Source organism: Chelonia mydas, chromosome 1 (assembly GCF_015237465.2).
Source record: "Chelonia mydas isolate rCheMyd1 chromosome 1, rCheMyd1.pri.v2, whole genome shotgun sequence".
Lineage (NCBI taxonomy): Eukaryota > Metazoa > Chordata > Testudines > Cheloniidae > Chelonia > Chelonia mydas.
The window spans coordinates 254662443-254941140 of record NC_057849.1 but is presented as its reverse complement, the minus strand read 5'-3'; the positions used below and the strand labels follow the sequence as shown (position 1 = coordinate 254941140).

The 278698-nt window shown below is 53.2% G+C and overlaps 11 protein-coding genes and 1 long non-coding RNA gene across 24 annotated transcripts in view; 7 read left to right on the top strand and 5 right to left on the bottom strand.

The window, feature by feature from the left end:
* Positions 1-5812, top strand: part of LOC102934708 (arf-GAP with dual PH domain-containing protein 1) — a 10491-nt gene extending 4679 nt beyond the window's left edge. The window contains exons 5-11 of one of the 2 annotated variants that reach the window (XM_007062628.4): positions 805-917; positions 1396-1542; positions 2137-2220; positions 2880-2942; positions 3511-3582; positions 4216-4447; positions 4570-5812. In XM_007062628.4, coding sequence (XP_007062690.1) covers positions 805-917; positions 1396-1542; positions 2137-2220; positions 2880-2942; positions 3511-3582; positions 4216-4447; positions 4570-4598 — 740 coding nt within the window. In that variant the 3' untranslated portion in view covers positions 4599-5812. Of the gene's footprint in view, positions 1-804; positions 918-1395; positions 1543-2136; positions 2221-2879; positions 2943-3467; positions 3583-4215; positions 4448-4569 lie in introns of those variants that run through there. The other variant, XM_043543058.1, reaches the window with a different exon arrangement.
* A 2239-nt stretch (positions 5813-8051) lies between these two features.
* Positions 8052-9330, top strand: LOC102942841 (urotensin-2 receptor-like). The gene is given in 2 exon segments (XM_027825100.3): positions 8052-9305; positions 9308-9330. Coding segments are annotated over 2 exon segments (1080 nt in total). The 5' UTR covers positions 8052-8248.
* A 2977-nt stretch (positions 9331-12307) lies between these two features.
* On the bottom strand, positions 12308-16721 carry LGALS1 (galectin 1). The gene is made up of 4 exons (XM_037881151.2): positions 16566-16721; positions 14514-14593; positions 12829-13000; positions 12308-12514 (listed from the first exon to the last, which is right to left on the bottom strand). The coding sequence occupies exons 1-4, from the start codon at positions 16572-16574 to the stop codon at positions 12368-12370; spliced, it is 408 nt and encodes a 135-aa protein (XP_037737079.1). The 5' UTR covers positions 16575-16721; the 3' UTR covers positions 12308-12367.
* An 8723-nt stretch (positions 16722-25444) lies between these two features.
* LOC122465065 (pyridoxal phosphatase) lies at positions 25445-28555 on the bottom strand. The gene is made up of 2 exons (XM_043543047.1): positions 27906-28555; positions 25445-27025 (listed from the first exon to the last, which is right to left on the bottom strand). Exons 1-2 carry the CDS (start codon positions 28498-28500, stop codon positions 26700-26702), a joined length of 921 nt encoding a protein of 306 aa, XP_043398982.1. The 5' UTR covers positions 28501-28555; the 3' UTR covers positions 25445-26699.
* Positions 28556-29933: 1378 nt separating this feature from the next.
* Positions 29934-51639, bottom strand: SH3BP1 (SH3 domain binding protein 1). 2 transcript variants are annotated; one of them, XM_037898202.2, is made up of 18 exons: positions 51156-51639; positions 49259-49301; positions 48345-48449; positions 47727-47803; positions 46996-47107; positions 46692-46768; positions 45945-46080; positions 44879-44947; positions 44496-44586; positions 43786-43928; positions 43588-43699; positions 43097-43178; positions 37123-37203; positions 36522-36638; positions 35435-35532; positions 33715-33844; positions 32693-32793; positions 29934-31745 (listed from the first exon to the last, which is right to left on the bottom strand). In XM_037898202.2, exons 1-18 carry the CDS (start codon positions 51215-51217, stop codon positions 31321-31323), a joined length of 2061 nt encoding a protein of 686 aa, XP_037754130.2. In that variant the 5' UTR covers positions 51218-51639; the 3' UTR covers positions 29934-31320. The 2 variants fall into 2 exon arrangements, with proteins under 2 accessions (XP_037754130.2, XP_043398974.1); XM_043543039.1 differs by having other exon boundaries at positions 32693-32790; positions 51156-51601.
* Positions 51640-55588: 3949 nt separating this feature from the next.
* GGA1 (golgi associated, gamma adaptin ear containing, ARF binding protein 1) lies at positions 55589-74347 on the bottom strand. 4 transcript variants are annotated; one of them, XM_037881126.2, is made up of 17 exons: positions 72146-74347; positions 69902-69986; positions 69096-69171; positions 68247-68345; positions 67551-67674; positions 66871-66971; positions 65032-65112; positions 64326-64577; positions 64071-64152; positions 63471-63578; positions 62948-63103; positions 61788-61843; positions 59620-59792; positions 59213-59502; positions 58833-59002; positions 57940-58050; positions 55589-57727 (listed from the first exon to the last, which is right to left on the bottom strand). In XM_037881126.2, the coding sequence occupies exons 1-17, from the start codon at positions 72174-72176 to the stop codon at positions 57617-57619; spliced, it is 2106 nt and encodes a 701-aa protein (XP_037737054.1). In that variant the 5' UTR covers positions 72177-74347; the 3' UTR covers positions 55589-57616. The 4 variants fall into 4 exon arrangements, with proteins under 4 accessions (XP_037737054.1, XP_037737059.1, XP_037737067.1 ...); XM_037881131.2 differs by having other exon boundaries at positions 64326-64463; XM_037881139.2 differs by lacking the exon at positions 62948-63103.
* An 8871-nt stretch (positions 74348-83218) lies between these two features.
* LOC122465061 lies at positions 83219-96919 on the top strand. Of its 2 annotated transcripts, none has more exons than XR_006289618.1 (3): positions 83219-85000; positions 94725-94876; positions 96217-96919. It is a non-coding gene; the product is annotated as an uncharacterized LOC122465061 (long non-coding RNA). The 2 variants fall into 2 exon arrangements; XR_006289619.1 differs by having other exon boundaries at positions 96185-96919.
* Positions 96920-98962: 2043 nt separating this feature from the next.
* On the top strand, positions 98963-102412 carry LGALS2 (galectin 2). Its single transcript, XM_037889759.2, has 5 exons — positions 98963-99468; positions 99744-99834; positions 100205-100287; positions 100827-100986; positions 102208-102412. Exons 2-5 carry the CDS (start codon positions 99829-99831, stop codon positions 102352-102354), a joined length of 396 nt encoding a protein of 131 aa, XP_037745687.1. The 5' UTR covers positions 98963-99468; positions 99744-99828; the 3' UTR covers positions 102355-102412.
* A 1917-nt stretch (positions 102413-104329) lies between these two features.
* CDC42EP1 (CDC42 effector protein 1) lies at positions 104330-116426 on the bottom strand. 3 transcript variants are annotated; one of them, XM_027825102.3, is made up of 4 exons: positions 115925-116426; positions 115246-115526; positions 109222-110312; positions 104330-107497 (listed from the first exon to the last, which is right to left on the bottom strand). In XM_027825102.3, the coding sequence occupies exons 3-4, from the start codon at positions 109652-109654 to the stop codon at positions 106671-106673; spliced, it is 1260 nt and encodes a 419-aa protein (XP_027680903.2). In that variant the 5' UTR covers positions 109655-110312; positions 115246-115526; positions 115925-116426; the 3' UTR covers positions 104330-106670. The 3 variants fall into 3 exon arrangements, with proteins under 3 accessions (XP_027680903.2, XP_007062728.2, XP_043398930.1); XM_007062666.4 differs by having other exon boundaries at positions 109222-110148; XM_043542995.1 differs by lacking the exon at positions 115246-115526.
* A 49-nt stretch (positions 116427-116475) lies between these two features.
* Positions 116476-171344, top strand: CARD10 (caspase recruitment domain family member 10). Of its 5 annotated transcripts, none has more exons than XM_043542953.1 (21): positions 141065-141183; positions 142611-142820; positions 144666-144803; positions 147504-147829; positions 150479-150661; positions 152694-152849; positions 152946-153071; positions 153394-153591; positions 153781-153927; positions 154847-154962; positions 156185-156225; positions 156924-157041; positions 157303-157483; positions 159418-159541; positions 159917-160157; positions 160469-160538; positions 161387-161477; positions 162146-162304; positions 164676-164797; positions 165504-165619; positions 168093-171344. In XM_043542953.1, exons 1-21 carry the CDS (start codon positions 141177-141179, stop codon positions 168298-168300), a joined length of 3078 nt encoding a protein of 1025 aa, XP_043398888.1. In that variant the 5' UTR covers positions 141065-141176; the 3' UTR covers positions 168301-171344. The 5 variants fall into 5 exon arrangements, with proteins under 5 accessions (XP_043398900.1, XP_043398895.1, XP_043398890.1 ...); XM_037881049.2 differs by having other exon boundaries at positions 162146-162322; XM_043542965.1 differs by lacking the exons at positions 141065-141183; positions 153781-153927 and adding an exon at positions 116476-116669 and having other exon boundaries at positions 162146-162322.
* Positions 171345-171350: 6 nt separating this feature from the next.
* On the top strand, positions 171351-186972 carry MFNG (MFNG O-fucosylpeptide 3-beta-N-acetylglucosaminyltransferase). The gene is made up of 8 exons (XM_043542970.1): positions 171351-173874; positions 180879-180927; positions 182014-182116; positions 182425-182578; positions 184258-184343; positions 184828-184993; positions 185618-185703; positions 186117-186972. Exons 1-8 carry the CDS (start codon positions 173425-173427, stop codon positions 186175-186177), a joined length of 1155 nt encoding a protein of 384 aa, XP_043398905.1. The 5' UTR covers positions 171351-173424; the 3' UTR covers positions 186178-186972.
* Positions 186973-214937: 27965 nt separating this feature from the next.
* Positions 214938-278318, top strand: ELFN2 (extracellular leucine rich repeat and fibronectin type III domain containing 2). The gene is made up of 2 exons (XM_007062632.4): positions 214938-215558; positions 275217-278318. Exon 2 carries the CDS (start codon positions 275747-275749, stop codon positions 278150-278152), a length of 2406 nt encoding a protein of 801 aa, XP_007062694.2. The 5' UTR covers positions 214938-215558; positions 275217-275746; the 3' UTR covers positions 278153-278318.
* Positions 278319-278698: the final 380 nt, after the last annotated feature.

Below are 278698 nucleotides of genomic sequence, written 5' to 3'. Positions count from 1 at the left end.
TGTTGACAGGGCACTGTCATGAGAAAGCTCGCAGCACTGACATCTCCGCTGGCCCTGTCAGTGCTACTGTGAAGGAGCTCACATTCTGGGTTGTACTTACAGGGCATTATTTTGAGGAAGCTCATGGTGCTGGCATCTTGGCTGGGCACTGCCACAAGGAAGCTCACAGCACTAGTGTCCCAGATGGCACTGATGGGGCACCAATGTGATGGAGTTCACAGTGCTGGTCTGGCCAGGGCCCCAGTGTCTTCCTCCACCCCACTCCCAACGACCACAGTGGCCATATTTGAAGTTCTCCTGTCCATGCAGCAAAGCAAACTCCTGCACCCAAGGGCATGCAGAACGAAGCAGGCAGAGCTCTGGGTCAGTGCCAAGTGCCTATGTGTGTTGGGCTGGGAGGCTGAGGCATACATGCGGAGAGCGAGCTCTCTCACACACCCCGTCACTCGCAGCTAGGCAGGCTCCCCGTAGGCAAGGAGGAGTGAGGGGAATGCTGGTGAACATGTGCTCCATTGCGAGGTGTCTGCCAGGGAGCTGGGAGACAAACCGAGGAGCACTACCCAGGGAGAGGTTAAAGTCCTTGTCCCCCATCCTTCCCCTCACACTTTCTCTCCCTCTCCCCTCTGTAGTCAGGCACAAGAGAGCCTGGCACAGGGCCCCATCCCTCAGACAGAGCTTTCCACTGGAGATACTCTGCATGGCACTCCACCACACACGCAGTCTGCAAACACTGGCTGATTGCAGCTCTCTAGTGCCCACTGTGGCCAATAGGGTACCTTCTCAGACTGGCCTCTCTGTTCCTAGGACTGAAGGAAGGGATCCTTTGGAAACGGGGCCGGGATAACGGGCAGTTCTTACTCCGCAAGTTTCTCTTGTCTGAGAGAGATGGGTGTCTCAAGTACTTCTCCAAACCGGATGTGAGTATGGTCTACTTGGGGGGCAGCTCCTGCCTCTCAGTGCACCCCAACCTGGGGAGAGTGCCCCCTGCTGGTGCCAGGGAGTCATTTATATTCTCCCTACACAGTCCGGAGGACTCCCCTTGCACCTTCAGAGTCCCCCACGCTGGGACACAGTGCCCCTTACTGGTAAAAGGGAGATAATTTCCATTCTCTACATTCCCAGAGGGATTCTCCCTTGGTGCTGCCAGCACAGCCCAACCTGGGGAGAGAGCCCCTACCTCGTGCCGTGGAGACATTACCCTTCTCCTTTTCACAGTCAATGCACCCAAACCACTGACACACTCCCTCTGCTGGTGCTAGGAAAGCCTTTCCACTCTCTCTGCCCTGAGGACTCCTCTCTGCTTGCCTTGTCAGTGCCCTTCAGTCTCTAGCCAATGGTTTCTATCCCATCTGCATCTTTAGGGCCAGATCTCACCAATTCCATTTCCCTTCTCAGGCAAAAGAGCCCAAAATAAATATTAAAATTGACACCATCAATGCCACATTCCAGCCAGTGAAGATTGGGAACCCCAATGGCCTGCAGATCAGCTACCTCAAGGACAACAAGACCCGCAATATCTTCCTTTACCACAAGGATGGAAAGGTACAGGGGGCTGTCCTAGCCCCAGACAGCAATCCCAGCCTTTAGCAGTAGCAAGTGCTGGAGTGAATGGTGTAGGAAAATGCTGGCAGAATCACTGTATTAAATGTTGTGGGAATGCTGCATGTGTGTGTGTGTCACTGGAGGGAAAGGGGCTGGAGGACTGGCTTGGGGATGAGTTGTTCTTGGGCAGGGGTTCTCAAACTGGGGGTCGGGACTCCTCAGGAGGTCACGAGGTTATTACATGGGGGGTTGCAAGCTTCAGCCTCCACCCCAAACCCCGCTTTGCCTCCAGCATTTATAATGGTGTTAAATATATAAAAAAGTGTTTTTAATTTATAAGTGGAGTCACACTCAGAGGCTTGCTGTGTGAAAGCGGTCACCAGTACAAAAGTTTGAGAACCACTGTTCAAGGGTATAATTTAGGAGCCACTGTAGAGACTGGTATATAGGCTTTTGGGAGGAAACCGAGGAATGCTGTAAGAGTGTGGGCCACAGAAGGAGCTCATACATATTCCCAGGGAGCTGTCTGGAGGGGTGGGTTGGGTGGTTCGGCACGGGTCACTCTGAAGTTCTCTGTCCTGCTTCCCTCCGCAGGAGATAGTGGACTGGTTCAATGCCATACGCGCAGTGCAGGTTCATTACCTGAAGGTGGCATTTCCCGTGGCCAGTGACAATGAGGTAAGAAATCACCTGAGAGTAATAACCAGCCCTCCTGCTGGTATCTAAAGCCACCCAGATAGAGGAACTTCTCTGTTTTCTGAGTCCTCTGGGGAAGGAGTCGCTACTGTGGCTTGGCTAATGTTCCCTCAAATTTTTTACATCCATGTGCGGAATTAATTTTGCTATGTGCACCAATATGGAAGTGATGTGTGGTGGGAGTGGGGCCAAGGAGTTCAGAGTGTGGGAGGGGGCTCAGAGCTGGGGCAGGGGGTTGGGGTGTGTGAGGGTGGTGAGGGCTCTGGCTGGGGATGCGGGCTCTATATGGGGCCAGGGATGAGGGGTTTGGGGTGCAGGAGGGGACTCAGGGCTAGGGTAGAAGATTGGAGTGCAGGGGGGAGGTAAGGGCTCTGGCTCGGGGTGCAGGCTCTGGCATCCTAACAGTGGTGCGGTTAGAGGGGCCTGAGATGGGCAGAGAAGAGCTGCTCTCTGACATATCCCACGGAGATAGCCCTCTCCCCTGACAAAGCAGGGAAGGTGACATTAGCAGATGGAATTTAGAGAAGGATAGAGAAGAGAGGATTTGGAGCGCTGAGGGCAGGCTGAGAGGGAGGGAGTGAACAAGAAGAACCAGCTAAAGTGAAAGATGTGCTGGGATATACCATTCTCCTTTTATGCAGATCAAAAGCCGACTAATGCAGAAATTCCTGAAGGAGGGATACATGGAGAAGACTGGCCCCAGGGTAAGATGGGATGGCACAAGAAATCTAACAGAGGGGGAGTTGCCACAGAGAAACTAGGGTTCCTGACCTGCCTGGGTTCATTTCAGCATCCTCATGTTTGTCTTCATATCCCCAGACTTCTCCAAGATCCATGGCAATGCTGCTCTGTGCCTCAGCTAGGGCACAGCTGGGGTCTCATCGGGGAGCAGTGAGGGTGGCAATGAGGAGATGCAAAATTAGATGAACATGGAGGCTGAATTCCTCACTCATCCCACAAGAGTGGGTTTATTAAGTGTGTGTACATGTGTGCATGTGGACCTTGGAGACTGAACTTCCCTGTCACCTGAGCTCAGGGGCACTTTGAGTGAGAAGTCTGTATGTTGGTGAAGACACTCAGGATTGAAAGAACATGGGTACTGAATCCCCTTCTCACCTCAGCAGAAGTGGGCTCCCTCCAGGGCAGGGATTTTGAGCCCAGTTTGTGTGTCTAGATGCAGCCCCAGATTTAAATGAAATGCAGTAGCAATTCCCCTCTCTCCCCCGCAGAGGGCACTCTCCTCCTACAAATGTCCCCTCTTCATCTCCACAGCAGAGAGAGGCCTTCAAGAAGCGCTGGTTCACACTGGATCACCGCAGACTCATGTACTTCAAGGATCCATTGGTAAGTCAGAACTTGGATTGCATCCAGCTCTATCGTGCTGTGCTCTGGGGCAAGGAACAGCCAAAGGGTTCCTTTCCCTAGTGAGGTGGAGGTGAGACACAACTCCCCAAATGTCCATCAACAGATGCTTGGCCTCCCCATTCCACACACATCTCTCCCCACCCACCCAGTCATTCCAAGCCCCTGTGCTTGCATCAGTCCTGCAAGCAATGGGAACAGGGTTATAATAGCAACATGGTGGAAGTGACGCTATCTCAAGATAGCAGAAAGGGGGACAGGAGACCCTTCTTATCCAGCCATCCTCTGTGTAATCCCCCCTTAATGCCCTTCCAGAGCCTCCAGTTCCTCCCTCCATATTCTTTGGTCTCTTATTCCAGAGATCATTGCTCAGCGCCCCCTTCCCAGATCCCATCCCTTCTTAGTTGCTTCCTCTGAATATAACTCCCCTGGTGTTCTGAACCTCCAGTTCCCTTTATCCTGTTTGTTGTCACCCCCCCCCTTAGACCTTCTGCACTCATCTGCTCTGCCCCGTCTCGCAAACTCCCCTAGCTCAGGCGCTGCTGGGACCATGGCTGTTTGGATGCCTGCAAATCCCTCCCCATGACAGATCTGTCTTTCCCTCTTGCTGTGCAGGATGCATTTGCTAAAGGCGAGGTGTTCGTGGGCAATAGGGAGCATGGATACAGTGTCAAGCAAGGGCTGCCAGCAGGGGCTCAGGGCAGCTTCTCCTGGCAGTACGGCCTCACCATTGTCACCCCCGACCGGGAATATCTCTTCACCTGCGAGACCGAGAGTGACCAGCAGGACTGGATCGCGGCCTTTAGTCAGGTCATTGAACAGCCCATGACCCCCCAGGAGTATGCAAGTAAGTGCCAGGATGGTGTTCACTTCTCTCCTCCTGCGCCCGCCCACCAGCCTCATAACAGAGAGAACTGAGGCTGGCCTAGCTCCCTGCTCTGATATACCCTCTGTTTGCCTTCCCTACAGTTGAAGCCTACTTCAAGCTCAGCTCCTAAGAACCCCCCGGAGAACCTGACTACAGCTCTATCTGCCTTAGCCCTGAGGGAGGGTGCTATGGGAGAGAAGAGGAGCTGTGCACCAGAGAATCTAGACTCTCCCAGTACATCATGGTTTGGAGCACTTTTTCTTAAACAGATCAACCAACCTCCCTTTGTTGTGGGGGCGCAAATTAGGCTGTACCCCTTTAAATGGAAGACACATTCCAAGACTGAACACTCAAAGCAACCAGTCACTGAGACCACTCCTAAGCAGCGTTGTGATCGAACTGGAGACTGGAAGGGTCTGTTGTCCAATCAGGCTTTGAAGGTTTGCGTACCACGAGTGGTGAAGGAGGCGGGGGGGTGTTGTTTTTTAAACTTCCGTTATTGTACCTTACTGGAAAAGGGGAAGCCACCATAAAAGTGGAAACAGCCAAGCACGCAGTCAACATGGGTGGTTTGCAGGGTGGAGTGCAGCTCTGGCAGTCAACAGCTATAGCCTTGTCAAGTTACATATTCACAGGCGACCTTCCTCCAGAATTCTGCTGCAAAGATTAAAGAACTGTGCATATATAAATTAGGGGATCATTGATACGAGTATGGGGAAGACACTGTATGACTATCGACGGTATGGCAAAAGCTGAGACTGTTTTCATTCTGAGCTGTACGTTTTAACAGTTGTGTGCATTCCATGATAATAATACCTAGCTCTTATCTAGCACTTTTTAGCAATAGACCTCAAAGCACTTTACAAAGGAACAAGTATCATTATCTCCAGTTTACGGATGGAGAAACTGAGGCACTGGGAGGTGAAGTAACTTGCTCAAGGACCCCGAGCAGACCATGAGAGAGCTGAAAACAACCCAGGTCTCCTGATTTCTAGTTCAGTGCTCTATCCACTAGACCACACTGCCTCCATAGAAGTGTAATCCACTGGATTGGCATGTGGGTTCATGTTCTCCTATTAGTGCCTGGCCCCAACAAGTATAACAGCCTACTACTTACACATAGCTAAAGGAGTTCTTCACTAGCTCAAGCAGTAAAGGCCTGTGTTTTGGATCCTGGAAGTTGCAGGTTCAACCCCTACGGATATCTGATGTCTCCCTGGTTTAGTACACAAGCAGCATGTGTATGTTCATAGTGTCTATTAACAGGGGCTAACTGGAGTTAATGGTGCATTCAGTAATGTAATACACAGAAAGAAATTAATAAAAAAATCTCATTGTAGTTTATCTTTGGTTAAGTGAACTCCTGTTCTGTTAAAAGTTAACCCAAAGGACTCCTTCTTGGAGGAAAGAAGATAACATGATAGCAGAATAAAGGGGGCAGAGTCTGTATTTTTCTACAGTGAACAGAGAGGGCGATGACTATTTCCATCAGAGTCAAATGACACCCTACAAAGAATGTAGCCAGGCTTCACTTTCCTTCTCTGCCCCTGTCGGGGGAATCCCTTTCTTCCTTTTGGCCTGGAAACACCATGATCTGAGGGACTTTCCATCTTCTGATGGAGATCACCTCACCTTCAGGGACGAAGACAGGGGTCAACAGCCTCGCTCCCCTCGCATGATGGCACTTTCTTCCATGAGGGTAAAGCTCATCTCTGCAGGAGCCAGAGCTCTCAGGGGCTTGTCTGAGATTGTGGCATGAACTCCCCCAGGAACTAAGGACCAACACAAACCCCACCCCTTCCTGTGTAAGTGCAAGGTGCGTTTCTTTGCCCTGCCTTCGCCAGTAAAAAGAGCAGTGTGTACATTAAAAAGAACAACCCCCCTGAAACAAAACCTTACGAAAACAAAACACTCCACTGCACACTTAATTCTCCCCCTGGGAAGAGGATGAGAGCAAGAGAATGCACCACGTGACACATATTGGTCATAACGCTTAGTGAATCCTAGGACGGCACTCAGATACTACAGGGTTGAGGGCATTAGAGACCCTGTACAGACTGCTTCCCCCACCTGTTGTTGTACACTCTAATCCCTGCGATATTGCCAATAACTAGATACAGTCAGGGGGATTTGGCTCCAGCGCAGACAAGCAACAATACTGAGGATGGAATCCAGTGGATCAGGAGGCTCCCAAGAAGCCTCCCCAATATACACACAATGGTACATTTGATAACTCTGGGTTACATGTGGGCTTATACTATGCAAGCCCACGCTTTGCTTATGTAACCCCAGCCTCAAACCATGGCTGTCCCCAACTGGATAGCGAACATGGCACATGTCTGGGCAAAGGGGGTGGATGTGGGAAAGCCAGTAAGATGTAGTAGAGTGTGTGGACATGCACAATCCAGTTCATCCCATATCTAAAGGAGCAGCTCAGCTAGCAAAGGGACGCTACCCTCTAGAAAGGCAGGTCCCTCATATTCCATTAGGGGGCAGTGATGCAAACATAGATACCCCATTGTAGGTACACTGGGTTGAGGGGTAGTGGACAGGGTATCACATTTTGGGGGGTCTATGAGTGGTGCTCACACCCCATAAAGTGCTGTTGAAAATGGGACAAGTGGTGGATGCCAGCCCCATCAGCAGCAGAGGGAAATCTTGCCCCAGTGTATGACTACTGATGCGGCATATGCGGGGCTTTACAGTGCAAAGCATCTACTGCATTGATTCAACCCCAAATGCCACTCCACAGTGTGCCCAGTCCACCCAGGTCCCCCTTGGAGAAGGAAGCAGTACATATGCCTCTTTTCCCATCCCCTTCCGGGTTAGGGGCAGAAAAGCAGTGTGTTGGCTGCCCTGACAACTTGTTCCCTATAAACACATTTCCAACACTGACCCTGGCATTTCTAGTCTGACTCTGGGATGCAGTGACTTTCCCTGACGCTCTCAGCCAGCCAAGGGAGTGGGAGTGTCATCCTAAGGTCTAAAGCCTCATTCAAAGGAGTGAAAGAAGAAGTAGCAGCTGCAGAGGGGAAAATTAGAGGCAGGACCAAAAGAGTGAAAAGAAAGAAAGAAAAGTGACAGGAGGAAGAAAGAAAAGGAGAAAGATCTGATAGTGGGTGGAGGAGGGGGAGAAATCTAATGCAATTCCTCACCTAGTGGCTAAGAGCCCAGTACAAACTCTGAGAGCGTTGACACTTGGGTGTTAAGCTGTGAGTTATACAAGTTCCTCTGCCGAGAGGGGATGATGGGATAGTTTTGGGGTGGGGGCGGGGAGGGGGGAATCACAATTTTCCTGTGGTTTTCTCCAAGCTGAGAGGAAGGAGAGATCCAGAAGAAAGACAAATTACTTGCCCACTGAGGAGGAATTTCTGTTGGTCTCCAAGTGCCAGTGAACACTAGGGAGGGGAGACGAAGGTGAAGGTGAAGAGAGCGATGGCACCTCACTGTACATGGAAGGGTATTTAGCTACCCTGGATCTGAAGGCATACACCTCTTCTCAGCTCCATGGTGGTGTGACAACTGGTAAGGAATCCTGCTGAGCCGGGCTTGTAAAGGATTGGGACAAACTAATGAGCTGTATTGTTTGGTGTGAGAAATAGACTCTCCCTGAAAGTTTTGGTGTCAGGTCAGCCAAGGTCTCTTCTCACTCCTTCCTTCCCCAGCTGTCCCTACATTGCGTCTACCGGAGTCCCACACACCAAGGGGAAATGTATCTCTGACAGCGCATGTTGTAGTTTCTCTCGTTACCAGAACGTGTGTTGTGACCCTGGGCCAGTGATGGCAGAGGCGGGAGAGGAAGCTCAGTGTGGTAATTTCTCAGATGATGGTCCTAACTTAGAAGAGGATAGCCCAGTTACTGGGCTCTTGGGCACCATACTGACGGTCATGTGCCTTTTTGGGATGACAGGGAATGTCTACACACTAGTGGTGACATCCAGAGGCGTGTCTGGCCACTCAGCTGGCTCCCTGTGTGTCTATGTGGTCAACCTAGCCCTGGCTGACCTACTCTACCTCTCCACCATCCCCTTCGTGGTATGCACGTACTTTGCCCAGGATTGGTTCTTTGGGGATGTGGGCTGCAGACTTTTGCTCAGCCTGGACCTCCTCACCATGCATGCCAGCATCTTCCTGCTGATGGCCATGAGCCTGGAGAGGTACTGGGCAGTGACTAGGCCACTAAGGGCCAGGCAGACCGGGAACAGCTGCCGCAAACTCACCAGCCTGGCCCTCTGGCTCCTCTCGCTGCTGCTGACTGTGCCCATGATGGTCATGATCCAACAGCGGGACAGCAGCAGTCACAACAAGCGGATCTGCTTCCCCACCTGGACGCCCGAGGCCTTCCGCGTTTACCTCACAGTGCTCTTCATCACCAGCATTCTGGCTCCTGGCCTGATCCTGGGCTTCCTGTACTGCCGCCTTGCCCGAGCCTACTGGACCTCAGTGGCGGCCATGCAGCCGCGGGTGACAGGCCGGGCCTTGAAGCAGAAGCTGTTCTCCAGGATTTTCAGCATCATTGCAGCCTACTGGGCCTGCTTTGTACCCTTCTGGGCCTGGCAGCTCGCTAAGCTGTACTGGAGTGAGGGCCTGGGGATCAGCCCTACCGCCCAGGCATACCTTAACTTTGGAGTGACCTGCCTGACCTACGGCAACAGCTGCATCAACCCGTTCCTCTACACCCTGCTCACCCGGAACTACCGCGAGCACCTGGCCCATAGCGGGGAGAGGCAGGCTGGGGATCAGGCCTTCTTCTTGACGGGGAACCAGGGTAGGGCCCAAGCAGAAGGCATGCCCATGGCCTCCAGGGGACTGCCAGGCGGGGGGCTTGGGAAAGGAAGGTGGGGGGAACCTCTGGCAATTAAACTCCAAGAACAGCTGCAGCCAGGACTTAATGCAGCTTTCTGCTGATGCTTATAGTCTCCCAAGGAATATTAAATCCATCTCCAGCTCTGCCTTCTGCACTTACCTGCAGTGTCTCCTGTTCTCTTACCGAGCAGCACTGATTGGCTTTGACCTGGCACCTCCTCCTTCCCAAATGTCTCAGAGCCCCTGCTCATTCACTGTTCATTATAGCCCTCCCACCCACTTAACCTACTACCAGCCCTTGGTGCTCTCCAAGAAAGAGACGCTCCTTTGAATGTTAATGGTTCCTCTTGTGGATTCTTACTTGGCCCTCTGCTTGTGGGAGAAAGGGAATTCAACCCTAGGCTTCCTCCCCCCTAGACACACAGTTGAGGCCTCTCACCGAAAAGCGAGCAGGTGGAGAGAGCAGGAGGACCAGCAGCTGATTCCAAACAGGGGGGTAGACACACATGTGCTATCAGTGTCTCTAGTGGGGAAGCCTGCTCCCTCCACTCTGGCAACAGGCTGAGCCCTAGCGAGCTCTGGCTAGCAATGAGTCACCGCAGGCTCTGGGGAAGATTAGCCTGCAGAATCATTTCCAGCAGTACCCAATTTAGCATCAAGGCTGGACTAAGGGGCCGGGCTCCTGGAATCTCAGCTTTCAGGCAAATAAATGGCACTCCAGGTGTGACCAACGCACTGATGTTTGCCTGAGATGGCCTGAAACAAGGGCTAGGAGAAGCATGAACAGCTCCCATTCATTTTAATGTGGAAGGGACTGAACCCCCCCACTTCTTGGGGGAGAGGAATGAGCTGTGCACAACCCTCAGCAGAGACATCTGAGGGTAGAGCCTCCCTAACACCCCTTCACAGGCAGAGTGAGAGAAAGTCCTGCTCAGACAGGTAGAGAGACTGTCCTGCCTCCTCCTGGAGATATGTGTCTGCCTAAAGATAGGGAGTGATGGTCTAGGGAGCCGGGTGAAGCCTCTGTGGCCCAAAGAGCAGTCCCCTAGCCAGCCCAGTAGACAGTTTTCTTGTGGGTGGTCCCTGCAGCTAAAACCCCCAATAGGGGCATGGCTATGGCACAGGGGCAGGCTGGGAATTGCCTTAATTTGGCCCTGTTTAGCAATTAGCATGAATATGGGGACAGAGTCCCTGGCTTTCCCCTCAGATGTTTTAGTAGAGAAACATCCATGTTCCCCACCCATGGCCAGCCCTTGCTTCTGAGGCAGCACAGATCCAGCAGGAGGGGGGTAGCACCTCGGTGGAGGGCAGGGCCAGGCTCAGGCCAGCAGACTGGCTTACCCACAGCAGGGGGAGGAATGTATCATGTGTTTGTAACATGCCTTATCACATGCCCAAGATGGAAGGAGTAGGAGTGGTGAGAGTCTCACCACGCCAGGACTAGCCTGAAAGAGGCACACAGGGTCACTGGCACATTAACAGGGATGACAAAAGCACAGCTTACGTGCCTTGCCATAGGCAACAGCTCCTGGGAGTAGGAGTGTGGCTCACACTCAGTGCTGACAGTGCAGTCTAATTTTGCTGTGGGAAGGGGAAGGTGTGGGCAGGGGTAGACATATGCTGTAGCCCAGCCAGCACGCTGCATTACCTTTTCTGCACAAAGGAAAGCAGTAAGCACCACAGAAATTGGCTCTTATGGGTGCCACAAAACAATCCGAGCCCACTGTCGTGGCCCCTATTTTCCCCCCTACCACCTAGTCTCTGACGGGTCTGCGCAGGAGCAAGCATGCCCAGCCTCTGCTTCCACCTCCATCGTTCTTATTCTGCAAGCACTCAAGGGCTAGTCTACACTAGAAGTGCTACAGCAGCGCACCTGGTGAAGACTCTCTAGCCACCAGGAGAGAGCTCTCTGGTCAGCCCCATAAAACCACCTCTGAGCGGTGGCAGCTATGTCGGTGGGAGATGCTCTCCTGCCTACATAATGCCGTCCACCCTGACGCTTAGATCAGTGTAATTAGCGTTGCTCAGGTGGCTTATTCAAACCCCTGAGTGACCTAGCTCTAGTGGCATAAGTGGTAGTGGGTACAAGCCCTCAGTGCCACATAGATGTCATGCTCGGAATTCAAAGTAAACTAGTAGAGGGGGACCCTAGTGTAGTCTGTAGCATGGGCAGGGTACACACTAAGCAGGGACAACAGGTCAATTATCTTGGAGTGTGGCTGGCAAAGAAGTACTGCACTGCTCTTAGTGTAACCTACACCCCTCCTGGGTGTGGTGTTCTGTCCCATCTACTGGCACCGAGACCACTTAGAGAGGTTAAGGAGTCTGCTCTATAGCCTTAGCTAATAGCCACTTGGCTTTTAGTTCATGCAGTAGAGGCTCATGCACTAAGCTCCAGAAGTCCCTGGTTTGATCCTGCCCACTGATGACCGCGGTCTGTCAGCGTTACACTAGTGCTCCTTCAGGATGGCTAGCAGCCCTGGGAGACAGTACAATCTGTGTTGTGCGAGTGAGAGGGGCCTTTACAAACAAATGTAGGTAGAAGGGAGACAAACCTAGTACACCCCACTCCTGTGCCTCCATACAACTCTACACATTCAGTGTTGACATGGGAGCAGCCACCGTTATTCTAGTCGAGGTCTTAGACCTCTTGAGCTGTTTAGTGACGTGTAGAGTCAGGACTAGACACATTTACCAGACTCCTCTCAGTCTGAAGGTGTGTGAAGCTAGATCCTGATATTAAAAAAAATTAATGCAATAAGCTAAGTAGAGCAGCTCTTGCATTTGTTAGTGCCAAGCACAGCCACTCTGCTATAGAAAGTACTTTGTTATTGATATTTTGGTCACATTATCCTAGTCCTTCAGGAAGTCCACCCTCCAGTGTCCCCAGAGAGGCTATTGGGCAACAAGCCAAATGCAGGCCCAATTCCACTCAGCTACACAAGGTGCCATCAGGTCTGACAGAAGGAAGTGACAAACCCAGGGAATGGCTGTGGGAAATGCAGCAGACACAAGAAAGAGCTTGTCACTAGGTTTAGTAGACCAAATTCAGTGGTATTTATTGTGTTTCCTTTTAAATATCCCTTTGGGGAGTTATTCCAACTGGACGGATTTGATTGTGAAGTCACCTTCTGCATTCAGGAAATCGATGACCTGGAGACCCAACCGGTTAGGGAACTTGAACTGCTGGTTGTTTGGCAAAGTAATGGTTAGATTACTTGGGTCATGAGTGAAGAAGATCTGCAAGGGAGGAACAGAGGACATGTCTGCCAGGGTCTGCTAGATGTCCATCTTCTCCTCCTGCCCTGCCCAGGTAGCAGGATCTTTTAGCTACAGCGTGGGGCTGGAGCAGCTGATTACTGGTTGTCAGGACTCTGTCTAACCAGCTTGGATATGTGGGAGGTGGGTGTAGTCTCCTGCCCAGACAGGGTCCTGCCCAACTCCTTGGACTGAGCCCCCTCTGTGTAATACCTCATCTGTGTCCCCAAAAGGGAGGGCTGAGTGTGTCCCATGCACAGGGACATCACCCAGATCCATGTCATTCCAGGCCTCACCTCCACATTGGTGCCCTCCTGGAAAGGGAAGGCCGATTCCCTGTGCTCAGCACCCCACTCCCCTTTGTCCTTGGAGTTGCACACAATGGTGTTCACATCTCCATGAGCATCAAAACGTGGGTTGAAGTGCAGCACAACGTTGGCTTGGTCTTTCCCTAGGTTCAGCACAAAGCTGCAAGATAGAACAAACAAGTGAGATACTGGCAGCCTCATGCACGGCACCCCAGACTGTGGCAGCATCATACACTCTTACCTCTAGGGCCTGTGGCCTTGGTGGTCACCTCAATCTGACCAGCACCAGGTCAGAATTTGTATAGAGCCCTTCAAGAAAGCCCTAGGATTCTGCAGGAGGAATTGAGGAATGAGTAGGGGGGTGCTCTTTCCTCAGAGGCACTGCCCCAGAAGAGCGCAGTCTTTTGGCTAGAGATAGAGGCCCTGGTTACTTGGATCCATGGCAAATTTTCAGAAGAGGAAGAGTGGGGCGTTAGTCCTGACCAGCTTGGAGAATTGCATTCTACACCTTGAAGTCCCCCTGGGGTTTCAGTTGGGTGCTACATTGTTCCCTTCCTGTCCTAAGGAAGTAATTGTTGCTGTACCCCATTAAACAGCTGCCACCTTCCACCACAGAGGCAGCTGAAGGAAGCAGTTACCAACTTTTATTAATAAGCACCTCATCCCACAGGATCTTCCAGGGGAAGAGCCATTCTTCCCTATGGGGCCCCTCCCTCCCTTGGGGCCACCAGTCATGCAGACAAGATTGTACTGTTTAGGGAGAGGCAGCCCAGAAAGCTGTGCACTGATGCTATCACACTTCAAAGGGAGCAGGAAGAGTTGGGACATGTTGCTCCTTGGAATGCCGGTCTGTTCCCAGGGTGGGAGCCAATCTCCCTTCCCACAAGGCAGGAAAACTCTGCCAACCACACACAGAGGGGACAGACTTGCTGGGTTTTGGTGGCCAGACCTGCTGGAGAGATTAGAGGCCCTCAGAGAGTAAGTCTACACAGACAAAAAACCCCCAGAACAAACCAGAGCAGTTAATCTCAGAGCCTGGGTCTAGAGACTTGGGGTTGTGCTACGGCACTGAAAGATAGCCATGTAGATATTCTAGCTCAGGTAGGAGAGTGGGTTTCAGAGCCTGAGTCACTGTCTATATAGCCATTTTTAGACCTGTAGTGCAAACCTGAGTGTGGAGACTGGGGCTCTGGCCACAGGATTTATGAGGTTTTTTTAAATTGCTGGGTAGAGATCCCATGGGTAAGTCTAGGCACCAATTCTATCAAGGCTGCCTCTGCCTGGCAGAGCTCCTGCAGATCCAGTTGCCCTCCTCCAACCAAAAGCCCCACCTGCCTGCTCACTACACCCTAAGGGAGGCGGTTTCCTTTCTTCACACAGAGCAGCTCCATTTCCCTTCTCTGCACTACAGGGGATGTGGTTGCTAACAGGGGAGGGGACTGGTGGACTTGCATCTGGTTTTACTTATCCTCTTGGCAGAGGTGAGGAAGAGATCGCCTCCATGTATATTGGGAAGTGACTCACTGGAAAGTGCAGCTTCAGGCATTAACCCTTTCAAAGCCACTCCCCTTTTCCACAGCAAGGGGGAATCCTTCCCTCCACCCCATAGTCAAGAAGGTCCTGCCATGTTCCCTAGACCCCTCTGTACATTTCCCCCGCACAGCATGACTTACCTCTTGGCACCTGCAGAGATTTCACCCTTCACGCCAATGCGCTTTCCAGCCTTGATGCCCATATTGGTACAAACCATTCCCTGAGGAATCCAGAGAGGGACATGTTAGCCCCATGGACTCTGGCTCTATTAGCTGCTCCCCTTCTGCACCCCACCCAGCCTGCAGTACAAAACAGGGCATGGGTCTGGAAGAGAGACTGAGCCTTTTGGGGACAAGTGCTGGGGACAGGAGAAGATGTTGGCACATTACTTCAGGCAGTGAGAGACAGGCGCCACCACCCCACATGCCCAAGAAGGCATGCCAAAGACAATACCCCCTAGAGAGGTGACCTATAATGGTTGGGGCATTCACTGCTTCCCCAGCATAGTTTCTGTAGGGGAAAAGCTGTGAACTTATTCACCAAGGGGGAAAACAAATCTTACCCCACCTGGCTTCCCTCCACAAACGTGAGTCCTAAATGGCTCCTGAAATCTAAGCCAGGCTACACGCTCCTTATGCAAAAGGGCTCCAGCCACACCCAACCCCCCTCACTTAGCAGCTCCCAAGTCTTCACACACTAGCCCAGCTGCATTGGAGCAGAAGCCCCTTTGGTTAGGGAGCACAGACTCCCACGCACTGGTTGCAGCCCTGTTGTGGGTTGGTTGCAGCTGAAGCTTTTGCCCCAGGATAGCTACTGTGAAGCATGCGTTTGTATGGTGGGGTGGTCCAAATGGTGTTGTCTGCATCCCCCGGGTGACCCAAATGGTACTAACTGGGCTCCTTGTTGCCGCCTCAGAGCTAGGATTGGAGTGGGCACGTGTCCCTGAACTCACTCCTGCAGAACTGCTCCCCCAGGCAAGGGCTGACCACGAGGTAACTGCCAACTGCGCTGGCCCTGCTTTGTGGCCAGAACCCCTCTGCCCCACCCAGTTTCCCAGCCCTTGCAGATCAGCAACTTTACCAGCCTAGAGGTTCTCTGAACGGCTCTTCCTCCTCTGCACCACTAGGGAAGCAGGAGAAAGAGGGCTACCTGCCCAGGACCAGAGCCTCAGCAGGAGAGAGTCATGCCCACACCCATTCTAGAACCGCCTGGAGCCACAGGGTTCTGATGAGGACTGCAAGGCGCTTTCACGGTGGCTCAGACATGTCACCCCCTCCCAGGCCCAGCCTCCTAGCTGTGGACTCATTGTGCAGCTTCCAACATACAGGGTTGTAGCCACACACCCCTCTCTGCCCCCAGCAGCCAATGAGCAAACAATACCAACTAGCTGGAACAGAATCCCTGGGCACAATCTGTGCATCTGGGCTGCACTGGCTGAAGTCATTCCTCCTCCCACCACTCTAGGGAAGAGAAAGGAGAGAGAGGGTATTTCCTAGTCATCCCCCCCTGTGCAGGTACTACTGGGGGGAGGGGAGAGAGACCAGTAGGAACAACAACCCCTCTGGTATTAGCACCTTCAGGCAATGCCCTTGCAGCCACTCCCAGTTGCAATTCCACCCCGCTGGTCCCTTCACCCTCAGACACCTTTGAAAGCAGGTTAAAAATCAAGAACTTTCTGAAAGCTTCAGGCCACAAGTACAAGTGGTGGGGGGTAGGTATTCTGGGCACAGGATATTCAGAAAGAGCCAGCTGCTGTTACAGCAGTATCCCATCTGCGGGTAGGAAAGGGGGAAGTTGCTAGGAGGCATCATGTCAGCGTTGAGGCAACTCTGAACTATTTCCCAGCCAAAAACCCCCACCCCAAAATCCAGCTTCCCCCATGAAAGGAGCAGGGAAGAGCCTTCCTAGGGAGCAGAGACAGACCCCACTGCTCTCATCGGAGATCAGTTCTTGTAAAACATCATCACTACCCCACCCTCCTCTTAGATTACAGGACATTAAAAGGGGACTGCACAGCCCACTTCACATCACACCACCCTTTCAGGCAGCACAGACAACCCCTCAGCAAAGCCCCCACAACTCCCTCCAGCTTGCCAGCAGCAGTCACCCCTTGCAACACACCACTGATTTCATCCCTCTATTCCTGCAGCCAACACCCCAGGCACAAGCCTGCCTCCCTCCCCTTCACTCACACAAGACATGATGGTGGTGCTCTTCTCACTCTCCCTCCAGCTGCCAAGATCTAACAAACAGATGTGGGCAAGTACTGTGCTGCTCCCATGCCCTTAAATAGTTGGGCAGCTGATGAGTCATACACTCAGTCACCCCTCCCTTCAGCCAATCAGAAATAGCTGGGGGGGGGGGGCTTGGAATTTTGATGATAGGTCACACCCTCCCAAAAGCTATCAAGGCAGAGCTTTCTCCCCAGCCTCTGGTTGCTAAACCCCACCTTCCCCAAGCAGCCAGCCAGTCATTGGAGTCAGATCCAGCTCCAGTGGCCACAGAGCCAGTGGAAAATAGCTTTAGGATGAGAGTGTTTTAAACAAAAATCCAAGATGTTTAAACAAAAATATCCCAAACCGTTAAACCGAATGAGAATTGGCAGGGTGGGGCGGGGCAGAGCTAGATCCTTCATTCCAGACAGCCTTGGGTGGCTAGAAGCACCAGAACCAAAGTGGTGCACGGGGACCTGGAAGCGGTCCATGCAAAATGAAATGGGAGCTTCTCTGCCTATCCAGAGAGGATTGGGGCAGGATCCTTGGGATCTGAGCTCCATTCTCAGCTCCTGACATTGTGGTCACCAGTGCACACCCAACTGCTGGCCAACCCACCACCTGATACATTCCAGATCCATAGAGACCTCTGTCAAGTCAGGGGGGACGAGAGGTGTAACAGCTGGGAGGCAAGCGACTCCAACTCAGCTGTCCTGCATGGTGCATGCCCACAGCCATTCTGGGGGGACGGGGGTGAAGCTTTCTAGGGCACCCAGTGCTTGTGCAGATCTGTCCCGAATTTCAAATCCACCCATGAGTAAACAGTGTGGGTAGCATTGTGCCCAGCCACAATGGACCGTTCCCACAGGTTCTGCACGTTATTTACCACATCAGGTTCGGTCCATGTGAGGGTGATTCATTGTGGAGTGAAAGGGTTGCTCTGGAAAAAGTTACTTCACTGCAAAACGGCTCAACTATAATTAAATCTAAAGAACAGAGTGAATCTAGGCAGCGGGCCAAGCCTCTGCTCTTGTGGCTTACGGCTTCGCTTGTATTTTTTTGTTTCTAAATCACAAGGCAGGCTGAGAGGCTCCTTCAGGAGTCCCAGAACTTAAATGCACGCGCGCTCACTCTCTGAGAGGCTCTCAATGCCCCTGTTTACTGTGTACAGGAGTCTGGAAACCCCCATAATGGCTCCCATCTCCCCCACAAGGATAAAATTAACTCTAGAGTCTATTCAATTCCTTGATAGTAGGGGTCAGGACAGAGGATCATCAGCAGAGCTGGGAGGGAGGGCTCAGGACTGGGATAGCAGGAGGGGCTGCAGGTCAGGAATCAGGCATTGGGACAGAGCTGTGGTGTGGTGCAGGGCAGGATTGGTACAGCAGGAGGTATTGTAGTGCAGGAAAGAGGCACCATGGCAAAGATGTGGGGGTGCTGCAGGTCAGGGCTGTGGTGCATTGGCAGAGATCTGCATATGTGTAGGTACTGGGGAGGGCAGGGGGATCTCGGACATGCTGCAGGGCAATAGACACCCCCAACCCTGAAAGAATCAGCTACTCCTGGGCCAAAACGGTGGGAATGCTGTCGCATTTTATATTCAGTCGCAGGCTCCTCTTTGCTGACCCCCCCCCACGAGTCAAATAGCAGAGCTTTCAGCAGATGCCAGTGATAAAAGTCAGCCCCTGGCTGCATCTCCCTGGGGTGACTCATGCGAATATGACTGCGCATAGAAACTGAATTAGCAGCTGCAGGAGAGCCTGGTTGATTCTATGCCATGGACACAATCAGCCAGACTCAATAATAGAAACAGTGTTACCAGAGGATGAAAGAGAGAGGCATAATTTCCCCAGTGTGGCTGGGGAAAGAATGGGCCCAATTCAGTGAGACTGTACGAGCATGCCAAGCTACACACGCGCTGCCATAGTGTAAGAAAAAGACAGGCCTCCTCAGTGATCGCCCTTGACTCCAGGGTGTCACCCCAGGACTGGCCTGGGACCAGTGTGTTTGGGAGAGAGGCTCAAGAAAGAGCAGAGGGTGTGCCATTCCCTTTCCCAGCCAGCACTGGGCAGAGCTCCCTTCCCACCCCCAAGGCAGAGCAGATGACAACATGCTTTTGAAAATGCACCTCTTCTGGGAGATGGCACTTCCCCTGGGCAGGGAACTGATCTGTGTCTCATTTTCTCCACAGCTCTAAAACCTCCCTTTAAAAGATGTAAATGTCAGGGCCCAGCTGCTCAACAGCTGGATTTTGCCCTGCTCTTTCCTGGAAGGGGCTCGGCAAGGCTGATGGACAGGAGGCTATGGCTATACAAGAAATAGCTGCACACAGGTTCCTGGACATTAGATACATTGCATTTGCCTCCTGCCCCTCCCCACAGTCATCTAGTCAGACCCCATCTAGTTACCCAATGTCTCAGCCATGCCCATTTGCTTGTTCTTGAAAGGGTTCCTTGGTTATACCCCTCTCACCCACACCCACGGGGGGACTCTCCTTCTGGCAAGGAGGGCTGCATGCCACCCTTCCTTTCATCAGCCACAGGGAGGCAGTTCCTGGCACCTGTTGCTAAGCCTTGTCACTCCTGAGCTGCCTGCACAGCACCCCCAGCCCAGAAGAACAGCGTGGGTCCCTTCCCTCCCTTCAGATGTAGTTTGCAGATTGAAAGGCGCTGAAAAACCATCTGCCCAGCTGTTGTCACAACCACCACTGTTGTGGTGTGAAGCGTCCCGCCTCTTCTTCCCCAAGGGCTCGTCCTCAGTGCCAGCGGCCAGGCTGCCCCGGTTACCAACGTGTGGGAGACCACTCGACACCTGGGAGAGACCAGCGGGTGAGGCTGCCTACCCCTCAGGAGGCCGTATTCTCTAATCGCTTGGCGAACCCATGCCAGCCCCGCATTCTCAGGGGTCTAAATTGAGCTCAGCACTTGTAAAAGGTGCTGCCCAAGTGCTGGGCGGCTGTATCACACACAACAAATAGGGCCAGTGCAAGCTTCCCCTGCACACCACCCTGCCCATGTGCCTCAGCCCCGCTGCGAAGGAATGTCCTTTGGGACGAGCAGGGAGTTCCTCCTCTGTGCTCCATTCTGCCCTGGGCTTTGGAGGTAGGAATGTTAACAAGGGGGCCGATCACTGGACACAAGTCTCCCTAGGCCGTGAACATTGCAGCTCATTGCCATCCCGATGGCTGAAGTTCTCCATTCCTGCCAGGGGGCGCCAAAGAAGGCCAGCTCAGGGTTGCACTTTAATATGTACAGACAGACGGAGAATGGCAGAGGCACTTCACAGGATTAAAGGGGTGAACACAACCGCAGGATCCCCCCTAGACAGGGATGTTCTAAGCCGATAACAGCTGAATGCAGCTCTGCATCTGCCTCAGTTAAGTCAAGGCTGTGTGTGCATGTGCGTCACAGGAAAGAGATGGGTAAATGCACCAACATAGAACAGCAAAGCTGGGCCTTATCTCATGTCATCTAATTTCCGTGCAGTCTCTAGCAGCTGCAGGATGCTTTTAAGATCAACAATAGCTGATAAGTCATGTGACCACTGGGTGGCAAAGCAGCTACATTTGCAGGGTGAAGAATCCTCCTTCAGCAACAGAAAGTCCCCAGCACCTGTAGGCAGGGTGACCCCAGGCAGCAGGAGATGGCAAGGGGACCAGCTGGATGCAGTGACTGCCCCGTCTCCACCAGCTGTATTCTCAGATGCCCAACTTGCTTTTGGCAGGTCTGCCCCATCCCCACACTGGGCTCCATAGTGAGCTCGGTCCTGGCAAGAGGCACCAGTTCAGTGGTCTGGGGGACCTGAGAGTCCTCTCTATGCACAGCACGGGAACAGGACAAACAGCAAAACTGCCGGCTTCCCACATCTATCACCCACTGTAGGGGACACGTACAGGCTAGAATGGGGAATTCACTTGAGGTCCGGCCACCTTTAATGTTTCTGCTCGGACTGTCGCTAAGGGAGGCAAGTGGGCTAAGATTTCCAAAAGTGACTAGCGATTTTGCGTGCCTTGGTTAAGAGGAACCCAACTTGAGACAACTTTAGGGGGCCTGATTTTCAGAAAGTGCTGAGCACTCAGCCTCTGCAAATCAGACCCTGCTAAGATGCCACACGTCCCTAATTAGGTACCCAGAATCACAAATAACTTTGGCAGATCTTGGCCTTAGCTGGCGAATGGGGTTTACGTGGCATAGCCACCTACTGGAGATGGACTGAGACCACCGACAGCCTTGACAACAGAGGTTGTGCACCAAGTCCCACAACTATTCCAGAGCAAACAACAAAAGAGGCAAATGTGAGGCAGCAAGAGAGGGAAAGCTGCACTTCCTAATTCATTCTCCACATAGGACACTGCCCCATGGGATGAGGGCAGCCACAGGACCCCTTCTTTACCCCCATGGCCACATGCTCCTGCAACCACAAAGACAAGCTCGACCCAGCTCCCTCAGGAGGGCTTGTCGCTGGGAAGTGAGGCAAGGTTTCTCCCTGCCATACCCCCCACCCCAGCTCCTTTGAGTTTCCCATTGATCAAGAACAGAGAGATGGGTCCAGTCCAGCAGAGCCTCTCTTGAGGCACCTTCCCCTGCAAGAGGATGTTTTGCAATTTGAAAACAGCTGAAACATCTTTTAGGCAGCAGCAGTTGCCCTAACCACGACATTTGGCTTTCCTTTATCCTGGGGCCAGGGTGTCCCGGGTACTCCACAGTGAGAGGAGACAGCACAACCCTCAGCAGGAGGAGGTGGCCCCACCCTTTCCCCGGATTGCACTCTCTTAGCCACCTTCGCACACCGCTTGGCAATGCACACCAACCTCCTATATGGATGTCAGCGCTTACGAAACTTGTCAGGCTGTCAGCACGACGGCCTGGATGGCTCTGTTAACACACAGAACAGGTAGTGGCAATGCAAGCTTCCCACATGCACCGTCCTCTGCCGGCCAATGTGCCTCACCCCTGTTCTGGAGGAACCATCCATCGGGCTGAGCAGGGAGTTCACGCTTCATGGCCCATGCTGCTGTTGGCTTTGTGGCTGATGCTGCCAATGAGGGGGCCGGTTAGGCCCAGACCCTCAAAGTATTTAGGTGCCTAACACACTGATTTCACACGGAAGTGAGGTGCCGATATACCTTTTGAGGATCTGGATCTTAGTACCTACTAAAGGGCACAAGTCTCGCTAAAATGGCCACAGCTCACTGCAGTCTCAGTGACTACGATCCTGCATGGATAGCCCCTGCCCCCTGGAAACTAACCAGATGGCCCAGTAAAGAACACTAATTTCTGCTTAAGATCCCATTCTACTCTGTATAGACAGAGGAGTATCACCTCATAGGCTTCTAGGGGAGAGTATTGGATTAAACTCCCCCAGCTCATTCTCCTGTACATGCCCATGGCTTAAAGCAACACAGGCTGGATTTTGCTCCCCAGATGCTTCAGCTGAGTGCAGGTATGTGTGCGTGCTGTCTGCATGCATTACTGCAAATGATACTGCATGACCCTCTGCATGTACAAACCCCACCAGCACCCTAGAGAAAATTGAGGACCCTAGCTCATAGCCCCTCTTTGCACAAAGAAGATGCTTTTTAGGTCAACGGTAGCTGTTAAATCACAAGTGGCAAAGGAAGTAACTTTATAAAGAATCCTTTTTATATTTCAGCCCGTGCCTTTGGGTAGAGCGTCCCAGTTAATAAAAAGAGTGGGAGGAGATAGCAAAACTCCCGGCCGGGGGCAACAACTATCCTGTCCCCCCAGCCCCTATTCATCCCTCCCCTCCTCTTGCTTCCTGCAAATCTGCCCCAGCCCCATTCTCAGTGCTCCATTTTGAGTCTGGATCAGATTTATCGAAGTATTTCACCAGCTTGAGATGCAGAGGGGCTCCAGCTGGGAGATACAGAAGGGCCTAAACAGATCAGGCCACTGGCTCCCATTGTTTTCCCTCTTTGCCAATCTGGCCCATTAGTTTTAAGGAAACATGCCTGTTCCACGGGCTGGAGTTCTGTAGTAGAGAGCAGAGACAGAACAAACGGCAGGACTGCAAGCTTCGTCCTCCCACTGTCTGTACGGGCCACCTATAGTACCTCCCACAGGATGGCGATGAGGGCTCCAAGCTGCTACAAGAATGAACGTGAGGGAAAGAAACGTCCTCTCCCTCTGATTCTACCTCTAGCCTTTCTGCTGAGCCTGACCTCTAGGGGAACACTAGTGCGAGCAGGGTTTGTGTGTCTCATTCTGAACTGGCCTAAGATCCCCATCTCATTACCCTAGTCCAGTAACCGTACCACACTCCTAATCGTAGCAGCTGCATGCCTTGCAGCAGTGCGCTTGGTGATGTTGCTGCCATCTGTCATGCAGGCTGATTTCCCTCCTCCTCTCCTCCCTTCCCCAGGGGGAAGTTGCAGGTGGAATTAAAATAACCTTTTCTCTTAGTCTGAGCTGTGCGCGAGGCTGAGGAAAGGCAGGGTTAAAACAGCAGTGCACTTTCTGCTTGGAGTGGAGAGTGCAGAGGCTTGTGGTGAATGCATTAGCCTTGATAACACCACTCCCCCCTCCTCTCTCCACACCTATCCTCATGTAAACACAGGAGATAGCAGGAGGATACCGCCTGATGTATCCTCTGCGTGGAGAGCCAAAGTACAGGGTACACAGGGTGCATGTGACCAAAGGACCCAGTCTCTTATCCATCTTCCCATGCCCCAGCCCTTGGAGACTTGATGCAACTCACTCAGGGCCTCATCCACCCTGCTCCTTCAGTTGGCCAAAGGAGGGTTTGTCAGTGGAAAGCCACATGAGGCTCCCCCACTCTGCATGCACAGCTCCCACTGAGCCAGGGGAGCAAGTTGGGTTCTTTAACACAGAGCCTCCTTTGGGGCCACAGCAGCAGGATGCTTTGCAGATTGCAAACAGATACCCCATCTCAACAACAGCTGTCACAACAACCAGATGTGTCTCAAGAATCCCCTCCCTCCTTCAACAGTGGAAAGGCTGCAACACCTCTGGCCACAGCATCCCCATTACTGCAGACTAGCCGAAGGCAGCATGACAGGTTGTGCCCTGCAGCTAGTCTGTCCCTGCACTGGAACAGGGCAAGCATCCTACACACACCACGCCCTGGGGTCTGGAACCACCCTTCCGGAAGAGAAAGGAGACCCTTCTCCCTGGGGCATTGGTGGTAGCTTTGGTACTGTCTAACAAGAAAAGGGCTGCTTAGCACAAGGGGTATCAGTCCTTCTAGCAACTACACCAAAGCCATCAGCTCATGTCATTTCCGAAATGTAAATCCTCCATGTGCCCACATAACTGTCTCTGTGGAAACCCCTGCGATGGCAGAATAGGAAACCAAGGTCTGACACAGTCACCCTTGTTCTGTATAGAAAGATGGTGTCAGAGAAACAAGCACTGAAACAGAGGGTTGAATTCCTCAACCTCCTCCATCCCCACCATACACATCCCTGCCCTGAAGCTGAATGCAGGTCCCTGAAGGCTTCATTAACAGCGCTGCTGCCAATGCCTGGGGATGGGTAACTGGAAAGCCTTCCTACTGTAGCTGACTATGCAGCAGATGTGATGAGCCCTGGGAAAGTGGTGCAAGGCATCTCCAGCCTACCAGGCTCTCGCTCATCACCTCAGCAGCCCAAGCGCTGACCAAGAATCCTTAGAGTCAAAGCTCCATAGCAAGAGACTGCTTTGTGAATCAAAAGTAGTTGTAAAGCCATGGGAAGTGCTGGTGGCCCAGCAACCACACGCAGTGGACATCTTCACACCTGGGAGCCAGGCACCCCTGTCACTGCAGGGGAGGGAGACATCAGTAGCTCCAGGGGGTTTCAGCCACTCCCTTTACACTCCTTGGGTTTCCTCCTTCCCTTTGCTTGCCCCTCTCATTTACAAGAATGCAGGCTGCATGCCGGACACCTGTTTATCCATGGAAGAGGTGCAGCACACAAGGCATCCTAGGACAATGCTGAAGAGGCCACCTCCCCTCCCGGGGAGAGATGGAGGTTTATACTTCATGTCCTCTCCAGTGCTTGAGATTTAGAGTAGATAAGGATAAAATGTTAAACGTTTTATTCAAAAGGTGCTTTAAGTCTTTTCTTGAGAGAGATCAGCGCTTCAGAGCAGTGGTTCTCAACCCGCAGGCAGCCCAATCAGCCTACAGCTGCAGCCCATGTGACATCCTCAGGGCCACACCAGTAGTATACATAGTGTGTTTGCAGCCCATATAACAGAGAGAGCTGCATGTGTGGCAGACAACGGTAAATAGGTTGAGAACCACTGCTTCAGAGTCACGCTCCATTAACCTTAGCTCTCAGCGCACAAGAGCCGGGAACAATTTGGGAGACCCTGATGAGTTGCTACAGATGCCTGACAGATACAAAACCATTTGACTAGCAGCTGGCTCAGCATCCACGCATGTGAGGCAGAGTCATGCTTCCTCAGCCAGAGCCCTGAAGATCTGTGGCCAAGACATGGCTCTCATTCCAGCGTGGAAAGGAAACAGGCAGTGGAATCACATGGCCAATCCACTGAGCTTGGGTTGTATTCTTGTAGCCACCCTCAGATGCAAGCCAACCAAGCCTAATTCAGACACCTAGCATGCGCGTGTGCAATTAAAGGTGCCAGACAGCCACACCAACCAGAGGCCATCATCACGCCAGGCAGCAGTAGCATAAGCTTCCAATATGCCCCACCCCATGTCTTAGAGCAAGAAAGGGATTCCCCTTGCATAATCCATTCAGTCCTTAAAGGGGGAAGGACCAACAACTCCTGCCCCCTAGAAACTTGATTAAGACTTCCTAATTTCAGTCCTACATTCGTCGTGTTTCTCTCCCCCCCGCCCACCAGAGATGGGGGAATGAAGGAGGCCAATTCCAGCTCACGCTCGCACTTTATTATATGCTGAAAAATGGCGAGTGTCAAAGAACCACAACAATATGGGACAGAAGCAGCGAGTGGGGCCCAAAAGCACCGTCCCCACCCCCGGCACAGCCAATCAGCAATAATTTATACAAACACTTCCATAAATAAGTTAATTCATAAATAAAATTGTAAAAAGACAAAGCAGCAAGGAATGATTTCTGGGGCTGTGGCACGTTCACAGCACTGACAATACCAACGCTATCCCGCGCACAGCCACACAACAGCAGCGAGGTAGGGACACATCCCTTTCCCACTGTAGTAGTGGGATCACAACCCATCAGACACAGGCAAAAGCTACACAGTTTGTTACTGATACACTTCACTGGTCTGGCCAGAAGAGCCTTTTCCCTACACTTTTCTCCACGCACAGGCAAGGGTGTTTGGAGGTTGTTCCCATCAGAGGTGAACTGTAAGAGTTACAGCAGGTCTGGGTCATTACAGCAGAGTCACTAGGACAGTCTCTCTCCCCTCACCCATCCAAGACACCAAACTAAGTTAGTGTTATGGCAGAAGCGTCCGGGATACTGGATAATTCAGGACAAGAGATAATCCTTCCCTTCAGGGCAGGGGATCTACGCGCCTCCTCTGTTCATCATTCTCAGAGTCAAAGCAAGCTCCAGATGCCCTCCCAACCCCTTTTGGGGCCTGGGTGGAGGGATCCTGGCACTGGCATGGGGTAGGGACAGGAGAGGGAATAAGACAACAGCAGTGACTACTCCCCTGGCAGGGGCTCATTGGCCCATTTCTGCTTGGAAACAGCAGGCCCCACGGGGAGCACAAGAGCTGCAGCTCAGAAAAGAGAATGGAGGGCATAGCAGTAAAAGGCCGCCACTGGTTATATACAAAAGAAAAATAAGACAGCCTGCCCTCATCCCACGGGGGAGGGGGAGCAAACAGACAATGGTTAGGCTTGTACATGCCCCCACCCTGCTTTTAACACAAGGCTTCCAGTTCTCCTTTAGAGTCAGTGGTAGCAGGTTTAACTGAAGAGGAAGGGTTCTATCAGGAAAGTTTTGTTTTTGGCAGGATAAAGAAGGAAAGTCAACTACTCACACCCCGCCCGGCCCCCCCGCAGAATAAATGAATAAATACTGGACTGGGTAGAGCCAGAAATTGAGAAAGACGGGAGAGAAGAATGGGAAAGGGTGGAGATCTGGACTGGGACTCGGATTGGGAAACCCTCCCCCCCACTTCACCTCACCCTCTACTCATCCAGGCCTGGTATCAAGTCTGCAATGCTCTCTACATAGTAGTTGGGCACCAGGTCCTTTGCAGCAGGGCTCTCGCTGGCCATGTACGCCTGTGCCTCCTCCAGACGGGACACACCAGTCAGAGTCAGGACCGTGGCAAGCCCACAATTCTTGCCGAACAGGATATCCGTCTCCAGCCTATCGCCCACCATGAGGATGCGGGAAGGGTCCACATGAAAGCGCTCTACAATGCAGTCAAACATATACGTGTTCGGCTTCCCCACCACCATCGCCTTGCGCCCCGAGGCTGTTTCCACTGCAGCTGTGAGACTCCCTGTCCCTGGGAAAGAGAGAAACAGGCATTCACAAATCAATATGAGATTTTAGCTACAATGGGACTCAGCCACCAGACACAAGGGAGAAACTCAAGAAGAAATGCTTGTTAACCAAGAACAGACAGGGAGTTAGCAGCCCTGCCAGTCACTGGAATTCAAAGGTCTCCTGCCTGCCTCTTTGAGGCTCAGTGCACTTTATATCCAGAGACTGAGGAGGAGCACTGTCCCTCTTATTCGAGATGGGCCCTTATGGTCAGGGGCAGGCACCAGCTTTTTGTTGTGTGTTTGTGAACCACCAAGCACCATGGGGTCTTGGCTCATGAATGGCACTTCTAGGCACTGTCACCATAACAAATAAAACTATTGGTGGTTCAGTGGTGTTTAAGGATTAGATTCGTCTTTTCTAGATAAAGAGAAGGAGAACCACTGTCAGTCATCACCATCTGAAGGGGCATGGCACCTCTCACATAAAGGTCCCTGGCCCAGTCCAGCCACTGGCTGTGGGAAGTGAATTAAAGCTCTGGGTGCAGTTTCTAGTGGGATAGGTGGCTTTTTGTAACATGGCCCCATCACCATAGAAACCAGGCCTCCTTGGCTGTCTCTCTCAGGAAGGGACTGAGCCATTCAATCCTCTTCTGGCCCAGCAGACTAGTCCCAGAGATCAGGGCAACTGCCGGAGCTGCACCTGTCCAGGGAACACCCTGGGGCTCAGCCCAGCAGCTTCAGTGTGGCAAGAGAAGCAGCAGCGCCCAGGCAGCCCCCCCCCCCCCCCGAGCAGAGGGCACGCCTGAGTCTCTGGGGGCCCCGAGGCCGTAGCGGGGGGGACGGGACGGATACCGCCCCCCGCCCTCCCCAACTGGAGATCGCAGCCCCCGGGCCTCTCACCCGGGGTGCGCTGCCCGTCGCTGAGCGGGTGCCAGGGGTCGGGGTCGGTGGCCACCAGCAGGCACTGTGGGTCGCGCAGGTAGCCGCAGGCCTCAGACAGCTTAGCGAAGGTGAACTGATCATCGTAGCCGACCAGCACGGCGCGCACCGGCGGCTCGTCCTTCCCGCCGGCCGGGCCGCCCTCAGCGGCCAGGCGCAGCCCGGCCTCCCGCAGCTCCCCGCGCAGCCCCTCCCCGCCCAGCACGAAGACCCGGCCGGGCCCAGGGCAGGCGTCGTCGCCGCCGCCGGCCCCCAGCAGGCGCTGGCGCAGGTAGAGCGCGGAGCAGAGCGCGGAGCTGAAGACCTGCTCGGCCCGCACGCCGCGGAAGCCCAGGCGGCTGAAGCGCCGCTCCAGCTCGGAGACCGAGCGCCGGCTGTTGTTGCTGACGAAGAACGAGGCCTTCCCGCTGCGGCTCAGCCGCTCCAGCAGCTCGGGCGCGCCGGGCACCGCCCGCTCGCCGGCCCACAGCACCCCGTCGCAATCGAACAGCAGCCCCTGCGCTGGGCCCAGCACCTCCCGCGCGCTCGCCCCGCTCAGCCGCCGGCAGGCCGCCATGCCGCTTTCTCCCGCGGGAATGACCTCAGCGCCGGGCGGGGCGCCGCCGCCTATCAGCGCGCGCCCTCGGCCTGATGGGCAAGCCCGCGGCCCGCCCACCTGGAAGGGGCTGGCCAGTGCAGCCCAATCACCGCGGGAGGTGGGGGAAGCGTGACGGATAAATGCGACAGCCCTACCGCAATCGGGGGCGAGGCCTCAGCGTCCAATCAGTAGTGTGGACAGAGTTGACAGGCAGGGAGAATTAACCACGCCCATGCAAGGGGAAAAGAGACTGGGGACAGGAAGGCGGGATTCTGTTTGAGTTTCTTCGAGGACCAATGAGAGGAAAGATAGGGAAGAATTGATAGGTGTTCTAAGCCAATCAGCGTCCGTCCACACGCCGCTCTGAACGAGAAGCCGGAAAGAACCCCAGCCGCCATAGCCTATTACAGGGGAAGAAAGCTGTAGGAAGGCGGGCAAAACGAAAATGGCGGCTACATTAGCCTCTCAAATAGCAGGAAATAAACGAGAGGGCGCGGGCAGTAAAGATTGACAGACTCATTAGCCTATCAAATATTGCAAAATGCGCAGCCGGTGGAGAATGGGAGGAACGACAGCTACCGGTGGGGCTTTCAGTGACAGAGTGGCCAATGAGATGCTCGTAACATTGAATGGGGGTGGGGCTAAGAGAGTGACAGGCTCACGGGCCCGTTTAATTTCATAATACGCGAGACAATGGAGAGGCGGGGTTAGGGGAGATGATTGGCAGGCGGACAGCGCGGCCGAAGCGGGAGTCGAGGCCGGAGGCCCGCCGCAGCCAAATAGGGCTGGGCCCGGGGGGCGGGGCCACGTGCCGGGCTGGCCGTGGCTGCGGAGCTGCGGGTGCGAGGCTTCCCTGCGCTCAGCCGCCCCGCCTGGGCACCGGCCCCCAGCGTCTGGCCGGGTCGGGGGACCCGCCCCCCAAAGCAGCAGGGCCCGCCTGGCTGCAGCCGGGAGAGGGGACCACTGTGCCAGGCGCTGTACAAACACCGTGGGGGGCAGCCTCTGCCCACCCTCGCTTGCACCCGGAATAGCCTTCCAGATCCATGCTTAGGGTGCACTGCCCATCTCAATTCTTATGAGATTCTTCTCATCTCAAGTCCTGTATCCTGCACTTTAAACAGGATTTTCCACCACCCCCCCGCCTACCCCAAGAGTTGTAATAATTTTGGGCTTGCCTGGGAGGAGAGAAAGCCAGAGCTTATGTGATTTTCATGCACTGTAGAGAACTAAATGGTGTTGTGTTCTCAGAGGCTAGGGGAAAACCGCAAGTGGGGATAGGGGAACCCATTGTTAACTCCGTGCTGGGATGGTCCCCTACCTCCAAATATTGTCCGTGAAGAGCAGTGGAGAAGCAAAGGAAAGGAAGGGATCAGCCCTGCAAGCATTCAGTGTGACAAAGTTGAGACTTTTTCTTTAAAATATATGTACATATATATTTGTAAAAGTACATTACCAAAGGAAAGAGTGAGATACCGCAAAACACAACAGACGGAAAGCAGCAATTATTTTACTGGGTTTTCTCACATACAATCCCAGGACCAAATTCAGACTTGATGAGTGCAGACTTGATCAACCCACTGAAGTTAGTTAAGTCGTACTTGCTTATACCAACTAGAAATTTGGCCCCAAGTCTTTAAATAACTTATCAGCAACATATTAAAAAAATAGTCCTACCCCAAACCTCACCATGTCAATGTCAGAGATTCTTAGTGGGAGGATTCAGAGTAGCAGCTGTGTTAGTCTGTATTCGCAAAAAGAAAAGGAGTACTTGTGGCACCTTAAAGACTAACCAATTTATTTGAGCATAAGCTTTCGTGAGCTACAGCTCATTTGCTTATGCTCAAATAAATTGGTTAGTCTCTAAGGTGCCACAAGTACTCCTTTTCTTTTTAGTGGGAGGAGTTTATCAGAACTCATTTGAAGGCAAGGTTGGTCCCAAAGGTAGAGAATTATTGCATTGCGTACGTAGAAAACGTCAGAACAACCCTGTGTATCCAAACCTCATTAATTGGAGACTCATCTCAGTCATGGCCTCTGCTGTGTGAATCAATTGCAATTCAGTGCATACACTCCATTTCTTTGAATATGCGTTGAATGGCTCCAAACCATTTTGGATACAGACAAGTTTCCTGTAACTGAAATCCAGTCTTTAAAAAGAAGGAAGAGCCATGAACTCCTTGCTCTCTAGAGTCTGCAGGGTCCTTTGAAAGTGCGAGAGGGGATTTATGAAACCTGAGATTAGTTGAATGAAGCAGAATCATTTGGGAAGGCTAGGAGGGGAATGCTAGATAAACATCTAATGATCCCCTATCTCCTTAGATTGTGGCAGGATCCTAGAACTCCAGGAGCTGGAGTTCGTGTCTTCCTATGGAAAATTTCTGGTAGTTGGAGGGGAAAGAGCAAGTCCACTGGTACTTTTGCGAAGGCATAGGTAGTGAGGTGCCAATAAGGAGAGACGAGGGAAGCAGTGGGAAGAGTCGGGTTCCCCATTTCAAGGGAGACATTGGAAAGCACAGAGACGCATATGCAGGGAGTGTTTGGGAAGAGAGATAAGGGAAGCACATGGAGGAGAGGGGAACACTTTCAAGGCTGGAGACTTGTGAACTACCTTCCAGGAAACATAATCCCATGGATCATCCTGGTCCATCTTCACAAGGTCCCATCTGAGCTGCTAGATAGATTTTTGCCATATGTGCTGTGCCAGACTCTGGAGGAGCACCAGTCCATCTTCCCACCTCCTCCCAGGATCCTTGGCAGGCAAGCAGGCAGAACTGATGCCTTCAAAGCTTCCAGTGGGTCTCAGTCATTTTCTGGGGACTGGACCATTGCCTGGGGTATGGCTGAAGAGCCTGACCCTCCTGGAGATGATGGCTCCTTCGGCCCTTCTATCTCTGGGGTGCAGTCTGCAGCGGTTTCTGTACTGCTGTGTGCAGGAGGTTGGCCAGCTGCAGAGCCCTCATCCCTCATGGTGTCTGGAGGCATCTTGGGTGTCTCTGTAGGCTTGGGGGACGGCGGAGCACCTCGACTCTGGCGTCTGGCAGGCTGGGGTGGAAGCGGAGGTGGGACAGTGGGAGCTCGCACGCACCCACTCACCGTTCGGCGAGGGAAGACTTTGGGGTTGGCAGTGCTCTCAGGCACAGGTGGGTTCTGAGGTGTGGGAGTTTGGGTTCGAGGCTGCACCTGTGGCGGGGGCACCATGGGTCGGACTGGGGCAGCTCGCTTCACTGCAAAGCAAACAGGGAAACAAAACTCCTTTTACCAGCTTGTTTTCCATCCATACGGTCCCTACATGGCAGGCCTGCAGCCTGACTCCTGGCTCTCCCATCCTGTACTCCCATGCCCAAGTCCCATGGCGCAGCTCCTTGCCTTCCAGCCAGGCTGAACTGGACAAGGCAGGGTCCAGCTCTTCATGATGCATTCGTACAGTGCCCAGCCCAATGGGGCCTAATCCCTGAGAGGGACCCCACAAATAATTACGGGACTGCCCATAGCAGCTTTGGCCAGAGGCACCAGTGCAGAGTGCCAAGACCTTCCCCACAGCCAGGGGATGAGCTTGCTGCCTCCACAGAAGGGGCAGGATGGGGTAAATTGAGAGGCTTATAGGCATTAATGCCCCACAATGGTGTTCTATTTGCACTAGATGGGCCACAAGTCAAACGGCATTAGAGACGTTTGTGGCATGACAGAGGCTGGTCCTATGGCAGGGGAGAAGCCCAACAGCCAGAGAGGCCAGAGGTCACCTGCCCCAGCTCGATAAATGCTCCCACGTCCATATTGCGTGTTATATCCCAATATGCCCAGCCAGGACCAGCTCAAGTCCCCGGGCCAGTGCCCCTTTCCCCACATCTCTGGATCATAGCCTTGCTTAGAGACAGTCCCCAACATTATCACCTGCCAGCATTCCCTTCACTCCCAGAACAAGCAGGGCTGGTGAGGGGAAGCCAACCTTGGAACAGGGCAAGATGGGAGCCAGCACTGGTGGGGCCACTCAGGCAGGTCCCTGATACCAATGTACCCCAGTGTGGGCCTCGCCCAGCTGAGGCATACCCCTTAGCAGACTGGTGAGCCCACTGAGCTGCAGTTCCATCGGCAGCATGTCGGTGCCTGGGCCATGCACCAGAAGCGGGACAGACTTTGTACGCATTGAGGTGTGGCAGCCCGCCAGACTTACTTTTGCGTGCGGTGTCATCAGCCGAGGGGCCCGCAGCCTCAGGAGAAGTTCTGCTCGCCTTTGGGGAGACTGGTCCAGAGGACATCTCGGGGTCTCTTCTGCTGTGGGAAAAGGGCAAGTCAGGTCTCTGTAATCACATCTGCCGGAGACATGAACTATGGGCCTCAAATACGTGTGTCTGCCAGAGACACTTCGTGTGACTGTGGCCGGCACATGGGGTGACACACCTAGCATCTGATCATGCTGTTAGCTGCATGGGGTTGTAAATGTGCATGTGCAGAGTTCCAGGATGAATTGTAGAGATCGGGAGGTGGGATGGGGTGAGCAGTTACTGGTGCAGGGTGACTGTGCTAAAGACACGTGTCACTGGGGAAACAGATGGAGCTCTCCTCTTGTGACACTGGTGGCCAGAGGTTCCCCTCTCAGACACCCGGGTGGGATATGGCTAGGAGACAATGGTGTTCGATGCAGAGGCAGCTATACAACTGACATAGGTCAGCAGTGCAGCTTATCCAGGATGCTGAGGAAGGGGGACAGAGAAAAAAGGAGAAGATACTGAACATCACTATTGTAGGATCTATTTATATGGCCTCCTTTACCATAGCATTTGAGTGCCTTTGTAATCGTCAATGTACTGAGCCTCACTGCCCCCCTATGAGATAGGGTGCTACCATTATCCCCATTTTGCAGACAAAGTGAGGTGCCCATGGTCATACAGGGAGTCTATGGCAGAACAAGGAATTGAACCCACATTTCCTGAATCCCAGGCTAGAACGCTAACGCTGGACCATCCTTCCTCTTGCTCTACCTCAAGAGAAAGCACATATCGGGACACTGTGAAGCACTCTCTCTTCTGGTGGTGGGCTGTGCGTGCCAAACCTCAAGGTAACTGAGGAGGATTCAGTTCATATCTAGAGTCTCCTACAGAAGATGCCACTGTCTATGATGTGGGGACCCCATCTCTCTGCAGCGGGCAGGGGACAGACAGAACAGCACAGCCTCACTCACTGCCAGACACTTACGCTTCTCCAGCTGTTAGAGAGGGAGTGCTGGCAGGAAGGGGCTGAGGCGACGGCTCTTCCACTGGAGGGGCTTCGCTGGATTTGATTTCCGTGGGGGGAGTGAACATGCCCGAAACATTGAAGTCTATCTCTTTAAAAAAATAAATAAATAACGGGAATTAATGCAGCACAGAAGCACCCTCCTCTGTGTCTGCACAGACACTCCCCACACCCAAAGCAAAGCCACCCCATGCAGAGCTCTAGAGGCCTGATCCAAAGGTCACTGGGAGAATCCTATTGACTCTAATGGACTTTGGATTGTGTTCTGCGAGAGGGCAGCCAACACAGAGCATCCTTCAGAACCCACTCACCTACCCACAGGAACCCCTCACTCTCTTCTTCTCGAGTTACTCACGGGGGAATTCTGCGACACTGCACACATGCAGAATTCATGTCCCCTGCAGAAAATACATTTTGCCAGGGAGGCACTGCAATTACACCTTTTGCCCACCAGTGGCTGCTGTGACACCAGAAGAGAGGGCAGCTGGCTCAGAGCTGGAGCAGCCAGCTATGAAGAGGGAGTGAGCAGTGTCTGCCTTCCTCACAGTGCCCTACCTGTGGGGCCAGGTGAGGAAGCACAGGATATGGTGGGGACACAAACACTGTGGGGCACCCACGGCTGCTGGGAGGGTCACATAGATTGGGGTTCAGAAGGGCTAGTGTGGGGACAGAATGGGGTTGGGACACAGAAGCTAGTAGGGTGACAGCATTGAGCTGGAATGGGATTGGGGGTGCTGGCTCAGATGGGGACAGCTGGTAGAGGGGTGCAGGGCCACATGGAGACAGGGGAAGGAGGGGTGGCTGACAGGTGTTTTGAAACAAATTACGAAAATAATTGAAACTCGTGATTATGTTGTGTTATTTTGACAAATAAGATATGCAGAATTTTAAAATATTGTGCGCAGAATTTTTAAATTTTTGGTGTAGAATTCCCCGAGTATTGAGTATATTGGCCTCAAGTCTGGGAGGAGGCAGCGCCCCCATCACAATGCACCGAGCTTCCAGAGAACAGCTACCCCCTTATCCTCCCTCAGCCTGGAGGCACACAGCTCCCATCAATATAGACTCTCCAGACCCTGCATGACATCATTCCCAGAAGCCCCACAGCCCTCCAAGAGCATGCACAGCAGGTCCCGGGGGCTGGTGCCTCGAGTGTGGAGTGGCTGAGAGAAGGACGCCACTCGCCAGAAGGCAGGTCACTGCCAATGTCACTACGTTAGCTCGACCGTGAGCCCCTGGGCAGCCTTTTGTCACTATATGAGGTTCCCAAGGGTTTCTCCTTGTTCTCACCTGTCCATTTCTGAAACCAGGATCCCAAATTTCACAGTGAGCCATTTGGATTTCCAAGCCCCTGAGGGAAGGGCTGGGTGGGGAGCCCAGCTGTACCACCTCAGAGATCTCCCTCTTGCCCGGCTTTAAACCATTCTTCATGTTCGGCACTGCAGCCGCCAGCCTACCAGTGAGGGCAGGGGAGGAGAAGGGAACCACCCTGGACAGGACACCCCTTCATGTCAGCGTGGCTCACTCCTTTGAATTTGTACCCTTCTCATCTCAGACTCTGAGCATACAGGGCCTGATTCTGAATAGCACTCAGTCCTACCTGTTCGACTCTGGTGTCACAGCACTGGCTCCACTGGACTTGCCCTAAGAGAAGCCAGGATCTAGACGAGCATTGCCTTACCTCCAGGGAAGAGGGTGCTGGCATTCTGTATCAGGGCCTCCACGATGCCCACCACCTGGATGGAGGACACGGAGGCCATGTCTAGCTGCAATGGGTCTCTGAGGGATAGAAAGAGAGAGGAGCCATTAGGATGGAGCTAGAAATGGACAGTTAATGCAGCTGTTGCTCCTCCTCTGGCAACAGCGCTTGCGACTGTTTGTCTGCTGAACATGGGCCCTGTTTGGAGGTGAATCATGGAAGGCAGCAGGATGAACCCATTTTATAGCTAGTCAAAAACTTGTGGGGTGCTATTAGCACCAGGGGTTCGCAGCAGAAAGCACAGCCAAGAGGTGCAGCTCTGAGGTTGGGCTACGTGGTGCTGTGTGCAATGAGCACACTGCCCCTTTCACCTTGAAAAACCTGGATTCAAGCCCTATCATAGGTCACACGTGCCACGAGTGTGCTGGGTCTCAGCCACTGCCCAATAGACATTTGCCCCCCTTGCATAAACTCCCTGTGGATTGGCAGAGCTATGTGCTGGGGGACGAGACTTGGCAGAGGGGCGCAGGTCAGCAGGGAGTTGAATCGGTAGAGCTGATCCTCGCACTGGAACAGTGGGGGGTGTTTGCAGATCAGGACAGGTGAAGGGGCTGAGGTGTGGGATGGGGGCAAGATAATGAAAGGCCAGGATTGAAGTACATTAGCACAGCTGGCTGGTGGGGCAGGACTGGAATAGAAAGAGGTGCATCCAGTAAGGATTGGGGTGCATTTGCAGAGCTGGGGCAGCAGCCTAGAACGGGAACAGCGGGGTGTGGGTGAGATCAGGAGTGCGGTACATTAGTGGAGTTTAGGATGGGAATAGCAGCAGGTGCTGCTGGTCAATACTAAGCTCTATGAACCACTGGGGTTAAAAAAAAAATCCCTTTCTTTAAAAGTTCTCAAACTGCCCTTGATGGTTAATAAATCCCAGCCAGGGCTGGTTGCTTCCCGGCCACAGCACTTGTTTTGTGGGGAGGCTGGTAGAGGAAACATTCAGAGGTGGTGGTGGGGAGGTTCATGCCCTGGATCACCCCCAGCTGCTGACACCCTGGGGAGTCCCGTGCATTACCCTTTGCTCTGCTGTGACCACAGCAGGTTGGGGCCCAGGACGATGGCGATGTTGCTAGGGGTCATTTTATTCACTTCCTGATGTTCAGCCAGCTTGGCTAAAAACCTGATCAAATACCTGTTGGAAAAGGCAGGCGGTTAGTAAATATCAGGGGAATGCCGCTCCTCCTGGCCCTAGGAATCAGTGCTCTGCACAGCCACATGGGGAGACGGGGATTCCCAACTGGGTCTCTCTCTCTCTCTCTCCCTCAGAACAAGTGGGGATGCCAATAGCGTGGAGACCAGGCCCTGGTCTCAGTGTGAGTGCTGTGCAGGAGAGCAGGGTTCCACTCCTGGGGTTGGCAGGGGGCATGGCAAAGGCTGCGCCCACTGTCAGAGGGGTCGGCATTGTGCACTGTAACACACCAAACGTCATCTTAGGAGTACCCCCCCATCCTGGTCTCTGACTGCCGGGGAGACATCCAGAGGCTGAGGCCAGGATGCTTTGAGGACTGTAGCCCCTTGGTCTCAGGACAGGGGATTGCTCACCAGCTGAGGCACTGCGATACCACAGAGATGGGCAGAGTGTAAAGCCTAGAGACTGATGGATTCCTGCCCCCTACCTCAGGTTGTTGTAGTTGTCCTGGGGGAGCCGGCTGCAGGTGTCTTGGAGGCTCTGTAGGCGACCCTCTGGCTCCTTGAAACTGAGAGAGGAGAGAGAAAAGAAGAGATTCAATCTGGCCTGAGAGAAGGAAGGACGGAGGCAGTGTCAGAGGGAGAGGTGAGAACCCCGTTTCACTCTCCATTCCAATACAGGCTGAAGAACAGGGGATCAGACTCATTTGGGGAGAGGGCTGAACTTATTCCTATGTGCTCTGCACATGTGGAAAGCCCTCTGGTGTCAGCTGGGGCTTGCAAAGGGATCAAGGGGAGAATATATCTGTTTATTAGTTATTCAATGCATTCTTGTTGCATTCACTATGAAGAAAAACTGCTTCTATTTAGATCACTGCTATTCCTGCCTTTTGTCTCTCTCCCTTCCCTGTCTTTGTGAGTCTCCTCTGTTCCTTCCTCTGCATTTCCTTCCCTGCAGCAATTCCCAAATGCCAACCCAACTTGCTTCACTCTCACCACCCCACCCCCATTCCATCCCCTAAAATGACCAGCCATTAAATAGCTAATGTTGACAAAGCATCATCATCACTGCACTTTAAAATTGATACTCCAATCAGATGAATAGGGGCCAGCAGATTTCAATCCCCTGAGTCCTTGGCTCTCTGCACACTCAGGCAGACAGCACTGCATGCCTTCAACTCAGTTCACATATGGAACATTCTCTCCGCAATCAAGGGAGCTAGAAACATATTTTTCTTTTTTAAAAGGAAAGCTTAGACTTTGGGCAATAGGAATATAGCGCTGCCCCCTTTCAACCTGAGCAGCTAGTCAAGTTTGGGGCCCCGGGGACGTTCCAGCTGCGAGCAGGAACTGGTATGTGCAGTGATGTCGCAGCCCTGTCAGTCCCAAGATATTAGAGAGACAAGGTGGGTGCCACGCTGTAGTGCTTCTGGTGAAGACGCCTTGCGGAGGTGGAATTATTAAGCCAATGGCAGAGCTGCACCAGTGCAAGTTTGTAGTGTGGACCTGCCCTGTCAGTAGGTTTCCCAGCCCCGAAGAAGAGCTCTGTGTAAGCTGAAGAGCTTGTCTCTCTCACCAACAGAAGTTGGTCCAATAAAAGCTATTACCTCTCCCACCTTGTCTCTCTCTTATGCTGGGACTGACATGGCTACAACATACCTACACGGCTCCGAGTCACAGGGAGGAAAGGAAGGTGGGGTGGGGGAGAAAAAAGCAGCTGGGGTGTGTGTTGTTAGTGGGTTCCAGATTGTTGCAACAATCCAGTGTCTCTGTTCAGTCCATGATTTTTTGTGTCTAGCAGAGTAGTGAATGTAAGCTCCCAGGCTCGTCTTTTGAAGGTGTTGGGCGGGTTTCCTTTGAGGGTGAGAACTGATAGGTCAGATATTGAGTTACCGCCCTGAGAAAAATGTTCACTCACCAGTGATGTGGTGTGTTTATCCTTTATCTTTTTCCTGTGTGAGTTCATGACAGAGTGTAGTGATTGTCCAGTATCACCCACATACTTGTTATTGGGGCAGTTAGTGCACTGAATGCGGTACACCACATTTTGTGACAGGCATGTGTAGGACCCATGGATCGCAATAGGTGTGTTATGAGGGGTTTTGATCATTGTAGCAATGGAGACATGTCTGCAGGTTTTGCATCTATTGTTCTGGCAAGTCTGATACCACTTTGAATTGGTGCGTCCTGGTCAGAGGGGAGCTTGCTTCTGATGATGAGCTTGGAGAGATTGGGGGGATTGTTTGAAGGCCAGAAGAGGGGATTCAGGAAAGATTTCTTTCAGGATGGGGTCTCCATCGAGTATGGTTGTAGTTGTTTGATTATACCCTGTATGGTTTCCTCCAGTGTGGGGTGATAGGTGACAGTTAGGGGTGGGAGGGGATTTTATTTCTGTATTGAAGCAGGTTCTCTTGAGGTATTTAGGTGGCTTGTTTCATGATGCAATCTACTTCTCTGGTGGAGTGTCCTTGTTTGGTGAAGGCGGTTTTGAGTGTATTAAGGTGCATATCCCAGAGCATATTCTGCGGTATGCGAGTGCCTGGCTGTAGATAACAGCTTTCTTGGTGTGTTAGGGGTGGTTACTGGATCTGTGAAGGTAGGTGTGGCAATCTGTCAGTTTTTTGTATCTAGCTGTCTGTAGGGTTCCATTGTTGAAGCTGATTGTCGTGTCCAGCAAGTTGACTAGAGTGGGAGCATCCCAGAGAGAGTTTAATGGACGGATGGTGGTAGTCGTAGTTGTAGTAGAAATCTGTGAGAGAGTTTAAATTGTCTGTCCAGAGGATGAAAATATCATCCATGTAGAAATTGGTGACAGTCAGGGATTTCTTTGGTGCAGTTTTGCTTATTTACAAAGAATTTACAAAGTTCTGTGTCTCTGAACGCAGGAGGAATCAGATAGCAGGACACAGCTTCTTTTGCTCACAGCACCAAGAACATTCTTTTCAGCCTGCCCCTCCTCCCCCAGAAGTCCTCTACCCACTTAGTCCAAACTCCCGGGTGGGTTCACAAACCCCTTTTTGTGTTAGGTGGGGGAGCTTCTGATTAACTCATCCTGACAGTTATGTTAACTGAAGAGTGTATTCACACTCAAAGAGGTTTGTGATGGAAGCCACCAGTACCTCTCAGCATAACACTCCCCCCATTTTAGCTCTGCCAATCATCCTGATGATGCCCCAAATGGTGACGCCCTGTATGACCCATCCCAAACAGAAAGTAAATAAACAGTTTAGCAAATTAAAAATGATACAAGGTGAATGATTTATATAGGTACAGTGGCCTTCTGTCCAGACGTTTTCACATCACCAGCCCAAATTGCTTTTTATTCCCATCCAGTAGCCCTCTCAGATTTTTCGCCCCCCGCACTATGGACTTTCTCTAAACAACCGGGGAGAGGGCCCCTTTCAGTCAGCCCCGGAGGGATGCCTGTTGTCTCTGTGGAATTTTCTGGCTGAACCAGCCCCTGCTTATTGTTTGAATGGGGGATTCACCTCTGTAACAACTTTTCCAGCCTCAACTTCCACAGCTACATTCTCAGATTTGAGGGGAGGGGGGAGGGAAGAGCCAAATTGAAGCTCTGTCCCCCATACCATAAGCCCTAGCATCTGTGTCCAGCATGAAAGGGGTTTTGACACATGGATAGGCCAAGACAGGAGCAGTCATCACCAGAGCCTTTCTCAGCTCTGAAAATGCTAAATCACACCCTGAGGGCCAATTAAACGGTTTCCCTTCTTCACTATTTGCTACTTGTCAGAAACATTCAGCAAACGAACAGAAATCAATTCCGGTTTCAGATTCACAAGAGCTTGAGCAGCTAAGAATTCCCTGAGATTCTGGGTCTCAGAACAGGTTTCAACCACTCCCTTGCTGGAAAGCTACTACAACATGTACTTGTAATAATGGTTGCTGCCCCTGGGGGCAGGATAGTTCACTCACTGTAAACCAATTGCCTACATACCATTTGTCTCACCTGCCTGGCCCATACCTTTAAAGGGCAATTGCCACAAGACTGACTTTGTAAGGCACCTTTCCTGGCACTGATTCCACAGGCATTAGCCATAATGAAATCCAAGCCAATTCTGAGCTCATGCACTATGTCAGCCACCCAGACTTCTTGCTCGAATTCCAGAGGTCCATTCTTCAAACCCAGTTTGGGCCAGGTGCCCTTGCCCCAGTCATTGTCTCCACTTGAAACCGGTTAGGTGGTTCGGTTTGGGAACCCCGGTCCCCAAGACGTTTTAGTGTATCTGGTTTAATAAACAGCTGTGTCTGAGCCAGTGTCAATCACCGCTGTGCATTCTGCAGATCCTACTGTAGTCAAACTCCCATGATTGTTGTTCAAATGCCCACATATAAACAAAAATGGTGGGGCTGATCCTGGTACCTCCACCAAGCTTTGCCCTTTCAGTTTGGGGTATCCCCATTTCCCAAACTGGGAGAGAGAGAGACTTTCACTAGCCACTTGTGGCAGTCTGTGTTGGCCTACCTGACATTTATAACAATCCTTTTTCTGGCCAGTGTTGTCACAGTACCAGCGTTTAACTGAACCGTTTCCTTTAATTTTTGCGTACAGGTCAATTTCTCTTCTTTTACAAATCAAATGTGTCAGTTTTTGTCATCATTCAATACGGTCACAAACCAGATTAAAATCCCCTCTTTCATCACACACATCAGACGCAGAGCTGTACTTACAGGGCTCATGGCAAGCAGTTTCCCTCTTCCTCACTAGCAGATGCTTCCTTCCTTGCCTGGTGAACTGCTGCAAGAAAATATTCAAATTCTGCGGCCAATTCCCCTAACCTCTCAGTGTGTCTTTGGCGTCCTTTCGCTGATCTTGATCTGCAAGTCCAAGTCCCACTGCAAGTCCAAGTTCCCTTGGTGTTATCTGGGTTTGCCATGAACACAAGTCTCTGCAGGCCCTCTGCCAGTTCAGATGGAGTTTCTTCTTTCCCTCTATTTCTAGCTCTTAGCTGTGCCCTGGCCAGCTCAGGTTGATGGCTAGCTCCAAACCACATGTTAAGGGCTTGTACCAGGTCTGGATTACACAGTCTGTTTTCTAGCGGTAAGATCTGCAGCACAATCAGAGCTGGGCCACGCATGTGGGCTGTGAGTAACACCCCTTCCTGTCCTTCCTCCCAGCCATTCATTGGCACTATAATGTTGAGTTGAACCACATAAGCTTCCCAGGGAGTTTTTCCCTGAACGATAGTGGGGTTTTGCCTCATTTGAGTTGGGACAGACCAACCTCTCCTCTCTGGGCTGCTGTGGATTACAAACTGGGTAGAAACCTTGTAAATGTCCGGTCTTCCCCACATCCTCTGGCTGGCTCAATTCCTCATTCAGGCGGTGGCCTTCCTCTGTGGTCAGCAACCCTTTGGGTTCCTCTGGACCTGAATTTTCAGCTCCTTAAGTCCTTGCTGCAGCTCATCTCAATTAGCCCATTCCCCGTTGGCTAAAGCTTTCTTGGCTCTGCTGTTTTGTGGGAAAACTTCTGGCCTATGGCAGTCCGATTGTTGGTCACCTCATCAATCTGTTTCATTCCAGCCTGGGTGTGTTTCAGCCGGGTTTGCCAACCTGCCTGGGCACTTCGTCGTTGGTGCTCCAACAGGGATCTCATCTCGGCCTGCAAGTCATCTCTGAGCCCTTTCTGGGAAACCTTCAGCTCTTGTCTTAATGCCTTTTGCAACGTCTCCAGCTCCTGTTTGAGGGCTTGTTTTATATCCTGCTGGCCATTTTTGATTTCTGCAAGCCCTTCCAGGATTTGTTCCATCTTGGTTCCAAGCTCACAGGCTCTCTCCTTGGAAACCAGATCCCACGCCTGACATGAGTGTTGCCCCTTTTCAACCCAAAATGTGAGGCCCTGGGCATGGTTCAGTTGAGAGCAGAAGTTGGTGGTAGTCAGGTATTTCTCCGAGGTAGTTTTGTTTAGTTACAACAAAGAATGTACAAAATCCTGTGCCTCTGAAAGCAGAAGGAATCAAATAGCAGGAAACAGCACCTTTTGCTCACCATACTAAGAATACCCTTTTCAGCCTGATGCCTGACCCGAAAAACCTCTCCCCAGGCTTCTTCCAAGGTCAGACTGTCTAGACACCGTGCTTTCAGTTGCTCCTTTCCTCACAGACACGCACAAAACACAACAATACTCAGCAAAAGCCCTCTGCCCACTCAGTCCAAACTCCCAGGGCTGATTCACAACCCCCGTTTGTGTTGGTGGGGGGCTTTGGATTAACTCATCCTGGCAGTCACGTTAATGGAAGAGTGCGTTCTGCTCAGTCTCAGAGAGGTTTGTGACCGATGCAGTCACCAGTACCTCTCGGCAGAATGCTATCCATACATCATGCGGGCCAGATCTAACCTGCGGACCCCTATGTTTGACACCCCTGCTGAAGAGTCCATAATCAGAGCGGTCCTTTTGATAATTTAGCCTGCTTAAGAATGTCCATCTCTCTGGTTCTTTCTTACCAGGCTACTTTAAACCAGTCATCGTAGAGTTCATAGGTCATCAAGGGTTGGGGCAGCTCTCGCAGGTAGGATTTCAGTGCACCTGAGATGGAGGCAAAGGGTCATGCTTTATAGAAGGGGTTCTCAAACTTTTTTTTGCTTGGAACCCCTTTGAAATTATTTCAGGCTTTGATGACCCCCCCATACCATGCCACACTTACTTCTGCACTGCTGCTGGGGCCAGTGCTGCCTTCAGAGCTAGGCACCTGGCCAGCAGCCGCTGCTCTCTGGCCGCCCAACTGTGAAGGGCTCTGGCTGTCAGCTCTGTGCATGGCTGACAGCCAGAGCCCCAGCATGTGCGGAGGCTGATAGCTTGCCACCTCCCCATAATAACCTCATGACCCCACCCCCAGTTTGAGAACTGCTGCTTTAAAGATAATACCATGCTTCTGGGGCTGCCACTCGTCCAGTCAGTGTCTCAGGGGCCCTTACCTTGGGCCTCCAGCACGTACCTGCAACAGCGTGTGGGTCAGAATAGAATTCCTCCAGTGCGTTGGAGCCACTGGCCAAGCTGCACTTCAGCTTCCTGAGCACCGAGGCCCCCGCTGCCAACCTGAAGAGCCCCTAGAGGAGGGAGATGAGAGACAGCGTGACAGCAGGACGGACTGGCTGTGGTTGGGGGAAGGAGTTGGGCAGCAAGCGGCACCTACCTCCTCCCTCATGCCCGACGCCAGCAGCATCATGACACAAGCTTCAATGGGAAGGGCAATCTCCCGACCCAAAGTCCTCAGGTGCGTCTCCAAAGGCACCCCATAATACCCCGACACTGGGGTATCCACGGAGAAAGGGGGCTCTGGAAAAGAGGAGAGAGAGAGATCAGGAGAGGGTGGAGGACAAACCCCCAGTGGAGAGGGTGCTTGAGTCTCTCTCCTAGTCCTCTGGTTCTAGGCCAGGCTCAGGCTGGGGAGGGATCAGTGCTCATCACCATCCAACAGCCAGCTCTATGGTAAATGAGGTGAGAGGGGTCAACCCATTTCCTAGCAGGACAGGGGCTCCAAACCGCCATCATCACGCCTGGCTGTAAATTGCCCTCCGATCGGCAGTCCCACCAGGGAGGCCGAGGACCAAATGAGCCGTGGGAGCCGAATTCTCCTCTCACTCCAAGCTCCGGTCTCTCCAGTGAGGACTGAGGTACATTGGCAGGGGTCAGTTTGGTGAGCAAAGCTTGCCCTGCTGCATTCATACAATCCCAGGATAACTGGGTGAGGAAGAGAGCTGCCCAGCAAACAGGCTCAGAGGGAGCTTGGAGACACCCTGAGGAAGCAGTAGAGAGAATTGACCCCTTCTGCCTACATTCCATCTGTAGTTACTCACACTGTCATCCACAAAACCCTGCCCCAGCCCGGCTCGTCCCACCCACCTGCCTGGCTGTGGGTCTCCTTCAGCTCTGCCAAGGCTGTATCCAGGGATTCCAGAGACTTCCGGTGGTACTGAGCTTGGATTTCCAGCAGCTGCCAGACAGATCACAGGCAAATCACAAAGCTTTACTCTGCACAGTATCTCTCAGAGACACCGGATCTTGGGGGATTTGACAGGGATGGGTGCTTTCAGATGGGACGTGCAATGCAAAGGAGAGTGGCGAAGACAGAGTGGGAACAGCAGGGGAGAAGCCTCTTTTGCCAGTAGCGGCGGGGCGGTGGGATGGGACCGAGAAGAGGCCAGTGCAACATGGAGATCCTAGGGGACTTGTACACAATGGGAATGAGCTGGGGTGAGGGAACAGCATGGAGGGGTGGGACTTACTTTGATGAAGTAGTTAGCATAGCTGTCCTCCTTGGTGGAAAAGTGATAGAGGTCAGCCATGTATTCATCCTGGAAATGAGATAGAGCGAACATTAACCTTCTCCTCAGCACCACCACAATGAAGGGGCCCCCCCCATCAGCCCTCATCATTAATCCCACCAGTCCCCCAGACAGTGCTCCCATCGCCAGATCTGGGCCATGAACACACAGCAGGCTACATCAAGAGATGCAGGGGGTCTTACTGGCATTTGGAGCAGAGGCAAATGAAGACAGCAGCCCAGAGGAGCTGGCTCGTTAGATTTGGGGTTACACTGGTCAGCATTCACATTCTCCCTTCAGCCCCCCAGGAAATAAGTCTATGCTTCCTCTTTGTTATTAGGATTGGGGTTGAGGCCCCAGCGAATATCAGGGTCCCGTTGTGCTGGGTGCTGCATAAGAAACAGTCCTTGCATGGAGGAGCTCACCGTCTGGGCCAACAAGACAGACACAGGCAGGGAGGAAGGCAGAGTTGTCACCCCCAGGGACCAGAGGCACAGAGAACTGAAGCGACTTACCCAAGGTCCCCCAAGGAGTCTGTGGCAGAACTGGGAGTTGAATTCAGCTCTGCTGAGTGCCAGGCCTGTTTCTGAGCCACAAGACGGACCTTCTGTTCTACAATATGTTCCTCTTTGCTGCAGGTTTCTCAGCTCCGTGGTGATCACCCCACCAAGCTCTCCTGCAGTGGCTTTACTCTCGGACCACCACACTGCTGCTCTAAACCCTTTCCTACTCGATTACACTGGGGCCTGGGGCTGGCATTGGAGTTCGCCAGCTGTCTATCCCCTCTGGAGTTTGGGACACAGCCATCTTACCAAGGCCAGCATACCACTGGTGCTGGCTGCGTCTGGACCAACCCTCTCACTCTAGACAGAGCTCTAGCCTGTAACTAGTGACTGGCTCCTGGGGCCTCCCGGGACACAACCGCTAACGATGAGCTCTCAGAATGAACCCAGACCTGGCCTCCTTTCCCCCACTTTGTGTCATCAGCTTCCCCTCCCCAAAGAGAGCAGACTCATTTTCCACTTGCCTTACACTGCTCCACCCTTCGCTTCACCTCCTCTTCCTCTTCCTTCAGGTTCTCCAGTTTGATGGCAGCGGACGACCCCCCGGGGCCAGGGCCAGCACCAGCACTGTTACTGGAGTTCTTGACAGCTTGGTTCAGCCTTTGGGTTGCAAAAGAAGAATCAGGCCGACATCCTGGAAGCCTGATGGCATTTAATACCAGGGATGCTGACACTTTAAATGGAGAGGCACAGACCCTCCAGCCCTCTCCTCCATCCACATCAGAACTCTGGCCGATATGTAAATACGCCTAGAAGCAGGAGGGTTGCCCCTCTCTTTCCCCTTGGCAGAGCATTTACTTGTGGGTTAAACCCTCCATTTCTGCCCCGGCACAGGATTTGCTCATTCAGAATGTGTGAACATAGATAAACCTCCCCCCACCCCTGGTACCAGGACCTGCCCTAGGGGCATGGGCATACAGGCCAATAATCCCTGCACCAGCTGGAGTCACCCACACGAAGAAGAACTGAGCATTTTGCTGCCCCAGGTGATTGCCTGTTCTGCTTGTATAGCAGAATCCACAAAGTGTCTTTAACAGGAAGGGACTTCACGAGTGCACACTGCATCTGGACTCATCCTTGTGTGGCAGGGACTTAGATCCTTTCTGATCTGAGGGTGCAGCTGTCAGCTCCCCCCGCCCTCAATCCCCACTCTCAAGGGGCAATCATCTGGATCACAGCTGCAACCCACCACTCTCCCCCTCGCTTAGTACCTGCTTTTGATGGAGTTCCAGTCCGAGATCAGCTTCTGAAGATTCTTCTTATGTTTCAGGATGACAGGCAGCTCCTCCTAGCCGAGATTGGGATGAGGGAGTTAGTTACAGATCCTACCCCTGTGCTGCCAGGAATGGCTGCGTTTATGCTGCATTTTGTGCAATCACAAAGAGAGAGAGGCAAGAAGGTTGGGGAGAGAGCAGAGGTGGGCCAGAGAACACAAGCAGGCAGGAGAGACGGAGGGAGAGTGAGCAAAGAGGGGATGGGGAAAGCAAAGATAAGAGAGAGAAAGATCAGGGCTACCTCACTCAGTTTATTCAGAGGCTGTAGGACGTCTCTCTCTAAGGTGATTTCAAACTCAGACAGGACTTTGGCCAGCATGCTTTGTATGAAGCAGCTCATCTCTAGAGCTCTCCTGTAGGAATGGAAGGGGAGAATCACAGCAGGTCTCAAACACCCTCCCCCTCTCCCTGCGGGGTAGTGCATCAGGGAGGCAGGCAGTGCCAATCCTGCTGCACTCAGAGATGGAGAGCACAAACCCCCCAGCGCGCGTGCTCAGGGGTGGCGTGCCGCCCTGTGGCTGGCAGCGTTAACCTTGATGCAAGTGCTCAGAGACTCAGTCTGGGAGCATGAACCCCTGAACCAGTGCCCTGGGGATAGGGTGACCAGGCAGCAAATGTGAAAAATCGGGACAGGGCGGGTAATAGGAGCCTATATAAGAAAAAGACCCAAAAATTGGGAAAAAGAACAGGAGGACTTGTGGCACCTTAGAGCCTAACAAATTTATTAGAGCATAAGCTTTCGTGGGCTACAGCCCACTTCATCATAGAATGGAACATATAGTAAGATTATATATATACAGATAAGTTGGAAGTCGCCATATAAACTGTGAAAGGCTAATTAGTTAAGATGAGCTATTATCAGCAGGAGAAAAAAATCGGGACTGTCCCTATAAAATTGGGACATCTGGTCACCCTACCTGGGGAGTGTGTGCTGATTGTACCATATGCACTGATACTTTTCAGGGCACTTACCCGAGGCTGGAATCGGTGTCTAGTTCTTTGAAGCTCTCAGCCATAGTCACGGAAAGAGCCATCAAGGGAAGCTTCTTCTGCACAGAACCAAGGGGTGGGGACGGAGGGGGGAGAGAGGAAACAATGAGCAGACAGGTCAGATCCTCCCTCCCCCTCCAGTATGGGAGTGACACCTTCAGCACCACAACCTGCTGATGGCAGGGCCAGCCAAGGAAGTGCCACCTCACACAGGACACATTTCACATCTGTCCCCACCTCACAGTCCCTCCTCAGAATCCTCCTCACCAGCCTGAGAATCAAAGCAGAAGCCAAGGAGATACACGGGAGGGGTTATGATGCAAATGGCTACTATGGTCTTTAAGGCTCCATAACCCTGCCTCACTCTCTCCAACTAACCCCCACCCTGCACAGATCAGACCCTCCACGGTGGAGGGGAATAAATGTGCGGCTGTAACACTCAGGTCTCAGGCGCTTTGCACCCTTGAAGCATCTTCCACCCAGCAGAGTCTCGCATGGAGCAGCTGGGCTTGGCTGCTGGGGGAGGGGCTGACAACCACTTCATGGGTAGGCTGAAGAGGCAGCTTGCCAGGGAGCGGAGCCTGGGACAGAGGCACTTACCACTCGTTTGTCCATGTCGGCCCCGCACTGCCCCTGCAGGCATGCCTGGAGCTTCTTGGATACATTGTGCGCTGCCCGTTTGGCTGGCTCGATTCTCTGCTCTATCTAGAGAGAGGGAAAAGACTGGGAAGCCGGTGGTGCTGGGCTGGGGGATTCCCTTCCCCAGCCACCCCTCAGCGTATCAGGTTCCCGGGTTGCCTTGGGGTCTCTCTGCTGGGGTTTCCTAGCTGAGAAGGCAGCTGTGTGTTGAGGGAAGAGACCTTCCGTTCTTCCAGTGTGGAGGGTACGGGGTGACCCCCTCTGCCTATTGACATCCATCCATGTCCCTCTGGTGCCTCCCCTGTGTGTGCGAGATCTGGTGGGGTGTTGTGTCCCCATCCCACACCACTGCCAGAGAGGGGTGGAGGGCTGGACTCTGAAGCCTTGCCTACACTATAGGTACAGCCTGTTTGCATGGTGACCCTCTTCTACCACTGCTTGATTTTGCCTGTGTAGACTGGACCCATGTCACATAGTTTCCTTAATGTGGTTATAACATGGGTTTGTCTGGTCTACACTGGAAAAAAACAACCCATGTTCCAGTGTGGCTAGGCTGTGTTGTAACTGGGGTCCCTAATGTGGCTAGAGACATAGTGTAGACAAGGTCTTAGCAGCAGAGCTAGCATGGGAGGCAGGGCTCAGGCTTGAGGTTAGCTCTGTCCCCCACTGATGTAATCAGGGAGGCTTGTCAGAGGTCTATCACCCACTACTGCACCTAGGTACCATTCCAGGATGCAGAAAAATCCAGGCTGAGGCTTCCCTGTAACTTTGTTATAAACATGGAGAGAGAGTAACTCATACGCAGACACACCAGATGTTCGCCCCACATGCAGGCACAGGCCCACACATGCCCATGGACCGAACCCATGCCTTACCTGCAGCAAGTCTTCAGTCAGGAGCTCTGCTGTTTCTTGGGATCTGGTGAAGAGGGCGTGGGAGGGAGAGAGAGAGACTTATTACAGTTGGTGACCTCCAGCCAGCCTCCTCCGGAGGGAGGGCTTTGAACCACAGCGGCTCTGGGTGGGTCCAGGGGGATGGGAGATGGTGGGTCCTGAGTCATCCCGTCTAAGGCTGGGCTTGACTGAGAGGAGCTTTCAGGTGGGCCCACAGGAAGCGGATGTGAGGCATGAGAATGGCTCCCAACCTGAGAGCAGAGGGGGCTGGGACTCAGGCACAGGGCAGAGTGATAGCACTGGAGGTCCACGCTGGCTCCTTCTCAGCTGAACAAGGGATCTAGGTCAAGATTTTCAGAAGTGTCTAGTGATTTGGGGCACCCCACCAGAGACACTTGATTGTCAGAAGGCGCTGAGCTCCCGCCCTCTAGCAGGGCCCTTCAAGACATGTCGGGGTTGGGCACCCAAAATCACTAGGCACTTGAGCAGCTCTTGGCCCCAGTTCTGGTTCTTCTCCTCCTCCTCCTACCAGGGGCTGCCCGCAGAGTCCATCCAATCCAGGGGCTTCTTCTTTCAGGGACTGTGCCCAGTGTGAAGGGCAGGTGAAGAGGAGAAGACCACTTTAACGCAGAGGATATGGGGAGAAGAGAGCCACTGCAAGTGCCCTAGTCCTTACGCAGAGGGAGGGGGAATTGAGGGAGGGGACTGCTTTGGGGTAAGGGGAAGACCCTGCAGCAGCATAACCTATTGCTCCCAGTGAAAGACCCACTCGCCTGGCCTGGGGGCTCAGGCAAACAGTGAGATGAGTTCAAGCCATTCTCAGCCTCCTGACATTAGAAAAACCAACGTGGGTGTGTGGGTGAGAACTGAGACAGGAGAGCCCAGCCCTGCCAGGGCTTTCAAGGTTTTGCAAGAGGAACAATTAGAAAGAACAATCAAGCAGAGGTGGCACTGGGCTGGGGAATGGCAGGAATGGAAATATAGTTAGAGACCCAGAGAGGAAAGGTGAGCGGGGCATACGCCCAGAGCCCCCTCCCCTCTCATCAGCCTACCGAGACACTCCCCGCGCCCCTCTCCACCTCAGGCAGGCTTTTCCGAGACACTGGGGGATACAAGAGGAAGCTCCCATGGTACTGTGTGGAGGATTTAGCTCCAAATGGGGCCTCCAGCCCAGGAGGGAGAGCAGCTCTGGTAGGGAATGTTCCTTTAGTCTTGTTACTCCTTTTCCTGCATCTCTGTTCCTCTCTACCCCAATGGGGCCTGGGGGATTCCCTCTGCTGCAGACTTCTACACTTCCCTGGCCCCAACCCCTGGCTGCCATCCTGCCGCACAGAGGGGCACAATGCGACAGGCCCTCCCTGCCTAGCCTGTCAGGCTTAGGGTCGCTCCCTGGCCTGATTTTCATGGGGCTGAACCACACCATTGAAGCTGAGCTTACAGGGCAATTCGGGGGCTGGCTGGACGGAGGGGCCCTGCTGCTTGGTCCAGCAGGACAAGTGGAGCCAGCCAGCTGCTCTTGGTTAACCTGGCTTTATAAACGACCAGAGGGAGTCGCTACTGAGCACCATTGCTGTGCCCCTCCAGCTCTCCCAGCCAAGAGGGCCGAGTTAACCAAGCCCCCCAGGGTTAGCTAAAGCTTCCCCAGAACTGGGGCTGCTCCGAGCAACCCCGGCCCCCTTCCTCGGTCACTCAACCGCAGGGCCTCAGTGGTCGTCACAGCTTCTCCCCCGGCTCCTGGCCAGGCGTGCATCCGGCCTACGACCTGCTGCAAGGCTGGGGGGTGGCGGTGGCGGCTGGGCAACGCTCTCCGGTGCAGCTTCCTGCCCTCCCTGGCAGCCCCACCAGTGGGGAGCTGAAGGGCTCGAGGCTGGATCCTTACCGTCCCGTGATGCTGGGATGGGAGAGCTGCTGCCGCATCCGATTGAACTGCCTCTTCATCATCTTGGGAGCGGAGAAGAGAGCGTGGCACCGACCGCCCCCACGAGTGGCTTCCCCCACTCAGCACCAGCCAGCTGCACTTGTCATCGGAGGAGCCAGAGCCCGCTGCCTCTTCCTCCCGCTGCGCTTCTCGGTACTTCCCTCTCTCCTCTCCTCCCTCCCCACTCGGTTCTTTCGCTCCGCTCTGACTTCGCTTCGGAATCCCGCCCTTTTCTCTCCTCCCTCCTCCGGTGCCCTCACTCCTTCTTGCTCATGGGTTTCCTGCTCCCTTTTCTCCTCTAGCCCCTTCTCTCACTTCTCCTTCCTTCTCCTTCTCTCCTCAGTTTCCTCTCTGGTCTGGTTCCCACCCTCCCCCTCCCCCCATCACTGCTGAGCAGGTAAGAGCTGTCAGTGCTCCTGTTGCTGCTCTCTGTTCCTGTCACCACCCCGCAAGTATAAATAATTTCAGCCAAGCCTTAAAGGGGAAATCTTTTTACAGCAAACACATAACAAGGCAGAACAAGCATCCGCCACCGCCTAACCAGAGCGCAGGACCCACATGCTCTCCCTCTCGTTTCCCACGCGCTCTCTCCACCGGCGCTTACTCTGCCTTCCTTACGCCTTGTCAAACTCGCTTGGGGAGCCAGGCGATTGATCCCACTAGCTAGAGGCAGGGACGGAGCGGGCAGGAGGCACGCTAGCGTCCCAGCAGCTCTGCCAACGCACCTCAGTCGTGACCCACAGCCTCCCTGGCCAGCTCTGCCAATGGCCTTCATTCCTGGCTTTTGGTCAGATGAAGAGTTTATTTGCCAAAAAAATGCAGTTTTGGTTGACCCAAAACCATTTGTGAATTTGACACAAATTCACCAAAACATTTTGGCCATTTTTTCCCCCCAAGACTGAGGTGCTATTCATAAAATGGGGGCACCCCAGTCTCTTCTAGCTCTGTGGTCAAGGTGCTCCCCTGGGATTTGGGAGGTTCAACCCCCCCTCGGCCCGAGGTGAAGAAAGGATTCAAACTTAGCGCTCCCACCCTGCAAGTGAACACCCTAGCTGCAGAGCTATGGGATAATCTCTGCTCCAGCTCTTCTATTGAAGCTGTTCCTCTTTGTATAAATAATTTGCCATCAGAGAAGGGACTTGAACTTGGTTCTCCCATTACCTAGGTGAGTACCCTAACCCCTGCGCTGTTCCCTCCTCCTCCTCCTGCCTGATGACTAGTCATTGTTATTCATTATAGCAACTCACGGTCATTCATAATGACAATGACTAGCCATACTGAGGGAGGATGACTCTGCAATCTGGTGGTTAGGGTCTTCCCACAGGAGACGGGAGACCATAATTCAAATCCCTTCTTCACATAAGGGGTGGGGGGAAATTGAACCTGGCTCTCTCACCTCCCAGGTAAATGCCCTCACCCCTGAAAGTTATAAACGGGTGAAAGTTATAAGAAGGGCACTTTCTTCTCCTGTTTTGTGAAGCCTTCTAAAGGTCTGAACCAAAATGTGTTGGGTCCCACACTGTGCGTTGTTCACCCCAAATGGATTTGTTTTCAATTTGCTGACTTTTTCTGTGATTGCTATTTTCAGATTTGATTCAAGCCAAACCATTGTTTCCCCTGAAACTATCAGCAAACCAGCGCATCAGTTATGCACCCAGCTCCACTCCCGACCTGCTGCACTTCCTGCTATTCCAGTCCAGCCCCACACCACGCCCACAGGTCTTTTGGTGTGTTGCCCTCCTGTCCTGCCCTAGCTGCTATTCCTGTCCTGCCCTTGCAGCACCGCCACTCTGCCAACACACCCCAGTCCTGGCCAACAGAAGTCCCTTCTGTTCCAACCATGATCTCCTCCCCACCTCACTCCTGTTGTACGGCCCTTCTAACAAGGCAGGGATGGTCATTTTCTATGTACAGCACCTTGCACAATGAGACACCAGCTTTGCTGGCCTCTAGGTGCGGCTGCAATAATAAATTATAGTCCATTGCAGTCCTGGGAGATCTCCCCCAACAGCTGTCAGTGTACCTCATGCCTGATGTGCAGCTCAGGCTGCGATTCCTGTCCTGAGACCCCCACCCCAGTCCTGATCTGCAAGCCCCTTGCCATTGCAGCAGAAAGATTCTAATCTGCACCTCCAGGGTGATAATAGTGGTGCTGCCGGCTTAGGCTGGGTCCCTAGGTGTTGCTTGTGCACCCTGTAGAGAGGCTGTGGCAGTGGGCTCGCCACCGCTTTATCCATAAGGTGCACTGCAGCACCTCCCACGCACACGTTTGCAGAGAACCAATGGCAGGGGACCGCAGTGTTGCAAAAGCCCTGCTCCAAGCACAGTGGGCACTTCAGCACTTAGCTGTCAACTCTGCAACCTCCCTTGGTGCCTTCCTCTGCAGAGCCCAGCCTCCCTAGCCACAGCCCGCAGCTGCAGGGCTCTGAGACATGCAGCAACCGGGCCCAGCTCTTGCCCTCCCATTGACTTTATTCACATGCTAGAGGGAGACAATCTGTTAGATTTCTTTCCCTGCTGCGAGATCATCCCCAAGCCCCCCACAGCCAAGAGCAGGCTGTCGAGAAAGAGAACTAGGGAGGAACTGTGGTCAGCCTGCAAGGTCAGTGGGAAAGCTCAAAAGCTGGGACAGGAAGTGGTCAGAGTGTGTGTGTGTATATAAAGAAATACACTGTATAATTGTCAAGGAGGGAGAGAGGCAGGAAGAAGTGGCCCATCGGACGGAGCACCGTCCCCATGTATGGCCCACGACTGAAATAAACAGTGCCCCTGAGCCCTTATATGGTACTCTGCACCCAGAGATCTCATCGAGGTAGTTATCACCCCCATTTCACAGATGGGAAAACTGAGGGGTAGTCACCCAGTACCCCAGGGCTCCTCGCTTGCAATCCAGTGCCCTAGAGCCCGGACCATACCTGATTCACCACTATTAGAATACAGGCAAACAAGAGTGAGGTTTACGGGCAACAGTGGCCAGACACCGAGGCAAGGCAACCCCAAGAGGGAGTCTATGTGCTACTCTGTGGGACTGAGCTGCGTGGTACTAGCGTGACTACCCCTTTCCTCCCCTGGACTCCTTAGCCAGACTCCACAGGGATCAAACCCAAAGCCCAGAAAGCTGCTTGCTGAGCTTCTGCACTCAGAGGCCCTAGGTGTAGGGGCAGTAGGGGAAGCTGTTGCACAGGGGGTGGAAACCCCCAGCAGGGGGCACTCCTGACTGCTATGGGATCCATTTAAGGAGACCTCCCTGCCACTCCTGGCCTGGGATTGAGGATCCAAACAACCTGTGCACCATGGACTTTGGTAGCCACCCGAGCTGGCATTTAGTGGCGGGAGTTGGCAGTAGAGACACAGCCCTCGGGCCAGCCCCACTATCTCAGAGACACAGAGCTACAGCAGGGATGGGGATGGGAAAACCCCTCCCTCACGTTGCAGCCGACCGTTACTGCTACTTCCCAAAACCAACCATCTTCCCCGGCCCCCTGGGAGGCCAGCGGGGCCTCGCAGTGCAGCTTGTGACACAACGTGCTGCAGCAGCCGCTGCAGAGGCTCCCACAGAAAACCCCAGGGGAAGAGGAAGTGGGGACAGTTACTAGCAGCCAGCCGAGCCGCTTGGCTGCAAACAGCACTTGAACCTGGACCAAGACTGTTCAGTCAGGGGTCCCAGGAGTTCCTAGCAATCCCCTCCAGGGTGAGAAGGCTCAGCCCCGCAGAGCACAGTCCCCTCCCGCCATCCTCCTTCAACCTGGGAGCAGCAGGGGTGGCAGGCAGTACTTCCTGACATCAGCCTTGCACAGAAAAAGGAATTGAGAGAAGGGGGAGGGGCATTCCAGCCCAAAACAGCTCCCAGTCCAGTGAGCCAAGACCATGAAATCCAGAGCAGCCCCTGCTAGGCAGCAAGAGGATTTGCTGCTCTCATTTGCACTGGCACTTGGTTCCCGCAGGGCAGTTCAGTGAAGGAGGTCCAGGGAGGCTCCTGAGCTTCATGGCTAGGCTAACTGAGCGTCAAGGCCAGGTTTGGGTTTGACCGCAGGTTTGGCTGCCGTAGACAGAGCTCAAAGCGGGTGGAGGGCACCATCCAGCCCCTGCCTCCCCGTTACCGGGGATCCATGCTGTATTTGTCTAGGCTGTAGTGTGCTGACATGGGCAGAGGGAATGGGGACACTTCCAGCGCACTAGCACAGCGTTCTCCTCAGGCCCGGCTGCACTGAGAAGAATCCCCACATTAGGGATGGAAAAGTCTCCCTGGCACCAACAGGGGGCACTCACCTCAGCTGGGAGGGCGTAGGGACACTGACAGTGCAGGGGGTGGAGTCCCCATGGCTTACAGGTGTGGGACTCGCTGGTGACAGCAGGGGACGCTCTGCCCAAGCCTGGCTCAGGAAACACAGACATCAGGAAAGAACACTCTTTATTTCCCATAAATACAGCAGATTTCGCGCCGGGCGGTTTTTTTAAATCCTTTTCCATGTACAGAATTTGCACCGAAAAAATATATATACAAGTCTGTTCGAGAACCAACAAGATCTGCAAAGAAAATCCATACAAAACCCCTGAAAGAGACCAGAAAAGAAAATAAGACACAGCAGAGCCCCACCTCACAGAGGCCTTCCCTCCCACTCCATGCTCCACCCCCCAAGCAATTCTGGTTCCCCCAAGACAGGAGCACAGCCCCACTGGTTGGCCTCTGACATTTGGATCCAGCCCTCATTCCTGGGCAAGGTCCCTATGCCGGAGCCCTCTTTCCAAAGCATCTCCAGGGAGAGGTTTTACCTATGACATGCAGGTCAGTTGGAAATAGACAGAGCCCTCCCAGCATAGGGCCTGAAACCTGTCTGGGGGTGGGCAGGGGAAGAGGGGTTAGTGCAGCCTGCAAGCTGATCAGCAAGGTGAGGGTGTGGTGGGCAAGGACGCTGCTTGCAGCTCAACTATTAATCCATCCGCTTCCCTCCGTAACAGCATCATGGTCCAGCAGATACCAGTTTTGTGTCACAGTGATTGAACTGCTGGAATCCCTGATGCACGGAGAAAGACCTGCCCCTTATGTCAGTCAGACAGACCAGGAGTTTCCCATCTCCCTCCAAAGAGCCCACTGGAAGCTGTGCTCCCTCATCACTAACCTGCACTGAGTCAGCCCCTCTGGGAACAGTGCCAAGAAATGCCCCCTTTCCTTTCCCCTGTACCAACAAGTGGGGCTCTACCAGCAGGGAAGCAGGGTCCCCCTTTGCATTCCTCAGGCAACTGCCTGCACTCTCCCAGGTGACAAGCGGGGTGCGGGGGGACTCCCCTGCTGGCCCATCCTCACAAGAGGAAGGAAATAAAACCCTCAACCCAAGGAGTTCACATGGCGAGGTGGAAGAAGGGCCTTTAGCTGCTTCTCACCCCAGGCTCCTGCAACAGGTGGCGAGGGGAGCCTGTGGGTTGGAACAGCCTGGCCCAAGCGCAGGGGTGGAGACATGCTTAATACCCGCTCCTTTTCCTCACTGCTGCCCAAAAAGGCCACGCTGCTTTCTTGCTAGTCCTTCTCGCATATGGCATATTGCCCCCCCCGCCCCACCATGCCCCTGACCACTCGCTGCAGTGGGACAGGGTCTGACGGGGCATGACCAGTTCAGAACCCCCTTCCCCTGCTTGAGTCAGCGGCTGGGAGCCAGGATGCAGCCCAGATGCCATGGAACTGAAGAACTCCCTGCTGGCATTACACAGCCTCCATGTCACAGAGCAGCCAGCCTCCCCAGCACAGCTCTGCCCCTGGGCAGGAGCCAAGGACTCTGGGAAACCTGCCCCCAGCAGGGACGGATGCCTGCTCTGCAGTGAAGGGTGGTCAGGGCCCCTCGCCCAGCCCGTTCAGCCTGCTCCACTTGGGTTCTCGGGGTGATCCCATCGCAGGTAGGGAATCATGACGGGGTGGGAAGAGACAACTTGGGGCCCGGCGGCAAATGGGGAGCCCCCAAAGAGTTACCCCCAGAGGTGCCAGAGCAGAGTTTGCTAGGAGTAGGGACTGGATGGGGAGTCTGAAGCAGCTCCAGGGTGGGGAGCAGCAAAGGCCCTATATGAGAAGAGGAAGGAGGATCTCTGGATTCTGCCTCCAGGCCAGGGTTCGTTAGTGTTACTCTCAGCTGATCGCTACGCCTGCTGCTGAAGGGGAAGCGGGGTTAGAAGAGGAGCAAGATGGGAGGCTGGATTACAAGAGCAGGGAAGATGATCAGAGCAGCTTCTTGCTCCATCCCCCACCCCCACCCTGTACTGAGCCGACACCCTCCTCCTCTTGGCTCTGCTCTCATCCGCCGGCCTTCACACGCACTGCTGCTGCCCTGGTCCCCAGAGGCTAGTTCCAGAGTCAACGCGCCAGCCCCAGGGGACTCCAGTCCTGCAGGCATGTGGAGTCCTTGGGATTCGGGAAAAGCACCCTAGCCGTGGCCCTAGAGGCTGCCCCAGGACTCTGGAGGGGGGAACTGGTCCACGTCCCCCATTTCATTGTAGGTTTGCTCCCCCATAGTGAAGGTCAGCTTGTATCGTAGTCTCACTTTCTCCTGGGAAGAGAAGGGAAACACGGTCAGGAGGTGGGGCTGGGGGTGTGGTTTGAGAGACCCACACACAGGAGGGCGGAAGGGGCTCGGGAGAGCTGGCGTGAGCATGGGAATGAGAGAGGGAGCTGCAGGTCAGGGAGAGAGGCGTCAGCACTACCCGGCACAGGGAGACGCTCGCCCCAGGGGGCTGTGTGCAGCAGGCGAGGTGCCCTTACCTTCTGCGGGTTGGCGAGCAGCAGGACTTGGGTGATGGCAGTCGGGTGGACGATGGGGTTAAATGCTGGGAGCTCTGTCCCCGAGGGCGGCTGCAGCTTGACCTTCATCACCTGTGGTGAGAGGCCGGGGGTGTCACCATCCGATACCTCCAGAGGAGGGCGATAGGGCCCAGCAGTCTAAACCCGAGTGTAGACACTGCCCCATGAGGGCAGGCACCCCCACCCGAGCCAGAAACTCCCCAGAGAGCACTCAGTCACTCCCAGCCCTCACTAGTAACCTAGCTGCCCCACAGCCCTCCCTGCCCACTGATCTCAAAGCGCTTTCCAGAGGACGCGACACATCGTCGCCCTGCTTTACAGAGAGAGATGCTGAGGGGAAGTGACTTGCCAAGGTCACCCAACAGGTCAACGGCAGAGCTGGGACTAGAGCCCGGATCTCCTGGCCCTCTTCACTGGATCATGCTTGGCCCCTGGACCAGAGATTTCCATCCACTGGGTGCGGAGGAACATAGCTATTAGCCGTGGGGTGGGGAGAGGAGAAGGAATGAACTCAGCCCCCAGCTTGGAGCCCTCCCCACCCCAAATCTGCCTTCATTGCAGTGTGCAGAAACAGACTGAGGAGCTGGGGTTTGTGCCCACCCACCCCGGAGCAGCCAAGCACCGAGATCACTTGGTTGGTGACCTGTCCAGACTCCTTCCTGAGAGAGATGGGCTGGTTCACTGACTACGAGCAGTGTGTGGACCATTCCCATTGCTGTGGGAGGGGCGGGATGGGGCAGCAGAAACACAGCCTTTGCAGGCTCCCGAGATTGGGTCAGGAGCTGTAAGAACTTCCCCACCCCACCCCCCCAAGGGGATCCAGCCTTCTCCTCCCCCTGTCCTGGGGACGCTACCTTGGGGACAGCAGACTGAAAGACGATGTTGCGGATGGGCAGTGGGGCCGTGCTGAGCATGGAGATCACCACCACCAGCATGTCAGGCCGCTCGGGCAGAGAGTCTCGGGCAAAGTGGAAGAGGACCCGGAAGCCGTGCTGGTCGTAGACCGTCACTGGGAGGATGCTGCCTGCAGGGAGGGGAGGCCAGGGAACAGCATCAGTAGGAGCAGAGAGATGGGCACTGGGCGGAGCCTATTATGCTACACAGATGTGGGATTAATGGAAACCCCCAGACGGGACACCCAACTCCCTGGGCCCTCTCCTACACCCAGTCAGGGGAGGATTCCTTATAACCCTGCTGCCCTCAGCCAGCAGTCCCCTCCCGCTCGCTCACTCACTCGGTTTGATGGACTCCAGAGGCACTGTGATGTTCGCCAGCGAGATCTCCTGGGGGGATGTGGGAGTGGGGAGCCCCAGCGGGGGCGGCATAGCTCCGGCCGGCGTGGGGGTGGTTCTCGGAAGCGTGGCAGGGGCAGGCTGCTCCAAGGGAGGGGGTAGGGGGGCCGAAGGGCTTGAGGAGATGCTCCGGAGCAGGGTGGGGGTGCCGCTGGTGGCAGCCACTGAGGTGCCAGAGCTGGTCTTGTTCTGGAGGTCCCGTAACGTGAGCCGGGGGGGCGGCTGCTTCTCCCTGGCGGTGGAAGAGATAAGGGAGCAGGCCATCGGAACAAGCGCATGGTGCTTGGAAGAGGGCAAAGGAAAGGCTGGCTGATCCCGTCCGTTCCTCACCCCCGACCCTGGCTCTTACCATCGGACTTGCTGCGACTCTGGAGGCAGGGACTGTTGTAACAGAGTCTTCCCCAGCAGGTCCAGGTCATCCAGGCCACTGGTGACAGGGGAAGGGCCCGGGGCGGGTGTTCCTGCCTCTGCTCTACGTGCGGGAGCAGCTGGGATGGAGGGCAGGCTGGGCTCACTGCTATCCTGCAATGACAGCCAGAGGGCACTACAGCAAGGGACACGCCTGGCTCAACAGCCAGCCTGCACCTGGGATTTGTACAACACTGCTCCCCAGCACTCTGGGCCTCTGCCCCACACGCCGCCGTCCGCGTCACACACACGCCGCCCCCTCCGTGGCCCACATGCCGCCGTCCGCGTCACACACACGCCGCCCCCTCCGTGGCCCACACGCCGCCGTCCGCGTCACACACACGCCGCCCCCTCCGTGGCCCACACGCCGCCGTCCGCGTCACACACACGCCGCCCCCTCTGTGGCCCACACGCCGCCGTCTGCGTCACACACACGCCGCCCCCTCCGTGGCCCACACGCCGCCGTCTGCGTCACACACACGCCGCCCCCTCCGTGGCCCACACGCCGCCGTCTGCGTCACACACACGCCGCCCCCCCCCTTTGCCACACATGCCATCATCCCTGTCACATACGCCACACCCCCCTTGTGCACCACACACCACCATCCAATTCACACATGCTGCATCCTGTGTCACACATGCTCCACTTCCTGTGCCCCACACGCCGCCATCCCCATCACACACACACCACCGTCCGCGTCACACATGCTGCACCCCCCTCTGCCCCACACACCGCCATCCGTGTCACACAGGCTGCACTCTCTGTGCCCCACACGCTGCCGTCACCTTCACACCTGCCGCCCCCCCCCCCCCACTGTCCACATCACACCTGCCGCCCCCCCCCCCACCACTGTCCACATCACACCTGCCGCTCCCCCCCCTCTACCCCACACGCCGCTGTCCCCTCTACCCCACACGCCGCTGTCCCCGTCACACATGCCGCACCCCCCTCTGCCAACACACTGCCATCCTGATCACATACGCCACACCTGTGCCCCATACACCGCCATCCACATCACACATGCCACACCCCAGTGCCCCATATACTTCCATCCCCGTCACACATGGGGCTCCCCACTCTGCCCCACGCACACCACTGTCCCCATCACACACGCCACACCCCTGTGCCCCACATGCTGCCATCCCCGTCACACACACTGCTCCCTGGTGCCCCACATGCCGCACTCCCTCTGCCCCACACACTGCCGTCCATGTCACACACGCCACACCCCATTCCCCACACGCCGCCATCCACATCATACATGCTGCCATCCACGTCACACACACCACACCCCCATGCTCCACATGCTGCTGTCCCCGTCACACACGCTGCACACACCTTTTGCCACACACGCCATCATCCCTGTCACATACACCACACCCCCCTTGTGCACCACACACCACCATCCAATTCACACATGCTGCATCCTGTGTCACACATGCCACACTTCCTGTGCCCCACACAGCGCCATCCCCATCTCACACACATGCCGCTCCCCCCCCGCCCCACACACCACTGTCTGTATCACACATGCCGCTCCCCCCCTGCCCCACACACCGCCATCCACATCACGCATGCCGCACCCCCTTCTGCCCTACACACCACTGTCCAGGTCACACACACACACACACACACCGCTCCCCCCTCTGCCCCACACCACTGTCCACTTCACCCATGCTGCTCCCCTCCCTGCCCCACACGCCGCCATCCCTGTCACACATGCCACACCCCAGTGCCCCATATACTTCCATCCCCGTCACACACGGGGCTCCCCACTCTGGCCCACGCACACTGCTGTCCGTGTCACACAAGCCACACCCCCGTACCCCACACGCCGCCGTCCCTGTCACATCCCGCACACAAGCCACACCCCTGTGCCCCACACGCCGCAGTCCCTGTCACACCCCACACACAAGCCACACCCCTGTGCCCCACACGCCGCCGTCCCTGTCACACCCCGCACACATTCCTTCCGTCCCCATCACATATGCAACACCACCATTCCCAGTGCGTATACATCAGTGCCCCATGTAACCATAATGCCTCATCTTGACGGTCTCCTCCTCCCTTTCTCACTAACTACTGCCCCTCTGCTCTAAGGCCATTACCTGGAAACTGTTCCAGCCGCTGCTGTCCACAGCCTGGGGGGACGGGTCATTCAGCCCTGTGAAAACGAAAGAGCCAACGTGAGAATAGAGTCCCGTGGGTAACTGAAGCGGGGGCTAACAGCCCGAGAGGTGGGCAGCTGCCAATCAGAGCTGTGTGGGGTGGAGAAGACATGCATAGATGGAGGGCCAGGAAGAAAGCAAAGTGCCCCTAGTTTCCAGCCCTATCAGGTCTGGTCACTCCCCACTCTCTATCAGCTTCTTTCTCTAGTTCCAGGCTACTCAGTCGCCCTTCAGCACAGAGGGGACAGGCAGGGACCCAAGAGAGCCAATGGCACAAGGTGGCCCCTCGAAAGGAGAGTGCTAATGTCACTTAACGATCCTACCCGCCGAGGCAGACGGAGGACAATCACTAAAGGGAACATCTTCAAAAGTCCCTAAGTGATTTAGGAGCCTATGTCCCATAGCAGCCTCCTTGGGAGCGGCATTCCCTGGGATCTACTCTGCTTCAGCAGCCTGCAGTGTCTGTTGGCAACATATCAGGACAAGGCAGCTCCCCGGGACAACGTCAGCAGCCCCAGCGACAGAGTGCGGGGCCCTGGGGCAGAGATCCCCACCCCTCTGGGTTCGTAACCATTAGCTCCTGTGCTACGTTGTGTTTGCGCTCTAGAGGTTTATTTGTCTCTAGGAAACGAGAGCTGCTTGTGAAGAGCCCAGGTGCTTGCAAGGCATGAAGACTCAGAAGCGAACGGGGGCAGTGCGGAGCAGTAACCTCTCAGCCTGCCAGGACGGGTCTACACTCCCAGCCTGGGTAGACAGATTTGTGCTCGCGGGGCCGAGCTCGGGCGCTAACAGTAGTGGTGTGGATGTTGCCGCTCAGGCTCTCATGCCCACGTGACCCCTGGGTCTGAGCTCGGGGCGCCAGCCTGAGTCTCTGCTGGAGCCACAACGTCCCCACTGCTATTTGCAGTTAGCTCGAGCCCCGCTAGCGCGAGTCTGACTGCCCCGCCCAGGTGGGGCGGCTCGCTGCCAGCTGCAGTGCAGACATACCCCCTTGCCCCCCCAAAACACTCTCAGCCTTTTGCACCAGCAGCTCTCCCTCCTCGAGGCGCTGCTCGCCTCCAAACCACTCAGTAACAGCTGAGCGTTTTCTCCCTCCTCACCGAGAGACATGAGCTCGTCATCCAGCAAGGAGACGGAGCTGGCTGGGTCAGGCACAGGGAGCATGGAGCCACCCGACAGGGTGGGTAAGGCTGGGTAGGAGGGGCCCGGAGCTGGCATGTCCAGTCCCGACAGGTCCAGGAGTGCTGAGGTGCTGCCTGTAGGGAGGACACAGAGGCTTTGACCACTGAGCAGCTGTAAGAGAGAAGTCCTGTCCCCCTCTCCCCCCCCGAATCTTCTCACTCTGCTGGGAGCTGGCTTGGTCACCAATCCACCTTCTTACCCCCGCACCCCTCTCCACTCCCCCTTCTGGCTTCAGCCTCACCCACGGTCTCTGATCTCCCCCTCCCAAAGCACCTCCTGCATGTCGTCTGGCTCATCAAGTGTCTTCCTCATCCCAGCTCCCCAGTTACCCTGCTCCAGGCCCCCGACCGCACCCTTCCACCTCCTCTGGGGCCGCCCGACTGCCACCTCCCCTGGCTGGATATCCCCCTTAACTCCCCTCCCTCCTTGAGGGCTCCTCACCTTGGAGGGGGCCAGCCACAGTCTCTCCATTGATCTCCTCTCCTCTCACGAACTGCTTGTACAGGTTGATCACCTGGGTCAGGTTGTCATTGGCCTGCAGGATTTCCGCTGCAATAGAAGGGGAGGGGGATTTGAAGGCAGAAGAGGAGGTGGGGTGTCAAGTGGCAGCCCAGCCACGTGCCCTGTCCCTCTACAAATTGGGGCAGAGGAGAGGCAGGGAACTGACTCTTTGCTTTGGCAAAGAAATCTTTGTTATTGCAGCCCCGTGACCCAGAGCAATCGCTCATTGCCCAGGTTATCCTCCAATCTGCCACACACCCCTCCACCATTGCACTTTCAATGGCATGTTCTTAAGGGGTGAACGTAAGTTCCCCCGATTCACTGTGTGGTAACGCACCATGCACAGCTGGGCTTCCCCCAGCACGCGCTTGCAGATCAGCCCCCCTCATCCCAGGGGGGTGGCACAGCGGGCAGGGTGGGGACGGGGTGCAGGCTGCCTAGCAATGCAATGTCGGCCACAGCTGAAGGGGAGGTTCACTGGGGCCCGGCGGAAGGGTAAGCGAGGGAGGCCGTGCTGCGCTGGTGGGTGGCTCAGCTTACCTAGCGCCTCGTCATTGTCCTCTGTGTCGCTGGCGAGCCGGAAGAGCATGGGCCTCATGCGCTCGCAGCGCTGGTACAGCTCCTGGGGGAGAGAAAGGGGGCGGAGGTGGGCGGCAGGGAAGCGCTCGGGAGGGGACGGGGAAAGGGAGATGGCAGGAGCTGCAGAGTAAAAACCCACTTCACCCTAGGGCCCCTCTACCTCACCCTGGTGTGAGACACAGAGGGAAGGGACTCTGGGGCAGCCCCCGCCCTCACCTTCATGAGGTCCTCGCTGCTCTCCGTCGTCTCCCCCTTGCTGTAGCTGGTTACCATCTCTGTCAGCAGCTTCACGTTGTTGTTCACCTCCTCGATGGCATTTGTACGCTTGGAGATCTTCTCCATTCGCTTCTGGTCCTGGAGCGGGAGGTGCAGATGGGTGAGGGGGGTCTGACGTCCTCCCTCCCCACAAGTTGGGACTGGGACGGCTACGATAGCGGGCACAGAGCGGCTTCCCCCTTCAAACGACATCTGGAGAGAGCAGGGGTGGGAGGGGCTCCTCTTGGAATGGTTTCAGCTTGGGTGGAGAGATTCTGTTTACACTGGTGACTATCCAGCACTCACTGCATGGCACGGGGGCTGGGATTGCACCAGCAGAGGGCGCCACAGCAGGGTATGTGCTCCAGGAACGCCCTCTGTGCCCATGTCCCATGCTCCCCTCCACCTGACTGGGAAGAGCAGAATTTACTTCCAAATACCAGGGATCTCTCTCCTCACCCCCCTATTGGCCCCTCCCCTGATGTCATGGGAATTGGGATCCCTTGCTTGTCAGGTCAATACGGGGATGCAAGCACACTGGCCATATCCTCCACCCCATCCCAGGACCTCTCTGCATCCTGTGCCAGGCTTCTCCTCCCTGGGGGGTGGGCGGAGGATAAATCATCAGAGCCCCTTCCCTGGTGAGAGCTTGTACGAGGAAATTTACCTCCTGAACCATTTCCTTGATGAGCTTGTTGGCAGCCCGGAGGTCCTCAGAATGGGAGCTTTTCAGCAGGCGAGCCAGCATCTGCAAGAGAGGAAGGCATGTGGACTGGGGCAGAGAAAGCAATTCCAAGCCTGGGTCGCTGGCAGCAGGGGTCACTCGAAAGCAGATGGTTCCCAGACAGACTGTTCTGTTAACCCAGAACTAAGGCTGGGGGATTGCTGGTAAATGGAACTCCCAGGCCCTCAGCACAGGGAAGACCCTGAACGTTTGAGAGTCCAGTTAAAGGGCCATAAATGACTTCAAAGGCGAGCAGCAAAGGGAAACATAACTGGGCTTGTGCCTTTGTTTGTGTGCTTTTTTCTGGTACATACCAAAGAACCTCAAAGGTCAACCAACACGCCACACAAACACATTTTTTTTCCGGCTTGTTTTATTACATTAGAAATTCCGGTCTTGTCTGCCCCGGCAGATGGTATGGGGAGCTGGAGAACGACTTCTCCAGCACAGAGAAAGTGAAACCTGATTAACAGAGAAAAGTGACACCGGACAGAAGGGATTTTCCCTCAGGCCCAGTCTACACACAGTTTTGGTCCTAGTGCAGCTATGCTGGCCGGGGGAGTGTTTTCCTTAGTACCAGGAATGGCAGCCCAACCCCTTAGAGTGGCATTTATACCATGTTAAAGGCTCTTACAGTGGCCTACCTTACTCCCCATCCGATACGAGACTAGCCATACAGGTCAGCACACAGCACAGTTACACTGGTATAACTATGCCCATGCGGGGCGGGGAGTGGGAGCAAGAGTGAGCGAGAGCATGTGTGTGTGTGTGTGTGGTTCAACTTTAACTCTACCAGTATCGTCAAAGTACCACAACTCGTGTGTTTAGCCATGCCCCAGACTCGTTAAAGCATTGCTTTCGTTAATGCCAATGAATAACCCCCTGGGAGTAGACCTCTCTCTGTTAGCTTCCGACCCAGTGCCCTTCCCATAGGGACTCCGAAACCTCCTCGCACACCCATCCACCTCACACTCCCACCCACACTTTGGAGTCATCACCAAGTAGTTGTTCCAACAAGAGGTGACTTTCAGGAAAAGGGAGAAGGCCACTTTTCCAGACGCTTCTCTACAAACACTTTGTGTGATCAACACTGGACCCTCCCGCCAAGTCTTCCGTGCAGGACGCTGCACAGTGAAGAGCTGGGATCCCGGCCTGGCTGCCACTGGAAATGGCTGGACCGCCTTGACTATGGAGTTGCTGCCAGAGGAGCCTGATTCCAGCTCTCCCCGTTTTAAGAGCATCGGCACTGCCAGAGCGGAAGACAGCGGTGGCTTATCCGTCTGGTATCCCAGCTGTGAGGGAGCCAATGCTGGATGGTTCAAGGAAGGGTTAAACAATTGGGCCAGAAGTGTCCTGGGGGGAGGGAGAGGAAGAGTGTCTGCGCTCTGAGCTGCAATCAGTTTATGCCACGTGGCAAGAGGAGCCATCTCCCCGGTAATATTAGGGTGGCTGCTATTCATTCATACGAGTGTCAGTGCTAGGTCATACTAGTCCCCTTGCTATTGCCCTACTCAGTATCCAGTGGCATCAAGTTCAATAGGTCAAACAGCAAGGCTCTCTCTTTCTAAGGGCCCGATTCAGAGCCCACTGACATCCGTGGGAATCTCTCTACTGGTTTCCTTTGGATCACGCCCTAAGCCTGTCCCCTTCCTGAGCACAGCACACAGCAGGCGAACGAGCTCCTGGTCTTGTTGCTGCGCCAGCCAGCCCCACGGGTGGAGATGAGTGAGCACAGATGCAGGAAAGCCAGGCCTTCTGCTCCTCCTCCCACAGAGCCCTCACCTTGGACTTCTCCTCATCATCAAAGATGATATTCTTGGGCCGGGGGGGAGGCAGGGGCAAGGGAGCCTCGTCCGGCAGCTTCGGGTCGCACTTCACGATTCCTGCAGGGGAGAGGAGCAGAGACATCAGCAGGCCCAGCCCTCACCTTACTGGGGCAGTGCTGGAGTTACCAGATGGCTCTTTCTGCTACCCATTCTCCAGGAAGCCCTGCTCTAGGTCTCACACAATGGACATCTTCTTTCCCTCTGGCCGGGCCAATCCAGCTCTGAGTCAGGTTTAGGGGTGGGGGGCATGCTCCACCCACCCCCTGCTCCAGCTGTGCATTGTCTGCAGCACCTCCAAGTCCCCACTAGCAGGAAATCATCCCAGTCATTCCATGCATCACATGTCCTGGTCTGCCATAACCTTATTATTCCTATGGTCCTACCTCTTATGAAGCCACATCTGCTGGGGGCTGGTGAGGAAGAAAGATGTCACATCCCCCTTCACTCCACACACAGGTCAGACCACCAGTGACTCTCCCCCTCTTGTTGGGATTGCTCCCTCCGGCCTCTGAACTGCTCAGCCCATACAGCGGCTAGACCAGGCCCGAGCTCGGAGAAGGCCAGAATCCAGCCTGGACCCAGCTTCTGCCACAGCAGAGGAAGGCCCTTGCCCCAAAGGAGATACCTGGCTCTCACCTTGTTTCTTCAGCATCTGATAGGCCTCTGTGATCTTCACTTCCTGAGGCAGACCCAGTGTCCAGCTGTACATAAGCTCCAGGATTTTCAACTTCACCTTCTCAGGAGTCCGGCTGCCTAGGTACTGAGGGGAGAGGTGGGCAGAGCTGATCCACACACGACCAACCTCTCAGGGAGAAGTGAGATGGCTCCCAACGGACAATGGAAGGGAAGGAGGAAGTGAGTAACGGCCCTTGCAACATGCCCCTTACTGTGGCTGGCCTCCAGCACAGGGGGGCTGGGAGGGTGGGTTAGGGCCTGAGGGCCAGAGTTTATATGAGATCCCAGTCAGTACCAGCCAGTGTGGGGCAGCCCTCAGACACAGTGAGATGAAGCGCCAGTTTAAGTCTCATCTGGCCGGCAGGGGGAAGGTGCATATGGGGAGATTCCTCTGTAGAGAGCAGTTTATAGTGGCCAACAAGAAGCTGCCTTGCTATGTCCCAATGGATCACAGAGGGAGGTAAACTGAGTCCCCCTCCCCCAATACATTCACTCCCAGCAATGGCCTCCTTTGGGAGCACACAGAGAACGTAGATCTGCACAGGTTGGGGGTGGGGGGGTTGGGAAATCCCTACCCCAGCTCCACCTCTCTCTATGTCCTGCACTGGCTCCTCCCAGCCTGACACCCTGCCCTGCCAACGGGGCGCTGGTACCCACCTTGGGCGACACCACCTTGATGAGCTCGTTGAGGAAGCGGAACTTGCCCACCTCGTCGTGGAAGCGCTTGCCGCAGTTCTTCATGCAGGTCTCCAGCACCTGAGAGAGCAGAGGCCAAGTCCCAGTCAGCAGGTGGAGGAGCCAGCTCCCCTTGGCAGGAATGACCCCGCAGAACGAGGGAAAGGGAAAACAGGCCCCACATCCTGGCTCGTGGGGTCAGGGTCACCGGGGAGGGACCCCTGGGTGCCTCTGTTGCTCCCTTCCATTTCATATCACAGGTGCCAGCCTTCTGACTGAGGGGAACAATCTGTCCCCACAAAGGGTGGGTGCAGAGGCAGACATGGTTGCCTGAAACACACAGCAGACCACGGGAGGGGAGAAACAGCTGGTGGGAACGTCCTCTGGGCTCCCTCCCCCACCACAGAGAGACAGACAGTGAACCTCCGTGCTCACGTTAGTGTGTGTGTGTGTGTGTGTGTGTGTGTGTGTGTGTGTGTGTGTGTGTGTGTGTGTGTGTGTGTGTGTGTGTGTGTGTGTGTGTGTGTGTGTCCATCAGAGACACGGAAAACACGGGCGCTCACAGCAGAGGCATTCACAGCACTAGCTCGGACTAGTCTATGAGGGGCCTGATCCAAGGCCCATTTAAGCCGCGCCCACTAATTCCCTCTGGGGTAAGATTCCCCCACTTCACCCATGCGCAGAGCTCTACCAGCCCTCCCTGACACCCTAGGCGCACCAGGGCTTTAGCTGAGCAATACGGGAGAGTCCCCACAGCCCAAAGAGCAAAACAGGGCACCCCCCGCCCTGGCCTTTAATGTGTCTAACCCGTCTGGAGAGCCTCTCCCTTACCGTTAAGGCCTGGATGGCTTCCCATTCCTGCGGAGACTGGATCTTGTGAGCTAAAAGTCGGGTGGCAAGCGGGGGACTGGAAGAGGAAAAAGCACAGTGGTTGTAGGGAGACAGCGTGACCTAAAGGATACAGCTCTGGACTGGGACTCAGGAGACTGGATTAATATCCTCGCTGTGCCACTGGCCTGCTAGGTGACCTTAGGGGAAGTCACTTCCCCAGTCTGTGCCTCAGTTTCCCCATCTGTAAAATGGGGGCAATAATACTGGTTTCCATTGTAAAGCACTTTGAGATCTACTGATGAAAAACCTCTATATAAGGGCTAGGTATTATTATTATTAATGAGAACTGGACCTGCATCTCTCCAGGGTACACAGGTCTTGCTCGTACCACTGGGTATTCACCAAGTCCCAAAGCGCAGGGCCTGGAGCAGTCGCCCTGATTCGCTATACCCAAGGGACGGCTCTGTAGAGAGCACTAGCAAAGTCACTACAAACTAAAATGTCATACAGACAATGACTTGTTTATACTTCTCTATCTACTATACACTGAAATGTAAGTACAACATTTATATTCCAATTAATTTATTTTATAATTACATGGTAAACATGAGAAAGCGAGCAATTATTCAGTAATAGTGGCTGTGACACTTCTGTATTTTTAGGTCTGATTTCGTAAGCAAGTAGTTTTTAAGTGAGGTGTAACTTGTGGGTACCCAAGACAAATCAGACTTCTGAAAGGGGTACAGTCGTCTGGAAAGGTTGAGAGCCACTGTGTTAGGGGGAGGAAAGAGAAGGAGTATACTCACCCTTCTAGCTCCTTATTCAGCTGCTCACAGAAAGCATTGATGCTGTCCCAGTCCAGATCCTTGTTGAGAGGATTCGTAGCCCTGTCTGGATGTGAGAGAGAAGAAAAGAGAGTATCCTGTCAGAATCTCCCACCCAGTGAGCATCAGCCACACAGGTTGTAAGGGTGGGGTGTAATATCAACTCCACCCACTAACTCATGAGTCTGGCCTTTCACAAGCTGCATTAACAGAGGCTCACACTGAGGGGAGAGCAGACCCTCCGCATGCCCCAAAGGGGTCAAAACTGGAACTGAGATGGAAGTTCATGAAATACCATGGCAGGAAGTTTGCAAACATTACCTGCAGGTGAAGTCAAGGTGGGGGAGGGGATCAGAGCCACCTCACAGAGAATCACTGAGGTGTAGAGCTAGAAGGTACCTTGAGAAGTTATCAACTTCAGCCCCCTGCACTGAGACAGGCCCAAGTAAACCTAGACCATCCCCGACACGTGTTTGTTCAGCCTGTTCTTAAACTTCCAAAAGTGGGGATTCCACAACCGCCCTTGGAAGCTTGTTCCAGAGCTTAACTACTCTTCCAGTTAGAAAGTTTTTCCTCATATCGAACCTAAATCTCCCTTGCTACAGATTAAGCCCCATTATTTCTTGTCCTACCTTCAGTGGACATAGAGGACAAGTGGTCACCATCTGCTTTATAACAGCCCTTAATATATTGGAAGACTACTATCAGGTCTCCCCTCAGTCTTCTGTTCTCTAGTAATAAACATGCCCAGGTTTTTTAACCTTTCCTCATAAGTCAGGTTTTCAAAACCTTTTATAATTTTTGTTGCTCTCCTTCCGGGCTATCCAATTGGTCCACATCCCTCCTAAAGTATGGCACCCAAAATTGGACCCAGTACTCCAGTTGAGGCCTCACCTGTCCAGAGTACAGCAGTACAATTACTTCCTGTGTCTAAGGGCTTGCCTACACTTAGTGATGTGTGGTGATCGATGCATCGGCGGTGGATTTAGTGGGTCTAGTGAATAAGAAGCACAAGGGGATTCGATGGGAGAGCATCTCCCTTTGACATAGCGTAGTGGGGACCCTGAGGTACGTAGATCTAAATATGTCAACTTCAGCTACGTTAGTCATGTAACTTAGATCGATCTCCCCCCGTAGTGTAGACAAGGCCTTACATACGACACTCTCGTTCATACACCCCAAATGACATTAGCTCTTTTCACAACTGCATCATGTTGTTGACTCATTCAATCTGTGATCCACTAAAGCCCCCCAGATCCTTTTCAGTAGTGCTACCACCTAGTTTCTCCCTATTTTGTAGTTGTGCACTTGATTTTTTCTTCCTGAGGTACTTTGCACTTGTCTTTACGGAATTTCATCATGCTGGTTTCAGACAAATTCTCTACTTTGCCAAGGTCCTTTTGAATTCTAATCCTGTCCTGCAACATGCTTGGAACCCCTCCCAATTTGGCATAATCCACAAATTTTATAAGCATACTGTCCACTCCATTATCCTTCATTAATAGAGCATAAATGAATGATGGGACTGGATCTGGATCAGAGTGTGGGTGGCAGGTGGAGCTGTGTTGTGGCAGTACCGAGGCCCCAACCAGACATCAAGGCCCCACTGCACTAGGCACTGCACACACAAATATGAAAGGAGAGACCCTGCCCCAAAGAGTTTATAATCTAACTGTATGATTGAGAGACAACAGGTGCACACACCAAAGAAATGGAGGAGCACAAGTTAACATCAACAGGATAACAAACTGTGTATCTGAGCGTGCAGTGGCTTGAGAACAAGCCTAAAAGAGAGGGACACTGACACCCCACAGATCAGACTTGGGGGCGGAACTGGTCACGGCAGGGGTGGGCGCGTTTGGGGGAGTAGGGGCCAGGGGGCGGGGGGGGGGGCAGGCGGCAAGGTGGGCTCTCTGGCCTGGCAGGGGTGGGGGCGATCGGCAGGGGTGGATGGCCTACGGCCCAGCTGATCTGGAACCTGCTATGGAAGCGATCAGAGAGTGGGAGAGGGTTGATCCGGATCACACGGAGGCGCCGACGGAGGGACGCTGAGGGGGGTTGATCCGGATCACACGGAGGCGCCGACGGAGGGACGCTGAGGGGGGTTGATCCGGATCACACGGAGGCGCCGACGGAGGGACGCTGAGGGGGGTTGATCCGGATCCCCGGGAGGCCGGGGCCGCAGGTGTCCGCGCGAAGGCCCCGTTGCCCCCCAGCCCCACTCACTGATCCACGACTCCAACGTGTCCGGCTCCATGGCGGCTCGTGCGGCGCCCGCCGCCCGTTGGCTTAAAAGGGCAACGTCCCTTCCGCCCTCCCGGCCCGGCGGCGCGGAGCCATCGAGATCGGGGAGAACCGTCTAGAGCGCCGCTACGGAGACCATGGAGCTCCCCTCGTCCGCATAGAGCGTCTCAGGAATCACAAAGCCGCGCGGCCTTCCGCTAGAGCGCCGCCGCGTGAACAATAGAGTTGCCACCTCCCCCTAGCGCGTCAGCGCCGGAAACCATAGAGCTCGGAACGGGAAAAGTCCGCCGCGCCACGGGCCAGCAGAAGAGACGAAGCGGAAGAACTGTCTGGAAGCCGTTGCGGTTGTGCCATAGAGACCATGTGGCGGCGCCAGAGCGTCGGGAACAGGACGGCGCCATGGAGCCCAACTTCCAGGAGGGCTTTTGTCCCGGTGGCTGGCTGGCTGCCGGTGATTGGGGCAGGAAGGGCACGGGAGAGGAAGGGGAACTTCCGCCTCGGGGCGCGTGTCCTTTAAAAGGGCGTTGGAGGGGTAGGGGGTGGCGATGTAGGGCCGTGGGTGCCCTTGGTACCGTCCGCCCCAACCCCCTCGGGGAAATGGACTCCTCCTCCTCCTCCTCCTCCCCCCCCCCCCCGGCGCTGCCTTTGCCAGGCGTGGGGGGGCGGCGGCTGCCGGGGAGTTCTGAGCAGGTGAAGAGCAAACCCGCCCCCCCCCCCCCCAGCCCGGGAAGCGGCAGCCTGCGGAACTACCGGCCGCAAGGCGGGTCCGGGTCAAGCGCTGGGGCTGGCTAGTGGAGCCACAGCTGCCGGAGCTCACCCTGAAAGAAGGGGCTGATAGGGCTGCACGTTCTTGTGCTCTGGGGGTCTCGCTGGTCTGTGGCTGCTGGGGGGTGGGGGCCCCCATCACGGCCTGCGGGGAAGGGCCTCGTATCTTCACCGGGATGTTCCTGCTCTTCTTATACATATCCTTCTCCCCCCCCCCACCTTGACTCTTACCCTGTTCTTGGGTCTCAGTGGTGTCATGTGGCAGTGAGTTCCACAGGCTATGGTGGTTTGTCTGGGTGTTAAATAAATTAATCAGTATTTACATTTTCCTTTTGAATGTCCAACATTTTAATTTCAGCGAGTGGCCCCTTGTTCTTGTGTTATAAGACAGGGATGATAGAAGCTTTCAGTCCCATCCACCTTTGCTATGCCATTCATTATTTGATATACTTCTGTCATGTTTCCTTTCTAAGGTGAACATCCTCAAGCTTTTCATTCTCTTTATATGGAATTTGTCCAGGCCTTTGATCATTCTCATCGCTCTTCTCTGAAACCCTTCCAGCTTTGCGCTATCCTTTGTGAGATAAGTTTCAGAGTAGCAGCCGTGTTAGTCCGTATTTGCAAAAAGAAAAGGAGGACTTGTGGCACCTTAGAGACTAACCAATTTATTTGAGCATAAGCTTTCGTGAGCTACATACATCCGATGAAGTGAGCTGTAGCTCACGAAAGCTTATGCTCAAATAAATTGGTTAGTTTCTAAGGTGCCACAAGTCCTCCTTTTCTTTTTGTGAGATAAGGTGCCCAGCACTGCATGCACTATTCAGGGTGAGGTAGACTTATATAAAGGTATCATTATGATTTTTGGTAGTACTTTCCATCCCATTCCTTACTACCCCTGTTAGCTGTTTTTGACCACAGTTATGCATTGGGCAGAAGTTTTCATTGAGTTGTCTGTGATAATGTCCAGTCCCTTTCTTGGGTTAATGAGTGAATTTAGAACCCTGTGAGGTATATTTCCCCTGCAATGTGCAAGTATTTCTCCTGCAATGTGTGCCTTTTAACACCAGAGTTTGTTTGCTCATTCATCTAGCTTGGTTAGCTCTCTGTCTTGACTAACCTAAATAACTTTCCTTACAACAAAGCCCGTTGCCAACTGTCCACAGGGGGACACCATCATAGGGCCTAATCACATCAGCCACGCTATTAGAGGCTCGTTCACCTGCACATCTACCAATGTGAGATATGCCATCATGTGCCAGCAATGCCCCTCTGCCATGTACATTGGCCAAACTGGACGGTCTCTACGTAAAAGAATAAATGGACACAAATTAGACATCAAGAATTATAACATTCGAAAACCAGTCGGAGAACACTTCAATCTCTTTGGTCACTCAATTACAGACCTAAAAGTTGCAATTCTTCCACAAAAAAACTTCGAAAACAGACTCCAACAAGTTTGAGAGTAACAGCCATGTTAGTCTGTATTCGCAAAAAGAAAATGAGTACTTGTGGCACCTTAGAGACTAACCAATTTATTTGAAATAAGCTTTCGTGAGCTACAGCTGTAGCTCACGAAAGCTTATGCACAAATAAATTGGTTAGACTCCAACAAGAGACTGCTGAATTGGAATTAATTTTCAAACAGGATACAATTAAATTAGGCTTGAATAAAGACTGGGAGTGGATGTGTCATTACACAAAGTAAAACTATTTCCCCATGTTTATTCCGCCCCCCCGGTTCCTCACACAGTCTTGTCAACTGCTGGAAATAGCCCACCTGGATTATCACTACAAAAGGTTCCTTCTCTCCACCCCACTCTCCTGCTGGTAATAGCTCACCTTACCTGATCACTCTTGTTACAGTCTGTATGATAACACCCATTGTTTCATGTTATCTGTGTATATAAAATCTCCCCACTGTATTTTCCACTACATGCATCTGATGAAGTGAGCTGTAGCTCACGAAAGCTTATGCTCAAATAAATTTGTTAGTCTCTAAGGTGCCACAAGTACTCCTTTTTGCAGATACAGACTAACACGGCTGCTACTCTGAAACCTAAATAACTTTGTCATCCGCCAGTGTTGCTACCTCACTTCTCACCCCATTTCTAGACCATCAATAAATATATTAAACAATAAAGGACCTAGTACAGAATCTTGAGGTGCCCCACTGTTAACCTTCTGCCATGATGAAAACCAATAATTTAATCCTAATCCTTGCTTTCTGGCTCTTAGCCAGTTTTTTAACCAGGACTATATTTTACCCCTTATCCCATGACTGCTTTGCTTCTTTAGTAACCTCGTGCTGAAGTCTAAATAAATCGACAAGTGGTTCTTCTTTTTTTCACTGCTTTATTAAGAAGAATTCTGGTAGAAATTTTAGAGGCAAGGTATTGGAGGGGTTTGACATCATGTTTGATCCAAAAGGGCAATTCCAACATTTGTTCTCAATGTCTCCCGTTGCTGGTAGGCCAATCTTTTTAGTGATGTGGGCCGCAAGCATAGTTGTTTGGCACTTCCACAGGCAACATACAAAAGCAAAATGGCATCCTCCATGTGGTTTGACCTCACATTTAATGTGCGAGGTCACGCTTTGCAGAGGATGCTATTTTGCTTTACAAAATGGTGACCTCCATACAGCATGATCATGCAGTACAGTGTGTGTGTGTGAGGTCATGCTGCATGGAGGATCCTATCTTGTAGAGCAAAATCATGCGGGGCTGTACAGAATCATCCCATGGGCTGGATTTGGACCACAGGCTGCCAGTTGAACCACTCATAGCTAATGCACCCTCTCCTCTCTCTTGGGCTCAGAAAACATTGTGTGTTACTTATTGCACAGATCTGAAATGATGCAGGTGCAGCTTTAGCATTTCCTTCCTCTGGTTTATTTAAAGTACACACTCCAGGAGCAATGCCAGCTTGGCCACATTGAGCTTGAATATTAAGATATTAGAGTTCACACCATCTGCAGGGCTGTAAAATGACATCTACTGTAATGTATGTGCAAGGGGCTGAGTCACAGATGCTGCTGGAACCTTAAAGGGATACTGACCTGAAATCTAATCAACTTAAAATGAGTTAGCAGTAATTTCAGCTACTAAACTTGCCTGAGTTCCCCTGGAAACTGGCTTTCTGAGGACATTTTTCTATCTCAGTATTTTCCTTCTGTTTCTGTGGAGACACACAAGGAAGTTAAATCCACAACTGATTGAATATAGAGAGGGAAAACTGAAACTGACTGCCCACAAAATGCTGCCAAATGTGTAAAAGAAGCAGAATGAGGGAGACATTCTCCTCTCCTCCCCTTTCCCCTTAACAAAAATTATTTGTAACTATTAAGTATAAAATTTTCAAACTGAGTTTTTTAAGTGGATGGTTTCCCTTTCCCTTTGAATTTTGTGAGGTCTTCAGTCTCACTGCAGTTCTCTTACATTTAATTTACTGTAAAGAGTGAGAGCTCGTTGTAGGAAATGAAGGTTTAAAAATATAAAAACCAGAATGTGAGCTGCTTCCTGTCCTGGTTTACTTTAAAGTGGCTGGATACATCATTAAACAGCATTCCTTTCTCTTTTAATTTGGAATGTACTTTTTCCTCCTTGTTTGAACAGCTGCTGGGAAAAATCCTGGAAAAAAACCAAATCAAATTCAATGTGTCCTTACTGCTTCAATAATCCAGTCTGGCTCTGATTATGAGTGTCAGCAGTGTGCCCTTGTTGCCAAGAAGGCCAATGGCATTTTGGGATGTATAAGTAGGGGCATAGCGAGCAGATCGAGGGACATGATCGTTCCCCTCTATTCGACGTTGGTGAGGCCTCATCTGGAGTACTGTGTCCAGTTTTGGGCTCCACACTTCAAGAAGGATGTGGATAAATTGGAGAGAGTCCAGCGAAGGGCAACAAAAATGATTAGGGGTCTAGAGCACATGACTTATGAGGAGAGGCTGAGGGAGCTGGGATTGTTTAGTCTGCAGAAGAGAAGAATGAGGGGGGATTTGATAGCTGCTTTCAACTACCTGAAAGGGGGTTCCAAAGAGGATGGCTCTAGACTGTTCTCAATGGTAGCAGATGACAGAACGAGGAGTAATGGTATCAAGTTGCAATGGGGGAGGTTTAGATTGGATATTAGGAAAAACTTTTTCACTAAGAGGGTGGTGAAACACTGGAATGCGTTACCTAGGGAGGTGGTAGAATCTCCTTCCTTAGAGGTTTTTAAGGTCAGGCTTGACAAAGCCCTGGCTGGGATGATTTAACTGGGAATTGGTCCTGCTTTGAGCAGGGGGTTGGACTAGATGACCTTCTGGGGTCCCTTCCAACCCTGATATTCTATGATTCTATGATTCTATGACACTTAGTAAGTGCTGGTTGTATTTTCTGGGCTCTTGTGGTCTTGGAGGGAACATTCTCTACACAGTGCCTTTTTAAAAAAATGTCATGCTGGCGAAAGGTGCCAACTTGACGACTTTGGAAAGTAAAGACCTCAGCTTAGTTGTAGAACGGATACTGCACAGTATGGGCTGGGGTACTCTGAGCATCATCTCCGCTCACCAGCATGTTGGGACTTGAAGGACCACCTGTAGCACTAAGAAGAATCCAGTAATCCTACCTGGTCCATTCAGTTATAAAAGTCCAATCCCACAGGCTCCCACAGAGCCAATTTACTCATGTATGGGATTACAGAGGGGTACAGTGATTCCTGTGTAAGTGCCTGCAGAATTGGGCCCACGGGTGTTAGAGAGGGAAATGACCTATTAGGTCACATTTAGTCTGTCTCACCCCACTTTTCTCACATTCTGTCAGGCTGATCTTAAATGCCTCTAGCCACGAAGGAGACTAATCTGCCTTATTGTTAGGAAGTAGTTCCTGGTGTTCAACCTTCATATTTTCTTAATTTTATCCCATTACTCCATTGCACCATTTCTCCCTTATTATGCCCTTCACAGATACCTGACAGCTGCCATATCCTCCCCGCAACTGGGTTCCAGTACATTATACATTAGCTAGTGTAATCTTTCCTTATGAGTCAGTCTTTTGGGCCCCTTATGCCTCTTGTTTCATTTCTGAGGATCTTTTACATCTTTATGGTATCCAGAGTGGAACCTGGTATTCTAGGTACAGTTACATCGGAGCTTCATAGAAAGGGTGTATCCTCTCCCTGCTCCATGAGGTGATGCTTCTGTCTATGCAGCTCAAATTTACTGACACTCTTGGTGCAGGGATCGCATCGGTTCAAGTCCATATCTAATAGGCTGTTGATCGTCTCTAGCTTTAGCATTTTGGCATTACTGCTTTTCTCAAGTGTCTCCCATTAAATACCAGTTTAGATTGTCTCCCTTCCCCGCACCAGATATTGTCAGTTGCATTGTCCTGGATGGATCACTGAACTTCAGCTCCTGTTTCTTGTCGTTCTGAGTCCTGTTGTGTTCTTTTTCTGTCCTCCCTAGGGTTTGCAGCTCCTCCCAATTTAGCAGCATGTGCAAATTGAATTAGAACACTGTCTGGGCCGCCTTCTGGCTCACCAGTGAAGATGCTGGATGAACCCAGACACAGCACCAATATGTATGGCGTCCTACTGAACACCCTCTGTTCCTTCCCGCAAACCTAACACAGGGCCCTTCCTCTGTTTGAAACTATTCCACGTCACACTGATGCTATCCCCATCAATATGCTTCCGTAAAATTAAGAGAGCTTTGGTTTGCTGCTGGGAGCTCATTTGTGCTGCGTTTACCGTGGTGATTTATGCCATGTGGGACATTGTCCTCTGGGATGAAAACCTGACCACCTCCTGTACCTCACTCTACACAGGTGGTTAGGACGGCCATGCCTCTCAGCCAGTGCTCTCCTGGACCAGATTTGAACTGATGATGAGCAGAAAAGCTCCATATTATTACTAACTCCAACCCAGAAAACATTCCCTCTTACAAACTAGTATTATGATGTATAACCATTGGCTTGCGGTTGCTAGCCGGGGATGTCACCACATGCAAACTGGAGCACTTCGTTGTTTGCGCACTAGTAGGAACAGAGAAAATACTTCAGAGTTAGGACTGATAGCGGGAGGCGGGCGCACAGCTTTGAGCCCCTCTGATGCTTTCCATCCAGCAGAGGGCAGTGGTGGGAAGGCAGGAGCAAGGCGATTGAATGTTCGTCAGTTTTGAAAGATCTGTGAAGTTGTGCAGTTGAATCACAGACCCGCAGAATTACATGCACAGTAATCAGAAAGAAAGAGAATGTTTGCGTCTGGGATTTCCTCAGCTGACTCCAGAGATCATGTGGAAGAAAGTTCTAGCAGCCAGGGCTCAGCTGTGGTTTATCTGTGCATCTCCCTGGGAACACATCAGTCCTTCCTCTCCCCCTGCTCCACCACAGGCTCTTTTGGTTTTGAATAGTTGTCTATGTACGATCCAAGCAGTATTGCTTGTCGCCATCTTCTGACACCTCCTACCGAGCATTTGACCACACTGGGTGGTAGATCTTCAGCTGTAGCCTGTAAGGGTGGGTTCTGTTTCACCAGCTAGGTTACTCCTTGATCCGTGGTGCGTTATGCTGTACCACTCACTTTTGCAGACGCTGTACTGCAGTCCCTGTGTTCTCTTCCCATTTGCCTCCTTTAGCTGACTGCAGCAGACAGTTCCTTGATTTCTGGCTGAGTTGCCGCTGCCACTTTCCCTTGAAACAGAGCCAGCAACTCCTCTTCTGACATACCTCTGCCCATGAGTCTTACACAGTCTTCTGGATTTGAAGCCCCACTATTCCCTGACCTCGGCTGTCCCCCACCTCTGGAAGAGTTTTCAATGCTTTTCCCCGTGGAGGGTTGCTATTTAAGAGCCAGCGACCGACTTGAAGGTTTCAGGCTTTTCCCCGTTAGTCTAATAGGAGTTTCTGTCAGCAGCTCCTAGGGGACTGATGTGCAATAAGGAGCATGTTCACAAGCTGTCCAGTCCCTTTTCTTCCACACTGTAAATTCTTAATGCAGCAGGTTCCCTTTTTACTGTAGGATGATGGGTCCCTTGTGATCAGGGAAACCATGCTGCAGTCATGCTAGCATGAGTCTGCTGAGTAGCTAGGGAACTGGACTGGGAATCAGGAGCTGCTACTGTCCTGCTGGGTGACTTTGGGCAAGCCATTTCCCCTCTCTGTGCCTAGATGGGATAATTACACTTACCGCCTTTCTTAAAGTGCTTTCAGATCTCTGGATTGAAAACCTTTTCAGAGTAGTATCCTAGCAGCAGATGGGCCAGAGAGACAGGGAAGCAGAGGAAATGAATGTTATGGGCCTTTGGAGGTGAACATCAGCATCTGCTCTCCCCCTTTCCTGTGCAAACCCTCCCGCCGAGTCATCCGCCCAAGGGGTCCCCTGGTGCCTTTGAAGAATCCCCATCAGTGCCCCTCTTTCTGCCTCTCAGCCACGTACTCTAGGAGAAGATGGTGCATACAGTGGGAAAGAGGACAATTGAATTTGCTCTTGCAGAGGGGCGGGAGTTAGTGAGCTTTACGAAGGATGGAAGACTTTAACATGGCGACAAAGAGATAGTAACAGGCTGAAGAGTACAGCAAGGAGACTTGTTGAAAGCCCAGATCACAGACTCGGCCTGGAGACCGAGGAGCAGGGATGGGTTGTGTTCCTCTAAACCAGAAACGAAACGGGGAGGGTGAAACTCTTGTCAGGTTAAGCGGAGAAGCGCAGGTGTTTACGAGGGCGAAGTGAGCCTCTTTTAAGAGCAGAAATCCTGTGTACAAAGCCAGGCCCGGATCCTGCCAGGGGAGCCTCATTGAAGTTGCTGAAGCACGGAGCAGCTTGCAGGATTGGAGGCCCCAATTGGGACAAATGCTCTGCTGGTGAAGTGCCCACTGCAAATGATGAAGGCAGAGGGAGGCTATTGAAAAGGTGAAATGGATTCTCTGTTAGAAACCAGATGGCTTGAGTCATGGCTTTCATCCCTGCCACTGCCAGAGAGGGGAGGGAGGGGTTGGAGGAGCGGGGGAAGTAGAAGAGAGGTTAAATACATTTCTTTGATTTATTGCTATCCATTTTTACCATAAAGGATGATGGGGGGAGGGTGTGGGGGGGAATTCCCATTGAAAAAGCATATTCCATGAGCAAAGTCTGGCCCTAGCACAGAGTACAACCTCCAAGGTGGAAGTTACGGAGCAGCGTAAGAAAACCAAGTGCAGTGACTCACCAGGGCTGGATGGTAAATACCTCTGCAGGTCGCGGTGGCAATCAAGTGTGAAATAGCAGAGCTACTCTTGGGGATGCTTAGTCCCACAGCCATCTGGGAAGCTTGGAAAGTCAGACCTATGCAGTCTGGCTTTAACATGGAGCTAAGGGACGTCCTAGGAGTTACCGCCTCTAAATGCCCCATTGCTCGAATACGGTCTCAGCTGTGCATCTGATACAGGGCGAGTTTGAGTTTGACTGGCAGTCCTCGGCCCCAGCTGAAAATCCCATACCTGCTATCCTGCCCGAGGCTCCCTGAGAAACTTCAGGCCTGGCCTAAGTCAGGACTGGGAAGCAGCTGGAGGAGGCTCTTCCATTGCTGCCGGCACTATCTATCCTGGCTACACTAGAGCCTCACCCCCTTGCATTTGCCACATGCTGCCAGCTGCAGCCCCGGCTGCCTGCTGTTAAGGGACAGCGGGGGTGTGGCTGCTGGCTGAAGAGGAAGCAGCCCAGCAGCTGGGGGATGCAAGAGAGCTGGGTGTGGGGCACAAAAAAAAGAGGCAGAGAATCCTTAAAGGAGGAGAGACCTGAAATGTACCTGCATAGGTGCATGCTTCTCTCCAGGTGGGGTTCGGTGGCCCGCAGCTTCCTGCCTTTGGAGAACTGTTGTGGGCCGTATTAATGCTAGACCCCCTCCACCCCCCAGCCAGGACTTTGAGTGAATCTCCCGCGGAGGCCTTCTGGGGCAGCTGTAGTTTGTGTGTCCATGTGCGTGGTGTTTCCTGCGTAGGCTCTCCGGCAGCTGGCCCAATCAGAACTAGAAGCCCTTTGTATTTCCCAGCAAGCAAGCTGCTATTCCTTCAGCTGCTCCCAGGGGAGCTGTGACATGGGGGTGTCTATTCCTACCTGCCCTAGCAACCCCCAAAAAGGGTCACTGTGTGAGCGGGGGTAGGTGAATAATTGTTGTGTCTAGTGTGAGTGTGCGGGTGCTGGGTGGTGTTGGTGGTCCATGATTTACAGGAGGTCGCACTAGATGATCTGGTGGTCCCTTCTGGCCTTAAGCCCTATGACGCTGTGAGTAGTGGGGTGCCCCCCGTGAGTTGGGGGTGGGGGTGAGAGTGATGGAATCTGTTGGTTTATATCTCAGGTGACACCTAAAGCTGGGGGATCCCCAAGAGCATGACAAACTATAAATCCTCCCTAGCCACAACTGTTGGGCCAGATCTGCAGCTGGGGTAAAGCACCATAACTCTGCTGCTATCACAGCCGAGAAGGATATGCCCCATGATTAATATGATTATTTATTTGTATTGCCATGGTGCCTAGCAGCCCCACTCCTAGCCTGCACCCCGTTGTGCAAGGTGCTGTACGAACACAGTCTCTGTGCCAATTAAGCCCTCGCGCCAGAAAATCTCCATGACACCATACTGTACTTCGGGCGATGCTGGCACAGCCTAGAAATCATTTCAGCCTGTACGCTTCCTGTTCTGATTTCTTATCTGTATCACCTAGGAGCCCCAGCCTTGGCCCAGGACCCCACTGTGCCAGGCTCTGTGCAAACACAACACAAAGAGATGGTCCCTGCCCCAACAAGCTTACCATCTAAGTAGCCCAGGGGCTGTTTATTCCTTTCCCAACAGCTTGTGCTTTGTTTCTTCCCACTGGGGCCTTTCCTTGGTGGTGCTATGGCAGGGGTTAAAATGAGGGGAGTGCCAGTGGAGCAGCACAACCCCCTCCCCTGCTAAAAACAGAGGGCCCGCCCCCTGGCACTGCCCCTCCTTTCCCCCTGCCCTTTGGCTGGTACAGCAAGCACTCCCTCTGCTGTTTCAATCTACCGTAGCCACTGTGCTCTGTTACTGCAGCGGGGTAATCTGATGTCATTTAGTCTGTGTCCAGATTAGATGGCAGCATGTTTTAGTAATTTCTGATCCCTGATCCACAGGGAGCTGGTACCATGGAGCTGTTCAGTGACTATTCACTCCCTTGTTTTAACAAGATGCAGTGAGTCATAGAGATGCCCCTGTGCTGTACTAAGGGGCTACATGCAGGCTCAGGAACAGAGAACAGGCCTCCACAGGCCTTGCGCTGCTGTTGTGTAGTAGGTGGGGATGCGTGTCCCATCTTGGCAGCTGAGGAGATAAGGCTATCTCTGCACTGACGGGTACTGCCTTGCAGTTAGTGTTGCCAGCTGTCCCACTGCTTTTATCAGATCTCCCGGCTGGGCGAGTTTGTTTGTTCCTGGGTGGATGGCAATATGTTTTGGCTTGTTCAGCCTGGTACTTGATAAAACTTGTCTGGCCTGATCTGCATTCAGGCATTTAACTTGTAGTACTCTTTCCCTTCTTGTGGGAATGAATGTTTCCCAACCAGCAATCTGAAGCCAATAGAAGGAACGGATTGCTTGTGGTGGCTTGTCTCCCAAGAAACCTGGGGGTAGGCGTAGACGGAAGGCCTGATTCAGCTGGGGGTGTAGAGTTGCTCCTGCAGGTGTAGCACGTAGGGCAGAAAGTCCGCTCAAGGGGGGAATTGTGGCAGGCCAAAGCAGCCCCAATCCCCCTGCTGTAGGGAGGCTGGCATGGGGCAGCTCCGCCGAAAGAGCCAAGGGCTCTTGTCAGAACAGTTAGGCAGTTTCTTGGCACAGCCGACTGCTGGTGAATTCGAAAGCTGCCCTGCCCTGATGGAAACCCTGGGGGAGCGCACTGGGAGTTGCTGTCACCTGTCCTTCCTTGGGGAACAAGGAGGATGTAATGAATGCAGAGTCTGCCATATGCTCTCAAGATCCCCCTCTGATCTGCGGTAACTATATGGTTGTTGTCTGAGGCCTGGTCTGCGCTAGAAAAGTAGGTCGGGTTAACGACGTTGGTCGGGGTGTGAAACCTCTGAGCAGCGTTGTTAAGCCGACCTAAGTCCTGGTGTACGCAGCACTAGGTCAATGCAAGAATTCTTCCGTTGACCTAGGTACTGCCTCTCGGGGAGGTGGATTACCTATGCCAACAGGCCAATCCCTGCTGTCAGCGGAGGTAGTGTCTACACTGAAGTGCTACAGCTGTGCCACTGTAGTGTTTTAAGTGTAGACAGCCCTTCGTTATCCCCTGGGGTTTGCAGCTGAGGTTCAGCTCTGTTCCCAGTAGCTTCATTTATTTTTGGTGTTTCTCTTGGCAGCACGCTCATTGCATCGACCTGGGCTTCTCTTAGTTCTCTTTTGGCTATCTGAGGTTCCCTTTTTTAAGAGGCCTGTTTCCCAGCACTGAACTCAGTCATTTGGGGATTTCAGTTCCCTTTTCTAGCAGGCTTTTATTTTCAGTTTCCATCCGGTTCGGTTTTGCCGTTTCATTCCGTAGGCAATCAAAGGGAATTTGTTCTAGTTAATTTCATAGCAACATATGGTTTCAACATGACATCCTCTCCTGCCGATCTAAGCCGTCATTTAAGCCCGGATCCTGCCAGGCGCTGAGTGCCTTCACACCCCGTTGAAGCTGGTGGGAATTGAGGATGCTTGGCATTTTTCTGCATGCTCTCAGCACCTTGCAGGATCCGTCCCCTTGGACTCTGGCGCTTTGATGACCAGGGAACAGACATTGTTTGCTCTCCCTCTTGGTGGCTCATGAGCTACGGATTCTTGTGGCTTTTCTCAATGTGTTATCTGAACTTTAGAACCTTTTCCTTTTTTTTCTCCAGTTGATGAGCCACCCTTGGCATTTCTGTCACACGTGTGACTCAGACAGACACTTTCTGCCTGGCTTAGGGATTTCTGTGCGTCTTCAGATTTGACTAGGCTGCCTTGGATCATTGCTGCCCCATTCTGATGAATAGCCCCAGTCACTGATAAACGTGCTATCAGCGTTGGCTGCATCTGGCTGGATGTAATGTGCGTGCCGTGATTTGTCTGTCACCACCATCACGTTTCGGGTGAGTGTTTGTGAAGGATGTGGAGATGGGCGGATGCTGCTCTGGTTACAACGCTAGGGCGGGGCCCAATCCACAGCCTCCTCAGCAATTGCAGATGTGTTTTTACTGCATTGAGCTCAGTCCTGCAGCCTTACGCAGTCCTTTCTACGGGGGAAGCTCCCCTCAAAATCAGTGGGAGTTTGGCCTGTTAGACCCTGGCCTCAATTTTGAAGAGTGGCCATTAACTTTGAATGCCTCTGTTTTTGGAGGCCCATTTTGAGACACCAAGGGACTGATCTTCAGAGACAGTGAGCATCTCCAATTCCTGTTGGCCTCTACTCTGAACGCCAGGTTGTCTAGGCCAGATTTTCAAAAGAGTTCAGCTCCCATTTAGGCTCCTAGGGCAGATTTGCAAAACCAGACCACTCAGCATGTGGGAGATGCTGGGGGCTGAGCTCTTTGGACAGGCTGGCCTGGTGTGTCTAAAGTGGAGCACCCCAAATCCCTGGGCACGTTTCAGACTGTAGGCTTGACGTTGTCATGTGCCTCAGTTTCCCCCATCTGCTAAAGAGGAGACTAATATTTCCCTTCCACCAGGGCTGCGGTGACAGTGCCTTAACCTTTGTACAGAGATCTGATGAAAGGTGCTAGGGAAGTGCAGGCTTCCCCTCCTCCTGGAGCCCTGTGAATAGGTTTCTTCTCCCCTCCGTTTGCCTGGCAGTGTCGCATCCCGTCTGAGTGGGTGAGGCAGAGCAAGAGAGCCATGGAGCAACCTCTGCATTCTCCCCTTTGCCAGTGGGAAGGCCTGAGGACAAGCATTCCTCTTACCAGGCCCTGGGAGAGGCCTTGTTGAGAACCTACCCGGTGCTAGTGCTGACAAGCACCTGCAGCCGTTTCCTCCAAACTTGCAGTGTGCGTGCCACTGCACCCGGTCCCTGGAGAGGCCTTGTACCACCCCAGCAGCAGGGCTGCTGTGAATGAAGGGGATGAGCTGGTGGTTGCACTCTGCTCTCCAGTGTCTTGTCTAGTCCAGTTGGCAATGATCCAGGTGATGGGACCGGCACCCCTTCCCTGAGGTCCACAGCCTGATGAATCTTCCCTGCAGGAGCTGTTTCCTCACCAGATTTCTCCTAGTTCTGCCACCCTGCACGATCCCCTTCAATTGTTGGTGTTCATCCCCCAAGATGCATGGGCCTGGTTAGCCAACCAAATGTATTTAAATAAGCCAACCCAGCTCCTGCCATCGTTTGGCTTATCTAAATACGGTTTTTGCTTCTAGCCCTCCCCGTCCATCCCTCCCCCCTTATCAAATTGGCTGATCTGTAGGGTTTAGGGCTGGGCTGGGTGAAGGTAGGAGTCTAATCTGATTGGAATCAAACCCATACCGCTCTGCAAAGGAAAAATTGTTCCTGTCTTACCTGTTCAGGGAAGTTTTGTGAAGGGGGGGGAGGAACTTACGACAATCTTAGATGAGGTGGTGAGATAATAGCATTGATTTTAAGCCTTTGCATAGCACCTTTCCTCTTCCCAGCTTTACTCATTCTAATGTGCAGGTGCTCAGATACTACGCCCAGAAAGGATCTATTCTCAACAGAGTAGTAGGGCCTGAATGAATCTCCCATCAATCTCAGCTGAAGTTGTGCAAGCTTAGCTCTTCTGAAAACCAGGATCCTCTCACTGAAATCCTCACCATGCCCTGGTGAGACAAGAGAGCAATACTGTCCCAGTTTTATACTAGGGGAAACTGAGGCCGCATCTGTACTATGCCCTGGTCTACACTAGGAGTTGAGGTTGAATTTAGCAGCGTTAAATCGATTTAACCCTGCACCCATCCACACGACGAAGCCCTTTTTTTGACTTAAAGGGCTCTTAAAATCGATTTCCTTACTCCACCCCCGACAAGGGGATTAGCGCTGAAATCGGCCTTGCTGAGTCAAATTTGGGGTACTGTGGACGCAATTAGACGGTATTGGCCTCCGGGAGCTATCCCAGAGTGCTCCATTGTGACCGCTCTGGACAGCACTCTCAACTCAGATGCACTGGCCAGGTAGACAGGAAAAGGCCTGCGAACTTTTGAATTTCAATTTCCTGTTTGGCCAGCATAGCAAGCTGCAGGTGACCATGCAGAGTTCATCAGCAGAGGTGACCATGCAGAGCTCATCAGCAGAGGTGACCATGATGGAGTCCCAGAATTGCAAAAGAGCTCCAGCATGGACCGAACGGGAGGTACGGGATTTGATCGCTGTATGGGGAGAGGAATCCGTGCTATCAGAACTCCGTTCCAGTTTTCGAAATGCCAAAACATTTGTCAAAATCTCCCAGGGCATGAAGGACAGAGGCCATAACAGGGACCCGAAGCAGTGCTGCTTGAAACTTAAGGAGCGGAGGCAAGCCTACCAGAAAACCAGAGAGGCAAACGGCCGCTCCGGGTCCGAGCCCCAGACATGCCGCTTCTATGATGAGCTGCATGCCATTTTAGGGGGTTCAGCCACTACTACCCCAGCCGTGTTGTTTGACTCCTTCAATGGAGATGGAGGCAACACGGAAGCAGGTTTTGGGGACGAGGAAGATGATGATGATGAGGTTGTAGATAGTTCACAGCAAGCAAGCGGAGAAACCAGTTTTCCCGACAGCCAGGAACTATTTCTCACCCTGGACCTGGAGCCAGTCCCCCCCGAACCCACCCAAGGCTGCCTCCCGGACCCGCCAGGCGGAGAAGGGACCTCTGGTGAGTGTACCTTTTAAAATACTATACATGGTTTAAAAACAAGCATGTTTAATGATTAATTTGCCCTGGCATTCGTGGCTCTCCTGGATATACTCCCAAAGCCTTTGCAAAAGGTTTCTGGGGAGGGCAGCCTTATTCTGTCCACCATGGTAGGACACTTTACCACTCCAGGCCAGTAGCACATACTTGGGAATCATTGTAGAACAAAGCATTGCAGTGTATGTTTGCTGGCGTTCAAACAACATCCGTTCGTTATCTCTCTGTGTTATCCTCAGGAGAGTGATATCATTCATGGTCACCTGGTTGAAATAGGGTGCTTTTCTTAAGGGGACATTCAGAGGTGCCCGTTCCTGCTGGGCTGTTTGCCTGTGGCTGAACAGAAGTGTTCCCCGCTGTTAGCCGCGGGGAGGGGGGAGGGGCTAGCCACATGCTGGGGGGAGGCAAAATGCGACCTTGGAACGAAAGCACATGTGCTATGTATGTAATGTTAACAGCAAGGTTTACTGTGAAAGAGTGTACCCATTGTTCTAAAAATGTGTCTTTTAAAATACCACTGTCCCTTTTTTTTTCTCCACCAGCTGCATGTGTTTCAAGGATCACAGGATCTTCTCCTTCCCAGAGGCTAGCGAAGATTAGAAGGCGAAAAAAACGCTCTCACGATGAAATGTTCTCTGAGCTCATGCTGTCCTCCCACACTGACAGAGCACAGACGAACGCGTGGAGGCAGACAACGTCAGAGTGCAGGAAAGCACAAAATGACCGGGAGGAGAGGTGGCGGGCTGAAGAGAGTAAGTGGTGGGCTGAAGAGAGGGCTGAAGCTGAAAGGTGGCGGCAGCGTGATGAGAGGAGGCAGGATTCAATGCTGAGGCTGCTGGAGGATCAAACCAACATGCTCCAGCATATGGTTGAGCTGCAGGAAAGGCAGCAGGAGCACAGACCGCCGCTACAGCCCCTGTGTAACCAACCATCCTCCTCCCCAAATTCCATAGCCTCCTCACCCAGACGCCCAAGAACGCGGTGGGGGGCCTCCGGCCATCCAGCCACTCCACCCCAGAGGATTGTCCAAGCAACAGAAGGCTGGCATTCAATAAGTTTTAAAGTTTTAAACTTTTAAAATGCTGTGTGGCCTTGTCCTTCCCTCCTCCACCATCCCTCCTGGTGCTTCTCTCCTCCACCACCCCTCCTGAGCTACCTTGGTAGTTATCCCCCTATTTGTGTGATGAATTAAAGAATGCATGAATGTGAAGCAACAATGACTTTATTGCCTCTGCAAGCAGTGATCGAAGGGAGGATGGTTAGCTTACAGGGAAGTAGAGTGAACCAAAAGGCGGGGGTTTCATCAAGGGGAAACAAACAGAACTTTCACACCGTAGCCTGGCCAGTCATGAAACTGGTTTTCAAAGCTTCTCTGATGCACACCGTGCCCTCCTGTGCTCTTCTAACCGCCCTGGTGTCTGGCTGTGCATAACCAGCAGCCAGGCGATTTGCCTTAACCTCCCACCCCGCCATAAACGTCTCCCCCTTACTCTCACAGATATTGTGGAGCGCACAGCAAGCAGAAATAACAGTGGGAATATTGGTTTCGCCGAGGTCTAACCGAGTCAGTAAACTGCACCAGCGCGCTTTTAAATATCCAAATGCACATTCTACCACCATTCTGCACTTGCTCAGCCTGTAGTTGAACAGCTCTTGACTACTGTCCAGGCTGCCTGTGTATGGCTTCATGAGCCATGGCATTAAGGGGTAGGCTGGGTCCCCAAGGATAACTATAGGCATTTTGGATAGGCTATTACCAGCAGGAGAGTGAGTTTGTGTGTATGTGTGGGGGGGGGGGGTGAGAAAACCTGGATTTGTGCTGGAAATGGCCCACCTTGGTTATCATGCACATTGTAGGGGGAGTGGTCACTTCGGATGAGCTATTACCAGCAGGAGAGTGAGTTTGTGTGAGTATGGGGGTGGGGGAGTGAGAAAACCTGGATTTGTGCTGGAAATGGCCCACTTTGATTTTCATGCAGGTTGTAAGGAGAGTGGTCACTTTGGATAGGCTATTACCAGCAGGAGAGTGAGTTTGTGTGTGTGGTTTTTGGAGGGGGGTGAGGGGGTGAGAGAACCTGGATTTCTGCAGGAAATGGCCCACCTTGATTATCATACGCATTGTGAAGACAATGGTCACTTTGGATGGGCTATTACCAGCAAGAGAGTGAGTTTGTTTGTGGGAGGGCGGAGGGTGAGAAAACCTGGATTTGTGCTGGAAATGGCCCAACTTGATGATCACTTTAGATAAGCTATTACCAGCAGGAGAGTGGGGTGGGAGGAGGTATTGTTTCATGGTGTCTGTGTATATAATGTCTTTTGCGATTTCCACAGTATGCATCCGATGAAGTGAGCTGTAGCTCACGAAAGCTCATGCTCAAATAAATTGGTTAGTCTCTAAGGTGCCACAAGTCCTCCTTTTCTTTTTGCGAATACAGACTAACACGGCTGTTACTCTGAAACCTGTCATATAGGCATTTCAACATCCCCAACGGTTATTTTCTGGTCTGGGAATAAAGTCCCTTCCTGCAGCTTTTGAAACTGACCAGAGTTCCTGAAGATGCGAGTGTCATGTACCTTTCCCGGCCATCCCACGTTGATGTTGGTGAAACATCCCTTGTGATCCACTAGTGCTTTCAGCACTATTGAAAAGTACCCCTTGCGGTTTATGTACTCACCGGCTTGGTGCTCCGGTGCCAAGATAGGGATATGGGTTCCGTCTATGGCCCCACCACAGTTAGGGAATCCCATTGCAGCAAAGGCATCCACTATGAGCTGCACATTTCCCAGGGTCACTACCCTTGATATCAGCAGATCTTTGATTGCGTGGGCTCCTTGCATCACAGCAGCCCCCACAGTAGATTTGCCCACTCCAAATTGATTCCCAACTGACCGGTAGCTGTCTGGCATTGCAAGCTTCCACAGGGCTATTGCCACTCGCTTCTCAACTGTGAGGGCTGCTCTCATCTTGGTATTCTTGCGCCTCAAGGCAGGGGAAAGGAAGTCACAAAGTTCCATGAAAGTGCCCTTACGCATGTGTAACCCTTCTGCCTGTCAGAGATGGCAGCAACAAGGGCCGGGTTCAGTATCTAGGGGTTCCATTCCAATAACACAATGCAAAACCGGCTTGAGCCCCCACCCAGTGACCTGGGACAAATATATACCACCCCCGCTGGGCGCCTCCAAGAGGCAATACTTCCCCTCTCGCAAGCACATAGTCTGCGTGTAGCAAAAAGCCTTTTAATAACAGAGAGAAACAATGTGGCATTATGTTGGGGAAACACCACCAACAGGATTCATAACACAACCCATGAGCAAAACCCACCCCAAGCAAACTGGGGTATGTCCTTTCCCTTTGGTTCTTGAATCCAGCAACCCAAAACCACCCAAAGTCCCAAAAGTCCAACGACCCAAAAGTCTTTGTCCTTGGTCAGGGCAGCCCCAGAGTTCAAAAGTTTATCTGCAGAGTTTTACCTCCCAACCTGGGTGGAGATGGGGGGGGGAAGGGGGTTAAGGGGCACCTTACGTGGTCCAAAGCTGATGGCCCCACCTCTCCATGGGGCTCCGCTCTGCCAGCTACCCCATGAGCTGCTCTAGGCATCCGACAAACTGCTCTGCTAGCCGCTCCGCTTGCCGTCCCGCAAACTGCTCTGCTCTGCTCTGCCAGCCGCTCTGCTCACCGTCCCGCAAACTGCTCCACCATATAGCTTCAGGCTCCCCCACTACTTAACACAACACTCAGCGAATTCAGCTTTTAGTAAGTTTAGCTCTTTTGTGATTTCAGCTTGTAGTAGAGGAGCCTCACTGCTGGTGCACCATTAGCCCAAAGTGAATTCAGCTCAGCAGCCTGTAACTAGACTCCGAATAGAATCAAAATTAGCTCTGATATTCCACAGTGGAGAGAGGAGGAAGTGCAATTAACATGGGGGGGGGGCCATACCACCAAGTATTAATACCTGTCCCCAACCTCTCTCAATTCACAGACTTTTGGAACCCATGTCCCTTGCCTAGCGAGTGCTACTTAGTTGATGGCGAGTCCCTCCATCATAACAAAAAGCCAAGTACAGTTCCACTGTCCTTGATTCCCATAATCAGGGTAATAACAATTTATTCTTCCTGCCCCAATAACAGAGACACTGGGGATCCCACAGCAGCCAAAGTGACCATTTGGGCAGCTATGGCCTCATTCTGGGCCGGGTGGGTGTGCCTATGCAAATGAGATCGGCCCCTGAAGTTCTTTTCCACAACTTGCCACACCTCACCACCAGATGTCAGGGTGGAGCTCATCCTGACTCTGCTTACACATGCAAAAGTTTTGCAGCCACTGGGAATTGTCCCAGACCTGCAACTCTATGCGGTCCCACCAGTCTGTGCTTGTTTCCCGAGCCCAGAATCGGCGTTCCACCGCATGAACCTGCCCCATTAGCACCATGATGCCCACATTGGCAGGGCCCGTGCTTTGAGAGAAGTCTGTGTCCATGTCCTCATCACTGACGTCGCCTACTTGCCCGATTTCGCTTTGCCAGGTTCTGGTGCTGCATATACTGCTGGATAATGCGTGTGGTGTTTAATGTGCTCCTAATTGCCAAAGTGAGCTGAGTGGGCTCCATGCTTGCCGTGGCATGGTGTCTGCACAGAAAAAAGGCACGGAACAATTGTCTGCCGTGGCCCTGACGGAGGGAGGGGCTACTGACGACATGGCTTACAGGGTTGGCTTACAGGGAATTAAAATCAACAAAGGGGGTGGCTTTGTGAGAAACTGAATCGCCCCCTCAAGGATAGAACTCAAAACCGGGTTTAGCAGGCCTTTGATTTCACAGAGGGAGGGAGGAGAAAATGAATACAAAACAAATCTGGTCTATTTCTTGTTTTGAGCCACTTCATCTATCTTTATACATCTTGCTGGCAGCAGACTGTGCAGTACGACCGCTAGCCATCATTATCTCCTGGGTGCTCGGCAGAAGACGGTGCAGTATGACGACTAGCCATCATCTTCTGCTGGCTGGAGGTTAAAAGCCAGTGCACTGCAGGTAGGACTGAATCGCCCCGAGACGAAACAAGGGAAATGACCTGGCTGAGTGACTCCCACGTTTGCCCAAGCTCCTAATTAAAAGAGCACCCAGGACTACGTCGACGACGGCTACCAGTCATACTGCACTGTCTGCTACCACAAGGCAATGGGTTGCTGCTGCTGTGTAGCAATGCAGTACCACGTCTGCCAGCACCAGGAGACATACGGTGACAGTGAGCTGAGCGGGCTCCATGCTTGCCGTGGTATGGTGTCTGCACAGGTAGCTCAGGAAAAAAGGCTCAAAACGATTGTCTGCCGTTGCTTTCATGGAGGGAGGGAGGGAAGGGGGGCCTGACGACATGTACCCAGAACCACCCGCGACAATGTTTTAGCCCCATCAGGCACTGGGATTTCTACCCAGAATTCAAATGGGCGGCGGAGACTGCAGGAACTGTGGGATAGCCACCCACAGTGCAATGCTCCGGAAGTCGACGGTTGCCTCGGTACTGTGGACACACTCCGCCGACTACATGCACTTAGAGCATTTGTGTGGAGGGACACACAATCAACTGTATAAAAATGCCTTCTACAAATTCGATCTAATTTCATAGTGTAGACATACCCTATGGGTGCTATAGCGGCATAGCTACTGCGCTACAACCCCATAGTGTAGACATTGACTCCAGTGACGGAAGGGGTTTTTCTGTTGCTGTAGGAACTTCACCTTCCTGAGTGACGGTAGCTAGGTTGATGGAAGCATTCTTCCACTGCCCTAACAGTGTTTACACCCGGGGTTCGGTCAGCTTAGCTACAGCGCTCGGGGTGGGCTGGGGGTGGATTTTTCACCCCCCTGAACGCCATAGCTATGTTGACCTACATTTTAAATGGAGATCAGTTCCTGCAGAGAAGAGAAGTGACTTGCCCAAGGCCATCACAGGGAATCACTGTCTGTGCCAGGCTCAGAACTGAGGCCTTCTGGCTCCCAGGCCTTGCTTAAATCATGTGGCTTCTTGATTTTTATTTGGGTTTTTAAAAATCGCTTGCTGAAATCCTTCCCAAGAGCCTATTCAGGGAAATAAACAGTTGTTGGGTAAGGGGCAGCGTCTTTTCAGGGAGTAAAAATTATTTTAAGTGCTAGAAAATAACGTCATATGAATGGCTGGGACTCCAAGCAAGAGTGTGTCTTCTCTCCAGCTCTTTTAGTATCTTGAACAGGCACTTAGGCCTGGTCCACACACAGCCTGGCACCGAAATAATGAAACCGCGTTTCAGTCACAAGTTTTGTGATTTCAATGCAAGTTTGTTTGGAGACCAGGCTGTGCAGAGGAAATGCTGCTGGTGATTTAGTAGGGGGCGCTGTTCCCTCTGAGTCTGCACTGACCCAGTCCCCAGCATAGTGCTAGGAAGATGCTGCAGGTGCTGCCATTTGGATGAGCTGGGAAACTGAGGCCCGGATCACTTGTGATCATTAAAAGCCCCCAGACGCTTTTCACACATATAGGGATCATACCGGCCTAGAGTGAGAAACTGAAAAGCCTTGGATGTCCCTCTTGGCTCCACACTCACCTGGTCTCTCTCTCCCATTAAGAAATGAAATGCATCTAATAATGTCCATCTCTTTGTCTGAAATCCATGTAACAATCTCTCCCCTGTTTTAAATGAGCTCTGACAACAGCGAGGGATCAAGGATTAAAGAGCTGTTGTCTTTACAGCCCGTCAGGGCAGGACTGAACTCTCTATTCCTTCTCTAAAACTATTGAATGCCATGTTCAAGGTTGTGGTTGCTACAGCCGGGACACGTATGTGACACTGGCAGCTGTGTCCACCTCAAGAGGCCTGAGATTTTGAAAGCACTCCCAAGGGCCTAAGAGATCTCCTCGAAGCAAGGGGTTAGGTAGCCTTATAGGGATGTTAATCTCAGTGCCCAGGTCAAATTCCAATTTAGTAAATGCATTCTCTGCTTTTCTCTTTAGAAATGGTATTCTCCTCCCCTTCCTGTCCAGAACTGTTGCTGCCATACACTGTTAATCAGCTGCCCTGTTCCATCCCAGAGGTGGCTGCCTTTCAGTGTTGTGATTCCTATGTACAGTTTGTAAAGCCCTTTGGGATGAACAGGACTATAAATGTAAATTGTGGTCATTAGTAAGGTGTTAACTCCCATGCTCTTCTCCATATGACAGTTAGGTCCCCCACCTCTCATCTGATTGTCTCATTTTAGCTGTGCTGAATTGCAGCCTCACATCCTGTTGAAAGCCTGGCTCATCCTCGCGAGGCGTGTATGGCTGCTGGTGACAGTTAGTCATTCTGGGGCGAGGGCTCCGCATGGTGCTGCACAGCGCCCCCTGCTGTCCTTGACCGTACATGGAGCTGCAAAGCGCACATTTGGCTAGGGTAGAGCGGGGCGGGCACACTGTTTGGTCTGAGGGCCACATCGGGTTTTGGAAATTGTATGGAGGGCCGGTTAGGGGAGGCTGTGCCAGGCTGTGCCCCCACCCCCATCTGCCCCCACTTGCTTCTCGCCCCCGATGGCCCCCCCTGGACTCCTGCCCCATCCAACCCCCCCCCGTTCCCTGACGGCCTCCCCAGGACCCCTGCCCCATCCACCCCCCCACACACTCCCTGTCCCCTGACCACCCCCGGAACCGCTGCCCCTGACTGCCCCCCATCTCCCCATCCAACCCCCCCTCCTTCCTGCCTGCCCCCCCCGGGACCCCAGCCCCCATTCAACCCCCCCACCCTCTGACTGCCCCGACCCCATCCACACCCCCGCCCCCGACCACCACCCTGAACTCCCCTGCCCTCTATCCAACCCCCCCCGCTCCCTCCCCCCAGAGCGTTGCGCCGGTGTAGTGTAGTAAATTGCTCCCGGTAACTGCTACCAGCAGCACGTTCCTACGCGGAGCCGTTTAATACACAGCACCGGCAGCACGACGCGCTGAGGCTGTGGGGGAGGGGGAAGAGCGGGGGAGGGGCCGGGGGCGAGTCTCTTGGGCCAGGAGCTCAGGGGCCAGGCAGGAGGGTCCCACGGGCCGTAGTTTGCCCACCTCTGGGATAGAGGCTTCCCGTGGCTCAAGTGGGTTAAACACTTCCTGCCATTTGTGGGGTCTCCCTTCAGGCACAATTCCCACAGGGTGGGGGCTGCATTCACCCGCACCTGGGTGCAGTTTGCATGCCCCCTGTGTCCAGGGAGGGGGCATTCACGCCCACTACCACCAGGAGGGGGCAGCCAGTGGTAGGCCCATTGCCCTCCACCAGGCATCCAAGAGGATGTGGCCTGGAGGAGGCTGATCCAGGCACTGGTGGAGCTAGGTGTATGGGCAGCTCGGGTTGCTGGATCCCCACCATTGGGGGCTGCAGCCTGGTTTGTGCTGGCCGACAGAGCTGCTTCCTCCTTTTCCCCACAAGCTGTCCTCCTCCCTTCTTTCCCCCCCAGCTCACTGCACAGACCATCTTCCTCCTTTGCAGATGCCCTTCAGTGGCGATTCCTCTGTGACTCACCTTCACAAACCTAGAAAGAACCAGAACAAGATTATCATGTGCTGGGACTTCTTTTGGGGCCTGAGAGTTGATCCTCCACCAACCTGATCTCCAGCTAAAGGGGAGACTACACCCTGCATCTCAGTCTTCAGATGCAAGTCAGCAGTGTGGAGATGCTATGTTGCAGAGACAAGCCAGAGATCCACCTGTAGTCTCTCCATCAAACACCGTGGAGGCCTCCCTGCAGTTACAAGCTCCGCTGGCACATGGCGGGATTCATTCCGAGCCCCGCGCAGGGCCCAAGAGGGCAGGCAATGCACCTCCCCTAACTTGGGGCTGATTTGGCCCTTTGCTGTCAGTCAGGGCAGCTGTAATTTACACTGTGGTTGCAACAATCTCTGTAGACCACTGCACCACTGCCAAATAGCTGGCATTCGGGAGTGCCCTGTCCTTTCCTGCTCCTCCACCAACACCCTTGCTCCAGGGTTATGGAGCTGGCTACACTGACTGTGTGCCCATTGGAGACGCCTGCTACTCTGGGGGTTTTCCCTGAATCTATATGGCAGGTGGCAGGGGTGAATTCCTCCCTCCCCAATGCACCACGAAAAGGGCTCTCTTTATGTGTATATATATGTTTCAGCTGTGGTGCTGAAAGGCCTCTTGCTCTGGTCCAGGGCCCCACAAAACCTTAATCTGCCTCTGTGTGGAGGGAGCAGAGACTGTCCCTTACCATCTGCTTTGCAAGGACAGTGTGAATTTGCATGCAGCCGCGATCTGAAGTGACAGGGCAGAGGGGGATTTCTGGAGTAACTGCTGTCTTTCGAGCTCTTGCTCCCTTTTTTGGGGAAACCCCCATCCCCTCCCATCGACCACATCGGAGCGTCCCCTCTGCGCCTCGACAAGATCATTTCCCTCCATGAAATCTGACAGTCCCAGTTTCCCACTGAATTGTAGCTGTTACTGGGGGAGGGGAGGCTAAAGAGATCAGCCAGGCCAATGCTCCCTCCTGGGAGGAGAGCAGCTAGGACATTACTTTTTTGTGGGGTGGGAGTGGGAAGGAGCAGATGGGGTGATGGTCCTGTGACGTTGACAGACCAGGTGCCAGCTCTTGTCAAGGCCCCTAGGCCTCACTGAACACTGACAAATGCATAGCTGGATTAGTCTAGGTGTTCGTATTGTTAAAATAGGTATTAGATTTATAAAAAGGTATTTCGTGTTTAGACATTATAAAATGCTTGTGAGTTGCTGCATGTGTTAATCTCACTTACAGTAGCTGTATCCCGTGTTAGGCAATATTGAAGAGTTGGCTCTGAAATTCTAAATCTGGAGAGCAGCATTACCAAGTGTGAAATACTAGTTTGCCACAAGAGGTCTCATCGCCTGTCCAACAAAAGAAGGCCCATAGACACCAGACAAGTCATTGTGGAACATCAGAGGACAAAATACTTTGCTGATTGTTTCCCCCTCCAGCCATGAACAGGGGACATGCATGTGGACTCGTCCCATCGGCTTGAACTCTGGGGGAAGCGAATAAAAATCCCTGACAAGGAGAAACTGTATCTTTATGCTGCTTATGCATCCGATGAAGTGAGCTGTAGCTCACGAAAGCTTATGCTCAGATAAATTGGTTCGTCTCTAAGGTGCCACTAGTCCTCCTTTTCTTTTTATGCTGCTTGGACTCTGAGGGGAAAGGATTACTAAGCATAAGCAAAAGATCCCCAGCGCTTGGCCTGGCTTTAGCCCTTAAGGACATATAGAGCTTGCTTATTATAGATGCTTCTGCCACCGGTTGGAACCTAAGACTGTAACTCATGTGTGTGTGTGTGTTTACCTGCTTTAACCTTGTCAATAACTCCCTTACTTCTTTTTCTTAGTTAATACATTTGTAATTAGTTTATTATAGGCTAGTTTATTATACAAGTGTCATCTTTGGAGTCAAATCTTAAGTGCAGTTGTCCTGGGGTAAGTGACTGGTCCTTTGAATATTATGATTTTTGGTGTTAGGGACTGGGAGCTCTCTAGAAGTGTGGGGGGCCACCGGCACCTGGACTGTGGCCCTGCCCACAAGGCCCCACCTCTGCTTGGCCTCTCCCTCCCGAAGCTCCATCATTACTCCACCTCTTCCCGCCTCTTCCCCTGAGGGCCCCCCCGCCACTCGCTCCTCTCCGTTCCCTCCCTTCAGGTCCCCCTGCCCACCACTTGCTCCTCTCTACCCCCTTCCCAGAACGGGGAGCAGGGGGCCACGGCCTCATCACTTTTTCCTGCCCCAGATGAGTGATGGAGGGGAGGGGGCGTAGAGGAGCGAGCAGCAGGTGGGGGGAGCCTCGGGGGAAGAGATGGCGTGAGGGCGGGGCCTTGGGGGAAGAGGCGGCACGGGGGCGGGGTGGAGTGCAGGCGGGGTCATGGTTTGGGTGCTGGTGCCTCCTCCCCACTTCTGTGGAGCTTCGCTTCCGGTGCTCCGAAGGCGGTGGCAGGCCAGTGTGCCTTCGGAGGGGTGACCCACGCTGCCGCGGCATTTCCCCCCCGCATGGCCAGCTGTTTTGGGGGAGGCTTAACCTCCCCTGGCCTCTTCTACACGCCGCCCATGGGGGTCTCCACCCCCTCACAAGACTTGGATGGCAGTTGGGCCAGTGAACTCCCCAGGCTTCACCTGCAGGAGGTGCCAGGGAGCAGGGATTAATTAGATGAGACTCAGCTGGGCAGGAACAGGAGGGGCCTGTATAAAGCCCGGGAGTGGGGAGCAGAAAGGGGCTACAGGGAAGTAGGCTGCAGTCACTGCCTGGCAGAAGGGTGGCATGGTTGGGACTACAGAGGCTAGTCCACAGTTACTCCCTGGGAGGTGGGAGTTTGGGCTGGCAAACCCAGGGAAGTGGGGAGAGCCAGCAAGGTAGGAGAGGCTTGGGGGAAAGGCAGCAAAGTCTGGGATAGGTCAGAGGGCCCCTGAGGTGGAGCCTGGAGTAGAGGGAGGCCTGGGTTCCCCTCCCAGCCACTGGGGAAATGGATCTGATGAGGTAGTGCAAAGCAGGCTGCCTGGAACAGTTTGCCCCAAAAGCCTTTGATATCCCAGAAGGGGAGGACCATAGTGGCCTGGCTGCAGGACCAAGTCACAAATAGGAAGCTGCAGCTCCTGGAGCAAGAGGGGCTGCAGGGTGAGAGAATGAGATAAGCTGAAAGACTTCCAGAGGAGGCCACCTGGGAAGTGCTAATCCCTGGAGTGGCCAGGAGGAGGCTCCTCTAGTGGTGAGTGTACCCCAATGACAATGTCCCTTAGTGATTAAATCCCCTTGGTGTCAGGCAACTGGAGTAACTTTCCTGAGTCATCAGAGTGCTGATCCCTTATCAGGGAACCGGGCTGGGGCTGGGGCAGGGTATTGATCGAGACCCATCAATTCTTTGGTCAGAGGAAGTTGGGGAGCTGATAATTCTTGGGGTCAAAGTCTCCTGCTTTACAGCCTTCCTCTATGGCTTGGAGGGGTGGGAGAGAGCTGTTAATGTGTAACTTTTGGCGACACTAGGCCTATAAGATCTCCTGTGGCGAGGTGTACCTGAGCCAGATCCTCCGCAGCTCACAGCCGCATCTGTCCAGCACCAGCAAGGAGGATGTCTGTAAGGATTGCGATGTCTCTCCGTCTTTCCTTTTCTTGCTCTCAGCTATTCTCCTGTATCAGTGGGCTCTCACATTCTGCCTTTGTGTTTGCTGTCATCACACCCGCTCAGTCATTCATTTCCCTTCCCCTTGCCAGTTCTCTGGTTTCCATGCCCACTCCCACCTCTTCCCCTTGCCAAGCAAGGAGTGCGGGCTACCAGGATGGTCCTGGCTCGGGGCCATGAGGTGGCAACTGGAGGGCAGGGGACCTGCTCCTGGCCTTTGTCCCTGCTTGGGTGGAATTGCTGAGCTTCATTCCCTTTCATTTGGGGCAGGGGGCGGGCATGGGTCACCCAGGGAGTCTTATGACGTCAGGTCTCTCTGCTGCAGGAGAAATTTGAAATCTTCAACCTGGACTTGAAAGCAGGGAGCACCCTGAAGATAAAGGGCAAGGTCTCCAGTGATGCTGAGAAGTGAGTGTGAGAGAGCTGTCTCAGACGAGGGGGGCATGGGCTACAGAGATGGGGCAGCATGCCAGTTTCTCTGGCTGTACCAGGATTTTGCTGTCTGATGCAGAGATTAGTCCTTCAGTCCGTCTCTCTGTCTTATACAGCCCCCATCACCCTAATAATTGAGTGCTCAACAAATGTCCTGGCCCTGTCTGTGGATGGGGAAACTGAGGCACAGAGGTTAAAGCGACTTGCCTGTGGTCAGCCAAGGTGTCTGCAGCAGAGCTGGGAGCTGAGCCCAGCTCTCCTGAGTCCCGGGCTGGTGTCTGAGCCACAGGCCTGACCTTCCTTCAGGGAAAATGGCACTTGGGCCAGGGCCAGAAGCCCCAGCTCTCCCTAAAACTGGCAGGGCGGAGCCCTCTGCCTGCCATGAAATTGGTAAAAGGAGAGGTGGGTGTAACTGATTCAACTGCCCTCCTTCGGGCATGGGTGGGCCTCCTGTAGCAGCAAGTCTGGCTCCGTGGGGGGGATTCTCCAATGCCTGCTCTGCTCCCACCCTGCAGCTTTGCGATTAACCTTGGCAAGAGCGCTAATGAGCTGGGGCTGCACTTCAACCCTCGCTTCAATGAATCCACCATCGTCTGCAACTCCAAATGCGCCAACTGCTGGCAGTCGGAGTACCGCGACAGCCACCTGCCCTTCTCCAGGGGCTCGGAGGTCAAGGTGAGGGGGCTCCTGGGAAAGCGGGGCGGGGCTGGCGGCTGCATGAGCTGCCAGGTGCTTACTCGGGGGCCCCCCCTTCTGCCCCTCCTGGCTGGCGTCTGCAGGTGTTGTTTCTCCCCACCAGCGTCTCTGGCTTCTGCAACCCTGAACCATCCTCATGGGGCTCCTCGGAGTCCCAATCCCCACAGACCCTGTTCTCTCGCCATTTAACCCTGCCCTTGCTGGAGGCCTCCTAGAGGCTGCCTGTGACCTGCGTTCGAGAGCCCCTGTGCCTCTGCCTAGCAGGTGCTCATGCCTTCGCTGGGGGAGGGAGAGGGCTGTGGGGAGCAGATCTCTCTTCCCTCTCAGATCTGTATCAATCATTCTCTCCCTGCTCCCACCCCTTATTTTCTTCCCTCCAGTGCTTTGTGGAATGAGACTGTTGGGCCCCTATTTATAACCTTCCTTTGCCTTGGGCAGCTCTTTGTTTGCCTCTTAGCATTGCACAGTTCGATCACCCTGTTTCTCTGTGGCTTGGAAACGGTTCCTTCTCCTTGCTCAGCGCTCCCCGGGCTGGGCTGGGTGGAGCAGGGGATTACCCGTGGGAAGGAGATGATTCATTTCCAGTGATCAATTATTAGTTTTGTTCTTTAAAGAGTCCCAGGTCTGTCCTGTCCCCTCACACTGTCTGCGCTGGGGGCTAGAAGTGGCATTTCCCCACTGTTGGTAACCCCAAATCAGATCCACTGGTGGCGTAACAGTGGGCGAGCCAGTGGGGCAAAGCTCCTGCAGCCGCTGGTATTTCATGTGCTGTCCCGCCCGGGCCAGAGCAGGCCTAAGCAACGCAGTGCTTTAAAACAGTGGCGGGTGCAGGAGCCTTGTCTACACTAGGGCTCCCTGTATTGCCACCGCCAGTGCAGCTGAAGCAGAGTTAGCAGCTGTGGGGGCGACGTTGTCCCCAGTCTCCCGGTGTGGGCAAGAGCTCAACTTCCTGAGAGACAAGCTGGTCGCTCTAATTTCAATGGGAGTTAGGTGCTTAAATACCTCTGAGGGTCTGGGCCTCTGGCACGCAACCCTGCAAGGCGTTTACTGAGCTCAGTTCCCAGCAGCTTGCCTAAGGCCAGCAGAATCGGGGCCTCTCCACCCAGGCGGTAGGGACAGGTGCTTGCTGTTGCCAGCCAGTTGTTTGCATTGGATGCTAACTCCCCTCCCCATTCCTGTTCTTGCTCCCTGCTCTCACAGTTTATCATCAGCTTCCTGGGAGACAAGTTCAGGGTGAAGCTGCCGGACGGGCACGAGGTGGAGTTCCCCAACAGGCACAACTACGACAAGATCAGCTATCTGGGTGTGAAGGGCGGGTTCAAAGTCATCTCCTTCAAACAAGATTGATGGGACCTGCTTCCCTCCTCTAATAAAAACCCCACATGAGGGGTCTTTTTGTCCCAACTGTGCTGGCTCCTGTGATGTCCTTGGCCTTGACCTTTCAGCACCCAGTGCAGGAAAGGTTCTCATGGGAACGCCCCAAACCAGGCTCCCCATCTGCTGGGAAGAGGCGGCTGTCCGCTATTCTGGTAGGACGTCTTCTCTAGGCACCAGTGGGTGTGATTAGTGGAGTGGGAGACGGTGGCTGGGATGAAAACGTCTCCAGGGCACCAGAAGGGGGTGCTGCCCTGAGGTGCACTGAAAGAGTGGAGAGGAGCTCCCAAGCCTGAGTGTGCAAAGGAGGGAAACGATTCTTTGGCAAGGTTAGGGTGCGCTTTCACCAGGCTGGGGTGAAGTGATGGCCCCGTGGGAGACCAAGGCTTAGCTCAGTAGGAGGATGGTAATGTCCTGCACCTGCAGAATGCTCGGTCTCCAGGCTGGGGAACACTGCCAGTGCAGGGGGAGATAGTACCAAGGAGAGACAAACAGGGGATACTGTCCCTAACCATGGAATTTCCCCACAGCTGGTGTGAGAGGTGGCTTGGCCTTCCCCCTAGTACCAGGCACAGCATCCAGGATGAAACTGCACAGGTGTTAATAAGCCTTGTATCCAGCAAGAGATAAGGAGACTATTCCTCTATCACCTCCCTTCTTATCACTAATCTCTTATCTGCTGGAAAATTCCAGCCAAGTTATCCATTGCCCAGCCTTTCCCATGTCTTATCTCAGTGTGGGCAGGAGAGAGGGGGAGGCTTTGGAATTGCCAGGGAATGAAACCTGTGTCCACTTGAGTCCTTCACAGGGGCTGGCACTACCTAAATGTCTGGTGAAACTGCTCTGGTTAAAGTTACAGTGACTCACTCCAGAGGTCCATATGCCACAGGAGGAATGGCTCTGGAGAAAAACTGGCTTGGAGCATTATGGGTAACTTCCTCCGCCCCATACACCTGAAATATAGGAACAGTCTTTGGTACCAGCAGGGGGCAGACTTACCCTCTGACAGTACAGGCCAAGGGGTTCCCAGCACAGGGAAAACAAAGACATTAGATGTGACCCCCAGCCCCACCAAGGGACATGCCACACCAAGGGACATGCCTCACCAGGTTTAAAGTGGCTTCAGAGAAGAGCCAACTTCTAACAATGGGAGGTCAGGAAGGGCTCATCCATAGCTGACTAGTGCAGGGTTCTTACCCGTTCCTCTCCAGCATCTGCTGCTGGCCACGGTCAGGGACAGGATACTGGGCTAGATTGCCCTCGGGTCGGATCCAGTCTGGCAATGCATACGGCTAATGCTATGCTCAGGATATACAGATGGCAAATGTTAAGGTTATTTAGTCGGCAAAGGCCAAGCATTGAAGAGACTGATATTTAGAGAGATTCCAATGAAGGAGCATACACTGCTCCTTCCCTTCTACTTCCACCGTGCTCCAGTGTCTGAGAGAATCATGCAGCAAAATGCAGAACAAATAACTTTCATAAAATATGTTGTCAGCCTGTGGAACTCACTGCTGCAGGCTCAAGCGCTAGGGCTGATTGATAAAATTTGTAGCCAGGCTGGCTATGAGCAGGGTAATCAGGGCTCTAGATGTGAGGTGTAAACTGGTCTCTGCGGGGTCAAGATGGAACCTCCTCACCCTGGCCAGCGTTATTGGGGTTTTGCTTTCCTCTGATGCAACACGTATGGGTGATGGCAGGGGTGTAGGGACCAAAATGGCTGGTCCAGTGATCTGAGATGGGGTAGCAAATCCTATTTTCCCAGGAGTCCCAGAACTAGAAGTGCAGAGCATACCAATGCAGGGAGAGGGTTCAGGCGCTTGGTGCTGGGAGTAGACTCCTCCCTGGAGTCTGAAAGTGCAGAGAGAGTAGACCGATTTGCTGCTGTTCTGCAGGCTGAAATCCTGGGGCTGGCTGGGGAACAGGGAAGAACCACCAGAGGAGAGGCTAGTATCAAAAACAGTTTTAATAAGATCAATCGTAAGTGCACAGGCTGCAGAGGGAGACAGCTGGGACGTTCCTTGTGGGTGTATCTTTGGTATGAAGCTTCTGTGACAAGCTGGAATGAGCAGGGCAAGGGGCCGAGCCTGAGGAAGACCCTGGGTGGGGGCAGTGAGGGGTAACAATGGTTGCAGGCTCTGGACTCTACACTCAAGAGCCCTGCTGGGCACCTGTAGTTCCCATTCACTTCAGCTTCAGCCCTCTCCTAGGGGCAGCCTCCCCCCACAGCGGAGCAGCTGCCTGCAATATGGCTGAGGGTGCTGGATGAGATCAGTCAGCTGGCAGCTCCAGGGCCCTTGTGGGAAGCAGCACGGGCTGCTAGGATTCTTTCTCCCCCTCCCCCCGGGGCGTCCGAGCCTGGTTGTTATGCTCTCATGTGTTCCCTGACAGATGCAGACCCCAGGGCGACTGGGCAGCGGGCGTGTGGGCCACAGGCTCGCGGGCCCTGGGCAAACAATGGGCACGCTGTGCGGGCCGGCAGAATGACCTCACCCCCCAGTCATTCCTGCCGTGGCACAAAGCCTCCTCTGTGTGAGCGTGGCCACATGCAGGACAGCATGGGGAGTGGCTCCTTCCAAAGAGGCCGCGTTGCCCAGAGACAGAAGGAGCACAGTGAGCAGCCCCCACCCCCCGCCGGCAAAAGGATACCGGAAGAGGGAAGTGCGTTGGAGGGGGGTGAGTTTAGACCCCTCTAAATAGTGTCAGTGGGAGCCCATTCCTGGAACAGCTGCCCAGACCAAGGGCAGCCCCCATTTCAGCTCCCTGGGCTGAACGCTATAGCACAGAGAAAATGTTCTTGTTCTAAGAGGGGGTGAAAGGGAGTACTGGAGTTTGGGCGTGTCCCCTCTGGGGTCTACCGGGGACAAGGGCAGCAGGACCCCGGCATCTCCCTTATTCTGCCTGATTACTGGAGTCACAGCATTGCCAGCGCTAATGACTTTGTTGCAACTCTTGCGCAATTTGGTGTTTCCCCTGAAGGCCCACCTGCCAAAGCCACTTACTGCCTGAGCCTCCCAGCTTTCATTACACAACAACAGGAAGTGTCTAGCTCTCCCGGTTGTGGGGGAAACCTTGAAAACCGGCCCCCTGCGCAGTCCAGCACCAGAGGGCAAACGGAAAGAACCCACCAGTTACATCTTTGAAAAATCACGACTTTTGGCACCTGACTCTGGCAGGGCTCCTTGGTGCCCAGGTTAAGGGTCATGGCATGATTTCCCCGGCTGTGCTGCATTCGGATACCGAGTCATTGCTGGCTGCACCCCCACCCCCGCCGAGCCACCTGTATTGCTGCTCTGAACACCTCCCTGAGGACAGTGTGGCAGGAACTTGGGGGGTGGGGCAGTGGGCGCTCCTCCCCAAAGCTGTAGAGTGGAGCAGCTGGCTCTCTGGAGCCAGCCTCAGAGCCTCCAGCTCACCGCAGTGCTGGAGGATAGGAGCCACACCTGCCATTCTCCCAGAGCACAGCCCTGCATCAGCTGTAGGAAGGAGGGCTACCCCACTCAGGTGGGAGGGCTCCCCACTCTGCTGTCTGCTCCCTGGGGAGGGGAGGAGAGGGGAGAGGAACCGGATTGCTGTGCCCCTGGAATGGCCTCTGGGGGCGGGGGAGGCCCCTGAACTGGATGGCTAGGGCAGGTCTTGGCAGGAGGGAATGAGGAATTAGCTAGCCCAGCTGGCATGGCCACTGGCTGAAGGCAACAGAACTGGCGAGGGCTGGTACGAGCTGCGTGAGACTCGCGGACAGTGCTGCATGGCAGAACCAGGTTTAGTACCCAGGCCCAGCCTTGCGCTGGGAGAACGGCCAAGAGCGCTCAGGCCCCAGGGAGAGGGAGAATGCTGTCTTGCTCCAGCCCGGGGTTGTTGACTTAGAAAGCAAGCCTGCCCCAGGCCTCTAGCTCAGGGGGACGCGGGGGAGCGAGCCGTGCGGCTGGAGTGCTCTCTCTGATCAGCTCCTCTTCCTTGCTCGCTGGGGGCTTGGTGACCTGACAGGAGCATTCCCTTACCAGCCCAGCCTCCCAGGGGGACGGGCACCTCATTTCGAATGACAGCAAGCAGTGGGGGGAAGGAACATGTGATCATTGCGATTTCCCCATTAGCATGACCTGTCCTCTGGGGAAGGCGGGGCCTGCCCAGGGTGCTGGGCGGATCAAAGAGCTGCTTCCCCTGCCTCCATCCCCACCAACCTTCTGCGGCAGGAGGGTTCACAGCTCCCAAGGGGCACTGGCCCCCAGACAACTGACATCTCTCGGGGAGGGCTGGGGAGTCCCAAGGCCACAGGAGACGGTGGCTGTTCAGACCTTCACTTCATCATCCTCTTCCTCCTCGTCGGCATACTCAAAGGAGTCGCTGCGGCCCTCCCTAGCTATGGCCTCCCGTTCCTGCACAGCTGAGAGTGCGGCCTCCTCTTCCTCCTCGCTGTGACCCCACCCAGACTCGTCCGCCCGCCACGAGCCGACAACTGGGCTCTCCCGGGGACCCTCCCCCTCCTCCAGGCTGCAACGTGCACCTCTCGCGCTGTAGTGGCGAGCGAGGACCTGGGCAGCCCGGTGGAACTCTCCCGCCTCCATGCTGCAGTCATTCCAGTGCCCCTGCCACAGGCTGTCTTTTGGGAGCGCCCCCGGCTCCTCAGCGGGTGCTGAGCCCCATGCAGGGCTCTGGTGCCCGCTCCCAGCATAGGCAGGCCCCTCCTCAGCATGCTCTAGGGCATAAGCATCTCCATTGGCATGCACCAAGTGTCCTGATGGGGAGCTGGCCCCCTGCCTGGAGCGGCCCCAGAGGCTTTCTGCCATGTCACCCTCTATACACCTGCCATGGGGTGTCCCTGATCCCCGAGGGACACCGGTCTCAACCCATTCGCCATGCAGGGCAAGGGGCGACGCAGCCTGGCTGCCAGCCAGGGCTCTGTCTTCCTCCTTCTCCTCCCACTTGACACTGCTGTCCATGGCTTCTGTGAAGCTGATGACCTGGAGGAGCTCGCTCATCAGGGAGGGCCCGAGGTCCAGACGAAAGGACAGTAGGGAGTCCGAGCGCTGGAGCTCCGCTTCTGCGGGGAAGGAGCTCTCCCGGGCCTTCTCTGAGCGCGGCGCACGCGGGATGGTGCAGAACCCGGACTCCAGCCCTGAAAGGACAAGGAGCCTTTGGTGAGAGGGAAGCCTCTGGCGCCGCGCAAGAGCCAGGGGGAGGCAGCGACTGTCACACTGGGTGGGGACGGACTGGGCAGTACTATGGGAGACTGGGACCGGTGAATATGTGAACGGGGATAGACAAGTCATGTCAGCTGGGCTACATTGGGATCAATCACTCTCATATGGACCATTTTGCTAGACAGCCTAGAACCAGTTTCACCAGCGAGTGACTGCTCTGTATTGGGAAAGTCTGGCCTGTACTAGTGAAAACTAGCACAAGTTACATTCCATTGTAACGTGATTAGCCTGTACTGGGGAAGATGGGAATCGGTCCCACGGTTAAAGGACTGCTCAGTGCTGGACACTCATGGCCCAGTCAAATCGGAAGATAACAGCACAGTGCTGGAACTGGTCTCTGCCAAGAGTTGAGAGGGTGACGGGTGATCAGCTGTATAACCTGTGACCAGCAGGTGGCAGCATTGCACCATGCCACCTTCACTGCCCCCTCGGCTCAGCCTCTGTTCCTCCCTGGCCCAGGCCCAGCCACGCCCGTACCGGTCACACTGACCTGAGCATTACTGCCCCGGGAAATGCTGAGCTTGGAGAACGTGGCCTTTGTGCTAAAGAACCCAGCCCCCGGCACTCGCCAGAGCCTCCCTCAGATGTAGCCAGGACTGAGGGGCCTGGGCAGGGAGCCAGGGCTGGAACAGGACAACCGGGAGGGGCATCAGCAGAGCCACAGGGGCATGGAGAGGGGGCACTGGATAAGCAGGGGGAGCTGCAGGCCTGGAAATAGTAACAAAGCTGAGCTCTTACGCCGTGCATTTCCTCAGCAGATGTTAAAGCGTTTTACATCATCCCCATTTTACAGGTGGGGAAACGGAGGCATGGGACAGGGAAGTGACTTGCCCAAGGTCACCCAGCAGGCCAGCGACAGAGTTGGGAAATAGAGCCCAGGTCTCCCGACTCCCAGTCCAGGGCTCTAACCATGAGGCCACTGCCTCCCACCGGGCTGTGTGGGCAGAGCTGAATGGGGGGGCATCGCCTGCTGCCTACTCTCGGGAGCAGTGAAGTTCACCTAAAGCACCCCCTCCTCCCTTTCTTCGCTGTGCTGCTGGAGACGGCCCTTCTGTGTGAACGCCAGCAGCTCAGCCTCTCCCTTGGGGCTCCCCCTCCACACCGGACGGACCAGTCCCAGAGGGGCACGCAGGCTCGGTGGCCCATTCTCACCCTGAGGCTGCCAGGGGGACAGTGAGTCTCCCTTGTTGTCTGTGAACACGTTTCTCTTATAGGAGGTGGCTTGAGACCTGCCCCCACCCACCGACTCATTTCCCACAGGCCACCAATTGGCCATCGGATGGGAACGATCTTGGTTACTACCATCCCAGCACTGGACTGGAGCTGGTGGATCAGAGATGAGAAACTATATCCCACCCATAATAGCCTGAGCTCTCCAGGGCCTTTAACAGGTGAAGTCGAAGGGGAAGTGGGTGCGGGGGAGGAACATCTCAGAAAGCATCATTCTGGGATTCATTGGGATCAGGAACTCCATTGATCATAGCTCTTAAATAGTCCGGTCCATCCAGAGATGGAGATTGTACAGATGGGGAAACTGAGGCACGGGGGGGCAGGGCAGGGACTTGCCCTGGATTCAGTGACACAGCTAGGAATAGCACTGAAGCTTCCGAAGCCCATGCACCCCCACAGGACCACTCACCGTAAGCGTAGTGTGTATCAGACACGTTGTTTGGAGTGCTCTTGAAGGCGAACTTTCCAGCCGGGCTGCTGCCCCCATAGGTCCCCTCGTTGAGCTGCGGCAGCGACACGGCGTTCTTGATGATGGGTGAGATGTCTGGGGGGGCGGGTGAGGCTTCGGCCTTGCCCCCGCTGCCCCGGTTCCTCAGCGGCGTCCTCCGCACGTGCCGCAGGGTCCGGGCGAAGAAGTTGTTGGCTTTGGCCGTCTCGGTGCCGCCGTGGTTGCTGAGGAAGGAGGTGTCCCCGAAGACGTCCCCACCGCGCCCCACGTGCATGGTGTGCCGGAAGTCCCCCAGAGGTGGGCTGATCATGTCCGGCGTCAGCTCCGATTTCAACCGGCGTTTGCCGTGGGAGCCCGATACCCAGCCGAGCACTGGTAGCTTCCCAAGACTCATGTCACACCCCGTTGTTACTCCACACCCTCTCCCCTAAAACACAGGAAACCGGCCTTCAGTGGGGAGGGGTGCAAATTCCAGAGGGGTCACAGTGGCTTGTCACGCCCTCGGACTCCCCATCACTCATGCTACCCCCTCCTTTTGGCCGTGTCGTGTCCTGGGCCGGGCAGCTGCTCCCGATCTTTGGAGATGCCTTCGAGCTGCTGAGGGGGAGTGTGGGCCTGTCTTTTCTCTGGTTCAGCGTTCCTTCCAGATAATTGCTCTCCACAGCACTCATTAAACTGCCCAGGGGAGGCTTTTCCGAACCGGCTCACCACTGGCAGCTTTTGCTATTGCGTGCAGGCCTCTGGATCCTCATATCTCCAGGAAGAGCCCCAGGGTGGGTGCAGGGAGTCCCGCTTGGCCCTGGGCAGGTCGGATGGCAGGGCTGGGGCAAAGGTATCTCCAAGGAGTCAGTCGTCACCCTGGCTGCTGCCGCTGGAGCTCTCGTGCGGCTGGAAGTAAGCAAAGCTGGGGATTAATGTTAATCTGCTGTCCTCCGTCTCCCTGCTTCCGCCCCCTCCGCCTGCTCGCGTGGGAGCAGCTCGCAGACAGGGCAACAGGTCACAGCCGAAGGGGGGATCTCAGGGCAAACTCCTTGATCCTGATGTAAGATGGCCTAAAAATGACAACAGCAAAGGTGAAGGCTCAGGCTGAGATCTTCTGACTGTTCTGGCTGCAGTAGTGAGTTACCAGGGTGCTCTGCAGGCTTCCTGCCAGGAATGGGTAATGCCAACGCCAGGGGAGGGCCAGGCCAGGTGAAATACGAATGGACACTCTGGACTTGTGCCCGACCCCACCACTGTGACTGCACTTACCTCCGAACCTGTGTTCAACCCCCAACCTGCCCCCGACCCCGCATCTGCCCCCGCCTTCGAACCTGCGACCGACCCGACCCCCGACCCCGCATCTGCCCCCGCCTTCGAACCTGCGACCGATCCCACCCCGACCCCGCACCTGCCCCCGCCTTCGAAGCTGCGCCCGATCCCACCCCGACCCCGCACCTGCCCCCGCCTTCGAACCTGTGCCCGATCCCACCCCGACCCTGCATCTGCCCCGCCTTCGAACCTGAGCCCTATCCCACCCCGACCCCGCACCTGCCCCCGCCTTCGAACCTGCGCCCAGTCCCACCCCTGACCCCGAACCTGCGCCCGGTCCCACCCCCGATCCCACATCTGCACCTGCCTTCCAACCTGTGACCGATCCCACTCCGACCCCGCATCTGCACCTGGCTTCGAACCTGCGACCGATCCAACCCCGACCCCGCATCTGCACCTGCCTTCGAACCTGCGACCGATCCAACCCCGACCCCGCATCTGCACCTGCCTTCGAACCTGCGACCGATCCAACCCCGACCCCGCATCTGCACCTGCCTTCGAACCTGCGACCGATCCAACCCCGACCCTGCATCTGCACCCGCCTTCAAACGTGTGACCGATCCGACCCCGCACCTGCCCCCGCCTTCGAACCTGCGCCCGGTCCCACCCCCGACCCTGGACCTGTGCCCGACCTCACCCCGACCCCACATCTGCACCTGCCTTCGAACCTGTGACCGATCCCACCCCGATCTCACATCTGCACCTGCCTTCAAACCTGTGACCGATCCCACCCCGACCCCACATCTGCATCTGCCTTCGAACCTGCGACCGATCCAACCCCGACCCCGCATCTGCACCCGCCTTCAAACGTGTGACCAATCCAACCCCGACCCAGCATCTGCACCTGCCTTCGAACCTGCGACCGATCCAACCCCCAACCCCGCATCTGCGCCTGCCTTCGAACCTGCGACCGATCCCACCCCGACCCCGCACCTGCCCCCACCTTCGAACCTGCGCCCAGTCCCACCCCCGACCCCGAACCTGCGCCCGGTCCCACCCCCGACCCCACATCTGCACACGCCTTCGAACCTGCGCCCGATCCCACCCTGACCCTGCATTTGCCCCTGTAGCCACCCCCGACCCTATGCCTGCCCATCCTTGCACCTGCGCCTGACCTATGTCCAACCGCACTGCTGAACTTGTAACCACCCAGACCTGTGCCCGAGCCCAACCAGGAGGGTAGCTAGCAGGGGAAAGAAATACATTAATTATTATGATTACTAGGGAATTTGTTTGCATTTCTACAGCAACTTCTCTCCAAGGATCACAAAGCTCTTCACCAATGCTACCGTATTAAACATCAGCCCCTGGGGCCCCCATTCTGGAGGCAGGGAAACCGAGTCACAGAGAGGCAATGTGACTTGTCCAAGGTCAGCAAGCCAGCCAGTGGCCAAGCTGGGATTGGAAGCCAGCTCTCAGTCTGTGCACAGATCTGTCCCTAAATATTACAGCGATAGGCACGCTGGAAATAAGTAGGTAGACTGTGTCAGTAGGTCAGGTTGTCTCTGGGCTCCCGGTCCCAGGTTAAGCCATGTTTCTCTCCTAGCAGACTCCCAGTCTTGCTTTCCAGCCCTGAATGGGTCAGGGTAGCTGTTCAGATCCGCTTTGCATTGCGGGCTATTGCCATCTCAAAATCTCCTGGAGGCTGCTCCACTCCTTACGTGGGCAGTGGGCTCCACTCCAGGCCTCCACTGAGCAGTCCTCTGCCAACACAGCAAGCGCATACTCAATGGGTCAAAGGCCACTGGCACTTTGGCATGTTCCCCCTGCCCAGGTAAGCTCAGCCCCGGGGCCAGAGGCTGAAGACACCTTGGTTCCTACACTGAGGGGCAGGGCTGGGTCCTTTCAGCAGGATTAGCGGCAGGGAGCACGCTGCCTTGAGAGCGAGCCAGACAGGCTGCTGGCTGGGCTGGGGTCTGGAGGACTCTTGGAGGGTTGGGGGTGAGATTACCTACAGCCCAGCCCCTGACGTTCTGCCTTGCAGCTGGAAAGCACAGATACCCTCTGTGGCTGTGTGTGTATGGGACGGGGGAGGAGGGTGGTGATGGTGCGGAGGAAGTAGGGTGGAGGAGGAGGAGGAATGCCAGCTCCAGGAGATCAATGATAAACCCAGCTGATACCCCCCACCAGTGGCATTTCCAGTGCTCTTTGGCCCCTGTCCCCAACAGAGCCACCCTTTGTCCTTTCCCCAGCCGCGCTCCCAGCCCATTTCAGCCTCCCGCTTTGTGCTCCCCTCCCCGCCACGTGCCTCTGTGCTGCCACCCGCAAGTCACCTTGACGGGGAGCAGGTGCCAGAGAGGGCTATGCTCCAGGAACACTGGCCATGAGTCTCCGTCAAAGCTGGCGCCACGTGTCCTTCCCCACCCCAGCCTTGTTTGCTCACCCAGGGCCCCTCTTATCTGCCAGGGGGTAGAGGTAGGCAAATGGAAAACAAAACTCCCCTTGAAATCCACTGCAACCATTGGCTGTTTCCCTGGGGATGGTGGGGGGGCAGGGAGCCTGTTTCCCAGGGTCCTCTATCCCCATGGCTCCCAGGGCCCTGCCTCCTTGCTAATGGAGAAACTGGGGGAGCTCTCCCTTCTCAGCTGAGAGCTGCCAGGCATGTGGTGTGTGTGTGTGTGGGTGGGTTTGAGGATCAGCCAGGCCTGGCTACAATGGGGATCCAGGCTTCCCCTCTGGGGTGGGCTCTTACGGGGCTGGGCTGTGTGAATTTCCCACTGCCTCCAGCTGGGGGGGGGGGGGTTGGCTCCACCCCTCCCCCCATGAAAACCCCCTCACCCCATCCACAGCTTGCACCTGCTGGGCCAGGCAAGAAAAGGATGGGGGTGGGGAGAGCAGGGGAATTTGCTGGGGCCCTGTCTGCCCCCTGCAGCCTCGCTGAGCTATCCAGGGCCAGGAAGACCTGAGCCCCCCGTGCAGAGCAGGCGGTGGGGCAGCTGAGATGGTTCCCAGCACTCCAGCTCCCCTGGCCTTGGGCCAGGCTCAGAGAACAGGGAGAAGGGATGAGCTGTGCCCCTGCATTCCCCACCCAGGAGTCTCCCTCTCCTTGAGGCACACGTGCCCAGATGCTCAAGGCTACAGCGGGACTCAGATCAGAAAGAAGAGGGAAAGGGGGCAGGAGAGAGGTGGTGTTCAACCCCCAGCCCAGATGGGCCTTTTGCTGTGGGCCCATTCCCTGCTTGGCGGGATCCTTGGAGGGGGAGGCGGGTCCTTTTCTCCCCTTCGTTCTTTCCCTCACTACCACAGAAATGACTAGCCCACAACCACAGTCTGGATTTCAGCAGCTCCCACTGCCTCTAGCTGGCACTGCCCTCCCCTGCAATGCCAAACCCAGGCTGCAGGGCAGGCCTTCTGTCTCCTGCCTGTCCCCGTCACCCCTTTCCTTCTTGCCTGTCAGCCCCCGCTGGTGTGTGGCCGCCCAAAGTCAACAGAAGCTCTCAGAACCCTGCCCGCCCACCCGGTCTCTCTCGTTTTCAGCTCCACTCCATTTATTCTTTCATCCAACTGAAACTCGTGATTCTCTGAGCAAAGGGTCAGCCAGGGCATGCGTTCTATTCCTCCTACTGTCTCTGTGTTACAGCCCGTCACTGCAACGGCTGGGCCCTTTCCCTCGCCAACAGCCCCGCTTCTCCTTAATCCTCCCCCCATCTCCCCTTCCCCCAAGAGGCCCCAAAAGGCAAGCCACCATCAGACTGCCAATATCTTTCCCCCTCTCAAGCCTCCCCACTCTCTAACTTCAGCTGGTTTCCACTGGTTTATCTCCCCAGGAAGGAACTGTTATTCTCGCTGGGATGGGCAGAAAGCAGAGAGGGGAAAAGTGATCCAGATGGGCAGGACTGCCAAACGCAGACTCCCCCACCACATGCCCGCCCCAAGGGCTTAAAGACCCAAGAGGGAGAGGAGATGTCTAGGGTGGTCTGAGGAACAATGGGATGGGGAGGAGCGAAGGGAAATTTGGGCTGGAGACTGGGAGAACATTCCTAGCCGTGAGGGTCTACCAAGCTGTGGAAGAGTCTCCCAGAGGAAATGTTAGCAGCCCCATTGCTTGGGTCACGTAGAGCCAGACTGGACCAGGCTATAGGGGATGCTATAGGGGACATGCTAGACAGGACCATCTCCAGCTCCTCTGAGTGCAGGAGAAATGCAGGCTGTGTGTGCTGGAATAAAGCGACTCAGCTCCCGGGCCGCCTGCTGCTATACATATAGAGCACCTAGGGGTTTTTCCAAACAGACCCACTTTGAGGCTGAGGCTGGAATTCCAAACGCAGCACTTTTTGGCCCCCCCCGCCCCGCCCCAAAATTCTCCCTTTCCTGTTAGGAGAAAAAAAAGTCTCTCTCAGACCCTGCAGGAATGGGTGGTCATAGGAAGGCAGAGAGAACCCTACAACCCTCCCAGCTCTCCTGCTGCCTCAGTGCCCCTTCTTCCCCCTCTTCTTCTGCACCCCTCCCTCTACCCCCCCATCCAATCTCTTTTGCCATATCCCCCTGCCTCTCCTCCCTCCTCCTTCCACATTCCCCTCTTCCCTTCTCCTGCCATATTTCCCTTTGCCCCATTCCCTACCCCCTCCTTCAAGCCCCCTGTTCTCTAGCACCCCCACATACGCTTTCCTTCGCTTGCCCTCTGCTCCACTGAACGTTCCCCCATGCCCGTCAAGTCTTAACTTTAGCTTTTACCTTTTTGGAAAAAAAAAGTTTTTAAAAAAGAAAAAGTTCCCAGAGGTTTCAAACGTTCCCCGTGGCTCTCGGTGAAGTCCTGCCCGCGTCGCCGCTCCCAGGGGAGGTGACCCCCTTTTCCCACTACTTGAGGGCTGGCTCCTCAGCAGTCTCCCCCTTCTCTGCGCTGTTCCTTGGCTGCTGTGCAGGAGCCCTGGTGCCAGTGGAGGGAGGGAGAAGGGAATGGGGAGGGGATGTGGAAGCGGTGGGTGGGGTCTCCGCATTTACTGACCAATCCCCAGCTGTTTGGGAAAGGAGGCCAGAGAAAAAGAGGGAGTTAGTCCAATTGTCCAGGAGAAAAGATTGCAGGAGCTCCTGTTCTGCCCCCCCCACTACCCCTTCTGCCTGGGTCGGCAGCACCTCACCCTCATCAAGAAGGCAGCCTCAGAGAACGCCAGTGTCCAGTTGAGTCTGTCTATCAGGAAGCCATGGTTGGGTGGGAGGTTCCTTGCCCCAGTCTGTATGTGCCGTGGGACAGCACTGCCCACAGGTGACTGGGTGTGGCCAGCAAGGCTAAGAATTGCGGCAAGATGCACACCTCACTAAGAACATGTCTGAGGGTGTCCCAGTCCTTGAGATTCACCTCCCCCACCACTCTTTTACTCCAGGATCACCCCTGCCACACACATCCCCTTCTTACCAGCAAGGAGTGGGGTGAGCTCTGGTTGGCTTGGAGGGAGGGTCCCATTAGTAGAATTGAGCAGGGTCTCTGGGTAGGGTTGGAAGGAAGGTCTTGTTAGGGGCACTGAGCAGGGTGGGGACGGAGGGTTTCATTGGAAGCAGTGTGCAGGGTCAGGAAAGATGGTGTTATGGAGCGGGACATAGGCAATCTTGCCTAGAGGTCAGAGCAGGAGTCCAGGTTGGGGAACAAAGCCAAGAGTCTGCACGAGAGTCAACTGCCAGTTACCAGAGCTGGGGCCAAGTCAGAGTTGGGTCCGAAGTCAGAGCTCGGACTGGTCACTGATGGCTGGAGGCGAGGCATAAGGACAGGAACGGGAGGACAGACAAGGATCAGGCACAGAGCAGGAGCACCCCTGTGGGAACAGGAGCCGAACAGGAACCAGGAACAGGGTTGGATGCAGGAGGCAGGCACAAATAGGGACGAACACAGCCACAACAGGAAATCATCTTGTCACTCAGACAAACTTCCTGTGCCTCCTTGTGGCTTAAAAAGTGTGGTTGGACCAATCAGTGGAGCTGGGGGATCCTCCATTCAGGGTTCCTGTGGGTGGTGCCTTGACTGAGACTATAGTCCTCTAGCTTCTCAGTCCACCAGGTTTTGACAGACCCTGGGAGGCCAGGACGTGGCAGCTGTCTGGGGTGGCCCAGGCCTGAGTTCAAGACCTGGGACATCACCGAGGGTCTCATTAGTGGCCCTGTGCAGGGTAAGACTGGAGGGTCTCATTGGTGGCATTGTGTAGGGTGGGGATTGAGGGTCTTATTGGGGGTACTGCGTAGGGTTTCTGCACCTGTATGGATCATCTCCATCGCTAGGGGTTTATCCTTTTACAGGAGTGTGGTGGAAAATCCTGTTGGAGGGAATGTTGCATTAATGTCACCATGAGGGGTGTCTCCTGGGAGAGGTAGGGCGGAGTGTCTGGTTGATAGGAAGTACAAGGTAGAGGTGGGATGAGATACTGTGGCTCTGTGTGGGAGCTCTGAGCCAGAATGGAATGGTGGGTCCCATTGCTGGCACAATATGGGGCCTGTAGTTAGAGGAGGGAAAATGGGGCTCTCTGGCACTGAGTAGGCCAGGCATGAAAAAATCGCTACACAGCTGCTAGCCAGAGGGAGAAATGGAAGATGGGAATGAAGCTCAGACCCTTGGCATCTCCACCTGGGTGCTGCTGAGATTATGCCAGGGTGCTGACCCTGGACTCTGCTTGGGAAACTCCATCTTTGATATGGGACTCTGTCTACAAAGTGGCTGATCAGTTTGAAGCTCTACCCTCTTCTAGTTCCTGGTAGGGGAAGATGTCTATCTCTTTTACACTCTCCAGAGCCTCTGCTGCTACCACTTCTTCACCCCTTCCTGGGCCTCTGCTCTTTGGTTCCCCTTTCCACATGACTAGCGCCAATGCATGAGCTGCTTGGGGAAGTTAGGAGCTGTATCACCTTCCAGAGTCTGCAGACTACCCTGAGTGCCTCTACAGCTGCTCTGAATTTTTCCAAGCAGAAGCACAAAATTGATAGGATTCTGGGGAGTTTCACTGTTATGGCTGGTTTCTGCTGAAGTTTGGATAGGCTACTTGTGGCTCCATGTAATATCATGGGCCTGGGATGGGATGGAGAGTCCTACCAATAGCACTGTGTGTGAGTACACTCTCATGGGGCAGTGAGACCTGGGTTAGTGGGGCAGGATAGCCTTGGGGCTAAAACACAGTGTGGAGAGTTAGATTCCATTCCTGGTTCTGCCACAGACCTGGGCAAATCAGCCTCAGTTTCCTCATCTGTAAAACAAGGATATTTTTTTCTGTCTCATGGGGGTGAGGGGAGATCAGATTCATTAGTGCAACATATTATTAACATGCAAAGCCTGCGTTCCTGGAATAGTTATTAGGGGGGCAGCAAACCTGCCAGCCCTATAGATTTGAGGGCTGGGAGGTGATGTCTGAAACACCTCTTTCTCCCTGGCAGAGGAACTGCCCCACTAGAGGAAGCCATCTGAAGTGGGGAGAGGGGCTGGATAGGCCCTTTCATCAGATATCATTCATCCCCAGAGGGATCTGGGAATCCTATTCCCTATCATGGTGCATCCCCTTCAGTCTGCATCTCTCCCAAGCTGGAGCCACTCAGCCAAAGTTGGCTTTGGCTGGATGGGTACTTCCACGCCTACACTGTGGTCTCAGGGCCCCCCAACTCACCCCAGTGCTGGCTGTGCTGGGGAGCACTGATTCCAGATGAGTGGCAATCATCCCTGCTTGGGAATGCAGAACAAATCTCTTCCAGATGGGGGTGAGGGTAACACTCCACAGGGAGGGGCTGCAGGGAGTCCACTTTCTCTTCCTCCTGCTCTCCGTCCCCTCCCCCACCACACTCTAAGCATCTCTGAGCTCCAGGGCAGCAGGATCCACTATGTTTCCAGGAAAGTGGGTGGAAATCCAGCTGGTGGTTTTGCAGCCAAACCACCCATCAACTAAGCAGGATTAGGTTGGGGTGCAACTGGGCTAGGAGACCTCCAAGGAACATGCAGGCTACCGCAACCAGAGGCCCTGGCCATTCAGTGCGGTCACTCTGAATCAGAACTGAACCCAGGCCCAGCACAGTGGAAGGGGTGCTGTGCTGTGGAAAGTGCCTTAAAAGGGATCCAGGACATTTGATCCCTGGCACAAGCACAGGGGTGTTAGCCCAGGTAGCCCCATTCCAAAGTAGGTAATTACATTCCACCTCCATACAGTCCTCTCTCCACCTCTAGCCACCTGGAAAATGGGGACACAATCCTTCCTTTCCTTTACCCTTTGTCTGTCTTGCCTATTTAGACTGTAAGCTCTTTGGAGTAGGGACAGTCTCTCACTATGATACGTGCAGCACCTAGCGCAAAGGAGCCCTGATCGCAGCTGGCACCTCCAGGCACTCCTATAATACAAATAAATAATAATATTAATAATAATTAATAATCAATAGGCATTTCTACCCTGCCTTTCAAGTGTCCCCACAGTTTCAGCTGGAGATGTCATTATTAGCTCTGATTTCTGTGGCATCGAAAGCATGGAGAAAACAAGGAGACACGGTCCCTGCCCCAAGGAGTTTACAATCTAATGCACAGGTGAGGGGTGAGGATGCTATGAAAAACCAAGTGACTGGACAGCAGAACTCAGAGTGTGTCTTGCTAGATCCCCATCTGGCTTTGAGTTTTCGTTGCCCTACGTCTCCTCTCTCTCCTCGTGTCTGCCGTGGCCGCATGCCTAGGGTTTGGTGGAGGTGCTTGTTGAAAGATGGGATTTGAAGGAGGCCAGGGTGCTGGGCCTGATCAGGAAGGAGATTCCAGTTATTCTTCTCTTCCATGTCACAGAGAGCTGCTGGGTGCAGGATGGCTGCTGAAGCCCAGCTTAAGGGTAATTGCCTTTCAATGGCTGGGTATCTGCCTGCTCTCCATCCATAGTGCAGTCTGTAAAATGCTTCAGGCTCCCGGATGCTGGAAGGTGCTCTCTGATGGTAGAGGAAAAATCATTCATTAGTGGCCTTTGGCCTCTCTGGGATGCCCCTTGTCTCTCCACCTGGCCTCCTTTCCTCCCTCCATGTCTGGCCAGTGGCCCTTCCCTGACCCATGTCTATGAGCCAAGGAGGGCCGTGGGTGTGTGCCAGGAGCCCACGCGTAGGTGACAGAGCGTGTTGTGATAGTGCTCTCTGCATGGCCAGGGCTGGAGGGGATCTCCCTCTCCTGCGAGCGATGCTCTCTTTTTGGGCTTGCTGCTCTCCTTGGCTGCTTTGAGGGTGGGCCGTGCTGGGGGCTCCAGGGCTCCATCCACACATAGGCGGAGTGGGGTCTCTGAGAGCCTGGTCCCTGAACAGTTATTTGGGAGGCCGGAAGAGAGATGGTGGGGGCAGGGGCAGGCATCTGGTTCGGCACACGAGAAGCAGATATCCTGTTGCTGCCCAGGCTCCTTGGCTCATGTTTCCTCATTAACTGGGAGTGCCGTTCATTTGCGGGCGACTTCCAGATGTTTCCATTCTCCTCGCAGCGGCTGTGAGGTCGCATACCACACGGTCTGGGAATAACTGCAGGCATCTGGGCAGAGACAGCCCCCTGCCACAAGTGGAGGGGAGGGGGCCTTCCTCCCCACGCCCTGCCTAGGGTTATCCAGCTTTCTTCTCCCCCGTCCCCGCCAGGGTCAGTCTGTCAGGCCTTCTCCTAAGCCTCTGGCACTGGGCACTTGCCCCCTCTCTGTGTGTCTCACGGAGTGACAGTAGGGCTTTTTTTTGGCGGGGGGGGAGGTGACTTCTAACCTTTCCTTCACCCCCCGCCCCAGCTTCTAGATCTTGGGGCCATTGAATAGCAGAAGCTAGAGTAATTCCAGGGCTTTATTCCCCCATCTTCCTCTTCCCAATGATCAGAGTTTTTGGCCACGTTCCTCTTGTGGCCAGGGGGTTAATGGGGGAGGAGGTGCCTTTCCCCTGGGAGTTAGGGAGAGATGTTGAGAGCTCAGGCATCACTGTCTGCCAGATGCCAGAGGAGGGCTGAGTTCCCAGGCTCCCTCTCTCACCCCCCCCCCCCCACCCGCCCCCTGCCCAACCTTTATATCTTGGTCTCTTCCTCTCCCACCCATCATTGCTTCCTACCAGCCCTGGTTGCATGGTGGAGGGGAATGCGCTGCAATGCTGGTGTGCCTGCTGTGGGGGCTGGGCATGGGTGTGGCGAGGGCAGAGGTGGGCTCGGAGGGCTGGAGGGAGTGAGGTGCAGAGGAAGGGGCAATGGAAAGCCCTGGACAGGGGCACTCTCTGCTTGCCCCCTCTAGAGGGGAGGGTGGGGTTGTGTCCATGGGGTGGGGGGCTGTAGTATAAACTAGAGACAGTAAGTGGAGATCAGGAACAGCTGCCGGGGGGCCCGGAAACGCCTCTGGAATTCCAGGCGCCAGGAAAGGATTTTTTTCTTCATCTTCTTCTCACCCCACCCCCCACCCCCCAAAATCCCTCTTAATTCTCAGGTTCCTGTTCACAGGCCCTTGAGGGGCCAGGAGGGGCAGAGGGGGGCTCAGATATCAGCTTTCTTTCCTGCAGGAGCCTGTGTAGCAACAGAGTGGGGGGTGGGGGGCATTTCTGGGTCCACTTCCCCGCCCCCGAATGTATTCCCTGAGCAGAAGATGTGGGGGGGGGGGTTTGCACATCTGCAGGAGTTTAAAGCCTGTCTGTGCTGGCAGGAGGAAGGGGGTGGGGGACTGCTAGGGGGTGGGCAGGGGGAGACTGCAAGAATAGGAGAGATGGGGGGAGAATGAGGGAGATTGGGGGGGCAGGGAGGGGGAGATTAAGGGGCGGATGAGAACAGGGAAGAGGGGACATGGAGACTGCCTGGGCATGGGGAGGAAGGGGGAAAAGGAGAGATCGAGCCGGAAGACTGGAGGAGAGAGATAGTGAGAGGGAGGTAGACTGAGGGGAGAGTGCCTGAAGGGAAGGTTGGGGGTTGGCAGTGGGCGCCTGTAGGTAAGGCAGTGAGACGGAGGTGGAGGGGGGAGATGTGTTTGGGGACAGGGGGACGGGGGCGGAAGTGCAGGAGGCAGGGGAGGCTGGGAGGCAGGCAGCTACGGAGGGGCTGGATGGCTATTTTATCCTAATTGCTCTGCCTGTCCCTCCTGCTTGGGTATTTTTGGCCTGGGGAAGCGGGGAGGCAGCTAAAAATAGGGGTCTCCCCACCCGCCCCCTGAGGCGGCGTCTGCCTGCCTGCAGGGATGCTGCAGGGTCTGGAGGGGGGGAGCAGACCCGGTCTCCTCCCCGAACTGTCTGGCTCTGCCTTTGTTTGTATCTCAGGCTTACGAGGACAGGAAGAGGCCGTGAGGCTGGGAAACAATGGCTCATTCTCCTGGAGTTGGTGCCTGCGGAGCAGCGATAGGGATGCGGGCGGGCGGCCAGCAGGCGGGCACAGCCTTTGACCGCCTCTCCGGCGGGTGGACACGGGCTGCGGTCAGGGGAAGGGGGGATGAACAAACAGTTGCCCTGGGGCCTTGTGCAGCACTGCGCTGGATCCCGCCGCCCCAAAGGGGTGCCCTCAAACCAGACAGTGTTCTGGGAGGGGCAAACAGCTCGTTATGAGATACACGGCCAGTCGGTGGCGCTCAAGAAAGCGCCTCAAGTAGGGCTGTGGCACATGGTGCCCCTTTCCCTGCACCTGCAGAAGGTGGGAAATGTAGCCAGAGGTGGGAGAGGGAGCTCTCCGATGGGAATGAACCCAACAGGACTGTCTGTAAGGGGATGATAGAGCCTTTCCCCCAAACTGCGTGCCCCCTAGTGCTACTAAGGAGACCTTTCCAGTTTGTGTAGACTCAGAGCTGACGACTCCATGCCCCTTGAGCTGTCCTGTACCCAACATCTATTGAGCATGCCCCTGGTTGGAGCCATAGGCAAGCGTCCATTCTTCTCTTATGCTGAGTCCTGGTTGCTCAGGTTCTTCTCCCTCTGATCCACTTCCCCCTGGGGAGGGCAGGGGGGTAGGTGGCACAATAGAGTCTCTTCTAACACCCAGTCCTGGGGACTCCTCTCCCCATGTGCACTCTAACCTCAGCTTGTGGCAGAGTCCCTCCCAGAATCCTGCTCTGCATTTCTTTCTGGGCCTCACTGGGGTCCCCTGAGCTGGGCTGTGCCAGGTCAGATCCCAGAGGCCTTAGCTGGAATGGCCTAAATAGCCCCCAGCCATGGCAAGTGTGTGGAGTATATGTCCCTGGCAGCTCCCTTCAGGGCCTGACCTGACGGGGTTAAAAGGGTGCGGGGGGGCTAGTGCTTGAGCCTCGGGAGAGGTTTGTAGACTTTGTGCGGGGGCTCTCCACCCCTCCATGAGGTCTCTGACTGTGGGGCTGAATGCCTGCCAGAGTGCCTCTTGTTTACTTAGCTGGGAGCTGACACATCCAAGGTCTCTGCTGATTCCAGTTTCCCACGTGCAGCTTGCTGCTGCATTCCTGGGGAGAGTGGGAAGGGGTGGAGAGAGGAATGTGAGGGGGTTTCGACTGGGGACCCACCCCTTTTCTTCCTACACCAGACAGGCAGGGAGGAGCACCACAGCCGGATGGTGGCACAGAGCACTGTGGGAGAGGGGATGGTACCTGTGGAGTGGTGCCCTGGACCTGCAGAGCTGGGGGCTCAGCTGAGCCCTGCCTTATGAGCTGAAGTTACTACACAGCAAGGTGGGTTGGGCTGTGCTTGTTCCTTCCTGCTCAGGGTTAGTGCTCTGCACTGCCATGTGAGAGACCCAGATCCCAGTCCCACTCTCGGGGTCCTGGGAGTCCTGTGGCCATTGGGCCTGGTGCCCAAGGAGTTAACACACACATGGGAGACCCAGGTTCCACTCACAGTCTTGTGTCTTGGTCCCCTGAGCTGGATCGTGCTGAGGAGGCCCAGGCTAGTCTCACTCTATAGTGGCTTGGCAGGGGCTGGGACAGGCTGCGCGGGCCAGTGCCTTCGGGATCAGCGCTCCATGCTGCCAGGCAGGAGACCCACCTTTGGTCTCAGCCCTGAATCCTTTGCCTGCACCACGGTGCAGTGAGCCAAGGGTTAAAAGTTTTGGTCTCCGAGAGCCAAGGACAATCCAGCTCCAGCTTGGCAGCATGAGGAAATGAGCCCCTCCCTTGAGGGCACCCTCTGCAGCTCTCCAGGCCCTGCCGTGCACACCCTCCTCGGCAGCTGCCAGGCCTGGCACTGGCCCGGACGCCTTTGGTTTTGGGAGGGAACACCACAGAGCTTTTAAAAATAAGCCTGGGAGCAAATGAGGCTCTTTGGAGTCGACTCTGGCCCCGGGGCTGGAGAGGAGCCCTTGCCCTTTTGTGCTCCGTGCTCCCTTTCACTATGACAGGTTTCAGAGTAACAGCCGTGTTAGTCTGTATTCGCAAAAAGAAAAGGAGGACTTGTGGCACCGTAGAGACTAACCAATGCATCTGATGAAGTGAGCTGTAGCTCACGAAAGCTTATGCTCAAATAAATTGGTTAGTCTCTAAGGTGCCACAAGTCCTCCTTTTCCCTTTCACTATGTGTCAGTAACCTCCCTTCCTAAGGTGGAGCACCCAAGTGAGGCTCAGGGCATGCTGCCCTCTGGGCTGGGGGCAGCCACGGGCACATGCAGTGTTGTAGGGCCCCCCCCTCTCCCCTAGGTGGTCACTGGGGGTGACAGAGAGGGGCTGGGAGAGCCTGGGGTGGCCTCCTTTCTCCCTGCATCTGTCTCACGTAGGCCCTTTTACACTGAGACATGCTCTGTGTTGAGAATAAGGGGCTTAGTCTCCCGCTGAAGCGGCCACGGGAAATGCAGAGACTGAGGTCGGGGCAGCCAACAGCCCTCCCCCAGGAGGCCAGGCGCACAGAATACAGGGACTTGTTTAGCTCTGAAGCAGGGGGAGGGCCAGGCTCTTCCTGTTTATGTGATTAACAGACCCCCCCAAAAAGGGAGGGAGCCAGGGAAGGAGCGCTCACAGATCTTGGTCTGTCGGTATATCTGTGGCTAGAAAGACAGGCTGGGGCATGACTCCCTGGGGTAGGGCTGTAGTCCTGCGCTGCTGAGACTGGCCTTTGATTTGTAAGGCCATGAAGCTGACTGTGCCAGGGAGTCTGGGGTTAGATTGCTCAGCCAGGGCTGAGCATAGATCTTACTGGGGCAGGGAAGCTGGGGTTAGTTTCCCAGGGGCTGTGGCATAGATCTGACTGGACCAGAGACTGGGGTTAGATTCCTAGGGGCTGAGCATAAATCCTCCCCATGTGGGGAATTTGGGGTTAGATTCTTGGGACCTGAGGCATAACTCCTGCTGCACCGGGGGCTGGGCCTTTGATGTGTCTCGTTTTGTTTGTCTGTGCTGAATGCGATCTTGTCTGTGTCCTTGGCTGGTGTTGGTCTCTGTGGGATGGCCGCGGGGGGGTGGATAGATTGGCTCAGGACACAGGAATGAGAAGCCTTGGGAATGGTCAGGAATGTGGGAGTAGAATATTTAAAGGAATTGTACAGTGAGTTAGCAATGAGGACGCCAAAGCTGACCCTCTGCAGCCCACAGAAGAGCTTCAAGAACCCCCTCATTATCTAGGGTCACTTCCCAAGGGACAGTTGGGAGGGGGCCTGGGAAGATGGATGTAAGGGATGAAAGCACTGGCTTATCCCTCGAAAGACCTGAGCCCCAATTCTGGCTTATGTCGGCAGTGTAGTGAGTTTGATGGGTCTCAGTCTAGGGCTTTACAAGTTGCCACACGGTCCTCTGGAGAGGCCTAGAGACAGCAAGGTCAGGAGTGGGTGAGTGTGCACATGCAGAGCCCAAGGCTGAAATAACAGGGGGTGTTGCAGGTCAGGAGTGAGAGGCATCGCCAGACGCTTGCACAGCACTTGGCTGCACTTTCCAGCCCTGGCTTTCATGAGCAATCCAAATTCTTCCCTTCCAAGAAGATCAAAAGCTATTGCACCAGCCCTTGCTTGCCACAGGCTTTCCCCACAGCTACATGAACTCCCCATGCCACTTAGCAGCAAGCCAGCCAACATCCTGCGGGACACCCCCTCCTCCCTTCCTGTCCGAGTGCAGGACAGAGAGAGGGTGACACCACCCTGTGGCTCGGTGATGGCAGTGCAGATGTTTATTGTGTTGGCTCCCTTTGATCTCTTCAGAGAGAGCAGATTGGGGTCCGCCCCATGGCTAATTGCAGAGAGTGCCTTACATCCTAGCCAGGAGATTTGGCTTTACCCCATCTGTGTCATGGGTAGTTTGAGCTCTGGCGCAAAGAGGGCAGGTCACTCTCCCCTTTGTGCCTTTCCGTGTGTGCCGTAGCGGAGTCTTGATACTCCTGCCCTCCCCTGAAGCTGCATCTCCCACCTCTCCAGGGTGACCAGATTTTCCAAGTGCAAAAACATAGCCCAGTGCACAGGGAGGTGGGGGACAGGGGGCACATGGGTGAGAGTTCAGGAGGGGAGTCAGCAAGGTACATGAGGGAGGGTTGGGCAGCTTTGGGAGAGTGGACAGGTGCCTGCTTCTTCCTCTTCTCCTGTAGCAGCACAGCAGGGCTAGGCATGTCTCTGACGTGGGTTTACCAGCCTCACTGCTCAGACCCTGGGCTTACAGCCGTAAACCCTTGAGGGAAACGTGCTATAGACTGTAATGGGCACGTATACCGTCCTCTTCTGGTTGGGCTGCCTGACCTGCTTGGGTGCTGTGGTCACGTCACCCTCTAGTGGCTGCAACTTTTGGCAGCTATAGCCTCTGCTATGACTACAGTTAAGAGACCCTCCTGCCAGACGCCTGTGTGTTCTGGGAGCAGGACATCAGGAGCAATGTCTCCTCTTATGATCATGAGACCAGGGGATAACTGTGTATCTTGCTAAATGTATACAGCCCCATTAAAGATGGCCCCCACGTATACATTTAGGAAGATACATTTCCACAGCCGCAGAACTTATATGAGCAAATTCCTTTTTCAGCGAATTGAAATTTTTTTGTTAACACTGTGACACTCAAGCAAGATTTGGGAGCATTTATACTAGGGCTTTGCACAATCTGTGTGTCCAGTTTCACCACCAATCTCAAAATGGCACCAGTGGGTCATGAACCTGTCCCAAGTGGCCACGAGCAGGAGTTTGAATTAGAGGGACTGACAAAAACATTGGGAGCCAGACTTCAAAAAGCTGAGAGCTGACACTCCGTGTGAGGAGGCTGAGTTACCTCTTATCTTCTCTGTTTGTACTTGCAACTCCATTGGGGCTCAGCCATTAAGTTAGGCTGAGGCTTGGTCTGTACTTGGATGAAACTCCACCAAATAAAGTCTAGCTATCTTCAGGCAGTGGTGGCCTTGGCTCAGTAGGCAGTGCTCTTCCCTCACACTAGGTATTGAGCCCAGTGCCCAAGCAGAGCCTTGAAATGGGGAGATGCTGTTCTGCTGGACGTGCTGCCTTTCAGCCAAAATGTAAAGCTGACACTGACTGCTGGAGTCAAGTTGAAGAAAGAGGTGCTGTACCTTGGGAAAAGTATTTACAGGCCTGAGTGTAAGGCCTATGGACACTAGCATCCTGGAAGGGATGGGAGTAAGTGTGACTTAGCTGGAGCGGAGGACTGGGTGACCAAAGCAGCTGAAAGGTGCTGGTGGCTGGGTGGAGCTGAGGGAGACCAAGGGGAAATGAAAGTAGAGCTGCTCCGTTGCCCTATTGTGTTGTAAGGAGGTGCTCGAGGCCAGAGAGTTTTGTAACACACACTTATTAATCAAATACATCAGAATATATTCTTTCTTCCACCGCTAGTCTGCTCGCCTGTTATGAACTAGGTATACCAATCTCTTGTACTCTGTCTTACCTTCAATTTTCAGGCTGGAGACCTGACTTGGCCTTCCTGCAGTCCCACTCTGCTGCTGCTGCTATGGGCAAGTGGCCATATCCTTCCTAAAAGGTCCAGAGATTACATCCTAGACCACCCACCATCCAGCAATGAGCTAGAGAGCCAAGGCTGTTTTCTCTGTGTATAGACTAGTAACCACAGTGTAGCCCTCTCATTCGCCCTCCCAGTGTGGCTTTGAGACCCCTTCCCTCTGGATATGGGTCAGATATGTGCCTTTATCCCATTCATTCTACATGGAGTGGCTGCAGACACGAGAGAACCCTATTCAGAGAGATAGGTCTTTCTTAGTTCCCATGGAGGAGAGATGGGAGCCAGCATCTGTAGAACATCCCTTTTCATCTGTAGCTAATGCGTCAGATCCTCAGCTGGTGTGAATCAGCATAGCTCCATTGAAATCAATGATAGGAAACGTATCTAAAGTTGTTGGACTAGCAATGATATTCCTGTATCTGTTAGGAGGGTTATGGGCATCAGAGTTTAGGTTGGGGAACCTTAGCTGTGAATGTTCTCACTTTCAAATATTTGTATTTTATAAATACAATGTTCTATGGTGATATTATTTTAATGGCATGAATATTCATTTACCCACAACCTTAAATCTATCTCAAAGTTGTTTTCTAGGGGGAGAAATTACAAACTACATCTGTATGTCTGTTTTTCTATAATGTTGCATATCACTGCCTGGAACATCTGGTTTGCACAAGTTGATGTGGCCATGTTACCCTCTAGTGGCTATAGCCTACAACAGAAGAGTACTACTACACGGGCATGAAAGTTTGAGGGGATACTGCTTGTAGTAGGGATTACAAACCCCATACAGACCAGCATCTTCCCTGCCTATAGGCAACCAGGCTGACCATACCTCAGCACAGCTGCTAGAACCACCATTTATGGAGACAAGTACCCTCAGCTGGGACCAACAAGGAGAACAAGCCCAGCTATAAAAGGAGGAGAACTGAACTAGAAAGGAAGGCCTGGGATGATAATGTGGAAACAGCCCCATGCAAGGCTATCTCCAGGAAACTAATAGGGAGGTGGACTGCAAGCCCTGGAATTTAAGGTTGGATTGATTTGTTTTATCTTAAGTTGATTGACTGGGCTGATTTGACTTGACTAGAGGAAAAGCCAGTCAGGTGAACGTTGGGCTATAATAAAAGGGACTGTACACACAACCGTTGACAATGCTACTATGTTAATAATGTGTGGCAATGTCATCTTTGATCTGTTGCAGCCTGCAGTTAGTGTACAAACTGGATTTGTCCTAAATTCTGTGGGCTTGCTTTGCTGTCACCTTGCCCGTTATGCAATGATATATAAATAAATAAAATGAGAGAGATTCTGTAGCACAGTGCTCAGAGCACCCCCATGGGAGACCTGGCATCCAGTCCCCCTACTCCAATCACTTTCATCACTTATCCACAGTGGAACAGCTTCACCAGGGGTGACTGAAGGAACCCCCACATCAGAATATCCCATAGCTCTGAGGGCGGAGCCCACACCTGAGAGATGGGAGACCCCTGATCAATCCTTACCCCCTCCCCACAATCAGGCAGAGGGGGAACTTGGGTCTTGCCCATCCCAGATGAGTGCTCTACCCACTCAGCTAAAAGTTGTAATGTGGGCACTGGTACCAGCATCACTTCCTTCTCTGGGCCACTTTGTGTAGAGCAAGGCAGGCACCTAACCCATTCCTTCAAGAAACTGCTTAGGTGCCTACACCACCTGACTCCAGGTGGCAGGTTCCCACTTACGGATTGCTAAGCAGAGCGGGGCATCTCCACACAGCCTGGATTCAGGTGCCTATCTCCAGGAGAGGGGTGGGGTTTAGCACACACCCCTCTCCTTGGCATCTCCTGTTGGCTCACTTGGGCAGCTCCCCCTCTAACTCACTGACTTTTTTGTGGATCATGTTCTAGGCACCTGGCTCTCCCCATTCATTGCAGAAGAGCCCTGGCGCTTAACTCAGGCTTTGTGGATCACCGTGTTGTTCCTGGGATTTTCTAGGTGCCTAAAAGTCGGGCACCACCATCCTCGGCACTGCAGTGCCGGTCCATTTGTGGATATGTGCCTTAAGTTCATTCAGGTCTGTAAAGTACTAATTATACAGTACCCCTATGAGGTGGTATTATTAGCCTTGTTTTGCACACGGGGGAACTGAGGCATGGAGGCTTAAGCCAAAATGGTCATGTCAATTCATTTTGGGTGCCCAATTTGAAATGCCTAGGGCCTGATCATTCAAGGTCAGGCCTGCTGACGGAGGGAGGGGGCAATTGCCCAGGGGAGCCCTGTGGGCTGGCATGGGGTGGCCTGGAAGTGACTGAGTCATCACTTCCACCCCAGGCCCCACCCACCCAAGGATAACCCTGGCCATGGGGCCCAGAATTCCTGTCGGTAGGCCTGTTCAGGGTACTTTGCATGTACAGCACTTTATTCAGAGAGGAATTCCCCTTGACTTCTGTGAGTGCCCAGCACTTCTGCAAATCAGACCCAGGTGTCCCAAGTTGGATGCCCAGAAAATGAGGAACACACAGCGGCTACCTGGGAAAATGTTAGTTTATGTGACTCACCCCATGTCCCACAGGAACTCAGAGGCAAAAGCAGGGAGATAATCCATCTCGCCAGGATGTCACTCAGCTGCCTTAGCTATGAGACTATCCTGCCTCTTCCTGCAGCCCCTGCCTCTTTCAATGCACACCTTCCAACCCGCTCAGCAAATGAGGCAGGGCTCCTATAGACAACAGCCTCCTTCACTACACAGCCCTGATTCATCCTTGGAGCACCATCCATCCTGTGCACTGAGTGAGACAGGGCTCTTATGGAAAAAACAGTATGTGATCATGTAATTAAAGACTGTTTCATAATGCGTAGCACAAAGGGGCCAAACGAAGGTTTCATGGGCATCTTCAATTCTGCTCTTTCCTAGTGTCGGAGTGCTTGACTTTGCAACCTTCATGTTCTTTTCCCAGAATTTTTTAGATATAATTTCCTAATTTTGTAACAAAATCTTACAAAAATTTAAAAGCCAAAAATTTCAGCACCTTGAACCATGCTGATGCCACACACAGGTCATCTGCAGGGGTGGGATCTTTAGATCCACAGCACAGTCATCTTCCATGTGAGCTAATGGAGTAACCGGTAGCAGTGGACAGCTGTTATCTTCTACATGGACCTACTACTAGAAGAGCATGGACATAGGTGCCAACTCACCACCCACCGGTGCGCACTACTGATCAGCTCCTCCCCCTCCCCCAGCACCTCCCACCTGCTGCTGATCTGCTATTCAGCAGCAGGCAGAACGCACTGGCTGGGAAAGGGGAGGAGTGAGGGCAGGAAGAGGTGGAGTGAGGGTGGAGCTTGCTTTGGGGAGGGGGCAAAATGGGGTGGGGAAGAAGTAGGGTGGGGCTTTGGGGGAAGGAGTAGAGTGCGGGCGGGGCCTGGAGCGGGGCAGGGGTCGAGCACCCCTGAAGAAATGAGAAAGTCCGTGCCTGTGAGTGTGGAGACAAACACTCTGCCAGTAGTTTTCACAGCTGTTTGCTGGACACTAGAGAATGCGGAGATTCAGGAATGCTAGGTTCTATTCCAGGTTCTGTAGGGAAGTTTTCTCTAGTGGTTACAGACCTTCCCCCCCGCCCCCCACCTCTCCCTGTCCCTTTCTGCTCCTATCTCCTTCTCCCCAGCTCCTGCCCCCGTCTTCCCCTCTTCTGCAACCCCCCTGGTTCGTGCCCCCAGTTCCTTCTCCTCTCTAGGGTCCTGCTTCTTAACCCTTCCCTCCTCCCACCCTGACCACCCCACACTTCTTCCGTTCCATGCTGCCTGGGCACCAGCTAGGGAGCACTGAGTGCATAGGGGAGATAGGACTGAGAGCAGAGAGACTACCACAGCAGTCCCTGGCAGCTAGGAGGAGTTATTTCAAGGAAAGTCCTGCTCAGCCCCAGGATGGATAGAACATTGCTTAGTTGCTCTGTGATGACCGTGCATGTGCAATCCTGTCACAGGTGGGAGATGTGAATGGATGAAGCATGCTCCATTGCTCTGTGTGGATGGCACATGGGCAGTCTGCTGGTCATGGGAAAGCTGTGAGGCAATGGAGCATGCTCCGTGAGGATGGAATCTTCAGAGAACTTAGCTAGTAAAACTGAAGTCTCCACTGAGCATGTGCAAACTGAGATTTTTCCGATGCTGATAAATTGGCCCAATGTGGCAGAGTTTTCACAGGGACAGCGAAAGGCTCATCTCTCGTACCAGAAAAATTCCCCGCTAAATTTCAAGTTTGTGTTCCAAAGCTTGGAGGTGCTACAGCTTCTCATCTAGATGGTTGTAAGGATTTTTTTTAACATGGCAAAACAATGTATTTTCCCCTGACTTCATTTTTGGAAAGGGCTGAGCTGTTTGAGCTGAAACTTTCCCAGAATATTCAGCCTAATGCATACGCCCCAGGGTGGAAAATTTTCAGCCCAAACGGTTAAAGTTTGGTAAAGTTATGAGTAAGGCTAAGATTTCTGTCATGGATATTTTTAGTAAAAGTCATGGACAGGTCACGGGCAATAAACAAAAATTCACGGAAACTCGTGGCCTGTCTCTGACTTTTACTAAAAATATCCCTGACAAAATGGTGAGCCTAGCTGCAGGGTCACACACCGCCTGCAGAGGTTGGGCAGCTGTGGGGGCTGCTCCAAGCTCTGGGGGTCCCCACCACGTGTGGGGGCTTGGAGCTCCAGGGTTCACCGGCCTGGAGCTCAGGGTACCCCTGCCATCTGTGTCAGCTGGGAGCTTTGAAGAACCCCAGCCCCTGCGGCAGCTTGGAATTCCAGGGAACCCTTGGCCCCTGCAGCAGCTCAGAACTCTGGGGTACCCCCGAGGCAGCTGGGAGCTCTGGGGGGCCCCTGCCGCTCTCATTGACTGGGAGCTGCAGGGGGCCTTGCTGCGGCCAGGAGCCATGGCCTGTGTCGGCCGGGAGCTGCAGGGGGTGGCAGGGGTGCCACCACGGCAACTCAGCTGCAGGGGGCCGTCGCCCCCTGCTGCAGCCAGGAGCTGCGGCCCTGCTGTCCATGGTGGCTGGGAACTCTGGGGATTCTGTGACTTCCACGACCTCTGTGGAAAAAATCATAGCCTTAGTTATGAGCAATTGAAAACAGGGTCTTATCATGGAAAGTGTTGGGCAACCTTAACTGTAGGCTTCTCTGCCTACTTTACTCCACAGTTTCTTTGTTTCTGAATTGGGACTCAGGAGATCTGGAAAGAGAGTCTGAATTCAGTGTTAATTTATTCAATCATTTGTTTCTTTTCTCTTTTGAAACTGGGCCAAATTTTGCTCCCACTAAAAATTGGGAGTAACTCCATTGATTCTGGGTTGAATTTGGCTTCAAATTTGTAAAGACTATGGGTCAAATTCAGACCTGGAGTAAGCAGGTGCAACTCCACTGAAGTTGGTGGACTTGCTGTGTGGTCAGTATTTGGCCATATGTGACCACTTTTTTTTTTTTTTTTTTTTGCAGAGGATGAAGTACTTTTATAGTATCTTTATAAAGCTAGACATAGGCTATGTCTATACTAGAGATCTTAGCGCGGCACAGCTGTATCAATGCAGCGGCACCACTGTAAGATCTCTCATGTAGCTGCTCTATGCCGACAGGAGAGAGGTCTCCTATCGACATAATTAAACTACCTCCAATGAGCGGTGGTAACTATGGAGGCGGGAGAAGCTCTGGTGCTGACATAGCGCGGTCCACACTACCATTTATGCTGGTGAAACTTATGTCATTCAGGGGGGTGTGGGGTTTTTTTGTTTTGTTTTTTTCTTCCCCATGTCCCCTGGGTGACAAACTTTGCCGACATAAGTGGCAGTGTAGACATGGCCATAGACTCCAAATATACTCTAAAATGGGTTGAGAGGTAGAGGCCTTAGCTTGTGTGTGAGTGAGAGAGAGGAAGTTTTACAGTGATAAAAGCATTTGTCATTTTTAAAAACTACTTGTTTATTTTGGAAGTTTGAACAAGTTCACAGATCCTTGCCATGTAAATATCGGAAACACAATCATTACAACCATTAGCTTTTGTTTAAAGAGACATACAGCAATATAGTCATCAGATCTTTCTATTTAATACACTGTTACCATATTACAAAGTGAGCATCATTACAACTCCTATAATGTCATTTCTAGTGATTTTAAGTTGAGTGAAATCTCAATATACATGTTTAAGAGGCCAAGCATGGCTACTAAATGTTAATAATAAAAAACTGGACAAGTGGGCTGGTTTGTTTTTTGTTTGCAGCGAATGTACTTTGAGTATTGATTGAAAAGCAACCAAAGGGATAAGAGCATTTTAAGCATATTAAGACAGTTCAGAAGCAGGGTTGGGGTAGGATATGTATCTGAGGAGATTTAAGGTCTAATTCCCATTCCCATGGATGCATCAGAGGGGTGGGAATGGCTTTAGAATGACATAGTATACATTCCAGATCTGATTCCTTCATACATACTCTCTAGTTTGAATGTTATGAGCTCCAGAGTTTATAGATATAGATCAGAAGCTAAGAATTGTAGAAAATTGATAAGGGAAGCAAAGGGCCACAAGGAGAAATCTATGGCTGCAGAGTTAAGAAAAATATGGAGGAGTTTTTAAAGTATATTGGGAACAAAAGGAATCCTAGTAATGGTATTTGATCATTAGATGGAAATGCTAGAATTATCAACATTAATGCAGAAAAGGCAGAAGTGTTCAATAAATATTTCTGTTCCATGTTTGAGAAAAACAGATGATGTAATCATATCATGATGACAACACTCCTTCCATTCTACTGGTATCTTGGGAGGATATTAAACAGTGGCTACTAAAGTTAGACGTTTTAAAATCAGCAGGTCCAGATAACTTGTCTCCAGGAGTTTTTAAAGAGTTGGCTGAGGAGCTCACTGGACCATTAATGATGATTTTTAATGAGTGTTGGAACTCTGAGGAAGTTCCAGAAAACAGGAAGAAAGCTAATGTTGTGCCAATATTGAAAAAGGGAAAATGGGATGACCTGGGTAATTATAGGGCTGTCAGTCTGACATTGATCCTGGGCAAGATAATGGAGTGGCTAATACAGGACTCAATAAAGAATTAAAGGAGGGTAATATAATTAATGCCAATCAACATGGTGTGACAGGTTCCCTGGGGTGCAACCTGGAACTGGGGTACTGCTGAGCCCTCTGGCTTACCAAAGTGGACTCCCTTTTACCCTGTAACGTGTGACAAGCTGCAAACCTCTACTTCACTTACACAGACATCCACAGGCAGGGATACTCCCAGCTGAATTAAATGAATGCTTGTCATGAACCAACAACAGACCAGCTTCAGCCAATTCCCCACAGCTTCCCAGCCTAGGACCCCAGAGCTCTACCATTTTGCCATGATCAGAAGCCTGACTAATGTAAGTTTATAACCCAGTCTGCCCCTCCCTCAATGTGGAGAAGACATGCAGCAGCTTTTGTTCCTGAGTTGAGGTTTCCCAAGAACTTCAAGCAAAATACACTGTTTTAGGTAGATTTTAAGTGGTTCTAAGTGGTAGGCATAAAAGGACAGAGATGGTCACCAAAGAAAATAAAAATAAGCTTCCAATCTATATTCTATAAACTAAACAGGATTTGAATCAAGCACTATTCTCACCCTACTGTATGCTACAGGCCTTAATGCAGACTTCCTTACTGAGGTCTGGACTAGTCTCCTCAGATGATCTTTGTCTTCTTGGTGTTCTGGTTGTTTCCAGTGTAGGTGGTAGAGGAAAAAGGCCCCGGCCTGCAGCAGCTGTCCTTTATTTTATACCCTTGGCCCATGTGCCTGGCAGATGCTAGCCCGGGCATTTCCTGGTGGGCTTTGCTGAGTCACAGTGAACAAGCAGTGCCCAGTGTGTGGTGCTTGCCTAGTTTTGTCACAAAGTTGATTAATGGGTGGTCAACACATGCTACAAGCAAATTTACAGCATATTTCAGTAACAACCACACAGCACAATCTCACAACTTTATACACACTAATGATAGACATATTTGGACAGTACAGTGGGTTTCAGATCACGACCTTTCATAGGATGCCTTACGTGGCATGCTTTGTATGAAATATCACAGCCATATTTGAATAATGACTATGGGGGTCACAGGGTGTTGTTTAGGGGTACAGAGTACCACACATGGGTTTTTGGAAAATATATCTGGTCAAACTGTCTTGATATATTTTTTTGATAAGATTTCAAGTTTGGCTGGTAAAAGTAATAGTGTTGACGTAATAGACTTTTGTAAGGCATTTCACTGGGTATCACACAACATTTTGATTAAAAAACAAGAACAATATAAAATTAACATGGCACATATTAAATGGATTAAAAACTGGCTAACTGATAGATCTCAAAATGTAATTGTAAATGGGGATTCATCATCAAATGGGTATGTTTCTAGTGGGGTCCTGCAGGGATTGGTTCTTGGCCCTACGCTATTTACATTTTTATCAATGACCTGGAAGGAAACACAAAAATCATCACTGATCAGATTTGTAGATGGTACAAAAATTGGGAGAGTTGGAAGTAATGAAGAGTACAGGTCACTGATACAGAGTGATCTGAATCACTCAGTAAACTGGGTGCAAGCAAATAATATGCATTTTAATATGGTTAAGTATAAATGTATACATTTAGGAACAAAGAATATAGGCCACTCTTACAGGATGAAGGGACTCTATCCTGGGAAGCAGAGAGTCTGAAAAAGATTTGGGAGTCATGGTGAAGAATCAGCTGCACATGAGCTCCCAGTGTGATGCTGTGGCCAAAAGGGCTAAAGCAATTCTTAGATGCATGAACAAGGGGATCTTGAGAGGGAGTAAAGAGATTATTTTGTATTTAGCACTGGTGCGACCGCTGCTGGAATACTATATCCTTGAATTATGGGCACCAGAACTGAAGGATGTTGGTAATTGGAGAGGGTTCAGAGAAGAGCCGTGAGAATGATTAAAGACTTAGAAAACATGCCTTGTAGTGATAGATGCAAGGAGCTCAATCTTTTTTCTTAACAAAGAGCTAGTTAAGGGGTGACTTGTTTATAGGCTATAAGTATCTACATGGGGAATAAATATTTGATAATGGGCTCTTCAGCCTAGCAGAGAAAGGTATAATATGATCCAATGACTGTAAATTGAATCTAGACAAATTCAGACTGGAAATAAGGTGTCAATTTTTAACAGTGAAAATAATTAATCAGTGGGCAAATTTACCAAGGATTATGTGGATTCTCCATCACTGGCAATTTTTAAATCAAGACTAGATTCTTTTCTAAAAGATCTGCTCTAGGAATTATTTTGGGAGAAGTTCTCTGGCCTGTGTTATACAGGAGGTCAGACTAGATGATCACAATGGTCCCTGTTGGCCTTGGAACCTACAAAGCTATGAATCTATTCATTTGTTTTCCCATCTAAACAAAACCAGATCCTCAAATGAGGCAAACATCATGGTAAGAAGAAAAGGAGGACTTGTGGCACCTTAGAGACTAACAAATTTATTTGAGCATAAGCTTTCGCGAGCTACAGCTCACTTCATGGAATGCATCCAATGAAGTGAGCTGTAGCTCACGAAAGCTTATGCTCAAATAAATTGGTTAGCCTCTAAGGTGCCACAAGTCCTCCTTTTCTTTTTGCGGATACAGACTAACACGGCTGCTACTCTGAAACCTATCATGGTAAGAGCTCTTCCTGCTGGAAGTGTTTATACTGTCATTTGTTTCTGAAAGATAGACTCGGCTTGATCCTCTGTGCCTTGTGCAGTCACGTCCACCAGCGCGAGTGAGTGGGAAGCAGGTGAGCAGTGCTACCAGTTTGGAATGGTAGTGTCTGACATCCACGTTGTGCCGTGTAAATGGCTCCCTGAGGTCCAGGACATCCCCCTCAGAAAATCTTTTCATTAAACAGAGAGAGAGAGAGAGAGAGAGAGAGAGAGAGGCTGACTCTGGCTGGCTCCAGCAGAGTAACTAGCAGCAAGAACTTTCTCTGCATGAGTCAGTCTCAGTTCAGAGCAGCCAGCACTGCAGGTACTTGCTTCTGATCATTCATGTGCAACTGGTGAATTGATTCCTCTGACCGGAGGCAGCGGAGTGATACCGGCATTGAATGCCGACTGGAGACTACGGGTTAAGTTCTCCCACCTCACAGTGCAGTAGCCAGGCGGTGACTGTCTCTGGGAAGACGGGCGTTTGGCCCCACTGAGTGAGAATGAGTCAGAGACAAGTTAACTCTTCCTGCGTTAACCAGAGCGTCGTGGCTGCAGTGCAAATACTGTGTTGCTTGCACAGCATCAGAAATAAATCAGGCCTCTCAGCATTTCCAGCAGCACGGAGGCCAGGCATCGCTGCCAAGTCTGGTTAGCAGAGGAATATTTAAGAACACGGGCGATAAATCAAGTCTTACAAATGAAGCATTTGACTCAATCGTTTTATCTCATCCTCGGGTCTGCGATGCGCTTGACCTTGAAAATAATGCAGCACCAAAGGCAAAGGGCCTGTTTGCTAGCGGCTAAGCCTCTCTTCCCAAGACCAGCCTGCATAGCTGAGCTGGGAAGCTGCATGGGGACAAACGGAGGAATGCTACCCTCGCCAAGACAGAGAACCAGAATCAAACCCAACAGCTGCTGCTCCAGCCTAAATGCTGGAGGAGGCGTCACACCCTCTTCCTTGGGAGAGGGTCGAGGTAGCTGCAGCTTCTCTGGTCTTGCTCCCACCCACTCCTTGCAGGGCACTGCATAGAGGGTGCACCCCCTCCTTTGCCACTCCATCCATGGGAACGGTCAATGGGGCCATCTGATCTCATGAAAGAGGGGCCAAGGTTCCCTCACACCTTTTCTCCTTTTTTGTGTCTCTGTGGAAAAATAGGATATTTTCTCCCCATTATGGGATAGATCACTAGTCCTCAGTCCATTCCTTTGCCCTGCTCCAGCAAAGCAAGGGGGGTAGGAAGCTTTGGTAGCAGGGCAGATAGGGATTCCCTTTGCACTGGTTGGGGGACCCCACCTTCTGTGCCACTTGCTTCTGGCTCCTCCTGGCACAGGGGTGTGTTGGTGGTGAGAGGGGGAATGGCAGAATAGGCATAGTTTGACTTCTATATTTGGGGGGGCAGGGCAGGGAGGATTTAACCAGGGCCATGGGGTGGCTAATGCGCAGAAGACACCAGCTGGGGGAGGGGCATCTTGGAATCCTCAGCTGGAAACCACCCAGGGGTTCGGGGTGGGGCTGGGGCTGCCCCACTCCTGTGTCTGGGTTTCCTGTTGACTCAGAGCCGGCCCCGCTCGGTCACATGGTGCTGCCAGGCCCCCTCCCTGCACGGCAGCTGGCAGAGCTGAGCCAGTCAAGTGACCACAGCGGCCAGGCGAGCTGCAAGCTGGCTGTGTGAGCTGCGCCCCGCAGGGAGAGGCAGGAGCAACAGCTGGGCGCTGCGGGGAGGGGCTGCTGCTTTCCAGGAGGAGACGGAGAGTCAGGGAGGGGTCTGCCTGAGGCGGGGGGTGGTGATGTGCTGTTTGAGGGGCAGATGAACTTTTAAATTGTGCCCCATCACTATCAATGTATACAGTTGTTTTGGGGGGGAGGGGATTGGGATGCCTTCCCAATCTCCACCCTTGAATGGCAGGAACACTTTGTGCTCTGCAAATTCTCTCTTGGCACAACAGCCCCTGGGGCCACTGCAGCTGGAGGGACGTAAAGCAGCCCTGAGGCTGCTCCAAGTTACACGGTTGGCTGAACTGGCCTCTAGCTAGCTCAGGGATCAGGGGAGCATAATGGTGGCTTAAGTCACCTTTGCCATCCCCCTTTGGGTCCTGAACTGCTGCAGCTTGGCCAGATTCCAGGCTCTGACTCTTGGGTTTGAATGAAAAGAGGAGGAGAGAAGGCAAGGGGGAAGAAACCAATGATCAGTGGGGCTGCCAGACAGATGCAAAAAAGCATCAGTCCTAGAAGGGAGGCACCAGGAGGGATTGAACCCAGCCCTCTCCTACATAGCATCTCTAGGGCAACAAGCCTTCACCCTATTGTCCTCCCCTGCCAGGCTGCGTGGTACCAGAGACCAGGACTAGGAATCACAGGGAGGTCAACCTTCACCTAATTTCAAAGCGGTGACAAGCCCTTATATAGCAGTGCAGGGCATTACCCCACCCACAGCTCTATGGATGCTGCTTGGAAATGTTACAGAGATTCCTCAGGACAAGAAAAAGGCTGCTTTTGTTCAGACATGAGAGCAACATCTTCAGTGACTGGCCCCGGGCACCCTTTGGGCAACACCTCTTGGAGATGATGTGTGTTTGCCCGGATGTGGTTAATAATTCTGAGAATGCAGTTTGCTCACCACCCACTGAGCGGCTGTAACTCATTGACCTTAGGAAGCATCAGAGAGATGCCTGGACTCAGCCACTCCCTTGGTAGGCCAGGCTTCTGAGGCCCCTTCAGCTCTGGCAGTGGCAGGGGGCTTTCTAGCCACTGCTGAATGGGGTCTGTCTGGCTCCATGGCTTGGATGCGCACCATGCAACATACTGAGTTCTAAAATACAGCCCCTTTCCATCTCCCAGTGACCCCAGGATCTGGTCAGAGCTGATAGCTGCTGCAGCCTGACACTGAGCACTGCCTCAATCTCTCTCTGCCAAGGGAATGCTACTGTTTGTGCAAATCAGGTGCAGCCCACAGGCTCTTGGGAAGCTGCCAGCATGGCCTTTGCCACCGTAAAGCGTGAACACCCAGACTCGACAGGAATGTCAAGTGACGTGTGTGCCAGGACAGGAGGCAGAGGCATGCGACCAAGCAATCCACATCCTGCCAGAGAGCCGTTGGGGTGGCTGGCCAGGTGAAGAGCACTGAGAGGCGTTGTGGAGGGAGGGCAGATCAGCAACCATGCAGCTGCCTGGCTCCAGAGGAAAGGGAGCCCTGAGCTGGAAGTGCTCTCTCTCTCTCCAGCCCAGAGGTCAGACTTACACCCCCATCCCTGCCCACCCGGCTGGATTCTTCTCTCAGAAAGGAATTCACAACTCGCATTCCTGGGCAGGAAGCAGGGGTGTCAGCACTTGTTTTTGCTCAGGCCTTCTTGCATTCCTGAAAAGGAAATCTGCCTCGCCACTGTTGCCTGGTCATGCTAGGTGTGTGTGGGGGGCGGTGAGAGAGAGAGGGAGAAGGAGAGAAAGGCAGGAAGCAGAGAGAGAGAGGTGAGAAGCAGCTGGATCCAGTGGTTTGGTACCCTGCTACCTGAGCGATTTGCTCTCCTTAGCTGGCACTGTGGCATTGGCCATCTGCTGAGGGACTGGCGCTAAGAGCCCCCCAGCTCAAACAGGATGGGGCCAGCAGTTTTCAGTGCTGGGGCTCCCCTCACTTGTACACACGCTTGTTGACCTCCAGGGCATGCTGTCTTCCTACCAGGGCTGGGCCCAAGCAGCTGTCTGGTAGGGGGCCGAGGTCCCTTTTACCGGGATGAGGGGTGAGTTTGTCTTATTAACATTGTATCGATTTGTAAAGTTGGGAGGGGGAATAGGCTGTGACTAGACACTGTTCACATGCTTAGAGTTTGTTGCTCTGCACACTGTAAGATCAGGTGACTAAGAGACTGTGAAAGAGACAGGGCGGGGAAGGGCCTGGGACACGCCTGCTGGGATTCTGATACAATCAGAAACCTGCCGAGGGGGAATACAATCCAGACTAGATTCTTGCTGTGTGACAGAAATTAGGGTCAGCCAACCAGAGCAGGAGTATGGCTGAGTCCCAGATCCCACCCATACTCCATTCCCAGCCCAGATTAGGCACTTGGAAAGGAGACTACTGAGACACAGGGACTCTTGCTGCTCAGATTGGGAAGGCAGAGGGGAATTTGCGGGAGCAGAAGTTTGATCCAGCGGTTGGCTCTGGCTGTGTCCTTTTGGCATGACAGGTAAAAGTGCCCTGACAGCCATGGGCAAGTGTCTGGTGAAGGGAGATGTTAGTGTGTGGTGTTCTTATACCAGTACAATTGTGTGCATGTGTGCAGGGGGAGGGTGTGTGTGAAATCTTCATCATTTAGGACTTTTAAAGGCAGACTGCACAAACCACTAGCAAATGGACCTGCACCAGGACAAACATGCATTGGCAGGGGTGTTGGATGATTTAGTGGCTCTGTTGGCTGGCTGTTTTCTGTGATTCATGGAGTTTTCTTAGGGCATCATCACAGCCCTGCCCTGGAGGCACCTCGTCCCCGCCTATGGAGCTGCAGTTTGCTATTTGTGCATTGGGGAAGACCCTCCTCCCCCAGGTCTGCTTGTGTACTTGTGAGGGGGGAGGAGATGAACGGGAAAAGGAAATTCAGTCTCCATTGTTCACTCAGACTAGACAATACTTTTATAGACACCAAGCTGCCCGCCACCTGGAGCAGTTCAGCTCAGCCCTGCCTGGAGGGGGCCATGGGGGAGGTGGGGAAAGGGAATTCAGCCTCCAGAACTAGCCTTGGTCTTTCTGCTGAGACTGCCTGTCAGGAAGCTGGTTGTGTATTGAACGGTCACAGGGCCCCTGCTTGGATTTCTTTAATGAGTGGGTAATTCAAACTCTCAAATCAATTTCCAGGAAGCAGAGTTCAACCTAGCAGCCAAACCAGCAGTGCCAATGCTTGCCCACTGCGGGCCCTAAGCAGGAATATTTTTGAGTCCCCCCCCACATAATACAAAAGAAGGCAAATTCTTATAATAAAAAGGGAGTAGGAGGCCCCCTGGAGCTGCTCAGGGCCATAAGCAATTGCTTAGTCTGCTTATGCCCAGTGCCAGCTCCGCAGACCAGTTTAGGAGCTGGCACACCCTTCAGGGGCTGCTGTTAAATTTCCCTTCTGCACAATTCTGTCTCCAGACAAATAAATTAATCACAGCTTCAGAATAGAATATTAGTTGCAACAATGTTTCCCCCGAGGGACTTCTAGCCGATAGGAAGACTGCAGGCACTTCGTGTTCTAATTACCCCAAGCGCAACAGGCTCGAGATAATTAGCCTTGTCCTTGCTGGATTAACTCCTACTGAATTCTCAAGTTGACACCCTTGCTGTGCAATTTGGTATCATTTAGACCCCAGTTTAGCAAAGGATGATTCCATTCTCACCCTGGGAGCTGCAGACGGAGGTGGTGAGCTTTGCCTAAAGTGACAGATTGTCTTGAGTGGCCTCTCTTTCACCCTCCATTTCTGATGCCCCAGGTGGGTGGGCACCTTTTGTTCCTTCTGGACAGTTCTGGTATTTGAGATGATTGATCTGCCATTAGGGCCTGGAGAGCTGACCCCTAGCACCGCTCCATGTCCGTGACTCTCCACTGTCACAACACAAGTTCTCCCTCCCACTTCCCAGGCTCTGAGGATGCACCAGGACAGGCTGACAGCCCCACAGAGGAGGAGGAGGTGTTGTGGGAGAAGATTGAGAGTGTGCGGCACCAGCTGACCCGGTCCTTGAACCCAGCAAAGCTGACGCCCTACCTGCGCCAGTGCCGTGTGATAGACGAGCAGGATGAGGAGGAGGTGCTGAACTCATGCAGGTTCCCATACAAGAGCAATCGCACAGGTAGGAGAAAGCAGTCTGTCTCAGTGGGTGTGTGGAGTCCTTCTTTCCCCAGGACACCCCTGCCACGCAGTGGAAATACCACCCTCAGTGCTCCCTCATTCTTATTCCCTACAGTGACTATCCCACCCCACAGGCAGTGCTCCTGCCCGGTTCCCTCCAGCGACTTCCCCCTGCACAGCCAGCGCTCCCACCCCATTCCCCACAGCGATTACCCCCACAGCCAGCACTCCCGCCCTGTTCCCTACAGCAACTCCCTCCCACAGCCAGAACTCCCACCTCATTCCCTACAGCGACACCCCCCCCCCCCCCCAGCCAGCGCTCCCGCCGCGTTTCTTACAATGACCCCCCCAACCAGCGCTCCTGCACCATTCCCCACAGGGATTCCCCCTCACAGCCAGCGCTCCCGCCGTGTTCTTGACAGCGACTTTCCCTCCCACCCCAGGCAGTACTCCCGCCCCATTTCCTCCAGAGACCTCCCCCGCCCCCCACATGCAGTACTCCCACCCCATTTCCTCCAGCGACCCCTCCCACAGCTAGTGCTCCCGCTCCATACCCTACAGTGATTCCCCCCACACGCAGCCAGAGCTCCTGCCTCGTTCTCCACAGCGACTCCCTCCCCACAGCCAGCACCCCTGCCCCTTTCCCTCCAGTGACCCACCCACAGCCAGCGCTCCCGCCCCATTCCCCACAGTGATTCCCCCCCCCACACAGCCAGAGCTCCTGCCTCGTTCTCCACAGCGACTCCCTCCCCACAACCAGCACCCCTGCCCCTTTCCCTCCAGTGACCCACCCACAGCCAGCGCTTCCGCCGCGTTCCCCACAGTGATTCCCCCCCACACACAGCCAGAGCTCCTGCCTCGTTCTCCACAGCGACTCCCTCCCCACAACCAGCACCCCTGCCCCTTTCCCTCCAGTGACCCACCCACAGCCAGCGCTCCTGCCCCGTTCCCCACAGTGATTCCCCCCCACACACAGCCAGAGCTCCTGCCTTGTTCTCCACAGCGACTCCCTCCCCACAACCAGCACCCCTGCCCCTTTCCCTCCAGTGACCCACCCACAGCCAGCGCTCCTGCCCCGTTCCCCACAGTGATTTCCCCCCCCACACACAGCCAGAGCTCCTGCCTTGTTCTCCACAGCGACTCCCTCCCCACAACCAGCACCCCTGCCCCTTTCCCTACAGTGACCCACCCACAGCCAGCGCTCCCGCCCCGTTCCCCACAGTGATTCCCCCCCACACACAGCCAGAGCTCCTGCCTCGTTCTCCACAGCGACTCCCTCCCCACAGCCAGCACCCCTGCCCCGTTCCCTCCAGTGACCCCCCCCCATGGTCAGCGCTCCTGTCCCATTACTCACAGTGATTCACCCCCCACAGCCAGAGCTCCTGCCCCATTTCCTCCAGTGAACCCCCAACAGCCAGCGCTCCTGCTCCGTTCCCCACAGCGATTCCCCCAAACACACAGCCAGAGCTCCTGCCTTGCTCTCCACAGCGACTCCCTCCCTACAGCCAGCGCCCCGGCCCTTTCCCTCCAGTGACACCAAACACAGCCAGCGCTCCCGCCCCATTCCCTACAGCGACTCCCTCCCACAGCCAGCACCCCCGCCCCTTTCCCTCCAGTGACACCAAACACAGCCAGTGCTCCCACCCTCTTCCCTCCAGTGACCGCTCCCGCCCTGGTTCCTCCAACAACTGCCCCCACAGCCAGCGCTTCCATCTCCTTCCCTACTGCCTTGATCTTAAACGCGGGGGAAACTGGTGAATTTGCTCCTTGGTACAGTGATGTCATTACACCCGGTTGCTCATGGGTTTAGCAGTGTCTTGCTCCTGTGTTGCTCTGTCTCTTTTAGGACACCTGATGGACATCCTTCGATGTCGAGGAAAGCGAGGCTACGAAGCCTTCCTAGAATCTCTGGAGTTTTATTACCCAGAGCACTTTACCCGGCTGACAGGGAGGGAGCCAGTGCAGCGCTGCTCTATGATCCTGGGTAGGGACGCAGCCCCCTTCTCCCTCCCCAGCTGTGCAGTGGCTTAGAGAAACCTGTGTGTGAGGAACCCATACCCCCTGAACCCAGGCCTGGGGAGAGCCCTGCGTGTGTGAGGAACCCGGGCACCCTGAGCCCTGGATTGGGGAGAGCCCTGCGTGTGTGAGGGATGATGGGTTCCCCATGGGGTGCCACCTGGAACTGGGGTACCACGGAGCCCCCCTGACCCACCAGCCTGGGCTCCCTTTTACGCTGTACTGCTGTGAAAAGCTGCAAAGCTCTCTGTGTAGCCTGCACTTTCACCAGCATACATACAGGTAGGGACACTACCAGCTGCAGTTACAAGCAGGTTCACTGTCCAGGCCCTGCAGGGGAAAGCTATTCCCAGCAGCTCAGGCACACACCCCTTCTGGAGTATAAACCCCAAATTATTCCGTCTTGCGCTGCACAGGGAACTGTACAGCATAAGCTCATAAAATTCATCCCCTCCCTCACTGTGGAGAGGAATATGCCATATCCTTTTATCACTGAGTAGTGATTCCTACACTCTTGTTTAGATAGAGCAAAAACAAGTTTATTAACTACAATGTGGACACAAGAACAAATGGATATAAACTGGCCACTAGGAAATTTAGATTAGAAATTAGACGAAGGTTTCTAACCATCAGAGGAGTGAAGTTTTGGAATAGCCTACCGAGGGAAGTAGTGGGGGCAAAAGATCTATCTTGCTTTAAGATTAAACTCGATAAGTTTATGGAGGAGATGGTATGATGGGATAACATGGCTTTGGTAATTAAATATTCATGGTAAATAGGCCCAATGGCCTGTGATGGGTTTTAGATGGGGTAAGATCCAAGTTACCTGGGAAAGAATTTTCTGTAGTATCTGGCTGATGAATCTTGCCCATATGCTCAGGGTTTAGCTGATCGCCATATTTGGGGTCGGGAAGGAATTTTCCTCCAGGGCAGATTGGAAGGCCCTGGAGGTTTTTCGCCTTCCTCTGTAGCATGGGGCACGGATCACTTGCTGGAGGATTCTCTGCTCCTTGAGGTCTTTAAACTACAATTTGAGGACTTCAATAGCACAGATATAGGTGTGAGGTTTTTTTGTGGGAGTGGTGGGTGAAATTCTGTGGCCTGCATTGTGCAGGAGGTCAGACTAGATGATCATAATGGTCCCTTCTGACCTAAATATCTATGAATCTATGAAAATAGATTTTAAGTAATTATAAGTGATAGCAAACAGATCAAAGCAGATTACCTAGCAAATAAACAAAAGATGCAAACTAAACTTAATATACAAAATAGATTGGATATGAATAGCAGATTCTCACCCTAAGAGGTGGTACAATCAGCTTGCAGGTTCTTAAGGGGAAGCTGCACTTGCTTACAGCTTGGAATCCCCAGGTATTCCATTCACAGGCTAAAAATCCCTTTAGCCTGGGTCCAGCACTTCCCCCAGTTCAGTCTTTGTTCCTCAGGTGTTACCAGAAGACTAAGGGGGGATATGATAGAGGTATATAAAATCATGAGTGGTGTGGAGAAAGTGAATAAGGAAAAGTTATTTACTTGTTCCCATAATATAAGAACTAGGGGCCACCAAATGAAATTAATGGGCTGCAGATTTAAAGCAAATAAAGAAGTTCTTCACACAGTGCACAGTCAACCTGTGGAACTCCTTGCCTGAGGAAGCTGTGAAGGCTAGGACTATAACAGGGTTTAAAAGAGAACTAGATAAATTCATGGAGGTTAAGTCCATTCATGGCTATTAGCCAGGATGGGTAAAGAACGGTGTCCCTAGCCTCTGTTGGTCAGAGGGTGGAGATGGATGGCAAGAGAGAGATCACTTGATCATTGCCTGTTAGGTTTGCTCCCTCTGGGGCACCTGGCATTGGCCACTGTTGGCAGACAGGATACTGGGGTGGATGGACCTTTGGTCTGAGCCGGTATGGCCATTCTTATGTTCTTGGATGGGGAGTGAAGAACCTCAGGTGATGTCACTCCCCGCCTTATATAGCTTTTGCATATGGCGGGAACCCTTTGTTTCAAAGCTTAGTTCCCAGACTGGTCAGTGGAAAAACACTGACATCCCAAGATGTAGTCTAGAGACATGTGGTCATCGGAGGCTCTCTGTAGAGTCCTCAGGAAGGCTTCCCAGGTGGGAGATAAGCTTCTCCTAAGGCCTGTTGTTTTCCTAATGACCCATTCCCCACCCACTGTGTAGAATGAAAACCTCTTGTCTAGTGGGCATTACCCACGTGTAACTATATTGGAAATGCAGAGACAGACAATATTCATAACTACAGATACAAAAGAGATACATGCATACAAACAGGATAATAATATTCAGCAACTCCTAACCTTTCCAATGACATCTCACAAGACTTATCTTGCATAAAACACATCATAATTATGTCATAATCATATCATAATAATATCACTGCAAAGAATGTGGGCTGCAGTGTCACAAGAGGAACCCCCGGGCACCCTGAGCACCAGGTTGGGGAGAGCCCTGCATGTGTGAAGAACCCGGGCACCCTGAATCCCAGCCTGTGGAGAGCCCTGTGTGTACCAGGTTCCCCGGCACCCTCAACCCTGGTTTGGGGGTACAGAGTGACTGACAAGTCTGTGTCCCAGATCTAAGACAGGGTGGTAGCTGTCCCTGTCTCAGCACCCAGGAACTGATTGCTTTTCTCTCTTCCAGATGAGGAGGGCCCCGAAGGTCTGACCCAGTTCCTTATGTTGGAGGTGAAGAAGGTGAGGGCACAAAGGAAGGAGCTCTTGGTGAGAGAGCACCAGTTAAAGGTGAAGAACCAGGCCCTGGAGGAGGAACAGACCCGGCTGGGGCAGCGGCTGCAGGAGCTGCTGAAGGTGCAGGAGCGATCCCAGAGGCTGCGGGAGGAGTGGGACTCCAACAGCATGGAGCTGCTGCGGCTGAAGGATGAGAACTACATGCTGGCCATGCGCTATGCACAGCTGTGTGAGGAGAAGAACCTGGCCGTGCTACGGAGCCGGGACCTGCAGCTGGTGGTATGGCAGGGTGGGAGAGTGGGCACCTGGCAGTTAGTGGGTGAGAGGAGCGCTTGTTACTGAGCATGGGTTAGGCTGCCGATTAGGGACTGGGGTGTGATGGGAGTTCCCCTTGAGGGGGTGTGGAAGGGTGAGTGTGTACGTTCTGTCTTGGTACTGCAGGCAGGATGAGTGTCGGGGGGAGGGGAGGAATAAATGAGTGTATGTGTGCTAGTGGTGGTATATTTAGTGTCTTTGTGAGTATTAGTGTTTCATTGAAAATGTGTGTGTTCCGTTACATATTGGTATGTGATGGTGTGTTTTAGTGTGTATGTGTATCGTACATTGCTCTGTCAGCATGTGTGTACGTGTACTCTCTGCTGTGTATGCTTGTTGTGGTGTACTGTGTGTTGCTGTGTGTGTACTGTGTGTTCTCTGGGTGTTGCTCTGTGTGGGCTGTTGTTATATTTATTCTCTCCACTTACATAATGTCCATATCCATTCCTCTATAGGAGGGAGTGCTGTGTGTGTGCACTAGGCTCTGTGTGCGAGGTGCTCTGGACTGCCTGGCATTGGATATGTTACTGAGGTGCGGGGCAGAGAGCCCACCCCACACCTCCTCTCCCCTCAGATGACGCCAGGGAGAAGGAATTCATGACACATGCCCTGGATACCATGCTTTCACCTCCAGCAATTACACACCCACTTCTGCTGGCTGAGATAGGACGGCTGCACCTTGAGTTCACTTATTTACAAGCCTGTCCTTGCTAACACCTGTTCCTTGGGTCGTTCCAGTGCCAGGCTCCCACGCAGCCCTGCCAATGCCCCTCCCTGCAGTGCTGCCTGCCTCCCTGTTGTTCTAGGGCTGGGCCCTCATACGCAGCCCTGCTCATGGCCCTCAAGTCCCTGCTCACACTCTGCTCTTTCGGCCCTGGGATCCCCACACAGCTCTTGCCCATGTCCCTCACTCTTGACCAGCATCCCTCCGCTATAGCAATCCTAGACCTCTTCTGAGCACAGGCAGCTGGATTGTTTATGGGTCTGGTTATATGGACAAATACCCATCAGAGAGTAGGGTGAGACCCATGGTCACAGTCTAGCCCAGTCCCCCTCTCTGGATGGACACCAGGATGTGATGAGTGGACCCAGCCACTGGATCCCATGTGCTGCTAACCTCCCTGGGTCTGGGTAGTGACTGGTCACAGTTCCTAGCTCTGGGTCTCTCAGGGTATGTCTACACTGCAATAAAACAACCATGGCTGACTGGGCTGCAAAGCTATAAAATTGCAGTAGATATTCAGGCTTAGGCTGAAGCCTGGGCTCTGAGATCCTCCTCACCTTGTGGGCTCTCAGAGCCCAGGTTCCAGCCCGAGCCCAAATGCGAACACTGCAATTTTATAGCTCCGCAGTCCCACCCCAGCAAGCCTGAGTCAGCTGACTTGGGCCAGGCAGGGGTCTTCTACTGTAGTGTAGATGTACCCTCTGGCATGCTCCTGGGTGCAGACCCCATGTCTGGCAGCTTTCCTGGGCAGTAGGATCCTGCAGGTCAGCTGCCTAGCCCCCAGAACCAGTGCTCCACCCTCCGAACTCCCCCCTCCCCCCTTGCTTAGATACATTCACCCAGAGCCCACCTGACTGTGAAAACTATGGTTTCTTGATTAACCCCTTCGGAGACGACAAAAGAAAGGCAGGAAAACAAGGAACACAGGCTTAGCATGGGAATTTCTTAGCCACAGAGACTTCACTCTTAACAAAGCATGCTCAAGAGTCACAGATTTTTGGAAAATAACAATTCGGAACACAGACCCGCAACTGTGATCTCACCCTGTCTGTGAGTCTTGGGTTTGGTCAGCATGGTCAGCGGCGGGAGGGATAGCTCAGTGGTTTGAGCATTGGCCTGCTTAAACCCAGGGTTGTGAGTTCAATCCTTGACGGGGCCATTTAGGGATCAGGGAAAAAATTGGGGCTTGGTCCTGCTTTGAGCAGGGGGTTGGACTAGATGACCTCTTGAGGTCCCTTCCAACCCTGATATTCTATGATCCTTCAACTAGTCAGCCCTTCCTGCCTCCTTAACCTGGTCTTCTGATGATGAATGGGGCCTTGCTCAGAGAACCCCCTTTCTGAAATATAGCCTCTATTCTCTTTGGTCATATGGCCAGCAGAACAAACTGCAGCTCTCCCAGCCAAGTCCTCTAGCTGGGAAATTCCAGCTCCTCCTCACCAGTCACACTGCTGTGCAGAGAGGTCATTGCTCCAGGGGCTGGCCAGTCACTGAGAAACAATGAAAGCAGATAGGGCTAGATTGCTCTGTTTTAGCTTCACAGAGTCATTCCACTAGGTGCCAAGCCCCTACTACCAAATGGATGCTCTAATGAACACTGGAGGTTGCAATATAACATGAGGGTTACAGTACAAAATGGCAGTCACTTAAACTGGGGCTCACAGTTTGGTACAGACCTAGCCTACTCTGTCTCGCCAACCAAACCCCTTTCACTTGAGAGCTAAGCTGGAAGAGACCTCCTCCTCATCCTGTAGTTGTCCATCGTGTTGTCTCAGTCCTTGCTCTCATTACTCCCAAGCCCTCCCTGTGTGCCAGCCTCCCCGCTTTGCTCCATGGCACCTAAGGCAGAGGCGGTGGGCGTGAGGCTGTCTGTGTTCTCCCTGCCCCAGGTGGACCAGCTGAAATGTAAAGTTAGCAGCCTGGAGGAGGAGTGCAGGCTGCTGAAGAAACACAAGTCCACTGGGCCCCAGCGAGAGGCAGAGGAACGGGGTCAGCCTGACACGGTGTTTGAGCTGCAGGCCGAGAACCAGAGGCTGACGGCATCGCTTCAGGAGCTGCAGAGCATGCTGCAGGTACAAGCCTGAGCAAAGGGAGAGAAGCAGTGGCAGATTAGCCACTGGGCCAATGGGGCCCCTGGAAAAATGGATGCCCCCAAACCCCATCAGACACTACCTTGCTCCCCCGCACCCTGACCCCAGTTCTCGGCAGGAGAGCCAGGGGAGGGGAAATGGACCAGGATTGGGGGGGGCGGACTGCAGGCAGAAGGGGTGGGGAGGGGCCCCCACTTGCACTGGCCCAGGGCCCCACAACCCCCCTAATCCACCACTGAGAGAAGGCTGGGTGATCCTGACTCCTCCATGGCTGGACTGTCAGTGGGACTGAGAGCTCTGTCCTTCATGATTACAGTCCTGTGGGGAGGGGGCTGAGAGCCCTGTCCCACATGGACACGGTCTCACCCTAACAGGGAAGGGCTCTGGAGTGAGAGAGGGGCTGAGGCCCACCCCCTATGTTGCAGGCAGGGATGGAAGAAACTGGGGGTGGTGCTGAGCCTCTGGCGGGTCATGTTGCTAAGGAGGAGCTGATGGGTGTTGCATGTGGAGAGGGGCTGAGGGAGTGGAGTGGAAGTGGAAGAAGATGGTGAGGGATGAATAGGGTTACTGGGTAGACACTGCATGGAAAGCATGTGGAGTGAGATGCAGCTTGATCCCCCTTGCAACCTACACTCTGCCAGCTCTGATCCGTGTCTCCACATCTCCTTTCCCTCCTCTGCTGCTTCACCATCACCACCCTGTATGCCTGGAGCAGCCTCTCTCCTCTGAGGTACCATACAGCTCCCCTCCCCTCCTTCAAATCCTTCCTCAGAGTCACTCAGCTCCCTTTCCAAGGCTGATCTAGCGGGCGTGGATGCTTCCTGTGGCGTCCTCTGACCAGCTGGCCCCACCATGCAGCAGTATGGAGGTGGGCATTAGGTTCTGCCCGTCACCAGCTTTGTCGTTCGTTCTGATGTTCGGCCCATTGAAGTTGCCTCCCTGTGTCCCGCTCGGGGACTGAGCAGTGCTGAAGGCAGTCAGCCTAGATTCTGCTCTTCTCCACTTGGGAGTGTTTTCAATACAGCTGTTTCCACGGTGGGGAAAACAGATACAAAGCTCAGATTTCTTTACAGAGTCTAACAATAAGCCGGGGCTATAGCCAGAGATGCCAGACTAGAAAGGGGACCTGGCACCAAGCATGACAGAATAACAGCCCCCAGGACAATGGGATAGAAGGACCAACACCCAAGGGCATACTGGAATAGCAAACTAAACCTGTGCTGAATTCTGAACAGCAACAAGGTCCCTGTCTAAAATCGAACCCTCAGATTCTCTCGGGTCCTGTCTCTGGTTTGGTGCTTGGAGGATCCTTAGCAGTCCAGGTTTGCAGATTCACACCTGAGATGGGGTAACAGGACCTTTATGCTCAGTCAGGGGAACCTGAACAGGGAGGGCCAGGGGGCCAATGCCCCCCATTTTTTACCAGCCGTAAGGGAGAGCGATGGTGGGGGAGGGGAGGAGAGGAGCGAGTGGTGGGCGGGATGGTTGGGGGAAGAGGCAGTGTGGGACCAGGGCCTTGGGGGAATGAGCAGTGTGAAGGCAGGGCCTCGGGGAAGGGACGGTGTGGGGGTGGGGCCTCAGGGGGAAGGGGAAAGGCTAGGGCCACAGTTCAGGTGCCGGTGGGGGCCCCCACACTTTTAGGGACCTTCTGCTGCTCCTGCACTAAGTACTCAGGGGTCAGGCTTGTTGTTAAGGCACTGGATTGGGACTCAGGAGATCTGGGTTCATTTCCTGGCTTTGCCACAGATTTTGTGTGTGACTGTGGGCAAGTCACCTGATCGCTCTGTGCCTCAGTTTCCTGCAATAATCCTTCCCTGGTCTGTTTGGAGTGCGAAGTCTTCAGGGTGGCGCTTAGCACAAGAGGGCCCTGATCTCAGCTGGGTGCTGCCGTAATAAAGGTGACCATAACAACACGCAATTTTCAGTCCCCTTAGCAGATGAGCCTGAGGCTGCCCCTAGCTGGAAGCATCCCTTGGTGCCTGTGGTTAGGCTACTCAACTATCTTGTCTCCTAGGCAGCGAGCGAGGCCCAGGCGCCAGGCTCCCAGCGGATCCTCCTGGACATTTTGGAGCACGACTGGAAGGAAGCTCAGGATGAACGGCAAGAGCTGTGCCAGAAGCTCCACTCCCTGCAGAGCGAGCTGCAGTGGGCTGAGGAACTAAGGGATAAGGTATTTCCCCCTCCCTCAGTACAACTGAAGAGCGGGGCCCTCTGGAGTGGGGATGTTTGCCCCTGGTAGGCGTGACGCTCTGATTCCTGTCCCCAGTACCTACAGGAAGTGGAGGACCTGCAGCTGAAGCACCGGACTCTGCAGAAAGATTGTGATCTGTACAAACACCGGATGAACACGGTGGTATCTCAGCTGGAGGAGATCGAGAAGGAGAGGGATCAGGTGAATTGTCCTCCCATCCAGAGTCCCCTTCCCCAGTAGGAGAGGGGCCGAATCTCCACTCCTGATCCCCCAGAGTCCTCTCCAGCCTCTACCGGGAGGGGGCTAACTCTGCGTGCCTGAGGCCTATAGTCACCTCTTCCCCTCTCACCCTTAGTGCTCTCCCCATTGCTGGCAATTTTTCAATCAGGATTGGCTGCTTTTCTAAAAGATCTGCTCCGGGAATTATTCCAGGGAAGGTTCTGTGACCTGTGTTATGAAGGAGGGCAGACTAGAGCATCACAATGATCCTTTCTGGCCTTGGGATCTGACTCTCTCCCTGCAGGCTATCCAGAGCCGAGATAGGGTGCAGCTGCAGTACTCCCAGAGCCTGGTCGAGAAGGACCAGTACCGCAAACGGGTCCGGGCCCTGGAGGAGGAGAGAGATGAGCTTCGGAGCAAATTGAGCCAGGTGGAGGGTGTGGAGAGCACTCTGGAGGCACAGCTGCAGCAATGCCAAGGCAACCGGGATGTGGGCATCAAGGTGAGTGACAAGGAGCGGGTGCGGATGTAGAAGGAAAGGACTCTGAGGGAGGCGTGGCTGGGGAGGAGACCCTGAGTGGAAAGGGAATGGAATGGGAAGAGAAGAAGGGAGGAGTTGAGGGGTCTCCAAAGGGCCTGGGCATAGAGGGGACCAATGACCTTCTCATTGGGTCCCTTCCTTCTCTCTCAGGTGTGCACCTCCTCCTACTCTCTCTGCTCCAACTTAAGCAGCACCTGGAGCCTGAGCGATAACCCCTCCCCCCTGGGGAATGGAGTCATGGACACACTGGGTGTCCCCGCCATCACCTTTCCAGGGGACCTCACACACCACAGCACGGTAAGAGCAAGGGGCCTTAGCCCTAAACCCTGCAGCCCCTCCGCAGAGCGGGTCCATATCAGCATGACCCTGTTTCACAAGGCACAGAGGGGCGCGGGCTTGCCTGAGGTCACCCAGGGGGTCAGTATCAAAGCTTGGAGCAGAGCGCAGGAGCTCCCAGTGTAGTGTCCAGAGGGCGCTCGTTCCTGGGGAGCAGACTAGCTCCTCACACCCACCAGTGCCCCGAAGTGCTCACTACTCTCTTCCTCACTCCGAGGCACAGCGATCAGTAGCCCTTGTACCTGGTTCCCTAGTTAGTATCAGTGTGGATGTGATTTTCAGTCACACACAAAAAGCTACGGGGGCAATCCAGGCTCCATTGAACTCAGTGGTAAAACTCCCATTGACTTTAATGGGGCCAGGATTTCACCCCAATCCTTAGAAACTCCCAATCCTTGGCAATGTCCTGCAGTGGCAAGTTCCACAGTTAATTACACAGAATCCTTGCTCTGCTTGTGCCCGTTGCCTTTACAGCTCACCCCTTCTGTGTTACAGAGGAGGATGAATATGGGGACCTGACGGGTATTTCTTGCGCATTCCTCCTCCATCAGACCTACCCATGGCCTCAGCTGGTATCACGCCACTTGTCAGGCAGATTGCAAAGGGATGGGGACTTAGTGAGGTGCAGCATCTTGTCTCATGTCTGCTGAGACCCTTTCCCCATCTCCTGGGGTGGCGAGGCCTGGCAGAGCCCCCAGGAACAGGGCAGGGGTGGAGAACAAATGGGCACTGAACAGGAATGTGGTGCCAGCAGCTCTGGCTGGGAACTGAAGGTGATTCACGCAAAGAGGAGCAGGATGGGGGTGCCGCTGGAACTGGGCTGAGGGTGGCTCTGGATGGTGGGTGTGGTGCAAGATGGTGTCTCCCTTGCTCTGTTCAGGAGGTGGCTCCAGAGAGCGAGAAGGACATTAACCGCCTTTCCACCTTCCCCTTCCCGCCCTGTGCCGGCTCCATCCTCCGACGGCAACGGGAAGATAGATCCATGCCCTTCAAAAGGTAACACATGGAGTCCTGGTCCTTCCATACCTCACTGAAATCCCTTACAGGTCGCTTCGGTTCCAGCCTCCCCAGCAGGTGCTGCCACAGGCAGGGGCCCCGGTTGAGGGAACAGAGCAGCTACTTCAGTCCCAGCTTCTGGCAGCCAGGGATGCTGTTCAGCCAGGCGCAGAAGTGATGGCTGAGGGGAGCGCCGAGGTACTGCAGTCCTGGGAACTCCAGCACATGCTTCACAGACTGGGAAAACATGCCCTTGGCTGCCGAAAATTTGAGAATCATTGCCGGGTGCAGGAGTGCTGGCTGTGAGGGAGGGAAGGATGCAGGAGCGCAGCTGCTGGGGAGAGGAGCACCAGCATTCAAGGGTGCAAGAGCACTGTCGGCTCATGGAGAGGGTGTCTCTGAGAGGAAGGGTGTTGGCAGCGCTGGCTGTGTGTGGGGGGAGCGGAGGGGCTGGCCGCGCATGCGGGGTGGGGGTGGGGAAGAGCGGAGGGTCGTGCAGCACTGGCTGTGTGGGGCGGGGGCAGAGCGGAGGGGTGCGCCATGCTGGCCGCATGGGGAGAGGGGGGAGGGGCGAGCCATGCTGGCTATTTGGGGCTGGGGGAGAGCGGAGGGGCAGGCCGTGCTGGCTGTGTGGGGTGGGGGCAGGGGGCGGAGGGGTGGGCCATGCTGGCTGCGCGGGGGTAGGGGGCGGAGGGGCGAGCCATGCTGGCTATTTGGGGTGGGGGGAGAGCGGAGGGGCGGGCCGTGCTGACTGTGTGGGGTGGGTAGGGTAGAGGGGCGGGCTCTGCTGGCTATGTGGGGTGGAGGGTCGTGCAGCACTGGCTATGTGGGGCAGAGGGAGAGCAGAGGGGCGCGGCGCGCTGACTGTGTGGGTGGGGGGAGAGCAGAGGGGCGGGCCATGCTGGCTGCGCGGGGGTAGGGGGCAGAGGGGCGAGCCATGCTGGTTACAGGGAGAGGGGGCCGTGCTGGCTGTAGGGTGGGAAGGTACCACTAAGGAAGCCCAAGCTGCTGGGAGAAATGGGACTGGAGCCCTGGCCGCAGCGTGGGAAGGGTGAGGGAGTGCTGGCAGTGGGCAGGAGCTGCTGGGGAAATGGTGCAGAGCGCAGGCTGCAGGGGAGCTGCTGTGGGGAGCCATGCAGGCACAGCAGGTATATATCATGACACTGGTATTAGAAACACTGTTCCCTGGTGATTCCCCTTTGTGTTTCTCTGTCCCTTCCAGCCTGTCCTGCGGGTCTTTTGGCAGCATGGAGGACATCACAGGTATCTGCAGTCATGACTTTTCCAGAAGGACTTTCCTGGGAACTACGTGAGGGGAGAGACAAGGGAGAGAGGGGACAGGGAGCCGGCTCCAGTGCCTTCCACCAATGAAGCGAGCTGCAAGGCTGTGCGCCCACTGGGGGGCACCATTGCCCCATGCTTCCGCCATCAGCCACAGTAGCAGTTTCTGGAGGGCCCGCCTGTCTCCTGCGGAGCTTTTAGGATATTCTGGTCTGGTATATGTAATTTATAGAGGGTTTTATTGACGGAGAATTCGATTCAGAGTCAGAGGGGTAGGAATGGGAAGAGATAAATGCTTCAGCTTCGGGTTGTAATCGGTCCTTGGTGACGGGCTGTAACTCTCAAGAGCATGTCCCACTGTATATCTCGGGGCTGGCAGGATTTGTGGCACGGCCTAGTGTTGCAGCTCCGCAGCTGGGTGCTTACAGGCTACCTGGGTTCTGCTGTCAACCCCTGGCCTGTTGCTGGAAGCGGATCGGGGAGGGGAGGAGTTGCCTGTTCTCAGAGTCCTGGCCTAGGAGCCCAGTGCAAGTTCTAGCCCTCCTTCCTTCCACAATTTACCTGTCTCACTCCAAACACCCTGCAGGTAGGACAGACCCTGAGCTGGGCCCCTGCAGGATTCTGTGTCTCTGCAATCATCAGTGGTGACTTGCTCTCTACTCTCTCTCTCTCTTTTCTAGGGAGTGTCACCACTACTGTTTCATCAGCCGGTCTCTCCTCCTTTTCCAGCAGTGCATGCACCAGGGTGAAGTCAGAGATCTGCTTGTCCACCATCTCTGACCAGAAGGAGCTCATCAGGTGGTGCTTTCCTTTCATTGACTCATCCTGGGGTTAGGCTTGGTGCTGGGGAAGGTGAAGGATTTCATCTCCTGAACACTGAGGCAATGGGGGATCCCACTCCCTGTCTTGGGGTGGTTTCCCTGTTCTGTCATTTATGGGCTTTCCCAGATGGGACCGTGACCCTATCTGGAAGGCCGCTTTCTGATAGGATGAGAGGAGGGACATAGTTCCTTGCAAAGACAATAGGCTTGAATTTCCCATTGTTTTCTCCCTCACCAGATCCCTGGTGGTGCAGCTGTCTAGCATGGATCACCTGAGCAACCCAGTGCCCCAGCACAGGGGGCTGGGAGGGGACATCTCCATCCTGGGGGGGAACAGAACAGGGATTTATGTCAAGTGGGTGAAGCCAGGTTCAGAGGCTGAGAGTACAGGACTGCGCGAGGGCTGCCGGCTCCTAGAGGTGAGTCTGGAGATTGTCATGCTCTATGGAACCACAGTCCATCTTAAACAGGAGACATTTATTAAACAAGTCAGCTACAATTACAACACAAACAACTGGGTCTCTGCACTGCTTGAGTCCCCGCTTTGTCTCCCTTGTTCACCAGGAGCCACTCCCTGCCTATGTGGCACACAGAAATGAATGGTTGAATAATATAATGGTAGTGAGCGTATCAATACAGGTCTGTTTAGATCAGGGGTGGGCAAACTTTTTGGCACAAGGGCCACATTGCGGTTGCAGAACTGTATGGAGGGCCGGGTAGGGAAGGCTGTGCCTCCCCAAACAGCATGGCCCCCGCCCCCTATCTGCCCCCTCACACTTCCCGCTCCCCTCAGAACCCCCGACCCATTTAACCCCCCCCCCGCTCCTTGTCCCCTAACCACCCCCTCCTAGGACCCCCCTGCCCCTAACCGCCCCCTGGGACCCCACCCCCTATCCAACCCCCCTGCTCCCAGTCCCCTGACTACCCCAACCCCTATCCAAACCTTGCCCCCTGACAGGCCCCCCCCGGGATGCCAACGCTTATCCAACCGCCCTCTGTGCCCCATTCCCTGACCGCCCCCCCAGAACTTCCGCTCCCTGACCGCCCCCACCCCAGAACCTCTGCCCCATTCAACCGCCCCCTGTCCCCTGACTGCCCCCCGGGACCCCTTGCCCCTTATCCAACCGCCCCCCCCCCGGCCCCCTTACCATGCTGCTCAGAGCAGCATGTCTGGCAGCAGTGCTGCCCGGCCAGAGCTAGACACTCTGCCACTCTGACCGGCAGGAGTGTGCAGCTTCACCACCCAGAGCGTTGGCGGTGTGGTGGCATGGCTGTGGGGGAGGGGGGACAGCAGGGGAGGGGCTGGGGGCGAGCCTCCCAGGCCAGGAGCTCAAAGGCCGGGCAGGATGGTCCCATGGGCCGGATCTGGCCCGCGGGACGTAGTTTGCCCACCTCTGGTTTAGATACTGAATCTTTCTGGAATGAGTGGCTGAAGGGTTCCTTCCAGTCGGGGCAGTGGTAATACTGGGACCATAATACCACCATGTATTTCCCTAGTGCCTGCCATCCTGCAGGTCCCAAAGCACTTCCCAGGCTGGCTCACTCCCCAACACAGCCATTCTGCCTCAGTGACAACTCCCATGTTTTGTAGGAAGTTATGTGGAGAAGAACTGCTCCAGTGGAAGTGCCTTGGGGTATTTATGTTGGCAAAATATAATTACCTGACTTGCAGTTTGGCCAGGCCACTTGAATGAACAGCCCTGCTCTTGGAAAAACCACTTTTTACAAGCTTTGACCTGCACCTCCAGCAATATGGCTCCGTGCTGGGATACTGACTAGGAGGGAAGAACATCTCCTCTTGAGTGTTCAGTACCTGAGTGGTCTCCCATCTGAGTATTAACCGCACCTGATGCTGCTTAGTTGGAGAACAGGCTGGATGGTGCTGGTGGCCTGTGATACACAGGAGGTCAGAAAGGATGCTCTGGTGGTCCCTTCTGGCCTTAAACTCTATGGGCGTATGAACATCAGAGACCAAAGTGCCATGGGCGGCATGGGGTTATAAGGTTTGACGGTCAGAGGGGAGCCACAGTATGAAGAGCATTGGGGAATGGTGTGAGCCATCTAGGCCAGCAGCAGAGGCTTCAGAGGAAGGTGCAAGAAATTCTGTGGTAGGCAGCTGTAGGGTAGCCTGCTGTCAAGGATGGTTTCCCCCCGGCTAGAGGCTGGGCTAAGCCCTGCATTATGAAGAGTTCAGTCCCTTCCAAAGCTCTCATTTGTCCTTTAACTGTATTGGGGCGCTGGGTGAAGGGAGCTGGGAAGTGGAGAAGGAAGGCCTGTCATCTAATGGCAGAAGCTGGTCTGTGTGTCCTGTTGTAGTCATCACCTCTCCCTCCTATCCTTCTTTCTTTGGCAGCTGAGGGGGACTTTGCCAAATGGGCAGGTGCTGTCCCTGGAGAACTGCACACGGGAAGTAGCTTACCTAAGCCTGCTGCACTGGGATGACCCAGCTGGTCTCATCTTCTTGCCCGACATGCAAGGTAAGTTCCGGTGGCTGCTTCTTGTCTTGGGTGTAATGATGGTTGTCACTGGGGTAAAAGCTCCCCTTCCCTTCCAGGGTGAGATGGGGAATTCAACCTCCTTGTCCATTCAGCCCAGAGCAACCCGAGTCCTTGGCTCTGTCCCTCCCTACTATAAGACCCCCACACCCTGCCTCAGAGGAGAATCGCCATGTTCGTTCAGTTCCAGGCTTTGTCTTCACACCAAGGCCCATGTGGCTGTGAATACCAGTTCATGTAGCACAGCTGTATGAGAGACCCAGAAGTTCCAGCGATGACTGCCCACCTTGCTCCTACCTGTGTCCCTGGAGAAGGGCACTGGCTGTGGTGAATCTCATTCTGTCTCTCTTGTGCCAGGGTACCAGCCTCTCAAGGAGGCCTTAGAAGAAGGGAAGAAAGTGACTGGAGACTCCTTTTATGTGCGCACCAATCTGATCCTCCTGGAGCAGTCAGACCCCTATGCCCTGTGCGTCAAGTGTCGGGAGATCCTGCACGTCACCGACACCATGCACAAGGGGCGGCTGGAGTGGTACTGTGCTCGCGTCGACCCCCTGACGCTGCAGGACCTGGACAAGGGAACAGTGCCCAATTACAGCAGGTAATGCGGGCATAGGGGGCTGTAGTCCTTGTCGGGGAAAGCCCTCTCTCTGGGATCTTGACAGTGGGGAAGGAGAGTTTGTCTTCCCCCTTTTTGCCTTTGGGTTCTCAGCAGCTCTGTAGGAGTACAGGCTGTCTAGCTTCTCAAGGTCATATGACAGGGCCCCTCACCATGGCATCTAGGCATACCCAAGAGAAGGTGTGATAGAGTATATCCCTTCCCATTGATGTTCTAACAGAGCTCTGTGGGTTCAGTGGGGTACACCCCCTTCAGATTCTGTAGCTACCTGATGGTAATCTCTCTCCTCCCAGGGCTCACCAGCTTTTGAAGGTACAGGAGAAAGGCCAGATCCCAGGCCGGCAGAGGGGCTGCAGGAGAAATGTAAGCTGGAGGAGAGAGCGGTGGAAAGAGAGAGAGAGAGAGTGTGTGTGTGTGTGTGTGTGTGTGTATTGCAGTGCCTGTGATCTGCACTCACTCAGTGTGGCGCTCTGTGTCCTGTCCACCGCTAGATGGAGACATATGGGGTGGCTGAGCCTACAGCAGGCTCTAGCAGTAGTGGCTGATGCTTTGAGCTCCAGAGGGCCTAGGGTCAATCCCAGCATGGCGTTACATGCTCATTTGACCAAGCGTGCCCTGTGCTGGGATTCTCGCCTCCACCGAAACGTGCTGTGGGGTAAATGAAGGGGAGAGGAGAACACCTTGCTGGAGACTGTCCGATCTCACTACATGCTGTGGGAATGGGAGGAGCAGTCAGGGCCATGCTGTCTACTCTCCCGGAGCATGGAAGTACCAGTGTTAGCTCCCTGGGCTGGGCGTGAAGAGCAGGTCTGCCGTGCTGGGTCTGGAAGAACTGGAGTCTCAGACTCTCGCTTCCCTGGGGCCTGGGTCTGCTGCAGGGGCCAGACCTGGGTGCTCTGTACGGCTGCGTGTGCCAGGCTGGGGCTCGGCCAGCCTGGGGGAACGCTCAGCAGGCAGCACTCTGCTGTGGGGGGCTGAGGGGGTGCCTCATGTCAGGGAGCGGGCATGGAAAGGTGGCTGGGAGGGGGAGGCCTGAAATGCTGCTCTGAGCTTTTGCATACTCCTCTAAACGGAGCCCCTGATCCTCCTGCGGTCTGGGCCTCCCTGCCTTCCCCTGCCCGTCTGCCTTCCAATGTGAGCCCTTTCTGTGCCAGTGGAGAGCAGCGGAGTGAGGGGTTCTGTGTCCCTGGTCTCTCCCCCATTCTCCTTAGCTGAAGAAACGGACCCTGGGCCAGCTGCGGCTGGTGAAATCCAAACCGCACGGGGAGCCTCCTCAGCAGCTGCTGCTGGACTGCTGCCCAGGTGAGCTGCTGCTCTGTCTGTGCCCTCCTCTGGTACAGCTCCCCAGGGGAAGGGGCTCCCTTGGGGACAAAGTCAATCCCTGTGAGCCCTGAATAGTACCTGGGGGGTCCCTGATGTGACCCCTCTGTGGCTGTTTGCCTGGCAGAGCCGGGAAGCCCCTCCCCCCGTGGCTCCATCTTCCCTATCATAGGTCGAGGGCAGACAGCCTGGCCAGCAGGTTCCTTGTGGGACTCGGAGGGCTGCAGTGGGCAGTGGGTTTGTGCAGGTAGGTGAGGGAGAGGAGTGCCCTGTGTGTGTCACTGCCCTGACCCTGCACAGTGATCAGGAAGTGGGTCTGGGCAGCTTCGTGGCCTACCAGGCTGAGATTGGGAGGGGTGTGGGGGAAGCAATGGGGTTACTGGTGGGCGGGTCTGGCAGTGGGTGCAGCGGGGTGGGGGTGATAGGTGGGTGTGCCGGGTCGGGGACAGTGGCAGGGGTGGTAGGGTGGGGGTGGTGGGTTTGGGGTGACAGGTAGGTCTGGCAGTGGGTGCAGTAGGGGGTTGGGTGGCTGTATGTACTAGTAGGGTGGGGTGCAGGTGGCAGGAGTGGGCATGACGTGGGGAGAAAGGAATGATCTCTGTGCTGCTGACAGCTCTTAGCTCTTGTTCACTCACCTACCTGTCTTCCAGACCCAGACAGGAGCCCAAAACCCTACAGCCTTGTGCGCCCCCTGGTGGTGCAGGCCCCTCGTCCAGTGGTACTCTCCCCTGACTGCATAGCACCCAGGCTCATCAGGAACCTGCTGGACCTGCCTACCTCGCGCCTGGACTTTCACGTGTGCCCAGCCAGTAAGCAGGAGCAATCAGGTGACTTACCCAGAATCCCACAGGCAGTGTGGTGGAGTCACCCCTTCCCCTGGAACAGACCCCAGCTCTACTGAGTCCCGGTCCCTGCGCTAATCACATGGCCTTTCTTTGGGGAGGATTGCCTTTTTCCTCCTGCTAATCTGCAGCCACTTACCAGGGAGAGGGCTTTGATGATAAAAAGAAAAGGAGTACTTGTGGCACCTTAGAGACTAACCAATTTATTTGATGTTGAAGATAGGTCATAGGGGTGCTGGAACAATTTGTATAGTGGGGGGGTGCTGAGAGCTATTGAGCCAAACTGTAAACCCTGGATATGATGGAAACCACTTCAAGCCTGGGGGTGTGGCCGCACCCCAGCACCCCTAGTTCCAGCACCTATGATAGGTTGTTCCTATCTCTAGAGTTGGTGATATCCATGCCCGTGGGAGGCCCTCTCCAGTCAGGTGTGGGAGCTGTCTAAGAACCCTGGAGATCTGAGGAGTGCACTTACAGGTCATTCAGGGATGGGGAAAGATGCCTCGATATCCTCCTCAGCAGCCAGTGCAATGCTTTCTGGCTCTTCCCACCCGGCAGCTGCTGCCGGGTCATCTTTCAGCCTTTCTAACCAGCTAGTGTCCCATTTTGCTTGGGCCTCTCCGAAACACCTGATGCCTCCTGTCGTAATCTGGTCTGCAATTGTCTTCGGCCTTCTGGCGGGCCAGCTTCCCACCGAGCTTTTCCGTGCCACCAGGGACCCAGCGAGTCTCTTGGTCTGGCTGGAGCATCTTCCTTTGGTTGCATGGTGGTCGCTCTAGTAGGTTCCTCCAGATTGTCCGTAGCCCTCTTCCCAGGGAGCCCCCTGCCTTTGGCCTGAAGGTCTGCAGCTTGTGAGCGTCGTTAGCTCGCTCTTCCTAGCTTCCCTCCAGGTGACCATTGTAACCAGCTGCAGCACCGCGCACTTGCTCTTGTTCCCCTAAGGACGTCTCTCCCTCTAGTTTTTGTTGTTTTACAATTAGCACGGCTGGTTGGGAAGCGATTTTCTTTTTCTGCAAGAAATTTCTATGGGAATTAATCCCCCACCACTGCCACCCCTTTTCATTGGCGTTTCCCTTCAGAAATGTCCAAACTGGAAAATTTTAAAACAAAATTGTGGGGGGGCGGGGGGGGGGTTTAAAATCTCCATTTTCCATTGCAAAGGAACCTTTTGAAAGTAAACGTTCTGCCTAGCTCCACTCACGAGCCGTGTGACTTGTGCAGCTGGGGTGCCGTCCTGCGAGTGCCCTGTCCTGCACCCCTTGGATCCCACTCTTACATCACACTGTGGCGTTGGGGGACCCTATGAAAGCCACTTTCAAGGGCTGTGGACATCAACCATGGTGAGGATACAAGCTCCCTGTCTGGCTAGCCTGCTCCCCACCCATGGACTGCCCTTGCCCAGGGTGAAGGCGGGTCTAACGGGCATCTTCCCGCCACATAGCCAATGCCACAATTCAGGCAACTGCACCTGTATTCCCCCTCGTGGTCCACCCACTCACAGGCTCCTGGCTCCTCTGCTGTCACCTCTCTTGGACAGAGACCCGCAGTGCTCTCCCTTCTGATCAGGGTTTTTCCAGGCTGCACAGCTCCCTGCCCACACTGTGATATCTCCAGCAAGGCAGAGTGCCTCAGCAAGCCAGCTTTGCCTTCCTTCCTCGGAGGCTATACACAGTGTGATTACCCACAGTTAAGTTACCACACAGCTCTTTCTAAGCAAGCACACTTAAAGTAAGAGCATTACAGAGAAAACATTAAAAACAAGAAAAGAACCTACATGCATGCTAATAAACTTACAAGGGCTCTGGCTGGTGACACCCTTTCAGATCCCCACCAAGGGTTTTTCTCCTGTGTTTACAAGTTCATAACAGCTGTTAGTTCAGAACAAGCCCCCCTCCCCCCCACACACACTCAAATGGATCTGTGGGTCACTCTCAGATCCAGTTTGGGCCTCTGATCTAGTCCTCACGTAACAGGTGATGAGCCCACAGTGGCTTTCTTCTCAGAGCACAGCTTTAAAAGGCTGGGTCCAGAGGTGAGAAGTTGTCCTCCCCTCCTCCCAAGTATCTTCCAGGGATCCCACTTAGTTTGTCTGGCACATTGTTTCAAGGAGTCTTGTGGTGCTCATAACACTTCCCAGGGTTTACAGGAGTCATGTATCCTAGCGGCATTAAATACAACCCCACAATACTGGTAAACGGCTGCATTTTTAACACAATGAACTCCTAGGATACTGAAACCTAATTCAATGAGGTTTAACGTAATTCAGTAAGGCTTGTCTAGGATACTGCACAAAATTGCCATATCTGTCATGGACAACCCACTCTGCCTCCCTCTGCAGAGACCCTGGCTAATGACGAGCCAGCTGCTACCCCTTCCCAGGAGAACTGCATGGCTCCAGGTTCCCTCCAGGACCAGAGGGAGAGCAGGAGGATCCGCACCATCCGGGAGTGCATCAGCAAGGTGCTGAGCGGAGAGCAGCAGCTTCTGGACTCTGCCTGCTGGGTGGTAGTGGGCCTGGGGCAGGGATGGGAGGTCCTACTGGACACTAGGAAGAGGATGGGATTATTGAATCGGGGAGAGAGAGGAAGGGAAGAGACCACTGAATGGGGAGGAGAGTTGGGGGAAGGAAAGGAGTCAATGACTTGGATGCTGGGAACCTTCAAAGGAGTTCTCCAGCCACTAGCTTCCTCCATGAGACTCTGGGGCCCCATCAAGCATCAGATCTGGTCCCTTTATGGAGTCCACATCAAAGGGGGAGCAACAGGTGTTAATGCTAATGATGCTAACCACTAATTAATCAGTGGAGCTTGCTCCATCCGAGCACCTTCCTCACCTTCTCCAAGAGGGGGCGGAATGAGGAGGATGTGGGCTCTGTGGAGGAAGCCCTGGAAGGCCCGGAGATGCACACTGCACATATGTGAGGGGAGGGAAGGGCTACGAGGGCCCCCTGGCCAGGCTGGACACACAGCCCCTTATGTATCAGATGACCCTGCTCTTTAATTCTCTGATATCGTCTTGGGTCTAGCTGTAAATCCACATGTAATGGAATTACTACTGGAAAAGCAATGATATCTCACAGTATGGGGCTTGATTTAATGTAACTGTCAGGGACTTTGGGTTATTTCTTTTCCATTTAAATCAGTAAATCTATGCAATTTCCTTGCAGAATAAACACTGCCTGCTGGAGCTGGGCCTCCAGAGGGTGAGGGATCTAATTAAAAGTGAAATATACCCCATCATTATCCACGTGGAGGTCACCGAGAAGAACGTCAGGGGACTCAGGTACGGAAAGCCCTTCAGAGGACTAGCAGAGGTCATACCATGGAAAAAGAGTGACTCTGGCCCATGCTCAAAGAGAGACAAAGCGAAGGGGGTGGGCATGCTGCCTGGGGGGGGGGAGGGGTGTCTTTGGAGGGGAGGGGGCAGGAGCCAGAGGCAGATTAAGATTTATTGGGGCCCTGGGCACAAAGAACCTTTTGCCCCCTCCTCCCGCCTTGGGGCCCTGTCCCCTGCTCCTCTCCTTCCTCCAAGTCCCACCCCCTTGCCTGGCCAGAAGCTGAGCCATTGTGGGGAGTCTTGGATCTTCCACCTGCCCTGGGCAGCATGCCCAGGAGGGCAGGAAAATGGGCCGGGGGCTGCTCTCGGGCATCCCACCCAGGGCAGGTGGGGGGGTCTGGGGCTCCGGGGCTCCCCACAGCTGCCTGGCTCCCTGGGTGGCTCTTACGACGGGCTAGGGTGACCATACATCCCGTTTTGGCCAGGACACTCCTCTTTTTAAGCCCTGCCCCAAACACCCTGACCTTTTTGGCAAAACTGGGCATTTGTCACATTTGCTCTTGCCAACTGCAAATGGGACAAATGCCCAGTTTTGCCAAAAAGGGGCTTAGCGGGAGGGTGAGCGGCAGGGCTCAGCCCAGCCCTCCGGGTGGGGAGGGGAGGAGAGGGGCTTGGGCCAGTGACTCAGCCAGCTGGGGGTGAGGGCACTATGCTCACTGGGCTTTGGCTTCTGGCCAGGGGGCGGGGCCTCAGGGGGAAGAGGAGGAGCAGGGAGCGGGGCCATGGGCGGTGTGTGACTCCTGCATTTGAGGAGGCTGGGCAAGAGCACCAGAAGCTCCCTAGAAGTGTATGTGTGGGGCCACCTTAAGGTTGCCAACTGTCTAATCACACAGACCCAAACACCTTTGCTCTGCCCTGCCCTTTCCCCAAGGCCCTGCCCCTGCACCGCCCATTCTCTGAGGCCACGCCTCACTCACCCCTTCCCCCCCTTCCTCCATCACTCACTCTCCCACACCCTCACTCACTTTCACCAGGCTGGGGCAGGTGGTTGGGGTGCAGGAGGAGGTGCAGGCTCTAGGCTGGGCCCGACGGGTTCGGAGTGTGGGAGGGGGCTCCAGGTTGAGCCTGGGGTAGGGGGTCGGGTGTGGGAGGGGGTGCAGGGTGTAGGCTCCGGGAGGGGGCTCAGGGCTGGGGCAGAGGTAGGGTGACCAGATGTCCCGATTTTATAGGGACAGTCCTGATTTTTGGGTGTTTTTCTTATATAGGTGCCTATTACCCCCCACCTCCATCCCGATTTTTCACACTTGCACGTCCCTGCAGCCCGGTGCTGCTGGGCTGCAGCACCCACAGGGAAAAAATAGCAGGTGCACCGCACCCACTGGCAGTCAAGCTCCCCTTGCCCCCACCCCATCCTCGCCGCCTCCTCCCCCGAGCGCGCCACATCCCCGCTCCTCCCCGTCCCAGCGTTTCCTGCCCTAACAGCTGTTAGGCGGCACTTAGGACTTTCCGGGAAGGAGGGGAAGGCATGGGGACACAGTGTATTGGGGGGAGGAGATGGTAAAGAGGTGGGGCGGGGACTTGGGGGAAGGGGGTGGAATTGGGGCAGGGCGAGGGTGGTGCAGGGACCAGGGGGGCTTGAGCACCCACAGGGCTGAGGTTAAGTCGGTGCCTATGGGGGGCTCCATGCACTGCCCCTGCCTGCAGTTCCCAGCCAAAGTGCTGGGGGTGGGGGCAGCGCACAGAAACCCCCTGCTCCCCTGCCCAGGAGCTGCAGGGACATGCCGGCCATTTCTGGGAGCGGAGTGGGGTCAGGTCAGGCAGGGAGCCTGCCTTAGCCCTGCTGCGCCACCGGACTTTTAGCAGTCTAAAATCTCCCGGATTGGCTCCAGTAGGCTCTGGGAGATAGAGACCGATTCTGGGAGACTCCCAGCGAAACCAGGAGAATTGGCAACCTTAGGCCACCGATGCCCAGACCGTGGCTTTGCCCTGAGGCCCCCGCAACTGGACCTCCTCCTCGTGAGGCCCTGCCCATGCTCCACTCCCACTCCCGCTCAGGCCCCACTCCCGTTTGGCCAGTCAGCCCCCTCCCCTGACACCCCTCTGTCCGCCACTCGTGCCTCTCTGCCCCCTCCCTCGAGGCCTCCCCTGCCCGTTGTTTGCTCCTGGAATGGCGGGCGGGGGCGCCTCAGATGCGGGGGTGTAGAGAGGTAAGTAGCGGGTGGTTGGGAACATTGCGGGAAGATGTGGAGTGGGCAGAGGAGGTGCAGGTGGCGGGGCCAGAGTTCCGACACTCCTGTGGGGGGCCCCCAAATTGGCCGGGGCCCCCTGGGGGGTAGTCTGCCCCTGGTGAGAGTGCTGCCTGGGTGGGGGTGGGGGGAGTCACTGGAGGGAAGGGGGCAGGAGTGCTGGCTGGGGTACACTGGGGTACCATAGCTCTCTGGGTGGATGATGTTTACGGCTGTTTTCCTTTCTCTGTCAGGAGCTTACTGCGGAAGCCAGGCCAGCGTGACTCTGATGTGATAAAGCTTTGCCGGAGCGCCGAGCAGGCTCTCCACGCCCTGCCCTACTCGTGGGCCTGTGTGGATGCCCAGTCCTGGTGCCACGCTGAGGAGCTGGTGAAAGTGGTGCGGCGCTGCGTCTTCCAGGAGCAGAACAGGGTCGTGTGGGTTGAGGATGGCGAGCTGTGATCTCACACCCGGCAGAGCTGGGGCCGTGTCTTCATGGTGGGAGGCTCCATATGGGGGAGTGGGGCGCTAGTTTCCTTTCCCAAGGGCGGTGCCTGGAGCACACTTGGCTTCTCTCCTTCATCCCCAAACTATTTCCGAAACAGCATGCCACTTCTCCCTGATCGGCTGCAGTGGGATGTTTTTGCCATCAGCGGAGGTCTGGAGGAACAAGGAGGCCCCTCATGTGTCAGGGAGTTGGGCCCACTTCAGGCTGCTTGGAGACTGGCCAGGGTGGGGGTAACATGCGGACTCGGACTCCTTTCCCCTCATGTCCAGGTTTAGTGGAGGGATTTCCTTCCCCTTCCCACCAAGAATCCCCTCACAGCTTACAGCCGCCGCTCCTCCAAGAGTGCTCTTGGCACCCAGACCCTCTGTATGGCCCAGTCATTTGGGGAATCAGACGTGAGGGGAACAGAGGGTAGTCTGTGAAAGTGTGTGTGTGTGTGTGTGTGTGTGAGTGAGAGACTCTCTGCCTTCCTATTGCTCCATTCCCCTGCCACCCCATCTCCTCCCCTTCCCCATCATGGCTCTCTCTGGCACCCTGTCTACCTCAGCTGATGTCCGGATGGAAGCGGGGGTGGTACACATGCCCTGCCGCAGGCAGAGCGACACTACGCGGGGTTTGTCAGGCTTCCTCAATGGGTGGTAATTGTAATCTTTACGGTGTATAAATTATTAATGGACCCTTTTTAATTGGAAACCTGTATATAAAAGAGAATTAAATACCATTTATAATGGGAACGGAGGAGGGGCTGCTGCTTGCATTAACAGCAGGACTGGGGTGCTGGGGGATTTCTCTCCTGTCCCTACCTCATGCCTCTCCTAACCTGCTCTCTCCCCTGCTCAGACTCAGGCAGCTGGTCCCTCTCTGGGAAAGTCAGGGGAACATTGAGGTTGCCCGGGTCTCCCAGAGCCTTTGTTCCTGTAGCTCTGGTTACCTCCGGGAGTCTGGGGCTTCTGCCATCTGGGTCCTTCTCCAGGCGAACAATAGGAGAGGGGCGAGCCAGCGGGGCTGCTGGAAGGTTGGGGATTGCCTCACCCTTCGAACGGAGGCTGTCCTCACCCCGCCACTCTGACTCTGGAGCTGGCACCAGCTGTGCCTGAAATCCAGCCCTCCCCCACCCCCCATCCTGCCCCCTCCTCTCACATGCTGAGAGAAAAGGAGGAATAGAGAAGCAGAGTGGGGAAGAGACTGACATGAAGGGAAGGAAGGAGAGGAGTGGAGGGGGTCAGGAGGCGGTGTGTGTGCAGCATACTCCTGGGAGAGTGGCTGGTGTTAGAAGCACCCCTCGGGGAGTGATAGCTCTCTCAGGCATGCGGTTAGCTTGGAGAACCCTCCCTCCATAGGTGCCAGGGCCACTTTGCAGAGCAATTGCTGACCGAGCTGCGGAGTCCTTTAGCACTTGGGAGAGGCTGGATGCTTGGGGAGCGCTGGGGGACCTGCAGAGGATGGGGGAGGGTGACAGCGCTGGAGCTGGTATGAGCAGGCAGACACAGGGCTGGAAAAAAGTGAGGGCCAGGCAGTGCTGGGGCCCCCCAGCACAGCCCCATGCTAGGGGTGATGGGGAGCAGCATGAAGGGAGGAGAGCCCTGGATGCAGGTCTGCATGAGACCAGGACTGGGCCAACATGGGCTGGGCGGGGCAGAGATCAGCATAGGCTGAATGCTTGTTGCTTTCGCAGGAGGTGGGTATTTGGCATTGTCTAGCCCATCCTCTGCCTGGCCCCAAGTCCCCTTTGTGTCCCCATAACGATGCTTAGCCCTGAGCTAGTGCTTTGTGGTTTTCCAGCTCTGGGCAAAGATGAACTCACTGATCCTCACAGCTCCCCTGGGATGAGGTAATTTGTTCTTACATCAGTGCCTGCGTCTTTACCTACAGCCACAAAAACCCAGAGCAACCTCCCGGAGCAGCCCTAAAGCAGTACAGAACGTAGCCCAGGCATTAGCCAGAGACTTCACCCTTGTCCAAACGTGTGCCCCCTCCACCCCCCTCAGAACCTTCACCACACCCATCCCAGGGATTCCACTTCTGCCACCAGGGTGCCTCTTGCAAAGTGACCTCTGTTGGACCAGTGTGGAAGCAAGGCCCAAGGGTGACCCCTCCTGGAGACTGCCCTGCTAGCAACCCCCTCCCACTGAAACAAGGGAGACTGTTGCTCAAGTGCCGCCATTGAGTGCAATTGTGACAGAACCCAGACCGCTGAGGGCTTTAGAGGTCAAAAACGACACCTTCCACTGCACCCAGGTCCTAACAGGCAGCCAGTGCAGCTCCTGGAGCATTGGTGCCATGGGGCTGTCTGTTAACCACACAGTGTTTTTCCCCCAGGAGTTGAAATTAGAGGGGCTGTTCAAATTTACAGGGGGAGTGGGGTGGAAAATGACTAAATTGGCAACACTGCCTATAACTAGTTGACCGCTGGGGGGCAGATGGGGGAGTTTGGGGGGCACGGGATGTAGGGAAATCCCTGATAGTGATTAAGGATCAGGCAGCTGCCTTCTGCCCCTGCTGCGGCTCCTGAGCAGTCTCCAGGCAAGCCACCATGGACTGTGCATGGCAGTAATCCCCAGGCTGGCTAACTAGAATGGTGCACCTCTGAATGCCATGGCTGTGCCCCCACCAATCCGTGAAAGAATGTGCTGCTGTTCAAAGGGTTCTACAAATACAGCCATCGGGGAGCCTCCTACGAGAGCTGGGGAGACACTAGATCTTTGGAGATGTTCTTGTTTGGTGCAGAACGTAAACGGTCATCGGGGCCACTGCTATCGCCTGAACATATGGCAGCAGATGTGGATGAGAGAGGACCCCATAGATGTAGGCGTTATCCCCATTTTAAAGATAGGGAAACGGAGGCAAGGATGACTTCTATAAGGTCACAAAGCAAGTCTGGCAGAGCTTGGAATAGCACTCTGGAGATCCTGACCCCCACACCACACTGCTCTAACCACTAGACAGCACTGCCCCTCCCAGGCTCCTTCCAGGAGTCATTCCATTCCCTCCTGGTTTGTTTCAGGGGTCACATTGGCCTACGCTGATCCATTCCACAAGCCCAGCTCCAGCTGGTTCCAGATGTGATGGAGGGGAAGAGAGGAATCCAAGGTAAACATTAACCCAGTAATGTTCCCTGGCTTCGGTACCACCCTGGACTGTATCACTCCTCCCTGGGGGGTGCCCGAATTCCCTGCCCCGGGGAGGTAACGCTGCCTGCTGTAGAGGAACGAGTCACGGGTTAAGGAACAGGTGGAATGCCATTAGCCACCGTGGGCACCAATTACCAGCTGTAAAAGCCTTGTACAATCCCAACGTAAAGACTCCTTTAGAAAAACTCTTCTGCCTGTCCTCAGGGGAGGGGATCTGCTGGAGTGTGTGTCTGCGTGCAAGTGCAGTCAAGGGCTGGGGGTGGACTTCAAGTCCTTCACTAGCTATAGTCTTCCCTAGGGGCAGTTTGCAAAACTTCCCTGCCATTGCTCAAGCTGGCTCAGTGTCACAGGGGTTAACAGCAGCAGCTGCAGTGTACATGGCCGACCACTGGCCTAAGCACTGTGTGGAGGCGATCTGCTCTGAGCAGGGTTAGATGGCATGGTGAGCAACATATCTAAGCTAAGGGCTAGATCCCCAGCTGCTGCTGAGATATGTGAAACAGGGGAGAGCGCAAATGGCTGTAAACCTTGGGGCTGCTCTAAGTTATGCCCAACTGCTCCATGGGCCCAAGGGGCAATTCCAACAGCTGGGGATCGCTGGAGTGTAGGGATGCCTTATCCTTCCCCCTTGAAACAGGGCAAGGAGTGGCAGTGAGCCAGTTAAGCTGGCTTTCTAGCTACTTTGTGTCACTTTGCATAGGACCCTACAGAACCTGAGACTGGACCTGGAGCTGCCCTGGCAGCTGGGAAGAGGGGTTGGGAAAGCCCCTTGGTGGGGAATTCATCTCTGCATTGGTGCTGAGCCTGGCACAGAGACTGACCTGGGAGGCAATGTGCCTCTTGATTCTTCAGTGGCCAGGGGCTATCCCAGCTTGCATGCTGTCTGCAATGGCTCCTATGGGCCATTCTAAGTTCCAAGGGGCCATTGGAACTCCTGGCCATGCCTCCTCCAGCCCTGCCAGCATATCGCCTTTTGCAGGGGTGTCACGCTGGCTCTGTGCCTGCTGGGGCCCCCAGTGTCACTGCGAAGCGGCTGCAGTGTGGGGTGAATTCCCCCTCAACCCTTGGACAGCCTGGTTCAGTTTTGAGAGGCTCCCCGAGAGTTGGGGGTGGGGGCAGAAGCATGTTCCCCTCAGGTTGATGACATGAGAGTCGGGCCCCTGGAAACTTCCTCCTTCAGGGAGGCTCCCAGTTTAGTCTAACTGAGCTCTTTCCCCTGGCCTGACACAAGGAGCAGCCCACACGGCAGCAGCTGTGAGCAGAGGGGACAGCTAGCCAGGATTCCCCACAGGCTGAAGGGCCCCGCCTACCCTCTGCCCAAGGGAGGGGTGGGCGGAGCCTGGTGCTTGTAGCTAGAGGGAGTCAGTGAGAGCTGAGCAGACAGAGCAGGTGGAAGGCAGCTCACTTGCTCGTTCCCCGGACCTGGCTATCCCCAGCCTCTTGCCTGCATCAGCCTCTAGCCTGGGACCTGTCCTGATGCATCCTTTGACGCTGGGTCAGCCCCTTTGCCTCCAGCAAACTGGAAACCAGAGTCACTCACCTGGATATTCCCCCATCACGCCTCCTGGAAACCTGGGACCCTCAGCCCCTTGCATGGAATGGACTCTCCTCCTGGACCCTTGACCTTTCACCCTGACCAGGCACCTGCCCAGGACCCTCAGCCTCTCAGCTGAGAGCCTGGGGTCTGGGTTAGTTCAGCTCTGGCTGTGTAATTTGCTGGCCTGCAGGTGTCTGCCTGTCACCTGTCCTGTCAGCTGGAAAATCAGGTCTTCCTGGTCCCTGTGTCTCTTTCCTGGAGGCTTCCCCCATCCCAGGGGCAACAGTGCCTTTCAGCCTTGGTGTTTGGCTCTCTACGAATTTCACTGCCACTTTCTGCTCCCCTCCCATTGCTTTCCATGGCCATGTCCTAGTTGGGCCTCAGCCTGCCTGTCCTCCCCTTTTGGAGGCATGAGGCCAGCGTGGGGCTCACAGACCCTGGGGTGCAGAGGAAGAAGCTCCCTCTGCCTGCTGGGCTTCTCTCCATGGCGTTGGAAGTTGGCAGTGATGCGTCGGCATCTCCTCCGCTGTCTCTCTGGAGCTGCTCTGCTCCTTGTCACCATGGCTTTCCTCTCCATGAGGCACCATGACACTCAAGAGGTGGTCCGCTACCAAGGGGTTGGTGATGGGACATCGGATATCCCGGAGCACCAGGCTAAAATGTCCCCAGCGGATGCGCTAGGAGACAGCAACAGGAGACAGGAGCTGAAAGAGCCACCGGTCCCTTCCAAGGTGGGCTCTAGTGTGAGGAGAGGCCTGGAGCTTGGAGAGGTTTTCATTGCTGTGAAGACAACCAAGAGGTTCCACCAAACCAGGCTGGAGCTGCTGCTGGACACTTGGATATCCAAGGCAAAAGAGCAGGTGTGTATGGAGGTGGGGACAGAGGCCTCCTTGGTGGGCATGTTGGGGACAGGAGGAATCTAATGCCTGCAGGGAGGAATAAGGACTCATTATACTGAAGAAAGGGTCATGCTGAAGGTGGTTAAGAACAACTGTCCCATTCGGTGCGTCTCTGACATCATGTCTATTCCACTGTGCAGAGAGACAGGGACACCTCACCCTGGTTGGGTGGAGGGCTCTATTAACTGGGTCCGAACCAGCTTTAGGCTCAGGGGAAAGCCCTCTAGAGAGAGACAGGGGTATATCCTGGCTGTTCGCACAGGGTTGGGCAGAAGAGTGATATTTGACAGGGACCGTCAGCCTTTCACCTAAGTGTAGCCTCAGTGGGGCAGTTCACCCTCCTTTAAATCCAGCTACACTAGGGGTGCAAACTGTAATGCAGCACATAGATGACAGCTGCCCTCCCTTCAGCTGCTGGGTTTAAAACATGCGTGGGGCATGGCGGGGTTGAGTGCACTGCTCTTTCACCCTCAGAGGCCTGATTCAAACTGCTGATCTTTGCTCACAAGTGGAATGAGTTTGTGCGGTTTCAGACTAGCTGCTCCCTCCCGTCTCACACCGTTTGTACACCTCACAAAACCACATCTGGTTTAGGCAGTGTCTGCTCAGGAAGGACTGCCTGGGCCTGGAGTGGCCATGGGTGCCTGAGAACAAGATGCTGTGCCCTGGCTGAGGGGTGGGGAGAGCCCAGGGTTAGCCCAGCAAAGGGCACAGAGGTGCCATGTAGCTGAGTTTGAGTGAGTGGGGCCCAGGGCTGGAGTAGCAGGAGGGGTGCAGTGGAGCTGCATGTGGGTGCAAGCACAGCGTCTGCACGCCCCATGTCTGTCTCAGTGCAGTCAGTCTCTCGCATGCTGGAGCACCAAATCCATTCACATGCGCTCTGGTGACTATTCCTCGGCCCCCCTCTGTGTGTGTGGCTCTTGTTTCTGTGTTCTGGTACTGGCGCCTGGACGGTTCTTCCCCCTTCACCCAGCGGAGTCTTGAGAGTTTCACATTCTGGTGGGAGAGCTGGTTTGGGGCGCATTAGGTCAGTGCACACTGGTGACCCACAATGGACTTAATAATGGCTGGGGGAAAACACCGTTTGCTACCTGGGATCTCCCTCCGTAATGGGGAAAGCCTGGGGAAAGCCCCCGTGGGGCTCGTTGTAGACTCCAGGCACTTGGGCTATGTTTAAACAGGTCAGTCAGTAGAGGCCATGGTACCAACTCCACCGCTAAATCAGTGCCTAGTGGCTGCCCCATTGCTAATCTCATGATAATTGAAGGGGTGCTGGGAGGGTTCTCTGACTGCTGCTTCCCTGCTTTGGGGTCCCCTTTTCCCCTGTGGTGCTGTAAGTGCAGGTGCAGCCTAAGGCCCCTATCCTGCAAGTGGCTTTGCACAGAACCCCACAGAAGTCAGCGGGGGCTCACAGGTCTGCCCATGCACAGCTAGTTGCAGAATCGGGGCCTAAATGAGAAGGCTAGGTTATGGGGGTGCAGAGGAAAAGAGCACCTGAGACAGAACAGGGCATTCTGGGTAAGGGCAGTTTTCCCTTCCACATGCTGAGCTGTAACTGTCTGGTGCTTTCCGCTACCTAGTCAGTTGCGGTTTGTCAGAGGAAGCCATGTCCTATTTTGAACCCACTTCCTCTATGTGCGTTAACATCTGAAATATCATACTTCCCCTTCTAGACATGCTTCTCCAAGCCCTGAGTGCTCTGCCTCCTACCCTTTAATGACTCTTAGTGGATACCATGCTTCTTGGCATATACGTGCTATGAAGTGGGCTGAGCGCTGGCACATGGGCACTATGATTATAGCCGGCCTTGGTGTTTCTGAGTGCGCTTGCAAAACAATTTTCCTTACCCCAAACATAACCGACACCTGTCTATTCTGGCCACGCCAAGAATTAAGGGGAAGTGGGAGTGAGAAGATTCTCTGGAGCACCCCAAATTACCTGAAACTCTCTCTCTCTCTCTGTGTGAAAGCTATAAAAGTTGCAGATGACACCAAGCTGGGAGGGGTTGCAAGCACTTTGGAGGGCAGGATTCAAATTCAAAAGGTCCTGGACAAATTGAAGAATTGGTCCGAATTCAACAAGATGAAATTCAATAATTCACTTAGGAAGGGAAAATCAAATGCACAGTTACAAAATGGGTAATAGCTTGCTAGGTGGTAGTACTGCAGAAAAGGATCCAGGGGTTACAGTGGATCACAACTGACTATAAGTTAACAATATGATGCAGTTGCAAAAAAGGCTAATATCATTCTGGGGTGTGTTAACAGAGGTGCTGTATGTAAGACTTAGGAGGTAATTGTCCTTCTCTACTTGGCACTGGTGAGGCCTCTGGGTGTCACACTATAGGAAAGATGTGGATGAACTGGAGAGAGTCCAGAGGAGAGCAACAAAAAAGTTAAAAGGTTTTGAAAACCTGACCTATGAGGAAAGGTTAAAAAAAACTTTAGAAAAAAATTGGGGGACCTGATAGTCTTCAAATATGTTAAGGGCTGTTATAAAGCGGATGGTGATCTATTGTTCTCCATGTCCACTGAAGGTAGGACAAGACATAATAGGTTTAATCTGCAGCAAGGGAGATTTAGGTTAGATATTAGGAAAAACTTGCTAACTGTAAGGGTAGTTAGGCTCTGGAACAGGCTTCCAAGGGTGGTTGTGGAATCCCCATCACTGGAAGTTGTTAAGAACAGGCTGGACAAACACCTGTCAGGGACACTTTAGGTTTACTTGGTCCTGCCTCCGCGCAGGGGGCTGGACTCGATGACCTCTCGAGGTCCCTTTCAACCCTACATTTCTGTGACTCTGTGATTCTATAAAACATGTGCCTGACCCCCCTGGGTCCTGCTGTAGAAGGGGAGCGCCATTGTTTGTGCTGAGGTCTGGTACAGTTGTGAACACAGAGGAAAGCTTTTCAAGTAGAGTTGGCTGGAAAAAAAGGGGGGCAGGGTGGAGGGGAGGAATTTTCAAAAAATGTTTTCAAAAAGAGCTGTTTGTTGACTTTTTTGTACTGAAAACCTTTAGTTTTTCCTCTTTTTCCCTCCCTTTGTCCCCCTCCCCCTTTTACCATGCCAGTGAAAAAGGTGATGGTGGAGGGGAGAAGGGAGCGAAAGGAAAAACTGTAACACAAAAGCTTTCAGTTTTCATTAGAAACAAAACAGAAATGTTGCAAAATCAAACATGCTTTGCTTTTGAATTTTTCTATCCCCAGGAAAGTTTTGCACAATAAATACCAGCCTGTCCGATTTGCAAGGGGCAGGTGTCCCACTGCACCAGACCCCATCCTATGAAGGCTTTTGGGTGCACTCTGGGGAATTTGAGCCCCCAGCTAGCACTCAGCAGTATTCATTCATCCCCGTAACACCCACGCCGATGAGGGAGGCAAGTAACGTTAGCCTGGTGGGGAAACGAAGGCAGAAAGGGCAGGGACATGGCTATCGGCACAGAGAGGGTTGGTAACAGAACTAGGACTAACCTGCAGGGGTCACTTGCTCTCAGTCTTGCAGTTACTCCACTAAACCAAGCTGCTGCTCATGCTAACTGAGCTTCCCCGTCTTGTGATCTGGGGACATGCTGGCTGCTAAGCCGCAGAGCCTCCTCCTTACAGCAGCTGTCTGTGTTATCAGTGCCACAAGGGGTGGTGCTGGCGTTGAGCTGAGAATCTGCTTGGGATCCTCTCAAATGGACCAGCCTGGTTCCATGGGGCCCCAAAGGCCAGATCTGGGTGGCTTTGCAGGAGTCGGGATAACCTGTGATCCTTATTATTAGTAACTGCAGAGCCTAGAGACCCCAGCCAAGATCAGGCCTCATTGCCCTAGGTGCTGCACACACGCATTTCCTGTCCCAAAGAGCTTATAGCCTAAATAGACAACCCAGACAAAGGATGGGAGGGGAAACTGAGGCACAGAGCAGGGAAGTGATTTGCCCAAACTCATCCAGGAGGTCAGTGGCAGAGCTGGGAATAGAGCCCAGGTATCCTGAGTCCCAGCCCAGTGCCCCTGTTCACTGGACTTTGCTGCCTCTCTTGAGGGCTAATATGTGACAAGCTTTCACCCCTGGTGATGGGTTTGTGTTTTCAGGGCTGGCTCTGCCAGGAGAAGAGCTAAATTTAATCTTGTGAGGGTGGATGCTGATGGTGGCCCTGACATTTCCAGTTCCCCTGGATCCCGGCCTGTTCCCTCACTCCAGCCTGTCAGGTTATTCACCTGCTGCATGGTGTCTAAACTCTGGAGTGCGAGCTCTCTGGGGTGGGACTGTCCTTGTGTCTGTCTGTAAAGTGCCCAGCACGATGGGGCCTGGGTGGGAGTCCTGACGCACTACTGCAATGCTGCTAATGAACACACTGGCAGCATGGGCTGTGCAGGCCCAAAGCCTGGTCCTTATTCTCCAGCCGTGGGAGCTTGCCAGACGAGGCTGTCTAGCAGCAAGGGCTCCAGACTTTCCTTTGCACTTGGGTTCCAGTTGGAGTTTTCCTTCCCCCCCTTTGCTGCTCCTCCTCAGAACCGAAGGATAGACTCGCATCCAAGCCCCTCCGCCTTCCCGAGCCCACTCCACTGTAGGAAGAGTGGCAAAGGCCACTGCAAGCTCCACGCATTAGACGGGGCTCTGAGAGCGGGGGGCTGGGAATCCCACCCCCAGTCAGCCTCCCCGTTGTAGGCTGCCCTGTGTGGTTGAACTCCAGCTCTGTTGCATCTGACTGTCTGCCAGACCAAGCCCCTTGGGCAGTCTGTAGGTGCTGGGATACCGTGGCAACCGGCGGGATGTCCGAACCTAGACAGACCCAGCAGTCGGCCAGAGGACCCAAAGGGAACCTTCTCCCTCCCTCGGCTGAGCTGGTAAAAGCGGCACCAAGTTGGCCCTGTCTGGAAGTGGCTGGGTGTCCCCTGCAGGGGCAGGGGTGGAGGGAGATGTGGTTTGAGGCTCCAGCAAACCCCTTCCAGACACCTTCAATGTGGATAACGGAGGCTGGCATCTCCTGGAGAGACGGACCTTTGGGCTGGAGCAAATGCCCTCTGCCAGGTTTCTAACGGGGGCCCTCCCGGCTCTCTCCTGTCCCAGCCCTCCTGGGCAGCCCCGCTGAGGGAGACAGGGCGGGCCATCTCTCCAGTGACTCCACCAGGCGTGGCGGGGTGGGGAGGGAGCTGTCAGCTGGCACACTGGCTCTTCTGCTGCAGTCACCTTTCGGACACAAGTGGAGGGCAAGGGCTGGGGGGCAGGACAGGGTCCCTGCTATCTAGAGACCTGAATGAATGGGAGTGATGGGGGTGGGTTGCGTAGTGCGGGAAGAACTCTGACACCACTGGAGTGGCTTCTCCAGGTCCTGCTGGAAAGGCACAGCAGAGTTGGGGTGGGGACGGAGGGTGATCTCCCCACTTACCCTCTCCCCACAGATGTGCGGCCCCCCATCTACCACTGCCTCGTCAAACAGTGCACCCTCATCTGTGCTGAACGTGTTCCTGGAGGCAGCTTTTCTAACTGCCCTTGGGGGGATCCCCCTCCCCTGCCCCGGCGTCTCGCCCCTCCGGCCCTCTCGGCACCGCCTACTGCACCCTCTTGCTTCAGAGCCTGTCGCTCCGGTGGATCGGCCGGTGCCAGCTGCCCTTCAGCACAACCTCTTCACATCCCTTCCCCCAGGCTTGCCCATTCCAATGTTCATAACCTGGCTTCCCTCCTTTGGCGTTCTGGCCCCTTCGCCCTCCTGCGCCTTGCCCAATAGCCGGGATGCGGCACCCGGGCTGATAGCTAGGGTGTGTGGTGTGGGTTCCCTTGGCCCAGTGCCAGAGCCATTTTCTCAGGTGCCCATCTGAATGCCCTTGTACTCTCCCCCTCCTCCCGCCAGCACCCAGCCCAGGCGCTGTGTTTAACCAGCCTGCGGGCAGCTGGTGGGGAGATTGTTTAAGGCTTGTGTCTCTTTCTTTCAGCCCCTTTAGTTCCTTGAAAGCACATTTTCCGCATGAGGGGAGCTTTTCTCAGCTTGCCGTGATCCCCCTCTGCCTCTAGGGCGGGGGGATGTGTCATAGAATGGCGGCTGGTGGGGCAGAGGGGTGGATGGACCCGAGCAGGGAGGGGGGGGTCTGGGAAGCAGCAAGGGGCTATAACTGCAATACACACAAACAGATGTTCCCCTCTTAACCCATGTCTCCTTTGACCACAAAGCTGCTGCTTTCGTCTGCTGCTTGACATCGTTCAAACCCCAAAGCTGGGCCTCCCCACCCCTGGCTTGCTGCCCGAGTTCTCCGTTCACCAGGTGGCAGGGCCATGCGCGGTGGGGGGTGGGAGTTTGCTCAAGAACAGGTCCCCAGACTCTACAGGTAACAAGGGTGCATATTGTAATGAAGCCCTCAGAACAGGCTTCTCTGCTGCACTGGCCAGCTACTGGGAGTCTCCCTGAAGAAAACAAGACTCCATGGGCCAGATCCTTGGCTGGTGTCAATCAGCATAGCCCCATTGACTTCACTGGAACTACTGGGAATCTGACCCCAGGACTCCTGGGTTCCCTGGCTGTCAGGGAACCTTCCCAGTGTGAACACAGGAGGGGGTCTCAGCTCTGTGGGGGAGCTAACCTCCAGGGTTCCCAGCTCCTCTTGCAGAGGACGGCCTGGGATTTGAGCCCCTTTCCTTCACTCCCCTGAACCAAGGGGAAATCTCTCTCTGGCCTGCAGCTAGTGTCGTCTGGAGAAGGAGGAGGCTGTAGGATCTGTGCCTGCCTTTTGCGAGCAGGACACAGGGCTCTAAGAGGATTATTTATCCACCCACTACCCCTGCAAGAGAAGCAGGAGAGGTGGGTGAGCAATGAGCTGGGGCAGCGGCTCCCACCTCCCTTGGCCTAGCGAGAGGCAGCTGCAGGATGTCAAAGGCACAGGCCGGAATGGGGAGGCAGGAGGCCTACTGACAGCTTGGGAGGCCAGAAATGTAGCCAGCGCCGGGCCTTGGAGTAACTTCGCCCTCTCCTCTCTCTCCTGTTTTCTCAGACCTATGTCTTTACTGACGAAGAAGACGAAACCCTGCAGAAGAGAATGGGTAATCCAGTCTTTCCTATCACGCAGCTCCCCAGCTCCAGTGAGCTTTGGATCAGGCCCTGAGTGAGGCTGGTTCTCCTCCTCCTACACACAATAGGGTGCCCTTCTGGATCTGTGTGATAGGATGAATCCCGCAGAGCCCCCAGCAGGAGTGACACTGATTCACTCTGGGGACAAGGCTCAGCTAAGCTTAGTTCTCTTCTGAAAAGTCGGAGGGATGGGCTTGCCTTTTGAAAGGAGGGAGACAGGAGACTGGCACAGCACGTGTCGGGAGAAGCTGCAGGGATTCCAGCTGTCCTGAAGAACAGCTGGGAGGTAACATGGGGGTCGGGCACCCCTGTCTTCTGTCCCAGACACTGGTGGATAGGAGGATCCTGTTGTTAAAGCCCTTGGTCTGGGACTTGAAAGAGCTCAGTTCAATTCCTGCCTCTGCAACAGGCTTCCTGTGTCAAGCCACTTCCCCTTTGGCTGCTCCAGTTCCCCATCTGCAGGATGGGGAGGATGGTACTTCCTTGCATCACAGTGCTGCTGTCAGAGAGTTTACAGCCAGAAGGGAATGCCACATGTCTAGCCTGACTTCCTGAGAAGGTCATTAATGCTTGTGAGGCGCCCACATGCCACGGTGCTTCAAGCTCCGCGACAGATCATTTGCATGGTGCAGACTAAGTGCCACCGTCAGTGAGGAGTGAACTCATTCCTGCTGGTGTCTTGCTTGTGTGGGGAGAAGTCTGGGACTGAAAACCCACAGAGACAAGTTTTCCCCTTTCAGCCCAGCAGAAGGGATGGGGTCTCCTCCAGGGCAAGGCTGGTGTTCCATTAGGTGAGCAGCATGTATGCTGTGAAGCAAAGAGCTGCATGAATAGGAAGAAGATAGAATCCAGAGAGCAGGGTGAGGTGGGAACAGGCAGGAGAGACATGGGGACCCCATTGGCGAGCAGGGTGTGAATGTGAGAAGGCCAGGACTGAATTAACACAGTGATTGATTCCTGCTCTCTCTGGCTGGAGGGGTTTCCTGGCCAGGCCAGGCCAGGCGGGTGGAGTGGGGTGAGAATGCAGTGATCAGGAGCTTTGTCTCTTTTCCCCGCAGGTGACCATGTGGTATTCACAAACTGCTCCGCAGAGCATAGCCACCCAGCCCTCTCCTGCAAGATGGCAGCCGAGTTTGATGCATTCTTGGCCAGCGGCCTCAGGTGAGCACACAGGGGTGGCCTTCACACCTGCTCACAGGGGCGTGGGAGGGTGGTAGGGCAGCTGCAGGCTGGTAGGGATGGGAATCTGTCACTGCTAACCGGTGGCTGCTTGTGTGACTAAGAGGGGGCTGTGAATGGAGTTCCAGTGGGAAAGGATGAAGAAGGGTCTAGTTTGCAGAGGTGCTGATTAAAGGCCATCAGCGTGTAGCTGCACGCGACCTTTATCAATAAGGCCCGTGACATGAAGCTGAGTCAGCAGCAGCCTCCTGACCTAACCTCCTCTTGTCTGTCTCCCTGTCTGTTGCCAGCTGGTTTTGCCACTTGGATGATGATAACTACCTAAACCCACAGGCCCTCTTGAAGCTCTTGTCTTCCTTCTCTCCAGCCCGGGACATTTACATTGGGAAGCCCAGCCTGAACCGGCCCATCCAAGCCTCCGAAACAATGCCCAACAATCAGACGGTAAATCCTGCCCCGCAGCAACGGGGCCAAGCAGCTGACTGGCTCATTGGGGATTCTGAAGGGAGCTGATGGTTCTTGAACACACGTCTTGTCAAACCCCTAAAAGAGGAGGGCTCCAGGCCTGGCCTCCGCTGGACCCAATCTGGTCCCATGCAACCTGTGACCAAAGTCCCAGGGAGGCTATGTTGAGATTTCTCAATTAGGGCAAACTATAAAGAATGGAGCAGACAATTCCCCAAACTGGTGGTTATTCTAATACTTAGCTCACTACAAAACAGCTTCTATAATACCTTATTGGTTACCCAGAAGCCAAGAACACGTTTCCCTTAAAGCAACCCAGCCTTTGGCTCCCACTCAGACAGCTAAGTCAAATATGATGAGGATTATTGAATATCTTGTTCATCATATGAAAAAGTTCTACCAATCCCAAAGGATCGGACACATTGCCCACCAAGATAATGAATATTTTAGATTTTACCTAAATACATGCTTTCAGCCAATTCTTATTAACTAAACTAAAATGTATTAAAAAAAGAAAAGAGAGAGTATTGGTTAAAAGATCATTATACGTACAGACATGAATAGAGTCCTTAGGTCAGGTTCATAGTAGAGACGGTGAGCTCTAGAATTGCAAAGAGTTCTTTCAGAATTAGTCCATAGGTTCAATCCAATGTTCAGTATCAGGGTGACCCAGAATGGAACTGGAGATCTCAATCTTGTGGCTCAAACTTCCCCTGATGCAGCATAAGCAGATCTGAGATAAAAAGGATCAGATCCCAAGAGCCCTTTATACAGTTTCTGGGCAGCCTTTTGACTGCATGCAGTTCTTGGGTGAACAATAGTGTCTTTGAAGTAACCTCCTATTTCCTAAACATCTCTGGTAATTAGCTATATGGATTAACATAAGGCAATTGCCTATCTCCCACCATTTTCAGGTGATTTGATATATTCTCCAAAGAGAAATCAAGACAGTGATATCACTCCAGTCACAGCTCATTTAACTGTTAATATCTCCTTTTGATATCTGAAGTGATAGGCAGGAACTGTTTGGTTACATTGTTCACCTCTAGCAAAATCTGTGTAAACACACAAAACCAGAAACATTATCTACTAATATGTCTCTACAGGTTAAATCTGGGTCAATTAACTTGCAAGTTGCTTAACCCTTTCTGGTCCTGTGTCACACAACCACAACAGCATGTGCGGGCTCAATCTGAGCAATGCACAGCCCAGAGAGAGGCAGTCACACACATGCTGCTCCTCAGTGGGAACCCCATCTGCTAAGAGATTCATCCCATACGGCACTACGAATAGGACGCCTTTGCTTCAGAGGGACCACCCCTTCTCTGAGTGAGGGGAGAATTCCGCCTCTATGTTCAGCTAATCTGCCCTCATCTCTGGACTCCTTATCTCTCATATGAGGGCCCCCCTTTGCTACTGGGCTGAGGGAAGAATTCTGGTACTATGGTGGTAGCACAGTTGTCCTGCATTTTCGACCAGCTGATGCCGTGAAGCCGGGCTCTGCTCTGTGCCACCCCATATTGTGGTGCAGAAGGTGGGTTATAGCTGGGTCTGTGTGTGTATCTAATGGCCAGTGCTTCGGTGTTGAGACCTGCAGGTACAGGAGCTGTGGCACCCATTGGTCAGCCTCGTGCCTTTCTCTGCTCTTCCCTCCCCAGAGGTCCGTGCGCTTCTGGTTCGCTACTGGAGGGGCGGGATTCTGCATCAGCCGCAGGCTGGCCGTCAAGATGGCACCTTGGGCCAGGTGAGCCGTGAAGCCAGTAGATCTGTGAGCATCAGAAACCCAGGGGAATGTCACGGAAGATCATGCACGAGTTTGTGTGTGTGTGTGTGTGTGTGTGGGAATGTGTGTGAGCACACAGAGAGTACGCCAGAGAGGGCACAGTGTGGGTGTGCCTACCCAACTGTGAGTGTGCAAGAGCAGGTAGGTAAGGGAATGTATTTGTGTTGTGGTAGCTCCTAGAGGCCTCACCCGTGCTGGGCACTGCATGCACTTCGAGCCGAGTTGGCATGTAAGTGGGGGGTATCTCTTCATAAGTTCTTGCAGTGCAAACAGACAAAATTGGGCAGCGACCTGCCTCTTCATGGCCAGGGTGACGTGAATCTCTGAGGTCACAGAGTTACCCCAGGGATGATTCTGGCTCCTGATCTCTCATCCTGCTCCAAGACGGGGATCCTATTTAATGTCTGTATATCCCCACTGATCAATGCAGCCCATTCTCTTCCAGCGGCAGTAACTTCCTGAGCACTTCGGAGCTCATCCGCCTCCCGGACGACTGCACCGTGGGCTACATTGTTGAGTGCAAACTGGGCGGGCGTCTGCTCCCCAACACGCTCTTCCACTCTCACCTGGAGAACCTGCAGCTGATCCCCAGGCCCCAGCTCCTGCAGCAGGTGAGTGGAGAAGGGGAGGGAGAAGGAGAGGTTGGAGAATAGATTTGGAGGGGGCGGCGGGAAAGGAGCGGAGCAGGCGGGCGATGACTCACGTCACTCTGGCGGTAATTGTGACCCTGATTGAATCAACCGCACATTATTTCGATGAGGTTTTCCTGACAAATGCATCCCTAGACACTTCTCTGCAATGATGGGCAAAGGATGAAAAGGCAATTAACTAGCCAGTAAAACTGCTGCCAGTCAAAGAGCAGGGGGAGGGCCCTCCCCTCTGGAGCTGCAGCACTGCCAGAGGAAGTGCCTGTTGCCCACGCATGGGGCCCATGTGATACAGCCCTGCATGTCATGGAGGAAGGGGGAGAGGCTTAGGAGAGATGGGGGCTGGAGATGTGTTGGAAATGGAGGTGAGGAGGGGGTGAAAGCCTGCAGCCTGGCCCTGTAAATCAGCCTGGGCAGAGGGGAGAAGCAGTGGGGATCTGAGTGTGGGATGCAAAGCTTGTAGAGTGGTTCCCGGCTGGGGGATGATGGGAACATCTATATCCCAGACACATAAAAGCTGAGAGCCGCCAAAGCTGCCCTCTTGTTCCCTAACTTCCCCCTTTCCTTTCTCATGGTCTTTCCCTGCAGGTCACCCTCAGCTATGGTGTCTTCGAGAAGAAACTCAACACTGTTGAGCTGGCCGGCCCCTTCTCCCAGCACGATGACCCCTCCAGGTGGGTGCCTGAGTCTCTGGCTCATTTGGCTTGCTCCCAGAGTCTCCTATGAAAACAGGGTTGGAACAAGGCGGGGGCAGGCTGTTGCTCAGGAGTGAGGTGCGTGCGTTGGCAGAGCTGTGTAGCTGGAGCTGGAATCCTGCCTTCCCTGTTGTTGTTTGTGGCATTCGCTTTGGCCCTGGCGGGAGCTGGGCCCATCTTTCCGCTGGTTGGATCTGGATCCAGGGCTCACCTCTAACCGCCCTCACGTCCTTGTGAAGTTTTGGAGTCTGGAGGCGTACGTGTAGATCACTAGCTGCAGTGCAGAGCGAGAGCATCTGGTGTGGGATGGGGCACCAGGGAGACACGCTCCTCCTATGCCTCTTCATTCGGCTGTGACAGCGCACGCCTAACCTTCGTCCTCTCTCCCGCAGGTTCCAATCCCTTCACTGCCTTCTCTACCCGGACACTGCCTGGTGCCTACGGCCCGTCTGAGCTCCCACACCCAAAGGGTCCCACTCAGGCCAGCGACCCGCAGTTCGTGTTGTGTGTGTGTGTGGGGGGGCACTCAGGGAGCCGTGGGCACTCCCTCTCTCCTTCGCAGTGACCGCCCTGCTCCAGCTAGCGATAGCTTTGTGGGTCAGTGCTCACTGAGCACGGCACAGGGTGAGCGGGTAGGATCCACAGCAAGGCGCCCACGTGAAAATGTGGAAGGACACTGTTGGTGGAACACTCAAATGCAACCCAGTTTCCCACGGGCTCTGGGACCCTTGTGGGGGGTGAGGATGGGTGGGAGGGGGAAGTCGACGTGCCTCTGGTAATGTAGGCAGTGTAGCTGTAGCCCTGTCGGTCCCAGAATATTCGAGAGACAAGGTGGGTGAGATAACCTGATGCCTCCATGAACACAGCGAGACTTTGGCCACAGATACTGGCAGTGCAGCAATAGATGGAGACCTGGTGCCCCCTGCTGCCTGGATGGAGCATATCTCTGTATGCATCCTGAGCCACACGGACTGCGTGGGGCCGCGTGTGAATGGAGTGTCCAGCCGGCCTTCACTTCAGTCTCTGCTGGGCAGATTCTCTCCTCCCTTTATGCCCCCAAATCCTTTCTCCCTGAGCCTACGCTGGACAAGAGCCTTTTCTGTCCTCTCATTTGTTGAGCCTCTGCTGGCCAGGACTCCGCCTCCCCAGCCCCCTTGCTAAGCCTCTGCTTAGATAGTTTGGCTACATTCTCACGTCAGAAACTCAAGTCTTTGATAATCCGTTTCAATAAAATGATGTGGTCACGTCTTCGTGTTAGATCAGCCCATGAGAAGCGCCGTACCGGGACTGCCCTGGGAAGGGGATGGGGGCCAGGAGCCGGAGCGCTGGGTCCTTCCAGGAGTCTCCCATGAGATGGGCGGGTGGAGGAGTGTGTGGATTTGTGCATTGTTCAAGTGGGGATATCTCTCTGTCTCTCCCTGAGCACTCGCCCTTTTCTCTGCTCCACTGGGGATTGGGATAATCCCTCTTTCTTATGACCAGCCTGTTCTTTGACATTAGACTCCAGCCTCTACCTGGCAGGAGGGGATGTGAGAGGATAGTCTTAAAGAAGGATTTGGAGTGGGAGAAAGGGAGAATGAGGTAGAAGATGGGAGGAGGAGATAGTGAAGGAGTGCCCAGGAGCAGATTGGAGATTGTGGATTTAAGAGCCATGCCAAAAAACCCTAATTCACTATGGAGTGAAAACGGAAGGGCAAATAGCTTATTACCCCTGCTCTTCAGCCCCCCAGACACTAGGGGGCACCTTCATCTGCTCCTCATTCCTTGCTCAGTGCAGCAGAGAGGGGAAGAAGGAGTGAGAGGGAGAGGTGGGACATGCAGCGTTGCAGACTGTTCAAAGTGTTTCCAGATCCTGGGGGGAATGTCTCTTGCCCTGGACTGGGCTTGTTGTGTTACCCAAAGGTCCCACCTAGTTGATGGAAAATGAATAGCAGTTACGTTTTGTCCTTGCTCACACAGAGAGAGTAGACTGGGGGAAAGCTAAAAAGCAAAGAAACACGTTCAATGGCAATGGATGCTCTGAATAAAAGAAATGTAAATTAATTGCCTTTTCAAGGGAAGGTGTTTTTCAAAAGCCAGTGGTGTACAAGGAGGACCTCTGGCGTTCTGTGAGAATGCAGATGAAAATGCGGGTGTGGTCTCTCTACAGAGTCATCCAGATTGGAAGAGAAATCTTTAACACGGGATAATACAACTGCATCTATTGCAGTCAGTGTGCTAGAGGTCTATGGAGAGCACCACTGTGTCTTTACCATTTTGCAAACTGGTCAGCCCAACCCCCTGCAAAGGAACTACAATTGTCCTGGCTTGCACTGCAGACACTTGTGTAGGATATTGAAGGGTTAAAAATCACATGTTTCAAAGGTGTTTCCACCTGGGCAGAGACGGTTCAAGAATTGAAAGCGTGCTTTGATTTTTGTAGAAGAACACAGTGGCCTCTTGTCACTTTCCAATCCAAACATTTCTTCCAGTCAGTGATCAACTTCTGAAGAAGCAGACGGCTCTCAAGTCCTGCTTTTTGTCACAAGAAATGCACCCTTTCATCTGGAAACTCCTCTCTGATGACCAGGAACAAGGACTTGCTGATAACAATTACCTCTCCCTGGGTGTATAATGGTTTCCTCGCACAGTGACGGGGAGCCCAGTAACCATATGAATCGAAGCCAATGAAAGTGAAGTCACCCACACTGCAGGAGATTAAGGATGATTACTCCGATGAGATTAAGGATGAGTTTGAAGTCCCCGGGGTAAGAGAAGTGATTTGGGGTTTCAAGTTAACCAGAACAGGGAAAAGCTTCTGGCTGGCCTAATTCAGCCTAGCGCCTAAGAGAGGAGTCTACAATGCCTGGATTCCCTCCCCCCCCACATCTGAGATCTCAGTGCTTCGATTAAAAAAGCCAGTCATATCTGAAGAAGTGACAGCAGGTGCAGAGGCAGTCACAGCACAACACAGTGGGGGATGAGGGGGCGGGGGCGACTAAACAACACACTCTGAGCCTTGTGGGAAGACAAGCTGCAGAAATAGGAGGAAAATGCTGGCTCAGGGCCTCATCTGGTGTAAACTGGCACAGCTCCATTTACCCCAGCTGAGAATCGGGCCCTGAAAGGGTCGAGTCCTTCAGCAGGTGTGTGAGTCCAAACCTTCTTAAACTGGTGGAACATTTCCTCGCCGTACCGGCAAGTACCGCTCCTGTGGAGAACATCTGCTCTCATGAAGAGCCTGCAAACTAATGAGAAGAGCAGGATGTGGAGGAAAGTAGGGTTGTGTTAAAGTGAACTACAAAAGGGCCTGTGGTAACTGTTCCGGTGCTATACTAGAAAGAAAAGGGTTCCTCAAAGCAGACACAGGGATCCAAGAGCATTTCTTTAAGCACATAAAAGCCAGCTTAAGGGGACACTGGCAACTTGAAATCTGATCAGTGTTAAAACCTTGTCTTAAAATCAGGTTTGAGAACTATCCCTATCCCTGTGGCGGGGTTTTACAATCCCGTTTTATTGGGAACACTCTAATGTGAAAGTTTTTGTGGAATTTTTTTCACTGTTCTCCGTGGCAACATTTTGAGGCTTGAGCTGTTTTGACCAGCTCTATTAGATGTTTGTCTCTCATGGGCTGCTGTGAGACACTCCCCCAAAGAGGTGAACCTGACTAAGGCCCCAGGCCTGCAACTGACGGAGCAGAACCCCATGGACTGGAGTGGGGGCTCCCTGTGTCACGTTCACATGATCAGGGCCTAACTGACTATCCACAAAGGGTTTAAATCCTGGTTCTACTGGCATCAATGGGAGTTTTGCCTCTGACTTCACAGGCGCTAAGATTTCACTCCAAGAGGGGAAATGGTGACACTAACTATGCACAGAAACAAGATGGGAAAACTAGTGACAACTATTTGTGCCCCCTCTATTCTTTCAGGTACTATCATCTGGGGTGTCACTTGTGACAACAGCAGGTAAAATAAACTCAGAGGGGACTGTGGTGGCTAAACTGATGGGGCCCCTTAACTGCTGTCCCTTGACAACTTGAATTTTCTGCCTGGTGCAATTTGATCTAGCTTGAATTTCAAGAAAGCTAAAAACTCATTCATTCCACTGTTTAAAATGTGTGCGATTAATTATGGACCCCAAGATGGGGTGATTTGCCTATCTCTGATGTTTAAATTGCTTCCCAAGATTGAGTGAGCCCAAGTTAGTTATTCAGACATCTTGTCTGAATGCACCTCATTACAGCACCCATTGCTTTCTGTTCCCGGAGCCAGAACTTATCAGTGAGCTTTGAGAAAAATTAAATGGGACGCTCTGTGCTTGGATTCTCCTAATCTGGCCTGTCTCCTGCTGGAAATGTTAGCAACCCTGCTGCAAACGGGACTGATCAGGGGCCTGTGGGGTGGGGAGAAACTGCTGTGACCCCCATGTAATCATAACCAGAGCTGGCAGGGACAAGAGGATCTTCTGCTGAAGGCCCCTGGGGCAGTGTCCTTTGGGGGTATGCAAAGAAGTAAGGGTGAGATTGAGAAAGAGTCTGGGAGTGAAAGCCAGAGTGGGGAAATTGGATAGTGCTGGGAAGGGCAGCAAGAGCAACCTTCTCCCTCCCCTGCCCAAAGTCAGCTTCATTTGTGGGGCAGGCCAGTAAGATGGGGTGATAAAGAAACAGGGGCAAGGGGCTGCTGGCATAGGAGGGAAAGGGAGGGGAAGAGGAGACAGCCAGAATGGGGGACCGAGATAAGGCCAGATCCTCTGCTTGGGAAAATCAGTGTCGCCTCATTGACTTTAGTAGCTGCTGATTGATGCCAGCTGAGGATGTGTCCCATTGGGAAGGGGTGAGGACACATGACTGAGTGTGGGGAGGGAGAGGCAGCCTGTGAAGGAAAAGGGAGAGAGAAAAGGGAGAGAGGCTGGTCCCCGCCATTGACAGTCAGACCAATCCTGCAGTTAAGAACAGTCTCCATCACTCACTCGGGTCGGGCGGTGCTTCAGTGACGAGGTGCTTCTCTTGCTCTGGGGAACCGTTCCCTGTGCCACCGCTGTCATTATTTATACTCATTCTCTGCAACGGCTGTGCGGCTCGCAGCTGGGGCGGGACAGGCTGTGATCTGCAAAGCACGCACGCCTCTCGCTTTGTTAGCACCTGCTGGTGCAGGCTGGAGAGTCGCAACAGCCTCGCTCCAGGGCAGATCACCACAGCTCCGATGCCAGCCCAGCCCTGCTGCAGCTAGAAGGGTAACGCTGAAACCCGGCAGCTGCCTCTCCTTCCCCTGGCCACTGGTGGGAGGGAGCGGGGGAGACTTTTGCTGTTGGAGATCTACTTCTCCCGTAGGAGACAGCTTACTGGTCATTAGAGCTGGTGTCAAGCATTGAAAGGCTCCCTGGCCCATAGTTCCCAATCCTCTTAGGCCCAGATGTACAAAGGTATTTAGGCACCTAGCTCCAATTGATTTTAATGGTGGGTAGGTGCCTAAATCCCTTCCCCTCCCGCACACACACACTGTTCCTCACACATTCATGTCAACTGCTGGAAATGGCCCACCTTGATTATCACTACGAAAGGTTTTTTTTTCTCTCCTGCTGGTAATAGCTCACCTTACCTGATCACTCTCCTTACAGTGTGTATGGTAACACCCATTGTTTCATGTTCTCTGTGTATATAAAATCGCCCTACTGTATTTTCCACTGCATGCATCCGATGAAGTGAGCTGTAGCTCACGAAAGCTTATGCTCAAATACATTTGTTAGTCTCTAAGGTGCCACAAGTCCTCCTAAATCCCTTTGAGGATCCGGGCCAGTGTAATTAGCTGAGTTGGAATTTGATGGGGAGAACGAGGCGAACGCTCTTACAAAAAGTGCGCTGGGCTCTTTAATGGCCAACAAAGCGGAGAGGACCTTATGTCTCAGCCAAAAGACAGGACTTCCCCCATCCCAGTGGGTCATAATTCCATGCTGGACTGGGCTCACCAAAGAGAGCATCCTCATAGCCACCCACACCACATTTGCGCCGTACCTGCCTGGTCCTTGGAGGTCAAGCAGTGTTTGGGCTCAGAAGAGCCGACGTGCTCCCAGTGCTAGGCGCGCTGGCTGTTCCATTTGCAGTTGGGTTGTACGCCAGGGTTGATGTGTATTTACTGTTTGTGCTGCAGTTGTGCCTATAGGCCTCCATTGTGCTAGGTACGGTGCAAGCACACGGGCCAGACCTGCACAAGGAGTGCTTTACTGGTCTGCTACAGCAGCAAAGGGCTCCCAGGGTGGGCAAAACTGCACTTTTGGTGATGTAGCTTATTAGCGTCATCGAGTTTAAGGCTAGAAGACATCACCCGATTATCCAGTCTGACCTCCTGCGTATCGCAGGCCCCCAGCACCCGCACACGAAACCCAACAGCCGAACTTTGACCAAAGTGCTACAGCCCACAGGAGACTTGATATATGCTGCAGGCAGAGCAGCAGAGGAACTGAGGTGCACCAGTGTCCGAGGCCCCTGCAGTGGCAGGGAAATGGTTGAGAGACACCCAGATATGACACCTACACCCACCCGCTGTAGAGGAAGGCGAAAGACCCGTAAGGGACCTGGGGGAGGAGCCACACGTGTGGCTAGAGCCTGAGCACGTGAGCAAGAAGCAGCCAGCTGAGCACTTAAGAGAGAAAACGTTCAGTGCCCCCTCAGGGCCCTGGCCTGGCCTCCTTATTCCAGGACCCCTCTCTCAGCAGCAAAATAAGCTAGGCCTGCAAAAATAGAGCTTTGCTGGTGAAACGGTGTCTACACTAGGGGCTTTTGCTGTCACAGCTGCATTGGTCAGGGATTACCCCTGCCCAGCATAGCTATGCCAGCAACACTATGCAGTATAGCCTTGGCCTGAGCCAGAGACTGTCCCTACCCCCAAGAGCTTACAGATAAATAGGCTTGATGGGAAGGTGTGGGGAACAACAACATAGAGAGCTGAAATGCTGTGCCAAGGTCACACAGCAGAGCCAGGAATCAAATGCCGGGGTCCTGCCCACCTGTCGCTGTGTGAAATACAGCTCAGTTTCTTGGAGCCTTCTGCTAGAGCCGACTCCTTTGGAAGGAGCCAGCATACTACCCAGTAACACTGACGTCTGATGAGAGGGCCTTAAAGTCAGTCTCCTATCACTGGAATCCCTGCTGCAGAGGCTGGCCAGACTCATTTCACCTGTGACTGTGCTCTGCTGCAGCCACTTGGGAGCCTGCAATAGACTTATTTTACCAGGGGCTTGGTGTGGGCCAGAGGAGTGAGAGGGACGATGCCCCTGTACAGCGGGTGGGGGGAGAGTCGAGCCTCCCCCCTCACCCCCCCGATCCCCATGGTGCTCGGTTCAGCGTTATACGGTGTCTGTTTTTAGAAACAGTGGCAGATTCGCAAGCCGAGCTGAGTTTCCAAAGGGACCTATAAAACAAACAGCCTGCCATCTGCTCTATTGTCCTGGACTAGCAGCTGGGGCTGGGGGAGAGGGAGCCTGAGCGAGGGGAATGGAGGGAATGAGAAAAATGAAGGAGATAGTGAAAGCAAACAGGGGGTGGGGTGGCGCAGAGGAAAAATGGGATAAGAGAGAGCGAGAAAGTGGATGAGAGCATAGGGAGGGTGAAGACATGAGCTAGAGATGAGGAGAGGAAAGAAAGGATGAGAGAAAGAGTCTGAGGGGAGAGCACAGGAATAAGAGGGAGGAGCGAATGAGAGGCAGCTGAAGGAGGCTGGGAAGAGCAGAGGCGAGCGAGGAGGGAAGGCTGGAATGGGGGTCGGTAATTGAGAGAGGAGCGAAGTGAAGCGGGAACATGCAGAGTATAGTCCAGGAACAGACCCCGATGCCCCACACTCAGACAGCCAGAGCAGCGTGTTTCTGTCTCTCCTGCAGGCCAGCCCCCAGCCCTGGAAGGTCTCTCTCGCTCTCTCACCCAGCATGCCCCACTGAGGCGGGCAGCTCTGGCAGTTCTGGCCCCAGCACCAAGCTGGCATGAAATCCGGATTGCAAAAGAAACAAATGGGACAGCGGGGCCTGCGTCGCCACCCCCATGCAAGGCTCCTGCCCTGCCTTGGCTTTTAGTGAGTGCCACAGGGCAGAGATGGAACGCCAGGCTTGGCAGCAGAGTAGATAACAGCAACATAGGTCTCTCCAGCCTGGGAGGGAGGAGTCCTGGTTTTAATCAAAGGTAACTAACAGCTGGTATGCTCTGACCCATAATCCAATGGGAAAAGACCCTTCCAGAGCAGCCATGTGCCTGCTGGAGGGGAACAGCAGCGCCTGCTCCGCACAGCTAGAACCAGAGGGAGCAGTGATGGGAAAGACCTAGTGGGGCAGTTAGTCTGTCCTGCCCCGCCAGTACAGGGTTGTTCTGGACAGTGTGTCCTCCTGGGCTTTCCCAGGTCTAGTTTTCAATTGTCCCAAGCAATGGGACGGCCAAGCACATGGAGCGCACGCTGTAGGCCAGGTGCGGCCAACCTGTGGCTCCGGAGCCCCATGCGGCTCTTCAGAAGTTAATTTGCAGCTCCTTGTAGAGGCACCGACTCCGGGGCTGGAGCTACAGGTGCCAACTTTCCAATGTGCTGGGCGTGCTCCCTGCTCAACCCCTGGTTCTGCCACAGGCCCTGCCCCCACTTCCCCCCTTCCCTTCCCATCCCCTGAGCCTGGCGCCAGTGGGTGGGAGACGCTGGGGCGGGGGAGCTGAGGGGGGGCTGCTGACATATTACGGTGGCTCTTTGGCAATGTACATTGGTAAATTCTGGCTCCTTCTCAGGCTCAGGTTGGCCACCCCTGCTGTAGGCAAAAGACCCGACTGCCTGCTACCCAGCCTGCATCCCGCTGCTGGGCTCCATTCCATCCACTGTGGAGATGGGGCCAAGCCAAAGTTCTGCATCCAAACCTCTCTGAATGTTGAGCTGGTTCTGAATCAGAGTGGAGGTCAAGACTGGCCCCAGATCTGCAATGGGCTGCTCCAAACACTGAGGTCCCAATTGCCCGTAAACCCTGGAGCAGTTGGCATCTGGGTCTAAATTCAATTACAGGGAAAGACTGAGCCAATCCTCACTATGGTGTGTGCCTCAGATACCTACCCAATGGCAGAGGCACCTGTGTGGGCGCTATCAGTCATGACATCCATCAGGTTTTTATGGGTCTCTTCCCTGCTCCCCACCCGACCCTCCCTTTCTTGTTGCAAGGCACTTTTCAGGCTTTCATAGCGACATGGTGAGCACAGAACCTGTGGCTGTGTTTGCCAGAGCATCACCAGCCCTCCCTTATCATGGCTAGAAAACATACTGTTATGGTGAGAGTTGCCAGGTGTCACAATTACACACAGTCTTCCAAGCTGTTTTTTCTCTTAGTGTGTGAGCAAGTTTTTAGTCTTGGAAGAAATGCGTGTGTGTTGCGTTGTTGGGGTTACACGAGGTTCTGGGTAGAGAGAGCTGTGAGAGTGGCAGGAGAGTCAGATCTCTGCCATGCTCTTTGACTAAAGTCCATTCTTGAGGCTGAGTTACTTCCTGGGAACCAGACATTGGTGTTCGATAGAGCCTTGAAAGAAGGAATTGTCTTGCCTCCAATTATTCCAGGACTGGTGTATGTGTGTAAATATGCCAAGTTACACTTTGAGTACACCAAATTCCCCATGGGGAGGCTGATCTGCAAGACCCCCGATATCTGCCACTGCTCAGCAGAAGAACGATGGGGTTACTGGGATCGAAAGAAGGGGCAACAATACCATATGTGCCCAGATGCAGATGGACACTGCTCTCTTTGAGGCCCAATCCTGCAAGATTCAGAGCTACTCCTGGAGGTGCTGAGGGCCCTCATCTCCTAATGACTTCAGTGTTCAACAGCTCTGGAAATTTGTCAGCACCTGGCAGGATGCAGCCCCTCATGAGAACCCCAGCTGGTACTCTAAGGAACAATCATGCACTGGCTGGTGAGGTGCAAATGTGAGAGAAAAGGTCACTTAAAAGGTCTTTTCCAGATCTACTGCTGGGATTCTATGCTCCTCCCATCTAGAGAGCCCTAGCCCCACTGTGTGCCTGCACAATGCACAAACACACACCTCCCTAGTGTGACACTGATTACCCAGTGCAAGAGGGGAGCTAAGGCCAAGAATCTCTAGCGTGTTAAAGCACCTAACGCCCATTGATTTCAATGTAAGTTAGGAACCTAAATATGATTGAGGATCTGGGCCATGTGTTCAGATTCATTCCATCATGAAAGCCCCTTCCCCACATGTATGTGTGAGCAAACACATACACACCTCTCCGCCAATGGGAGATCGTAGACACACTGTTCACCAAATGGGACCCCCAACTGTGCCTCTAGATAGATCCTGCTCCAGTGTTAAAAAGGGAAGGGAATTCATTCTTCATGTCCTTTCATTCCTGGGCATCTTTTCTACTAGTCCTCCTCTACACCCAGTGGGGGCCGATCTGGCATGGCCCTCCTACAGTGGATGAAGCCTGGAATACATAGCAGAAGCATTAACCATTTTTCAGGCCAAGCCCTTGCATCCCGGTCAGTCTAGTGTCACACCTCATGGATGATACAGGCCTCTATGTTGTTTCCCTGCGCGGTGAAATGGAATCCTTCCAGGTATAAATCAGGATGTCAGGACCCTGGCTAGAGGGGTGTGGTTTGAGGCTGGGGCCTGGTTTGGAAGGGACTCAAGAACATCGTCTGAATTCAGCCTAGAGGGTCAAGGCCAGAAGCAGCAGGCCGTACCCATGCCATGCCAAAGCATCAGGTTGGAGTCAAGGTCAATGGGCCACACCAGCCTGGAGCCAAGTGAGTCAGCCAAAGTAGGGTTAGCGGAACAAAGGCAGGGTAAGGTGTAAGTTGCTGAGTTGAGGACTAGGAACTGAGGCAGGGTGAGGCATGAGCAAGGAGCAGGGAACCAGGAACCAGGACTAGGCGTGAGGCCAGGTATCAAGAGCAAGGCTGGGGCCAGGAATCAGGAGCAAGGCAAGGTATCAGGAATGCACAGCAGGGTCTGTTTGCAGCAAAAAGCCAGGGATCCACCTAGTTGCACAGACAGCCTCCAGATGTTTATTGAATAGCATGCTTGAGCCAATCAGAGACCATGGTAGGCTCTTCCAGTCAGGACCTCTGGGGGCAGGACATCCAGTGGTGGCTGAACCCACAGGGCTCTTAGATTGCTGTTCCCCACTACACCAGAGCTGTTGGGGGTGGTGTGGATACGACAGCCACCCAGAAATCAGCACACCTGGGTTCCAGACCCATGGATTCTCACACAGAAGCTGTTAGAAACATCACAGGACTCATTCCTGCTTCGTGGGCAATCTTTGCCTCTGTCCAAGTTGATGTGTGTGACAGGTTCAGTCACAGAGACCTCCTGGGACTGTCACCTGACATGCTAAAGTTACCTCTGAGCCCATTTTCCCTGCCAACTTCGGACTCCAGAACGCTGCCTTGTTGAGTCAGACACGCTAGCCTGCTGCAACACAGAGCCAGGTCTGGTCCACACCCCCACAGCTGCAGACTTTAACCAAAAACACCTCAGCAGGTTACCTATCAAGTTCCCAATGGGATCCAAACACCAAATAAATCTGTTTTACTCTGTATAAAGCTTATACAGGGTAAACTCATAAATTTTCCACCCTCTATAACACTGATAGAGACATGCACAGCTGTTTGGTCCCCCAGGTATTAATCACTTACTCTGGGTTCATTAATAAAAAAAGTGATTTTATTAAACATAAAAAGTAGGATTTAAGTGGTTTCAAGTAATACCAGACAGAGCAAAGTAAGTCACCAAGCAAAATAAAGCAAAAACACACAAGGCTAAGCCGAATACATTAAGAAACTATTTACAGGTAAAATCTCACCCTCAGAGATGTTCCAATAAGCTTCTTTCACAGACTAGACTCCTACCTAATCTGGGCCCAATCCTTTCCCCTGGTACCATCTTGTTAGTTCCAGCAGACATCTTAGGTGGAAAGCAGGGGTGTTCTCATGACTGGCAGCCCCCTTTTATAGCTTTGGCATGAGGTGGGAATCGTTTGTCTCTCTGGGTCCCCACCCCTCCTTCTAAATGGAAAAGCACCAGCTTTAAGATGGATTCCAGTAGCAGGTGACATGTTCACAGGTCCTGTGAGACCCCAGCCTCCATTCCTCCAGGGCTGGCCTGTAGGTTCCGAGGAAGGTTTGCAAGTAAACAGAGCCATTTACAGGTCATTGATTCTGAAGCACCCTTAATGATTTCCATTTAATGGGTTTACATCAGTAATACAAGTTTATATCTTATTTTCCTCACTTCAGTCATAGAAATAATACATGTAAACAAATAGGATGACTACACTCAGTCGATCATAAGCTTTGTAATGATACCTTACAAGAGACCTTTTGCATGAAGCATATTCCAGTTACATTATATTCACACTCATAAGCATATTTCATAGAATCATAGAATATCAGGGTAGGAAGGGACCTCAGGAGGTCATCTAGTCCAACCCCCTGCTCAAAGCAGGACCAATCCCCAATTAAATCATCCCAGCCAAGGCTTTGTCAAGCCTGACCTTAAAAACTTTTAAGGAAGGAGGTTTCCAAAAACATTATGGAGTGCAACGTCACAGATGTGTGAGCCTCTTCTCAGTGCATTGCACCCTCTAACTGGTGCCTCTTACTCTGAGAGAAGAGCGTGCGGGTGTGAGCGGAGGGGCGTAGAGGGGGAGGGTGGCCAGTTACATTTTTGGCCAGTCCAGACTGAGTAGCCAACTCCATTCAGCACCATGGACAGCCCAGCCAAGTGTGGCTAACCCCACTCACCTGGCAGATCCCCTCCCAGCTGGTGTCATTATTAAATCATTCTGGAGGTTCATTCAACCCAGCTGGGGCTCATAGACTTTAAGGTCAGAAGGGACCATCATACTCATCCCTGCTTGCTTTGTTTTGCTTCCTAAACAGCAGTGGCTTTCATTTTGCAGCCCTTTGGCTCCTCTTTATGAACCAATATGCAGAGTCGATGGCGCTAAATATGCAGCTGCTCTGAAGCTGCGGCTTAGATTTGGGTTATTTTTTGCAGACAAATCCTCTTTTCTATCAGATTTGACATCAGACAATCCCTCCAATGCCCTCTCTTTCTCGCTCCCTGTGTCTTTCACTATCTCATTCTCTCTGTCAGCCTCTGCATTTTTCTTTCCCTCACCCCTGTCAGCTCTTTCTCTGCATCTCTTCCCTTCTCCCCTCATTTTTGATTCCTGTCTATTTTCCTATAACCATCTCTCCACATACACAGTTTTCTCTTCTCTCCTTAACCCTTGCAGTGCCTCTCTTCTTTCCCCTTTTTCCATAGTTATCTCCTTTTTATCTGTTCCCCCTCCCTCTTTCCTCCTTTCCCCATCCCTCCCTTCTGAGCTGCTCATTTCCAAGGAGCTGTGAGTTTATCAAAGAGCTGCCTCTTTGCTCTGGAGTCCTGCATACAGAGATCAGGCACAAAACACCCAGTGGGGGCCGATCTGGCATGGCCCTCCTACAGTGGATGAAGCCTGGAATACATAGCAGAAGCATTAACCGTTTTTCAGGCCAAGCCCTTGCATCCCGGTCGGTCTAGTGTCACACCTCATGGATGATACAGGCCAATAGCAGCACAAAGAAGGAATCAAGAAGGGAGTAGACACAGGCACCTAGAGACTTTGGTGGTAGGCACTATAGAAAATCCATAGATAGGCAGATTAGATTAGATCAACTGCATTCGTCTAGGGTTCTAATAACAGCTCTAATCCTCACTGAACAGCATTATAATATGTGCCTGCATACAAGTAGCAGGGGAATGGTGTGGGAAACTGCACAGACACTTACAGGAGCAGAAGGGGTGAAACGGTACCTAGTGACTTGTACCCAAAGTCCATTCCAACCAAGGAGCCACAGAAATCCCCTTCTGAGTCTCCTCTCACCAGGGTTCTGCACCCAGAGGCCATTCCAGAGGGACACGGGGATCCAGTTCGGAGTCTTATCCAGTTCCTCCTCCCAGAGTCCATTCCAGCCTATTCAGGAATCCAGTTCAGACGTTTCCTCCAAGAGTATACAAATCGAGATACACCCCAGAGTGGGTCCTGATCACTCCCTGGCAGGATACCTGTAACTCTTATTGACTTCAGTGGTAGCTATTCTGTAGGGGAAGAATTGGGTCTGAGGCTTTATGTGGACTCCTGGAAAAAATTGTCATCAGGGCTAACCAATCATTTTGCCTGTGTTTCTGGACATTTGCAAGAGTACCAAGGGCATTTACAAAAGCCCCTACAACTCCCACCCTCCATCAGTTACCCGCTCCCTGGTGTTCAGCAGACTGTAACACGTAAGTGCTGAGTTCAGCATGGGATCCAGACTACAGGTCCCTTTTCCTAACAGATCCAGAAGGGGTGCTCTTCTCTGGCTTTCCATTCCTCCTGGAATGGTTTCAGGGCCTGATATTCTGCTTTCTTTAAAGATGGGCCCGCCAGTGTTGTGATGCAGATGACAAGGCCCTCCTCAGCCCCCTGGCACCACCGGGTAGTCAGCATTAGGTTGCTGCAGCAGGACCAAGGAGGAGGGGTGAGCGGATGGGTCTGGCAAGACAGCACAGCCAGGCTATTCAACACCAGTATCTCAGCAAGACAGACTGCGTCCTCAAGTGCAGCCCACAAGTCACTTGTGAAAGTGATGGGCTTTCCCTGGGGGGAGCTGCTTTTTAAGGGAGCACTGGAAAGCTGGCATTCCGATATTTTTACCAAGCAGATTTCCGAAACTGTGGTACGCCTAAAACAAGAGGTGAGCGAAGCTTGGAGATTGCTCCAGTTTCTCATCATCAGGTTGGTGTGTCTATACAGGAGGTTTCGGTTAGGGCCCATCTCTAGTTAAAAATGAAAAAAAAAATCCCATTTACTTTCCACCCTTGCTGCTGTTTGTTTAGTTTTTGCATTTCTTTTAGCTGGGAGGATGAAGACAGAGCAGTCAGTTTCACTTCTGATTCTAGGTGCCTGCCCCTCTCCTGCAAGGCAATTAAGCACATGTGAAATTCTAAACAGGGGAGTAGTCCCACTCCAGTAAACTAAACTACTGCTTGTGAGCCATCTTAAGTACTTGGCCGGATTGGAGGCCTGGTCAGTGTCACCCTCCAGTTCTCCTAGGCTCACAGGATCCTGCGCTGTTTGGCTTGCAGAGGCTGCAGGAAAACGGTATTCTTTTGAAAGCAAACTGTGTTCACTGAAGGTGGGTTTGTTTCTTGACAAAAGAAAATCCCTGAAAACATTTCCATTGATGTTTAGGGTTTCACCAAACCTAAACTGTGGACTGAATTGACCTGATTGCATCCTTTCAAATGCCAGCTGGTAATGCTGTGTCAGGGGCTGATCCTAGCTGATACTTAGCTCCTTCAGTTGGTATTGGAATTCGGAGGAGACAAGGATGCTCAGCACCTGGCAGGAACCATCTCTGAGTCTCTCTAAGCCCCACACTTTCCTCTGGGGCCAAGAAATCCCAGCTGTGTTGAGCCAGGAGGCAGGCAGATTCCCCACTCCTGCTTTCTGTTTACCCATAATAATAATTCTGTTTTGTTCATAATAATAATGAATACTGTTATTTAGCATTTCTCTAGCACCTTAATTCCAAGGATCACAAAGAGACCAAATGATACTAATTAACCCTCACAATGCCCCTGTCAGGTCAGGATTTTATCCTCAGATTGGAAAACTGAGGCACAAATAGACTGCGGATCAGCTCCTCAGCTGGTGTAAATCCACGCTGGCTTCAGTGGAGCTACATCAGTTTACATCATCCAAGGCTCTGGCCCAATGTGACCTTGTATTTAATAGTAGAACTAGGATTAGAATGCAGGAGTCCTGGCTCCCAATCCTATGCTCTCACCATTAGACCTTTTACTGTCTCATCTCCCTGGCTGGTGCACCAGCCCCTTCCGCTCTGTGGTGCTAGAGAGTCACGGAATACAGGCAGGGGAAACATTTTCAGGGGCTTCAAGGAACATGCTGGGCTGACAAGGCAAAGCATGTGCGTGCTGGCATTGTTTAGGGCCTGATAAGGGGTCCTGGGGGGTCAGTTGAGGGATGTCGCCTCCATAGTCCTGGAGACATCCATAAAGACAGGATAATACTCTGTGGCAAGGCCTTCATCTCCCCTCTGCCACCACTCAGCCTGAAATCTGAGTTATGCCCAGGCTCCTGGGAGAGGCCTCAGGTCAGCCCTGCGCAGCCTCTTTGGCTTTATTTATTCTTGGATTAGACGGGGCAGGCAAGAGGAGGGGATGGACCCTTCATCCGAGACTGGGAACAGATCCAAATAGTCCTTGGGAGTCCCCGCTGTGTTTCTGCAGCAACAGTAGGGGGGAGGGAGAGAGAGAGAGAGAGAGAGAGAGAGAGAGAGAGAGAGAGAGAGGCACACACACACAGAGGCAGACACAGATTTATCGCTATTTATGTCCTTGCTTCTCCAAGGATTTCCCATCACGCTCACGCACGGGCTCTGCTGCGGTCACAGAGATGAGGTTGGCCAGATGATGGACTCATTTGCATAACTGATCCAGCAGTGACTGTAATGGTAGCAATGTATGTGGGGAGGAGGGGGGAAGGAGGGAAATTGAGGCCAGACTATCTGCAGGAGAGTTACCAACCATGTGTGTATGTGTAAGGGAGTGTGCAGGGTTTGGAGGATTGTGAAGGAGCTGGCAGTCCAGTGAGAGTGCCAGCAGGGGGCACTCCAACACCACTACTTACTCAACGCCCCCTCAGGGCTGCGCTCTTGGTTGTGAGAGCAGGCAGATTCCCAAAGCTGACTACCCCTTCCCTGGCCCTCCACCTGTTTGTGTGGTTTGGATCTCGGGTGTGGGGTGTGGCTTCTTGGGTGAGGGGGTGGTGAACAGGGATCTTCCCAGTCACAGCAGGGGGACTGCAAACCCACTTGACTTTCTGCAAGATGAAGTAACAGACAACACAAGTGGTATGAGAGAAATGTCTAGGAGACAGGCTGTCGCTCAGACACACCCGCACACAGTCTTGGTTCACATAAACATTCAATCACACTTCCCTGGCATGGCAAATCAAGGCATCGCATTCATAAACACACACACATCCACAGACACACGCTCTGAGGATGGGTACGGTAAATATGGAATCTTAGGGACAGCCTTTCACCTTAGGGTTACCCACTCCAGTCTGGGGAACGGAACAGCTTGGGGGCATTGTGGAATGGGTTGCTGAGCCTTTCACTCCTAGGTTGGGATGCAAAGCACCTCATCTCGGGTATTAGCACTCGGGCATCACAGAGGTGGGTGCATACAAATATTGTGGGCTGGATTCTGCTCCCCTTACTCACACTGCATAGGCTCTTACTTCACATGTGGGTCCAGTGGTTTCAGTGGAGCTATTCACGGAGTAAGATGCTACTCAGTGAGAAAGGGTGGCAGAATCGGGCACTAATGACTCAAACCTTACAACATCCTCATGAGCTAGTTAATGGATAGAGAGAACTCCCTTTACTTGTCACTGGGGGAGAGCAGCACCAGCTTAATAGCACATTGAAACACTGCGCAGCCAGATAGGCCAGGAAGTGAAGAATACTATAGCTGCCTGCAAGTGGAGAGGAATTTAATAATTCTCTAGCACCTTCATTCCTAGCATCTGAAAGCACTGGACAGTTAAAGAAGTACTGCCTCGCAGCATCCCTCGCAGAAGTGATCTTATTGCTAGACTCGTCTTACACAGTTGAGCTACAGCCTAGCTTGGCCAGCTTGCATGTGCTAAAGCACAACCTTAGTTTTGACTAGACCGCTAAAGGTACTAGTTAGATTGAATTAGCTAACACGATCCACCAGCTCACCTGTAAAACCTGGTCTAGAGAAACAATAATACCTAGCAAAAAGAACAGGAGGACTTGTGGCACCTTAGAGACTAACCAATTTATTTGGGCATAAGCTTTCGTGGGCTATACCCACTTCATCGGATGCATAGAATGGAACATATAGTAAGAAGATATTTATACATACAGAGAACATGAAAAGGTGGAAGTACCCATACCAATTGTAAGAGACTAATTAATTAAGAGGTGCTATTATCAGCAGGGGGAAAAAAACTTTTAAAGTGATAATCAAGATGGCCCATTTCGGACAGTTGACACGAAGGTATGAGGATACTTAATATGGGGAAATAGATTCAATTAGTGTAATGTCCAAGCCATTCCCAGTCTCTGTTCAAACCTACGTTAATTTTTTTCCCCCTGCTGATAATAGCTCCTCTTAATTAATTAGCCTCTTACAGTTGGCAGTGATGGAGAATCCACCACAGCCCTTGGTAAGTTGTTCGAATGGTTAATTACTCTCACTGTTAAAAATGTTTGCATTGTTTCTAGTCTGAATTTGTCTATATTCCGCTTCCAGCCATTTCTCTTTCCCTGCTAGAGTGAAGAGCCCATTGTTAACTGTTTGTTCCCCATGGAGATACTGATAGACTGTCATCAAGACACCCCTTAGCCTTCTCTTTGTTAAGCTAAATAGATTGCGCTCTCTGAATCTGTCACTACAAGGCATGTTATCGAATCCTTTATCATTCTCGTGGCTCTTCTCTGAACCCTCTCCAATTATCAACATCCTCGAATTGTGGTCTCCAGAACTGGACACAGTATTCCAGCAGCACTCACACTGCTGCCTAATGCAGAGGTAAAATAATCTCTCTACTCTACTGAGGGTGCTAGTATAATACAAATAAAAACTTGATTTGTGAGAAGGCAGGGTCTCTTTTTAGTAGACAGGTGTTCCCTATTATGAATGATGTTGATTGATTCTTCTCTTGGCAGCCTCAGCAGAAGCCAAGTATTAAATGGGCCATGGAGACTGAACAATCTTCTTCTTCACTGCCCATGAGATGAGGCTGGAATCCATTCCTGGTGGGCCCTGACATCCATTTCAGGCTCTCCTAGTCTTAGAGGCTTCATCCAGAAAGCATTCCATTTCCACTTCTCCCTCCTCTTCTGGGGGGCTGCATCCTGTACAGTAATGCGCTCATGGTACCAGATTCTGATCACAGTTTCACTGGAGTAAAACTGGTTGGAGTTACTCTATAACAGTGCAACACAGAGCAGAATCTTGCCCACAGTATTTTGGAAACCCTCTAGTGGTGGTTCTAATTATAACATGTAGTACAGGAAATTGCCTCTTGGACTACACTACCCAGAATCCTTATGAGGAAGCTGCTGGGCGTATCCTTTTGGGGTGTACTGGGGGAAATAAAACATGGTGAAGTTGCAAGCATCCAGATCCCTGTCTTTTCTTACCAAACCCAAGCTCTGTCTGAGATTTATAAACTGCTGGAATTCTTCTGCAGTAAACGGTGGCCTGTTAGCAGACACAACTTCCTCAGCTAATCAGTAAAATGCTAACAAATTCAGTGAGCACTGAAATTCAGTTTTGGTTCGCCTCCCTCTCCCACAGGCTGCCTCCAGAACCCAGGACAGATGAGCCCTAGAAATCCAGTTCAGGAAAGTTTGAAAAGAGGAAACAACAGGCGCAATGCACAGTATTTAAAATGATACTTTTTTGCCTTTGGAGTTTGGCTAATTTATCATCTATAAAAGTCTCTGCATAATTGTGTCTTGATTAAAATGATATAATTAGGCGCTCTGGATCTCTCTCTCTCCTCTCCCTAAGATTATTTCTGTCTAATTGCTTTAATCTGTGTTTTCATGCACCCACTAGAAAATCAAAGCATGCTCCCATGAGGACAAGAGTGAGAGGGAATAAAGCCTGCGACTCATTAAGCACGGTGGAGAGAGGAAACTGCATCTAAATCACAAATGCGTTAACAAGGTGAAATAAATGTAAAAAAAAAAAAGAGAGAAGATTTAAAATTAAAACTCAACACCTGCCTTAGATTTTAATATTAATTAAGGACCTACTGAATAGCAAATTGTTCCTCATTAAAGCCATCTTCCTGCCTTATCGATGGGGCGGAGATGGGGTCGGTTGGGAGATTAGATTCTCTTTATCCATTGGCATTCTGGAAGTGAAGGCAAAAGTGTGGCCCTCAGGGAGTAAAGGGTGGGGAACTCTGCTGGGTGGAGATTGCAGAGCAGGTAGAGGGACTGGAGAGGGGAATTATGGGAAAAGGGCCAGGAGGCCCAATCCAATTCCCATTAAAGGCAATGGCAAGGCTCCCTGTGACTTCAGTGGGAGTTGGATGAGATACCAGGTGAGAGCGCTGCATAGGTACCAGTGACAGGCGCCTGATAGATGGATGGATAGATAGTAATAGGCATGAGATGGATAGGATGTAAGGAAGTATTGTAACAAACAACAGAAGATGAGGTTTGGACTAAGAAGTAAGAGCAACCTTTAATAAGTTCCTGGCCATATTTCCAGTTTGACTCATTCTGTTAAGTTCTGGAATCCTGAAAGCAGAGGTGAGCAACTAATTGTTAAGAATAATTCATTCAACCAATGGAACCTCTTTTTCTGCTTGCAGATCACAATTTATATGTTATTTCAATTTTCTTGCATTCGTTAGGTTGATTGCAAATATCCCACAGTCAAACCACATTGCTGAGTTGTGATTGGTCAGATAAGTCACATGCATTTTTTCCTGCTCTCTGTTTGAGTGAAGATGCAAGAAGCATTTCTGGTGAAGGTACTTGTGTGTGAACAGACATTTTGGTCTCCATGGTATTCACACCAGCTGCAACTCTGAAATTCATATTCTGCCAACATTTTTGTGAGCAAAACGTTATTGCTCAAACTCTTATGGAAAGTGAATGTGAAAGGGGCATGGATATGGCCAAGTGGATCCACAGAAAGCGTTGCCTGAATAGCTGCCTAAAGGTATTTGCATTATTCACCCAGCACCAGTGGAAACCACCTTTACACTGCATTCACCTGGCATGGGCTTTGAGCCAGACACTGAGGGCTCCATCCTCAAAGAGCTGAGCACTCTGGTCCCAACCCAACAATGCCCACAAACAGTCCTGCTGACTTCAGTGGAACTGTTCCTGTGCAGGCTCGAGTGCTCTGCTGGAGCACGGTCCGAGGGCCTTACTGAAGGCAATGCCAAAACTCCCATATGCATCAGCGGGGCCAGGATCTCACCCCAAGTGCTCAGCACCATTCAGGATCAAACACCAAGAGGGAAGCAGCTGTCACCTCAGTGCAGCAGCTGAAGGGCTAATTTGTTAACAGAGAGAGGGAGGAACTACCCATGGTATATGAGTTCATGAGGCCAGTTCAGCATCCCTGTGGCCCTGCTCTAATTAAGTGGAGTCTGTCGTCAAGTTACTATTTTATACTGTATCAATTTTAGGTTCTTTAGAATATTTATGATCCATGGGTTAGTAAGTGACATTCTATAGGCTAGGACTGTATATAAGGGAGATAGATATGTAAAATATTCATAATGTTATTTGTTTTGATAATTTGTGACAGTGAAATCTGTAGCCTTCAATATTTTTGTATAAATCTAATAATAATTGCATTACCATCATTACTACGTGTTGAGCACTTTCCATGCATATAGGAAGATTCTCTCTCTCTTTCTCTGGTTTTTTGACTGCATCTATTACTGTGCTATAGAGGTCTGTTCAATTTTCCTTCTGGGATCTATATTTTTGTTAAACAAATGTCTCATTTAATATCTTAGCTTTCTCTCACTAAACACAGGTCAATCAATAGCCTAGAAAGGGCACAGAAGAAATAAACGAGAGTCCAATCCTGCTGCCTTTGAAACGGATGGGAGTTTTGCTGTTGATTTCAATGGGAGCCAGGACTGGATCCTTTGCCATTAGCTATGGGAGAAGGTGGGGAGGGGCCATGACTTTTTCACATCATAATCTCCATCTCCCAGCTCTGCCCTGGGAATTGATGATGCCCCCACTCTCCTCCCCTCCATGGGCCACACTGGCTGGGATTATTTCCCTGTGGCTCACTGTGGGCTCATTTGTTATTCTCTCCCTCAGCTCATGAGAGGGTTGAAATCCAACTAACAACATCTACTGCTCCCACATCTACTGCTTCTCATCTCCTGCTCCCACAACCCTTCAAAAAGTTGGGGAAACTGAGGCACAGAATGGTGTGAGGACTTACCCAACACCACACAGTGAGTCAATGGTACTGCCATGATCTCAGGTGTCCTGGCTGTCAGTTAGATGCTCGATCCACTATCCCACACTGCCTTGAATCAGGCTCCTGCTTGACAGTGGAGAAAGGGAGGGAAGGAGAGAGAAGGCCTGGAAAGGATACACTGTCTGTTTGTCTGTCTCCTCCTTCCCCCATTCCAACTGTGGGTTTTTCTTTTTTAATATTTATTTTATCTCATTCCTGACGTGAAAGATTAAAACAGAAGAGATTAAAAGATTACCCAAAGTGGATGAGATGGAATGTGCTGTCTCTCTTCCTCTCACTGGGGTAGAAATCTAGGAAACCTCACTCTCTCTCTTTGTCTCCCCCTGCCACCTCTTTCCCCACCCTCCTCTGTCTCATCTCCCATTGATCTTTGAAGATCAAAAGGACTTTTGATTTTGAAGTACACAAGTCTGTCCGTCTATCTTGAAGGCCTCTTTCTCATCCCTGTCCCCTAAGGGGGTGATTGAAACATGGTGTGCAGGTCAACAGGCATTTGCGAGGTGGGGTGGGGAGGATGGAGATATGGCGGGGGAGGGGGGGGAAATGGGATTGATGTGGAAAGCTGTCTGCCTGGGATTGGTGCAACCACCATAATGATATCATATCTCCCTTTGTATAGCTGCTCCTTGTGACTCCAGCTCCACTCCTTTTCCTCTCTTCCACGGGACACCCTCATTCCTCCCTGTAAGTCCAGGAATCTGTCCCCTCCAAGGAGGCCCTGGGACATGCCAGGATCAGAGGCAGCCTGTGTCTCACCCTGGGTTCCATCCCCATTCAGAGAGCAGGGTATGAAGGAGAAGCCTGGGATAGACTGAACATTGGGGCCAAGCTCCTCTTTCACCCCAGCACAGGGAGGAATGGGTGGGGTCTGACGGGGAGCCATGAGTGGGAAGAAGGCTGGAATGGAATGAACTGGAGGTAAGATTCTCCTCTCTCTCTCCTGCAGGGCAGGTGGGAGGCGTGTGTCCCATCAGGGTGACATTCCCTAGAGCCCATAGGCAGCTCTGACATGTCTTTTAAGCAGTGGGTCTAGACTCAGATTCAGACATAGCAGAGATCAGCTCCAATTCATTACATGGAGCCTGGGGACAGAGAGCGGAATAACCCTATCTTCCGTTAGATACCAAACTGTGCCTGCCTCCCATTAGGCATACGTCACCCAGAGCCCCTCGTCCTGCACAAATCCATGGCTCCGTGCAGGGTCCTGATGGCTCCCTCCCGGCTCTGGAGGTACACGATGCTCCTGGGTACACATCTGAAAACCTGACCCCATCCTGCCCCTTCAGACTGGGTAGTGGGATTTATTACTCTCCTCTTGAGTGGGGTTTGCAATGGACTGAGCGATGAGTCCGGCTGGCTCAGATTGCGAAGGGTAATTTGGCCAATGCCAGCAGTGCCATGCCCACCCCTGGGCAGGGGCGGCGAGTTATATCTCCACGTGGTGCCTTAGCACCAGCAATATTCAGAGCCCAGGGGCCCAGCTTCACCAATATTTGGGGCCGGGTGTCCCCCCTGACCCCACCTGCTGCCCCCCCCGCACCTCCCCCGAGTGTCCCCCGGCCGCCTCTTGCTGCCCCTGGGAGCCCCCCCCCCCCAGCAGAGCATCCCTGCCTCTGCCTCTTCCATGCTGCCTCTCCACAGCAACTGCTGCCGCAGGGTCCTAGTGCCCCCCTCTCCACTGCCAGGGCACCCTGACTCGGAGCCTGCCCTTCCACCTCAGACCCTTCCCTTTTCCGGTGGGACCCTCCACCAGCACAGGGGGCCCCTCCGCCCGCAGTCACCGCTCCTGCCCCATGCTGGGCAAGGAGGCAGCCCCATCCTTCACCCCCAGTGAGGCTACAGTCAGGGGCAACAGCAGGGGAGGAGGCGCACGCAGCACCCCCCCGGCTCCCACCACGGGGGAGGCGAGGGAGATTCCTGGACCTGAGAGGGGCCCAAGGAGCACATGCAGTGACAGTGGTGGGGGTGAGTGTGCTGCTGGGGGGTCGGGAAAGGGGGGCTCCTCCCCCAGAGCTTGCTGGTGCCGGCAGGGAAAGGGCTGGGGGGAGTCCTCCTCTCTGGCCCCTGTCCCGGAGCAGCCTGCCTACACCCCAAACTCATCCCCAGCCCTGACCTACCCCAGAGCCCACACCCCCAGCCAGAGCTTTCACCCCCCCACCGCACCCTCAACCCTCTATCCTAGCCCTGAGCCCCTCCAACAACCCAAATCCCTCATCTCCAGCCCCAGCCAGAGCCCTCATCCCCCCACACCCCAACCCTCTGCCCCAGCCCTGAGCCCCCTCCAACACCACAAACCCCTATCTCCAGCCCCAGCCATAGCCCTCATCCCCCTGCACTCCAACCCTCTGCTTGAGCCCCTAGCCTCTCTAACCCCCCAAAACCCCCAGACACAGCCCTCACCCCCACACTCCTACTCTCACCCTGAGCCCCTCCCATACCCCAAACCCCTCATTCCCAACCCCAGACAGAGCTCTCACCCCCTACACCCCACTCTTGCCCTGAGCCCCTCCCATATCCCAAACCCCTCATCTGCAGCCACACCCCACAGCCCTCATCCCAGACCCCCTCCCTCTGCACCCCCTCCCATCCCCAAACTCCCTCTCAGAGCCTGCACCCCATCCCCTGCCCCAGCCTAGGGCCTACACCACAGACCTCCTCCCCCACCCAAACTCCCTCCCAGAGCCTTGGGCAGGTGGGGGGCAGAGTTTGGGGAGGGGCGGGTTCTGGGCACCACCAAAATTTCTACAAACCTGCCACCCCTGCCCCTGGGAGCTGATTTCTAGGGCAGAGAACTCGCCAACTCAACTCACCTGTGAGCGCCTGCTAGTCAGCAATCCCGTAGACGTGCCAAGGGGACGACGTTCAGTCTGCCAGTGCCGGCAACATGTCATTGGAACCGGCCTCTATGTACAGGGCTGTTAGGGCAGCAATTGGTACTGGCACTATGCCAAATGAACCCAATCTCTATGTTGCAGAACCCAGTACTGGTAACATTAAAATAGACCCAGGCTCCATTCAGTGCAGAATAAGGCTCTGGTATAATCATCATCATCATGACTACTACTTAGCCCTATGTTGTGCTTTCCATCTCCCAAACAGTGTACATGGAGCAACTAGTTAGTCATGTAAAATGGACCTGGCTTCTCTGAACAGGGCAGCAGGTGCAGAACAAGGTACCAGTGTAATGGACAACAGGCCCTTCCCTTCCCCCTCCCTCTTCTTTCCCACCTTCTGGAGTCCCTGCCCCACGCTGTGAGTGCGGGAACGTCCAACAAAAAAAACCCTTCCGCCAACTTTGTGTTTCTCCCTCTCTCTTTCTCTCCAGCTCCCTGCGAGGGAGGTTCAGAGAAACTAATGAACTAAAAGCCAAGGCCCAGAGAAAGCTGATTCATCCCACGCCCAGGGCCAGCGGCCGGCTCCAAGGAGAGCTGTAAAATCAATCTGTCACTGCTCACCGCATTATAGATCAGTGGAGAGATTCTGACTGCAGCGAGAGGCTGAGCCTGGCCTCCTCATGGGTCCCTCCTTCTTTCCCTCACAGAGCAGGGACTCGGAATGCAGCCCCGGGATGAGGGACTGAAACAGACGGACAGACGGAGGGAGGGAGAGAGAGAGCTCAGCTGGCATGGTGATCAGAATCCCTCTCAATGTGACCCCTTCCCCTGCCACCACTCACCAGGCTCCAAAGGCAGATTACCCTGTGCATACAGCCACTTTCCTCCCCTCCCCCTTCCCACTCATGGGGTCACACCTGGATCAAGAAGTGTGTGTGTGTGGGGTGGGGGGAGATAGGGTGAATGACTTCCTCCCCTCATGCTCCTTTGGGAATGGCTTGCACCTTCCCTCCCCAAACACCCTGAGGGGGCTCTATGGGGCTACTTCAACCCCCCTTCTCCAGAGTGTCATACAGATGCCTTAATGGGGCCCAGACCCTACACCCTTGTCTGCTTACTGATCTTCCTGAAGGGCGACGTTTACGAAACTGAGCGCTGAGGGATGTCTGGAAGGCTAGGCTACTAACGGTGGCAATGGACAGGGGAGAGGAGAAGGCCTTGCTTATTGGGTGATGAACTGGGAGAGGGACTGTCTCTACAGCTGACTTAGGTCGAAGGTGTGGAAAACATTCTTAATGTGTATAGTCCATTCAGCCATGGGATAATCCCCCACGGACATTTACATAATGCAGCGGACAAAGCCGTGAAGAATATATTGCAGGGAAGAATTCTGCACTGGACCAGGGGATGGACCAGATGGGGCATAATATATCTTGTCCATTCATAGTCCCTTGGATTCTCAAGTGTGTGTGTGCACTGTGGGTGGTTTTCCTACAGCTGTGGCTGGGCAAGATAAAGTAGTTTTCCTGAAGCTGGAGAGAGAGTGAGAGAGAGAGAGAGAGAGTGTGTGTGTGTGAGAGAGAGAGACAATTATTCCTTGAGGCTACTGCCAATGCAATATGTGGGTGGAGTGCAGGTAGTTGGTTTCCCTAGCTCTGGGGTACTTGTGTGTTTTGTGTATGGGAGAAAGAATAGCTTTTCTGCAGCTATTGCATGTGTGGGTGAGGGCTGGGGCTACTTTTCCTGCAACTTTGAATCTGAGAGTAAAGGAAGGGGCTATTTTCTCTACACTTGTTGCCTGTGTTTGTGTATGTCTGAGAGATGGGGCGGCTGGGTCAAATTTCAGTAGTGTTGCAACCACACAGCCAGAGTGATGCTCTGAACCCCTCCGGCAGCAGTGGCTCTGATTTAGTATTGGACCACTTCTTAAAAGTGGTTGGGCCCTGGCCCCACCCCGGCTCTACCCCGTGGAACTCTGAGCAAATGTAAAAACCTCGCCCCCCAGCCCTCCATAATTAGTGCCACTGGGAGGGATGAGGCTAGTTTTGTGTGTGTGTATGTGTGTGCGTGTGAGAGAGAGAGGAAGTGTGTCCTAGTGTACAGAGCACTGGACTGGGAGTCAGGAAATGTGGGTTATATTCCCGGTTCTGTCACTGGCCTAATTGCTTACCTTCGGCGAAGTCACTTTACTTCTCTATGCCTCAGTTTCCCCTAACAGTAAAATGGGGATAATGATACTGACCTCCTTTGCAAAGCACTTTGCGATCTATAGATGAAAAGAGCTAAGTATTATTATTATAACAGAGGAGAGAGTTTCTCTATAGTTGTTCCCCACACTTGCGTGTGTGTGTGTGTGTGTGTTTGATAGATGGAGTAGTTATACCATCTTATTGTTCTGTTTAGACAGGCCTAGCACAATGGGCTCCGAGTCCATGACTGGGGCGCCTTGGTAATATTACAATACAAATAATAATAATTAATAATAACATAGCTGTTTCATATGCTTGTGCGGATATGTTTGATCAACAGGGTAGTTTCTCTACAGTTGCTGCATTTTTGTGTGTGATGTCACTTGTTTCCCATCAGCTTCTGTGTGTGTGTGTGTGTGTGTGTGTGTGTGAGAGAGAGAGAGACAGAGAGATGAGTAGTTTCCCAGAAGCTGTTGTATGTGTGTTTATATTTGTGCATAGCTGCTGGTTTCACTCCAGCTGTTGTTTGTGTGCATGTGTGTGTTGGGAGAAGGAGATGTGAGCAGTTTCTCTGCAGCTGCGTTTGAGGGACTTGGACCATTTCCCTTCCATTGTTGCATGTGTGTGTTTGGGTGAAAGACATGAGGAGTTTCTTTGCAGCTGTTGTGTCTGTCTGTGTGTGTTTGTGTCTCAGAGAGTGGCCAGTTTTTCTACAGCTGTGGTGTTTGTGAGTGTGAGGAACAGAGCTATCTTCCTTTCTGCTGCTGCATATATCTAGGTGTGGAAGGACAGGGGGTTGGAGGCAGGCATTATTTTTCTACACCACTTGTGTGTGTCTCTTTCTGTGAGGGATACGATGATTTCCCTGTAGCTGTTGTGCTTGTGTGTATGGGGAATGATAGTGTCTCAGCAGCTATGTAGGTGTATGCCCAGCAGCTGTTGCATGTGTGCAATCGTGTGAGGGGAGGGGGTAGTCTCCCAGCAGCTGTTGCATGTGTGCGATCGTGTGAGGGGAGGGGTGTAGTTCCCAGCAGCTGTTGCATGTGTGCGATTGTGTGAGGGGAGGGGGTAGTCTCCCAGCAGCTGTTGCATGTGTGCGATCGTGTGAGGGGAGGGGTGTAGTTCCCAGCAGCTGTTGCATATGTGTGATCGTGTGAGGGGAGGGGGTAGTCTCCCAGCAGCTGGTGCATGTGTGCGATCGTGTGAGGGGAGGGGTGTAGTTCCCAGCAGCTGTTGCATGTGTGCGATCGTGTGAGGGGAGGGGGTAGTGTCCCAGCAGCTGTTGCATGTGTGCGATCGTGTGAGGGGAGGGGTGTAGTTCCCAGCAGCTGTTGCATGTGTGCGATTGTGTGAGGGGAGGGGGTAGTCTCCCAGCAGCTGTTGCATGTGTGCGATCGTGTGAGGGGAGGGGTGTAGTTCCCAGCAGCTGTTGCATATGTGCGATCGTGTGAGGGGAGGGGGTAGTGTCCCAGCAGCTGTTGCATGTGTGCGATCGTGTGAGGGGAGGGGTGTAGTTCCCAGCAGCTGTTGCATGTGTGCGATCGTGTGAGGGGAGGGGGTAGTGTCCCAGCAGCTGTTGCATGTGTGCGATCGTGTGAGGGGAGGGGTGTAGTTCCCAGCAGCTGTTGCATGTGTGCGATCGTGTGAGGGGAGGGGGTAGTGTCCCAGCAGCTGTTGCATATGTGCGATCGTGTGAGGGGAGGGGGTAGTCTCCCAGCAGCTGTTGCATGTGTGCGATTGTGTGAGGGGAGGGGGTAGTCTCCCAGCAGCTGGTGCATGTGTGCGATCGTGTGAGGGGAGGGGGTAGTCTCCCAGCTGCTGGTGCATGTGTGCGATCGTGTGAGGGGAGGGGGTAGTCTCCCAGCAGCTGGTGCATGTGTGCGATCGTGTGAGGGGAGGGGTGTAGTTCCCAGCAGCTGTTGCATGTGTGCGATCGTGTGAGGGGAGAGGGTAGTCTCCCAGCAGCTGTTGCATGTGTGCGATCGTGTGAGGGGAGGGGTGTAGTTCCCAGCAGCTGGTGCATGTGTGCGATCGTGTGAGGGGAGGGGTGTAGTTCCCAGCAGCTGTTGCATGTGTGCGATCGTGTGAGGGGAGAGGGTAGTCTCCCAGCAGCTGTTGCATGTGTGCGATCGTGTGAGGGGAGGGGTGTAGTTCCCAGCAGCTGGTGCATGTGTGCGATCGTGTGAGGGGAGGGGGTAGTCTCCCAGCTGCTGGTGCATGTGTGTGTTTTAACATATCTAACGGAGGCCCACCCCCTTACCTGTGTGCACCGGAGCTGTGGCTGGGCAAGGCGGTGCAGCCTGGGCGCTAGCTCCAGGGGAGACAGACCTTCGCTTGTCACAGCCTGCCCGGCTGGGAGCAGCAGCGTCGCCTCGCCCCGGAGCCCGGGCCGAAGTAATCACTGGCGGTTTAAATGCCACCACAGCCCCTTCTGCCTGGTGCTCCCCGGGATGCAGCTGCAGCGGCGGCCAATCCCCCGCCTGTCTCCGCCCGCCCCGGCTTCAGCCTCCGTCTCCGCCCGGCCGGGGGGTCGTGAGCCCGGCCGCTGGGCCTCGGGGCAATGAAGCAGCTGGGGGAGAGGGGAACCCACCGTGCAAAGGGGTGAGGCCGGGGGAGGGGGCCCCCGCGCGCACACACACACACAGGCGCGCGCGCGCGGCGGGAGCGCCAGCCCTTGCACGAGCGATCCTGGGAGCCGGGAGGGGTCTGAGAGTCTCCCCGCTGGAGCGGCAGGTACGTGTCTCGCTCGGCGGCGGCTGTGCATGCAGCCTGGGGCTGGCTCCCCGGCTCTTCGTGTCGCCCCGTGTCTCCCAGCCAGGTTAGGGCGAGAAGGATCAAACCCGCCTCTGCATCTCTCCCTCCCCCCCCCCGCCCTCCGATCTCTCTCCAGGGCTGTCGCTGCTTTGGGGCGGGGGGGGGGGGCAGGTGAAGGTTGAGCAGCGGCTCCGAGGGGCTGGCCGGCCAGATAAAGCACACGTGAAGAGGAGAGGGAGGGAGGGAGCCGTGCGTTGCACACCCGTGGTCTCTCTGTGTACCTGGGGATCGTGCATAGCTGCCGAGCCGGCGGCGTGCAGCTGGGGTCGGCTGGATTTCCCCGTTGCAACCCCTGCGGGAACAAGAGGGGTAGGTTTTAATTTTTTGCTGGCAACTATAGGGGCAAGAGAGAGATTATGTAGTCCCCCCCCCGATCTTTTTCTCCAGCCTCTGTGGCTTTGCAAACTTTGGCGGGGATTCTTTGCAGAGGCAGGAGTGCGTGGGTGGCGGGGGTATGTTTTGGGTGGGTGGGGAAAGTCAGCCTCCGGCTGCTGTGCCTGCCTCCCCCGTGCTCTGCTGGCAGGCTCCACTGGCTGCAGGAGGCTCCCCGGGAATGTGTGGTGTGTGCCTGCAGCTGGCCAGCGCCACAGGGGCCAGCCCAGAGAGCCGGGTGCCTGTGTGTGTGTGTGTGTGCTGGGAGCAGGGTGCCCGCGCGCCGGTTTATTGCACCCGAGAAAGTGTGCCCGCATTTGTATCTGTCAGCAGCCCCCTGTTTTGGACCATGGGGTGAGGGGAGGAGAATCTGAACAAGAGGGACCAGGCGCATCCCATTGTCATCCCAGGACAGACCGTGGAGCTGGCCGGAGAGCAGCAGAGATCTGCTGGTGCTGCAGTAGCCGACATGCTCGGGAGGAGCTGTCTGTGCGTCTGCTCCTGTGTGCGCGTGTGGCTGCTGGCCGCCGTGCACATGTGTGTCACCATGCATGCAGGCATGGGCGCCCCGGGACGTGCATGCGTCCTCCTGTGTGTGCACGTGTGAGTGCCCACGGGTGCCGGCCTGCTGCAGGTCGGAGAGAGTGCCCAGCACATGCATGCACGTGTGGGTGGGCCTGGGAAGCGCTGCGTGGTTCAGTATTCACCCCTTCCCCCGCGAGGCCGGGGTGCTGAGCGGGGCTCTGGGGCGGTCGGTCTGGGGGGTGGGCGGCCGGGCCCATGCCCGGGGGGGGAGCTCGCCTGCGCCGCGCTGTGTCACGCCCGGGGCAGGGGTGGGATCGCTGGGGAGCGGGGCCCCAAGCGCCTGGGCGTGATGCGGCCACCGCGGCACTCTGCGCTGAGCAGCCCCCGCCGGTGTGGGTCCGGGGGAGGTGCAGCCTGCCGGCAGCGCTAATGCAACAGCCCGGGAAAGCTTCGTTTGCATGGAAGATGCATTATTAATCTATTTAAATACCGCCGCCCCCCGCCTCCCTTCGCCGCCCCCTCCCTGTTTGCGCAGCAGGAAGGCACAGGCGAGGAGATGTCAGGGGCCGCGGTGGGGGAGGAGAGGGAGGGGCGAGCCCCACATCAAACAGATTGCCCCCTATATGCCCCCTCCACATGCAAGGCAGCAGCTCCACAAGGGTGCAAACCTGGGGACTGGCAGCCCTGGCCAGCAGCTAAGGCACTATAGGTAGGGCTGTGTCTGTGGCCCTCACCCCGTGGTGATGAGCCTGGGTGAGTGAGAAGACCTTTCCAGGCACTGGGGGCATGGGATTTACCTGCCAAAGAGCAGGGCTGGTTCTGGGTGGGTTATTGGAATCCAGCTTGTGTCATACAGAGTAGATTGCAGGATGGGATTAAAACGAGATGACTGTTGATTTCACATAGGTAAACTGATCAGATGGGGGTAGAAATGAGAGGGGTGAAAAGTGGCTTAAATTCCTCTCTCCCACTTGGCATTTCCCCCATGAATGGATGCAGCCCGGAGCATGCCATGGGAGATCTTAGAGGCCATGCCAAAGCCAGTTCAGGCAGGCGAGATCTTAGCAGTCTCATCAAAACTAGTTTAGGCTCAGTCAGAAGACCTTAATGGCCATATCAGAGCCATTTCAGCCATTAAAAATCGTAGCAGCCGCATGGAAGCCTGTTTAGATCCTCGAAAGCTCCAGTAGATCCTAGCAGCTGGGTCAGAGCCAGTTTAACTCAGAAGAGCACTTCACACCATCATCTGACAAAAGACACACCAGAGCAATGCCTCACTTTAACAAGAACCTGGCCCATTGTAGACCATGTGACAGTGTGGGGTCGAGGTAGTACAGCCCTCGCATATGGAAAGGTGTTGGTGCCATTTGTCCAGGGAGCAGTCCCCATTGCATTTAGTGTGGATGGTTTTGTTTCCTTTTTCAAAAGAACAGAAGCGCTGGCCAGGATGACAGGATGTCCCTGGTGCTGGCAGAAAACCAGGGAGTGCTATTCCCTGGACATATCCTTCAGTTTCTGCAGCTGGGGTAAAATCTCCTGGGCCAGCCCCAGGCAGGGTCACCACCGTTTTGAAATTCTGTGGATGGTCATGGTCTTCTTGGCTTTGGCCTGCATTCTTACAGGCAGTCAGGGAATCTCAGTTTCACATGAGGCTTTGCAACTAAGTCACATAGCCTCAATCGGTGATGATGTTGAGTCAGGTCGTAAAGACAGGAATCCTAGCACCACATGGAATGTTGGGGTGTCAAGGGACAAAATATTGTCTGGGCAGCACATTTCTAGAAAGAAGGTGTTTATAGAATGGCTTGTGTTGGGCTGAAAGGCAAGAGTTCAGAGGTGGGGGACCAGGTTGAAGGTCAGTGACTCTCCTCTCTCCAGAGGTGATCTGGTGGGAGAGCTTTCCTACCGACATGAAAGAGGATTAATGTTGTACGTATTAACAAAAAAGAGCCAGGTATGCTACTTTGGCATTGGTGTCACAGGAATGACCAGTGCCTCATACTGAGAAGGAGGGGCGATCAGCAGGTTATCTCAAGTGCTTGTATACAAATGCACAAAGCCTTGGAAACAAGCAGGGAGAACTGGAGGTCCTGGTGATGTCAAGGAGTTATGATGTCATTGGAATAACAGAGACTTGGTGGGATAACTCACATGACTGGAGTACTGTCATGGATGGTTATAAACTGTTCAGGAAGGACAGGCAGGGCAGAAAAGGTGGTGGAGTAGCACTGTATGTAAGGGAGCAGTATGACTGCTCAGAGCTCCGGTATGAAACTGCAGAAAAACCTGAGTGTCTCTGGATTAAGTTTAGAAGTGTGAGCAACAAGAGTGATGTAGTGGTGGGAGTCTGCTATAGACCACCGGACCAGGGGGATGAGGTGGATGAGGCTTTCTTCCGGCAACTCGCAGAAGCTACTAGATCGCACGCCCTGGTTCTCATGGGTGACTTTAATTTTCCTGATATTTGCTGGGAGAGCAATACAGCGGTGCATAGACAATCCAGGAAGTTTTTGGAAAGTGTAGGGGACAATTTCCTGGTGCAAGTGCTAGAGGAGCCAACTAGGGGGGGAGCTTTTCTTGACCTGCTGCTCACAAACAGGGAAGAATTAGTGGGAGAAGCAAAAGTGGACGGGAATCTGGGAGGCAGTGACCATGAGTTGGTTGAGTTCAAAATCCTGACGCAGGGAAGAAAGGTAAGCAGCAGGATACGGACCCTGGACTTCAGGAAAGCAGACTTCGACTCCCTCAGGGAGCGGATGGGTAGGATCCCCTGGGGGACTAACATGAAGGGGAAAGGAGTCCAGGAGAGCTGGCTGTATTTCAAGGAATCCCTGTTGAGGTTACAGGGACAAACCATCCCGATGAGTCGAAAGAATAGTAAATATGGCAGGCGACCAGCTTGGCTTAACGGTGAAATCCTAGCAGATCTTAAACATAAAAAAGAAGCTTACAAGAAGTGGAAGGTTGGACATATGACCAGGGAAGAGTATAAAAATATTGCTTGGGCTTGTAGGAATGAAATCAGGAGGGCCAAATCGCACCTGGAGCTGCAGCTAGCAAGAGATGTCAAGAGTAACAAGAAGGGTTTCTTCAGGTATGTTGGCAACAAGAAGAAAGCCAAGGAAAGTGTGGGCCCCTTACTGAATGAGGGAGGCAACCTAGTGACAGAGGATGTGGAAAAAGCTAATGTGCTCAATGCTTTTTTTGCCTCTGTCTTCACTAACAAGGACAGCTCCCAGACTGCTGCGCTGGGCATCGCAACATGGGGAGTAGATGGCCAGCCCTCTGTGGAGAAAGAGGTGGTTAGGGACTATTTAGAAAAGCTGGACGTGCACAAGTCTATGGGGCCGGACGAGTTGCATCCGAGAGTGCTAAAGGAATTGGCGGATGTGATTGCAGAGCCATTGGCCATTATCTTTGAAAACTCGTGGCGAACGGGGGAAGTCCCGGATGACTGGAAAAAGGCTAATGTAGTGCCCATCTTTAAAAAAGGGAAGAAGGAGGATCCTGGGAACTACAGGCCAGTCAGCCTCACCTCAGTCCCCGGAAAAATCATGGAGCAGGTCCTCAAGGAATCAATCCTGAAGCACTTACACGAGAGGAAAGCGATCAGGAACAGTCAGCATGGATTCACCAAGGGTAGGTCATGCCTGACTAATCTAATAGCCTTCTATGATGAGATTACTGATTCTGTGGATGAAGGGAAAGCAGTGGCTATATTGTTTCTTGACTTTAGCAAAGCTTTTGACATGGTCTCCCACAGTATTCTTGTCAGCAAGTTAAAGAAGTATGGGCTGGATGAATGCACTATAAGGTGGGTAGAAAGTTGGCTAGATTGTCGGGCTCAACGGGTAGTGATCAATGGCTCCATGTCTAGTTGGCAGCCGGTGTCAAGTGGAGTGCCCCAGGGGTCGGTCCTGGGGCCGGTTTTGTTCAATATCTTCATAAATGATCTGGAGGATGGTGTGGATTGCACTCTCAGCAAATTTGCGGATGATACTAAACTGGGAGGAGTGGTAGATACGCTGGAGGGCAGGGATAGGATACAGAGGGACCTAGACAAATTGGAGGATTGGGCCAAAAGAAACCTGATGCGGTTCAATAAGGATAAGTGCAGGGTCCTGCACTTAGGACGGAAGAACTCAATGCACCGCTACAGACTAGGGACCGAATGGCTAGGCAGCAGTTCTGCGGAAAAGGACCTAGGGTTTACAGTGGACGAGAAGCTGGATATGAGTCAGCAGTGTGCCCTTGTTGCCAAGAAGACCAATGGCATTTTGGGATGTATAAGTAGGGGCATAGCGAGCAGATCGAGGGACGTGATCGTTCCCCTCTATTCGACATTGGTGAGGCCTCATCTGGAGTACTGTGTCCAGTTTTGGGCCCCACACTACAAGAAGGATGTGGATAAATTGGAGAGAGTCCAGCGAAGGGCAGCAAAAATGATTAGGGGTCTGGAACACATGACTTATGAGGAGAGGCTGAGGGAACTGGGATTGTTTAGTCTGCGGAAGAGAAGAATGAGGGGGGATTTGATAGCTGCTTTCAACTACCTGAGAGGTGGTTCCAGAGAGGATGGTTCTAGACTATTCTCAGTGGTAGAAGAGGACAGGACAAGGAGTAATGGTCTCAAGTTGCAGTGGGGGAGGTTTAGGTTGGATATTAGGAAAAACTTTTTCACTAGGAGGGTGGTGAAACACTGGAATGCGTTACCTAGGGAGGTGGTAGAATCTCCTTCCTTGGAAGTTTTTAAGGTCAGGCTTGACAAAGCCTTGGCTGGGATGATTTGATTGGGGATTGGTCCTGCTTTGAGCAGGGGGTTGGACTAGGTGACCTCCTGAGGTCCCTTCCAACCCTGATATTCTATGATTCATGATTCTATGATTCTATGAATGACATCAACGGTAGGATAGCCAGTTGGGAGCTTCAGGCGAAGGATGGTCTTGTGGTTATGGGCATTGCACTAGGCTTCAGAAGACCTGGGCTTAATTCTCACCTCTACCACATACTCCTTAGGTGATGTCAGGCATGTCACTTACAGTAGAGCCTCAGAGTTACGAACACGTCAGGAATGGAAGTTGTTGATAACTCCAAACTGTTCACAACTCAGAACAAAACGTTATGGTTGTTCTTTCAAAAGTTTACAACTGAACATTGACTTAATACAGCTTTGAAACTTTACTATGCAGAAGAAAAATGCTGCTTTTAGCCATCTTAAAATGAAACAAACACATAAATAGTTTCCCTACCTTGTCAAATCTTTTTTTAAAACTTTCTCTTTATTTTGTTGGTAGTTTGTGTTTTAAAACACTATTGTACTGTATTTGTGGTGAGATTTTTTTTTTGGTCTCTGCTGCCTGATTGCATACTTCCAGTTAGTTCCAAATGAGGCGTGTGGTTGATTGGTCACTTCGTAACTTTGGTGTTTGTAACTTTGAGGTTCTACTATAATTTGTCTGTGCCTTGGTTCCTCATTTATAAGATGAAAATTAACATACTTACCTACCTCATGAGTCATGGGGGTTTGGAAGATGCCCACGTACTACAGTGAGGAGAACTATAAAAATACATAAGAGATGGAATCCATAAAATAATTTTCTAATACTGAGGAGACTGGCTTTATGTGCTCCACACATACCAGTCAACAGAAACTCAAAGACAGTGAGATCTCTGCCTGGCTGATGTATGGAGGAGGGGTGGGACTTGGGCCCAAGGTATTTTAGGGGGAAACAAGGTGATCAACCATTAGTCTGGTGTTAATGATCTTAGGGTTTACACTGGGGTCATCAGTACTCACAAAGATAATTAATACTACAGGTGGCCCTGGGTTGGGAAGGTATTGTTGCTAAATAGCACTCTAAATGTGGAATGGTATCCAATACCATGGTGATGAATATGGTATGAAAACCCAGATCTATCTATTTAGCCATACCTTGCATAATCTAATATGTTGGAAACTGAGTCCAAAGACCCCTCCATCCCAGTCTCCAGCTAGTGATGGGGGATGTATCTCCTATTACCGGGCTCTGCCTCAGGCCCAGTGAGTCTTGTCCAGCCATGCTGAAATCTGAAGAATCTCAGGCATTCTGAGAACTTAGGAAGAAGCTTTGTTGAACCTATAGAAAAGCACAAGGTTACCAGGGTTGGGAAGAACAATTTTGAGGTCAGGGCTCTCATAGGAGAGATTTTATCCAGAGGGGCATGGATGGGTTCATCTTAGTAGAGCACTCGGTGAGTTTTGAGTTAAAGTGTCTATATAAATGCAAGTTGCCGTTATCGGCATTGTTGTGTCTGTGCTGGTGGGTACCAATGTAGAGGAGAAGCAGTGACTATTCACTGCACATACGTATATTGGCTTGTTCTCTGGCACGTGTGTGGGTGTTTGGTTTTGGTGGGTGGCCTGTCTTGTGGGTGAGGTGCGAGGGCTGGGAGTAAGAATACCTGGGTCCTATTCCTGGCTTTGCCCCTGCTGTCCTATGTGAGCTTTGGCAAGTCACATCATCGCTCTGTGCCTCAGTTTCCATAGCTGAAATATGGGCCTAACACTCACATATTGTACTTCATTAATGACTATTGGTACAAGCTAATGTTTGTGACGTGCTTTGAGATCATTGGATGGACGGTGCTCTAGACATACAAACTCTTACGCTGATTGTGTCCGCTTGGCTAGTTGGGATATGTCAGGGCTCACATCAGTTCTTTCTGTGGCTTGTGTGCTGGGACTGTGTTAGAGTTGTTGGGGTATCTGAGGTCCTCTCTCCTGGATGAACTAAGTGAGCTAGTTGTTGGGGGGAGGGATAGCTCAGTGGTTTGAGCATTGGCCTGCTAAACCCAGGGTTGTGAGCTACTCTTTGTACTGGCACGTGTGTATGAACCACTGCCCCCCTCCTAGACTTGATCAGTCTTGCCCAGGTATATATCAACTCCCTTTCCTGTCAGAGCTCCTGTTCTGCTTCTTTAACTCCCTGCGCAGAGCGTTCGTGCTTCAAAAGATAAAGCTCTTGAATTCTATTCCCTGGTGCCAGCTGTATGTAATGAGCTAGCTCTCATGGTGTCTGTATATGACAACATCCAGAGACGACATGCCCTGGAGCGAGTGGCTAATAGTTCCTCTCTGCATTGCTCTAGTGAGACCCGCCTAGAAAACAGCGCTCAGTCCTGGGTGCCTCGCTAGCAGAAGGATGTTGACAAAGTGGAGTGAATTCAGAGAAGAGCCACAAAAATGTTTAAGGGGCTGGAGGGACTGATTTATGAGTTAAGATTAAATGCGCTAAATATGTAGAGCTTGGTTAAACGATGACACGATAACAGTCTGCACACAGTGAAGAGGTGGAAACGCCAAGGAGGGAGAGGAATTATTTAAGGTGGCGCAAGATGGTGTAAATTGGAGTAATGGAATGAAACTGAGCAAAGGGGAAAAATTTCAGCTGGCTGTCAGGAAACACTTCCTGCCGTGAGGCTCGGTTAGGCTACGGAAGGGTCTCCCAGGGGGCGCGTTGGAGACGTGATCGCTTGGGGCAATTAAAGATAGGCAGGTGAAAAATACTGCGGGGAACAGTCCTGCCTTGGTGTAGAGTCAGGAGGATGTGACTTAAGAGGCCTTTTCTGTCTCTAATTTCTGCATAATCTTGTGCTTCGGCTGACTGCGTTTTTCATTTTATTGCTTTTCTGTCTTGCTGCTGGGGAAAACTGCAGACATGGTTGAAAAAGCCAAGGGAGCCCAGAGGAGAGGGGACCTGCCCCATTGTAGACTGAGCCTGCAAGGGGGGGTAAGGCCCCCACTCCCAAGTGTTCTAGAAACATGGTATAGGAAGTGGCCTCGGGGGGGGTGGGGGGTATGGTCTGTGATCAGATGGGAACTGTGTCAAAAAAAACTTGCTAGAATAATCTAGGTTCGAAGGACCATTTCAGGGGGATCAGCCCCCCTCCCTGTCACAGACAGTCCAGCACCAGGGCAGTGGGGCGAGGGGGATTGGCTCTGCCCCACTCACAGAGAAGTCCAGGACCAGGACAGCGGGGTCAAGGGGATCAGCCCCCAGTCACAGAGCAGGACAATGGGGTCAGATAAAAGGATTAGCTGTGAGATGCTAATAGTGTAGCAGTGGGATAGGAGTCCAGGAAGGTTGAAGGGACTTCAGAGGGATTAGCTCTGTCACAGACAATCTAGCAAGGGGACAACATGTTCAGTGAGTGGGAACGGGGATTTGAGGGGGATTAAGTTTTAGTCACAGACAGACGGGCACCAGAACAGTGCCCTTGGGGAGGGGAGGTAAGGTGTCGGGGGAATTAACTCCATACCACAGACATTCTCCCTAAGAGGGTTCCGGAGCAGGGAAGGTGTGACACAGGCACCCATTTGTGGTTCAGTACGGTGTGTCAGCAACTCTTGTCAGGCCTGACATACTCCTTACACCTCATACACTGGAGTCAGGCTGATTATTTAAAAGGTAACTTGTAATATATCGTGTAAAATGTAATAACACACTGGTCATTAATGTCACTGTGAAATGTTTGTAACTCCTCGGTAGGTGTAATTATGGATTCTCGCTGCTATTCTGTCCTGGAGACTACAAACAGATGAAGGTGACAACACAGGTTTCTTCTGTATAAAGGGCAAAGGAGATATCGTGGTAGATGCCCTGTCCAGGAAAGAGGGCCCTGACCTGCTGTGTCTGGGTCAGCCAGTGGCTAACCTGCCTGCAACTTTGTAAGGGGGGAAGTGTGACCCTAAGAGCAGCCCAGTGCCAGAAGGCAAGGGGCTCACTGGTAGCAGGTGATGGCCCGACCAATTCAGTGTACTCCAACTCACTGTGGTTATAGTCTGTATCTAAAGGGTGTCAGGCAGGCTATCATTGGAAAAGTAATAACTCACTGATCATTAATATTTTTGCATGATGTATACATGGGGTGTGTACAAAAAGTTATGAATATGCCCTAGATTTATATTCTTAAAATGTGTTTGGCAAGCAGTGAGTAAGCACATTAGACACACTGATGTGTAGCTGGTTCTCTGACTAGCTGGGACTTCAGGCAAAGACAGTGAAGGTCTATTTTTTACATATTAGGTGAACAAAGCTATCAAGCCAACAAGTCAGGGAGGAGACGACGTGGCATCTGTGTCCCAGCAGGAGAGAGAAACTTGGTCCGGGTTTTACTTTTCAAAGAATACGTTGCAAAGGTTTACTGGTCAGTAAAAACCGGGAGGCTGCATCTCAAGTGATGCTGATTGTGTACAATCTTACTGTGTTATAAAAGTGTATCGAGTGAGGTCTTTTTTGAAAGCTAATATCACGCTGGTGATTAATATAATTGTGAAATGTGTATATTAACGGTATCTGAGGAAATATGGATACTTAATGATATTATGCTTTAAAGTCAGTGACCCAAAGGGAGAAACAGGTCTCTCCCAGACAGGAGGGATTGAATGTCACAGCTATCTACCTGTCTCCAAAGAAATTAAGCAAGGTGTGGCCAAAAACAACAGAAGCCCCATTTACAGAGAATTTAGCAGGGGGGTGGGAAGACCTCAGGAAGGGAAGAACAGCATGAAGTCATCCTGAAGCAAAGTCAATGAACTTTGAGAGAGATGCTTTCAAACGTTTACTGGACTATAAAAGGAGGGGCAGAGAACCCCTAGGTTATCCCTCACTAGGCAGACACAAGGGAAGAGAGCTCTTCTTGCAAGCTGAGAAAGATGGGTCCTTCAACCAATGTGGGGGTTGAAGTGTCTGGAAACTGAATATAGGTGAGAAACATGCTTAGGCAAAGCTCTTTCACCTAGGAAGACAAGGGAAACCAGCCTCTTGTTCTTCTGTGGAAGATCCCAACTGAGGGAAAGTCAGCCATGACTGGGAAGAAGAATGACTGGTGAGAGAAACCATCTTGAACAAAGCCTGTATCTAGCTAGATTAAGTTTTAGACTTTTAGAAGCATTGTTTTGTTTTGTTTTACTTGTAATGCTTTCTGTTGTCATTCCTTGTGCATGAACTCAGTTAATCCTCTGCCTATTTTGATAATAATTTTTTTTATTTTTCTTATAAACCAACTCAGCGCTGTGTTTAAAGGGAAGGATGTATTTACCCCAGTTAAGTTAATAAGCTGTGATGTGCTTTTGTGTCTTCAGAAGAACAAAAGAATCCTATTATTTCTCTGAACTGTCCAGGACAGGGCTGGACATTATAGAGCACATGGTTTTGGGAAAATTCAGGACTGGTGAGGTGTTGGGGTCACCCTGCAGGTAGTAACCTAGGTGGGTAGAGACCAGGGAGTGTGACTGGTTTGTTGCTGGCAGGCTGCTGGATCAGGGCTGCAGCTATACAGAGACACTCAGGGTGTGACATGCACGCGTGTTGCTAACTGTGAACGTCCCAGGCAGGGAGTTACAGGGTAGGAGGTGACACAACGCCTCTCTGGTCTGGACTGCATCCCGAACTCCATGACAGAAAGTCGTCTTTGATAGCAGTTAGTCCTGAGTCACAGTCCAGCCCCAAGATAGCAGGAAGGGATGCCCCTACTGACACCCACCATGTGAATTGCTTGTCTTGTGCCACCTTGCTGAACTAGCTGGACCCTTCTGTGGCATTTACTGTACACAATCAGTTGGTCTGACTTCTTATTCTTTTGGGTTCAACCCCCCTGCTCTCCCGTTGGGGTATCTGGAGACCGACTGTCGCACCTGTCGTTAGCCCTTCCCCAGCATGGGCTCAAGTGGAAGATCTCAGGCAATTTTGCTTTCCTGGCCCCTTCTGGAATTTGATTCCATTCCTGTGTTAATCTGGTTGTAAAAAACAACTTGTTTCTGCAGTTGCAACTTCCTTCTTTCTTGTTCCATCTGAAATCTGCTATTTCTACTCTTCTCATTGCTCAGTAAAAAAGCACAGCATTGTACAGAGTCTTTCATTCACACCAGACCCCAATATGCCAGAGTAGAATTAAACAATAAATAATGGCAGAGGGACGCAGGCCGGAGAGAGAAGGGGTGTTTCCAGAGGAGATTTGAAATGATATGTAGTGAGAAATGGGGAACAGGAGATGCAGAGAAGGCTGTCATGCCAACAGTGCTGGGATTGCGTGAAAGGACAAAGAGAAGGCTGGTATGATATGAGTGGAAGAAGCAGGGAGGGGGCTTTGTGGTCAGTGGAGAGAGTCAAGGTCCAGGAGGTGGGATGGAGCAAGATCACAGAGGGCTTTACAAACCAGGAAGTTGCTTGTGAACTGCATTCTGGGATATACGGGGACCCGATGGTGTCTCAGAGTGATGTGTCTGCTCCTTTGCATGGGTGAGATGCCCAGCAGTGTGATTCTGCACATGCAGGAGCCTGGAGAGTGGGACCTGGGGAGGCTGGAGAGAAGAGAGGTCAGAACCAAGGCCCAAGGAGATGAGGACCTGGATGGGAATTTTAAGGCAGTGGTGGACATACAGGCAAAGCTGTGGAAGTGATGCTAGGCAAATCTGCAGACACAGGAAATGGGAACTTCAGGAGGACACTAATGGTTGGAGACAGGAATCAAGGAAGGAGCTAGAGGAGATGGAGCTGTGTTTGAGGAGGCTCCGAGAGGAGCATGTCTGTCTTTGAGGCATTGAGCATATGGCCCATCTGTGTTTGCTATTAGCAAATATTTCCAACGGCTGGAGATTGGACACTAGATGGGGAGGGCTCTGAGTTACTACGGAGAATTCTTTCCCAGGTGTCTGTCTGGTGGGTCTTGCCCACATGCTCAGGGTCTAACTGATCACCATATTTGGGGTTAGGAAGGAATTTTCCCCCAGACTCCAGTGGGGATAGGCCTGCAGGCAGAGAGGAGTGCCCTTTGGGACAGGGCAAATTGCTAAGGAGGGACAGAACCTGAACGGGAGGAAACCAGGGCTCTAGAGGAGGTCTGGGGGGAATGGAGTGGTCCATGGCGATGGAGGTGAAGAGGTGGGAAAAAGGAGCGAGCAGCAGCCTACAGAAGGAGGTCAGCTCTAAGGAGGGAAAGTGGTTTTCAAGCCGTCCAGATTAAGGGCTGAGGATGCTGCTGCGTGAGGTGGCTGGTGAGAGAACTGCTCTCCCTGGCGCTTTGCTGAGAAAGGGAGAATTAGGGATGGGTTATGGAGACCGTTAGGGTCTAGGGAGGGCTGTGTGAAGAGCTGGGGAAGGGACCAGCTGCAAGCGGGGTACTGAAAGTGGTTGTAATGTAGGGAGGAAGAGGGGGGATTTAATGATGAGAGAGGGAAGGAGGGACGAGGGGTGGTCGAGTGGCCCAGGGTGAGGGAGGAGGGGAAGGAGGAAGTAGCAGAGGTGAGCAGCATGGGGAGATCTGCGGCACAGAACAGAGCTGCTCTGTCTGTTGCATCCAGTAATATCACAAGACTACAGAATCACCGCCTTGCAGGGCCTCTGGTTTTTCATTCCCATAATCTCCCCCCTTGTCCTCCTCAGCCATTGCTCCTCTGGCTGCTCCCCTGGCCCTCCACCCAGTTTTTGGAGGCCCCGTCTGCAGTGTGGCACCCACCAGGATGGCATGCAGCTGTAGTCTACCCACAACCAACTAGGAGAGTCTCCTGGGTTGTATCCCATCTCCTCTCCCAGCAGGCTCCCACGCTAAGAGCAAACTGGGGGCTGCTCTGTTCATCATCAGCTCCAGTCTCAGAGACCTCCTGGCTGTGCATTCTGGGTTAATATTGTGGGTGTCTCCCCTTTCCCAGATCCTCTTTGTAGCTTTCAGGATAAAAGGCAACTTTCCAGGTAGACTCAAGCAAGAGGGAGGGTGGTGGGGACAGTCACGTGCAGCACGTGCTTGCCGTGTAGGTGAGGGGCACAAGGAAGGAGAGGGAGTTTGGGGTGAAAAACCGGGTCCCTGGAGTTTTCCACATCCCTGCCATTGGTACCATTATGTCTGCTGGAGATACCTCCTGCCCAGCCTCTCCCACCCGTAGGTAGTCCCCACAATATATTTGCTCCATCTCTGTCCCTCCTTCCCCCCTTCCGTCTCCTATGCCTCCCTCGCTCTCCACTCTCCCTTTCCCTCTCTCTTCTGTGCTCTCTCTCCTCCCTCTGTCTTCTCCACCCCCACTCTCTCACCTAATGCCAGCTGGGCCATGTGTCTCTGCTTGTTTTCCTTAATCCATATTATGGACTATTGACAGACCCCACTGCAATGTTTGAAATCAAAGCCTTTATCTTGAGTTGCGCCAGGTCAGGAAAACATCTTAGGGCAGCAGCGGCTTTTTCATCTCTGCCTCAAAGCAACTGAAAAATGGCTCAACAGGATTAGAGAAGAATGATTGCAAGAATGGCTTTGGTGGAGCGGGCTGGCTGGCTGGCCTGAGGGGTGAGTGCTCTGCACTGCCTTGTGGGAGAGCTAGGTCCCTGCGGTGGCTTTGTCAGCCGCGGGACCATCAGGGGCCTGGGAATGCTGCAGGGAGCAGCCCTGGTGCTAAATGTCACTGCCGTGTATGAGGGGGACTCTAAACCAGCTTCCACCACAGCAAGATACTGACGCTTCAGGGCCTGATCCAAAGCCCATTGGGAACCTTTCTGTTCAAGTGTGCGTTGGATCAGGCCCCAAGTCTCCATCTCTGCAGTTATAGGTGCTAGCGGTCAGGGAAAGAGGGATGGGGGCGACTTCAGCCCATTGGGACATGCCTTCCTCCAGAGCGTGATGATGTTAGTTGTGTGGCATGCTAGGGATCCAACGGCGTGCACCCGTGAGTGTGCCAGGCTGCCCCTCTCATGTGCCTTGGCAGCTCCACAAAATATCCCCGTGTGTTTCTGGGAGCAGTGACGCTCCGTGGGCGCTGAGAGAGGGGCAAGGCCGTGCTGTGGGGGTGCCAGCGACATGCTCCCAGCATGGCCCTCGGTGCAGACATCCTCGCCATCGCTGGCTCTTCAGTTTTTTTCTCTTCACATTTTGTGAGTGAATTTTTCCTGCCCATGAAAATAAAGGACTGAAATCACTGTCTAGAGGCAGTATAGTGTAGGCAGGCGCTGGGTGAGCTTCCCACCCACAGCTCTGCTGATGCGCTCCAGTCCAGACCCACTTCGCCCCCTGCTGTGCAAGTCTTCAGCTCCCACCCCTAGCTCTGCTCCCACTGCCAATGCACCTTATTCCTAGCTTTCAGCACCCACCGCTAGTCCAGCCCAGGGCTCCCCACCCACAGCTCTGGCTGTGCAGGCCTCTCCTGACCTGCAGCCTCCCCTCTGCTATTCCACTGCAGCAGGTCTCTCGGCCAAAGCCAGTCAGTCCTGTCTGGCAGTAACAGAGCGGCTTGGTTCTGGCTTGTGGGTTTGAGGCATGCACAAACAGCAGACGAGGCTCAGACCCACTGAACTCCTTTAACTTGTGATCTTAAGCCATGGGCAGAGCCCCAGCCTCTAGCAACCACCCACTGCACTGCCAAGCCTGCCCCCATTACACTATCCCTCTGTACACTAACCTAGCACTCCAGTCCATTCCTTACCTGGTCAAGAAATGCATGTGTGAATTGCATCCCATCTTCCCAGAGATCCCTTGTCTGCCTCCTTTGAGTTCCTTTCCCTGTCAACCCCACATGCTTCGGAGCAGTCACCACTGGTGCTGCCCTGGCCCTCTGAGATCTTTGCTTGCTAGCCCTCCTCTCCCACTGAGGGTGAGTTGGAAGACGAGGGGGATTAGTGTGGGCTGAGCACTCTCACTCTCTGAGCGATCTGAGTGCCCCTGAATTACCTATCGTGGTGGAGGTAGAATCCGGTCAGGATAAGCTGCTGTTCTGCTTCCGAGGCCAGTGATCTGGGACTTACCCCCAGGGGTGAGGGGCTGGATGTTGGCAGAAAGAAATGACGCTCCCTGGTGCATTGCTTTGCCCCTGTGTCCCTTCACTCGTTCTGGCCCAGAGCACCTCTTCCCCTCAGCATGGGTTATTGGGGGAATCTCACATCACCTCAATCCCTTCCCCCTGCATATGCGGCGGGGGAAGGACGGCCTGTTTATTTTTAACGTTGTGCTTTATCTCTATTAATAATGCCACCTCTGCCTCACATGCTAATTAAGATTCAATAATGTTAATTTAATCAAGAATTTGGGCAGAGACCACACAAGATTGGCTGGATTAAGTTAACTTTATGGGCTATTAATGTATCTTCTGGAGGGGCACTTCATAGTAATCAGAATCTAGCCAGAATGGCAATCAGGCACTTGGTCTCTCTTTCTGCTTAAGGGGGCCCTAGAAATGAAGCAGCAGGTTATGCTGCAAGGCAGGACGATTGAACTGCATTGGCAGGGCTGTGGGGCGTGTGTGTGTCCAGGGATGGAATAGCAGGGAGGGGAGGGCAGGCTGCAGGTGAGGGTTGAAGCACCTTGGCAGAGTTGTGTGTGGCGCTCAAGATTGGCATGGGGGAAGAGGTGCCACAGGTCAGGAGTGAGGTACATCGGCAGAGCCCAAGAGTGGAATAGCAGGTAGCGCTCCGGGCCAGGCTCAGAGGGCACTGGCTGAGCTGTGTCTTTAAATATTAACAGGGAGGTTTTCCTGGCTGGAGCGTCACCAGTGAAATGTTCACTAAATTTGCACTGGGGTCAGACTGGGAGAGGGGCTCCTTTTAGCCTCTTCAGCCGTGTGGGGACAAGACTGGGAAGAGCTTTCTGAGCCCCATGGAATGGCCTCTGGATGCAGCCCCCCAGGAGCAGCAGAAGAACCCAACCAGGATTTTCCCATAAGGCTTTGTTGAACCAGGTGGGCAACACTGGTGAGAGGGAAGGTTCCAAGGTTGAACTCTCCCACCTGCAAAGGATTAATTGACCCACTGATGGGCAGCAAAGCTTCCTCCAGCTGATGAGGAAGGGTCTTGAGGTTCATACCACATTATCTATGGGGAATCATTTCAGGGGACCTGGGACAAGGTTCTAGGGCATAAGTTTGTTTTAGGGCTGGAGGGAGCTTTGAGGCTTCATCTTCAATTAATGGGGCTGTGTGATGATTCAGGATTTTCTCCATGAGGTTTGGTCAAAGGTTTGGGATTGGATTCCAGATGAATGGGGGAAGATTCAGGGCTTGAAGTTCAATTTGAAGGACGTCGGGCGAAGGTTTGGGTCAGGGCTTGAACTATATGCTTGGGTGAGAGTTTGGGACTTGCCTCCAGGTGGGTGGGTGGGTGTTCGAGGCTCTGCTCAGGGGATTTGAGGGAAGGTTCCCATTTGGGGGTTTGGTTCAGGTGCTACAATTTGTTTCAGTGGCTCAGTTCAGAGGGTTTGGGTGAAGATCCAGGGTTCAGAGCAAAGACAAAGACTGGGGTGTTGGACAAACATTTGGGGCTCAAGATTTTGGTTCAGGGCACTGAGGTGGTTTGAGTCAGGTAAGGGGCTCAGATCACAGCATTTGGAAGAAGCCTCCTGGGCTGCTTGATTCTGAAGTTTGGCCAAGAGATTGTGGGGAAAAGTTCAGGGTTTGATATTGGATAAAGGCTCAGTACTCCGCTGCTCCTGCCGACCTTCAGATCAGAGGCATTAGGCAAAGGCTCAGGCTTTAGTGCACAGGGGTTAGGTGAAGGTTCATGGCCGTGGTTGGGTTCAGGGGTTTGGGTGAAGGTTCATGGCCGTGGTTGGGTTCAGGGGTTTGGGTGAAGGTTCATGGCCGTGGTTGGGTTCAGGGGTTTGGGTGAAGGTTCATGGCCGTGGTTGGGTTCAGGGGTTTGGGTGAAGTTCATGGCCGTGGTTGGGTTCAGGGGTTTGGGTGAAGTTCATGGCCGTGGTTGGGTTCAGGGGTTTGGGTGAAGTTCATGGCCGTGGTTGGGTTCAGGGGTTTGGGTGAAGGTTCAGGCTCATGGTTGGGTTCAGGGGTTTGGGTGAAGTTCATGGCCATGGTTAGGTTCAAAGGGGTTGGATGTTGATGCAGGCATGTGGCTGAAGGTTTATGGTTCAGCTCATGTTGGGATGAAGATTTTGGTCAGATCTTCTTTCATCTGGTCTGGTTCGTGGCTCCTGCCTCATCAATGGGAGTCGTGCATTCCGGGGGTGGATAGTGCTGGGTAGCCCATGGAGGTCTCTTCCTTGCATCCTCCAGACCAGAATTGTTCTCTAACACATGCCACTGTCCTCCAAGCCTGCCTCGGCCCATCCCAGTCCCCTTAGTCTAAATATAAAGAGCGGGGAACTAGCTTCTGTGTTCCTGTTGGCTCTGTTGGCAGTGTCTGTGTTGTGCTCCCCGGCTGGGGGAGAGTAGGGTTCCAGGCATGTACCAGGGATTGTGGGGATTGGTCTACCTAGCTCTGGGGAATGATTTTTAGGGCTGAGCACGCTGCGGTCACTGAACGAGTGAGTGAGGGAGGGTGAGGAAGGAGAAGCAGAGACTGGGAGGAGAGCCAAACTGTCTGCTTCACCTTAGAAAGGAACACCCTATGAACAACCACACGCACCCACATGCAGTGAAGATACACCCGATCTACATTGTACACAGATACCCTAACAATGTCAGCCATGCAAATGCTATACACACAGAGCATATGCACAAAACCACACACAACAAAAACAAGTTATCCACAGATCCCACAGATGCCAGGCACACAAGTGCTATACATACAGAATGCATTTGCACACATCACACAAACACAAAAGTTACACACAAATCACCTCACTGATACAGGTATTATGCAAACAGAACATACTGACATGCACACAGAACACCCCACCCCCAACATACACACAAGTTACACCCACATCACCATGCTCACACTGGCGCTATGCATACAGAACATATTCACGTGCACACAGAACACACCTCTACACGTATGCACAAATTGCACACCCATCACCACATTTGCACAGGTGCTGTGCATACAGAACGTATTCACATGTCACACACGTGTAGAGGCTACACACATGCAGAAAACATTCACAGAGGCACACGCCGCACACCAGTTATCCACAGCGATTCTACACAAATACTCAGGCATAACATTGTTGGTACATGTGCATGTGTGTGCATGGGCATGTTGGACACCACACCAACATACATACATACACAGAAGACAGCATACATCACTCGCAGCCCCACAAACACACCATTCAGACATACATGCGCCCTCTCTCATTCTTCGTTTAACAAGCTAAGGTGATTTTGCTATATCATAAAGCCCAACAGCAGATGGCAAGAAGGGCAGGTTTGGGGTGACAGCTCCCAGCTCCATTGGCAACTCTTGTCAGTGCTTAGCTCAGAGCTGAAGATCCACCTTGCCGCCTGTATGAGAGAGGCCTTCCCCCTGCTACTGCAAGAAACACAGACTACAGAGCCCTTTTAAAGTGCCCTTCCTACAGCGCTTTCACTGGAATAGCTGTCAGCTCTGTGTGGCTATAATGGGGGTCAGCAACAGCCACCAGTGTGGGTAGCATGTGTCGGCTTTGTTCTGGTATCACGGGCGTGCCATCCCCTGCTCCGATGTACTGTCTCTCCTCTCCCCTTGCAGCCTGCATTATTTATCACCTGTAATGCAAAAGAAATGTTAGCGGAGAACGTGAGGTGGGGAAGGCACACAGGTGCAATCGGGGAGGAAAGGATACTCACCGCAAGCCAGGTCCTTAGGACCGTGGGTCCCCTGCAGGTCAGAGGGCGAGGAGAGGGTTCCTCCAGAGAGCTGGCATCACACAGGGAGGGAGATATAGTTTTGGTACTGCTGGGGGGGTGGAAATGTGGGGGTCCCCAGCCCTCTCTCTATTCCCTTTTGTGGGGCTGCATAAGCAGGATCAGAACCTGTGTTTGTGTTTGGTGTGTGTGTAGGAGGGGGAAGGGAGGAGTGTGTGAGCTAAGGAGTGGTGTGTGTGTGTGTGTGAGTGTGGTGCAGGGGTGTTTGTGTTGGCTAGGCAGTTTTGTGGGGGAGAGTGTTTGTGTGTCTCAGTAACTGTGTTGATGACTGTGTGTGTGTCGGTTGTGTCTGTTTGTACTTACCTTATCAGAGCAGACACACACACACACACACAGACACACACACAGAGACAGGACTGTATCTTGATGGCCTTCCTCCATTTTTCCTGAGCTGTCGCTGAGGGAAATCACTCACTGATGTCACTGGGAAGTCCACCTTGGTAGGGAGTCGTTGAAACTAGGGCTGGCTTGTGTCCAGCCCTGCAAAGGCCTGTGCTCTCCTGGTTCAGGGACTCCTCCTCTGGTCTATGGAGCTGAAGTTGGGGGAGGGCAGGATCTGCCCCTCGCCCACACCAGCAGACAGGGTCTGGTGTAGGCCACACTTCACCTTTCCAAAGGGTGGCACAGCGTGTGCTGTAGTGAGTGCCTGGGGCCTTTTCCGTGCCTGAGCCAGGACAAGCCCCCCAGGAACTGCTGGGTGGGGAGGGGAGCTGCACCTGTGGCCTCCCCCACATTGACTGCCAGGAGTTGAAGAGGTGGCCCATTGCCTTCAATGAGGGCTTTGCGTGCGCAAAGGCTTCAGGATTTGTCTGCTCTGCCTGTGCCTCCCTCCCACAAAAACCCAGGTGCACACAGGGCAGGCAGGTGGGATAACCCTGACCTCATCCCCTGCTGACACCGGGACTGCGCTGGGCTCCTGGGCTGTCTGCTCACACCTACACACGCTGCGCATTGCGTTTCTGCTCATACAGGCCCATACTGTACAGGTACCGGGACACACACATCTCCCAGACGGACACAAACCCATTCACACCCACACCATCCACACAGACACAAACTCACGCACAGCCGGCCACATACCCAAACCCGTACGCTGTACGTGCTCCTTCGCCCTCCCCCCCATGAACCAATCCACGCACATTCATTCACATCTACACCCAACCTGACACCCCCGTACATCATCCGTGCACATTCACATACGCGCTCGCAGACAGGTATTCTCCTCTCTAACGAGGCACAGACACACTCACTTGACCTTACACAGGGCCCCGCTCACCCACGGTCATGAACTCTGAACCTCACGCAGTGGCATTACCATGCCTGTTAGCAAGCCTTACAGAACTCTATTCTTGATGTCCCTGGCATCCAGCCTGCCTACATCTCTCTGCCACCCTGTCCCACCCATTCCCTTGTCTCCCTGTCCCTACTCGGACCTAGAAGAAACTGTCACTTTCCCCTCCATCCCCCCACCTTCCATTAGGGTTCATGCATTACTTCACTGTGTTTAGACTTTGCAGTCACGTCCCCTGATGCCGCTATTAGTCAATTTCACAGCACTCTGGGCTGGTGGGACCTCACACTCTTCTATGCATGCAAATTATACCCATCCGATGCCAATGGAAAAGAGGAAGGAAGAAGGAGGGAGGGAGGAGCGTGAATGTATGTAGGATGCTTTTCCTCTAGATGCTCGGTCACTAAGCTGCAATGTTTATTGGTGGACAGAGAGATGGACAGCGCTGGAAGACTGGAGAAATGGACCGAGCCAGAATAAAAGGATAAAAGAGGGGGACAGAGTCAAAGCTGACTAGGTGCAATTGTGTGTGTGTGTGAAAGAGAGAGTGAGTGTGCGCAGTGCGCAGGTGTACAGAGCAATACACTGATTTCCAAATGAAGTTCCTGTTTACCAGCTATTTGGAGAATGTTGCTTTTTTGCATGCACTGGGATGTGTTGGTGTTGTGTGTGTAGTCTTTGTTTGTCTCCTGGTGTATGTTTGTGTGGTGGTGTGTTTGTGTGTAGTATGTCTGATGAAAAATATTTGTGCAGGTGTGTTCAGACCGCCCCAGTCAAACTCCCCACCTGACACTGTCCCTGGAGCGGGTCGCGCATGTCTGATGAAAAATATTTGTGCAGGTGTGTTCATGTGTATTTGTGCTTGTGTGGTGGTGTATGTTTGTATTGTGGTGTTTGGTGTGTATTTTTGGTGTAAGTTTGTGTGTTATATGTGGTTTGTATTTATAGTATATTTGTGAGATATGCATGTCTGAATGATGGTGTTTGTACATGTATCCATATCTCTGTGTATGAGTGTTTGTTTGTTTAATGGAGTGTGTTTGTGTGGTGTTGTATGTGTTCAAGTGGTTGGTGTGTGTTGTGTAATGGTGCATGTTTGTGTGGTGGTGTGTTTGTATTTGGCATGTATTTGTGTTTGTGTGATGGTGTATGTTATGTATAGAATGCATGAGCATTTGTGTGATGAGTATCTGAAAGACAGCATATGTTTGGCTGTGTGTACGTGTGTGTGTGTGTGTGTTGTGGTGGGGTGGGCATGTTGTGTATGATTGAGAGAAATGGTGAGCCTCTCATTCGGTGGTGGAGGTTTGGGTTTGTATGTTTGTGTATGAACAGGTTGGTGTGTGAGGCTGCGTATGTCTAGGGGTGGAGTATATGTAGGAGTAGGTTGGTATATGGGGTATGTGTAGGGTGGAGTGTGTGTGTGTGTGTAAATGTGGGTGTCAGAGTAAGTTCATGTGTGAGGCTGTGGGGGTGTATGTATGGGGCTGGTGTGTGTGTATCTGTAAATTGGTGACACTGCGGGGGGTTGTATGTGTATGGGGCTGAGGGGTGTGTGTGTGTGTATCAGTATGTTGGTGTATGAGGCTGTGTATGTGGGCGGTGTATGTATATGGTGTGTGTGTATCAGCAAGTTGGTGTGTGAGGCTGCATGTATGGAGTGTGTGTAGGGTGGTGTGCGTGTGCACAGTAAGTTGGTGTGTGGGGTTTGTGCATGCAGTGTGTTTGTGGGATTACAAGCGTGCCTGTGTGTATGGGGATATAGTTATACTTTGCCCCTGTGGGGATCAATTAGACAGCAGACCCTCCCTGTTCCCACCCTGCCAGGTGCTGGCTCACTCCTATCACTGGTGGGACTGCTCAGGCCTTAGGGTAGAGTCCACGTTCCCCTCCATGCTTCAAGGCTCTTTCCCTCAGACCGTCTGTCTGCCCCTCTGTCTGCCCCTCTGTCTATGTCTGCTTGTCTCTTCCCATGAGCACTGACATGCCCCTGCTAGGTTACACCCTGCACTGCCTGTGGACTCAGCAGCTGTGCATCTCACTCCTTCTGTCTCTGTCTCCTGCGCGCACACACACACTCTCTCTCTGGATATTCATCTGTGGTATATTCGGTTGCCATTGGAAACCTAAGAAAGAAGTATATATCCCTTCCAAGTCTTAAGCTGTTTTTTCCCCTCCCCGTTCCTTGCAAAAGGCGAAGACTTTTGCAATGAAACGGTGGCAGCTTTGGTCCATCAAAGAGCTGGAACAATGAGTCACCGCCTGCTCTTCTGTGTGATTGAAAGAGTCCGTTATATAGCCCTGAGGGGCATGAGGGGGCGCGGATTTACCTGCCCCTATTTCCACGTACCCCGGCATTCAAAGCACAGCATCCCGAGGTAAGAAAACCTAATTATGTGTGTGTGTGTCGCTCCCTGTGTCACTCGGGAGGTGGGGGTGTGAAGGCTGAGTTTCTGCAACATTGTTGATTGAATCTGTGCTTAAACTGTTACCCATGGTTAGGGGCTGATGCCACCCCCTGATCTCAGCGATGCATGCATGGCACGGGAGGGTCTTTTGCAAATCTGTAGGAGGAAGCTGTGCAGGTTGGTGCATGTAATCCGGAGCTTTCTGTCTCTCCCCTCCTCCCCACATATGCCTCTCTCTCTCTTCCTCTGTCTCCTCCCTGCTCCCCCTCCCCCATTTCTCGGTGGAAGGGACAGAGATTTTTATGTTGCTCAGCAAAGAGGTAGGGTGAGGTCTATGGTGCAGCCACCCTCTGTCCCTGTGCACTCTCGCATGATGTTAGGGGTGCATTTGGCTCCTGGAGATGCATCTCACAGCAGTGTACTGAGGGGTATTGTACTGCAGGAGGCGCTGTCCCAGCATGGCATTGGGTGGTGGGAGAGAGAGGGCTTTGGAGGCCACTGTCCATCTAAACTCCAATGTTCTCTTGCTCTCCATACCCCAGCATGGCGTTAGGGCTCACTTACAGGTGGAGGCGCTGTCCTCCATCATGTCTGGGCGCTCCATCTCTTAGAACACCAGATTGGTCCTGGGAGGCCTCCTGGAGCTGGGGATAGAGCCCAGGAGTCCTGACTCTGAGCCCTGCCTGCTTTAACCCATTAGACCTTACTCCCTTCTCAGTGCTAGGAGTGGGACCTAGGAGTCCTGGCTCCCAGCCCCGCCCCCCACTTTAACTCAGCTTGGGCACATTCCATCGCTGAGCAGCCCAGTCTAGCTTTTGCAGGTGGTGTGGTGCTGACAGTGCTGTCTGCTAGTGCTCCTTCTCCCAGCGTTAGGACCACGCTCCTTCTCCCAGCACCCCAGCACAGGGATGAGGGATGCTGTGCTGTGCTTCATATCTGGACATGCTCCAGTGCCCCAGCACAGAATGGGGAGGGAATGGGAGTCATGCCCTCATGAGCTGGATGGGCTCCATCTCCCCAGGCAGATGCCAGGGGCTGCTGTGTTGCTGGGAGATCCGTCCTTCGTATCCCATCCCACGGCCCATCCTGCTCGAAGTTGTGGGACCCAGAGATACTAGTGACACTGTTTCCAGCTTGGCAATGGGCTGCGCCATGCTGAGGGAGTTGTTGTCCCTCACGGGGCACTGCGGTAGGAAGGGGGTGTTGAGTTGTTGTCTGTCATGGCTTCCGACTCCCAGCAGGCTCTTGCAGAATGCGGGGGAGCTGTGTGGCTAGACCCGCAGCCCTTAGAAGAGGAGCAGGGAGCGCTGTGGTGCTGAAAGTGCTGTTCCTACTCTGGTGGTAGGAAGCACTGTGCCTGTGGCACTAGAGGGCGCCCTGTGACTGAAGGGACTGTGCCCGTGGCACTTGGGGCACTGTTCCCTCTAAGCTGTACACGTGTGCGCGCGCACACAGATCCTAAACCCCACGCATACGGCAAAACACCGCGCACACAAAAATTTGCACAGAAGCAGAACAATTTGCACAAAAGAAATTTTTTGCACATGGCCTGTCAAAAATTTGCACAGAAGAAATTTTTTGCGCACATGGCCTGTAAAAATTAGAGGAAACACTGGCTAGGGGGTGCCCTGCGGCTGCAGGGACTGTCCCCGTGGTGCTAGGGGGCGCCCTGCGGCTGAATAAAGGGACTGTCCGCGTGGTGCTAGGGGGTTCCCTGCAGCTGTAGAGACTGTCCCCGTGGTGCTAGGGGGCGCCCTGCGGCTGTAGGGACTGTCCCCGTGGCACTAGAGGGTTCCCTGCGGCTGTAGGGACTGTCCCCGTGGCGCTAGGGGGCGCCCTGCGGCTGTAGGGACTGTCCCCGTGGCTCTAGGGGGTTCCCTGCGGCTGTAGGGACTGTCCCTGTGGCGCTAGGGGGTTCCCTGCGGCTGTAGGGACTGTCCCCGTGGCGCTAGGGGGCGCCCTGTGGCTGTAGGGATGTCCCCGTGGTGCTAGGGGGCGCCCTGCGGCTGTAGGGACTGTCCCCGTGGTGCTAGGGGGTTCCCTGCGGCTGTAGGGACTGTCCCCGTGGCGCTAGGGGGTTCCCTGCAGCTGTAGGGACTGTCCCTGTGGCGCTAGGGGGTTCCCTGCGGCTGTAGGGACTGTCCCCGTGGCGCTAGGGGGCGCCCTGTGGCTGTAGGGATGTCCCCGTGGTGCTAGGGGGTGCCCTGCGGCTGTAGGGACTGTCCCCGTGGTGCCAGGGGGTGCCCTGCGGCTGAATGAAGGGACTGTCCCCGTGGCGCTAGGGGGTTCCCTGCGGCTGTAGGGACTGTCCCCGTGGTGCTAGGGGGCACCCTGCGACTGAATGAAGGGACTGTCCCCGTGGTGCTAGGGGGCGCCCTGCGGCTGTAGGGACTGTCCCCGTGGTGCTAGGGGGCGCCCTGCGGCTGTAGGGACTGTCCCCGTGGTGCTAGGGGCGCCCTGCGGCTGTAGGGACTGTCCCCGTGGCGCTAGGGGGTGCCCTGCGGCTGTAGGGACTGTCCCCGTGGTGCCAAGGGGTGCCCTGCGGCTGAATGAAGGGACTGTCCCCGTGGCGCTAGGGGGTTCCCTGCGGCTGTAGGGACTGTCCCTGTGGTGCTAGGGGGCGCCCTGCGGCTGAATGAAGGGACTGTCCCCGTGGCGCTAGGGGGCGCCCTGCGGCTGTAGGGACTGTCCCCGTGGCGCTAGGGGGCGCCCTGCGGCTGTAGGGACTGTCCCCGTGGCGCTAGGGGGCGCCCTGCGGCTGTAGGGACTGTCCCCGTGGCGCTAGGGGGTGCCCTGCGGCTGTAGGGACTGTCCCCGTGGCGCTAGGGGGTGCCCTGCGGCTGTAGGGACTGTCCCCGTGGTGCCAGGGGTGCCCTGCGGCTGAATGAAGGGACTGTCCCCGTGGCTCTAGGGAGTTCCCTGCGGCTGTAGGGACTGTCCCTGTGGTGCTAGGGGGCGCCCTGCGGCTGAATGAAGGGACTGTCCCCGTGGCTCTAGGGGGTGCCCTGCGGCTGTAGGGACTGTCCCCGTGGTGCCAGGGGTGCCCTGCGGCTGAATGAAGGGACTGTCCCCGTGGCGCTAGGGGGTGCCCTGCGGCTGTAGGGACTGTCCCCGTGGCGCTAGGGGGTGCCCTGCGGCTGTAGGGACTGTCCCCGTGGTGCGAGGGGCCGCCCTGCGGCTGAATGAAGGGACTATCCCTTGTGGCGCTATGGTCCTAGCTGGATTAGAGCAATGTGCTGCTGGAGGTGATATCCCCAGCATGGCACTAGGGGGCACTGTGCTGCATGATAGACTGTCCATATCTTAAACCCATTTCATCTCCCAGCTGCTGGTGGATGAGCCTTTAGTTATGGTTCACTGTATTTCCTCTGTGTATGTGTGTGGGTTTACGTGCTACATGAGTCCAGTCCCTTTCTACACTCCTCTTATCATAGACAGCCTCTCAGCTCTCCAAACCCAACCCCACCCTAGCTACACAGCGCTCAGCCTTCAAAGTGTATTTGATGGGTATGTTCTCCTTCCATATATCATGAGCACCTTTCCCTCTGGCTTTTCTCTTCAGTAGATCCTATCCCCATCAGCATTTACCTTCCCTGCTTCAAGCCCCCTTGGTTTATGTGGAATGGGAGGGGCTTTCATTAATGCATGGGATGTCTGTGAATTTTCTCGCAGGCAGACAATATTTCCGGGCGATCTTTCCCCCAGATCCTTCTGGTTCGCACTTTTCTAGAGGGTGGTGACTCTATTGCTGATACGTTGTTGTTCTCTGTCTGGGGCGTGAGCGGGCCTTTGGGGTGGGACATAGGCATGAGCAGAGAGCTCTCTGCTATGGATGCCATTTCTTTTCGACACAAAAAGCCAGCTCCCTGTCAGGTGGAAAATCAGAAGCCATTCAGTGCTGGTCAAATGACACAGCCTCCCGGGGCGCTGTTTTGGCAGTGACTCAGCGAGAAGAGCGCCTCATCCTGAGTCATGCAGACCTCTGCCTGTAGCCCCACCCACCGCAGGGCTCGACTGCCTCCTGCTGGGCTGTGGACACCACCTTCGGTAGCTCTGCCTCCTCCAGCACCAGGCTGGGGTATTGGGATCAGCGCTGAGCGGGGGGGCAGTTTCCCCTGCCTTTCTACGAGCTCAGCTTAGCTGTGTTGGAAACGGAGCAAAACATGTGCATTGAAGGGTTAAACGCCGAACAGCTGTATTTAAGCTAGCAGGTTACTTCTGTTGCACGGGAGGCAAGTGGGAAATTGGGAGGTAGAAGGGCTGGAACACACAGGCCCTGGGAATTGTGGGATAGCATTGGTGGACTGTCCAAACTTGAGCCCGGCATCACATGCTTTAGCTACGTCCCAAAAGTGGGCAGGCTGAGACATTCACTGTAGAGGAACACGGGCTCGCGCTATGCCCCAGCTAAGTCAGGAAGCCCGTGTTCTGAGGGCACATGTCCCAAGGCTTTATGTGTGGATAGTAGGGGCATCTTGGCTTAAACCTGTATCAGAGCCCACGTCAGACCTTCACCTTAGAGAGAAGAGCATCTCCTGCTGGATTACAGAAATACCTCCCCCTGGGCTTTCCCCGAAGGGCTGGTCAGCGAGAGAGAGTCGTGCTGCCCCAATGAGAGACCCTAAATCCTGCTGAACGGTGGGGGTCAGGGATGTCAATCTCCCTTTATATCCCAAGGCCAGAAGGTTTGGGATGGTGTTTCCAGTGTGCGCCTACCACTCGGGTGAGGTAGGAGGTAGAGGCCTGGAATCAGTTCCCTCAGTGAAGTCAGAAGACAGCATGAAGTACTGGAAGGAATGAGGGTCTGGGAGCCAGACACTCCTGAGTTCTGCTCTCTGCTCTGGAAAGTCCCTTACGTGGGAAACCTCTCTGTGCCTCAGTTTCCCCACCTGTGACATAGGGATGACAATGACTGGCTTATATGTGAGGTCTTGGTAATGTCTACAAAGCATGAATGCTGTGGGGAAGGGGATGATGAACAGGAGAGGTGGCTGCTCCCCCTTCCAGGAAACTGAATTGGGTGGCACCCTCCTGGGTAAGGGGATGCAGCAGGGGTGTGGAGGAGAATCCCTAATGGAAAGTCTGCTGTGTGCCAGGGCTGAAGCAGCGAGACTCTCAAGCCTCTGTTTGTTTGCAGAGAGAAAGGGAGTTTGTGGCTTTGCACTTTGGAAACAGAATGAGAATTCATTGACGATGGACAGACGTCTTAACTGGATCTAACTGAGCAGGCATGCTGTGTGTGTACCACTGGAGCTGTGCCAACCCTGTCCCACACGCGCTGCTGGGGATGCTGAGCATGGGACCGCGATACACCCGGGGACAGCGCCACACGTAACGGAGAGAGAGAAAGTACCCACCCAGGGAGAAGGACACGGGGGGAGAGAAAGGTACAGGGAGTGGAAGGGAGAGGAACATGGGGAAAGGGGGAGAGAAAGGGAGAAAGGCTGAGTGATGGGAAAAAAGAGAGACAGAAAGATACACAGCAGAGAGAGAGGGGGAGTGAAACACAGAAGGAAGCGGAGAGCTAGGTGGCAGAGAGGGAAGGGGAGTGAAAGGAAAAGGCAGATACCTAGTGAAGAGGTAGCAGGATAACCAAGGGAGGGAAGGATTGAGAGTAAGAGAGAAAGAACAATTGAAAAGGAAGGAAGAGAGAGAAACAGAGAGCCATGTCGCCTCAGGGAGGTGAGGCCATGGACCGCCTTGGTGAGAGGTCCAAGGTGGGGGTGAGTTATTCATTTCTCCCCACATTACACAAAGATTATAGTTGGGAGGCAGACACCAAGGAGATGGCAGCCTTTGTACTGGACACACTGGCTCATGTGATCAGGAAAGTGCCGTATTGTCCAAGAAAGCAACTAGTAGTGAGCAGGATGAGACTCTGAATCTGCGCCATTGGCCTCTCCGAGGCATCTCCCCAGCTCAGAGAGTTAATGGGAATCTCCTGAGACTCCAGGCAGCTGGTTCGAATCCTGCTTCTGTTCAGCTTTGTCCTGTGCTCTGAGTATGGAGGTCAGAGGCATTGCTGGCAGACCCCTCCCTAATGTCCTCTGCCGTGCCGCCTGCTGGTTGTCTCAAAGGAAATGGCAGGAAATAATCAACAAGCAGAATAAACTAGTCAGTGAAACTCAGAGGAGAAAGACACCCTCTCCCCCCATATTTGATATTGCAATGACGTGGCTAGGGTGTGTGTTCAGGCTGCCCTTTACTGGATGGAATCAGAACAGTCCAACTGTGTGTCAAAGACCATAACAGCTAGTGGAGATTCTCCTTTAGCTCATGTGGCAAGGGCCTGGGATTTTGGAGCAGGACCAAGTCCTGTCCCTCAGGGTGCCATGAAATCCTGCATTGCCGTGATGTGAAGCATAGTGACAACTGTGAAGTGAATGGCTCCGGCTTGGTGGCCACAGATTTGCCTGAATATGTGTGAACAGCTGTTTCTGTGCTTCCAGACAGCTCCCAGATAATAGATAGGGCCACAGTCCCAGGCTGGCTGGCCCTTTGAGGCAAGCTGGGCTCAGCCGTCAGCCTCACTGGTAAGCTATGGGCTAATTAGTGACCCCAGCAGGGCGTAATGAGGCTTAATGAGACAGACTGACCCTGGCAATGAAGCAGGGAGAGCTGGGAACACAGTGCAGGAAGGAAGAACAAGGGGAGTTCCCCTGAGGAAGTCAAGCTGAGGTACCCACAGGGAGCAGGATGGGCTCCTGTCAGGGAGAGGGGATGCCCTGAATTAAGGCCTGGAGACACCCATGAGAGAAGGTTAGGTGCCTGTGGGGGAGCCATGAGATAGGGCCTACAAAGAACAGGGAGATTCTCAGACGTAAACTGCTGGAGTCCCCAGCCACGGGAAGCAGTGGGGGAATCCTGCTGGGGAAGAAGTGGTCCAAGGGAATCTGTGCCGGGGCCAGGAAGCAGAGGATTTCAGTTGAGCCCGAGATGAGCAGAACTATAAGAGCGGCCATTGTGAACCTCTCCAGTTACCCTGGAAGGAGAGTGAATTGTCACGTGACTTGGCCTGAGGGCCAAGCCACAGAAGAAGTTGGGAGAAGACCCTGGCTGGGACTAGCCATTGTGAGGCCAAGGGGGTCTGAGAGGCAAAGTCCCCTGCAATGCCACATCCAGGGACAAGGGGGCGTAGTTAGGTGAGGACAGCCACATTAACACACATCATCAGGGTCGACAGTGAATGGTTGATCATAATGACAACTGGTTATACACCCAAAGCACAGCCTCGGAAATCCTAGCTTCATATCGTCCCTGGGAAACAACAGCGGGAATCAAGTATCTTGTATGTTCGCTTGGGGATCCTTGATGGAGCAGTGTGCTCTGAAGGGACGTGGAGGCCGGGTTCATGTATATTATGGCTGGGTGAATCTGTCGAGATCTGAGCAGGCTGCGTGGAGCTGCAACATGTGAATGGGTGTGTTGTGTGTGAGTGTTTGTGTATTTATGTGCAGGCTTTGTTTGTTGCCTGTCAGATACGTGGCGCATGTGACCATGTGCTTGGATGTGTGTGCGTGTGGTTGGCTTCCTGCAGGAGCAGGTGGTAATCAGACATGCAAACCCAGGTATTCTGGTGGCTTGCACCCTGGGGATTTTCTTACACATGTGTGCTTTGGCATGTGTGTGTTAGCCTGATCTGATCCCCAGGACCCTTTGAAGTTAGTACGAGCAATGAGAAGGCTGTGAGCAGTGCTGGCATTGAGAGAGGGATACTTGGATAATGGGGCTTCTTATTTGAGTTCCCAGCATTTCCCATCCTATTTTATGTCTCTTGGCTGATTCAGAGCTGAAAGGCAATCAGTGGAGCTAACAGCTCTGCATTGTTCATCTCCCTCTCTGATTTACTCCTTTTCATCCTCTGTGGGTTTCATCTCCTCCCAGGTTCACACAGCCCTCAGCATTCAGGTCAGTTTCTCTTCACTGAGCCCTGGGCTGTAGAAAGTCAAACCTTCGCTCCCCAGCCCTGAAACCTCCAGCGAGGGGGCCAGGGTCAGGCTGGAGCTCACTAGGAGGCAACAGACCCAAGCAGGTAAAGAGAACGAGGCAAGTTTGGGATGGAGGTTATGTGGGGAAATCCATACTGATCACCCTCAAATGCTTTGTGCATTTAAAGTGACTCAGCGTCCCAGTCCCAAGGATGTCGCTGAGAAGCTCAGTGATTCCTCTTGTGTCAGTCTTCACAGCTGGGAATACTGGGGAGAGTTCTACCGCAGACCTGTTCTTGCCTGGTAACAAAGATGAGGAACTTTCAGATGCGGAGGTGTGAGGAGAAGATGTGCTGGAACAAACTGATAATTTAAAAATCAGTGTCGCTAGGCCCAGGTGGTGCAGCCAAGAGTTCAGAAGGAGCTTAGGTAGGAAGCTGCTGAGCTGCTAACAAAACCATGCAATCTCTCATTAATGCCAGCCACGCTGGCAGAGGGTAGCAAATGTTGTACCTACATTTAAAGAAGGCTTTAGTGGTGATCTGGGGAATTATAGACCAGGGAGCTTTACAGCTGTACCTGGCAAATTGGTTGAAAGCTATGTTGATGATATCTGGAAGATGATGATTTGATAGGGTCTAATCAGAACAGTTTCTGCACAGCAAAACTGGGTCTCCCTAATCTCTTAGAATTCTTTAAACATGTCAATACAGTAGCGGATAAAGTAGAACAGGCTGACAATTTATTTAGACTTTCAAAAGGCCTTTGACACATATGACTACTAAAGAAGCATGGCATGAGAGGCCAGATATCGGCATGGTCATTAACTGGCTGGGAGACTAAATCAAAGAATGGGATTAAGTGATCAGTTTTCATCATGGCAGAAGGTTAAGAGTGGGGGAACCTCATGATTCCCTACTACGTCCTGCATTGTTTTAATATATTAATGATCTGGAAAGAGGTAGTGAGGTAGAAAACATTTGCAGGTGGCACAAAGTTATTTAGGTTAGTCTGGACCAGAGAGGGCTGTGAGGAACTTCAGAGAGACCTAACCAAGCTAGGTGAATGGGCAACACAATGGCAAATGAAATTCAGTGTTGATTAAAGTAATGCACCATGGAGCGGAAGATCTAAACTACTTGTGCACCTCATAAGGCTCTAAATTAATTGTGTCAACCCACAAAAGGGACTGTGGCTTCATTGTAGACAGTTAAACGAAAACCTCCGCTCAATATGCAGATGCATTCAAAAAATCAAACAGGATGTTAGGCTGCATAAGGAAAGGAATAGAGAATAATTCGGAAAACGTTATGCTTTATATAAATCAGTGGTGAAGCCTCCTCTGGAATACTGTAAGCAATGCGGGTCACCCTGTCTCACAAAGGACCGTGAAGAATTAGAGGAGGTTCAGAGGATAATCCAGGGACTGGGAGCTCTTTCATATGAAGAAAGGTTGAGATTGTTCACCTATAAAAGGGAGATAAGGGGGATATGATTAAACTCTATAGAGCAGTGACTGGTCTAGAGATGGTAGCTAGGGAGCTTCTGTTCTCCCTGTCCCATCCCACAAGAGCAAGGGGCCATGCAATGAAACTGAAGGGTGGCAAATTCAAAACTGATAAGGGAAATACTTTTTCACACAGTGCATCATTAGACTGTTGCTCTTCTTGGGGCACGCAGGGCTGTGAGCCACCTTGTTGCCAGCAGTCTCCAGCTCGAGGGCGTCTTGCCTGTGCCAGCTGGGTATTAGCTTCTAACACAACCAGCCTGTCAGCCACTCAGGCGCTCTCCTCTGGGCTGTACGGGCCCTGCCTTTGCCCTGCAGGTTGACTATGAAAGCTCCCCAGCCTCTGAGCCTTCAAAGTGTCCTCCTGTGGTGTCCAGCCCCTTATCACTGGATACCCCCAGAAATCCCAGGCTCTCCATTCCCAAGGGAAGAGTGTACCCCAGTTCAGCAGTTTTACCTTAGTTCACTGCTCCCATGGGTGACTAGGCAAGAAAATGGCAGATGAAATTCAACGTTGATAAATACAAAGTTATGTACACTGGAAAACATTAATCCCAACAAAAACAACAAGGAGTCCGGTGGCACCTTAAAGACTAACAGATTTATTTGAGCATAAGCTTTTGTGGGTAAAAGCCTCACTTCTTCAGATGCTCCTTGTTGTTTTTGTGGATACAGACTAACATGGCTACCCCCTGATATTAATCCCAACTACACATATAAAATGATGGGGTCTAAATTGGCTATTATCACTCAAGAAAGAGATCTTGGAGTCATTGGGGATAGTTCTCTGAAAACATCCACTCAATGTGCAGCGGCAGTCAAAAAAGTGAGCAGAATGTTGGGAAACATTAAGAAAGGGATAGATAATACAGAAAATATCATATTCCTGCTATATAAATCCATGGTATGCCCACACCTTGAATACTGCGTGCAGATGTGGTCGCCCCATCTCAAAAAAGATATCTTGGAATTGGGAAAGGTTCAGAAAAGGGCAACAAAAATGATGAGGGGTATTGCTGCTCAGCGCTCTCTAGCCAAAGGGAAGTAGACTCTTGCGACCCTCTTGTACTCCTCTCTCTTTACCCCTCGTTCGGATTCCATACACTGAAGTACCTTGCTCTGCTGGAGCTCCCTGATTCTTTGATGACTCACTCAGAGTTGCTTCCATTGGAAATGAAAAGAGATCAGACCTAAGCATCTATATCTCACCTTTTCAAGAGGTTAAAGGCTCTGATACCACTGGAGGTAATTTTGGAATACTTAGAAATGTCCATTATAGCACCCTGAATCTCAGGGGCTGAGACACGACTACATCACCTGTATATTCCAGCACCCAGGAACCTCTGGGATCGAGACCTGGCGGCCTCACCTCTGCTATATTACAACGCCTAGAAACCTCCATCAGCAACTCACTGCTCCGGCTCCCCTCCTCTTTATCACAGTGTCCAGGAGCCTCCTGCACTGAGACATAAGTGGATGATCTCTGCTCTATTACAGTACTGGGAACCTGCAGCGTTGTGACAGGACTTCATCATCTTTGCCTTGTTGGGAACCTCGAGCACAATGATGCAGTGACATCACCTCTGCTATATAAAAGCAGCAAGGAACCCCTGGCACTAAGAGATATCTGTATCACTTTCACTATTTGACAGCCTCTGGGAACCTCCAACACCAAGCTACTGTGACAGCATGTCTGCTCTTGTATATTAGGGCATCTGGGAACCTCTAGCACTGAGCCATAGCTGCAGGAATACAGCACAGCACCTGGGAACTGCTTCTGCCTGGACACCACAGTGGCTGGAGCTTACAGTCAGAAGGGGGATATCTAGATCGTCCCATTGTGGTCCTGGCATTTAGAATGTACAAATTAATTTCTAAAACGCCCCAGAGAAGAGGAGTTTGTCATGTTACAGACCTGACTTGTAGATTCCGGGGAAAATCCTGAAAGCTTTTGGTAATAGAGGTTTTAGTGAGTTTAATGCCGATGGAATTAAAAGTCTCTAGGCACTCGCAGCGAATGGATTTACATCAGGGAGATTAGGAAAGGGAAAACGTTATTGGTGGAGGAAACTCAGGGGAGCAGCTGTCAGCTGGTTTAGATGGAAAGTTCCCCAGCAAACGGGCATGCTGTCATTCACAGTGTTTGCATTCAGTTTCATGCATACACACTCACATACACACACACACTCGCATATGTCTGCCCGATCCTCAGCTGGGCACTGGTTTACATTGTTCTATGTGTACATATGCGGGCATGTTAATATCCACACATGCCTATGCGCACTCGAAGGATAATACATTTTCTGCTGTGTGTGCGCACACATGCTCACAGGTAATCTTGTCATGCGGATAAACTCTGATGGATCTGAACTGACAGTCACAGACACACCTCTGCGTGTGTACTCACATACTAGTCTCTGCACTGACATGCTTATATGGACGTGGGCTCACTCAAGCCCGCACAGGCATCCACCGAAATAAGCAGTCACACTCATGTGCACAAGTGCTCACACACCCTCCATGCCTTGTAACAACTAGGGCAGACACATGCTCACACATATACTAATACACTCTCCCACACACGTGCATGAATATTCCCTCTGATGCACCAACTCTGAGAGTAAGAGTGCAGGTAGGTGCCCTTACAATCTCCGATGCACATGAAGGCACTCCTGGGAGCCCATGGCCTCTAAAATACTGCACAGATATATGTGCTAGACAAGTGCACACAGTGCAGTCTCCTCCCACAGGGACTTGCATTCTGACCTCGCCCTGAAAAATGAACCTGCCAAATGGGCAGGCAGATGCAAAACAGTAGCACCTGCCCATTTCTCAGCCGTGTTTCTAGGGGGACCTTGGAGATTTGGGCCTTGCATTCCTTTCCGGAGCTGGGTGTTGGGAGAGCCATGGCAGCATTGCCAGTCAGGAGAACAAGGGTAACATAGCTTAGGGAAGGAGGCAGGGAAGGGGGGTGACCGAGAGGCTCAAGGTTCCATTGAAGGGTTTTCAGCCTTGGCTGCAGAAGCAGGGAGAATGTGGGACTGGTTTCTCTCCCTCCCCTTCCATTGTTGTTTCTCTCCTGACTCCTCACTGTCTGTTGACATGCTGTGTTGTATGCAGAGATGCAGGTTAACTCAGGGAGGCTTTTCCTTAAGTGAGGGGTTCTCAAGTAGAGGAGTAGTTTCAATCCCACTTCAAAGATCTTTATCTCCTCTCCAGTCTGGGAGAGCCGGCTGGGAGATCAGGGAGGATTTGCTGATGCAGAGAGCTCTCCTCACCAGGCAGAGGCAGGGAAAGAGAGAGATTCCTAACCAGGCAGAATCCAGGGAGCAGAGAATGGGGTGCAGCTAACTGGTAGGCCCACCCCAGTCAGTGGAGTGTCTGTGTTTCCTTTTGGGGCGGTGGCAGGAGCTCTGTCCCACTGGTGCTATCTCTTGGGTCAGTGCGGTGTGTACTGCAAGGAATAGGTTAGGATGCTTTGCACCCCTGCGGGGATGTGTGGCGGTGCCCTGTCCCCTGGTCTTCCCCTCCTAGCTCAGCATGGTGTTTCCTTTGAGAACACCTGGGGTCTCCTATGAGGCACTCCTGGGAGAGCCCATCTCCTGTAACACCACGACTCATGGCATAGAGGTCACTTCGCCTGTTCCAAAACACTGAACAGACATGCAGTAGCCTTTGCAACACAACACCCCTGTGTGGCGGGGGGAAGTGGCATAGAGAGGCAAAGGGACTTGCCCACATCACACAGCGAGATGGTAACACCAGTAGGAATAGAACCCAGGTGTCCTGACCTCTTGTCCCACACTCATTGCTGCAGAGCCCCCTGCTTCCCAGTGACTCTGGGGATGTTGCTACAGGGATACCGTTTGCTGGGGCAGCAGGTAGTGCCGTCTGAGGGAAGCATTGGGATGCCAGGCATCTCCTGGGAGGCAGGGCTGCCCTGTCCATGATACAGTCCTGCCCCAGTGGTGGGTGGATGCGTTGGGGTGCTTTCTCTGGAAGGAGAGAGAGAAGGGTGGGGGGAGAGAGAAAGCAAGGGAGATGGAGAGACTGGCTAATCCTGGAGTCTCCCCAAAGGGTGGGTGCTCGTAGGGGCTGCTGGAGCCAGGGCGGGGATGAAGTGTTGTGCATGAAGGAGAGAATGGGGCTGCTAATGGTACAGTGCTGAGTGATGGGGAGTGAAGGGTGGTGGGGCAGGTAGCCATTTTTCCTAGAATGCTGAGGTTTCATCACCAGCTCAGACTCGTTAGCTGGGAGATTTGGCTCTAAGAAAACACCATGTTTTTTACATAAAGCCCGAGATTTGAATTTGCAAATGTTACATGGAAATTGGGGATGGCAGTGTTAGTGAGCGGCCATGTCCGGGAAGGGAGCGGCTGGTACACCAGAGCTAGCCCAGTGGCACGGCCAGATCCTCAGCTGGTGTAAATTACATTGGCTCTAATGCAGTGATGCCCTCTGACACCCCCAGGAGGTCCAGCCTGGCATCCCTAGGAGGTGGCAGCAGGATAGCACTGGGCTCGCTTAGCCACATTCAAGGTCCTGGCTCATCAGAACACGGTGGTGTGGGCCCCACCCTGGAGTCAACGAAAGCAGCTTGTGGGCAGCCTCTAGGCTAGCCCAGGCCGGTTGGGATTTCTGTGCCACCCTGTGGCCCGTTGGATAGCAGCACTTCGCACGTTGCTGATCAGCACTAGTCAAACTGCACCTCTCAGTCTCTGTCTCTGTCTCTCGGAGTCCGTTCTCATCTCTTTCGGTTTCTCCCTTGCTCATCTCTCCTTCTCTTTCTCTTCTCCTCCTCCTCTTCTTTCCCTTGTTCTCTCTTTTTCTCTGGGCCTGATCCAAAGCCCATTGAAGACAATGGAAAGTTATGCTTTTTTCCTCTCATCTCTCATTGTCTCTCCCACTCATTCTTTCTCCTTTGCCATGAATCTCCTTCTGTCCCTGTGACAGGTTTCAGAGTAACAGCCGTGTTAGTGTGTATTCGCAAAAAGAAAAGGAGGACTTGTGGCACCTTAGAGACTAACCAATTTATTTGAGCATGAGCTTTCGTGAGCTACAGCTCACTTCATCGGATGCATACTGTGGAAACTGCAGAAGAGAGCTTTCGTGAGCTGTAGCTCACGAAAGCTCATACTCAAATAAATTGGTTAGTCTCTAAGGTGCCACAAGTCCTCCTTTTCTTCTGTCCCTAGTTCTCTCTGTCTGTCCTTCTCCTTCTGTCTCTAACTCTGTGCCTGTTTAATAGCACTGTGATACTTACCACCACACCTTTCATGAAGGTTTCCTAGGGTAGGAAGAATGTTCTAGTGGCTAGGGTCTTAGACCAGTCATCAGGAGTCCTGGGTTCAATTTGCAGTTCAGCCACAAACTCGCTGTGTGGCCTTGGGTGAGTCACTTAATCCCCCCCATATCTCACTTCCCTATCTGTAAAACTGGAATCCAAGTGTTTCTCCTCCTCCCAGGGAGTGCTGTGCAGTGCTCAGATGCTCTGGTGTCATGGGCCAGATGGGTGCCTAGATAGACAGGCTGATGTGCCCACGAGCTGGGCTTGCTCTGATTTGTGTGGTTGTGGAACTCATTAGTCATCAGTATTTGGATGAGCGCCAGGTGTCTGTGAAAATGCCTGTGAGTCCCTGAAGTTGCACAGACGATTGTGCGGCAAGCGCTTGATCCGTTACTTGCTATCGTCCCGTTGAAAACGTGTCAGCCATCCGATCGGTGAGCAGCAGTAACGCGATGGGATGTAGACAACCAGCCAGCCACACAGCCCTGCCAGTGACGGGTCAGAGTGCGCAGTTTGCAGAGGACCCAGAGGCTAAGAGCACTTTGTCCAAACGCTCTGGAGAATGAGGAAAGCAGAGTCAGGCGGTTATTTGCTCCCCAAAATACAGGGGCTGGTTTCGGAACCAAGCTTGGCATGACCAGCTCCAGTTGGCATGAGTACCGTGCTGTCTCTGCCTCTTCTTTTTGTCTCTCTGAGTGTCTCCTCTTCTCTCCGGTTTCCTCTCTTTCCCTCACTTGTGGTCCGGCTCATCTTCCATCTCTCTCTCTGTCTTCACTCCTTCGTGCTCTCTCTCCTCCTCTTCGTCCTCTGCCCTCTGTCTCCTTCCCCCTCTCTCCTCTGTCTCCCCAGCTCTCCAAGAGCAGTAGGGACCTATCTTCTGTAACTCCTCCCCTGGCATCATACGCCTGGTACCAAACCCCAACCGGGCTGGCTGGGGGCTGCTCACACCAGATACCCGCAACTTGCTTGCTACCATGTTAGAGTAGCCATGGGAGATGGGGGGGGGAAGGGAGGGTGGAAGAGCCTTCCCAGCAGCCGCAGCCATAGCAGCCAAAACTCCGCCGTTGAGCAGAGAACACCCCCCCTTTAGAGAGCACGCCACACAATGCTGGCTTGGAAGCCCCCTAATTAGTGTCCCGTGTGTCCTGAACGGAGCCCTTCATTACCACTGACATGATTGCGGGAGGCACAAATTAGCATGTGTTTCAGGGTGGGATCGGTGACAGAAATCTGCTCCAGTCCCCTTCCCTCCCCTAAACCCATCCTCCCCACCCCAGGGATCCTGCCAAGAAGGGGCGTTGCCCCAGAATCCCATTCTCTTGGTTTACTTGGGGGGGAGGAGGGGGGTGGGGGGAAAGAGAGAGTGCATGAAAGTAGATTCAAACCAACAGCAAACAAGGCCTCCATGCTCCTGTGACCTCCTCCCGACACTATTTGGAGGGATTGGAAACCCCCTTCCCCCTCCCTCCTCTCCCTACATATGTGTGCGCAGGTCGGGGGTCATTACCGGCCCCACCGGTGTCTCAGGAAGCCTGTGCCTGAGCTCAGAGGGTGCTAATTAGCGAGAGGACTGATGAGATTAGAAATTAAGTGTTTGTTTTTCTCCTTTCCTGTGGTGTTTTTTTTTAATTGAGCAGATGGAGAGTTTGGAGTCACAGGATGGGAGGCAGCCAGGAGCCTAATTGGGAGTCGAAAGCCCTGTGGGTGTGGGGTGGACAGGAGGCAGCGCCCTCTGACACACACACATACACAATGCTGTGCCAGCCACAACAAACCCTGGCTCTGCCATGCAAAGGGCTCTTGCCCTCTGCCAGCTTGAGTGGGGCATCCCCTCTACTTCCCGTCCCTCTGCATGCAGTGCTCCCCTAAGGTCTGACCCCCTCACCCCCAGGCACTTGCCCCAGGCCTGACGGGAATTCAGTCTCCAGCTTCACTCAGGCCTTGCCTCCTTCTCTACCGCACGGGAACCCTGATCCTGCCCCTGGCAGAGTCCCCCTCTGAGGGTGGGGGGCTGATTCCCCATCACACGAAGGCCCCTTAATACCACTCTGGCAGCCTGGAAGTGGGTGAAGCCAGTCTCCCCTCTGGCTGGAGCAGATTTGGCATTCAGGCTCTGGGCTAGCCCTGCCTTCAGCCCCCAGTGTAGGGGTCCATTGAGGGCAGGGAGGGGGCATGCCCACATGGCACTGTACCACAGCTGTCCTCTGCTCCCAGGGCTCAGAGGGGGGCATGGGAAAGGGAGTGTAAGTGGCAGCAGCCCAAAGGCTGCGTGGGAACACAGGATGGGGATTCAATTCACTGCTCCGCTCGCTCCCCCAGAGCTGGCCGGGAAGGGTGTGCGTGGGGTTGCCACTCTCGCCTGTCCCGCGGGAGATACACCCAACACGGCCCAGGCTGGGAGAACTGTGGCGCCAGGGGGCCAAGGAACAAAGCAGCACTTAGCGTTGGTGTACAGTGCCCCCCTTTGGGGGTGTGTAGCTGGGCTCCCGTGAGTTGCCCGTTCCATTCCCCGTGGTCAGAAGGCTGTGTCTGTGACGGGCTGGCCTGGAGAAGTGGAGGGGAATTGCCGTGATTATGAGGGCCCTCAGCTGTCCAGCCGGGTTGGGGTGGAGGCAGGGGAAGCAGCTGAGGGACTGTAATGGGGGAGGCAGCTCCTGGCTGGGACAGGTGGCTTTGAGTCACAGATGTGGAACAGCCTGTCACTAGTCAAAGCCAGATCCCTAGTTTGAAGTCCTGAAAGGTGTAAATGGGAGCACGGTGATGCCAGCTGCCTAGCAGAGGAGGAGGGGCTGAGCAGGCACGTGCTGCGAACTGCTTGGCATCTCCTGGGAGAGTGAGTAGGCTGCGGGCAAACCACGGCTGCCTTTTGGCACAGGTTAGAGATGGAAAATCCCTTCTCTGGCGAAGTTAGCAGGGATGGCCCTCTTGTATTCCTTGTGCTTCAGAGCCCTGAGTTTGAAGCCTGGGACACTCTGTGTCTAAGTGCATGAAACGAGCTACAGTAGTCCAGGAGGGCAGGGGGTGCAAGTTAATGGCAAGAATAAAAAGCCAAGGGTGTATCTGTGTGTTCATGTGAATGTGCCTGCAAGGTTGTGTCTGTTGTGTATCTGTTTGTGCCTGCATGGACGCCGGAGGGGGTGTGGTTGCATTTCTCAGTGTGGAGGCCGTGTGTCTGTTTGCATGGGTGTCTGTGTTGTTGGCGTGTGCGGGAGGTGTGTATCTGTGTAGGAGTCAATCCCTGCTCCCTTTGTCACCTTGGTGCTCTTCACAACTTTGCCCTGCTCCCCTCCAAACAAACAAACAGACAGGTGGGAACCCAACCCCCGCCCCATTACCACCACATGGCAGCTGGATTCCTGGTTCGGATTCATTGTTCGTGTTGCCAAGGCAACAGAAAGCCAGCGAGTAAATGAAAGTATCCTCCCCAGTGCTTAACACCCCCATGCCGCAATGTAATAATGTCAGAATAGAAATCTGGTTCACACCCCCCCCCCCCCCCCCGCTCCAATTCAACAGAGACCCCCCTGGATACCAATAAAGTGCCTGCCAGAGCCTTCAGTTGATTGAAAGCAGAGAATTAGGTTTGGGGGTGGGGTGGGGGAGGGGGAAGCATCTTCACTGTTGAAGTGATTAATGGTTTCAATGTTGTTCCCTGCCTTTGCTGCACAAGAAGGGGCCGTGCCTCTTGAGAGGGGGTCAGGCCCTGCCCACAAGGATCAATGTTGAACATCAGCGGAATCGTGGTCCTAGCTGAACTGGTTTCTAAGAAGGTTTGGCTGGCCAGCACCACTGGGAACAAACCAGTGTCAAAACCAGGCTTAAAACCTGTGTTCTTGCTTAACACAAGTCATTGTAGCGCCGGTAAGGATGGGGCCTTAGAGACACGCAGGGAAAGTCAGGACATAATGAGGCCAGGACTAAGACTCCCCTCCAGCTGAGCACAGAAAATCACATGCTGGGATACCTGCTGAGCTCAAAGAGGATCTGACAGATACACTCTGTGCTAGAGTCAGGCAGAAAAGGGTCTCTCCAACTCTGCTAGCTCCCTGGGAATAATGTATGCCTGCCTGCAATGGGAATACCAGGATTTACCTAGGTGGGGACGAACTTGAACAGGGCTGCTGTGGTCCTTGGAATGCACTCTGGGGGTAGCCCCTGGGAGGAGGGGAAGAACCTGAATTGAATTTATTGAATGCTTGCTCCAGATCTGGGGCTTTGCAGGGGTCCTTAACACCCAGGGGATAATCCTTCCTCTACCACCAGCATGAGAATATGCTGTAGTCCAAACACTGGTTTCTTTTCCCTGGTGTGGCCGTCAGTCGTTTCATTAGGAGTCTCAGTGAGTCTTTGGCTAGATTTCCCCCGGGAATCCGATTTCAAAGCACCCTAGTGACTACTAATATGTAAATACAGTGTGCCTCAGCATGGCAATGTGATAGCATGAGTGGTTTGGAGCTGTTAACTCTTCATCTGTCAGAGACCATCCCCAGTGAAAGCTCCTCTGCGTGACAATTGGTGCAAACTGGAAAGATGATTGGCATGAGTCTCCTGCTTCTGGGCACGCTTAGTTAACAATGTGGTTTAGTGGACCCTGGGTCACCTCCCACCCAAGTGAATGGGAAGGCACCAGAAGTGGCCTATGGAAAAAGGCATAGGGATCATCTGATGATTAGTTTAGTGATGTACAACAGCAGCTGTGTAAAACAAAACAAAACAAAAACCTGTTTCTCAAGTGTTAATTAACACAAGCGAAGGGGGAAAACCACAACTTTTTAAAGGTTTCACAGAGACTATAAACTGGCAGCACAGGGGGGAAAATGTAATACATGCAAATTAATGGCATAAATTTTGGGTTACTTTACTTCACAAATGTTAACAAGTGCATAAAAAATTATTCTTTCCCAGTTTCCCGTCAATGCGTATTTAATTCTTTCCCTTTTTTTGTTTTGTTTTCAGTATATCACTCCGAAATTAATTTGGACTCTTTTTCTTTTTCTTTTCTTTTCTTTTTTTTCTACTTTCTAATGTGCCCATAATCATAATATCTAGGCATGGATGTTGCAATATTTAATCTTTCTCTGTCTGTCTGTCTCTCTCTCTTTCTCTAGCAGTCAGTGGACCCCCAGCCTGGTAATTCTATACCCAACACTGCCAATTTCCAAACATACATTTTTCCCTACTACAGGTAGACTAGTGAGGCAAGGAGCAAATTAATGGGACAGCTGAACAGCCTAACTTGTTTACCAACCACTCAAATTGGTGTTTGATGCAACAGGGCATAGAGACAGAGATAAATATATGGGTAGATAGCTGGACTATCCCATGGATTCGCTTCCAAACAGCCGTCTCCATCCCTCATGCTGTAACCCCTCTTTCCACTTGTCTGTTTCCATAGAACTGGAGATAATGAGGGGATTCCAGCTCCTTGCTGAGACCGGGATACCATGAGTACTTGTCCCATCTCTCAGGTGTGTCTGCCTCCTGAGTGCTTCCTGCTTTGCTTACAGTTAAAACCAAGGACTTAGAAAACACTTTAGTGAGTCCTGCAGAAGCCACTCTTGCTGTCCTGCCTCTATCCAAGCCAGCAGGACCACCCCAGCCTGTATTGTCAATGTGAATTATAAATTTCAGACCTCAGGCCCATGCTGGTGGCTCAATGGAGGGAAGTAGAATCTCATTTTGACCTGGAAAACTGAGCTGAGCTGATTGTGGAAATGGCGGGGAATTAATATGGAGCAGGGAGATGTATTTCATAGAATCATAGAATATCAGGGTTGGAAGGGACCTCAGGAGGTCATTTAGTCCAACCCCCTGCTCAAAGCAGGACCGATCCCCAATTAAATCATCCCAGCCAGGGCTTTGTGAAGCCTGACCTTAAAAACTTCTAAGGAAGGAGATTCCACCACCTCCCTTGGTAATGCATTCCAGTGTTTCACCACCCTCCTAGTGAAAAAGTTTTTCCTAATATCCAACCTAAATCTCCCCCACTGCAACCTGAGACCATTACTCCTTGTCCTGTCATCCGCTACCACTGAGAATAGTCTAGATCCATCCTCTTTGGAACCACCTTTCAGGTAGTTGAAAGCAGCTATCAAATCCCCCCTCATCCTTCTCTTCTGTAGACTAAACAATCCCAGTTCCCTCAGCCTCTCCTCATAAGTCATGTGTTCCAGTCCCCTAATCATTTTTGTTGCCCTCCGCTGGACTCTCTCCAATTTTTCCACATCCTTCTTGTAGTGTGGGGCCCAAAACTGGACACAGTACTCCAGATGAGGCCTCACCAATGTCGAATAGAGGGGAACGATGACGTCCCTCGATCTGCTGGCAATGCCCCTACTTATACATCCCAAAATGCCATTGGCCTTCTTGGCAACAAGGGCACGCTGTTGACTCATATCCAGTTTCTTGTCCACTGTAACCCCTAGCTCCTTTTCTGCAGAACTGCTGCAGAGCCATTCGGTCCCTAGTCTGTAGCGGTGCATGGGATTCTTCCGTCCCAAGTGCAGGACTCTGCAGTTGTCCTTGTTAAACCTCATCAGATTTCTTTTCGCCCAATCCTCCAATTTGTCTAGGTCCCTCTGTATCCTATCCCTACCCTCCAGCATATCTACCACTCCTCCCAGTTTAGTGTCGTCTGCAAACTTGCTGAGGGTGCAATCCACACCATCCTCCAGATCATTTATGAAGATATTGAACAAAACTGGCCCCAGGACCGACCCTTGGGGCACTCCGCTTTAAACAGGCTGCCAACTAGACATGGAGCCATTGATCACTACCCGTTGAGCCCGACAATCTAGCCAACTTTCTACCCACCTTATAGTGCATTCATCCAGCCCATACTTCTTTAACTTGCTGACAAGAATACTGTGGGAGACCGTGTCAAAAGCTTTGCTAAAGTCAAGGAACAACACGTCCACTGCTTTCCCTTCATCCACAGAACCAGTTACCTTGTCATAGAAGGCAATTAGATTAGTCAGGCGAATCCATGCTGACTGTTCCTGATCACTTTCCTCTCATCTAAGTGCTTCAGAATTGATTCCTTGAGGACCTGCTCCATGATTTTTCCGGGGACTGAGGTGAGGCTGACTGGCCTGTAGTTCCCAGGATCCTCCTTCTTCCCTTTTTTAAAGATGGGCACTACATTAGCCTTTTTCCAATCGTCCGGGACTTCCCCAGATCGCCATGAGTTTTCAAAGATAGTGGCCAATGGCTCCACAATCACATCTGCCAACTCCTTTAGCACTCTTGGATGCAACGCATCCGGCCCCATGGACTTGTGTACATCCAGCTTTTCTAAATAGTCCTGAACCACTTCTTTCTCCACAGAGGGCTGGTCACCTCCTCCCCATGCTGTGCTGCCCAGTGCAGTAGTCTGGGAGCTGACCTTGTTCGTGAAGGCAGAGGCAAAAGAAGTATTGAGTACATTAGCTTTTTCCACATCCTCTGTCACTAGGTTGCCTCCCTCATTCAGTAAGGGGCCCACACTTTCCTTCACTTTCTTCTTGTTGCCAACATACCTGCAGAAACCCTTCTTGTTACTCTTAACACCTCTCGCTATCTGCAACTCCAGATGTGATTTGGCCTTCCTGATTTCACTCCTGCAAGCCCGAGCAATATTTTTATACTCATCCCTGGTCATTTGTCCAATCTTCCACTTCTTGTAAGCTTCTTTTTTGTGTTTAAGATCAGCAATGGCAATTCATAGTTTTGGCCACAGTCCTGCTCTTTCACACCCCGGAGACCTTGTTGCCAGTGCTCTGTTTCAGCACCATGGACAGCAGTGCCCTGACCTAACTTCCCTCTTTAAAGGAACATCAGGTATTTTTGGAACACCAGAGGGGAAAGGGGAAGAAGGGTGACATGACAGGCTGGAGTGTCCGGTCAGTAGTAAACGGGAGACTCTATTTTTAGAAGCAAGGGGGAGAGGAGAAGAGAGAGAAAGAAGATGGATCACTCAAAGGCAAGAGGGAGCACCCAGGCAGGAAGAATCTCTTGTGTTTGGGAGATGTGGGTAGGATCAGTATGGATGCTTAGAAAGAATCATCTGGGCCCTGGAATGGGACTATGCATGTGCTTAAAGTTGGGCATGTGCTTCAGTGGTTTGCTGATTCAAGGCCCGAAAGTATGAGCAGAGGTAGAGGGAATGAGGACTGGACGATGAGCAAGGGGCATAATAAGGTATGGATGTGGGCCTTTTATGAGGGCTTTGCGGAGAGCAAAGATGGACTGTGACTGAGGGGATCTAGGTTAAATTCCCTGCTCCACCACGGACATCCTGTGGGGCTTTGGGTGAGTCACTTAATCTCTTTGTGCCTCAGCGCCCCATCTGTAACATGGGGATACCAGTCCTTTATGAATATAAACAAATAACCCGAGTATGGAGGGACAAAATTAGAAAAGCCAAGGCACAAAACGAGATGAAACTAGCTGGAGACTTAAGGGTAACAAGAAAACATTCTACAAATACATTGGAAGCAAGAGGAAGACCAAGGACCAGGTAGGCCTCTTACTCAATGAGGGGGGAAAAAACAAAATGTGGGAAGAGCAAAAGTGCTAAATGACTTTTTTCTTTTAGTTTTCACCAAAAAGGTTAGTTGTGAGTGAACATCTAACATAATGAATGCCAGTGAGGTAAGATCAGAGGGTTAAATAGGGAAAGAACAAGTTAAAAATTACTTAGACAAGTTAGATGTCTTGAAGTCACCAGGGTCTGATGAAATGCATCCTAGAATACTCAAGGAGCTGACTGAGGAGATATCTGAGCCATTAGCGATTATCTTCAAAAAGTCATGGAAGACGGGAGACATTCCAAAGACTGGAAAAGGGCAGATATAGTGCCCATCTATAAAAAGGGGAATGAGGACAACTTGGGGAATTACAGAGCAGTCAGTTTAACTTCTGTACCCAGAAAGGCAATGGAGCAAATAATTAAGCAATCAATTTGCAGGCACCTAGAAGATAATAAGGTGCTAAGTAACAGTCAGCATGGATTTGTCAAGGACATATCATGTCAAACCAACCTAATAGCTTTCTTTGACAGGATTACAAGCCTTTTGGATAGGGAGGAAGTGGTAGATGTGGTATATCTTGACTTTAGTAAGGCTTTTGATATTGTCTCGCATGACCTGCTCATAAACAAAGTAGGGAAATACAACCTAGATGGAGCTACTATAAGGTGGGAGCATAGCTGGTTGAAAAACTGTTCCCTGAGAGTAGTTATCAGTGGTTCACAGTCAAGCTAGAAGGGTATATCAAGTGGGGTCCCGTAGGGATTGGTCCTGGATCCGGATCTGTTCAGTATCTTCATCAATTATTTAGTTAATGGCATAGAGAGTACACTTACAAAGTTTGCATATGATACCAAGCTGGGAGGGGTTGCACGTGATTTGGAGGATAGGATTGAAATTCAAAATGATCTGGACAAACTGGAGAAATGGTCTGAAGTAAATAGGATGAAATTCAATAAGGACAAATGCAAAGTACTGCACTTAGGAAGGAACTATCAGTTGCACACATACAAAATGGGGAATGACTGCCTAGGAAGGAGTCCTGCATAAAGGGATCTGGGAGTCATAGTGGATCCCAAGCTAAATATGATTCAACAGTGTAACACTGTTACAAAAAAAGCAAACATCATTCTGGGATGATGTATTAGCAGGAGTGTTCTAAGCAAGACACGAGAAATAATTCTTCTGCTCTACTCCATGCTGGTTAGGCCTCAACTGGAGTATTATGCCCAGTTCTGGGTGCCACATTTCAGGAAAGATGTGGACAAATTCAAGAAAGTTCAGAGAAGAGCAACAAAAATTATTAAAAGTCTAGAAAACATGACCTGTGAGGGAAGATTGAACACACTGGATTTGTTTAATCTGGAGAAGAGAAGACTGAGGGAGGACATGATAACAGTTTTCAAGTATATGAAATGTTACAGGAAGGAGGGAGAAAAATTGTGCTCCTTAATCTCTGAGGATAGGACAAGAAGCAATGGGCTTAAATTACAGCAAGGGAGGTTTAGGTTGGACATTAAAAAAAAACTTCCTAACTGTCAGAGTCGTTAAGTACTGGAATAAATTGCCTAGGGAGGTTGTGGAATCTCTGTCATTGGAGATTTTTAGACAAACACCTGTCAGGGATAGTCTAGATACTTAGTCCTGCTTTGAGTGCAGGGGACTGGACTAGAAGACCTCTTGAAGTCCCTTCCAGTCATACACTTCTATGATTCTATGATACCTTTGTTTGTCTTGTATATTTTGACTGTAGGCTCTTTGGGGGAAGGACTGTCTTTTACAGTATTTGTACAGTGCCTAGTACAGTGGAACCCTGATCTCAGCTGGGCATTACCATTACTACTATTACATCCAGTAAAGAATGGGAAAAAGTGTAGAATAGAGAGTAAGGAGCTGAGAGAGGGATAAACCAAAACTAAGGAGGGTGTGAATTTGGGGACCCCTTCTATCTGAATCCCCCAGCTTTTGGGTGACTTGCAATAATAGCTTTGGATTTGACCCCTATACCTAAAAAGGAGTGCAAAAACATATACATCAATCTTATTATTTTATTTCATTATTGATTTATTTTACACTGATCATCTGTTCCTTGAATGGCTTTTGAAGGGAGTGTAGTGTAATGAGTAGACACAGGTTATCGTAGGTAGGAAAATGAAAAAGCATGTTTCTAAGCATGAAGAGAACTGTAATTGCCAATGGGGGTATGAATCACTGCTTAGGAAATCATTATTATTGGATAAGTAAACAAGACTCTATGGAGCAGCGATACTCAGACCTCAGTGGTTCAGGAGCCAAATTAGCGATCAGCGTTACCCAGAAGAGTCACAGTAGTGTGAATTCATGGTTTCACGTAATATATTATTCTCACATCAAAATGACCGACCAAGTATTCCACAGTTGGTTAATAACATAGTAAAAGCATCCTGATTGATTAATAACTTAGCTTGGTTAATGCTTAAATCACACAGTGTTTTAATACCGTGCTGCAAGGAGCCGCAGGAGACGTGTTCAAGAGACAGTTGCGGCTCCCGAGCCTCAGTCTGAGTATCAGTGGCACATAGCATTGAACAAGCGGATGTTACTGAAGGAGAGAGAGATTCGTAAATAAAGAGAATATTTGGACAAGTAACACTGAATAAATGAGGAGATGTTCAGTAACTGGAGTGAACATGCCCGGGGCTGAAGAGAAAGAAAGAGGGAATGAAGGACAAGGGTCTTTACTCAAATGAGAGGAAGACTATAGAGTGAAGAGGAGGAGCATTATTGCAGAATTAGCATGACTGACTGACAGTGTATTGAATTACTCTGATTTTCCAGAGTAATGGTGCAAATGTGAGAGTTGCTATTCAATTGAGTATGGGTGCATGAATGAATGAATTGCAGTTGTACTGATTGGGGGTGGAATGAATGAGTAACTTGGACTCTCCTGAACAGGGGTGAAATGGAGTGGACGAGTGAGTTGGGGGTGTATTGAGTAGAGGTAGGAGGAGCAGCTGAATGAGTTGGGGCTGTATTGAGTAGGTATAGGGAGTAAAGGATGAGTGGGTTGGGTTGTGTTGAGTAGGGTTAGAGAGGAGTGAATGAATGGATTGTGGCTGTACTGAGCAGGGGTAAGAAGAACTGGAAGAATGAGTTGGGGCTGTATTAAATAGAGGTAGGGAGAAGTATGACTGTATTGGGGCTGTATTGAGTAGTGGTGGAGTGGAGTGAACGAGTGAGTTGGGGTGTATTGAGTAGACGTAGGGAGGAGTGGATAAGTACGTTGGGATGTACTCCGTAGGTGTAGGGATGAGTGAATGAGTGAGTTGTGGCTGTACTGAGTTCAGATGGAGGAGGTGAGTGAGTTTGGGTTGTATGAAGCAGGGGTTATTTGAGTGAGTGTGTTGGGGCTGTGCTGAACAAGGCAGGGAAGAATAACTCCATGCAGTCGCTCATTTTTGAAGAGGAAAGAGCCGTCGTTCAGTGAGAAGTGTTGAGTCAGTCCTGCATATGGTTTTAGTGAATGGTGTTGCTAGGTGGAGGATTTTGAATGGGTTCAAGGCAATTATAGAGTGAGCTGATGTAGTTCATAGAGAAACAGATGTAGGTGGATAATGGTTGAAGCCAGTGTTAAGTGGGAGAGCCACTCGCTTGGTGAGAGGAGCCCTAGGATTTGTTGGTGGAAGTACCCACTCTGAGAGGGATAGGGTGACTCAGTGCTACTGCTGATTCAGTGGGTGGGTGGCACAGCTGGGCTGGGGTAGATACAGACTGATCAGTGAAGCAGTGTGATGTACCTAGGGGACAGTAGAATTGAGTTGCCAAAGCCATCCTGTCTGTAAATATGGTGCAAATAAAGTTCCATTGGCTTCCTTTCCTGGGTTTTCCTATGTGCTGATTACCCTAGTAGATGAGTGGGCTGCCTGGGCTTTCTTATGTGCCCATCACCCTGGTATCTGGGCGCCACTTGTGCTTCTGTTTCTGCCATGTTTACATTCCTGTTTGCAACCCTGGTCTCATCTGGAAGGATGATAGTAAAAGAAGATTGAAAGAAGCTGACAGAGGGAGAGCGTACCCAGAAAACCCACCTAACCCCAAAGAAATAACTCCGACGAGCAGGGAGAGTGAGAGAGGGAAGGAAAAAATGACGAGAGAGGGAAAGAGAGAGAGAAAGAGAGAGAAATATTCTGGAGACTAAAAGAAATTACCATACACCGGGATCCTGTTATTCAACCTAATTTTCAAAGGACTGCAGCTGTCGCGCTGAGATAATCTGTTAATTATAACAGTCATTGTGTTTTGGCAATGGAAGAAAAAACCTAGGCTCTAAAGCAAGTGGAGGTGGGGAGGGAGAGAGGCAAGGCTGTGTCAAAATGCATGTCAAGTGTTAGCTCTCTGGTGGGTGGGGGAAAGTCCTCCCCAGCAGTGCCTAGCTGCTGCTGCCGCCCAGGTGTTGAGGATGCAGAGAGGAGGGTTGCATCCCTTTCCTTGGAAGAGGGTGAGTTCAAAACAAAGGTGCAGCTGTAAGTGTAACTCACTGGCCAAGTGAGCACGTGACCCCTTCTGTGGCAGAGCCACAGAGCGTAGGTGCTTGGCACTGCTCCTGGCGAATCAGAGGTCTGTGCTTTGGAGCCAGAGATCGTAATTTCACTCTGATTTTGGGGGCAGAGCAAAATGCATGTATCTAGCTGCCATGATGAGCAGGGCATGTGCAGAGTTGTACCAAGTTTGGGAGCAATGCCTCTCCCCGTGCGGGTCTGTGCCTGAGTTCAAGATGGATGGGCTATGCAGTTTGCACGCTGCCCAAGAAGGGATGAAATGGGAGTAGGTCTCCTGGAGGTTGGCCTCTCACAGGGAACGACAAAGAAGGAACATGAGAGAGGAGTGGGAGTGTCTAGGTCAGGGATTTGCTAGACCTCAGAGCATGGAGTGGGATATTGAGGGGGAAACAGTGGAGGAACCTGGGCAAACTTCATTTATTTGTATCCCAAAGACAAGAGCTGTGCTGCGGGAGGGAATGCCGGATTGCAGACTGGCCTTCTCCAGCATGCTGCCTCCCTGCCACAGCCAGGGCTCCTTGGCCGTTCCCTGCTGCAACTCCCCCTTCCCCCACCTGCATCCAGTGCTCCCACCCTGTTCCCTCCAGAGACCTTTCCCCACAGCCAGCGCTTCCGCTGTGTTCCCTACAATGACGCCCCACAAAGCCAGCACTCCTGCCCCGTTCCCTACAGTGACACCAACCTCAGTCAGTGCTTCTGCCCTGTTCCCTACAAAGATTGTCCCCCAGGCAGGACTCCTGCCCCTTTCCGCCCAGCAACTCCCCCACAGCCAGCACTTCTGCCCCCTTCCCTACAGGAACTCCCCCCACAGCCAGCACTCCCACCCTGTTCCCTACAGCAATTCCCCCACAGCCAGCACTCCCTCCCCATTCCCTTCAGCGACACCAACCTCAGCTAGTGCTTCTGCCCTGTTCCCTACAATGATTCTCCCCCAGGCAGCCCTCCCACCCCGTTCCCTACAAGAACTCCCCCCATAGCCAGCGCTCCCGCCCCATTCCCTCCAGTGACCCGCCCACAGCCAGCGCTCCCACCCTGTTCCCTCCAGCAACCCCCCCACAGCCAGCGCTCCCGCCCTGTTCCCTATAGCGTCTCCCCCCACAATCAGTGCTCCCACCCCGTTTCCTACAGCAACTCTCCCACAGCCAGCACTCCCACCCCATTCCCTCCAGCGACTCCTGTTGAAGCCAGCACTTTCTGCTTTCTTGTGCATATTGGTTTCTCCTGTGCAATCCAGGGGAATAGCATGGAGGAGAGACATTGAAGCCCTCCCTTCCCTTGTCAGGCAGAGCGATGCAGAGAGCTCTGATGCTAATAACTGTTCTCAGAACCTGTGGTCTCCTGTTGCCCTGTCCCTCCCCTTCTTGTGCCCACCTTCCCCTTCCCTGCTGGGAGCTGCTGCGGGTTCTCCAGGTGGACTGAGTTGATGCAAATTCCCCTGAACCTTTAGTAGTGCTATGAATATATAAAGTGCCTGGGTCACTTGGGAAAACAGAGGGTGTTCTCTCTGGCCTGCCTGGGAAGTGGCTCCTGCATGGAAGACCATTTCTCCAGCCCTCAGGTCTCCTAAATAAGATTTCCTCTTTGAAAGCTCCCTCATCTGTGTGGTGCTCTTAAACTCTTGAGCTGCTCTAACTATCTCTCCAGAGCTTTCCCTTTCCTCCTGTCCGACAGATGAGGGATATTATCGCTGCAAAGGGCTTATTTACATCATTCCTTTCCTTGCGGTGTGGTTTCTTTTTCCTTGAAGATGTTAGGCTCTGCACAGATTTTCCTGTGCTCCTCACCACAGAGGATATGTGTTCTTTTGCCTCAGGCTAGGTGTGTGGAGAAGAGGGTGGCTCTGGGTTGTCAGCTGAGCTCAGCCCCTTCCATATTAGCACTGGGGAGGACTTGTGCTGAAAGCTTCCTTTGAGCAGTGCCCAGCTCCGCCCTTCAGCCATACCAGCTCCCCCACAGCGGTGCCCCGTCAGTGCCAACCAGGGTGCAGGCTCCGTGAGCTTCCTCACAGCGGTGCCCCGTCAGTGCCAATCAGGGTGCAGGCTCCGTGAGCTTCCTCACAGCGATGCCCCGTCAGTGCCAATCAGGGTGCAGGCTCCGTGAGCTTCCTCACAGTGGTGCCCTGTCAGTGGCAGCCGGGGTGCAGGCTCCGTGAGCTTCCTCACAGCAGTGCCCCATCAGTGCCAACCAGGGTGCAGGCTCCGTGAGCTTCCTCACAGCGGTGCCCGTCAGTGCCAACCAGGGTGCAGGCTCCGTGAGCTTCCTCACAGCGGTGCCCGTCAGTGCCAACCAGGGTGCAGGCTCCGTGAGCTTCCTCACAGTGGTGCCCCGTCAGTGCCAACCAGGGTGCAGGCTCCCTGAACTTCCTCACAGTGGTGCCCCGTCAGTGCCAACCAGGGTGCAGGCTCCCTGAACTTCCTCACAGCAATGTGCCTTTCAATATCGACCAGAGCTTCAGAGGAGTTAGTTTTCCCACAGTGGTGCCGTGCAGGACTCCTGCCCGTGAACCTCCTCACAGCGGTGCCCGCTGGGAGACTTTCTTTGTCACAGTGCCCTGCCTGTAGTAGCTAGGAGTCCAATACCGTGAGGCAGCCTCTCAGCTGTACCCTGTTAGAACCAGCCCATACTCCTGCACTGCCGGATTCCTGAGCCAGTGTGTCCCTTCCGGGGCCAGTGACGTGAGCGTCTATGCAGCAGTGGCCTATCTGTGTGCTCCCAGACCTTTGCAATGGAAGCTTCTGCATGGCAGTGCCCTGTTGGCTGGGGTGCAGCTAGTGGGAACTTCCCCATTCAGTTCTAGCAGCCAAGATTCCAGCTTCCTTGCAGCTGGACCCTGTCGATGCCAGCTGAGCCCTCTGCAACGTGCACCTCCTTGGGGAAGCCCTGCATCACTGAGTGCTGACACTCAGACAGTGGGAGCTTCCTCAGCTTAGCGCCCACCCAGTACCAGTGGGCACTCTAGCACTGTGAGCTTCCTCATAGCAGTGCCCTGTCCGTGCCAGCCAGGACTAGAGCCATGTGAGCTGGGGCTACGACAGTGGGAGCTCTCCTGCATCCCGCAGTGCCCCGGGTGAGGGAGAGAGCTGTCATTTGAACCAGCCGTATATGGACCCAGCTGTATCTGTGCCAGTACAGAAGGGCAGGGAGTGATCTGAAGCTACCCACCAAGCAGAGCCCTGGCGGGGGTTAGGCGGCACGTCACTGACTCGGGGTGGTTGGAACTCAAATAACAAGCCACGGGGCAAAAGCTGAACAAATCTTGGTGGGGCAGAGCAATATTGGGGGGCATAAGTGCCAGCTTCATACGGGGAGAGTCTGCACAGGGATTAGAGAGAGCAAAAGAGAGGGGAGGGAAATGGGGGGGCGGGGAGGAGAGCCCAGTTGAAAACAGAGCAGGCCCCAGTGCAGGAGAGAGAGCCAGCCAGAGGCCGGCAGGTATGTGGAGGTGAGCAATCATCTGGACAGGGCGTGGAGAGGCAGGGAGGGAGGGCGGCTCAGCCTGCTTCTGGATTTCCAGTCCCGCAGGGAGCAAGTAGTGTTCGGTGGGTTTTTAAAGCATAAATTTCTAATGGGGAGGCTCTTAGCGCCGTTTATGTGATGGTAGAATAAGCGCCGGCTTCCTAATGCGCTGGGCCCCGCGGGGAGGGGATGCGAATGGCACGTTAGCAACGCAGGCCCCAACTCCCAGGATTTCCCTTAGTGACTTGTGCTTTCACTGACACACGGGGCCTGCGCTTGGGCCCCCTGAACCTTCCGGGCACACTGAACCCACCCCATTCCCTGACTCAGTGACCTCTAAAACCCCCATTACTGCTGACTCACTGACCCCCCAATCCTCCAGCACCGCCCTGACTCACTGCCCCCAGATCCCCCCAACTCACTGACCTCTAAAACCTGATACCCCTGACTCACTTTAAAACCCACATTACTGCTGACTCACTGACCCCCCAATACCCCAGCACCACCCTGACTCACTGCCCCCAGATCCCCCCAACTCACTGACCTCTAAAACCCCTGACTCACTGACCCCCCAGTCCCCTGGCACTGCCCTGACTTACTGCCTCTGATCCCCCCAATTCACTGACCTCTAAAACCCCCAATCCCCCTGAAACACTGACTCTCCCCGCCAGTCCCCTCATATTGCCCTGGCTCATTGAGCCCCACCCACATCCCTGATCCCCTCAGACTCACTGACCCCTCCAATCCCCCAAGGCTCACTGACACCCCCCGATTCCTCCATACCACCCTGGCTCACTAACCCCCCAGTCCTCTGACCCCCTGTCACGGATCCACAGGATCAGTGCTACGCCTCCAGCTTTTGAACAGTCTGGTGGAGGAACCCCTTAGATATGCCAGACCCCGCAGGGGTCTCACTCTTCCTTCAGGGCAGGCCACGCGGTCTCAGAGCCTCCTGAGACTGACCCTCTGGGCCTTCAGCACCCCTGCTTCACCCTGGGAGCTCTGCTCAGTGAGTCCGACTGACAGACCCCTGGTAGAGACTTGTGCACTTGTCAGGGACGCTCACGCAGTGTTGTCCAGACAGTGGGGTTTATTAGTCAACTGGAACGCAGCATAGGAAGTGCTTAGGTTAGCACAGTGCACTGAAGGTTAAAGCAAAGTCCTCTGTGGTCAGCCCCGAGCAATTCACCAGCTCAGCTGTCGAGAGCTCCATTTTCGGGCTCTGGGTCTCTCTCTGACTTCCTTAGTCAGTTCCCAGGTGAGAGAGCCCCAAGCTTCCTCCATAACCTACATCTCCCGCCTTTCCAGCCTTTGTTCTCAAGCTGCTCAGCTTCCCTGCTGAGAGGCGGGGAACTCTTCCTCTGGGTGGTTTGTTGCTAGGTGTCAGCAGCCCGGCGTTTGGGCTTTCCAGTGTCTTCTCGGGTTTTCCAGTGATATGGGTCAGCCTAGGCCAGTCCTTTCTCAGACTCATTCAGTCCGCTCAGACAGCTCGGCAACACATACGCACCCCTGTCTGTTAGCTGCCCTGAGAGCAAATTTAATCCTTTCCCCCCACTCCCCACAGGGTAGCAATGCAAAGTATAGGGGAAATTGAGGCATGCACAGGCTTCATAAAAATATTACCAAAAAATTCCCACTTTGTCACAAAGGAAGTTATCTGGGGGGCCGCAACCTTCTGCTCTGGGAGAGGTGTCATCTCCTCCTGAGGTTCCTTCCACACCAACCCCATGGGGCTTCCCTTCTTACCTGCATTTCCCCAGCACGCCCCTTCTCCCCACCCTAGTCTGCAGCTGCTCCCTCCACCCACCGCGCATATCATTCTCTCCCTTGCTGGGGCTTTGGAGAAACAAGAGGGAGGATTGTGGCCAAGTGTGGTGTCAGCACCCTCCCGGCCAATACTGAGGACACTGCTGTTTTCTGGGATTGTTGGACTCATCTGCTGGCTGATTTATAGCGGGGCTTGGCTGCAGGACACCATGGTCCGCTTCCCCGCCCCTGAGTGGCGGATGCCTTGGCTGTGATGGCAGAGGCAGGAACGGGCGGAGGAAAGAGAGGCATCGTGGGGTGCTGCCCTGGAGGACAGTGCAGGGGGTCGCCCCAGGAGGAGAGAGGGGGCTGGTGAAGCTTGCTGCAGGAATGTGACGACCGGCCAGTTTATTGGCTAGGAACTCTGCCTACGAATGAGCCAGGAGCCAAGGCACGGAGATGGGAGAGCTGGGGTTGGGAAAACCTCTCCCATCCTGTGCCCTTTACCCTTGGGAGTGCGAAGCTGCTGTCCCTTTGCGTGGGAGGGGGACTGCATAGGGATCCAGCATGAGTAGAGGCCAAGCATGGGGAGGCCACAGGCGACTACTGTGCCGTGGTGCCCCCCCAGCCCTTACAGGCACACTCCTCCTCCTCCCCCTCCCCACCAGCCACCGCCTTCTCTTCCAGCCAGATCTGACTAGCGCGGGACGGGGCTCCTCTGCACAAGTCATGTTGGCCGAGCCAGGCTTGCCTCTGCAAGAGAGGAACCTCGGGCCTGTCCTGGGTGCCGCCTCCCCTTCAGCTGTGCAGGCGCCACCCTGCACCAGTGTTCGGGTGGCTCCGCACCCCAGAGCTGGCCCGGCGACTCGAGCGTGGGAGCTTGCGGCAGTTCCCGCTTTGCTGTCAGTTCCAGCCAACAGAATGAAATGGGCCGAAGCCAGTAGCAGCGTGCCAGGGCTAAACAGAGTCTGGGCACTGCATCCATGGTGAAGAGGGGTGGGGGGTTGCATCGGGGACAACTAGCCAAGGGGAGGTTGCCAAGCCAAACAGTAGCAAAGGTAGAGGTACTTGTGTGTGTGAGAGAGAAACCCAGTTCAGTTCTTCCCCTCCCCACAAGGGGCTGCTCCCACAGTCCACTTGAGGGTGTGTTGGGAGCCTTGCTCCTGGGGCTGTCTCTGGAAACTACATTTGTCTGTCTGCTTATCCCGTTCCCTTGTGTTCGTGGAGCTGGCTGGGTGCGTGCAAGCAGGGAACCCAGAGGCCATGCTAAGGGAGAGGGAGGGCCAAAGAGAACAGCGTAGGGGGGCGGGACAGCAAAAACCACTCAGACGGACCTAGGTAGGGAGACAGCCAGCTCCAGTGGGAGGTGGGGAAGAGCGCTAGGGAGCGACAGGAGCAAATCAGCAGTGACCCAGTTGGGGCCAGCTGAGCCTCCTTCCCTTGACCCACAGGGGGATGCCGAGACAGGGCATTATTTATTATTACATTAAGACTTGAAGACAGAGGAGCCAGACCTTGGAACCCAGCACCACTGGCTACAGCACAGTCCCTGGCCACAGCAAACCTGCACTTCAGCCAGGGGCCATTGCATGATGGTAACAGGCGGAATAAGGGTGGAGGCCTCAGCCAGTCAGCGGTGGGGAAGGGGTCTTTTCCTCCCTCTTGTTGCTTGGATCCCGCTCAACCTCTGCCCTTGCCCCACTCCTTCCTCCCCCTGCCCTCCCCTTTGGCTCTTGGTTTTCCTTTCTGGGTTATTGAATATGTAAGTGTCTCTCTCTGACACCATCTCTGATCCCTTAATCCGGCTGCCCTGGTAATTCTGCAGCCCCAGATCAGCTCAGATCTCTCCACAGACATAAGCCTCCTCCTTCAAGGGTTTGCGTTTCTTCTCCGCTCCCCCAAACCCCCCCCCCCAGGCCACCTCTTCATTCTTTCTGCCCTTCGGGTCTTTGCACTGGAAATTGGTTGGGCTTTAGCAGCAAAGGGTTTAGCAATATCTTTAGTGAGCATCCCTGGAAAAAAAAAGAAGAGTGAAGACAGAATCCTTAATCTTAAATAACTAAGATGCATTTTTTTTCTCTTATTTCTTATAGCTCCCCCACCCGTGCCCCAGTTGGAGAATGGGAATGTCTCCTTAGCCCCCAGCAGAGGGCACTGAGCCAAGGCTGGGGATGCACTGAGAGCATAGTGGGAGAGGGGGTCAGTGGGCGAATGGGGATGTGTCAGCAGGTGGTGCTCCTGCGTGGAACGGAGAAGGGCAGATTGGGCCAGAGAAGGGAGACTGCAAATGACTCCTTGGCACCAGCAGGGGATCTCTCACAAGAGAGGGGTGTGTTGGCAGCTCCTGGGAAGAGGTGACTCCAGGATGGAGCAGGGAGGATGTTGGCTTGGTGTCAGTAGGGGGTGCTATTTTCCAGGTTAGGATGACTCTCCGAGCCTGAGAGTGGGGGGGACAGCAATGTTTCCCTGCCACCAGCAGGGGGTGCTCTCCCAAGGTGGGGTAAAGCGGCTGATGATCCTTTCCCTTCATCCTAATGAAGCTGGCTGGATTCTTTAACCAACCTGGGCAGGAAATAGTTTGGTCTCCCTCCCTGGCAGTAGGCACCACAAGAGCACAAATAAAATTAATAATACAGCACATGCTGCCCACACCACACTGGGGTGCAGCTCTGTATACCTATCCCATGCCAAGTAAAGCAGCCAACCGTTGCTGGAGGGCTCTGACTGACAGCCCCCATCCGCCCTGTGCCAACGCAGCCCTCTGCTCCAGCATGGGTGTCCGGCGCTCACAACCCCCTCTCCCCCGGTTCCAGACTTCCCTCTCTGAGCCCTGCTTGCAAAGGCCGCGTTGTCCCCAACCCTCGCCTGCACTGAGACGAGGGAATTATTTTCGGAACGAGAGCGGTTATGCAACCAATGAATTATTTATCATTTTGCATCAAGGAAAAAAACCCCATTTAGTTGGGATTCTTATTTATTTATCGTCAATACGCGCGCACGTTTGTGTACTGCGCAATTTCCGTTCTCTACACCAGCCGCTGAAACTCCTTGGGGTTGGGTTGGCTTGGGTTGTGTTTCTTTATGCTCTGGAGTTTTAAGCCGATCATAACACAGCCGTGTCCCTCCCTCTGTTCCATCCCACCTTCCCCCCACCCCGCCCCCCGCAACCAGGCTGTGATTCCATTACATAATGAAACCCAAGAACCCTTCTGGCTATCACCGATACAAGATTATGTTGCAAGGGATCCCTTTGCCAAGGCTTATCAGTGTAGCAGGCAATACCACCTCCCCCCACCCACAACGCTCTCTTTTCTGCTCCTCCCTGTCCCCAAGAAACTAACAACCCTAGCTGTCTTTTTCCGTATTTCAAAGCCCCCCTGACTGATGCCTCCACTTGTCTCTCATGTGTTTCCTTTCCAGATTCCGGTGACAGATGGATCGCTCGCTCGCTAGCTCTCTAGCTCTCTATATTTTTGTTTTCAAGATGTTTGATCTGAAGTTCTGAAGCATCTCGGAGGGGACCCAGGAGAGGGGGAGGAGGAGCAACCCAGGGAGCCCAGCGACAGAAGAGGCAGCTCCTCCGAGACACCTGGGGGTCGTGGGGGAAGGCGGAGAGGGTGTGGGGAGGTGTCGTTCCTGAGCCTCCAAGAAGATTAGTTGTTTAATTTTTGTTTTGTTTTAAGGAGAAGCACAGATTTCCGCTCGCCCCCCCTTTTCCCCCGATTGGGAGCGGCAGGAAGGAGTGGATTTTGCCCCCTGCTGCTCTACACCCCGGGGTTGGCGCAGAGAGAAAGAAAAATGTTGGTGACGGAACCAGATAGAACTGAGGTGCCTGTGCCCTCCTATCGCTAACCACCAAGGGAGCGTCACCTCTCGTCCCCTCCCTTTGCTCTTTGGAGGCTCGTTTTCCTTTTTGCCGGCAGGGGGAGGGGGGGGTGCCGCATCCGAACATGCTGCTTCTGGGCTTGTGGGCAGCTGCCCTGCTCTGCGTGTTCTCCCCCGGCATGGTGCGTGGCGACTGCTGGCTGATCGAGGGGGACAAGGGTTACGTGTGGCTGGCCATCTGCAGCCAGAACCAGCCTCCCTACGAGACCATCCCCCAGCATATCAACAGCACAGTGCATGACCTGCGCTTGAATGAGAACAAGCTCAAGGTGGTGCTGTACTCCTCCCTCAACCGCTTCAGCAACCTCACCGACCTGAACCTGACCAAGAATGAGATCTCCTACATTGAGGACGGGGCTTTCATGGGCCAGGCCAACCTGCAGGTCCTGCAGCTGGGCTACAACAAGCTCACCAACCTGACAGAGGGCATGCTGCGCGGCATGGCCCGGCTGCAGTTCCTCTTCGTGCAGCACAACCTGATCGAGGTGGTCACACCCACCGCCTTCTCCGAGTGCCCCAGCCTGATCAGCATCGACCTGTCCTCCAACCGGCTGAGCAGGCTGGAGGGGAACACCTTCACCAGCCTGAGCAACCTGATGGTGTGTGAGCTAGCTGGCAACCCCTTCAACTGTGACTGTAGCCTCTACAGCTTCCTCACCTGGCTGGTGGTCTTCAATAACGTCACCAAGAACTATGACCGGCTGCAGTGTGAGACCCCCCGAGAGTTCGCCGGCTACCCGCTCCTGATGCCTCGACCCCACCACAACCGCAACGCCATCACCATCTTCCAGTCCATGTGCCGGGGAGGCACCATCCCATCCCTCTCAAGGATCAACCCCACCCCCTACACACCCGACTCCCAGAGAGACCTGGATGAGAACTCGGGGTTCAACCCCGGGGACTTCCTCTCTGTCGAGCCCCCGGCCTCCTCCACCACCGACTCCTCATTCAACCCCAGCATCAAGCTGCACCACGTAACCATCACCTCAGCCACCTTGGTGGTGACGATCCCCTCACCCTTCAGCAAGATGTACGTGCTGGTCCAGTACAACAACAGCTACGTTTCTGATGTCACGACCCTGAAGAACAAGAAGGAGTTTGTCACCCTTAGCAAGCTGAAGGCCCACACGGACTACACCTTCTGTGTGGCCTCCATCCGCAACTCCAAGCGCTACAATCACACCTGCCTGTCCTTCGCCACCAGGAGCAAGGGGAGGGAGGACCCAGTGCCCAATACCTCCACCACCACTCATTACATCATGACCATCCTGGGCTGCCTCTTCGGGATGGTCATCGTCCTGGGGGTGGTGTACTACTGCCTGAGGAAGCGAAGGATGCAGGAAGAGAAGCAGAAGTCCCTCAACGTCAAGAAGACCATCCTGGAGATGCGCTATGGCTCGGATATAGACACCAGCTCCATCGTCCACACTTCGCAGAAGCTGGGCGAGCCGCCCGTCATCCCTGTCTCGCGGATGTCCTCCATCCCTTCCATGATCGGGGAGAAGCTGCCCCCGTCCAAGTCAATGGAGGCTGGGATGGAGACCCCCAAAGTTACCACCAAGGGCAACTACATTGAGGTGCGGACGGGCGGCGGGGATGCGCTGGAGAGAGCCCAGCGGGACGATGATCTGCGTGAGCTCGACAACGGCCAAGGCTCGGCAGCTGAGATCTCCACCATCGCCAAGGAGGTGGACAAGGTCAACCAGATCATCAACAACTGCATTGACGCCCTCAAGTTGGACACGGCCTCCTTCCTGGGAGGAGGGAGTGGTGTCGACTCGGACATGGCATTTGAGTGCCAGTCCATCCCTGCCGGCTCCTCGGGTGGGCTGGAGCGGCCCGGCTTCCTGTCGCCACCCTACAAGGAGAGCTCCCACCACCCCCTGCAGCGCCAGCTGAGCGCGGATGCGGCTGTGGCCAGGAAGACCTGCAGCATCTCATCCAGCGGCTCCATCAAGAGTGCCAAGGTCTTCAGCCTTGATGTGCCCGACCACCCACCAATGAGCAAGTCAGATTCCAAGTACATCGAGAAAGGCAGCCCACTCAACAGCCCCCTGGATCGTCTTCCCCTGGTGTCCCCGGGTGCCATCCACCACCTGGAGGTCAAACCTTCCTACCATTGCAGCGAGCACCGACATTCCTTCCCGGCCCTGTACTACGAGGAGAGCGCCGACACCCTGAGCCAGCGGGTGTCGTTCCTTAAGCCTCTCTCCCGCTCCAAGCGGGACTCCACGTACTCCCAGCTCTCCCCCAGACACTACTTCTCGGGCTACTCTTCCAGCCCCGAGTACTCGTCCGAGAGCACCCACAAGATCTGGGAGCGCTTCCGGCCTTACAAGAAGCACCACCGGGAGGAGGTTTACATGGCGGCCGGCCACGCCCTGCGGAAGAAAGTCCAGTTCGCCAAGGATGAGGATCTGCACGACATCCTGGATTACTGGAAAGGAGTCTCCGCTCAGCAGAAGTTGTGACTCTCTGTTTAAAAGGAAAGAAAAAAAACCCAACAACCACCAACAGAAGAACCACTTGACTGTGAACAAAAACCGAACAGGCCCCTCCCGCCATGACAAAAACGAACCGAGAACCGTTTCTTACAAAGTTTACAAAAAAAAAAAAAAAAGGCAAACAAAAAACAAAGTCCCGCAATGAATTGTCTCTCCTGTGTTATGGGGACCATTGTTCCTCCTGCAGCTGGTTGGGAGGAGCTGCCTGCTTTGACACTGTGGTAATGATGCTGACGGGCTAGCGGGAGGGAAGGACGAAGAGGGGGTTAGGCATGGGCAGAGGGCAGAGAAGGATGCTAACCAGGCCTAGACTAAACCACTAACCATTGCTTTTATGTTCCTGTTGTTATTTTGTTCCAGATTGTGGGGGGGTTTTAAGGATGGGAGTGGGGCTCCTGCTTGCTCCCTTGGGGGAGGCCCCCACCAAGAGAAAATGGGGGATGTCACAAAACAAAGAGCCCCTCCTTGGCATTTTAAGGGTTTGGGGGTCTTCAAGGCTTCCTCCCACCTCCC

Excerpts from the sequence above, each read along its gene's own strand:
- GGA1 (XM_037881126.2), bottom strand. The coding sequence starts at position 72,176 with ATGGAGCCGGACACGTTGGAGTCGTGGATCA. Across the intron at positions 69,987-72,145 it reads CACGTTGGAGTCGTGGATCA|ACAGGGCTACGAATCCTCTC; the intron begins GTGAGTGGGGCT and ends TCTCACATCCAG. Across the intron at positions 69,172-69,901 it reads CTGAATAAGGAGCTAGAAGG|TCCCCCGCTTGCCACCCGAC; the intron begins GTGAGTATACTC and ends TTCCTCTTCCAG.
- ELFN2 (XM_007062632.4), top strand. The coding sequence starts at position 275,747 with ATGCTGCTTCTGGGCTTGTGGGCAGCTGCCCTGCTCTGCGTGTTCTCC.
- LOC122465065 (XM_043543047.1), bottom strand. The coding sequence starts at position 28,500 with ATGGCGGCCTGCCGGCGGCTGAGCGGGGCGAGCGCGCGGGAGGTGCTG. Across the intron at positions 27,026-27,905 it reads CGACGGGCAGCGCACCCCGG|GGACAGGGAGTCTCACAGCT; the intron begins GTGAGAGGCCCG and ends TCTCTTTCCCAG.
- CARD10 (XM_037881049.2), top strand. Across the intron at positions 153,592-153,780 it reads ACCGGGATGTGGGCATCAAG|GTGTGCACCTCCTCCTACTC; the intron begins GTGAGTGACAAG and ends CTTCTCTCTCAG. Across the intron at positions 162,323-164,675 it reads CAGTAAGCAGGAGCAATCAG|AGACCCTGGCTAATGACGAG; the intron begins GTGACTTACCCA and ends CTCCCTCTGCAG.
- SH3BP1 (XM_037898202.2), bottom strand. The coding sequence starts at position 51,217 with ATGATGAAGAGGCAGTTCAATCGGATGCGGCAGCAGCTCTCCCATCCC. Across the intron at positions 48,450-49,258 it reads TGACTGAAGACTTGCTGCAG|ATAGAGCAGAGAATCGAGCC; the intron begins GTAAGGCATGGG and ends CCCTCTCTCTAG. Across the intron at positions 43,929-44,495 it reads GGAGACCCACAGCCAGGCAG|AGCCCCCTTTCTCCGTGGAT; the intron begins GTGGGTGGGACG and ends CCTCTTTTCCAG.
- LGALS1 (XM_037881151.2), bottom strand. Across the intron at positions 13,001-14,513 it reads ATCTCTGCAGGTGCCAAGAG|CTTTGTGCTGAACCTAGGGA; the intron begins GTAAGTCATGCT and ends TCTATCTTGCAG. Across the intron at positions 12,515-12,828 it reads AGGAGGGCACCAATGTGGAG|ATCTTCTTCACTCATGACCC; the intron begins GTGAGGCCTGGA and ends CCTCCCTTGCAG.
- CDC42EP1 (XM_027825102.3), bottom strand. The coding sequence starts at position 109,654 with ATGAGTCTTGGGAAGCTACCAGTGCTCGGCTGGGTATCGGGCTCCCAC. Across the intron at positions 107,498-109,221 it reads TGATACACACTACGCTTACG|GGCTGGAGTCCGGGTTCTGC; the intron begins GTGAGTGGTCCT and ends TTGTCCTTTCAG.
- MFNG (XM_043542970.1), top strand. The coding sequence starts at position 173,425 with ATGAGGCCAGCGTGGGGCTCACAGACCCTGGGGTGCAGAGGAAGAAGC. Across the intron at positions 182,579-184,257 it reads CAATGCCCAACAATCAGACG|AGGTCCGTGCGCTTCTGGTT; the intron begins GTAAATCCTGCC and ends TTCCCTCCCCAG. Across the intron at positions 184,344-184,827 it reads AAGATGGCACCTTGGGCCAG|CGGCAGTAACTTCCTGAGCA; the intron begins GTGAGCCGTGAA and ends ATTCTCTTCCAG.
- LGALS2 (XM_037889759.2), top strand. Across the intron at positions 100,288-100,826 it reads GTCTCCAGTGATGCTGAGAA|CTTTGCGATTAACCTTGGCA; the intron begins GTGAGTGTGAGA and ends CCCACCCTGCAG. Across the intron at positions 100,987-102,207 it reads CCAGGGGCTCGGAGGTCAAG|TTTATCATCAGCTTCCTGGG; the intron begins GTGAGGGGGCTC and ends CTGCTCTCACAG.